This window comes from Salmo salar, chromosome ssa05 (assembly GCF_905237065.1).
Source record: "Salmo salar chromosome ssa05, Ssal_v3.1, whole genome shotgun sequence".
NCBI lineage: Eukaryota > Metazoa > Chordata > Actinopteri > Salmoniformes > Salmonidae > Salmo > Salmo salar.
In genome coordinates this window covers 61,302,884-61,519,901 of record NC_059446.1, presented here as the reverse complement: position 1 = coordinate 61,519,901, position 217,018 = coordinate 61,302,884, and the positions used below count along the sequence as shown (strand labels likewise).

The following is a 217,018-nucleotide window of genomic DNA, read 5'->3' as shown; positions in this document are numbered from 1 at the left end:
GTCTAAGGCACTGCATCGCCGTTCCTGAAGCATCACTACAGACCCGGGTTTGATCCCTGGCTGTGTCGCAACCGGCAGCGAACGGGAGACACATGACGTGGCACACAATTGGCCCAGTGTCGTACGGGTTAGGGGAGGGTTTGGCCGGCCAGGATGTCATTGTCCCATCCAGCTCTAGCGACTCCTTATGGCAGGCCAGGCACATGCACGCTGACTTCGGTCGCCAGTTGTATGGTGTTTCCTCTGACACATTGGTGCGGCTGGCTTCTGGGTTACGCGGGCAGTGTGTCAAGAAGCAGTGCGGCTTGGCAGGGTTGTGTTTCGGAGGACGTACGGCTCTCGACGTTCGCCTCTCCCGATTCCGTACGGGAGTTGCAGCAATGGATATCACTGAAAGGGGGAAAAAAACAAACAAACTAAAAATAAATCATTCAAGGAGTTGGTCTGATGGGAATCCGTGATGTCATTGGCCTCCCACTTGCTTGAGGAACAATAGAGCAGCAGTAAAGAAGAAAAGAGGAAAGGCCCACCCCCCCACTTGTTACCTCGACCAGCTATTGAGATTTGTCTTTTGTTAAATAAATCAGGTGTGAAATGAGGTGAAAATGAGATATATTAAAATATATATGTTTAGCTCACATAATATAATTTGAAATCAAATCAAATTTTATTGGTCACATACACATGGTTAGCAGATGTTATTGCGAGTGTAGCGAAATGCTTGTGCTTCTAGTTCCGACAGTGCTGCAATATCTAACAAGTAATATCTAACAATTCCACAACAAATACCTAATACACAAAAATCTAAGTAAAGGAATGGAATAAGAATATATAAATATATGGATGAGCAATGTCAGAGTGGCATAGGCTAAAATGCAAAAGATAGTACAGAATACAGTATATACATATGAGATGAGTAATGCAAGATATGTGCACGTTATTAAAGTGGCCTTATTAATGCATTAAGGTGTGTGTAATAGAATAAATGAGGCAAAAACGAATGTAGACATTAATAAATGCATTTCCTTAGCTTCCAAAATATTTTTCTCAATGGTGGGGGTCCAAGATGGAGGCATGGGGCTTCAACACAGCGCCCCTATCAGTCATCTGTGATCGTCTGACCAAAAGTCAGAGACACCTCTATGATGACACACCAAATGTGTTTGATAGATCCTTTTGGTCTTCTTCTAATGCCTCTTAATGGTAATCTAAAAGTAACTGAAAGAAGCCTGATCAGATTAAGTTACTGAGTTTGGGTAATCAAAAATGACGTTATTGATTACAATGTTGGACAGGTAACTAGTAACTGTAACGGATTACATTTAGAAAGTTACCTACCCAACCTTGCCTTTAGGGCACTTTTTTTTTACCACATCACACAATAGGCTACAACTCCAGTGTACTGTGCAGTAGGCCTATTTGCAAATTGCACGCAACATATCCAAGAAATTGGATTGTAGTAGACTAATCAGTGGATTGATTCAGGGCCACCACAGGCACCTTTTATAGTCTACAGGAATATTGATGTGGTTTAAACATGTAAAAGTATGCGAGGGCTTTCCATGGTGTACGTCGCGTATCTCTAGCTCCCCTGTAGGCTTGGGCTACCAAAGAGCATTGAAATAAAGGGAGCCGTCGAACTAGTCTGGCTACTACTCTGTCCCCGGCACGGAAACCGGTTGCTGTCAGAATACGGCACAACCTAATTATTTCATTTCAAGGGAGACAAATTTACTTTAAATTCGGGAGTTCGTAAAGCATAGTACACAGGTGAAGAAGTAGAACGTTGTGACACGGCCAACCTCACATCAAAGCGGCGCCCGAGATCATCGTTTATTTATTTGGGTGAGTAGCTTTAACTATAACCACCGCCTACAGACCTTTTTCCTCAAACGAAAGGTGACCCAAAATCCGTTTATTTGAATAGGCCTATTTATGAGGAGCCATTTCCCTCTTGTCTGTCTGTTGATTCCATCTGATGGAGATCAAGCGATGTTGGCCATTGTTTTTGTTATTTAGGGATGTGTAATGTCATACTGTATACAAAACCCATGGACGCAGCTGTTACAATGTCACAAATTACGCATCAACTTTTCCATTGTCACTTGTTGCAGGCTTGAATGGATGATGCCACGTTAGACTCTATCCTTCACACACAAGTGGCCAAAGCATCCCCCTCCCCTTCTTCATGTCAATTCTCACTATTGTTTGATATAAATAACCCACTTATCATTCATGCAGCATCTCTCAATCTCTCTCTCTTTCTTTCTCTCGTTGTTTTGTGGGACATAGATTTGGTGATACCCTATCTGTGTCCTAATCTCTGGGACTATACAGATGCCATATCTTAATTTGATCATCCTGTTGTTGCAGGAATGTTCCTGGACAACAGGAAATGCAAACGTGTAGTGTATTCAATGTTTAGAAAGGCTTCTAAAGTTTGTAATTTCCACTTAAAAATGTCAGACTTGATTTGCCTTAATGAAAAATGTATCAATTGGTTGAACCTTAATTGGGGAGGACGGGCTTGTGGTAATGGCTTGAGCGGAATTAGTGGAATGGTATCAAATAAATCAAACACATGGTTTCCATGTGTTTGATGCCATTCCATTTGCTTTGTTCCAGCCATTATTAGCCATTATTAACTTTAAGGCACACCTGTTAATTGAAATGCATTACGGGTGACTACCTCAAAACTATGAAATAACACATATGGAATCATGTAGTAACCAAAAAAACGAATCAAAATATATTTTACATTTGAAATAATTCAAAATAGCCACCCGTTGCCTTGATGACAGCTTTGCACACTCTAGGCATTCTCTCAACCAGCTTCACTTGGAATGCTTTTCAAACAGTCTTGAAGGAGTTCCCACATATGCTGAGCCCTTGTTGGCTGCTTTTCCTTCACTCTGCGGTCCAACTCATCCCAAACCATCTCAATTGGGTTGAGGTCAGGGGATTGTGGAGGTCATCTGATGCAGCACTCCATCACTCTCCTTGTTCAAATAGCCCGTACACAGCCTGGAGGTGTGTTTTGGGTCATTGTCCTGTTGAAAAATAAATGATAGTCCCACTAAGCGTAAACCAGATGGGATGGCATATCGCTGCAGAATGCTGTGGTAACCATGCTGGTTAAGTGTGCCTTGAATTCTAAATGAATCAGACTGTCACCAGCAAAGCACCCCCACACCAGCACACTTCCTCCTCCATGCTTCACGGTGGGAACCACACATGTGGAGATCATTCGTTCACCTACTCTGTGTCTCGCAAAGACACAGAGGTTGGAACCAGAAATCTCAAATTTGGATTCATCAGACCAAAGGACAGATTTCCACCGGCCTAATGTCCATTGCTCGTGTTTCTTGGTCCAGGAAAGTCTCTTCTTATTATTGGTGTCCTTTAGTAGTGGTTTCTTTGCAGCCAATTCGACAATTAAGGCCTGATTCACACAGTCTCCTCTGAACAGTTGATGTTGAGATGTGTCTGTTACTTGAACTCTGTGAAGCATTTATTTGGGCTGCAATCTGAGGTGCATTTAACTCTAATTAACTTATCCTCTGCAGCAGAGGTAACTCTGGGTCTTCCTTTCCTGTGACAGTCCTCATGAGGGCCAGTTTCATCATAGCACTTGATGGTTATTGCGACTGCACTTGAAGAAACTTTCAAAGTTCTTGAAGTTTTCCCGATTGACTGACCTTCGTGTCTTAAAGTATTGATGGACTGTCGATTCTATTTGCTAATTTGAGCTGTTCTTGCCATAATATGGGACTTGGTCTTTTACCAAATAGGGCTATCTTCCTTATACCATCCCTGCCTTGTCACAACACAACTGATTGTGTCATTAAGAAGGAAATTCTACAAATTAACTTTGAACAAGGCACACCTGTTAATTGAAATGCATTTCAGGTGACTACCTTATGTAGCTGGTTGAGAGAATGCCAAGTGTGTGCAAAGCTGTCATTAACGCAAAGGGTGGCTACTTTGAAGAATCACAAATCTCAAATATATTTTGATTTGTTTAACACACTTTTGGGCTCCCGGGTGCGCAGCCGTCTAAGGCACTGAATCTCAGTGCTTGAGGCGTCACTACAGACACCCTGGTTCGAATCCAGGCTGTATCACAACCGGCCGTGATTGGGAGTGCCATAGGGTGGCGCACAATTGGCCTAGCGTCTCCCGGGTTTGACCGGTGTAGGCCGTCGTTGTAAATAAGAACTTGTTCTGAACTGTCTTGCCTAGTTAAATAAAAAATACAAATAAATTACTACATGATTCCATGTGTTATTTCATAGTTTTGATATATTCACTATTATTCTACAATTGAGAAAATAGTAAAAATAAAGAAAAACCTTTGAATGAGTAGGTGTCTCCAAACCTTTGACAGGTACTGTATACATGTGTAATGAACACGAGGGGAGACAGAGAGCTGGTTTCAAGCGCAGGGCGCAGCAGGTGTTTATTGTAAAGGACCACATGAGGAGTCAGGTAGCTGGGTCCAGGGGCAGGCAGAAGGTCATACACAGGGGGTCCAAAAGGGCAACAGTACAGGCAGGGAAAAGGCTAGTAACGTAGTCCGGGAGATCAGGCAACAGGTAGATAGCCTATCGGATTTCCTGTTAAGGTACAGGCAGGGAATAGGCAAAAGGTGTTGTTTGTGAGGCAGGCAAAAACGATCATACACAGGAGGAGTAAATTACGGGGAAAAACAGAGCTCCGACTAGAAGTGTGTCACAAAACAAACAATACCTTACAGTGATGTGGTGCAAAGAACTGAACTAAATAGTGTGTGATAATGACATACAGGTGTGTGAACAGGTGATCAGAATTAAGGTGATTGGGATCTGGAGAGTGAGCTGTGTTCAGGGGATCTAGGTGTTTGAGAGTGTGAGCTGGAAAGTGGCCTGGAAAGTGAGCTGCGTTCAGGGGATCTAGGTGTTTGAGAGTGTGAGTTGGAAGCAGACGTTACAACATATCACATGTCCTACCATTGTCTTGCAACAAAGACACAAATACCCTGTCATCACAGACTCTTCTCTTTTCAAACTAGCACACATACAGACACGTTGTCATTTCACACATGCATGCACACCACACAGACACACATCCTGTTTTTTTTACCATATTTTTCCCAACTTGCATCAATGCATATTGTCAGACAGACATTCAGACAGACAAACGCACAAGTGCGAGCTCACACACACAACACGCAGATACACACACATAGACAAAAAAGCCCATAGCCGCAGGAAGGTGTTTGGGGGTGCTGAATTACAGGCAATATTCTCACTGGGCTAAAGGCCAGAGTTACCGCTTACAAGGAACGGGACACGGACATCGACATGGACGCATACAAGAAAGGCCGATATGACCTCTGACGAGACATCAAACATGCAAAAGAACAATATAGTAGGAATCCTATTACACTGGCTCCAACTCTCATTTTATGTGGCAGAGCTTGTTGACGATAATGGATTACAACGGGAAATCCAGAAATGAGTTTCCCAGCGATGCAGAACTCACAAACGAGCGAAATGCCTTTTATGTTCGCTTCGAGGGAATATAACATGGTGCCTTGCATGAAAGCCCCTGTTTTTAGGATTACTGTGTGATCTCGCTCTCCATGGCCCATGTGAGCAAAACGTTTACACGGGGTTAACAATCACAAGGCCGCCTGCCAGACATAACAACGGGGCGCGTTCTCCAAGCATGCGCAGACCAGCTGGAAAGCGTCTTCACAGACATTTTCTATATCTCCTTGTCCCAGTTTGTAATCCCAACATGTTTCAAGCTGACCATCATTGCCTAAATGACTGTAATTATGAAGTGCTTTGAAAGGCTGGTTATGACACACATCAACAACATCATCCCAGACTCCCTAGACCCGCTCCAATTCGTATACTGCCCCAACAGATCCACAGAAGACACAATCTCAATTGCACTTCACACTGCCCTCTCCCACCTGGACAAGAGGGGAAATAACTACGTGAGAATGCTGTTCCTAGACAACAGCTCAGAGTTCAACACCATAGTCCCCTCCAAGCTCGTCACCAAGTTAGGGACCCTGGGACTGAACCCGTCCCTGTGCAACTGGATCCTGGACTTCCTGACGGGCCGGCCCCAGGTTGTGAGGGTAGGCAACAACACCTCTGCCACGATGACCCTCAACACAGGGGCCCCCCCAGGGCTGTGTGCTTAGTCCCCTCCTGTACTCCCTGTTCACCCACGACTGCGTGGCCACGCACGACTCAAACACCATCATCAATTTTGCTGACGACATGACGGTGGTAGGCCTGATGACAGACGGCTATGAGTCAGCCTACAAAAAGGAGGTCAGAGACTTACCAGTGTGGTGCCAGGACAACAACCTCTCCCTAAACTTCAGTAAGACCAAGGAGCTGATCATGGACTATAGGAGAAAGAGGGGAGAGCACGCCCCCATCCACATTAATGGGGCTGTTGTGGAGCGGGTCGAGAGCTTCAAGTTCCTCGGCGTCCACATCACTAAGGACTTAACATGGTCCACACCCGCACAGTCATGAAGAGGGCACGGCAGCGCCTCTTCCCCCTTAGGAGGCAGGAAAGATTTGGCATGGGCCCTCGGATCCTCAAAAAGTTCTACAGCTGCACCATCGAGAGCATCTTGACTGGCTGCATCACCGCTTGGTATGGTAAATGTCAGCAAAGCGCTACAGAGAGTGGTGTGAACAGCCCAGTACATCACTGGGGCTGAGCTCCCTGCCATCCAGGACCTTTATATCAGGCGGTGTCAGAGGAAGGCCCGAATTGCCATAGCCTGTTCACTCTGCTACCGTACAGTGATCTGGTACTGGTACTCCCTGTATATAGCTCTACAGTGATCTGGTACTGGTACTCCCTGTATATAGCTCTACAGTGATCTGGTACTGGTACTCCCTGTATATAGCTCCATTCTTGTGTATTTTATTTTCTTCCTCTTGTGTTACTATTTAGTTATTATTTATATCGTTAAACTCTGCATCGTTGGGAGGGGCTCATAAGCAAGTATTTCACGGTAAAGTCTACACCAGTTGTATTCAGCACATGTGACAAATACAATTTGATTTGATATGTGGTGATAGAACTTGCCATGACTGAGTGTGCGGAGTACATTGATTTATTATCCGACTATTGATTGGAACCCGTTATCATGCCATGCATCACTCATACACAGTAGAAACCCCTAGGCCCTGCATACAGGCCACATACTGTACATGCACAGGGCATATGGACACACCTCTGTCTTTCTCTTTTTCACAGAATTATTCTCATCTGTGTTGTGGTTAAGCAGAACACTTTGGCCCCTAGCTAGTTAGTGTGTGTGTGCTGACAGCACATTGGGGCGTTCACTGATAAATGAATGCTATTTCCGGTGACATGTAAATATTTACAGATACAGAGCATGCCTTTGTGCTCCAGCATCAGCAGGGAAGGATGTGTGTTGGTGGTTGGGTGGTTGTGTGTAAAGAATCATTATTTTGTTTTCGTTGCTAAATTAACAAACCATACTGGAACATTTGTTCAGCATTCATTAACGTGACGTAATAACATCTCTATTAACCACTACTATTCATAAACAACTTCCATACCTCATGCAAGGTGATGTCATCACACACACACATATACAGACACACAGCAGAAAATGTCTGTTCTTTATAAAACATCCAGATAAGGGCGCTGTCAGTGGCTGCTTTTGTTCAAGTTATCAGTGTTCGTGCAGGACTAACCATCAAACACACACATGAAATGCAAGGAAGAGGTGTAGTTGTTTATTGACAGTTTTTTTTCAATCGCTTTGGTGCTCTTTTCACAAAGTATAGGGTGAATTTTCTAAACTCTTAGTACAAAACTCCAAACTGGCAAGACTTGTAACACAGCTGATCTTATATTCAAAACGGTTTATTTTGGATTCATTTAGTTTGTAGACTTTCACCACACAACCATTGATCCAAAATATAAGTTTACTGTGAAATACCATGAGAACATTGATTTAATCACCAAAACACATCATGATATCTTCTCAATGTAGTTGTTTTAACTAACAGTTAATCTAATAGAAAGAAATGCAAGATGCAAAATTGTCCTTTGAACGTAATATGCTACAGTACTGTAAATGACAGTATATTACACTGTTTTCACATTAGGCAATACACTGGCACTACCCATAAACATTTACTGAAAATGTCCTTGATTTCTATCCCATGTGCGATCAAATTGCTATAGCGTGATTTAAATTTAAAGGCACTGTTCCCGCGTTCGGGGAGACTGCATTCACGGTAAACGCTGCATATGTCGCCTCAATCAGAAATTACCTATCAATTTCAATCACGCTATAGCGCTGAATTTTCGCAATACAAATTGAATTGGGGCCTAGATTTCAATCGTGCTACAGCGCAAATCTTCAGCACTAAGTATTGAATTGAGTCAATTGAAAAAGTGCTTAGAGTTTTGAAACAACTGCCTTTTTGAGGATCTGTTTTGAGTTTTGTACTAACCGTTGTGACATACTTGTGAAAATCTCATCAAAGTGATTGAAAAAACTGTAATGTGATAGAAATCATGGGGGTTGGCTGTTTTCTTGTGTTCCCCCCCTCCCCCCATGCCAACCCAAAACATCTGCCAGCGACCATGGTTGTGTGGGTTGGTGTGCGTGTGTGTGCCTTTTTCAATTTATGTCCATGTTTGTTTCCATTAGTTTATAGTTTATCTGCTGCTATAGCCTACCCTGTGGCTCAGTTGGTAGAGCATGGTGTGTGCAAAGCCAGGGTTGTGGGTTCGATTCCCACGGGGGACAGTACAAAAAAAAATGCATGAAATGAAATGTATGCATTCATTACTGTAAGTCGCTCTGGATAAGAGCGTCTGCTAAATGACTAAAATGTTCATTAAATAATTCTATTGACACACAGAGTTCTGTTTATTGTCCCGGCATTCTTCCATGGTTCCTGATGCTGTCTGGTGACTTACTTGCTTCTATATTTGAAATACATTTTAGTTTACCTTCCACATCTGTTCTGTCATCCTTCTTTTCTTCCCTCACTTCTACAGAGTACAGTAGCCCTGGAAAACAACCAGAAAAAGAGTGTGAGGAGGGGAAAGAGGGAAAAAGAGCAAGACCATGGCTCAGATTAAGCTGCAGAATGTGGAGGACTACTATGAGATTGGAGAGGTGCTTGGCAGGTGAGTGAGAAGGTTTGGAGTAGAGAATGGAATGGAACAGCGCTAGACATGAATTGATGTTCATTTCAATTGATTTGAATTTAGCTTAATTTACATATAATGCTAGGAATACACTGCTAAGTAAATAGTACTAGAAAGGTGCAATGCCCCTCTCTGTTACTCTCTCTCATCTCACATTCAAACAAGCTTTAGGCCTATTAGCATCACAGGAGTAGTTCAGCGTAATATAGAGCACAATGCAAAAGTTCCCTACGATATCATCCCTCTCTGGCCCCCTCTAGTGGTCACTTTGGGCAAGTGTGTGCGGTGCTGGAGCGGGCGTCCGGGGTCCACTGGGCGGGGAAGTTCCTGAAGCTGCGTCGGAGCGCTAGTAGCCGCCTGGGCCTGGAGAGGAAGAGTGTGGAGAGGGAGGTGGAGATACTGCAGAGCCTGCAGCACGCCAACGTCATGGCCCTCAGGGACGTGTTTGAGAGTCGCGCCGAGGTGGTGCTCATCGTGGAGCTGTGAGTCAAGTGGGGACAGATGGAGGGAGGGGGAGACCTCTGCTGGTCTCTGTCTATCTGTCTGTCTGTCTGTCTCCCCCCTCAGCCCACAGTAGGTGGGATGGAAATAGTTGTGTGGAGCACCACTCTCACTCCCACCCTTTTTATTGGGAACACAATGAGAAGCACTTGGTTCCGTCAGCCCATCTAATCCTGCTGTCATTACTAGCATGAATCTAATAGTCCAGGCCAGACCGACAACTCAAAGCCTATTAATATAACTGAACAATAGCCCCCCCAAATACAGACACACTCACAACTGCAACCAAACTGGTGCTGCGCTCCAGGAAACAAGAGCCCATGAATAAAAGATCTTGAAGCAAACTTTTAGGCTGATTCACTTTCGAGTAACTTTAATAGGAATGAATGAGATGCCATTTTTATAACTTGGTCTAGTTATTATAAGTCGACAGATGTAGGATCTTAATTTGAGCCAGTTTGCTACAGCAGGGAAATAATCCTGCAGCAACAAGAAATTTGAATTTTTATGTGGATTATAATTAATTGACATTTGTGTAGGGGTTGATACATTATTCCTAAGGGAAAATCAAGTCTGAAATTTCAAAGTAGAAGATACAAACTTCAGAAGCCTTTTAAACCTCAAATATATTACAAGTTTTAAATGTCTCCTGCAACAGGGTGATCAAATTAAGATCCTACATCTGTACGTGATGAAGATATTGTCCTGACAAACTTACATCTGCTTAATTCTATCTACTTTTTTTTACCACTTCTTTCTCACTGCCCCCCCCCCACTTGCTCTAGTATCAGTGGTGGGGAGCTGTTTGATTTCATAGCAGAGAAGGAGAGCCTGTCTGAGGAGGAGGCCATAGAGTTCTTGAAGCAGATCCTCATGGGAGTGGGCTTTATGCACACTAAGAACATTGCCCACTTTGACCTCAAGGTGAGACACACAGGAATAGAAATAGAGCTGATAGAAAGCAGTGTTTCCCTGTACCATGAATTAGGTGGGACGGGCCTCCCGTTTCCTGACTCTGTTGCCCCTTGCCTAAACCCATTTGGGCTGTTTTTCATTCCATCAGGATTTGGCATTGTGTGTGTGTAACGCTCTCTGTTTTCCATTTAGCCAGAGAACATCATGCTGGCTGACAAGACGATGCCACACCCTCACATCAAGATCATTGACTTTGGACTGGCCCATCGCCTCAAACAGGGGGAGGAGTACAGGAGCCTATCTGGGACCCCACAGTACATTGGTAAGTGGAACATTCCACATGTTTACTGTCTGTGTTTGTTTGGTGGAAATTGTGTCAGTCAGTATGTGTCATGTTGTGTGAGAATTTTGTTAGTGTGTGATTACGGTGTGTATGTTTGATGTGTGTACAGTGTGTCTTCCTGTCTGTTTTAGTTTTTATTTAGCATGAGCCTCTAGAAAGGTGCTGAGGTTTCCATGGAGACAGTTTCCAAGGGGTAGTGGTGTGGTTGTGGACAGGATGTGACATCAGAGCATGTGGTGGGGCGTTGGGGGTAGTGAGATAGAGACGTGTGAGAAGTTTCAACAGACCTGAAATACATGATGCAACCTGAGTCGCCAACACAAAGAGTGTAACGGAATGATTACTTTAAGAAAGGGCAGAAGGGTTGCATGGGTATTATTGTCAGGCCATGGGTTCTACCATAACCCACTTATTCCCCAACTAGTTGCCCATTTTCATGTGTTTTACTGTAAGATTTTAGGATTAATGTTTATTTTTTATTTATTTAACCTTTATTTAACTAGGCAAGTCAGTTGAGAACAAATTCTTATTTACAATGACGGCCTTAGAGCATTTAACGTCGTTAGAGAATGTCATTATATTGTGCAACAGCAGTGTTAGCATCACCCAGTGTTTCCTAACACAATGACACAGTGACTGTTGTGACAAAAGGAAATTACACTCTCCTCTATTGTATTCTCAGGTCCTTACAAAAGATGTCTCTCTCTTTTACTATCTGTTCTTTTCCTCTCTTACACACACTCTGTGTTTCTGGATAAGGCTGGATTGTGTTATGTGTATCTCATTATCTCTCCCCCTTCTCCCTTTCCGTTTTCTTCCCAGCCCCTGAGGTGATTAACTACGAACCCCTGAGTGAGGCAGCCGACATTTGGTAATCATTACTACAATGTTATTCATTAGAAAAATAAACCAAAATGTCCCAGCTGCCTTGACTGTCAGGGTAAATAGTTTTGTGCACACAAAGTCACTCATATCTCTCATCTCTTTCCTCTCCAGGAGTATTGGTGTGATAACCTACATATTGTGAGTATGCAAAACAAGTGGACAATTTGAAATTTACATAACGTAGCTACCAGTGTAGTGAGGTTGTTGGGAGGAGCTATAGGAGGACCGGCTAATTGTAATGTCTGTAATGAAATAAATGGAACGGTATCAAACATGAAACCACATTAGACTCCCATGCCATTTATTACATTGCAGCCATTACAATGAGCCTGTCCTCATATAGCTCCGCCCACCAGCCTCCTCTGGTAGCTACACATATTCTGGAATATCCCCCTATTCTACAGGTTGAGTGGTTTGTCCCCCTTTCAAGGAGATAATGATGAGGAGACACTAAAGAACATCGTGGGGATGATCTATGAGTTTGAAGAGAACTATTTCAACCAGACCAGCACCATGGCCAAAGACTTTATTGAGAAACTGCTGGTCAAAGACCCAATGTAAACAAACTATCACTCATTCATTTATTAGTTTAATTAATATGGTTATTGTCTATAACCTCTGTATACTATACAACAGTCTATTACTTAATGATGTGTGTCCCTCCTACAGAGAGAGAATGACAGCGGATGAATGTCTATTACACCCTTGGATCAAGGTGAGAGAAGAGAGAATTGTGATTTGATTGGGGTAACTTCAATACATAAACCCAACATAAGCACATTATTGTGCTGAAGGTTTGAGTAGGAAAGCTTAAGTTGTGAGTATGATTCACACTGAAAAGCTGTGAACTGCATGTCACTTTGGATAAAGGCTAAAGCGTCTATTAAAATATCACGTTCATTCTTTGTTTATCAGCCCGTCACGCGCAAACAGGCGGATAACAGAAGTCGATCGTCCATCAACATGAAAAGCTTCAAGAAGTTCAACGCCAAAAGGAAATGGAAGGTGAGGCCCAGTGGTGCATCTCAATACTCCAAAGTAGCTTCCTCTTCTTTTCTCCTACCCTGTATCTGCATTGGTGTGCAGCAGTAGTCCTACAATATTGGTGAGAGGGGGACACCTGCTGGTCCAGACATTGTATTGCATCATATTTGCCTTTTTCTTTCCAAAGTCCTGCTTTCCTATGGAGACCTTCTCTTTTCATATCCTTTTTAAATCCTTCCCCTCTCTCTCTCTGTAGATGTCGTATAACATGGTGTGGGCGTGTAACAGATTGTTTCGCCTGCAGTTGCAGTGTAAAAGCAGGTCCCAGGAGGACCCAGAACTGGTAAGAGAGAGCAGAAAGGACTGGGTCTAGACCAGGGGACATGCTGGTTTCTGCTATTTTCTTAAAGTCTGACTAAGACCTATATAACTAGCTGTGTGTACTGTCTGGGCAATCAATAACACCAATTTTAATCAATCGTAATATACTCAATTATATACCATTATATACCCATATTTCATCATAATATTACAATCCCTTTATTTGAACTGTTATAAATCCCTTTATTATACTCTCAATATCAACATATCGATGAGGCTGTTGATATGCTTATGTCTGAATATCTCTGCAATTGTCCCCTTGTCAGAGGCAGTGTGAGAGCGACCAGGAGGACACGGAGACCAAGCCTGCTTCTCTCATTCGCCGCAGACTCAGCAGCAGTTCCTGAATAAGACTACTGGGGTCACTAACACACCACACAGCCTCAGACCACCTCTATCCATCCAACCATGGGGAAATGGAGAGAAGCCTTTTGTGAGTGAACCAATCAACAATACTCTGAGTTACAGAATGACTGACTATGCCAGTGACAATACGAGTAACTAACCCGTGATGTGCAGGTGCCTGAAGCCTGTGTTAGTCCACAGAGTTGAATTTTAATGTCTCCGACACATTTCCTGATCAAACCAGTGTAGTTTACCAAACTGCTTCTGTTACACTTCACCCCCATTTGACCTAGTATTTGCCTGTGCCTTTTATATATTTGCCTGTGCCTTTCAAGTTTGACCCATTTATTTTCTGAAAATGCCAAAACATTTGTTCAGGTTTGATGGTGCACGGGATAGAATTTGTCACACTTATAGCTAACCTCAATTGCAATTATTATGCCTTACAATATTATGTGGTTATTATTTAGCCTCTGCCACATGTTCTGATATTTTTGACTGCTGTATGCCTATCAAAGGTCAAGACTATTCCAAACTGATTTTATTTGAGTTTCTGAGACATTTGCATTTCATGGAATTAACTAGAAAAAGTACTTGGTAACTCAAATGTTATTTGAGTGTTTTACATGAAAGTAGGGAACTATACAAGGCCTGTTTTTCTAATTCTGCCCTTAAGTGGATACATTATTTGATTGTGTCAGAATTTTGATATCATAAATTTATACAGAGCTACTGTACTATACACAGTTACAGCCATGTTTGATAGTGTTTGACACGGACATGTGTAATGTGGTCTTAGTGTGTAGAGCCCTTAAAAGCCTTATCAAACTTCATCTTAGATATACTTTATTGAACATTTCAACTATCTTTGGCTTATGTCAAAGGTCACATTTATAGTTATGTTTTTTAAATGGAAAGCTATTTTCTAACCTTGTGTAGGCTTGTTTTTATATATATAATAATGAGAGTTTAATACTGACAACAACCATGTTTTGTGAATTGTGTGATGGTGAATAAAAAAATGTTAGTCTACGATGTTAAAGCTATTACAGTGTATATACGTTTGTTACTTTGAAAGCCCACAGTTTTTTAAAGACAGCAGACTACTTGCACTGGGTTGAGTCATTAGTTTCTGTGGCACATGTTACCATATTTGAACCATGAGGTCAAGATAGTCAGTGAACTGCAACCTGTATCTAACTTGACCATAGGGAACCTAGAGTTAACATCATAATCATTGTGAAGGTTCATTGTAACAGACAAATGGACTAGAAGAAGTGAAGCCTACAAACTTCAGTCTTTCAGTTCTTATTCTAAATGTTCTAAATTGGTTCCAGGCTGTCAACCTCATATTCTTATCAAAGGGTGGGGAATTGTTGCCATTTTCCTCTGGGTTTATACAAGGGTATGGAGGTTTTGAAACTGGGGGTTGAATAGTTGGCACTTCCAAGATGAGCAGGATCCAAGGAGTCAGCAGCATTCTTGGAGAGAGGGGGCCAAGGAAATAAAGAGCTTTCACACACTGTAAATTCCTGAATCTGCCCATGCCCTCTCTCCTTCCAATGTGCATCCTACAGAGCACATGCCCGTTGCCATAGAGGACTCACCAACAGACGCACTCGAGCACGCAAGAGAGGTGAGTTTGGAATTAGGCAACCATTAAAATTGAAGTAAAAGTGCATAATATAATAAGTGTTCAAGGTGTTCAGTATATTTGTAATTCGCACGCATTAACACCCACACATACAGTACATACAGGTGAGAGGAGATGCGCAAACAGCCATGTCTAGCGAAACGGAGTAACAGGATACACACTTATGGCTAGCCAAGAATTATCGTGGGAGTGGCGACTCATACACAGAGCGAGACAAACAAAACGTCAAACGGGTTTCCTTCTCGAGATCAAGTGACACATGGCACTTTACCTGTAGACGTTTGAGGAATTCGGATGGTCTGCATTTATTTTTATTCATTGGACAAAGTTAAATGTAAAAAATATATATATATATCAGGACTGTGGTAAAACTATAATTAAAACGTTATTATACTGTAGTTTTTCCGACTAAACCGTGGGAAGACGTGAAAAGCACAGGACAATCATTACATCTGCGCGCTGGTTGGAAAGTTGGCTATCGCAGCAGGTGCAGCCACCAAACCGGTGAGTCATTTGCAAGTAATGTATAAATGTTTTACCTGACCATGAACTAAATGTCTATTAAAAAGTCAATGTATGTATACTGAACATTTTTTTTTATATGTATGTATGTTTGGTTTATTCAAGTTGTGTTAACAACATTGACAGTAACATGACGTGTTTCTCCCCATCCTTCCCAAAGGACTTCATGGCTCATAAACTCATGTCTGGTTGGTCTGTAAGAAGAAGCTAGGTAATGATTTAAAGGTAGACAAACCTTAAAGGTATATCAAGTGTGTTTGCATACTTTCAAGTTAAGTATTAGGTTGGCCACAGGAGCCATAAAAAGTTCCCAGTTGATGGCACTGATGAATGGGATGTTGGGATGATGGGAGCTTTCTTCATGAGCCACAAATGTTTGAAGTTAAAGAAAGGACAGTGAAAGGAGGAACAGGGCCAACAGGAACGCTCAAGATATATATAAAAAGCTTATATGGACATAAGGTCACATAGACTTTTTCAGCATGGTTGTACGTACGTTCCCGATTGGCCGACGCAACCCCAGTTAATAAGCCTAACCTTTAATTAGGCAGATAAGTCATTGACACCATGAATTCAAAGAATGCTGGGTAGTACAACACATTGCCCATGTGAAGCAACTGTGTAGAAACATTGGAGTGCATTAGAGCACCCTGAATGTAAAGCTGGATTAAAGAGAGAAATGTTTGAGGGCTTGAAGAGCGGATGACACATCATTCTTCAGAAAGAAACATGACATGGATGTTGTTTCACCTCCTACTGTTCACATTCCTGGACAGAGTCCTGTCTATGGTTAGAGATGAGGAATGTGAACGATGGTGGAAGGGGAGTAGAGATCTAAGAGGGGGAGGTAAGGAGAGAGATGGTGTATGGAGAGGGGAGAGACAGTAGATGGCAGTCAACCATTCAATTCACCTTAAGTCCTTATGTCTTAAAGCAGATTGTCCACAGACTTCCAGTCATCATGCTAATGCTAGTTAGCATTGTCTCGCAAAACTACCTCTAACTTCTTTAATAATGGACACAGAGACATGAAAATGGTATCCACAAGTTCATCTGACTTTGGGGAAGTAGATCCCAAAGTATCCCTTTTAAGACCTTTTGGTTTGACAAAAGAGAAATAGTTTTCTAACAAATTGTGGAAAAGGTAGACGAATTAAGAGGAATGTGAGAAATGTAAGAGAGCAAAAATATGAATAGGGAGAAGGAGACAAGGCAGCTAGCTAGGCACAGTGACATTGTTACCTACCTTTAGCCCATGCAGAGGCAGACACCTGTCTGTTAATACACTCAATCACTTAATGGCACATGTATATTTAATCACTCTTGTTTTCAGTCTCTCAACTCGGTAACACACACAAGCGTGTGTGCTTGCTCGAGAACACACGAGCAAGCACACACGCACGCAAACACACACACACATCAAATCAAATTTTATTGGTCACATACACATGGTTAGCAGATGTTATTTCGAGTGTAGCGAAATGCTTGTGCTTCTAGTTTCTACAGTGCAGCAATATCTAACATGTAATCTAACAATTCCACAACAACTACCTAATACACACAAATCTAAGTAAAGGAATGGAAAAAGAATATATAGATATAAATATATGGATGACCAATGACAAAGCGGCATAGGCAAGATGCAATAGATGGTATAAAATACAGTGTATATACATATGAGATAAGTAATGCAAGATATGTAAACATTATTAAAGTGACTAGTGATCTATTTATTAAAGTGGCCAATGATTTCAAGTCTGTATGTAGGCAACAGCCTCTCTGGGTTAGTAAAGGCTGTTTAACAGTCTGATGGCCTTGAGATAGAAGCTGTTTTTCAGTCTCTCGGTCCCAGTTTTGATGCACCTGTACTGACCCCGCCTTCTGGATGATAGCGGGGTGAACAGGTAGTGGCTTCGCTGGTTGTTATCCTTGATGATCTTTTTGGCCTTCCTGTGACATCGGATGCTGTAGTTGTCATGGAGGGCAGGTAGTTTGCCTCTGGTGATGCGTTGTGCCGACCGCACCACCCTCTGGAGAGCCCTGTGATTGTGGGCGGTGCAGTTGCCGTACCAGGCGGCGATACAGCCCGACAGGATGCTCTCAATTGTGCAGCTGTAAAAGTTTGTGAGGATTTTAGGTGACAAGCCACATTTCTTCAGCCTCCTGAGGTTGAAGAGGCGCTGTTGCGCCTTCTCCTTCACACAGTCTGTGTGGGTGGACAATTTCAGTTAGTCCGTGATGTGTACGCCGAGGAACTTAAAACTTGCCAACTTCTCCACTGCTGTCCCGTCGGTGTGGATCGGGGGGTGCTCCCTCTGCTTTTTCCTGAAGCCCACGATCATCTCCTTTGCTTTGTTGATGTTGAGTGAGAAGTTGTTTTCCTGACACCACACTCTGAGTGCCCTCACCTCCTCCCTGTAGGCTGTCTCGTTATTGTTGGTAATCAAGCCTACTACTGTTGTGTCGTCTGCTAACTTGGTGATTGAGTTGGAGGATTGCATGGCCACGCAGTCATGGGTGAACAGGGAGTACAGGAGGGGGCTGAGCACGCACCCTTGTGGGGCCCCAGTGTTGAGGATCAGCAAAGTACAGATGTTGTTTCCTACCTTCACCACCTGGGGGCGGCCCATCAAGAAGTCCAGGACCCAATTGCACAGGGCGGGGTTGAGACCAGGGCCTCAAGCTTAATGATGAGCTTGGAGGGTACTATGGTGTTGAATGCTGAGCTATAGTCAATGAACAGCATTCTTACATAGGTATTCCTCTTGTCCAGATGGGATAAGGCAGTGTGCAGTGCAATGGCGATTGCATCGTCTGTGAACTATTGGGGCACTAGGCAAATTTAAGTGGGTCTAGGGTGACAGGTAAGGTGGAGGTGATATGATCCTTGACTGGTCTCTCAAAGCACTTCATGACGACAGAAGTGAGTACTACGGGGCGATAATCATTTAGTTCAGTTACCTTTGCCTTCTTGGGTACAAAAACAATAGTGGCCATCTTAAAGCATGTGGGGACAGCAGACTGGGATAGGGAGAGATTGAATATCTCTGTCAACACACCAGCCAGCTGGTCTGTGCATGCTCTGAGGACGTGGCTAGGGATGCCGTCTTGGCCGGCAGCCTTGCGATGGTTAACACGTTTAAATGTCTTACTCACGTCGGCCACGGAGAAGCAGAGCCCACAGTCCTTGGTAGCGGGCCGTGTCGGTGGTACTGTGTTATCCTCAAAGCGGGTAAAGAAGGTGTTTAGCTTGTCTGGAAGCAAGATGTCAGTGTCCACGACGTGGCTGGTTTTCCCTTTGTAGTCCGTGATTGTCTGTAGACCCTGCTACATACGTCTCGTGTCTGAGCCGTTGAATTGCGACACCACTTTGTCTCTATACTGACATTTCGCTTGTTTGATTGCCTTGCGGAGGGAATAACTACACTGTATGTATTCGGCCATATTCCCAGTCACCTTTCCATGGTTTAGTGTGGTGGTTCGCGCTTTCAGTGTTGCGGCTACCTACATTCTATCAGCATATTGACTGTAGCACTTGCGTTGGAAAAACACGGGGTCACTGCTACTCTAACTTCCACGATGCATACAAGGCCCTCCCCTGCCCTCCTTCAGCAAATCTGACCACAACTCCATTTTGCTCCTCCCTTCCTATAGGCAGAAACTCAAACAGGATGCACCGGTGCTAAGGACTATTCAACACTGGCCTGACCAATCGGAATCCACGCTTCAAGATTGTTTTGATTATGCGGACTGGGACATGTTCCGGGTAGCCTCAGAGAATAGTATTGACATAGTCAGTGAGTGAGTTTATAAGGAAGTGCATATGAGATGTTGTACCCACTGTGACTATTAAAACCTACCGCATCCTGTTTGAGTTTCTGCCTATAGGAAGGGAGGAGCAAAATGGAGTTGTGGTCAGATTTGCTGACCACAACTCGCCATCTATCCATGGTTTCTGGTTAGGGTAGGTTTTAATAGATTTGCTGAAGGAGGGCAGGGGAGGGCCTTGTATGCATCGTGGAAGTTAGAGTAGCAGTGATCCCGTGTTTTTCCAACGCAAGTGCTACAGTCAATATGCTGATAGAATGTAGGTAGCCTTGTTCTTAAATTTGCTTTGTTAAAATCCCCAGCTACAATAAATGCAGCCTCAGGATATATGGTGTACAGTTTGGGGGATATACACGGCTGTGACAATAACCAAGGAGAATTTCCTTGGGAGATAATACGGTCGGCATTTGATTGTGAGGAGTTCTAGGTCAGGTGAACAAAAGGACTTGAGTTCATGTATGTTGTTACAATTACACCATGAGTTGTTAATCATGAAACATACACCTCCGCCCTCACGTGAGTGTGTCAGTGAGGGTTGTCCTTAGTGTGGGGCAGTGGTGAAAAAGTACCCAATTGTCATACTTGACTAAAAGTAAACATACTGTAATAGACAATGGCTCAAGTAAAAGTGAAAGTCACCCAGTAAAATACTACTTGAGTAAAAGTCTAAAAGTATTGGGTTTTAAATATACTTAAGTATCAAAAGTAAATGTAATTGCTAAAATATAGTTAAGTATCAACTGTAAAAGTATAAATAATTTCAAATTCCTTATATTTACCAAACCAGACAGCACAATTTTTTTTTTTTTTTTTTGTATTTAAGGAAAACCAGGGGCACGCTCCAACACTGACAATTTACAAACAAAACATTTGTGTTTAGTGAGTCAGCCAGACTAGGAATGTTCTCTTGATAAGTGTGTGAATTGGACAATTTTCCTGTCCTGCTAAACATTCAAAATGTAACCAGTACTTTTGGGTGACAGGGAAAATGTATGGATTAAAATGTACATTATTTTCTTTAGGAATGTAGTGAAGTAAAAGTACAAGTTGTCAAAAAATATAAATAGTAAAGTACAGGTACCTCAAAAAGTACTTTAAAGTACTTTACACCACTGGTGTCGGGGTGTGGTTCGGTACTGTACCATGCAGGGCTGGAGTCTGAATCAGTGTTATCTAAACCTCATTACATGAAGCATGATACACGACAGATGGTTGAAGGAATTCATTAAATATACAACCTCCCTACTACTCTCTTGTCTCTCGCTCTCAAAGGCATGCAGCACATACACACACACACACACCACTCGGTAAGGATTCAATATTTAAATGTTTCATTTTTCTGTCATCAAAAGGAAGCCTATAGATTGTGATTGCCATGATCTTGACAAGACATCACCTTTAGAGGTTGCTGTGACTACATTATTCAATGGGCTCTGACCACAGTCCTACTCTCATACATATGGTATGGATTCCATTTTGTATTTGTCTATGCTCAGCTAGAATAAAGAAGTAGTTATGATTACATCATAAAACAGACCAGGAAGTAGGCATCAGTTCCAGGCATTTGACACACTGCTATTCATTTGGTTCCCAATGCAGATCATCTTAACGAATCTTTAGGTCTTAATCCTTCTTAATCTCATTCCAGATGTTTAGGACAGTGTTGTCATTGAGAGTGTGGCATCTATGTATCAAACGTTTCACATTGTTCTTGTAAAATACAGAAGGTTGAAACAAGATTTGGCTGCATTTTGTTTCACCTTTTCTCTCAAGTGCGCTAGTTGCAGTATCTTTTTGTTTGGACGTGACCTCATGATGTTTCCATGAAAGCATAACAAGTCCAACATGCAAACCACAGAGTGAGTTAACAATTTAGTAGCAACTTCAGCTTTTGAACGCTTCCTCAAAATCTAATATGTACTAAATTGTAATTATAATCTAATAGTTGATTCTGTAGCTGCCATGAGATGTATTTTGTAAATAATGAATTGCAGTGAAAGAATGAATAAAGGCCTTTACATAACATCTGTCCATTCTCTCGTACCCTTTCTCTCTCTCTCTCTCTCTCTCTCTCTCTCTCTCTCTCTCTCTCACCCTTGCTCTCCCTTCCCCTCTCCGTCAGATGATCACCACTCCTCCTCACTCCCCTCGTCTCCCAGGCTCCCCGTCATATCTGGGAGGCCGCTGCGTCCCATGTCCGGCCCCCCCACCCTCCTCCCCTTGCCCCTCCTCTCCCTCCTCTGGAGGGGTGACACTACGTCGGATCCCCTCCTACTGTCTCACACACAATCTGGACCACCTCCGCAGGCACAGCTGGCAGCCTGGTGCCATGATGTATGGCTGCCCCCCGCAGTACCAGCAACGCAGGTAGGGGGCACACTAACGACCAATACTTACAAGTCCGGTGGTCAACAACCTGCTTTAGGTACAAGACTACAAGTTGCTCGTAGAGACAGATCTAGGATCAGCTTAACTTCCCCAAATCCTAACCTTTATCATTAGGGCGGTGAAACCCAAAACTGACCTCACATCAGTGTCGAGGGTAGAGGCTGATGGTGAAGGGCGACATCTTACGAGTTCCAACCCAACTTTGCTCAATAGTGACTTTTATCGCAAACTTACACACACACACACACACACACACACACACACACACACACACACACACACACACACACACACACACACACTTTTACACACAATTTGCTGCTGCTACTCTCTTTATTTTACTCTTATTATTATTTAACCTGATAACTAGTCACTTTACCCTGCCTTCATGTACATATTTACCTCAGAATAACTCGTACCTTTAAACTGCATTGTTGCTTAAGGGCTCATAAGCAAGCATTTCACAGTAAAGTCTACACCAGTTGTATTCGGCGCATGTGACAAACAAAATTTGATTTAGATTTGAGAGTGAGATAGTGATTTGAGTTAAATTCACACCTTGCAACTCAACCATGTTCCTGGAGGGCTGCGAGAATTTAGGAGTGCTGTGTAGGATTATGCTAGCTATGTTCTAATATTTATTTTAGGGAATGGCTGATCTAAGACCAGTGCTACCAGTATATAACTTACCACACATATAGTCAATGCTGTTGTTATCTCTGGCATTCCTGCTCTAACTGCTGGTGTTCTTATCAGTGCTGTTTTAGCTGGCACTCTCCTACTCTTTCATTTGCTAATCTCTTCTGCTCGTAAATTCACTGGGCATGGCAATGTTCTTTCCCCTCTCTCTGTCTTTGTCTGTCCTTTTCTTTTTCCCACCCATTTATCCAAGATGTTGGCAACAATTTAGAATCCTTTTATTTTTGGAATAATAACAACAACACTTCTACTTCCAGCTTATACTATCAGGAATCAATGTAAGACCCAGATGCAGACACGTCAAATTGACAATGGTTTAATATTCCAACAGGGGCAGCAGGCAGGGGTCAGTAAAGGTGGGGCAATGGTACCAGACGGCAGGCAGGCTCATGGTAGGCAGAGGTCAACAATCCAGAGGTGGTGCAAAGGTACAGATTGGCAGGCAGGCTCAGGGTCAGGGGCTGGTTGACTTGACAAACAAGATGAACTGGCAACGGACAAACAGAGAACACAGGTATAAATACACAGGGGATAATGGGGAAGAGGGGGGCGACACCTGGAGGGGGGTGAAGACAATCACAAGGACAGGTGAAACAGATCAGGGTGTGACAGTACCCCTCCCCTCTAGGGGCGCCACTTGGCGTCCTACCTGGGCGCATACCTGGTTGACCGGGGGTGTCGGCGTTGAAACCCCGCGATGAGGATTGGGTCCAGGATGTCCCTGGCGGGGACCCAGCACCTCTCCTCCGGGCCATAACCCTCCCAGTCAACCAGGTACTGGAACCCCCTGCCCCGAGGTTGAACCTTCAGGAGATGCCTCACCGTGTAAGCCGATTGGCCGCCGATGAGACGGGGAAGAGGGGTGGGCCTGGAAACAGGAGACAAAGGGCTGTGAGACATAGTTTGACTCTGGACACATGAAAGGTGGGATGTATACGAAGGGTACGGGGCAACAGAAGATGAACAGGGGCTAATAATCTTGGAGATGGGCCGATAAACCAGGGGGAGAATTTGCGGGATTCCACCCAGAGGGGCAGATCCCGGGTGGATAGCCATACCTTCTGCTCAAGACACTACCGGCGAACCGCTTGTCGTCGATACCTGTAGGTGGCCTTGAGGAGGGCTGTCTGGGCTCTCCTCCAGGTACGACGACAGCGGCGGACAAACATCTGGAAGAGCGGGGGCTGATACCCCAGGGAACACTCAAACGGAGATAGGCCCGTGGCAGAGCAGGGAAGGGTGTTGCAGGCGTACTCGACCCATACCTGCTGCTGACTCCAGGAGGTGGAGTTGGCGGAGACCAGACAGCGCAGAGTAGTCTCAAGATCCTGGTTGGCTCGCTCCGACTGGCCATTGGACTGGGGGTGGAACCCAGAGGACAGACTGGCCGACGACCACCCAATGAGGGCGCAAAACGCCTTCCAGAACCGGGACGAGAACTGAGGCCCCCGGTCGGAGACCATGTCCACGGGCAGTCCATGGATCCGGAAGACGTGCTGCACCATGAGCTGGGCCGTCTCCTTGGCCGAGGGTAGTTTGGGGAGAGGAATGAAGTGAGCGGCCTTGGAAAACCGGTCGACCACAGTCAGGATGGCAGTGTTGCCCTCAGACGGGGGGAGACCCGTGACGAAGTCCAGAGATATGTGGGACCAGGGATGGTGAGCGACAGGAAGTGGTTGCAGAAGACCAGCCGGAGCTTGCAGAGGAGTCTTATTCTGAGCACAGACCGTGCAGGCGGAGACAAACGCGCCGACATCCAGAACCATCGTAGGCCACCAAAAGCACTGTCGCACGAAGGCCAGGGTCCGATAGGAGCCCGGGTGGCAGGCAAGCCTGGAGGAATGAGCCCACTCCAGGACCGCAGAGCGGACAGCGTCAGGCACAAACATCTGATTATCAGGGCCCGCCCAGGGTTCGGCTGGGACCGCTGCGCCTCCTGGACATGTTTCCCTATACCCCAGCTGAGTGCCGTCAGCTGAGGTATATGGGAAGGATGGTCTCGGGCTCCGGGGTGGTACCCGTGGGGCTATAGTGGCGGGACAGTGCATCCGGCCTGACATTCTTGGATCCTGGCCGGTAAAAGAAGGAGAAGTTGAAACGTGTGAACAGCAGGGCCCATCTGGCTTGCCTGGAATTGAGGTGCTTGGCGGTGTGGAGATACTCCAGGTTCTTGTGGTCGGTCCACATGATGAATGTGTGTTCCGCCCCCTCCAGTCAGTGCCTCCATTCCTCCAACACCATCTTCACTGCGAGAAGCTCACGATTCGCCACATCGTAGTTCTTTTCCGTGGTGTTGAGGCGGTGGGAGAAGAAGGCTCAGGGATGTAGCTTGAGGTCCAGAGCAGAACGCTGGGACAGGACTTCCCCCACTCCGACATCAGAAGCATTGGCCTCCACCACGAACTGACGGGAAGGGTCCGGATGAACCAAGATGAAGCGATGTTTGAGGTCCCAGAACGCCTGGTCAGCAGCTGGAGACCACGCGAACAGAACCTTCTGCGGGGTGAGTTTATTTATTTTATATTTATTTCACCTTTTATTTAACTTCTATGGGCTAGGTGGGACACTAGCCCATATTTCACTGCGGGACACAGCCAGTGAAATATCAGGGCGGCAAATTCAAAAACAACAAAATGTCATAATTCAACTTTCTCAAACTTACAACTATTTTACACCTTTTTAAAGATACACTTCTCCTTGATGTAACCACATTGTCCCATTTCAAAAAGGCTTTACAGCGAAAACAAAACATTAGATTATGTTAGGAGAGTACATAGACAAAAATAATCACACAGCCATTTTCCATGCAAGGACAGTGTCAATAAAACCCAAAACACAGCTAAATGAAGCACTAACCTTTGACAATCTTCATCAGATGACACTCCTAGGACATTATGTTACACAATACATGTATGTTTTGTTCAATAAAGTTCATATTTATATCCAAAAACAGCATTTTACATTGGCGCATGATGTTCAGAAAATGTATTCCCACCAAAACGTCCGTGGAATGTGCACATCAATTTACAAAAACACTCATCATAAACATTGACAAAATATATAACAATTATTTAAAGAATTATTAATAGACTACCCCTGGATGCAACCACTGTGTCAGATTTTAAAATAGCTTTACGGAGAAAGCACATTTTTCAATATTCTGAGTACATAGCTCAGCCATCACGGTGAGCTATTCAGACACCCGCCAAGTTCGGGCAACCGAAACTCAGAATTAGTATTAGAAATATTCTCTTACCTTTGCTGATCTTCGTCAGAATGCACTCCCAGGACTGCTACTTCCACAAGAAATGTTGATTTTGTTCGAAATAATCCATATTTATGAACAAATACCTCAGTTTTGTTCGTGCGTACAGATCACTTATCCAAAGGCATAACGCGCAAGCGCGGAACGAGAGACGAAAAGTCAAAATGTTCCATTACCGTACTTAGAAGCATTTCAAACGCTGTTTAAAATCAATCTTTATGGTATTTTTTATGTAAAATTGCGATAATATTCCAACCGGACAATAGCGTATTCATTCAAGAAGAAAAAGAAGGAACGGCGTGCTCGTGTGACCGCGCCTATCCAATCCCTTTGTTGCCAGGCCGATCACTCAGTAACTGAGCTCCTATACTCTGCCCAGTGACAGGAGAAGGCTCAAACCACTTTCTGAAGGCTTTAGACAGCCAATGGAAGTCTTAGGAAGTGCAACGTCCCCCACAGACACTGTAGCTTCGATAGAGAATCAAAAGAAGAACTTCAATTCTCAGACTTTCCACTTCCTGCTTAGATTTTTCTCAGGTTTTTGCCTGCCATATGAGTTCTGTTATACTCATTGACACCATTCAAACAGTTTTAGAAACTTCAGAGTGTTTTCTATCCAAATCTACTAATAATATGCATATTCTAGTTTCTGGGCCAGAGTTGTAACCTGTTTTAAATTGGGTACGTTTTTCATCCGGCCGTGAAAATACTGCCCCCTAGCCCAGACAGGTTAACCAGCTAGGCCAGTTGCGAACAAGTTCTCATTTACAACTGCAACCTGGCCAAGATAAAGTATAGCAGTGTGACAAGAACTACAACAGAGTTACACATAAACAAATGTACAGTCAATAACACAAAAGAAAAATAGAAAGATCTATGTACAGTGTGTGCAAATCTAGAAGAGTAGGGAGGTAAGCAATAAAAAGGCTATAGAGGGGACTTGAATCTGAGGGGACTTGATGAGCAGGAACTGGATAGCCTCGCTGTGGTTCCCTGACACACGTAGGTTGATGGGAGTGGTGTTGTGGGTGACGCCCGTCCAGCGCTCTAACGTCCATGGGAATGGAGAGGGGCTGAGTGGGGATGTTCAGCTCGGACACCAGGGTTGCGTCCAAAAAGCTCTCGTCAGATCCAGAGTCAATGAGAACCCGGAGAGATTTGGACTGGTCTCCCCACAGCAGAATGGCATGAAAAGGGGTGCGAGCTAGGGAAGCAGGAACGTTCTCCATATGGCCCACCAGAGTACCCGCTCCTACCGGTGAGCCTGTTTTTTTTTAAGGATGAGAAACAGCATCCACACAACACCAACACCACTCATACAGGTGAAAGCAGCTCACAATACGGTAATTACAAAATGTTTCCACTTTCCAAACATACTATCGAACCACCCAGTCAGTGAGGTATCCATCCCAGAGGTCTCTGCTAACTCATGAGCTAATGTGGTTAAACCGGCCAGGGCCTTGGTCACTGATCCGTCTGGAGCTGTGTTATTAGGAATAAATGTACAACAATGAACCCCTATCATTCTACATACCCTGTCCTTTTCTGCCAATACCATATTGAGAGCCAGCCTATTTTGCCAGGTCATGAGGGAGGTGGCGGATAATTGGTCAGAGAACCCCTTTACTGCATCCCCGGTTTCATTCATGAATCTCTGTTGATTATAATAGATGTCATTAATCCAATCCACATTTGTATTTATTGTCAACTACCAAAAGAACGTAGTGGTAAAGTCTTCACCTATTTGATTCATAGCTTTGTATTAATCTGAAACTTCCCTGGGGATGCCAATAGCATCCATCTAGACAAATCTACTCCCATCCTGGTCAAAACTCCTCCTATGCCTACTTTAGCCTCCTATAACTGGCCTCTGATGACTAACTCGAACTGGTTGGACCAATAACAGTGGGGCGCAAGTTCCTAACCACCCTTTGTCTGTCGTATGCGTCCTTTGCTGGTACAAGCCCACCATACATCAGTTATAGGTGCTGTGAGGTTAAGAATTTTGTCCTGTACTTCCAAACCTAAGTCAGTCACATTAACTATTGCATTACAGCCATTAAAATCACCTAAGTTCTCGGTGCCATTCTTGTATCTATAACACTGGTACTCATCAGGAGTTAAAGTGAACCGAGGTGGGTTGGCCGAGTACTTCAATCTGGCCAACCCAATCCCTGTAAAGTTATCTGCTTCCCCAGGAAATTGTTTAATGTTTACCTTAAACCCTACATCTTGACCTTCTTAACCTCTATGGGACCGGCGGGACGAATTCGTCCCACCTACGTAACAGCCACTGCCATCCTGTGGCGCGATTTTCAAAATCTTCAAAATCATATTACTTCAATTTCTCAAACATATGACTATTTTACAGCCATTTAAAGATAAGACTCTCGTTAATCTAACCACACTGTCCGATTTCAAAAAGGCTTTACAACGAAAGCAAAACATTAGATTATGTCAGCAGAGTACCAAGCCAGAAATAATCAGACACCCATTTTTCAAGCCAGCATATAATGTCACCAAAACCCAGAAGACAGCTAAATGCAGCACTCACCTTTGATGATCTTCATCAGATGACAACCCTAGGACATTATGTTATACAATACATGCATGTTTTGTTCAATCAAGTTCATATTTATATCAAAAACCAGCTTTTTACATTAGCATGTGACGTTCAGAACTAGCATACCCCCCGCAAACTTACGGGGAATTCGCTAACATTTTACTAAATTACTCACGATAAACGTTCACAAAAAGCATAACAATTATTTTAAGAATTATAGATACAGACCTCCTCTATGCACTCGATATGTCCGATTTTAAAATAGCTTTTGGTGAAAGCACATTTTGCAATATTCTAAGTACATAGCCCAAGCATCACGGGCTCGCTATTTAGACACCCGGCAAGTTTAGCACTCACCATAATCATATTTACTATTATAAAAATGTCATTACCTTTTGTTGTCTTCGTCAGAATGCACACCCAGGACGTCTACTTCAATAACAAATGTTGGTTTGGTCCAAAATAATCCATCGTTATATCCGAATAGCGGCGTTTTGTTCGAATGCGTTCCAGACACTATCCGAAATAGTAAAGAAGTGTCGCGCGCTTGGCGCAATTCCTGACAATAAAATTCAAAGTATTCCATTGCCGTACGTTGAAGCATGTCAACCGCTGTTTAAAATCAATTTTTACGTCATTTTTCTCGTAGAAAAGCGATAAAATTCCGACAGGGAATCTCCTTTTCGGCAAACAGAGGAAAAAATCCCAAAGGCGGGGGCGGTCGGGGTCACGCGCATAAGCTAGTGTCTCTTGATGGGCCACTTGAGAAAGGCGATAATGTGTTTCAGCCTGGGGCTGGAATGACGACATTCTCTTTTTCCCGGGCTCTGAGAGCCTATGGACGACGTGGGAAGTGTCACGTTAGAGCAGAGATCCTTAGTAAATGATAGAGATGGCAAAGAAGTTCCAGAAATGGTCAGACAGGCCACTTCCTGTAAAGGAATCTCTCAGGTTTTGACCTGCCATTTGAGTTCTGTTATACTCACAGACACCATTCAAACAGTTTTAGAAAATTTAGGGTGTTTTCTATCCATATGTAATAAGTATATGCATATTCTAGTTACTGAGTAGGAGTGGTAACCAGATTAAATCGGGTATGTTTTTTATCCAGCCGTGTCAATGCTGCCCCCTAGCCCTAACAGGTTAAGACTCCTATTCTGTAAGTCACTCATCCTTGATGGTCAGTGTATTATATAGTTTATCTTTTACTTCTTATCAATGACAACAGCGTCGTATAATTAGTACTGGAAGGTGGTGGATCTGAATGTATCAGAAAGATTACCAAGACTATGATGCAGCTCAGAGTCCCTAATATTCCCAAAAACTGCCAACCCTCTCCTGCCCTTAGTCGGTCTGCTAGGTACCACCCCATACTCACACTTCTAGGAGCACACACAGTGATGAACGGTCAGGATAGGGGATCTTCGTTAAGGAGGTAACCCCCGGACCCTGTTTGGTACTCGGTTCTTCTCCTAACTCTGTGTGTGATCAGCAGTGCTTGTATGTGTACATACCTTTTTGCAGTGGGTAACATGGACCCAAGTGACTCTCTCAGCTATTCTAATGGCAAAGGCAGTGGTTTAACAGAACCTGGTATGGGCCTTCCAAACGGGGCTGCTTCCAGTCTTTTCTCCTCGGGGACTGGATCCTCACCCAGTCTCCTGGTTGGATTGAGTGAATCACCTTCTCCTGTTATTCACCTGTTGGACACAAAATCTTGGACATACGGGTTTGGTTAACCTCTATGGGCTAGGTGGGACGCTAGCGTGCCACCCGTGGTGCACTCCATCAACAGCAGGTGCATTTCAAGAGCGGCAAATTTGAATCCAAATAAATGTCAAAATTCAAATTTTTCAAACATACAACTATTTTACACCCTTTGAAAGATAAACATCTCCTTAATCTAACCACGTTTTACGATTTCAAAAAGGTTTTACGGCGAAAGCATAAATTTAGAGTATGTTAGGACAGTACATTTACAAGAGTTGTGTGTAATGTTTTGTCAAGTCAAAGACAGGGTCACCAAAACCATAAAACCAGCTAAAATGATGCACTAACCTTTTACAATCTCCATCAGATGACACTCCTAGGACATTATGTTAGACAATGCATGCATTTTTAGTTCTATCAAGTTCATATTTATATCCAAAAACAGCGTTTTACTATGGCATTGATGTTGAGGAAATCGTTTCCCTCCAATAACCGGCAGTCAAGTCAGCGTCACAAATTAAATAATTAAAATTAGAAAACATTGGTAAAATATTATATTGTCATTTAAAGAATTATAGATTTACATCTCTTGAACGCAATCAACTTGCCAGATTTAAAAATAACCTTACTGGGAAATCACACTTTGCAATAATCTGAGCACTGCGCCCAGAAAAATACGCGTTGCGATACAGACTAGACGTCATGTTGGGGAGATCTAAAATCGAAAATACTATGTAAATAATCCATTACCTTTGATTCTCTTCATCAGATGTCACTTCCAGGTATCACAGGTCCATAACGAATGTAGTTTTGTTCAAAAAAGCTCATCATTTATGTCCAAAAATCTCCGTCTTGTTAGCACATGATCTAAGCCAGCCGGACTTCTCGTCATGAACGAGGGGAAAAAATATATTTACGTTCGTTCAAACATGTCAAACGTTGTATAGCATAAATCATTAGGGCCTTTTTTAACCAGAACATGAATAATATTCAAGGTGGACGAATGCATACTCTTTTATAACGTATTGGAACGAGGGTACCCAACATGAACTCGCGCGCCAGGTGTCTAATGGGACATCATCGTTCCATGGCTCTTGTTCGGTCAGATCTCCCTCCAGAAGACTCAAAACACTTTGTAAAGGCTGGTGACATCTAGTGGAAGCAATAGGAAGTGCCAAAATATTCCTCAGCCCCTGTGTTTTTCAATGGGATAGGTTTAAAGGTAATACAACACATCAGGTTTCCACTTCCTGTCAGAAAATGTCTCAGGGTTTTGCCTGCCAAATGAGTTCTGTTATACTCACAGACACCATTCAAACAGTTTTAGAAACTTTAGAGTGTTTTCTATCCATATATAATAAGTGTATGCATATTCTAGTTACTGGGTAGGATTAGTAACCAGATTAAATCGGGTACATTTTTTTATCCAGACGTGCAAATGCTGCCCCCTAGCCCTAACAGGTTAACAAACAGTCTTCTCATGTGTTCTGCTAGTACATCTTCAACTTCTATGTCTACCTGTTCTGGTCTTCCTAACTCTGGCATTCTATATGGTTTACCTTATTTAAAGAAATAGATCCTAGTAAACCAACTCTAGGGATAATATCTGGACCTAATATTTTAGCTACCATAATCGTGTCCGCCAAGTAAGTTGGGAATGCTTATTATACATTTTTTTTAAGTAGTTCGTTATCCCATAGGCCACAAAGTCTTTCCTAACCTGCAGTGTTTCCTAACCTGCTCTAACACCTGCTCTACCATCCTTCCTTCCTGTTGACACATGGCTCTGCCCATGTGTCAATATTGCCACATATACAAACAGGGACTAAGGTAGGCTGATACTATCTGTTCCTTTATTATGAGCCTCACACTTACAAATAGCTAACTTTTCTGGCAAAAGTACAGCATCTAATAGATTCAAAATCAACTGAGCATGTGTAATATGTATACGTCTAATGCAAGTTTAGATCCTACCCCCAAAATCCATGAATAAAGACTACTGACCTTATTCTTGCAGCTGAGAATTCAATGTAGGTTGGAACGCATCACCGTTTCTGTCACATACCAATACGCCACCGGACTGTAAAGAACCCTCAGTCTGGGGCCAGGTCTTTAATCTACGGATTTCTCATCCGCCCGTGCACGGTTTCGGTGTCTCCATGGAACGACAGAAAAAGATATTGAGGTCCGGCCTCGAAGGACCAAGCTGTCACGAGAATTTTCAATCCCAATGATAATAACTAACAATCAATTAAGCTTTGACCAATCCCTGAGGTTTGTAAGACCCTGGGTTTAATAATAATTAGGCAAAGACTCAGTTTATGCAAAAGGTCCGTACAGTTTATTCAGAGAACGTTCTGAAATAAAAAATGCAAACACAGTCTTTATAACACACACACAAACAAGTTCAAATCTTAAGCTACACCTTGCTCAGACAGTCGGTGTTTTTCCACTATACAGATACATTGTTTCTTTAATCTGCAACATGTTTCATACTCTTCTGCAAGCCTAACAGTTTCTCCACTCCACGGGTGGAGACAGAATGTCCTGTAAGGAACACAGTAGTACAACTTGTCTGTCGATAGCTCCTCTTATCATTTGTTTCACACTTGCACCCTGCTTACATACTAAAAAGGAGCAAAAGGTCCTTGTTCTAATTCTGACTAAAACTAGACACATCATCAGATTATAGTTTTATGATTCAAATACATTTCATACAATTATATGGTTTCAGGGTAGAATTCTATAGTCATTACTTTAAACATATAAATTCCATTATCAGTTAGCTAATCCAAATGTATCATTTTTAAAAGGCTAATTGATCATTAGAAAACCCTTTTGCAATTAGCTGAAAACGGTTGTCCTGATTTAAAGAAGCAATAAAACTGGCCTTCTTTAGACTAGTTGAGTATCTAGAGCATCAGCATTTGTGGGTTCGATTACCAGCTGAAAATGGCCAGAAACAAAGACATTTCTTTTGAAACTCGTCAGTCTATTCTTGTTCTGAGAAGTGAAGGCTGTTCCATGCGAGAAATTGCCAAGAAACTGAAGATCTCGTACAACGCTGTGTACTACTCTCTTCACAGAACAGTGTAAACTGGCTCTAACCAGAATAGAAAGAGGAGTGAGAGGCCCCGGTGCACCACTGAGCAAGAGGACAAGTACAGTTGAAGTCAGAAGTTTACATACACTTAAGGTTGGAGTCATTAAAACCCGTTTTTCAACCACTCCACAAATTTCTTGTTAACAAACTATAGTTTTGGCAAGTCGGTTAGGACATCTAATTTGTGCATGACACAAGTAATTTTTCCAACAATTGTTTACAGACATACTATTTCACTTATCATTCACTGTATCACAATTCCAGTGGGTCAGAAGTTTACATACACTAAGTTGAATGTGCCTTTAAACAGCTTGGAAAATTCCAGAAAATAATGTAATGGCTTTAGAAGCTTCTGATGGGCTAATTGACATCATTTCAGTCAATTGTAGGTGTACCTGTGGATGTATTTCAAGGCCTACCTTCAAACTCAGTGCCTCTTTGCTTGACATCATGGGAAAATCAAATGAAATCAGCCAAGACTTCAGAAAAAAAAATGGTATACCTCCAGAAGTCTGGTTCATCCTTGGGAGCCATTTCCAAACGCCTGAAGGTACCACGTTCATCTGTACAAACAATAGTACGCAAGTATAAACACCATGGGACCACACAGCCGTCATACCGCTCAGGAAGGAGACGCATTCTGTGTCCTAGAGATTAACGCACTTTGGTGCGAAAAGTGCAAATCAATCCCAGAACAACAGCAAAGGACCTTGTGAATATGCTGGAGAAAACAGGTACAAAAGTATCAATATCCACAGTAAAACGAGTCCTATATCGACATAACCTGAATGGCCGCTCAGCAAGGAAGAAGCAACTGCTCCAAAACTGTCATAGAAAAGCCAGACTATGGTTTGCAACTCCACATGGGGACAAATATCGTACTTTTTGGAGAAATGTCCTCTGGTTTGATGAAACAAAAATAGAACTGTTTGGCCATACTGACCATTATGTTTGGAGGAAAAAGGGGGAGGCTTGCAAGCCGAAGAACACCATCCCAACTGTGAAGCACGGGGGTGGCAGCCTCATTTTGTAGGGGTGCTTTGTTGCTGGAGGGACTGGTGCACTTCACAAAATAGATGGCATCATGAGGAAAGACAATTATGTGGATATATTGAAGCAACATCTCAAGACATCAGTCAGGAAGTTGAAGGTTAGTCGTAAATGGGTCTTCCAAATGGACAACAAAGTCAAGGTATTGGAGTGGCCATCACAAAGCCCTGACCCCAATCCCATAGAAAATTTGTCGGCAGAACTGAAATAGCATGTGCGAGCAAAGAGGCCTACAAACCTGACTCAGTTACACCAGCTCAGTCAGGAGGAATGTGCCAAAATTCACCCAACTTATGGTGGGAAGCTTGTGGAAGGCTACCTGAAACGTTTGACCCAAGTTAAACAATTTAAAGGCAATGCTACCAAATACTAATTGAGTGTATGTAAACTTCTGACCCTCTGGGAATGTGATGAAAGAAATAAAAGCTGAAATAAATCACTCTACTATTATTCTGACATTTCACATTCTTAAAATAAAGTGGTGATCCTAACTAACCTAAGAAAGGGGAATTTTTACTAGGATTAAATGTCAGAAATTGTGAAAAACTGAGTTTAAATGTATATGTAAACTACCGACTTCAACTGTACATTAGAGTGTTTAGTTTGAGAAGCAGACGCCTCAAGTCCTCAACTGGCAGCTTCATTAAATAGTACCCGCAAAACACCAGTCTCAACGTCAACAGTGAAGCAGCAACTCTGGGATGCTGGCCTTCTAGGCAGAGTTGCAAAGAAAAAGCCATATCTCAGCCTGGCCAATAAAAATAAATGATTAAGATGGGCAAAAGAACACAGACACTGGGCAGAGGAACTCCCGGAGTCGCCTCTTCACTGTTGACGTTGAGACTGGTGTTTTGCGGGTACTATTTAATGAAGCTGCCAGTTGAGGACTTGTGAGGCATCTGTTTCTCAAACTAGACACTCTAATGTACTTGTCCTCTTGCTCAGTTGAGCACCGGGGCCTGTCGCTCTTCTTTCTATTCTGGTTAGAGCCAGTTTACACTGTTGTGTGAAGGGAGTAGTACACAGCGTTGTACGAGATCTTCAGTTTCGTGGCAATTTCTCGCATGGAATAGCCTTAATATCCAACAGAACAAGAATAGACTGACGAGTTTCAGAAGGTCTTTGAAGACCCAGATGCAGACACGTCAAATTGACAATGGTTTAATATTCCAACAGGGGCAGGCAAAAGACACATCAAGGCAGGCAGGGGTCAGTAAACCAGAGGTGGGGCAACGGTACCGGACGGCAGGCATGCTTAGGGTCAGGGTAGGCAGAGGTCAACAATCCAGAGGTGGGGCAAAGGTACAGGTCGGCAGGCAGGGTCAGGGGCAGGCAGAGTGGTCAGGCAGGCGGGCTCAGAGTCAGGACAGGCAAAGGTCAAAACCAGGAGGGCGCGAACAAGAGAGACTGGGAAAAGCAGGAGCTGAGAACAAAAACGCTGGTTTACTTGACAAATAAGATGAACTGGCAACGGACAAACAGAGACCACAGGTATGAATACACAGGGGATAATGGGGAAGATGGGCGACACCTGGAGGGGGGTGGAGACTATCACAAAGACAGGTGAAATGGATCAGGGTGTGACATATAAATTCAGCAAAAAAAAGAAACGTCCCTTTTTCAGGGCCATGTCTTTCAAAGGTAATTTGTAAAAATCCAAATATCTTCACAGATCTTCATTGTAAATGGTTTAAACACTGTTTCCCATGCTTCAATGAATCATAAAGAATTAATGAACATGCACCTGTGAAACGGTCATTAACCTGTTATGGCTAGGGGGCAGTATTTTCACGGCCGGATAAAAATCGTACCCGATTTAATCTGATTATTACTCCTGCCCAGAAACTAGAATATGCATATAATTATTAGCTTTGGATAGAAAACACTCCAAAGTTTCTAAAACTGTTTGAATGGTGTCTGTGAGTATAACAGAACTCATTTGGCAGGCCAAAACCTGAGAAGATTCCATGCAGGAAGTGCCCTGTCTGACAATTTCTTAGCGCGTTTGGATAGTGGCTGGTCACAGTACTGTGAGACTCAGGCTCGTGCCCGAGTCGACCCCATGCTTTATTTTCTTTCGTCTTTTTACCTAAACGCAGATTCCCGGTCGGAATATTATCGCTTTTTTATGAGAAAAATGGCATAAAAATGGATTTTAAACAGCGGTTGACATGCTTCGAAGTACGGTAATGGAATATTTAGAAATCTTTTGTCACGAAATGCGCCATGCTCGTGACCCTTATTTACACTTCGGATAGTGTCTTGACGCAAGAACAAAACGCCGCTATTTGGATATAACAATGGATTATTTTGAACCAAACCAACATTTGTTATTGAAGTAGCAGTCCTGGGAGTGCATTCTGACGAAGAACACCAAAGGTAATCAAACTTTTCTAATAGTAAATCGGAGTTTGGTCAGGGCTAAACTTGGTGGGTGTCTAAATAGCTAGCCGTGATGGCTGGGCTATCTACTCAGAATATTGCAAAATGTGCTTTCACCGAAAAGCTATTTTAAAATCGGACACCTCGATTGCACAAAGGAGTTCTGTATCTATAATTCTTAAAATAATTGTAATGTTTTTTGTGAACGTTTATCGTGAGTAATTTAGTAAATTCACCGGAGGTTTGCGGGGGGTATGCTAGTTCTGAACGTCACATGCTAATGTAAAAAGCTGGTTTTTGATATAAATATGAACTTGATTGAACAAAACATGCATGTATTGTATAACATAATGTCCTAGGTGTGTCATCTGATGAAGATCATCAAAGGTTAGTGCTGCATTTAGCTGTGGTTTTGTTTTTTGTGACATTATATGCTAGCTTGAAAAATGGGTGTCTGATTATTTCTGGCTGGGTACTCTGCTGACATAATCTAATGTTTTGCTTTCGCTGTAAAGCCTTTTTGAAATCGGACAGTGTGGTTAGATAAAGGAGAGTCTTGTCTTTAAAATGCTGTGAAATAGTCATATGTTTGAAAAATTGAAGTTTTTGTATTTTTGAGGAATTTGTAATTTGCGCCATGCCTATCATTGGATATTGGAGCAGGTGTTCCGCTAGCGGAACGTCTAGATGTAAGAGGACACTAACAGCTTACAGACGGTAGGCAATTAAGGTCACAGCTATGAAAACTTAGGACACTAAAGAAGCCTTTCTACTAACTCTGAAAAACACCAAAAGAAAGATGCCTAGGGTCCCTGCTCATCTGCGTGAATGTGCCTTAGGCATGCTGCAAGGAGGCATGAGGACTGCAGATGTGACCAGGGCAATAAACTGCAATGTCCGTACTGTGAGACGCCTAAGAAAGCTCTACAGGGAGACAGGACGGACAGATGATCGTCCTCGCAGTGGCAGACCACGTGTAACAACACCTGCACAGGATCGGTACATCTGAACATCACACCTGCGGGACATGTACAGGATGGCAACAACAACTGCCCGAGATACACCAATAACGCACAATCCCTCCAGCAGTGCTCAGACTGTCCGCAATAGGCTGAGAGAGTCTGGACTGAGGGCTTGTAGGCCTGTTATAAGGCAGGTCCTCACCAGACATCACCGGCAACAACGTCGCCTGTGGGCACAAACCCACCGTCGCTGGACCAGACAGGACTGGCAAAAAGTGCTCTTCACTGACAAGTTGCGGTTTTGTCTCACCAGGCGTGATGGTCGGATTTGCGTTTGTCGTCGAAGGAATGAGCGTTACACCGAGGCCTATACTCTGGAGTGGGATCAATTTGGAGGTGGAGGGTCCGTCGTGGTCTGGGCGGTGTGTCACAGCATCATTGGACTGAGCTTGTCGTCATTGCAGGCAATCTCAACTCTGTGCCTTGCAGGGAAGACATCTTCCTCCCTCATGTGGTACCCTTCCTGCAAGCTCATCCTGACATGAACCTCCAGCATGACAATGCCACCAGCCATACTGCTCATTCTGTGCGTGATTTCCTGCAAGACAGGAATGTCAGTGTTCTGCAATGGCCAGCGAAGAGCCCGGATCTCAATCCCATTGAGCATGTCTGGGACCTGTTGGATCGGAGGGTGAGGGCTAGGGCCATTCCCCCCCAGAAATGTCCGGGAACTTGCAGGTGCCTTGGTGGAAGAGTTGGGTAACATCTCACAGCAAGAACTGGCAAATCTGGTGCAGTCCATGAGGAGGAGATGCACTGCAGTACTTAATGCAGCTAGTGGCCACACCAGATACTGACTGTTACTTTTGATTGACCCCTCCTTTGTTCAGGGACACATTATTCAATCTCCGTTAATCACGTGAATTATATTTGCCTTTTTTTTGTAACTGTGCTGTTTAACAAAAGTTCTGAACCTATATACATTTTACGGACACAGGCTACAATTTGGGGGAGGGAGAGAGGGGACAGAGACAAAGCAGAAGTTTAAGTGCAGCCGCCAGCGAATAAAGCCGGGTCATCAACACAATGTACTTGTAACGCCCTGGCCATAGAGAGGGGTTTTTTGTTCTTTATTTTGGTTAGGCCAGTGTGTTACATTGGATGGGCGTTCTATGTTCTTTTTCTAGGTTTTTTTGTATTTCTTTGTTTTGGGCCGTGTGTGACTCCCAATCAGGCACAGCTGAAGTTCGTTGTTGTTGATTGGGAGTCACACATAAGGAGCAGGTTTTTCCTTTGGGTTTTGTGGGGGATTGTTTTCTGTTTTGTTCAGTTGGGACCAGACAGGACTGTTTGCTGTCATTGCTATCAAGTGTTTTGTTTGTAGTGGTTCATTTTTATTAAATGTCAAGATGAACACACAACCTCCGCTGCATTTTGGTTTTCTTGCGACGACGTCCGTTACAGTACTCTCAACAACAAGAAGAGGGTCAAATCACTAAGCTACAGCCTCACACTCTCACAAGCAGGATGACTGACTGCTGCTTTCTCCACTACACCTCTACTCCACTCCTCTCCTCTCCTATATACTCAACTACTCTACTGTGACACTACCCTCTCCCCCAGTGTGAGTCTGGAGGGTTTTGACACAGAAGAGATGGAGCGGGTGCTCCTTGGGGCCCTGGAGGGCTTCAGCAGAGGGGGGCGGGACCCTCGCCGAGCCCCCATCACCTCCTATGGCCAGGAGCTGGGCTCTCTGCTGTCACTCACAGAGGAGGAGGCGTGCTGCCAGACCCAGCTCTTCTCCCCATTTGAGGTGAGGCCTAGTCCAGACTGCTAGGATTGAAGCATCAGATGAATTATCCTGTGAATGATGTGTGTGTGTGTGCGCGCACATGTGAGTGTGTGATAAATATAATTTGCTGACATGAATGAGATAAAGTAATCTTATTTAGAACGCAGACAGTAACACACACACACACACAGTCACATGCACACGTCTCGTGCAAGCAGTGGCAGCACGTCTTGGGTTATTTTGTTGCAAATACACACAGCCACTCACTGATGCTCTTGTCTTTGTTTATTATGGAAAGAGCTTTTCATACACTCTCTCTCTCTCTCTCTCTCTTTCTCCCTCCTCTCTCTTGCTCTCTCCCCTTTATCTCTGTCTCTCGCTCGCTCGCTCACTCTTTCGCTCGCTCTTTCGGTCGCTCTCTCCCCTCTATCTCTTTCTCTCTCTATATCTCTCTCTCTCTCTGACACACTGTGGCCCTTGTCTCTTGTCTGTGGTGTGTTTAGGAACAGTTGTCTCAGCTGCAGGGCTTCAGTGCCTCCGCTCCCTCCCTGTGTGCCAGTCCCAGTCTGCGCCAGCTACCCAAAGCCAACCTCCACCCTCCAACCCACGCACACACTCATACACACTCTCAGACACCTCACACACACCCCTACACACACTCACAAAACCACCAGCATCATCATCAACATCAGCCTTGCCATCGCTCCTACTCAAACTCCAATTCCATCTCCCAACGCCACTACCAAGGTAGGACAGTAGGACTCTTCATTTGTGAGTGTGTGTGGGGACTCTCCTGTTTTGAAGGGCAGATATTAGTGTGTGTGTGTGTGTGTGTGTGTGTGTGTGTGTGTGTGTGTGTGTGTGTGTGTGTTCCTAGCTGTGTGCAGCTATGCGGAAGCCTTCTTCCTGTGTTTGTTCTCACTGGGGGCTGCTTCTGCTGTCGTTAGCCACGGAACAGAAAGTGCTGTGTTCTCAGTATCTCCTCTCTCGCTCTCTTCATTCCACCTTTTGCATGTTCACTATTCATCCTTTCATTCCACAGCATCGGCAGAGATCGTTTTAATCACTCCTTGATGGTCTTTAATCAACTGTCTTCTGTTATTTCATCCTTGTCTTTCTTCATGCGTTTGTTAACTCTTGGTCTCAGCCATTGTTTGGATTAGCTGTGTTTGCCAAGAAGCTGCAGAGCAGAGAGAGAGGTTTGTCACTTATCAGGCGATGCACTTCAAACTATCTGGGATCTTAGGTGTATGTATGTATGTATGTATGTATGTATGTATGTATGTATGTATGTATGTATGTATGTATGTATGTATGTATGTATGTATGTATGTATGTCTGTATGGTTTTGAGATAATGGGATGACTAAGTTTGTTTCCTCTGTTTCTGCTTTCTTCCTCTCTGTATCTATCTTTCACTTTCGCTGTCTGTCTGTCTGTCTGTCTGTCTGTCTGTCTGTCTGTCTGTCTGTCTGTCTGTCTGTCTGTCTGTCTGTCTGTCTGTCTGTCTGTCTGTCTGTCTGTCTGTCTGTCTGTCTGTCTCTCTCACAGAGTCATCCCTGGGCTCTGTATTTGGGGGTTCCACACAGAGGTGAGTTGTGTCTCTCTCTCTCTGTTCTTGATGACCGTTGTTCACTCACAACCCTATAGAGCACATGATCTCATCTCATCTGTCACTGACTGCTTTTTGACACACATACCCATAGTAACACACTAAACCTCTAAGCTAGGCTGAACACAAACTCGTCCCATCTTATGGATGGATGTTTCTCTTCAACTCTTTCTCAGTGTGGATGCGGAGCTTGGTGAGCTGTGGGGGCAAGAAGAGAGGCAGCGGCTAGGTGAAGAGAGAGAGAGGCGGAGGGAGGAGAGAAGGACGGAGGGACTGAGGGGTGCTCCCCCCGGGGAGGAGAGGGGGGAGAAGACGGGAAGCCCTCTGGGACGCACCTTCAGCTTCCTGCGCAAGATGGCCGGCCAGCGCAAGGTGAGAGAGTGAGAAAGAGAGAGAGAGGAGAGTGTGGGTGTGTGTTTCAGAGTGTCTGTGTCTTTCTGTGGTTGTGGGTGCATATGGATGTGACCCTGTCACAGCTGTCACTAAGCAGTAGAGTACTTGAGTAGAGCGCAGGACCGTCTCTGAGGACAGAGAGTTGAAGTTTGGTAGTAGGCTAGCTTCCCCTGCAGTGTAGAGTCCCAGCAGTGAACCCCAGAGAGGAAGTGACAGTATCTGCTTTATTTAGATTCAGCTGTGAACCGGTTGTGGTAAAACCGGTATCCGTTTTACCACAACCAAGGCAAGGCCCTCCAATTCAACACATATGCTGTTTGCCAAGACTGTAACACAATGTTACAGCAATGATATATGTACAACAATGTTGTCAAAGCAGTAACCACAACAGTATTATTCATTATGTTGGGCGAGGCTCTCTCTGTTGTGCTGCTTAGATTATTGATGACGATATCTGGCTAGCTGAATTGCAACATGCTCTTGATTTCTGAAAGAACATTTTTAAGTGTTTGTACTAGTGGGTGTGTGTGTGTGTGTGTGTGTGTGTGTGTGTGTGTGTGTGTCTTTGTGGTAATGACGATCTTTAAACAGCAGGGGGAGACTCTGTTTTGTGAGTTGGATATGAGAAGTGATGAGTGAAGAGGAATAAGTAGCACTGTGGCCCTCAGCAGGATGGTGTATGGCCAAGTTGATGATTTAGGCATTCCACACTTGAACTGAACTTGGGTACAGCTGGTGTTCTTGTATGTTTGTTATTTGTGTCCTACTAATCTCTCGTGGACAGACGGACGTATCATAACTAGTATCAAGAATCTGATGCAATTACGCAAGATTTAAATTCTGGGTTTCAGAGATTACTGTCCTAATAATAAGCCCGACCAAAGAGCAATATGCACAGTCACACTTTTTGGCAAATTTATATTTTATTTTGACATGTAACACCCTCATATATGTAAAGTTGATGTATTCTTGTCTGTATATTGTTTAATAATAAAAAATTAAAAAAAAACAAGGGAGACTAAAAGATGCCCTACCAGCCCCTCCAGACTAAGTCCCTGACTTAAGACCCACTGAGTTGCCAGATTCCTCCGAGGTCCTTATCACGGGGGGTTGCCAGATTGTGCCCTCCATCTCAACTGATAAGAAATCCCATTGATATCACAGGGGCGTGGCTGTGATTTTGATGATCAGAAGTTCATTTATGCAATGACATCATTGCCTCAGACGGCCTGTTAGAGACAGGTAGCTGCTGGCCCTGTTTGACGGAGCTATTTCTGGTCTGTGACAACATCCATCCTGTGTGTGTGTGTGTGTGTGTGTGTGTGTGTGTGTGTGTGTGTGTGTGTGTGTGTGTGTGTGTGTGTGTGTGTGTGTGTGTGTGTGTGTGTGTGTGTGTGTGTGTGTGTGTGTGTGTGTGTGTGTGTGTGTGTGTGTGTGTGTGTGTGTGTGTGTGTGTGTGTGTGTGGTGTAACCAGGTATGTGAGGTTTGTCCACACCCTTGGTGCTGTATGTTTAGTGGCTACTGGACACCAGACTATAAGACTGAGATGGACGGACAGACAGAAAAGAGAGAGTGAAAGAGAACAGAAGAGTGAAAGAGAACAGTAGTCAGAAAGAGAGAGACTGAGCTCACTTCTCCAGACCTTTCCTCTCTACAGCAGTTATGAGCTCTCTGTCTCTCTCACTATAACACGTGACGTCTCAAGAAGTCAGCATGTGGAGGAGTCTACTCTGGAATGTGAATCAGTGTGCTTCTGCTGTGTGTCTACAGGACTGTCTGTATTCCTACTGACCTCAGTGTTATATAGAGCTGGCTGATCTGGCTATATATGTTGGACAGAGACATCTGGTGGCTTTAGATTAAGCCCAGTACGCTCATGATGATAATATGTCATGTCTTTCAGACTGGAGGGAGCTGAGAACAGAACACATTACAAGATCACAAGTCTGTTATTCATACACTCTTAGAAAAAAGGGTTATTCGGCTGTCCCCGTAGGAGAACCCTTTTTGGTTCAAGGTTAAACCCTTTTTGGTTCAAGGTTAAACCCTTTTTGGTTCAAGGTTAAACCCTTTTTGGTTCAAGGTTAAACCCTTTTTGGTTCAAGGTTAAACCCTTTTTGGTTCAAGGTTAAACCCTTTTTTGGTTTCAGCTATAACCCTTTTTTGGTTCCAGGTATAACCCTTTTGGGTTCTATGTAGAACCCACTGTGGAAAGGGTTCTACATGTAACCCAAAAGGGTTCTACCTGGAACAGAAAGGGTTTAACCTTAAACCAAAAAGAGTTTAACCTTGAACCAAAAAGGTTCAAGGTTTGTTTCTAAGAGTGTAGCTGTACAAATGTGTCTTATACTACTCTGAACAAAAATATAAATGCAACATGCAACAATTTCAAAGATTTTACTGAGTTACAGTTCATATAAGGAAATTGAAATAAATTAATTAGGCCCTAATCCATGGATTTCACATGACATGGGTGGGCCTGGGAAGGCATAGGCCCCCACAAAAGGGCTTTATTACAGAAATAAATACTCCTCAGTTTCATCAGCTGTCCGGGTGGCTGGTCTGAGACGATCCCACAGGTGAAGAAGCCAAATGTGGAGGTCCTGGGCTGGCGTGGTTACAAGTGGTCTGCGGTTGTGAGGCCGGTTAGATGTACTGCCAAATTGGAGGCGGCTTATGGTAGAGAAATGAACATGAAATTATCTGGCAACCGCTCTGGTGGACATTCCTGCAGTCAGCATGCCAATTGCACACTCCCTCAAAACTTGAGATATCTGTGGCATTGTGTTGTGATAAAAATGCAAATTTTAGAGTGGCCTGTTATTGTCCCCAGTACAAGTTGCACCTGTGTAATGATCATGCTGTTTAATCAGCTACTTGATATGCCACACCTGTCAGGTGGATGGATTATCTTGGCAAAGGAGAAATGCTCACTAACATGGATGTCAACAAATTTGTGCACAGAATTTGAGAGAAATACGCTTTTTGTGCGTATGGAACATTTCTGGGATCTTTTATTTCAGCTCATGAAACATGGGAACAACACTTTACATGTTGAGTTTCTATTTTTGTTCAGTATATGTTGAGTAGGAGGAAGATATGTCTGTAGATAGACACATACCTCACTTAAGAGCAAACACATCTGGACAACATGTGTCTTGGTTTTGTTGGTGTGTGTTCACTGTGTCCCAGAGGAAGTGTGTGTGCTCAGCATCATTTATTGGGGTTGTGTGTGTCTCGCTATGTTTAACAGTAAATGTACTTAACAGTTTTGTGTACATATAAAATATATATGTATTGGTATTTAATAGCTCTTGGCCAAAGTCACCCCTCTATTTTCCCTTCAATCCCTCATTCCTCCGCTCTTTTCCCCGCTCTCTCTCTCCATTAGCTCAATCTCTCTCTCTTTCCCAGCTGGGCAGTTACTGCTTCGGGTGGCAGGATTGCATCAGCAAGCCGGCTTTTCTCCTCCGCTATCCCTCTCTCCCCAGCTCCCCCTCTCTCCCCATCACTCCACCCCCACTCCTCCGTTCATTTGTCTCAATCCCACCCCATTTTCCTCCCTTGCGCTCAATACCTCCCCTTCTCTGCGTATTCTCTCTCTCGCACCCCTTTCTGCTATTCTTCTCTGCCGTCCCTTCTACAGTCCCCTCTCCATCTCTCTCTCTTTGCTTTTCTCTTCACCCTTTCATATATCCCCTTCTTCCTCCATCTTTCCATCATTTTCTATTCTCCCTCTCCCTCCCATCTACAGTGTCTGATAATCTCTCTCCGCTTATTCTCTTCACCTCTTTATCCCACCACATCTATCTCTCTGTTCACCTCTCTTTATCCCACCACATCTACCTCCCTTTTTCCACCTCTCTATCTCTCTGTTCACCTCTCTTTATCCCACCACATCAACCTCCCTTTTTCCACCTCTCTATCTCTCTGTTCACCTCTCTTTATCCCACCACATCAACCTCCCTCTTTCCACCTCTCTATCTCTCTGTTCACCTCTCTTTATCCCACCACATCAACCTCCCTCTTTCCACCTCTCTATCTCTCTGTTCACCTCTCTTTATCCCACCACATCAACCTCCCTCTTTCCACCTCTCTATCTCTCTGTTCACCTCTCTTTATCCCACCACATCAACTTCCCTCTTTCCAGCTCTCTATCTCTCTGTTCACCTCTTTATCCCATGACATCAACCTCCCTCTTTCCACCTCTCTATCTCTCTGTTCACCTCTCTTTATCCCACCACATCAACCTCCCTCTTTCCACCTCTCTATCTCTCTGTTCACCTCTTTATCCCACCACATCAACTTCCCTCTTTCCACCTCTCTATCTCTCTGTTCACCTCTCTTTATCCCACCACATCAACTTCCCTCTTTCCACCTCTCTATCTCTCTGTTCACCTCTTTATCGCACCACATCAACCTCCCTCTTTCCACCTCTCTATCTCTCTGTTCACCTCTCTTTATCCCACCACATCAACTTCCCTCTTTCCACCTCTCTATCTCTCTGTTCACCTCTCTTTATCCCACCACATCAACTTCCCTCTTTCCACCTCTCTATCTCTCTGTTCACCTCTCTTTATCCCACCACATCAACCTCCCTCTTTCCACCTCTCTATCTCTCTGTTCACCTCTTTATCCCACCACATCAACCTCCCTCTTTCCACCTCTCTATCTCTCTGTTCACCTCTTTATCCCATGACATCAACCTCCCTCTTTCCACCTCTCGCTCTCTTTTCCACTTTTATCTGCCCTATTCCAAATGTCCATTCTGAGGTAGTAGGAGTTTAAACAAACTGAGGCAGGCAGAACAGCGGATATGAAACCCATAAAGAATCCTGCGGTGGGCCAGAGAATATTAGCCAAGCAAATATACCCTTCCTGATTAAAGCTGCCCACGTCTCTCACCACGTCCTTTACATATCGTCTAATATCCTATCATACCAACATGATCACTACTAACTGCTCTTAGTCTCTCTCCTCTGTCCATTCCCCATCATCACTCTCTTTATCCCTCGCTCTCTTTGTTTTCCATCACCATATCGGAAACTCTTATGCGAAGGCTGATGTCATGTTATAGATGATTCTAACTGTTTATGAGGACTCTTTCGCTAAATGACGTGCTCCTCTTTTCTGTTTTGAAAGGGAATAATGTTGCCATCTTGTCACGCTGTTACACATTTTCTCATTCTCTAACACACACACACACACTCCGTATTGTGAGGCGTTGTTGTTTCCCTCACAATAACTCTTCAGAGGGTTAGTGTGTGACAGTGTCACTTAGTGACTTGAGTGTGATGTTGGGTGACTATGCTCAATAGAAGTATTGTACTGTATCCAACACCTGTGTGTTATATCATACCACCCAAGTGCCGCCAGGCATCGCACGCACACGCGCACACACACACACACACACACACACACACACACACACACACACGCTCACACACACGCTCACACACACACACACACACACTCTCACACACGCACGCATGTACACACACACGTGTGTGTGTGTGTGTGTGTGTGTGTGTGTGTGTGTGTTTGACCATGTCGGAAGGCAATTGGTATCAGATGAGGACTCATGAAGAGAAGATGAGGACCTGAGAAGACGGAGGAGGAGCTGGAGAGGATCACAGTGGAGGAAGGATGCAGATAGCCCTCAACTGAACCAGGGAGGAAGAAGAAAGAGAGTGATAATGCATAGTGCATGCTCAGAGAGCTGGAGACAGGGAATGTCCAGTAAAGTAGAAATTGTGTTGAAAGCAGAGAGACTGAAAACGAGTGGGAGGATGAAGAGGCAAGGTCACACAGGCACAGTCCTGTTAGAGAGAAGGAATGGTGTGATATTGCAGTTTGGAGGACCGAGTAGGACAGAGGTCCATTGGCTGTGGGTGCATGGTTGGGCGTTTTCCTCTCTCATTGCTCTCTAAATTTAGCCCCGGGCCACTCTTCTTATTTAACCTCCCCTTCTCCCTCTTTTCCTTCTCTCCATTTTAACATGCCCTCTATCCCTTTACTATTCTTCTCTTTTCCTTGTTATATTCCCAAATACATTCACCTTTACTTTTTCCAGTCCACATTTTGCCTTCAAGGCATCACCTCCCAACAGATGGTACCTCTCCCATGCATTGCCCAAATGGGAGGTTTTCATAATTATGTTTTTGCCACGTCAACAGGCAAACTCACATTATGTGGCTCAAGTAGCACAGCTTAATTAATAACTGAGGTTTCAAACAACTATAATCTGAAATGCGCTGTAAATGTACAGTACAACATAGGAGGCAACCATAGACTGACTGTACAGGGGCACAACTCATTTAGCGAAACCCTAAATATGAAGCCTAGGTTTACACTCCCAGCAACCACATCTTCACCTCTAGAGGTGTGGTTAAAAAAAATATAGCCACAATCTGATTATTGGCTTTTGATTACGTCTCTTTACCCAGTGGGCGGGTTAAGTACTCAATACTCATCCTTGGTTGGTGAAAAGGATGAAAGGGGATGTTTTGATCAGAATAGCTCCGCATTCAGAGGCGCGGCTTAAAAATGTTCGCTCCTCCTTCTGAGTGCCGAGTCCGAATTTCCTGCATGAGAAACTGTTCAGTTGTTCGTCGAGGCCCGCACTCAGACATATGGAGAAAAGTTAACGGATTCGCCTTCCATGCGCTATTATCTGACGCCGCCTGTTCCACTGGAAATATTAAACTGGGATTTTATCTTTAAGAAAACATTGTAATAAAGTGAAAGAGAAGGATTGGAGATCACCTTTGATTTAAATTGAGGATCATTCTCTGTTGATCCCGTCCTCGTTATGTCCCGTGTCACTGAACCGCTGCCAAAAACGCGTCAAGAGAGAATGAAAGAAATCAATTTACGGGTGAGTTTGAATAGTCATTTGGGTATATAACTGTTCAATAAAATATTCAATAGCATAGATAATACATTTGCATTTTCAATAACAATTTGTTAAAATTTAGTAGGCCACTAGTAGCCTATATCATTAGTTCTGAAACATGGGTTATTCTAACAATTATAATAGCCTACATTTGTTTATTATATCAATAGATCATGATGGTGTCTTTTATAGTAAAATACAGCAATGACATGGAAATCCCCCATTTACTTATTCCGGGTATACCAAGATGAGTGGGGGAAACAAGGGGGCTCCCTTGGACTGCTGCTTTGTATGGTGGCAACGTAATGAAACAACCTTTTTAATAATGATTTAGACTACTATTAAGGCTAATGATTTTGTCTACTTTGGCAATGTTTGTCCCGCCCGTTGCATATCATAGAAAACCATATCGCTTGGCATAAGGGTGGCATAGTGCGGCGCAGTAGCCAAAGCTTGAGACCCCGAACACGTTGTCCGAGCTAGAGGAAATAGTTTGGGGGAGGGGGGAAAAACCGCAAGTGTGTGTGTGTGTGTGTGTGTGTGTGTGTGTCATTGGTCTAGTCATGGACTATACGGAATATTACGGATCAATAATATGTCGAACAGTAATTGCAAAATGATGCAGTTACGCTATTAGACACATGACACGTATTCAAAAATGAATATTGTGCAACTGTTTTCTGAGAGATACCGTTGCAAATGGGGCGGCAGCGTAGCCTAGTGGTTAGAGCGTTGGACTAGTAACCTAAAGGTTGCAAGTTCGAGTCCCCGAGCGACAAGATACAAATGTCGTTCTGCACCTGAGCAAGGCAGTTAACCCACTGTCATTGAAAATAAGAATTTGTTCTTAACTGACTTGCCTAGTTAAATAAAAAAATGCTCTATAACGGTGCCTATTATTGTATTTGTTATAACGTCTCCTGGGCTCTGTTGTCTGTCTTCATTCATTTGATACATTTCTGTTTCGCAGTAATTGTATCAAGCACTCTGAAAGTGAAAAGGGTGGACTATAGCACAGTTGCAGGACGTGTGTTTGCACATGTGCTGCGGAGTACTACGTCAGACACACATACTGTCATATCCACATTTCCATAATACAAGTATGTTTATTGAATCTGGTTGATATCAAAAAGTAGTTTCTCAAATGCACTCTTAGAAATATTTTTGCTATCTAGAAGGTAAAAGGTTTATTTGGCTGTCTCCTATGGGGACTGTCTCCTATCTCCTATGGGGACAGCCAAATAAACCTTTTACCTTCTAGATAGCAAAAAGATTTCTAAGAGTGTATTTGAGAAACTACTTTTGGTTCCAGGTAGAACTCGTTTGGTTCCAGGTAGTACCCTTTTGAGTTCCATGTAGAACCCTTTTGAAACCCTTTTTTCTAAGAGTGTATGGTATGGCTAAAAGACCAGAAGGTTGAATGTGTTTGTATTAGTTACAAATCACTTCTTGTCTTGTGTATCTGAGTTCTACTAAACAAGTGTGGTCATGTTGTTTACTGTCCCTTCACACCTGTTTAAATCAGAAACATTTCTACAAGTTTAGCATCTGTTTAGTCCATGTTATCTGTACACTTCCCTTACCCCGCCTTCTCTTCTGCACCACTTTGGATCCAGATCTGGTCCAGGTCTTAGCTTTAACAAACTACTCTGAGTATCATTTTAATGCATTAAATATTTTGGCTCTATTTTATAGTCTTAGAACATGGCAGTAGTACATATCCTTCCTCTCTCCTTTAGCCTGTCTAACCCCCCCCCAGCTGAGGTTGTTTGTGTTCCTGGTTTGTGACAGGTTATACAGGTGTAATATGATCCTCTTGCTTTACGCCTATCATTATTGCAGCAGTTTTAATTCATCATCTTACTGCTTCCTGATCAGAAGGGAAAATGTGTGTGTGTGTGTGTGTGTGCACATGTATCTATATATATATATATGTGTCTGTGTGTACAGCAAATGTGTGCTACTATCTCTGTGTGATGTGTACTGTGAGGCTGGTTTGTGTGTATTCTATGATACCTTATCTCACTGCTTTTTGTGTGGTTGAAGTCAGAGCTCAGATGTTTACAGGGAAGTGTACAGTTCCTATGGAAACACAAGTGTCAATGTAGTTCTGTCTTGCGTAGCCTGTTGTTTGGTTATCCTTTAATGGAGAAGGCCACAAGAGAAGGTTTTGTTAGAGCAGGATAGTGGCAAAAGTACAGCTGTTGTGAGCATAGGTTGTAAGACCCAGCCAAGTAGTCAGAAGTCCAAATGTAGAAAAACATATTCAGCAAATGGCAACATTACTAACAAAAATTCCTGTGTGTGTGTGTGTGTGTGTGTCATTGTGTTGAGGGGAAATGTTAGTGGGTGATGCCCACTGAGTCAGAGAGGTTAGAGTGTGGGATTTCTGTGTGTGCATGCGTACATATTTGTTTGAATGTGAACGTGTGTGTGTGTGTGTGTGTGTGTTCTTCGTCTGACTGTGGGATTTCAGCCTTTTGGCCAAAGCTAATTTAGCATCCCAGTGTCGTGACCCCCACCCCCACTAGAACAAGCAGACCCAAACACACATGCTAGCAGATGTGACTGGTGGAAAGGCATGAGGGCTGGCATGCATAGTGACACGGAGCCACATGCCAATACAAACTCCCAGTGCCAGACAATCACATATGAAATACTCCAGGGCTCAATGTCTACACATACACAGACAAATGCGCATGCACACACTTCTGGACTGTGTATATGTGTGAGAGAAATAGATTTGGCATTGGCATACATTCAGATCAGCCAGAAATCCCATGTTTCATGCATTTCACAACCCAACCCTTTCTTTTCTCTTGGGGGTTCCATTGCTGTTCATTGGACCCTATGCACCCCAGCAAAGTTGCACATCATTGGGTAGAATGTGGGGCAGGACAGAGCAGGGATTGTGATATATACAGCCCTGGGGGAAGATGAGAGAAAGAGAGCGGGAGTGAGAGGGGGTTTGAGTGAAATAGATGGAATGAGAGGGAGAATTGGAGAGGTTGGGAAGGGATAGCGGACGTTAGAGAAAGATATTGTGCATGTGTGAGAAAGAGGGAGGAAGCTCTCTTGTCAGTTGTCACAGGGTCTCCATTGTACCAGTTCGGGAATGGCTCTGACTGGTGGACTTTTCCCACATTATCTATCCCTCACTGCTGTGCCAATAACTCACTGCACACCTAAGTTGCTTTAGATATATTCTATATTTTTAGGGCTTTCTTATTGCCGAATCATATATCAGTTTTAAATCTGTCTGGAAGACTAATATTATGAGATGTGTAGTTGACGTAGGCTGAAAGTGTCTGGGTGAATCAGAAAGACAGTAGGTGAGTCAGTCCTTGTCGTATATATCTGTTTGAGACAGGCGAGGAGTGTCTGTGTGATCAGCCTGTTGTATTCTCATTATGTGCTCCAGTGGTCGGTGCCTCCAGGAACAATAGCTAGGAGTCTAAATTGAAGAGCTACACTCTTAGAATTTCATGCACACACTCCAGTTGTCAGACTGACACACTGCGCTCTGTCTTTAAACCCAAGGCCATAAGCTCCGTAATCTTAAAGAAGCCTTTTCCTGATCATGTGACCTCAGAAACCTGCAATCTGACCCCCCCTCTCCACTCCCCCCAGTCTGCCAATATGACTTATGACCTGTAACCAGAGGTGGGACCAAGTCATTGTTTTACAAGTCACAAGTAAGTTTCAAGTCTTAGCACTCAAGTCCCAAGACAGGCAAGTCCGAGTCAAGTCTCAAGTCAAGACCGTCAAGTATCAAGTCAAGTCTCAAGTCCTAAACTTTGAGTTTTGAGTCCTTAACATGTCATAATGTGCTCTTCACCAAATGTAATACCATTTCATATTTTTAACAAGAGTAATAGTTAGTATATTACATTCACGCAAATCATGAATGCTTTAAAAAATATCTATATATTTATTACTTTCCAAATAAACGTTATATTTCCATTGAAATACATGGGTAGCCATGAGAAAGAACCCCCCCCCCCAATAGTGATCGACTATCGAGGATCGCTATGGGGCACAATCGGCGATGTAGGCTTGTACACAATCGCCCAACCACAATCGCCCAACCTTGTTTTAGGAACAGCAGTAACATCAGGCAGGATTTAGGCCACCAACTGCCTAGCCAGTTGTAACTCAATCTTGGGTGCAATGATCACGTTCCTGCACTGACTGACTGTGTGGAGGCTCATTGATTTAACGTTACGCTAGCCTACATGGTACACTAGTAAAGTAATAAAATATATAGCTGTCGGCTATATTAGCCACGACTTACTGTTCTTTGTGCAGTTTCAAATGTCGAACAAATTTGGAAATTGTTGCGCCGCGTCTGTAATTTTCTTCCCGCATTTTTTGCAAGTTGCAATCCGTTTTTTTTTGTTGATACAGCATCGTCTTTATATCTGAAAATAATAATTTTGGGTATCATCTTTCCAAGGGCTCCATCTGAATTCACCCACCGATGTTCCTCTGCACTGCCATGCACAACTTTTTCTCAGCTGGCCCAATTTGATTGACTGCTGTCCGATTCAAACTGTAATCCGTTAAATGAAGAGTTGAGGGGAGGGTATCAAGTCAGGTTGAGTCATAAGGCTCAAGTCCAGCCACGAGTCATTGGTGTTAAAGTCAAAGTCGAGTTGCAAGTCATCGTATTTGTGACTCGAGTCTGACTCGAGTCCACACCTCTGCCTGTAACCATTCCTTCTTCAGATCTGCAGCCCAATGAGGGGAGACAGATGGAGACCATTGAATCACAATGGATATAACTTTTTTTTTTAAGGAGTTGATGATACATTTTTTGTTACAGCAAATCACGTCTGACATTTTAAAGTAGAAAGCACTAACTTTAAAAGCCTTTTTAAACCTCAAATACACTACAAGTTTGCATTTCCTGTTGTGCAGGAAAATTCTCAGCAACAAAGAATGATCAAATTAAGATCCCACATCTGTATGTGACATGCTGAAAGACAACAATACAAGTGGAGAAGCAAGTGAGCGGATGTCATTATGTACCCTTAAAACCCAAAATATATTTCAAATATTATGTTTTACCTAGTCAAAGAGGCATGTAGACTTCCAAATTGTTATACATTAAGGTTAAATGGTGACCTGTTGGTTCCATTCATGGTATTTTATATGGGCCCAGTCCTAGATCAGCTTCTGTTTCAGACAGTGCCATAGAGAGGCCATTCTTCAGTGCAGACTCATAAAGTGGTCATGCATCATATGTCTGCAGGCCCAGGAATAAGGAGTGCCCAGTTAATGTGCCTGAACCGCTCGGTCATGTGACAAAACAGACCATACACTGTACAACATACATGCACGCACACAAACACTACTACACATGAAAAGTTCTTCCCATGAGGCTAAGGCCTGTTTTAACTCTTAAAAGTGTGCCCACACACACACTTTAACACCCAACAGAGACATAATCACACACACATGGACACACCATCTCACCTTCTGTCGACAGATCACACACACACACACACACACACACACACACACACACACACACACACACACACACACACACACACACACTGTCATTGTGGTCACCAGTGTGTGACTGCACCTGTGTAAACAGTGTTGCTTTAGGGGGCTGTTTTCACAGTCAGCCTGGTAACGGACAATAGGTTCACCTCACAGCAGCTGACTAGACTGGTAGGGGAATGGACCAATCACATGGGGAGGGAGGAGAGAAAGTGAGGGAGAGGGAGCAGGAGAGAAGGAGGATTAGAGATTGAGGAAGAGGAGAGCGAAAGGTTTGGCTGGCTACTCAGCCACATAGCTCCAGCCAAACGCCATGCCCCCACTAACGTTTCTTCTCCACGGTCATAGAGCAGTGGAAGACTTCAATTTGAGTTGTCGGGATAGCGAGTGGTTACGAAGGAGGACAAAAGAGAGGGAGGAAAGAAACCATTTAGGAGAAATAAGGATAGGTGGAGGGGTGCTTAGTAGTCTGTAGGTACATGACTTTGTAGAGGGGAGTTGGGTGTTGCAATAGCTAGCATTCTATTACAGGGGTTTTCTTTGGAGTCTTAGCATTGCCTTTGTGAAACCCCCACTAGAGGTGACTGAGTGGGGGTCAGGGGTGGAACCCAAACTAACTAAAGCCAGAGTCACAGGAAGTGAACTCATCATAGAGCTTCTTAAAACAAACAACACCCTGTGTGAACCTGATGACCCAGTCAATAGCCCCAGTTCCCCCCTCACACTCCCCCTGAGTGGCTGCTACTGGGTTGAGTGTGCTACAGTAATTACCCAACAGACTGAAATACTGGAGCTTCATCACATTGTCCTGGCTTTCATAAGCACTGATCTAAATAGAAGGATTATTAGTGAAAACCTATCTAGTCGTACCTATCAGGGGAAAATACACACAAGGAGACTATAAATTAGGTCTGGAGTCAAATATTGATATTATTTTGTCCAAAATGTATATTGCGATATGTAACTACATAGATTTTTTCCCCCCCCGATCACTAATATAAATTAATATTAGCACATAGCCTGTGATGGCTCTCTCTGACCATGCTGAAATGACTGTCTGGGCATAGATAGTTATCACAGCTGGAGCTGAAAGGACCTGGCCTACCATCTGAGCTCGGTCTCCTCTCTCCTCCGTCCTCATCACAGATGGACAAAAAGGCACTCTTCAATCCGGGATCATCATTTTGAATTGAAGAGGTGCACTAAACTGGAATATACTTCAGTGAAAACAGTAGTAACCCTAAATACCCAGATACCTCTGTTTAGTAGGCTAACAAAGCCCAAGAGCATTCCATTTTATGTTTTGTCCTGCGGTCACCGACAACAACGAGACAGCCTATAGGGAGGAGGTCAGAGACCTGGCCGTGTGGTGCCAGGACAACAACCTCTCCCTCAACGTGATCAAGAAAAAGGAGATGATTGTGGACTACAGGAAAAAGAGGACCGAGCACGCCCCCATTCTCATCGACAGTGCTGCAGTGGAGCAGGTTGAGAGCTTCAAGTTCTTTGGTGTCCACATCACCAACAAACTAACATGGTCCAAGCACACCAAGACAGTCGTGAAGAGGGCACGACAAAACCTATTCCCCCTCAGGAGACTGAAAAGATTTGGCATGGGTCCTCAGATCCTCAAAAGGTTCTACAGCTGCACCATCGAGAGCATCCTGACTGATTGCATCACTGCCTGGTATGGCAACTGCTCGGCTTCCGGCCGCAAGGCGCTACAGAGGGTAGTGCGAACGGCCTAGTACATCACTGGGGCCAAGCTTCCTGCCATCCAGGACCTCTATACCAGGCGGTGTCAGAGGAAGGCCCTAAAATTGTCAAAGACTCCAGCCACCCTAGTCATAGATGTCCTCTCTGCTACTGTACGGCAAGCGGTACCAGAGTGCCAAGTCTAGGTCCAAGAGGCTTCTAAACAGCTTCTACCCCCAAGCCATAAGACTCCTGAACATCTAATTAGATGGCTACCCAGACTATTTGCATTGCCCCGATCCCCCTCTTTTACACCGCTGCTACTCTCTGTTGTTATCATCTATGCTTAGTCACTTTAATAACTCTACCTACATGTAGATATTACCTCAACTAACTGGTGCCCCCGCACATTGACTCTGTACCGGTACACCCCCTGTATATAAGCTCAGCAAAAAAATAAACGTCCTTTCACTGTCAACTGCGTTTATTTTCAGCAAATGTAACATAAATATTAAATATTTGTATGAGCATAACAAGATTCAAGAACTGAGACATAAACTGAACAAGTTCCACAGACATGTGACTAACAGAAATGGAATAATGTGTCCCTGAACAAAGGATGGGTCAAAATCAAAGTAACAGTCAGTATCCGGTGTGGCCACCAGCTGCATTAAGTACTGCAGTGCATCTCCTCCTCATGGACTGCACCAGATTTGCCAGTTCTTGCTGTGAGATGTTACCCCACTCTTCCACCAAGGCATGTGCAAGATCCCGGACATTTCTGGGGGGAATAGCCCTAGCCCTCACCCTCCGATCCAACAGGTCCTAGACGTACTCAATGGGATTGAGATCCGGGTTCTTCGCTAGCCATGGCAGAACACTGACATTCCTGTCTTGCAGCAAATCACGCACAGAATGAGCAGTATGGCTGGTGGCATTATCATGCTGGAGGTTCATGTCAGGATGAGCTTGCAGGAAGGGTACCACATGAGGGAGGAGGATGTCTTCCCTGTAACGCACAGCGTTGAGATTGCCTGCAATGACGACAAGCTCAGGCCGATGATGCTGTGACACACCGCCCCAGACCATGACAGACCCTCCACCTCCAAATTGATCCCACTCCAGAATATAGGCCTCAGTGTAACGCTCATTCCTTCGACGATAAATGCGAATCCGACCATCACCCCTGGTGAGCCAAAACCGCAACTTGTCAGTGAAGAGCACTTTTTCCCAGTCCTGTCTGGTCCAGCGATGGTGGATTTGTGCCCATTGGCGACGTTGTTGCCGGTGATGTCTGGTGAGGACCTGCCTTACAACAGGCCTACAAGCCCTCTGTCCAGCCTCTCTCAGCCTATTGCGGACAGTCTGAGCACTGATGGAGGGATTGTGCGTTCCTGGTGTAACTCGGGCAGTTGTTGTTGCCATCCTGTACCTGTCCGCAGGTGTAATGTTCAGATGTACCGATCCTCTGCAGGTGTTGTTACACGTGGTCTGCCCTTGCGAGGACGATCAGCTGTCCGTCCTGTCTCCCTGTAGCGTTGTCTTAGGCGTCTCACAGTACGCACATTGCAATTTATTGCCCTGGCCACATCTGCAGTCCTCATGCCTCCTTGCAGCATGCCTATGGTACATTCACGCAGATTAGCAGGGACCCTGGGCATCTTTCTTTTGGTGTTTTTCAGAGTTAGTAGAAAGGCCTCTTTAGTGTCCTAAGTTTTCATAACTGTGACCTTAATTGCCTACCGTCTGGTAGTTGTTAGTGTCTTAACGACCGTTCCACATGTGCATGTTCATTAATTGTTTATGGTTCATTGAACAGGCATGGGAAACAGTGTTTAAACCCTTTACAATGAAGATCGGTGAAGCTATCTGGATTTTTACTAATTATCTTTGAAAGACATGGTCCTGAAAAAGGGACGTTTCTTTTTTTGCTGAGTTTAGTCTCGCTATTGTTATTTTTCTGCTGCTCTTTAATTACTTGTTACTTTTATTTCTTATTTTTATCCATATTTTTTTTAACTGCATTGTCGGTTAGGGGCTTGTAAGTAAGCATTTCACTTTAAGGTCTACACCGGTTGTATTCGGCGCATGTGACTAATAAAATTTGATTTGATTTAGTTGATAGTTAGCAACAACAAAAAAAGGATTAAATATGTTTATTGATTACGAAAAACAGATTTCCCCTGATGAAGATGTCTCTGTTATTTTATGTTGTAGTGGTGGAAATAGTTGTAACCATAAAACACTGGTATGTGGACTCCTACTGTGCAATAAATCTCTCTCTACTGTTAATGTGTGCCGTACCTTTTGTAAGGAATTGTTCTGTAAGCCAGTTTGTGTGTGTGTATAATATGTGTGTGTACAGATGTAGGATCTTAATTTGAGCCAGTTTGGTACAGCAGGATAATAATCCTTCAACAACAGGAAATGTTAATTATTATGTAGATTATAATGAATGGACATTTTTGTAGGGGTTATGTTTTTCGTAACGGGAAAATCAAGTCTGAAATTACTAAATGGAAATTGCGAACTTCAGAAGCCTTTTAAACCTCAAATACATTTCAAGTTTAAAATGTTGTGCATTGCAGGAAAGTTCTCCTGCAACAGGGTGATCAAATTATGATCCTACATGTGGGTGTGTAGCTGTACTCATTATTAATGAATGTGCCCTTGGGACAGTCAGGCGCTAACTAGGGGGCAGACATTCATTTTCCCACAGAACTGTGTGGGTGTGTGGGCTGCCTAACATCATCAAGGTCATAGTGTACTAAGCCTCATGATGGATGCCATCTGTCTCTGATACAGATGTAGGATCTTTATTTGATCACACTTTTGTTGCTGCGAATTTTACTGCACAGCAGGAAATGCAAACTTGTAGGCTATTCAAGGTTTAAAAAGGCTTGATTTGCCCTAATAACAAATATATCAACACCTGCAAAATATTTCCATTAATTATAATCCACATTACAATTCACATTTCCTATTAATGCAGGGTTATTTTCCTGGTGTAGCAAACTGGCTCAAATTAAGATCCTACATCTATAGTCTCCTCACCCACAGGAACATGCAAAGGATGGACACGTTTACGCTATTATAATGACCACCTTTCCCTGCGACAACACAATAATACTATAGCCATACCTCCCCTTTGCTACCACACAAACGGACACCCATATGCATGCACGTACTGAATGCACACGCACACACTAAGATGAGAACTATGGATCCACACACTCAATGTCTTTTTCCGATACATTTAGTAACCCTTAGGATAGAGTTCTACACACATCCAGTAGTTCTCTTCCCCAGTGTCTCCAGTTTCTCCATCTCTCTTTGTGTTCTTTGTCTGCTCTCTCTTTCTTTGTTCCTCCATCAATACACGCTGAAATCCAGTTACCTGCTAGGCTCTCTCGCTGTGTCAGGTATTCTCTTCTCCTCTTTTGTTTCTTTGCCACATCACGCTCTATCTCTCTACCTCTCTCCGGGGTTCTCTCTCTTCCCCCTGTATCCATTTCTCCATCTGTCTGTCTTTTCTTCCCCCCCCTCCCCCTTCATCCCAGGCCCATTTTATTTCTTGCTTAGGTCTCTCTTTTTCTCCCTCACTCGTTTCAGCCTCCTGCTTTCGTGGGTGTTCCCCCTCAGGCCTCTCCCTCTTTCCTAGGTATCTCGGTTTCATTCTCTCTCTCCCTCTTATTCACTCTCTCTGTTTAGTAATCCTCCATCTCCTCTTAGGACATATATTTGTCTAGACAGTGTATACCTTCATAAGTTCACTCCTTTTTGTTGGGTTTAGGCAGACTCTCCATGCTGCTCCTTGCTACTGATGATCCAGTCAAGCTGCGACACTTCATAGTGTAGCTATTCCATCACTCTTTTTACTGTCACTCATACGTGCTATGGGGATTGGTGACTGCTTGTTCCCAAAGATCGTTCTGAGGATATTTAATGAACCATTAGATATCATGTTTTGTCACTATGCTGCTGATGTCATCTGAAATGAGAGAGACAACAGACAAGCTCATTGTTTATGGCCCATTAACCAGGGCTCTGTCTCTCTCAGCCTCACTCTCTCTGCTACAGGGGACAGTAGCAAGCACACTCTCTCCCATAATAAGACCCCCCCCCCTTTCCTCCTCTTCTAGAGGGACTGACCCTCTTCACGCATGACACAGGGTTAACTTGAAGGAGATCCTGGGCTGCCGCAGACCGATTGTGTAGCAAGCAAAGGCAAAATGGCTTTGTTCTCCCAGTGTATGTCCATGTGCTGACTACCACTAACTCTGTTATGGCAGTCCGCTTTCCTGTGATGTCGCAATACACACAGGACAGCCCTTCCTGCCTGACACACCTTGATTTAGTTGGCTCAACTCGAATAAAGGCAGACTGCACAATGGTTTTTGATTGTTTACATATGTAATTTTAGGAACATAATCTCATTGGGGACCACTGGCATATGTCCCTGTAAATTTCAACCTATATCAATAGCGTCACGTTTACATTTGTTTTTGGATTCAACTTAAGTTTCTGTATGCAGGTCATTCTAGTGTGATATTCTGTGAATCTGCTGTATGTGTTTCTGTTCCTTTGTGCACTAATGACTTTCTATCTTATTAGTTAGTGATGTCATTCTGAGGTTAGTTGACCACTTATTCACCCTCCGATTAGATTGCGCTAATTTCGCTTCAGTGAGCTGACATCACACAGTTTAACGCTTCTCACTTTCAGGTTGTATGCTCTCAATACAGTGTCTTGCAAAAGTATTCATCCCTCTTGGCGTTTTTCCTATTTTGTTGTATTACAAACTGTAATTTAAATTGATTTTTATTTGGATTTCATGTAATGGACATACACAAAATAGTCCAAATTGGTGAAGTGAAATGAAAATTTTCAAAAAATTCTAAAAAATACAAAAACTGAGAAGTAGTGTGTGCATTTGTATTCACCCCTTTGCTATGAAGCCCATAAATAAGATCTGGTGCAACCAATTACCTTCAGAAGTCACACAATTAGTTAGATTGCACACAGGTGGACTTTATTTAAGTGTTACATGATCTGTCACATGATCTCAGTGTATATATACACCTGTTCTGAAAGGTCTAGAGTCTGCAACACCACTAAGCAAGGGGCACCATGAAGACCAGGAGCTCTCCAAACAGGTCAGGGACAAAGTTGAGAAGTACAGATCAGGGTTGGGTTATAAAAAAAATCAGAAACTTTGAACATCCCACAGAGCACCGTTAAATCCATTATTAAAAAATGGAAAGAATATGGCACCAAAACAAACCTGCCAAGAGAGGGCCGCCCACCAAAACTCACAAACCAGGCAAGGAGGGCATTAATCAGAGAGGCAACAAAGAGACCAAAGATAAGGAAGGAACTGCAAAGCTCCACAGCGGAGATTGGAGTATCTGTCCATAGGACCACTTTAAGCCGCACACTCCACAGGGCTTTATGGAAGAGTGGCCAGAAAAACCCATTGCTTAAAGAAAAAAATGAGCAAACACGTTTGGTGTTTGCCAAAAGGCATGTGGGAGACGCCCCAAACATATGGAAGATGGTACTCTGGTCAGATGAGACTAAAATTGAGTTTTTTGGCCATCAGGGAAAATGCTATGTCTGGCACAAACTGAACACCTCTCATCACCCCGAGTACCCCATCCCCACAGTGAAGCATGGTGGTGGCAGAATCATGTTGTGGGGATGTTTTTTGTCGGCAGGGACTGGGAAACTGGTCAGAATTGAAGGAATGATGGATGGTGCTAAATACAGGGAAATTCTTGAGAGAAACCTGTTTCAGTCTTCCTAGAGATTTGAGACTGGGACAGAGGTTCACCTTCCAGCAGGATTATGACCCTAAGCATGTTGCTAAAGCAACACTCGAGTGGTTTATGGGGAAACATTTAAATGTCTTGGAATAGCCTAGTCAAAGCCCAGACCTCAATCCAATTGAGAATCTGTGGTATGACGCAAAGATTGCTGTACACCAGCGGAACCCATCCAACTTGAAGGAGCTGGAGCAGTTTTGCCTTGAAGAATGGGAAGAAATTCCAGTGGCTAGATGTGCCAAGCTTATAGAGACATACCCCAAGAGACTTGCAGCTGTAATTGCTGCAAAAGGTGGCTCTACAAAGTGAATGCACGCTAAAGTTTTCAATTATTTTGTCTTATTTCTTGTTTGTTACACAAGAAAAAATATTTTGCATCTTCAAAGTGGTAGCCATGTTGTGTAAATCAAATGATACAAAATCCATTTTAATTGCAGGTTGTAAGGCAACAAAATAGGAAAAATGCCAAGGGGGGTGAATACTTTCGCAAGCCACTGTATACCCAGGGTTGAAAGTGTGTCGGCAAAAAGAATACATGAAACATAAACAGAGGAGAGGACACACCCAAAGCTATTCAGTCAACCGGAACAAGGATCAGCCAAGCTTGTTAGTGTCTGGCTGTAATAACTTATGACTACACTGTGTGGATAATGAGTTACTTAAGGGAGAGCAATAATGGGCCTTCACATCAAAACAAAGCATTATCATTTATTTCAGCATTGAATCAGTGTTATGAGCTACATTATGTGCAATATGTGATGAATACATTTTTAGTCTTAGTGCATTTATAAAAATTATATTATTGAACACTTATTTGTTATAAGTTAATAAACATTTATGTGTACAGCATCCATGCTATAGTTACCAGTCATATAGTTACTAGAAGGCCTATGGTTCAAATTCCTAGTTGATCAGAACTGGGCACAGACATCATTTCAATGTCTAGTTTTGATTTACATTTTGTTGAGTTGTCAACTAATGCAAATTCAATGTGAAATCAACAAAAAATTTAACCGTGTCATTGGATTTAGATTAAACGTTGGCTGGAAGAAAGACGGAATTCCCTTACGTTGATTACTTTTTGCAAATCCAATCAGTTTTCCACGTTGATTAAACTTCATCACATTGAATTTTAGTGTTAAAATGACGTGGAAACAATGTTGATTCAACAAGTATTTGCCCAGTGGGTTGTCACTGTTCTTTACTTAACCTACATTCACTACATATCCAGCTATATGACAGAAAAAATGCCTAAAATGTCTGCTTTGTCAGTCAGACTGGATAAAATTGTTTGCTACGCAAAGCCACGGTGTTGATCTGAGTCAAAGAAGTCTAAAAGGCCGTCTGAGAACCCTGGAGCTAAGATTATGAACAGCAACTTTGTCCTTCCCCTCCAACTGTAGTATTGCTACGCTCCCAACTCACCAACCTCAGTCTCCATGCTCTCCTCTGGCTCCACTGCCTTATCCATGAAACAGGAAGTCAGTATAAGGAACTTCCGTTGTGTTTTGTCAGCACTCAAGTACCTGCATAGACAATTTGGCAGAAAACAGATTACTGAGAAAAAAACTGCTTTTTACAAAAATGTCTGGACTGTGTATACAAACCCATTTCCAAACTACGTTTTTCGGCACAATGTGAGTTTTTTGTTTCTCCCTTTCCTGTTTAGTTTTGTTGTGTCTGAGTCTCTGAGGCTGTTTGGTTGCAGGAAGGGGAGTGAATGACATGTATTCATAGAAGCCTTTAATAGAGGGACCAAAAATGAGCACATTTTCTATGGCTCAAAGGGAAGAATATATATGGCTCTCTGTCCATCTCACCTGAAACTCCTCTGACCTCATCTGTCATGGCAGCCCAGTAAAGTGAATGCTAGGCTTTGTAGAAGTGTCATGATAAATAGGAAGTGCTATTGTTGCGGCAGGAAAACTGGTTGACGCTTGGAAACTGACTCATCAGAAATGGACGTGTGGCATAAAAACATCTTGACAATTGCTTTAACCTCTCTAGGGAAGGTGGGACGAAATCGTCCCACCTACGTAACAGCCAGTGGAATCCCGTGGCGCGTTATTCAAATACCTTAGAAATGCTATTACTTCAATTTCTCAAACATATGACTATTTTACACCATTTTAAAGACAAGACTCTCGTTAATCTAACCACACTGTCCGATTTCAAAAAGGCTTTACAACGAAAGCAAAACATTAGATTATGTCAGCAGAGTACCCAGCCAGAAATAATCAGACACCCATTTTTCAAGCTAGCATATAATGTCACATAAACCCAAACCACAGCTAAATGCAGCACTAACCTTTGATGATCTTCATCAGATGACAACCCTAGGACATTATGTTATACAATAAATGCATGTTTTGTTCAATCAAGTTCATATTTATATCAAAAAACAGCTTTTTACATTAGCATGTGACGTTCAGAACTAGCATACCCCCCGCAAACTTCCGGTGAATTTACTAAATTACTCACGATAAACGTTCACAAAAAACATAACAATTATTTTAAGAATTATAGATACAGAACTCCTTTATGCACTCGCTATGTCCGATTTTAAAATAGCTTTTCGGTGAAAGCACATTTTGTAATATTCTGAGTCGATAGCCCGGCATCACAGGGCTAGCTATTTAGACACCCACCAGGTTTAGCCCTCACCAAAGTCAGATTTACTATAAGAAAAATGTTATTACCTTTGCTGTTCTTCATCAGAATGCACTCCCAGGACTTCTACTTCAATAACAAATGTTGGTTTGGTTCAAAATAATCCATAGTTATATCCAAATAGCGGCGTTTTGTTCGTGCGTTCAAGACACTATCCGAAAGGGTAAAGAAGGGTGACGCGCCCGACGCGTTTCGTGACAAAAAAATTCTAAATATTCCATTACCGTACTTCGAAGCATGTCAACCGCTGTTTAAAATCAATTTTTATGCCATTTTTCTCGTAAAAAAACGATAATATTCCGACCGGGAAACCATGTTTTAGTACAAAGAGAGAGAAAATAAAAACATGGGGTCGCCTCGTGCACGCGCCTCAGTCTCATTGTCCTCTGATAGACCACTTACCAAAGGCGCTAATCTTTTTCAGCCAGGGGCTGCAAAGACGTCATTCAGCTTTTTCCCGGGTTCTGAGAGCCTATGGGAGCCGTAGGAAGTGTCACGTTACAGCAAAGATCCTAAGTTTTCAATAAAAAGAGTCAAGAAACCCAAGGAATGGTCAGAGAGGGCACTTCCTGTACAGAATCTTCTCAGGTTTTTGCCTGCCATATGAGTTCTGTTATACTCACAGACACCATTCAAACAGTTTTAGAAACTTTAGGGTGTTTTCTATCCAAAGCCAATAATTATCTGCATATTCTAGTTTCTGGGCAGTAGTAATAACCAGATTAAATCGGGTACATTTTTTATCCGGCCGTGCAAATACTGCCCCCTACCCTCAACAGGTTAAATAGTAATGTCCATTCTATTTATTATATACTGAACAAAAATATAAACTTAACATGTAAAGTTTTGGTTCCCATGTTTCATGAGCTGAATTGAAAGATCCCAGAAATATTCCATACGCACAAAAAGCATTTCTGCCTAATAAAGCCCTTTTGTGGGGGAAAACTCATTCTGATTGGCTGGGCCTGGCTCCCCAGCCTATGCCCTCCCAGGCCCACCCATGACTGCACCCCGGCCAGTCATGTGAAATCCATAAATTAGGGCCTAATCAATTATTTCAATTGACCTATTTCCTTCTATGAACTGTAACCCAGTAAAATCTTTGAAATTGTTGCATGTTGCGTTTATATTTTTGCTCAGTATATGTCTTTGCATACATACAGAACTCAATGTTAACTACCTAGCACTGTGTATCTGTATCTATTTGGCTAGATTCTTGGTCATGCCAACCTCTTGGTTAACCATTAGCATCAATAAAGTCAGACCCCAGCAGCATACCCAAGCTTCATTGCTTACAGTAAACCAATTAGGTCACTTCCTTCCATCTAAAAAAAAGTAATACATGCCACCTTATTTAGACACCAGTGCCAGTCTAATAATAATTTACGAAACAAAGGATTAGCCATGCTACACACTGGCTGGCTGAATTTGGCCAAAGGTGCTCTTCAACCACTAAGAGACAAAGGCTACGATTGACTCCCCCATCCAAAATAACAAGGAAACTTGCCCTCATCATCCATTTTTCAGATCACTCCCCTATAGCAGGTTTATTGACCTGCTGGTTGTTTGTGTTGTTCACCACAGCAGCATGTTAACAGCTCTTTAATCTCTGTGTCTTATCTGTCTGGGGTCAGAATTCAGACTGGGATACTGTTATATGGCATAGTGGTGGTTAACATTGAGGCTTGTGACCTGAGGGGATACTGGTTCGTAATCCCCAGGTGAGAATTGAATACTGCTTTTATGGCCTTGTGCAGGAAACTAATTCTCTGTAGACACACATGTCTAAAGTATCTCATTTTAGATTGAAACATGGTTGTAAAAATACAGGTATTGTGATGTAATCTTGGTTCAACATCCTGTTTGGTAACGATATACTTTTTTTCAGTGTACAAAGTTCAAAGTGATATTTCCCCTAGTGTGTTTTTCCGTAATACAATCAAACATTCCGTAGTACATGTTTGATTGAATCCCAAGCCCTTCGTCTGATCATCACTGAGAGGTTGGTCCTATAAAGTTTGTACAGCCAGATAGGGTGTTATCTCAGTGGGTTTGTTGGTCTTGTGGTTGGGGGGGATGACGTCTGATGGTGGGGTCATGGATCCTAGAGGCCTCCTTAGGCTGATTAACTCAACACACTGTGATGTGGTCTCCTCTCAGACTGGCCAGGAGCGCGGGAGAGGCAGTTTAATAAACAAGTCGACTACAGATTTTTAGCGTTAGCTCTCCTCTGGCATCCATATAGTCTGAGGGTCAGCCAAGGACAACTATCTGATACAGGGGAATCCTATGAGAGAGGAGGTGGGGGTAGAGGAGCAGGTGTTCGCTGCTCTGGCACCCCAATGGTGGAACAAGCTCCCTCACGACGCCAGGACAGCGGAGTCAATCACCACCTTCCGGAGACACCTGAAACCCCACTTCTTTAAGGAATACCTGGGATAGGATAAAGTAATCCTTCTAACCCCCCCTTAAAAGATTTAGATGCACTATTGTAAAGTGGTTGTTCCACTGGATATTATAAGGTGAATGCACCAATTTGTAAGTCGCTCTGGATAAGAGCGTCTGCTAAATGACTTAAATGTAAATGTAAATGCAGGGGAGAGGGACGATACATTGAGTGTACAAAACATTACGAACAGCTGCTCTTTCCATGACATAGACTGCCCAGGTGAAAGCTATGATCCATTATTGATGTCAAATCCACTTGAATCCATGTAGATGAAGGGGAGGAGACCGGTTAAAGAAGGATTTTTAAGCCTTGAAACAATTGAGACATGGATTGTGTATGTGTGCCATTCAGAGGGTGAATGAGCGAGACAAAATATTTAAGTGCCTTTTGAACGGGTATGGTAATAGGTGCCAGGTGCACCGCTTTGAGTGTGTCAAGAACTGCAACGCTGCTGGGTTTTTCATGCTTAACATTTTCCCGTGCGTATCAAGAATGGTCCACCACCCAAAGGACATCCAGCCAACTTGACACAAATGTGGGAAGCATTGGAGTCAACATGGGCCAGCATCCCTGTCGAACGCTTTCGACACCTTGAGTTCATGTCCCGACTTGAGGCAGTTGTGAGGGCAAAAGAGGGTTCAACTCAATATTAGGAAGGTGTTCCTAATGTATTGTACACTCAGTGTATATCCATTTTCAGAAATGTTGGTAAATTATCTTTTATTGTTTTAAAGAAATTCTGAAAGAGATTGGAGTGTTTTTTCACTATCTATTCACGGTATGGTGGTGTTCAATGATAGACATGTATTTGAATGCATTTTTTTTCTCAATACAGTTATATGAGATCTGTATGTAAAACATTTACATTTGACATTTTATTCATTTAGCAGGTGCTCTTAAGTGCATTCATTTATATATATGTTTTTAGTTAACCTTTATTTAACTAGGCAAGTTACTTAGCTTGGCACATACCACAGTCAAATATACAAGATATGAACATTCCATTCCAGCTAAACACATTTTCATGCACATCTAAAATCTATGAATAAAAAATCTGAGAACAGTAATATTTTACACACACATGACGGTAGCCAGAAGCAATAATTTCTGATGAAAACATTTGTGGATATAGCGTTTTGGAAATAAACTCTTAATTTCTTCATAGTACATCATTTCCCAGTCTTACTTCCTAGCCTTTTGCTTGGGATATGGCTATTGTCATGCCAATAAAGACATTTGAATTGAGTAGAGGGAGCGAGAGACAAAATAGAGAGAGAGTAAGAAGGCCTTGTCCTCTGCTCATCCACCAAACAGTGTAAATTCCTCAGTGGAGTAACGTTCGATATCTGGAAGGCTTGGGCAGAGGTTAAGTCTGTGGCCGAATCCGCCCCTTAATAGTATCTACTAATCCCTGGTCTATAACAGCAGCTTCTCTCTTCCTCCCCACTGCCCCACCCTCTTTTCATTAAAATGTCATTACACCCATTTGGTAACAATTTACCAGCAGCGCCGCTCTTCATAAACTGCATTGTGGCATTCTTTCCCTCAATTAAATGCTCTTAGCAATCTCACTCACTCTTCTCTCGCTCTCTCTTCCTATCGCTCGCTATCTATCTTTCTCGCCTTTCACACCATCCCCTATCCGCCCTGAGTCCAATGATTCTAATCCAGTCTGTTAATCCACTATAGAGGAGCGTGGTAAGGAGGGTAGGATAGAGAGACAAGAAGAGAGGAATCGAGAGAGAACGAAAGAGGGAGAGGGAGAGGGAGAGAGATGGAGCGAGTGTGTGAGAGCGATGGATAGGGGGAGGGGGAAATTCTGAGAAATTCAGTCCGTGTGCCAGATATCTAGCTTAAGAGTCAGTTCTATAGAAAAAGGTCTTAATAAGGTGGTCTTGACTGATGGAGCTGACTGTGCATTAATAATAGCGAGGGATACAGGTTGGTAACAGTCTATTAACCTAGTGGATTAGACCATGCTGCTGCAGTGCTCATCCTACCGCCGTTAAAGCCAGCCCGCCTCAGACATACTGTACAGTAGGAGTTGCTAGACGATGGACCCTACATGGATGCAGTTAAACTCTATGGATTAATTCTACCGAGAAGCTTAGAAAGATTTACCAAGCATTGGCTTGGTGCCCAGTGCCAAATTGTGCACCTGTTTCCTTCCTCTTCAAAACGGAGTGAATGTAAATGCGGGTTAGTGTGTTTAGACATGAGGGTCTGTAAGTGGACCCAGTGTCCTGGACCTAAGCTGTCTCCCTGCCCATCTCACCTCATTCCACCGTCGTTACAGCGTCACAACTGTAGCTAGTCATCACACCAGCATGTTGCATGTGTCAGTGTGTCCTATATGTCCTTACCCTTGAGTCTCTTTCTGCCATTTTCACCTCAGATCAAAATCTTGGCGGGTCGCCTTTTTAATTAGCTAATGTAAGTGGATGGGTTTGAACTCCCCTCCCTTCTTCTTTCACTCCATCCATCCCTCCATTCCTCTCTGGTTTCTTTCCTTTGAGTGTGTTTTACATACCCCTGAGATGGTGCCATGTCCTGAATGAACTCCTCACAATGGGGGCCCCAGGCCTTTTGTTTAGGTTCTCAAAGGAACCCCTGACAAATCCTTCTTTTAGTTATTTCTCTTCCTCTTTGCGATAACATTATAGTTGTGTGGCACGCTCCGGTGAGGGGGTTAAACCCCTCTGCTGCCCATCATGATAAACCAACGGGACTCGCTTCCCTTATGTGTACGTCAAGGGTCTGAAGTCTACACTCTTAGAGAAAACTGCTTTGTTGATCATGTCCTCTCAATATTTTTGAAAATGGTATCAAAGGGCATCATTTCAGATAATAGACATGTTGTGTATTTGAAAACAGCTTTTGTTCTGTTTGTTTTGGTAGCATTAGCAGTTGTGGTGATGCACAAGGATTATTTGACATGGAATACCTTTTTGAGTAATTTCCAAAAGAAATTTGATGGCAGAGTTATCCTCTTGAACATAAATAATTGCCTAAAGTGCTTACTGAGAACCTACTGGAAGCACCTGTAAGTCATATACTCTCGCTACAGTGGATACACAACCTCATCGTAACACCACGTGTTGTTGAGTTGATAATTAGCTGAGAGCATTTAGGAAAACAGAGAGCGACGAAGCCACTGAAGATCGACTACTACGTCTGTGTTCACAACATCAGGAGATTAGTTTGGTTTTGGTACCTGACCATTCTGCTTACTTAGCAGCACGGCCAGAGTCACAGCCTGCAACATAGACTGGTGCGCTGGTCTGGACACGGACAGACAGGCTGCCATTAAAATGTGTGCTATAATATAAGCCACCATGCTAGGAACAGCTGGATGTTACAGAGGCAAAGTAACACCAGGACATTCACATTTTAGTCACACCTACACAATTGCAAATGCACGCACATGCACCTACACTAATTAGCATAGTGCGCGCACACACACATTCTTAGATGCACAAGGACACATGCACTCGCAATTGCTAACATGCACACGGAATACACTCTCACGCTGAATGCACTTGAGTTATGCTGAGGCAGCATGGAGAGCCCTGTAGTGTAACAATGAGATTAAAGACAGTCCTCAGGCTGTCAGTCTCTCCGAGTGAGAGGGAGCGGGAGACTATTCCTGAAAACACCACATTTACAATTCCTCATGCACCAGCTGTCCTCATCCAGTGAAACGTACTCTATGAAACAAAGTGCATGCTGCATATACAGTATGAGGAGACCTGAGCACCAGACAAGCATCTCACAGCTGTGGAATATCCAGAACGGTTGACAGTGTGAGATGAGCGAGAGTGCCTTTTTTTTTATTTTTTAAACAGTTCTGATTTGTGTCTTTGGTTACAGAACAAAGAGAAGGAGCGGATGAAGGAGAGGGAGAAGGAGGCGCGGGAGCGGGAGGCGCGCTACAGCAACGGCCACCTCTTCACTTCCCTCACCGTGTCTGCCACCACCCTCTGTTCCGCCTGCAACAAGAGCATCACCGCTAAAGAGGCCCTCAGCTGCCCCAGTGAGTACCACACACACACACTATTGTAGGCAGTAAATACACTCACAAGGCCCAGACGAAAGCCTAATGTCATTAGCGACAACATTATCGGGGTATTGGTGTATTGATGCATCACCAGATCAGTGGACCAACAGACATCTTGCCCCAGGGTTGTCATATTGGAGGGAGAGAGAGAGGGGGGGGGGGGGAATTGCTTTGGGAAGAGAAGGGGTGATCAAAAGATCAGCAGGAGAGAGAGATTGGAGCTAGAAAAAGAAGATTCAAACAATAAGGGTAGAGAGAGAGAGAGATGGGGTAGGACGTGTGGGTCAATAAAGGTAGAAGAAACATATGAGCCAAAGAGATGGATCAAAAGAGGGAAGGAAACACACAGAGTGAATAGCAGGGGAGTGAAAAGGAGAGGGGATTCCTCCTGCACCCTCTCAATGTTTTTCTTTGCTCCCTCCCTCCTTCCCTTCTTTCTCTCCTTCCTTCCCTCCTTTTGAGGATCAGTCAGCTGTTGACTTCTAGGAGAACCCTCTCCCTTCTCCTGCCCGGCCCAGACAATAGTGTTAGTGTGTGGGGAGCACAGATCAGATGGCCTGCCCCTCTATCCACTGGCCTGGAGGAACAGCTGGGGGAGAGAGAGAGAGGGAGAGAGAGTGGAGTGGGAGAAGGCAGACTCCAGGGCAAACGGGGGAAACAAATAGAGGAAGATCCAGAGAGAAGGGTAGACAGATAAAGAGAGCAGAAAGAGGGGGAAAGACAGGGGTAGAAGGAAGAGGTGGAGGTGCAGGAGAACATATTGAGTGAAAAGACTCCTCAGGGGCCATCAGTTCTCAGGTCAAGAGAGACAGAGGGGGGGAGGGAGAGATATTAGTTAACAAACAAGTGAGCCAGAAAGACAGAGTAGGAGACGAAGACATATGGATGATGCATGATGACGCTATCAGACAGAGAGGAGTTTGCCTGAGATAGAAAGAGGAAGTCCATACTGAGAATTGTGTTTTGTTTTGCTTACCCCATTTTGAAACGAGCGTTATACCATGCAACACCACTACACTGTCCCCACAGCAACAGCAAAGACAATTCATTTGACTGTCATAGTCGATTGACAATTGTATTTATCATTAAATCAATCCAAATGTACATTCCTAAAGGGAAAGAGGGATGCTTTTTGTCTTATCAAACCCAATTACCTATTTTGATTGAATATTGATGTATGGATGAAGTTTATTGTCCTTCAAGTTGAGGAAATAGCTGCTCCATCTTCGACCTCTTGACCCCTACGGCTATGAAGACGAGGTTCAAAGAGAGAGAGACAGACAGACAGACAGACAGACAGACAGACAGAGAAGGGGAGCACAGAGGGAGGGAGGGGGTACAGAGGGGCATGGGGGTGGGAGAGGGAAGGCTCTTGGCATGGGGTGTGATTACACATGTCTGCTGCCAATGAGGGGTGTGTGTGTGCCCGTGTGTGTGCCCGTGTGTATGCCAGTGTGTATGCCAGTGTGTGTGTGTGTGTTTGTGAGTGTGCGCCTGTATGAGTGAGTGAGTGAGTGAGTGAGTGATTATGAGTATTGTGTGTGTGTGAGAGTTCCGGTACTTGAGAATGAGCAAGACGGTAGGCACAGAGATTGTAGTTGGGGGTAAGAGGTACACCAGCTGTAGTTTAGATAGAAACTGGTCATAGGCTATTGATTTGGGTTGGGGGCATAATTATATTAACAGGGTCAGGTCTGGGTGTGTATCTGTGCGTATTGGGCTGAAGGGGGCATGAATACATTATCATTGTAAACTACACCGGAGGTGAGAGAGGGGGCGTGATACAGATGGAGATGGGGAGAACGGGAAAAGAAAGAGAGTGGATGCCTGCTCTAAGTAGGAGAGAGGACTGAGGTGTGAGCCGGCTGTGAGGCTATTTCAGGTTGGGAATTCCCTTTAGTGTTGGATTCTCTATTCATACATTCAAATTCTGAGCCAGTTAATTAAGATATTTTTAGTCTAGAGTCTACTTGATTTAGATTAGATTTAGATTAGATAAGAATCTAACTTGGTTTAGGCAACATGCCTTGGGTCAGTCATAGTCAGTTTGTCTGAACTCAACTAATATTTTTCACAGTTTTTAACTTTTTATTAATTCCTGTGTTAGCGTGTCACTGTCATCTCAGTTTGCCAATATGTTGTAATCAGATGCAACACAACCGTTCGACTTGGAAGACTCAATATAGAGATGGAGAATGACAAAGTAGCTATAGTGTAACTACAGTACAGAATGCAGGTTTCGGAGCTTATACAGTAGGTCTATGATGAAGCCCACTGTCTGTTGAGAGAGGGGCTTTTCTCTTTGTTTGGTGGATCTGAAACAGCCCCCCTCTCTCCCCCTCTTGCCCCAATACACAGCTGCTACCACCCTCCCCGACTGTAATCTGGAAATAGTGCATCTGGTAGTTGGAGTGTGGGAGATTAACAAGCAATCTGCCACACTGACGTGTGCCCCCACACATACACACACACATGCATGCACACATAAACAAACACAGGTCAGCACGAACGAATGCACACACACAGACACACTCCCAATCCCTCTTCCTCTCTGCGTCCACAGACATCAGTGGTCCCTAACAGTAATGAGTGATGGATGAGCTGAGGGTAACTCCCTCCTGTTTAACACAGTGGTCGGATATGGAGCCATATTGCCTCAGAGACCCAGAGATGTTTGAATACGGGGTCATGACATTGTCCTACATCGGGATTGCTATCTGAGGTCCCCTGTGAATTGGGACAGGGGAGACATATGTTTAGGCTAGGTGCGGGGGAGCGTGTGTGTGTGGAGTAGGTAGCACCGCCTGTTTTGGGAGAGTCCATTGATTTCATGTCTGAGTGGATGATCCCGGTTTGGAGTCACCAGGGAGGATTTCTCGTCAACACTTTTACAATGTTGTCAATGTATTCAATCAATTAAGTACGTGTTCTTGTAGTACATCCATGTTTGGCTTGAATTTGAATGAAGTCCACAGGTATTTTTTATTAATTATTATTTATTTCAAATTCATTTCAGGGATCAGAGAAAGACAATTTGTTTTTGTTTTCATCAACATTTGAACTCGTTTATTTCCTGCTTCACATCTTATTGTTCTCTGCATGAACAGATAACTGACAAATAGGAGCCCTGCTGGGTGTCCAGCAGGGTGTAACTTAATGTGTGTAGCCTCTGCGTAGCGCTGTGTCTGTACGTGTGAGATTACCTCCTCAGACACAGATTAAGACTCAGATTAAGACGACCAGGCCATTGTTGTTTGGCTCATTTTGACGTAATCTAAGGGTCCTAGATTACACTCACACACAGATTACAATTGGGGGGGTATACACTGTGTACAAAACATTAAGAATATTGAATTGTCCTCGCCCTTTTGCCCTCCAGAACAGCCTCAATTCGTCAGGTCGTGGACTCTACAAGGTATCGAAAGCGTTCCACAGGGATGCTGGCCCATGTTGACTACAATGCTCCCCACAGTTGTGTCAAGTTGGCTGGATGTCCTTTGGGTGGTGAACCATTCTTGATACACACAGGAAACTGTTGAGTGTGTAAATCCCAACAGCTTTGCAGTTCTTGACACAAACCGGTGCGATTTAAATCTTTTGTCTTGCCCGTTCACCCTCTGAATGGCACACATACCCAATCTATGTCTCAAGGCTTCAAAATCCTTCTTTAAAATGTCTCCTACCCTTCATCTACACTGATTGAAGTGGATTTAACAAGTGACATCAATAAGGGATCATAGCTTTCACCTGGACTCACTTGGTCAGTCTGTGTCATGGAAAGAGCAGGTGTTCATAATGTTTTGTACCCTCAGTGTACAGTCTTATCATAGAAATAAATATGATAATTAGCTAAAGACAAGTGAGCTGTAAATAATATAGTGTCATATGGAAGGGGGGATTCTAAGCAGTATTTGAAACCCCAAAGCATTTTTAGGTTGTAGATCCACTCTATATGGACACATCTATAATAGTATGCCATGACTCTTGTCGAGTCTCCAGTCTAGTTTCCGAGCATTGCAGCGATGTTGAGCTTTAGGGGAAGGGTCTAACAGTACTTTCCAAATGTCTGTACGAGCCTTGGAGAAGGCAGCCATCGTTTCAGCACCAACAGTGTTGGTCCAACACTGGCATGTTGGTTTAGTGAGCAAGGGGTCTAGTCTGTTTGTTTTAGATTCAGGGACAATATCTACTGGATGTGTTTGTCCTTCTGTAAGGAGTGGTGTGTGAGGGGCTGTGAGTACGTTTAAATCGTTTGTAGCGTGTGTGTGTGTGTGTGTGTGTGTGTGTGTGTGTGTGTGTGTGTGTTGTGAGAGTTTGAGCGATGAATGGGTCACAGTGTGCCTCATTCTGAGGTTTAAGTAGAAAGCGTGTTAGCTGAGTCCATGCTCTGTAAAATGTTGGCTTTTATGGAGAACACACCCTGAAAAGGGTGTATTTTTAGCCCTGTGTTCCCTCTCATGTGTGTGGAAACTATTGGTTGAAAATAGGAACGGCACCAAAGAAATGCAGCCCACCAAAGCAACCATACTTCTGACAAGTGTTTTGGCTGTATTTAGCCTGCTTTGGTAGCAAATGTGGAATCTTGGCGGAGACATTGGAAAGACTACAGTAAAGGACTATGTAGAGTTTTATAAGGGAGATTCTGTGTGTGTGTGTGTGTGTGTGTGTGTGTGTGTGTGTGTGTGTGTGTGTGTGTGTGTGTGTGTGTGTGTGTGTGTGTGTGTGTGTGTGTGTGTGTGTCTAGCCTTGGGCTGCTCTTAGAACAAAGACAACCCTGTGTAGTGGGCAAGAACTCTCATAAACACTTAGGCCGTTTCATATGGACGCAACAACACTCCCAGGACTTAGAACACACACATGCACTTACACACCGATAACCTGCCTCAGACATCCCTTCAACCTCCCACCGCCATTCCAGGAGAACTTCCTGTCAAGAAAACAAGGAAGTGGAGCCCCTCTAACAATGAAGAGTAAGGGAAGCTGAGGGAAGAGAGGAGGGGAGAAGGGGTGTTTTGAAGCATAGGAGAGATTTTAATAACAGTGATAACATTTTCCTTGGTGTCTGAAAGCATAGGTTTCAAGTGTTAATTGTCACATGCACAAGTACAGTGAAATGCTTCACTTGCAAGCCCTACCCAACAATGCAGTATTCAATATCAAAGTAGTTTAATAACTAATACAAAATATATGAGAGAAAAAACGAAGAAATTAGAGTCATTGCCAATATCAAATGTATAATGTGTCATTGATAACCCTATCTGGAACAGGAAGAGATGGCACCTTTCACAACTTCACTTGATAGTGGTATTCACCAGTCACTCTGGAAGCAATGCATCATGACCGTAATGACAAGTGCCTCAAAAATAGTCTCATGATTTCATGAAGTTAGTTGCCGTTCTTATCAACAGTGCAAATGCAGATATTGTGGAGTGTCAGGGAAATTGATCTTTGTGCTTCTGTGTTGCAGCCTGCAACGTCACCATCCACAACCGCTGTCGAGACACACTGGCCAACTGTGCCAAGATGAAACAAAAGGTAAGAGAGGGGAGAGAGTGGAAAGGAAAGGTTTTTTATGTATGAAAAGCAAAAGTTGGGCCTTTATTCTTTGAAAAGTTGACTGTTGGATGAGACATTGGTCTAAACGTGTTTTCTCTGTGTGTTTTGCAGCAACAGAAGCTAGCCCTGGTGAGGAATAGCTCCGCGCTGCCGAACGTAGCTCTGAGGACCAAAAGTTAGTATCTCTTTTCCTCAACAACTTCTATCCTATTTCCTCTCCTTCTTTCGCAATTAATGCCTCCTTTCTGCATGTGAATATAGGGGTGCTGCCACCTGTTGGCTGGTCTCTGCCACTGCAGTATGGATGTAGTACTGACTGCATCATATGGATTTAAATCCTTTTGGACAGGAAAAGTTCAATTGAACCCCTTGTCTCTCTCTCTACCTCCCCCCTCAATCTCTCTGTCTCTCTCTCTCTTTCTCCAGCCCCTATGATGAAGGAGCGGCCCAGCTCAGCCATCTATCCGTCCGACAGTCTCCGTCAGTCCCTGCTGGGCGCCCGCCGTGTCCGCTCTGGCCTCTCCCTCTCCAAGAGTGTCTCCACACAAAACCTCGCAGGGTGAGCAGGCTGCTGCGTGGAGTCATCAGTTGGTTTACCTATGCGAGTAGGGAACTGATATGAAGTTGTTTGAAACGTTGTGTAACTGTTGTGTTCAAAAATGTGTTTCCAGGAATCTGAATGACGACTCACCGTTGGGGCTGCGGAGGATCCTGTCTCAGTCCACAGACTCCCTGAACTTCAGAAACAGGGCCATGTCCATGGAGTCCCTCAACGACGAGGGGGAGGTGTACTATGCTGCCATGTTGGAGGAGCTGGAGAGGGAGGGGAAGGACTTTGAGGCTGACTCATGGAGCCGGGCCGTAGACCCCTCCTACCTGCAGACGCACCGCAAAGACGTCATCAAGAGACAGGACGTCATCTATGGTGAGAACACCTCTCTTCCCCACTCTTTCTCTCTCTCCCTCTCTTCTTCTCTCTCTCTCTCTCTCTCTCTCTCTCTCTCTCTCTCTCGCTATATTCCTTTCTATTCCTATCTCTTTCTTTCTCTCTCTCTATCCCTTTCTTCTCTCTGTGTGTTTGTGTGTTATGTAAAGGTAGTGTATATCCCTAATGCTGTTCGCCCCTCCGTGCCCCTCTCAGAGCTGATCCAGACAGAGTTCCACCACGTGAGGACCCTGCGGATCATGGAGGGGGTGTTCCGGCAGGGCATGCTGGACGAGGTGCTGCTGGAGCCGGGCGTGGCGCACGCCGTCTTCCCCTGTCTGGAGCAGCTGATGGCGCTACACACACGTTTCCTTTCCCAGCTTATGACACGACGCACACACAGCCTGGCCCCCGGAAGCAGTACTAACTTTACTATCAACCAGCTGGGGGATATACTGACTGAACAGGTAGGAAATGCACTGGGCACACACACTCAGACGTTAGGACAAACACCCACACACATCCACAATCACACACACAGAACCCGAGACGCAGGTACCAACTTTGCCGTCCATTAACATTAGAAATTCATTCATACTAAACACCCAATGAACATATGCATAATATAAACATATTGTGCACACACACACTGACTGAGTTGACACATTGTGTGTTTTCAGTTCTCAGGTCAGTGTGCAGATGAGATGAGGAAAGCCTATGCTGAGTTCTGTAGCCGCCACCCCAAAGCTGTGAAACTGTACAAGGAACTGCTGGCCAGAGACAAGAGGTTTCAGCACTTCATACGGGTAAGAGAGAGAGAGAGAGAGAGTGAGCGAGAGAGGTGGATGGAGTGAGGCGGGGGGGGGGGGTCACAGAGAGGGTGAAGGGTTAGAGGTACAGAGACGAGGAGAATGGGAAAGCCTAAGAGCATGATTCAAGTGTGTGTGTGTGTGTGCGTGCACGTGTGAGCTCAGCAGTCCGTGTCAGGAGGTGCCAGCTGAGGGGTGTCTCACATGCCTTAGCTAGGAGGAGTGCTGAACAGATAACACTGAATGGAAGAAACAACTATCACATTGTAGATATTCTATTCAAAAAAGAGTCATAAACAAGTTATTTCTGCATTATTACCTAACTAACACTAGTCACAAGGATGTGTTCTGGCCTCAAAACTTGTCATAAGTGTCCTAGCTTTGTGGTCCAATCACGCTCCTATGAAATGCCCAAAAATTAACATATCTTTACTGCCATCTACTAGTCAAAAGTTTGAACACACCTACTCATTCAAGGGTTTTTCTTTATTTTTACTATTTTCTACATTGTAGAATAATAGTGAAGACATCAGTACTATGAAATAACACATGGAATCATGTAGTAACCAAAAAAGTGTTTGGTTTTATATTTGAGATTCTTTAAAGTAGCCACCCTTTGCCTTGATGACAGCTTTGCACACTCTTGGCATTCTCTCAACCAGCTTCACCTGGAATGCTTTTCCAACAGTTTTGAAGGAGTTCCCACATATGCTGAGCACTTGTTGGTTGCTTTTCCTTCACTCTGCGGTCCAACTCATCACAAACCATCTCAAGTGGGTTGAGTTGTGTGATTGTGGAGGCCAGGTCATCTGATGCAGCACTTCATCACTCTCCTTCTTGGTCAGATAGCCCTTACACAGCCTGGAGGTGTGTTGGGTCATTGTCCTGTTGAAAAACAAATGATAATCCCAGATGGGATGGCATATCGCTGCAGAATGCCGTGGTAGCCATACTGGTTAAGTGTGCCTTGAATTCAGTTTATTATATCAATAAGGCACCTCGGCGGTTTGTGGTATATGGCCATTATATCACGGCTAAGGGCTGTATCCAGGCACTCCGTTTCGTGTTGTGTATAAGAACAGCCCTTAGCCATGGTATATTTAAGAAAAGGGCCTGGGGAAGTGTGGTATATGACCAATATAGCACTGCTAAGGGCTGTTCTTATGCACAACGCAACGCGGAGTGCCTGGACACAGCCCTTAGCAGTGCTATATTGGCCATATATCGCAAACCCCTGAGATGCCTTATTGCTATTATAAACTGTTTACCAACGTAATTAGAGCAGTACAAATACATGCTTTGTCATACCCCTGGTACAGTATACAGTCTGATATACCACGGCTGTCAGCCAATCAGCTTTCAGGGATTGAACCACACAGTTTATAATGGCCAATATACCACATCTCCTCGGGCCTTATTGCTTAAATATATAATAAGTGGTATTAAATCTCATCCATCCCAAAATCAGAGGGTAAGCCGGGGGCCCCTGCTGCGTCGCCATGGCATCCAGGAGTGCATCCTGCTGGTGACTCAACGCATCACCAAATACCCTGTCCTCATCCAGCGCATCCTGGACAACACCAAGGGTAAGACCTGACACCAGAACAGCTATAGCAGCTTAGTAAGTAGACTCACACAGCATAAAAACTGAACACAGAACAGCCACTACAGCTCAGGGAGTTGACAAAAACATATAAGAACTGAATAATCACTACATACACGGCAGTAGAATAACCCCCCCCCCCCAACAGGCAGTGAAGAGGAGGCCCAGTCCTTAGCCCAGTCCCTGTCCCTGATCCGGGACTTGTTGAGCTCTGTGGATCAGCAGGTGGCAGAGCTGGAGCGGACCCAGAGGCTCCAGGAGATCAGGGCCAGATTGGACCCCCGGGCCCAGGCAGAGGTCAGGGGAGGAGGGGTGTTCAGGGGAGGGGAACTGCTCCGCAGGACGCTCCTCCATGAGGGCACGCTGCTGTGGAAGACGCAAGGATCCAGACTCAAAGGTAGGGAGGGAGTGTGTGTGTGTGTATCTGAGAGAGAGAGATAAAGGGGTATGATTGTTTGTGTATCTTTGAGTGTGAGTGTGTAAAACACATTTATTACCAAATAAAAGTGGAGAAACAAGGATGCACACTCTATGTATCTTTAACAATGTTCCACTCTGTGTTTCTATGTAGATGTGCAGGTCCTGCTGATGACAGACATCCTGGTGTTCATGCAGGAGAAGGACCAGAAGTATTTATTCCCCTGCATAGTAAGTCTGCCCCTCCTTTTCACCCATCTGACTCATTCTCCTCTCTACTCATCTCTTCTGCGTTCTGACTTTTGTTCAGCAGGTCCTCCATTGCTTCTGTCTTTGCCTTTCCACACGTCTAACTTTATTTAGTCTAAGCGTTAAATCACAGAGCTAACCCCTCCCCCCTTTCGGTCTCTCTCTCTCTCTCTCTCTCTCTCTCTCTCTCTCTCTCTTAGGACAAGCCTGCAGTGTTGTCTCTGAAGAACCTGATCGTGAGGGACATAGCCAATCAGGAGCGAGGGATGTTCCTGATCAGTGACTCCACCCCCCCAGAGATGTACGAGCTGCACGGCGCCTCACGAGACGACAGGAACAACTGGATGAGACTCATACAGCAGACAGTCAGCAGGTCAGCCACTGTAATACACACAAACACACACCTACTCAACTCATTCAGACCACAGCCGATTTCAATTTAGAGAATTCTCTATTATCCTTATTGGAATCCTAGGGGTCCTTCCTTATGCTCCGGCATTATCCTTATCCCGACTATACCTCACCTTCTCTCTCTCTCTCTCTCTCTCTCTCTCTCTCTCTCTCTCTCCCTCCTTCCAGCTGTCCGTCCAGAGAGGACTTCCCCCTGATAGAGACAGAGGACAAGGCCTTACTGCGGCGACTCAGAGGTACAGCCTCTTCTCCTCTCCTCACCCTTCTCTTTCTATATCATTCCAGTGATACACTTGTCTTTTTATCTTCCCTTAATTGACAACATCTGCATTGTTCTGAATATTCAGTTGTTTTAGACCTGAAGATGCATCTTACTGACTCGAATGTGTTTCTAGCTGACATCCAGCAGAAGGACAGAGAGGTGCTGGAGCTCCTCCAGGAGAGAGTGACTCTGTTCTCTGACCTGGCTGAGGTCACCGGTGGGGGTCAGGAGGTCACGCCCCCCACCAACTCTAGGAATATCTTCCGGGCCGACACCCCCTACGCACCCCAGGCGGAATACCTACTCACCGACGCCATCTCAGAGGGTAAGGGAATGTAGAATTTACCTTCATTCTAATTCCTGATCTATGGTCAGTTTGACTTTTCACCACCTAATAGTGAGGTGAGAGGCTGGTGTAGGTTTGGGTCATCCTAGGTCAGAGCCATAGAGGGTAAGGTGAGGGTTAATGCCGTCTTACAGAGATGCAGGTATTAAATTAGGCCTAACCCAGAGCTTAGCGCTGCAGACAGAGAGGTAGAACTAAATAATGAGCACCCTATAAGAGTATGAGTATCAGCTAGTCAGAACCTCTCAGGAGTCAATCTGAGATCACCAACGAAACCTCTGTTATTAACCCCTGGGTATAGTGTTGTTCAGTGACTAGGACGATGTTACATTGTGTTATTAACGTCACTATGCCTCTTTTTCTTTTAGTTTTTAATTCCCTCTCCTTCCACCCTTTCATCAGTTGACAGGCTGAGTGAGTTGCTGCTGGGCTCCAACATAGAGCTTCCCAAGTCCAACGGTAGCACCAACGGTACCAATGGTGACCAGAACAACAAAGGGGCGCCAGTGAGCAGTGAGTGGTTTCGCCTTGTCATTTACCCCTGGGAGATGGTGGAGGGTGCTCTCTACAGTGTTTCAGCTCTCACTTACCAATCAGCTCACTTTCTCTCTCCTTCTGTCCCACCCATTTACAGATGGAGATTCGATCTCCGTCAACGGAACTCATGAAATCAAAGGAAGTCCAGTGTCCAAGGTGAGAGAGGATGACTGTGCCTTAGGGTTGGATAACATATACATAAGCCACAACTGTGACTGTAATACAAAGTCAGTTTATAATGACTTGTGGGTGTTTTTTATCCTCTCAGGACAGAAATGGTAACCAGCTACAGGACAGACCCCTAAATGAGGAGGTGTGTCAGAGGCTTGTGAACCTCAGTGCTCATCTCCACTCTCTACAGGTGAGGCTGAATAACACACTGGAATCCATTTGAGGCATTTTGTATTGCATAGGTGGTCCTTCCCTATACCCCAGCTCCAACCTAGATTCAAAACTCACTCTCTCTCCTTCCTCTTTCTCCCTCCCTCTCCCAGGCCGCCGTCATTCACCAGGACTCTGTCCTCGAGCTCCGCCTCCATGAGGGCACAGGCCCTGCCTCCTCAGGTTCCCCCACTCCCACCCCCACTCCTCCAAACTCCTTCCCCAGGCTGTGCCGTTCCATGTCACGTGACACAGGTCTGGATGCGGGCACGGTGGCAGCCATGGGGGAGATGGCCAAGCTCCAGAAGCAGCATGATCTGCTGCAGGAGGAGGTGGTGAGGCTGCGCCCTCTGGAGGCCAGGCTGAGGGAGTGCGAGAGGGCCCGGGCTCAGCTGGAGCAGCAGATCAGGGACAATAAAGGCAGGAGGGGCAGGAGGGGCAGGAGGGGAAGCAGAGGCAGCAACGAAGACATTGTGGTGGATGTTACAGCCTTAGAGCAGGTGAGCAAAGTAACATCTGGCAGAGGTGTGTGAATGTCAAGTGTGGGAGTTTGGGGTCAAGTGTGTTTGGGTTTAGGTAGACTTACAGTCCTCACCCCAACTGGCTGAATCACTAAGCCATTCAGGAAGCACTAGTGGTTGATCTGTAGGTGAGCTCAAACAGGATATGATGACTTTTCTCCTTTACTAGGCTCCCGCTAAAAGGAGAGGAAGTGGTGATGGCGAGCCCAGTCCTGTTGCCCCATTGGCCTGTCAGGAACCAGTGGACCAATTGGACGGCGTACAGGAAGGCAGTGAGGAGGAAGAGGAGGAGTCAGAGGAAGAGGCGGATGTAGTGAAGGTTTCACCACGCTCCGACAGTCCAAGAGGTGAGTAATTGGAATATCTAAGGGAAAACAGTAATGCAGGCACTAGGGATGGAGGTGTGAGCATGCGGGTCTGGGCAGATGAGATGTAGTCATTGTTTGTGTGCGTCTGTTTGTGTACGTCTGTAAATTGTTGTTTATATATATACGTTAGTATGTGGAGTAAAAAACAAAAATAGAAGGAATATCTAGGGCCACTAAAGTATTAGTCATTGGTAGGGTGTAATCAGTGAGATAGAGGTTGATGACTCGATAACTTTGGGATTGGCCAAATCAATGGAATCCCCCAAAAATCCCTATGGTGTCCATTTCTGACATTTAACCATATCACACCTAGTTTAATTAGTCACACACACACACACTTTTGATGTTCTGTCAGCCCTGCCATATTTCTCACTCTCTACCTCTGCATGTTGAAGGTGTGTCGCCACGTCATATCTCTATCTATCTGTTTGGCACCGATTTCTCAGCTGTTTCTAGAGTAGACAGAGTTTTGTGCACCATGTCCTGCTCTCCCTCTATCTCTCTGCCCTCTCTTAATGGCTGCTTGTTGATAGTCAATAATAGCGCTCTGTCCTCTCTACTCTTTACTTTTCCACACTTTTCATACATTTTCATTCAACTTTGATCATACGGTAAGTATATGGTAGGTTTAGAGGCGACATTTAGAGTATTGAGAGACAGTCACTGTTTTTTGTGCCCTTCTTACTCAATCAATGCACCTCTCCCCATTCTTTCTTTCTGTATGCTTAAAGGGTGGATACCTCTGACAATATTTAACTCCCTCTGTCCACAGTCCTTATTGTGTCAGTCAATGTCTAGTAACTCAGTCTAGTAAAACAGTACTCCTCCAGTCGCATCTTGATTGGATCCTCTATTTACATTACTGAGCAAGCTAGTCTTGTTTGGATCAACACGTTATTCAAACGTTATTAAACTTATTAATAACATATTTATTCATATGAATAACTTTCAATGACCTCCTCAGATCTCCAGGATATCCCGGAGGAGAGCGAGTGCGGACCGGAAGCGCAGGAATCCAAAGGCTGATTCCCGAGGCTGTTCTGAGTTAACATTGACCTCAAACTGGATACGCAAACCAGAAAACAGGACTTGAGAGCTGGACCAACATATTCTCAACCTCCAACCAACCAGACCTGATAGAACTTATCTTCAGTGATTCCATCTATTCGTCTTTCTTTGGCATAGAAAGCCTACCCAGGAATTGTGTATTGTATCATGGTATATGTTAGTTCGGAGATGTTATATGTTTTTCTAATGTTATGTTAAAAGCTTCATCCTCGGGATTGAATCCCTTTTTCCAATCCCACTCTTCGTTTCTTCTTTCCCTTTTCAAAACAAGGATGACTAATAAGAGAGAGGGATTAGGGGTGAAGAGGAGGAGCCGGTTCGTAACAACAATGGAATTCTAATGGTGGACTGTTGATCTATAGGTGTCTGCTGATACCAGTAGGAACTATTCTGTACTGTAACTGCCTGTCATTGTTGTACATTTAGTGTTACCTCTCTACAGACCTGGTTTGTCTGTAGTGGTGGAGCTGACTGATTGAAACTGAACTTAGACCAGTAAAGGAGGGCGGGACAGGAAAAGGGGAGGACAGGACAGAAAAAAGGAATATATATATATATATATATATATATATATATATATATATATATATATATATATATATATATATACCTGCAAGGATATATATATATTTACTTTATATAATTGTTTTAAAAAAATGTGTGGGTATTAATCAACTCTCACCCCCCACCCCCATTCCTTCTTGAACACAAACACTTGAAAACTATTGTGCTTTTGATAAACCAAATTGTTTCTTTTTTCTAGGAAGACAACAGTAGTGAGCCACCATAAGGGGTTTTATACTGAATATTTTATACAAATGGGGAGGGGGGGTTTGCAATGAACTGTTCTGACTTTTGGAGGATACACACAGAAGGAGCATACTGAACCAAAAAACAACAACATTTATATTTGAATTAGGATAAAGAATTGCATCCTTAGAATAAAGATTGACTAATCTGACTGACTGCACCTGGAATATTTTGACCTCATATCTAATCTACAGTTGTATGTTTCATACATGAACTACTAAAACGTGGTTTACACTGCACTCAATCGTGAGTTCAGATTTGCCGGTGGAATTAACTTTGATCGTCTCTAATGTATTTCACCCTTATAGTTTTTAGGATGATAAACTGTTGCTACCAGCCAACTCCACCAGCAACACTGACACCAACCAAAACCTCCTTTTACAAAAAGTCAACATTTTTCGGACTGTTTTTAAGCTCACCCCTTGACCATGAAGCAACTATTATGTAGGAATGGAAATGATTTGACTGGATTCAAAAGGTGTTTCCTTGATTGAAATACAGTAAAAAAAAAATACATGTTTTTTTCTTTATATGCTACATATATTCTATAGGAAGTATTTGTATAAATATTTGATCTGTTCTGAAAAAAGAAAATGACTTTTAATGTTAATGTTGTAATTTTATTGTCTTTTTATAATTTTTATTTGACTTACAATTATTGTTCATTTTGTGTGCTGTTTATAAATCTTACAGAAATCTAGAGTGTCTTGGAAGTTGTTACTGGCGCGTGTGTGTTGGGAGGGGGTCGTCCTCAGACAGGTGTGCAACATCCTGTGTGTGTGTGTGTGACAGTGTGTCTGATATCCAACTTTCCACATGAAAGTCCTGGATACACAAGTGATTTTATTATAGCTCCATCTATCTTACCATGTATTGGTTTAACTTCAGGTTTTATCCATTTTCTATCAGATTGGTGAACTGAACAAACGGCCAGGTAGGCTTATTGCACTTATGGAAAAAACACAGGAATTTCACATGTGAACACGTGAAGTGTTCCAAAAACACATGCTTTCATGTGATCACATGTGATCTTATGTGAAGTTAATGTGATAACACATGACAACATGTGATAACATGAAACTACACATGTGAAAACGTGATCACATGTGAAGTGTTCCAAAAACACGTTTTGACATTTGAAATGTAATGTGAAATCATGTGGTTTTTCTGTAAGGGAGTCCATAGCCAGGAACTTCTACAGCCAAGATAGCCTACCTGTCAATAGAGACACGCCCATGGTTATAAAATGAATGAGTGAGTGCTTCAAGTCCACCATAGTCACATCCTATCTGTCCCGCTGCAGCCACACCTGGTTGTCTTGGAAATAGACTAAAACATCAAGTCATTTCAGAGACGTCTCCTGTCAAGCGGATACGAAACGGGACTATCAGGTGCGTTTCATTTCATTATGCTGTATAATGACATAAATTGTTGGAGACATATATATTTTTAACAATATATAATCCTTGTTTTATTAAGTTCATAATTGTTTTCTTTTTGTAAACGATATGGTGATAAACCACAGAAAAAACGTTTTGTTTCCCTGCGTTTTTTAAATATGTTTGGTTTCCCTGCGTTTTTTCACATGGAGGAATTTCTAGATTGGTGGGCTAGACAGTTTGTTGTAGGCAACATCACCAGAGACGAGATGAATTTAGAGTCTGTAGAGTCAGGTCGGAGGACTATTTGCTTGCTCTGACCAGATGTTGAGTTTTGTGATATGCAATGCAAGCAGAAATGACACAACGCTGAAGTTTAATTTGTACGGAAGAGTATTAAGGGCCAAGTGAAGAAAAAAAGAGCAAGGGGTGGCGTTACTTAGATTATATATTTTTTGCAAGCTAGTACTTTAAAAACTAGCAAAAATATTTATAGAATAAAATGGCACAATTTCGTGAATAAAGTAGCAATATTTCTAGAATAAAGTGGCAATATTTCGAGAAGTGCGGCGGGTTAAATGCGGCGGGTTGGGTGTGTATGCATGTAGGTGTGTGTGTGTGTGTGTGTGTGTGTGTGTGGGCGGTTAAAAGTAGGAGCAAAACAAACACATGGCCATCAATTTATTGATATAATACACTCGTTCAAACAGGCGCCACTGTGCACTCACGCTTATCAATCTAATTATCTATTATCTCGCACGAACAAGAACTGGGGTCGAGTCCCAGTCTGCCCTCCGAATTCGCTACAACGTTCTGCTGCGTAGCCTAGGGGAACGCCTTGCAAAAATCTGTGCATAATGGAAACTATTAACTACTTTATCCATGATTGTAACGGCCGTTGCAGGGAGTAGACCAAGGCGCAGCGTGGTTAGTGCTCATCATGACATTTATTGAAATGAACACTGAATCAAAAACCAAAGTGCAACAGCTAAACAGTTCTCAGGTAAGAATACTAAACAGAAATAAACCACCCACAAACCCCAAAGGAAAACGGGCTACCTAAGAATGGCTCCCAATCAGCGACAAGGATGTACAGCTGTCCCTGATTGAGAGCCATAACAGGCCAAAACAAAGAAATACAAAACATAGAAAAAAGGACATTGAATGTCCACCCTAGTCACACCCTGGCCTAACCAAAATAGAGAATAAAACCCTCTCTATGGCCAGGGCGTGACAATGCTGCTTTACTATTAGTAGTATTTCCGCCTTATGGCAACTATACTTCTAACGATAGGCTAGTAGGCTAAGACAACACACTCAATAAAACGAATTATCTTGTGATCCTGGGTAATATGCGTGTGTATGTGTCCAATGTCAAACTGCTCTCCAAATTCGCTACAACAACGCTATTCTCAGCACACTATAAACCTATAGCGGTCCATTAGATTGAGTACCTTAACCTGTAGGCTAATCTTACATTACAGTGGGCAAGTGAAAGTAAATGATAGGCCTATCCAACCGCTACGGGAGGAATGAACAACGAAGCGTGGGTTTTACGCAAATATCTGTGGGAGGAGGCAACTCAAGGACATCTCATCTCATCTGAGGCGCTGTTTGAATATATTCATGGTTGATTCACCATTTCTAGAAATAATCATTGGTCTAAATATAGGCCTATTAGATACATTATGATAGGCTATAAAGAAATAATCACTGATCTGACATTACTTGATTGGTAGCCTAGCATAATATCTCCTTTCACTATCCATCTATCGGTGATGTTTTCAAGGATGGGAGGAATGAAGGATGCATATCCCAAAACAGGGACATCTCCGTTATAAACTATTTGTCTCAGCTATACCGGTAATTTAGGCTACCACCTGTTCACATTATAGAGGCTAGAGGCGGGACCTGTTGACTGTTAGATTATAATAATGGAACGTAAAATTACTGTCGCAGACGGCGCTTTACCCAAACCTCTGCCCCGTTGCATAGCAATGCAAGGTCCATGACAGGGGTTTGGCCTACTTATAATAATATGGTTATTATGTGCTAAAAGATAAAGGATTTCCTTGTTACTAACGCCAATTCTAAAGTATAGTTTCACCAGGTCATCTAATTGCAGGCAAATCAATGGTGGCACGCACAGCGTCAGGGAGACATGCAGTTAACCAAATTCCCTACTTTAATCTTGAAATATAACTGCGACCTTATTCTCAAAAAGTTGCCACTTTATTCTCAAAATATTGTCACTTTATTCTCGAAATATTCCCACTTTTAAAAACTACTATAGTAATATATATATATATATATATATATATATATATATATTGTGTGTGTATATATATACAAGTATCACCACTTTCCCTTCACTTACGCCTTATACTCTTCCGTACATTTGCGACACTAGAGGGCAATGAAGTTAAAGTATTTTGGATGGACTTCACCGACCATTGTGGCCCTGTTCAAAAACGTTCTATTTCCTCCCTTCTTTCCTTTGGTAATCACTGATTTGTTTGTGAATTGATACATGAAGACAATGTTTCTATTGCATAAAATATCTAATGTCTAGTTTGTGTACCTGATTTATCAATAGCAAATGTATCAATGCAGAGTTGGACAACTGAACTGCGGGACAGTGGATGCGTATTGATACGTGAATTGGAATTATGGCATCATGGTATTTGGGAATTAATGTATACAAATATTTCAAATATTCAATGCAATATTATATATTATAAAACGGACTGCTTGAATCCTAGATGCTGGTTGGTTGTTGGCAAGGATTTATTCACGATAATAAATAAGTGTGCAAACCAGCTCATCTGAGGCGCTGTTTGAATATATTCATATACATATATGTATATGTATACAAATATTTAAACCCCAACACTAATTATGCCTAATCTCAATCGCAGTTACTCTGTCACTCCCATCATGGAAGCTCTGCAGAAGTCTATGCAAAATACCCCTCCCAAAGCCAGTGTAAGTGAACCTGCATCTCCATAGTCTGAAGAGACTTTCTCCTCATCTCCTCTCCTTCTTCTGGACTAAACTAAAAGGATAGAATGGCTAAACGCAACATGACGGAACCTAGACAGTAAATGTCAGTGATTGAGGTTTACTGTAGCGACTCAGTGACACCACCCCTCTCTCCCCTGTCTTGTCCAGTCTCATGCGATGTGGTGGGGTACACTGGGCACTGTGCGACCCTTCCCCAACTTCAACTCAGAGAAGGACGCCCGCGACATTCAAACTGCCCTGGAGAGCAAAGGTACTATTCAAGGATTTAATGTACACTAATGAAGTAAATCAGTACCATAGCTCATTGAAAACAATTTGTTTTCTGAGAATTTCATCAATCTGATGGTGTGAATGTTTGAAGTAGTTAGTATTATACATTCATATTGGATGAGGTATTCAAAATATGTGTGTGTGTTTGAGTGTATTAGACAGTGACGTGAACACTCTGGTGAGAATCCTGACCAATCGAAACAATGCTCAGAGACAGAGCATCGCAGAGTCCTACCGTAACCTCACACAGAAGGTAACTCTGTGGATCTGTCAGCCTACCTATTGACTACTTTTAGATCTCTAAGGGGACTGTCGGAAGGGATGTGATATATGGCATTGGAACCCAGCCCAACAGTCTCTATCTACCCCTCCTCTGTAGGAGTTATGTCCTGCCCTGAAGAAAGCTGTGTCAGGGGGGCTGGAGCAACTCATGCTGGGGCTGATGATGACCCCCTCTCAGTTTGACGCCCATCGCCTCAGACAGACCATGGAGGTGAGAGCAGATCACCTGTTATTTCAATGATCATTGTAATAAGCATGTAATACATGTTAATTGTATTTTTAGGTGTGTAATTACTGTATGTACTGTAATGTGGTTTGAATGAATGTGTGGGTCTTTGTGTATTGTGTGTGTGTGAATGAATCAGTGTTGTAGTATTCGAGCCCAGGACTCGGACTTGACTCAGACTCAAGTCACGATTTTCATGATTCGCAACTCGACTTGGACTCGACCAGTGGTGACTTTGTTGTCAGAAATGTTTTCTCTTTTCATAATTTAACAACAGCAAACGTATTATCTATTTAGCCTTACAAATGTGCAACACTGTAATGATATTTAACTTCAAAAATGGTTTGACAACTACATTTAGCACACCAAGGGACTCGTGACTCAACTCGTGACTCACGTATAAAGGAATCAGACTTCGACTCGGACTCGAACACCAGGGATTTGGGATTCCACTTGGACTCAACATTTAGTGACTTGGCTACATCACTGGAACAAATCACTTTAAATGTGTAATTGTTTGTTACAGGGTATTGGTACAGATGAAGAGAGTCTATTGGCTGTGTTGTGTACCAAATCACCACAGCAGCTTAAAGATGCCACTATTGCCTACAAACAGGGTGAGAATTACTGTCTGTGGGTAACACACACACACACACACACACACACACACACACACACACACACACACACACATAGTGTGCCCTACCGTAGTCTTATTCTGCTTTGTTTACAGAGTTTGGACGTTACTTGGAGAATGATCTTATCAGTGAGACTAGTAAAGACTTCACTAAGCTGGTACTGGCCATACTCAAGGTACTGCCACTCTTCTTTAGCAGATTCTCGTTCTGGTCTTAGACTTGATGTCTCAATATTGCAATCTACGTAGAGTTCACTAAGAAAAAAAAGGTGCTATCTAGAACCTAAATGGGTCCTTCGGCTGTCCCCATAGGAGAACCGTTTGAAGAACCCTTTTTGGTTCCACGTAGAACACTTTCGGTTCCAGGTAGAACCCTTTCCACAGAGGGTTTTACATGGAACCCAAAAAGGGTTCTCCTTTAGGGACAGCTGAAGAACCCCTTTGGAACCATTTTTTCTAAGAGTGAATGCTATATACGCATAGTAAGTTAGAGTGCCTTGTCAAGTTTTCACCCCCTTGCACAGAGTAAGCTGTATAGATCAGCCAGAGAAAAATAATGTCCTAATTTAAACGAAGTGAAAGGTGCCATTTGTGCTTTAATTCCAACAGAAGGAGGAGCTGAATTCAAAGGAGATGGTTGATTATCAGCTCATTGACCAGGATGTTAAGGTGAGTGTTCTTCCTCAAAGCCCAAAATTACCTCCAGAAAGTTCCTTCAATTAGGCAGTTCTCTTGATATCCTTTGTGTGTGTGTAGGCTCTGAATGATGCTGTGAATGGTAAGAAAAAGGATCCAGCCCCCTGGATTCAGGTGTTAACCATGAGAGACTCAAACCATCTCAACAGAGGTAATAAACAAATGTATCTTTCATCCGTTTGCTGTCTCCTCCTAGCCCTGGTATGGCTGTAGCCTCCATTACCCCCCTTCCCCTCTCTCTTTCCCTCTCTCTATCTCTCAGTGCTATCGAGGTTGGAGGATCTGAGAGGGGAGACTGTGGATAAAACGGTACAGAGTCACTTCTCTGGGGACCTGAGGCTTGGCTTCCGCACTCTGGGTAAGACATAGTCTCGCACAAAGCAATTGAACAAGGCTAACTATCAACTTCTTCAAATGCTCATATGTGTGTGTGTGTGTGTGTTTGTGTGTGACAGTATGTATTGATTCTTTCCATCTGTAGTTGTCTCCATCCCAAGTATTCCTTTGTTCCTGGCCCAGCGTCTCCACAGCAACATTAAGGTGAGTTTCATGTCATATGATGGTCTACTCCACATTCTGTTACAGTGACTCTACTCTAGACTCACACTGGCTACATGACTATTCTTGTTGTGCTGTGAGGTGTAGTCGGCAAGTGTAGTGGGCATTGCGATCTCGAAAGACTATCGATTTCTGTGCCTTTGTGTCAGGTCTTGAGGCAGAGTCTTCATTAAGCCAGGTTCATTCAGATTGTGTATGTTAATTGTGTATGTGTCCTGCAGAAAGGCAGTTTGGTGCAGGGGATTCTTATCAGCCACAGTGAAGAGGACCTCCTCTGTGTGAGAATCGAGTATCGCAGACTGACCAACACTTCACTCTACTCTACATTGCAGGTGAAGACATATGCACGCGCACCAATACATTGAATAGTCATTCTGAAAGGTTTGTTGTTTATAACTCTGTCATAACTACATCCCTCCCTCTCACACCCACAGAAAGAATACAAAGGAGAGATGCAGCAGGCTCTCCTAGCCTTGTGTCGATCTGAAGACCTGTAAAGGAAGAATACCTTTTAACCTACACACAGTACATATTATTTCCGTTGTTGTAACCTAAGAACTGGTATTATGTCACTCCATTAAACAATTTACACGTCTTTGATATTTCAGCACATTTTGCCATAGTTTTACAAAGTCTATATCACCCATAGTGCTAACCATTATGAAGGGGTAATTTGCCTTAGAGTAACCGAATTTCAAACATCTCACACCTTTGTTTCTACTTCTATGAATATCATCCAGTGTGTGTGAGAGTTGGTGGGGAACAGGGCCCAGGCGCTTCCAATTCTAAGTGTCTCTCTCCATCTGTTCGTCCTAATCCCAGGTCAATGTCAGCCAGCAAGTATTAAAATCCCTCAAGCATCTCATAGCTAGCATCTCAGACTCCCCTCATCCCCTCCCCACCATTATCCACCCTCCCACCATGACCAAGGGCTGGCTGGGCCTATGGATTGTCAATCAGTAAAAATAGAAGCACTTTCATCCTATGGCAATGTTTCCCCTACCATTATATAGACAAGGCACCCTGTCCCCAAATTATGTTGTTGCCACTCCGAAGCTCCATAAAAGGTTGCACCTGATTCAATCGGTTTTAATTAAATGTGATGTTGGCAGCCTTGGATGTTTGTATGAGTCGAGACAAAGCGTTTGCATCCTATGATGAGACGCATCAAAAACCACATGTAACTGTTCCTTAATAATGCAACTTTGAACTTGTACAAAGTTGAAAACGATAAATAATAAAAGTTAGTTTTAAACATAAAAGGTTTGACTGCTGACTGGATCATGAAAATAAACACTGGTTTGTTTCACGTGACGGGTCCCAGGCAAATTCCAAAAGCTTAGTTGGGGTCATGTCATTAAAAAGTTGGTGGACCACTGGCTAATTTCTTGTGTATGTGGGCCATGTCCAGCTATTGAAAAGTGACACCCTGATAGTGAATGACTGGCTGTCAGGATAACAGCTTTGTCAACCAACAGTAAATTGTCTCCCTTCTCCACGTTGAATGAGCTCACCTTTGAGACCATGTACATTCTATATCAGGGACTGTTCTTCTACTTCCGCCATTTGATTCTTGTCCATTTTTTGGTCTCACCTTCCTCCACATGTCTTTTATCTCCATTCCTCCGACTGATTTACAACTTACAATGACTGTGGTTTCTAAACTGGGAAACATTTATTAGTAGTAGTTCATATTTGGGGGTGGACTTTAAGAAGGGATGTTTCATGTCCATAGTAGCAATAAGTGTGTGTGTTTGTTTGTGTAAGAGAGATAGTTAGAGTGGGAACACATTGTGCATGTGTGTGTCAGAGAGAAAGTGTGTTTGAGATAGATTTTGACAGACACACGGAGTTGAATAATAGGTTTATAAGGCCTTGGTCAGTGGAGGAGCCTTAAAATAGGTTAGAGGAGCGGCATGGGAGGTGGGAGTCTCCAACCTTTCCACCAAATATAAAACCACCCACCCTATGATAGTCTGAGTTTGGCCTCTCTCTTTTCACCCCTTTCTCTGTCCGTCCATCTCTCTCCCCATCTCCTTCTGGGCTCCAAATCATCCTCCTTGAGCCCTTCTCCAGAAAGACATCCACGTTTATTTATTCGCCTCGTGAGCCTAACCAAACACAGGCAATATGGAGGCCATCAAGAAGAAGATGCTGATGCTGAAGATGGATAAGGAGACAGCTCTGGAAGCGGCTGACCAGTCCGAGATTGACAAAAAGGCAGCTGAGGATAAGAGCAAGCAGGTGGGGACACCTAGCCTAGCTTAGGCTAGTATTCTCAGTATAATTCTAGTTAGTAAGTAATTAGGTGATGCTAACGCATACACAGTTGATTAACTTTGGTAACACAGGTAGGCCAGCAATTGCTAAGATGCTAACCATACCTTGGTTAGGGGAGGTCAACTGAAGGTTAATCGTGAGGCCTTACAATAGAGCTCAAATTCAAAATGAGTCTGTCAACACTGAATGTAATAAGAGTATTTAAAAGCAAATCATTACTTTGAGAAGGCAAGCAACCTGTGCTCACACAAAGTGTTATTAACAATAAATAACACAAATTATAATAATTATTCTTCAAGCTAATATATGTTATGGCATATACCATATTTATTAACTATGTGTATGTTTTTTTTAAACTCAATGATAACAATATTTAGGAAGTTCAAGGTGGAGTTTGAAGAATGCAAACAAATTATCTTGGTATTTCTACCGAAACGTAGAAAAAAATATCCAAATGACAAATCCAAGTTTGACAGCCAGGAGCCTTTATAAAGGCCTAAACTTAATTGACAGATAATCACAGGAAAAGACAAGTGAAGACATTATATCTGGACCCTAAAGTGATTATCGTGTTCCAGAGAGCTCCATAATCTATAATAAGACCGTGCGTGTGGGTATTCTTCTTAACAGTGACAGCTGTCCTCCTGCCCCCAAGTTGGAATCCAACAGTTTGGTTGGGAACAACAACAAGGACAGACAATAGTTTTACACAGCAGTCCAGGGACGAAGGCTGAAAGCCTGGGGATATTAATACCCACAAGGCATTGCGACTGTAACCCCTCAACACATTCATTCGGCTACTCATACTTGTGGATGTTTGGGATCAATTGCTCATCAAAAGCGAACCAATCATTATACATAACATTCCAAAACAGTCTTGTTCACTAAGTAATGAACCAAAGCCCGAAATATGTGCTACCTAACATGATTGTTTTCTCTAATCTCCCAATGACTTGGTTTTGTACTATGGAAATATGTTTTCGGAAACATTGTGATGTTGACCTCTCTTTCTCACATCTTGCAACTTACTGTATGTGTGGTTCTTTCCACTCTATAGCCTGGTCTTCACACATCTTGGCTTGTCTTACTCTGAGTTTCTTCCCTTTAACATCCTCTCATACTGTATCTCTCCCTCGCTCAATTGTCCTCTCCTCACTGTCTCTCCATCTCCTCTCTTTCTGCCTGTTTGTCTCTCTCTTTCCCACTCCTCCCTGTCCGTTGTTCTTTCCCTCCGTCAGAATGACGATGCATTGATCCAGATGCAGAAGAAGCTGAAGGGGACTGAGGATGAGCTGGACAAATATTCTGAGGCCTTGAAGGATGCCCAGGAGAAGCTGGAGGTTGCAGACAAGAAAGCTGCAGATGTAAGTTCCGTTGGCACACCAAACAGCACACCACACAAACGTCCCTCTCACACCCACAGATACAAACAAGGCCTCTCTTCCCATCATATCAGTTTCCACACACACAGGTCAACCCGTCAGGCCCACACCCTTTCTCTACCTTATTTTGATCCCTCTCTTCCTATCTGTCCCATGATAATGATGAAATGGTTTTGTCAGGGAAGCACTCCCCTGATATAGCACATCCACCTGGCACACAAATAATTTGCCTTCTTATGGCAAAGCCCTGAGAAGGCTCTCCCATGCCAAAATACCATGGGGTTTAAAATAGGAGAGGTCAGAATGGTGGGCGCGGAGGAAAGGGGGGGTGGGAGGGGGTGCAAAGGCTATGTCTACACAGACACTGTCATAGGGCGTGTTCGTAAATTCACTCTGGCTATCTACTCCGATTTCAGAGCGCTCTCGTCTGAGTGTGCCAGAGTGCAAAATAACTGATGAATTTACGAACGCTCAACACCCATTGAATATGGTCGGTGTCAGTAAACATCGGCAAAAAAGCTTAATACATTTTTTGCCAGCAGCACAGTTACAGTCACCAACGCTCTGGATAACATGAAAACAGCCAAACCAGCTTTGCTAGGGCAAGTAAAATGGTCAGAGTGAGGTGTTCTCTCATTTATGTCTGGAAGTAGCTAGCAAGCTAGCTAACTTTAGCCAGTTAGCTTGGGTGCTTGAATGCTGTTGTGAGGTCAGAACGCTCAGATCAACCCTATTCTTCGGCCAGAGACACCCTGAGAGCGAAACCCTCTGAATTTACAAACGGACAATCTGACAACGCTCTGAATTTATGAACGCCCAGAGCGCACTCTGAGTGCTCTTTGGCACTCCAGAGTGAATTTACAAATGCACCCATAGAGACAATGCTGTTAAACCCCCCTGCTGGTCCATACCATGTGGTAGATAGGCCCTGAAGAAGAAAAGCAGTAAGAGACCTTGAGAGGAACCAGAATCCTCAGTGAGGATAAAGATAACACAACATCTATGCCCTGGCTCGTGTGGCATCTCAGACAATCTAATGGCATAATGTCATGACTTGTGGTCTTAGTTGCCAGGACAGAATATCCCTTCAGTCTTTAGTTAGTCTCGAGGGACAGAGACACAACAAGACATTAGTGAGGCAGGAGACATCCACAGTCAGGTGGAGAGATCTACATGTACTGCAGGGGCCATTACAAACCCTGGCGTGTGGCGTTCTGTAACCACACAACACAAAGCAAAATGGCCATCCAGGGTCAGCCATAAAATATATACTGCTCCCCCTCCTCCCTACCAACTGGCAAGCACCACCCCCTGCAGTGGCATTTTGGTGCAAAGCCTCTCGGCATCCAAGAGGGGGTAACATTGATTTAGACAGGGTGTCACTCTGCATAGCCAGCTGGCTACAAGCCCCCCCACGCACCCAATGGGGGATTAGTGCTAATAGTGTCGCCATGTCACTGCTGTTATCACTCCTGTCATCATTGTGTTCCCGGTGACTAGGAAGAGTGTAGCGGGGACGATTAATATCGTTACACCTTCAAACTACTCGGGTTCAAATGTCATTGACACTCCCAGACTGGTGTAATCCATTGTGGAGTTACTGAGGATTAGGGACACGTTTCAAACGATTGGCTTGCTCTTTGTTGAGATAATCTTTCCTGGAACATTGTATTGGGAGATGTGTGGGTGGCACACATTACTTTCTCTTCTAATGGAGTTGCTAGCGTTTCCTGACCCTTAATTAAATGTCAAGAGACATAAGAAACAGGCAAGAGATCAACTGCAGTCTTTTTGACATTGCACTGTCAGGTGGTTAGAGTTACAAAGGCAGATCAAAAGAACTCATCCAGTATCCAATTATCATTTGATTATTTAATTGATTTAAATCATAACTTACATTCAAAATAAAATGCAACGCCACTCGTGATTCATATGCCCCCCCCCCCCCGCCCCCCAAAAAACCCTGAACCAGTACCTGAGCTTGATGAGATGATGAATATGACAAGGTCTCCTCTGATGCCTAGGATCCTTCAATTTAAAGTCACATTAACCAGCTCTGAAAACGTTATAATGTCAAAATATGTTCGGTACTCACCAAAATATGACGTTTTGGAGAGCAACTATCGTCATTACTGCCGTTATGCACGGTATGTACTTCCAAAAAAGGTTCAAATAAAAATCAAATAAATGATTTTTTTGGATACAGTAGCGCTGCTGGATCAGCCGACCTGTGCATGGCAGCAATGAGTGATTTTATTGCAGGTGCCGAAGATGGATTTGGCGCATGCGAACTTGGTAAAAAACAATAGATCCTTTTTATTCATTCCTTTTTTGGAAGCACATACTGTGCGTCTCCTCAGCCCAGGTACTGGTTCAGCCAAAGACCGGCTATTATGTGTAACCATGGGGACATCTAGTGGTTAGAAAAGCCATACTCAAGTCCACATACAACTTGACATATGCACTTGTCAATGAACATCACCCATGGACCATGGTGCATATTTCTGGATACATGGGGCGAAAAGAGTAGTAATACGCAATTTAAGCCATCTCACACCTACTGAATACCATGGAATGAATATTTACATACACTAAAACCATCACGTACAACATTTATATCCTGCAAGATGTGTCACTTGAGCATGGGCTAAAAGCAGGGGTCTCAAGCCAACACATTTCACAATTAGCCAGAGCATTACACGGCAGTATACATCTTCTTTATGCTAAGTAAAACCACTCACTGCTCTCCAGTCCAAATAATGGCCTGGCCAGCTGGTATATGCAGCTTGGACAGATGGCCCTGTGAGCTGAGGGCAGCAATCCAAGAGTGCCTAGAAGAGATGGGCCATGACAAACCACTGCAGACAGGACCTAGACCTATAGTGACAAAAGTAATACATGAAAAATAAATATTGCTTCAGATTAACCTTATTGCTACCCACTGGCCACACTGGTTGAATCAACGTTGTTTTCATGTCATTTCAAAGAAATTACGTTCAACCAACGTGGAATAGATAGACTTTAAATTGACGTCTGTGCCCAGTGTGGGGGTTGCAGCCTGGTCTCATAGACTAGACGTAGCATACTAAATGTAAATCCAAGGCACTCAAATTAGTATGATATGTAACCCTACCAAATGTAACATAAGACAGATAGTTGCTTATGGCAAAAACAAAATTATGGTGGTTGCGAGATCAAATCTCATCACAGACAACTTTATAATTTTAGCTAATTAGTAACTTTTCAACTACTTTTGAGCTACTTTGCAACTACTTAGCATGTTAGCTAACTCTTCCCCTAACCTTACACCTTTTAGCTAACCCTTCCCCTAACCCTGTTAGCTAACCCTTCCCCTAACCCTTTTAGCTAATCCTTCCCCTAACCCTTTTAGCTAATCCTTCCCCTAACCTTAACCCTTTTAGCTAATCCTTCCCTTAACCCTTTTAGCTAACCCTTCCCCTAACCCATTTAGCTAACCCTTCCCCTAACCTTAATCCTTTTAGCTAACCCTTCCCCTAACCTTAACCCTTTTAGCTAACCCATTTAGCTAACCCTTCCCCTAACCATTTTAGCTAACCCTTCCCCTTAACCCATTTAGCTAACCCTTCCCCTAACCTTAACCCTTTTAGCTAACCCTTCCCCTAACCCTTTTAGCTAACCCTTCCCCTAACCTTAATCCTTTTAGCTAACCCTTCCCCTAACCTTAACCCTTTTAGCTAACCCTTCCCCTAACCCTTTTAGCTAACCCTTCCCCTAACCTTAACCCTTTTAGCTAACCCTCCCCCTAACCCATTTAGCTAACCCTTCCCCTAACCCTTTTAGCTAACCCTTCCCCTAACCTTAACCCATTTAGCTAACCCTTCCCCTAACCTTAATCCTTTTAGCTAACCCTTCCCCTAACCTTAATCCTTTTAGCTAACCCTTCCCCTAACCTTAACCCTTTTAGCTAACCCTTCCCCTATCCCATTTAGCTAACCCTTCCCCTAACCCTTTTAGCTAACCCTTCCCCTAACCTTAACCATTTTAGCTAACCCTTCCCCTAACCTTAATCCTTTTAGCTAACCCTTCCCCTAACCTTAACCCTTTTAGCTAACCCTTCCCCTAACCCATTTAGCTAACCCTTCCCCTAACCTTAACCCTTTTAGCTAACCCTTCCCCTAACCTTAACCCATTTAGCTAACCCTTCCCTTAACCCTTTTAGCTAACCCTTCCCCTAACCTTAACCCATTTAGCTAACCCTTCCCCTAACCCTTTTAGCTAACCCTTCCCCTAACCTTAACCCTTTTAGCTAACCCTTCCCCTAACCTTAACCCTTTTAGCTAACCCTTCCCCTAACCTTAACCATTTTAGCTAACCCTTCCCCTAACCCATTTAGCTAACCCTTCCCCTAACCCTTTTAGCTAACCCTTCCCCTAACCTTAACCCTTTTAGCTAACCCTTCCCCCAACCTTAATCCTTTTAGCTAACCCTTCCCCTAACCTTAACCCTTTTAGCTAACCCTTCCCCTAACCTTAACCCTTTTAGCTAATCCTTCCCCTAACCTTAACCCTTTTAGCTAATCCTTCCCCTAACCCTAACCTTTACCCTTTAACCTAACTCCTAAACTTATCCATAACCCGTAGCCTAGCTAACGTTAGCCAGCTACCTAACGTTAGCCACCTAGCTAGAATTTGTAACTTAACATACGTTTTGCTAATTCGTAACATATTGTACATTTTGAAAATTCACAACATATTGTATGTTTTGCAAATTCGTAACAATAATACTTTTTTCAAATTCTTAACATATTTTACATTTAGCTAATTCGTAACATGTAATACAAATTGTAATTCGGAACATATCATGCGAAATGGGTGATGGGCATCCATAAATTAATACATACCATACAAAACTTAACATTTCATCCACCCTAGTCATAGACTGTTCTCTCTGATACCGCACGGCAAGCGATACCGGAGCGCCAAGTCTAGGTCCAAGCTACTTCTAAGCAGATTCTATACCCCCAAGCCATAAGACTCCTGAACATCTAATCAAATGGCTACCCAGACTATTTGCATTGCCCCCCTCCCCCTCTTTTACACCGCTGCTACTCTCTGTTGTTTTCATCGATACATCGTCACTTTAATAACTCTACCAACATGTACATATTACCCCAACTAACCGGCTTCTAAACAGCTTCTATACCCCCAAGACATAAGACTCCCCGCACATTGACTCTGTACCATGTACCCCCTGTATATAGTCTCGCTTTTGTTAATTTACTGCTGCTCTTTAATTACTTGTTACTTTTATTTCTTGATCTTATCCATATTTTTTTAAACTGCATTGTTGGTTAGGGGCTCGTAAGTAAGCATTTCACTGTAAGGTCTACACCTGTTGTATTCGGCGCATGTGACTAATAACATTTGATTTTATTTTGATTTGATTTCATACTAAATTGCGTGTCTCGGATTTACGTACATAATAATACGAAATGAGGTTGAGCTACTAGCCAGGTCTAAATATGACAATTTATTGGTTTACTGTTTCATTGTCTTTGCGTTGGAGAACTTTATTGCATTATCATTTGGTTAAAATCAAAACTATCCAGGTGGCGGGAATATATAAGGCGTCAGTTCCCCTTTGACAGGGCGGAGTAGACCGGAAGCGTGCTGTCTGCTGAAATAAGGAAGCGAGCGAGGCAACTGAGCAGTGGAGGGAGAGAGAACCGTCTTTGCACAGCTTTCCTCCAAATTCTTGGCTTATTCATTTTCAATAGACAACTGGAACAACCGTCCATACATTTTGCTTAAAAGGAAAATCCTACTTGTATTCATCTTGTTGGAACTGCCTTTCGAACCTATAATATTTACTTTAGCAGCTAGCTAGCTAGCTAACGACGCTGTCTTTCTATCGACACATCGAGGTGAAAACGGTTTCAGTTTTTAGGCTAGGTTTACAGTTTTTAGGCTAGTCTAATTGATTAATTCGGCATAGTTATCACTCGAACTACTTGGGAGTTAAGTTTTTATGCACATTACATTTGTCTGCCGGTAAGAATTAATTTAGACTATAAACTGACTTCCTACAGTGTTGAGTAACGTTAGATTGAAAGAAACGAAGCTCTGTTCTAATTTCCAGTTTGGACTCGTTGGCGGGGCGTTGGTTTGTCTGTTCGGGAGAACATCGCATCGGAGAACGACGTTTGCCAGCTTGCAACCAATCCAACTGGAACGACTAACGTTAGCATCCTGCATCAGCTAGTTATTAGAAACGCGTTTTCAATCTTTGCAAATTAGCTAGCAAACTAAATCAACGTCAGAAAATGGCCAATAGCATCGACGCAGTGAAGCGAAAAATTAAAGTTTTGCAGCAACAGGCGGATGAAGCCGAGGAAAGAGCTGAGACTTTGCAAAGACAGGTTGAAGAGGAGAAGCGGTCAAGGGAACAGGTAACGTTGAAATAACCTTCCGGCGTCTGCCGACGTTAGGCCTTGAATAATCCAGGTGCTAGGTAGAGGTCTTAGCTAGGTAACTAGATGCATTGATTTGTGATGTTATGTCAACTTTACAGTACCGTTTGAACTGAACCTCCTAGCCAGTTGGCTGGATAGCTACCGTTGGCACCTATTTTTGTCGGGTTTCTTCAGCTGGCTCAGTCCAATAGCCTCATTTGGAGGTGAAAGATGTGACAAATTCCTGCTAAATCAGCTAGTTGGTTTTGGGCGTCCTCATAGAGAGAGAAGACTCATCGTGGATATAACCAGTTTTAGCATGGCCATTGTGTCATTTTTAAAGTAGTCAACTGGGTTGGGAGAAATCAGCTAATGATCAGCGCATTCTATTGAAATTGGGTGCGATGGTTTGTAAATGGATATAAGCTATAACAGCCATCTAGAGGCCACAATAAATGAGACAATATTTGGTTCAGGACTCCAGCACTACAGGTGGCAGTAAACCACCACTATTGGCTTTCCAATTTTTTTTTTAAGACAAGAAGAAAAGTGAATAAAAGTGGATTTGGTTTCAATAGATAAATAAAAAAACGAACTAGGCAAGTTGGTTAATAACAATTTCTTATTTACAATTTTGTTGGTAAGCTAGGGTTGCGACCTTTCTCACTACCAAATAAGGGACAAAAGGTGGCGTGCACGGTGGTGTGAAGTTGTGTGAATGAATATAGTGTATGTTCTTATTCAATTGGAAAGGCAAAAACAAATTATATTCCATTTAGTCTATAGCTTTACTAAAACTATATCATTATGTTAACTTTTGTGACTAAACATCAAAATAAATGATCAATGAAATCACTATTTGGACCTTTACAGCAAGAAATAACATTTCAAATGTGAGAGGGGCATGAGTCACTCACCAAGTCTGCTTTTTCCATGGATATTTTTTGCTGCTCTTGACTGATTAAAGCAGTCCTTCTGTATAGCCAGAGAAGTCCTTACATGACAAGTCAGAGTTCACAGATATTTGAAGTTCATTTTTGATCAGCTCTGTGCTGCATCTGTTTCTTTAGTCTGACCATTTAATGGTCATCAGAGAAAATCCGCTCTACAAAGGCATTTGAGCCTGGCACACTGAGGACAAATGAGACAATCCTGAACATGTTGATTAAGTTGGCTTTCTCTAGGTTTTGGAAAACTGCCACCCACTTCTCACTGGTGGATTTTGTGGTGTCCTGTCTGGTTTTCTGCAGTCTTTTTTGCAGGTTTATCCATATTTCCTTGATATGCCAAACCGACTGAACAACAACAGAAAATACTTTGCAGGATTTGGTGTGTTTACGCTATACTGTGATTGGCTGAATATACGGGACAACGGAGGTCCCGTATGGGACAAAGCAATTTGGCCCAATATTAGGGACATCCCGGCTAATACGGGACAGTTGGCAACCCTATTAAAACAACCAACCCGTCTATGGCGCAGCCCATGCTGTCGCAGATGAAGCATGGCACAGATACAAAGATGGTCCTCGATCCATCTCTATGGGTGTCCTGCGTTTCCCATTATCTTAAGAATAATTCTACCCAAAGATCTTTGATTGGATATGTTTTATTGTGCAATGCTAATTCCAAGATAAATGTTGGTCAAATGCTTTGAATAGTTTGTATTTCAGTTGTCCCTGTATTTCCCCACTCACTGGAATTTCAAACGTTTGCCCCCTAGGCTTGGCCCTCAACAACTTGCCAAATTCCTCCTCTCTAAGCTCACTAGGAGCTAGTGATGTAAGAGCCTGGGTTGCTACACAGTGCAACATGTATTGCGGTTTTATGGCGCACTACTTTGGCCCAGGCTCTTGTAATTCTATGGTTAATTTGGTCACATGCAGATGATACAAGCATGTCTATGTTTCCGTATGGTTTTCTCCTTTCATCCCATGATAAAACTCCTACAAGACATGCATGCTCACTGATATGCGCTCAGCGTCTTTTTCAAGGAGGTACACAAGTGCTACTGTTATTTGGAGCAAAACAAATGCAACACACTAACTGATTGGCTATAAACGGCTATTCCAGAGCAATTGACTGAAAGAAATGGCTTATACAGTGGACAGTCATTTTTAAATGAGGGTCTCTTGGTCAACAGCTATACTCTAGCACAGAGGCCCGCGTTGGAAGCGGGTGAGACAGAGCGTGAGGCTCCTGTGGAGTCATTCTATTATGGTGCACAGGAAGTGTGGTTTTCAACTGATTGTGGTGGGGCTTTTTTTGCCACTGCTGTCAGAGGAAATGACAACTGACGACTAAAAAAAATCTTGGTTATGAGTCGCGTGTGTCTTCCTCTAGGTAAGACACACACGCGACAATGAATGTTTGGCCCTTCTCCCACAGAATAAATCATCAGGCCTAGTCTGGAGGAGTTATGCTGTATCATTCCACCTGTCTGACTCAGCCTTCTGGAAGTCTACAGTGTTCAGAAATGCTACCATTCTTCGACATGAGCTCCTCTGAAGACTCGGATCATGTTGCATCTTGGTCATAAGGTGTACAAACACTAAACTCCACCAAGCTAACTAGACACCTCATTCTCAAGTCTAGAGCTGAAATGTCTCTGCGCTACAGCGTTCTCCGTAGAGGAATTTGAAGATGCATACGCACGCTCCTCACTTCCAATAATCTAGAATAGTATATTAACTCATACATCCACCACCATGGCTGCAAAATACCACCTCCAGAATGTGCTTGGTCAGACCGGAAGAAGCTAACTAACAGCACTCTTGTCTTTGGTGACAGAAAGCTATTTCAAGGGTGTGAGGGGGGTGCCGATTTGCATATCTCTATGGCGCTGGCCTACGTTGGCGAGAGGCACATTTCTCATGAAGGCTGTCAAACACTTGCATACAAGTGCCATGGCAACCGGGTTTGACTGTGCTCCGAAGTCGTTCTTTCATGCAGCCACAGCAGGTTGCCTGTGGTTGTTGTGTGTATGTAGTAGGGGTAGTTAAGGGTTGCCATGTACATCGACATCTGAAAGGTGCTGTGCTTTCATTTCTTTATGCTCCCTTTCTGTTTTCAGTTTGGTGGTCTGTCTCAATATTGCAGTGTTAGCTTTACATGGTTTTCATCTGACAGATGGTCTTACCCAAAGCCATAGAGGAGAGTTTGTGGTTTCAACCTAAATGGTTCTGATACTCTTCGCTGACATGATTCCATGGCTGTCATGCTAGCGTCTCCTGGGCACTATTTGTAAACAGTGGCAGCAGCATCATGGCGCCCAGCTCTATAGTCAGTCAAACGCTTTACCCATTTATGATTTGTCTCATGTACATTTACTAGATGGTACATGCATACAATTTAGCAACGAACATGGAGGTATTACAAGTAACAGACAGTCCTAATCCTCAATGTGCTTCGCAGTATATACTGAGCTGTGTAAGTGTTAGCCTCCTTCTGGTCCATCTTCTGATCTGGCCATCTGGTTGTGGCTATCTAAGGCTTAATAAGCCTCCTATCCTTCTCTCACTGCTCTTTGTCTTCCGCTCGCTCTTTCTGACACCGCATTATTCCTCTGCTCCAAGGCATGGAGAGTGAGAACAGCCAGGTTACTCTCTACAAGGCACTAAAACATTTATTCACTCCAAGTGCTTTAACCTTTCCCTCATCCGTCTCAGTGTGTTTTCTCTCCCTTGTTTTTCCATACCCGACCCACCCAGGGTAGGCAGCACAGTCATCTAGGCTGGCGTGCCCAATTAGTGCCATTCATGGCCATGGAGACCACTGGCATGTCTAACCCATACACCAGCACATCAGTCAGATTCGCTGTGTGCATTTAGTGTATCCAACTCTTATGGTGATCAAATGTGACGGGTTGGTGTCCATTACAAAGACTCTGCGAGCACACACTTTCCCAGCTCTGTTCCAGTTCAGTGGAGAGTGCTGCTTCTTTCTCTCTCTCACCCACACATACAGGCTGAGGGAGAGGTGTATCCTTTAACAGACCTGTGTGTATAACTGCCGGTTATGTCATAGTAACTCTTACACTACCAGTGTGTTATGTGATTGTAGGCTACATCTGTAATCCTTCTCTATATCAAAGGCTGAGGTGGTGTGAAATATGTCCTTATTGAAGGTACCGGTATGTCATGATGTGCTGTCTGTGTTGGAAGAGGTGTCTCAAATGGCTTTTGTGAACTTATGGTGTACAATAATAACCTCTCTGTCCCCATCCAGGCTGAGGCTGAGGTGGCCTCTCTGAACAGGCGTATCCAGCTGGTTGAGGAGGAGTTGGACAGGGCCCAGGAGAGACTGGCCACCGCTCTGCAGAAACTGGAGGAGGCAGAGAAAGCTGCAGATGAGAGCGAGAGGTGTGTGTGTTGAAGGGGTGGAGGTGGGGCGGCGTTCTCAGTCTTCACCGGGTCACGCCACTTCCTGTTGTGGGACAAGGTCATTGGTGGGTGTGAGCTGAAAGTAGCCTATTTGAGGGTGTACCCTGTGGATAATGAACAGGTTTGTCTATATAGGCTAGGACACTATCTCACACACACACACACACCTTTGTATCAGTGCCCCTCCTCCGATCTGGCCTGCATTATAGGGTCCTGACACCACATATCAGCAGAAGAGGAGAGCTGTGGAGGTAGTTCGCCACCAGACTATACAGAGAGATGTGCTCACCTGTTTCTCTCCTACAGTATTTCCTCTGCAGAAAGCTAAGGCCTGCAATACACTGTAATATGGTAACTAAGTCCAAAACACTTTTTTGACACTCATGCCTATCTTTCTCTCTCTACCTCCCTTTCTCTCAGGGGTATGAAGGTGATTGAGAACAGGGCCTCCAAGGATGAGGAGAAGATGGAGATGCAGGAGATCCAGCTGAAGGAGGCCAAGCACATCGCTGAGGAGGCCGACCGCAAGTATGAGGAGGTGAGCTGATCAGGACCCCCCCCCCCCCTCCAACACACGGTCACACCTAGAACAAGGCTCTGTGGCTTCTGAAGAAGTCTTGGACCGTGCATCACCGCTTCTTTCGTTCTCATTCTCTTGCTCTTATCAAATGTTTCACTTCCTTTGCTCTCTGCCTCTCTACCCCTACAGGTGGCTCGTAAGCTGGTGATCATTGAGGGTGATCTGGAGCGTACAGAGGAGAGGGCTGAGCTGGCTGAGGGGTGAGTCGCTTTCTCACATACTTAATCAGTCTCCCTGTACCTCTCCACTACAGTCGTACACTGCATCTGCTTAAGCTTGTAGCAGAACACAAAAACACCCATCGGTTCCCTCACTCTTACACTGCAGAAGTAAGTTTAAAGCCACAATGGGTTTCAGCCACACCTTTTGCATGGCATTACTTAACTGGCGCCAACAATGGCTTTGCCTGACTGCACGACGCGTTCGCTCTCGTCACAGTAGGAACTGCACACCCACTTTTGTCACTTTTTACTTTTACATGTTTTGAGGATTTGTAGTTACACATCCAGTTTACCGTTTATCTGCTGCATTTACTATGCAACAGAACGATACTGTTACTTTGTAATTACCTGTAGTATAGCTGTAATAGGAAATATGTATTCAAATGTCTGCTAGCACTACTCTGGACCAACACGTTATCATTAGTGTAAAAGTGGGAATGCTGTAACAGTACCATCACCATATCCAATCTGTTCTCCCCCTCTCCCCATATGTATGTGCCGGTTTGTGTGTGCATGTGTCCTGGGTTTACCATACCGACATGTCCCTTTGTCGGTTACCATTTTCTCTTTCCCCTCTATCTTGTCCTTCTCTTTTTCTCTCTTTCTGCATGCGCTTCTGTGTCATGTGACCCCCTCCCCTCCCTCCCACTCACTAACAGCAACGCCCGGAGGTTGGAGGAGCAGCTGAGGGGTTTCGACCAGTCACTGAAGAGCCTGCAGGCCTCTGAGGACAAGGTACCACCCCCCCTTTCTCCCTGTTCTTACCAACTACAGGACACAGAATGGTGCCTTATGGTGACCCTCAAAGGGTCTGACTGGGGTCTTCATTACAGACGTCCATAAACACGACCCTCTGAACTTGGTTTGTGAGGACCAGGAATGCACACAGGGATTTGCAGTCCTCCTACCCTCGCTAACATAAATTCCCGCGTTCATCTGGCTGCATGACTGACTGCTGTAATTGTATAGCTGCTGCCTCCGCGATCCTTTCCCCTTCTCATGTGTGCTCCTTTTCACTTCTCTCTCAAACGCTCTGCATACCATCCGCATGAATTTACCCGACCTACAGGCACTCCATATTCCAAGTTTACTAAGAGTATTTGACCACAAACATTTTCCCTTTTTTTTATTTATTTTATTTATTTTTTATCAGGGATTTGTATAAGTCTATGCTTTGTTGAGAGATGATTTAGTTTGTAGCATAATGGCTGTGGTCTGGGTCCCATTCCTCCGAGGTTAAAGTCCATGCCTTTCTCTCCTTGTTTTTCTCTTTGTAAATCTCTCCGTCTGTTTTGTCTCTACCCCCACCCTCTAATTCCCCTGTTCATTGTTACATGTCTTTTCCTTGCCCCTCACCTTATCCGTTGACCTTTGTCCTCATTTCCCTCACCCCCTCTTCCTCATCCCCCTCTTCCCAAACCCTGCCAAAACCCCAAATGAACCGCAAAAAAACCTAAATAATACTGCAGCAAATGCGCCGAGTTGGAGGAGGAGCTGAAAAATGTCAGCAATAACTTAAAGTCCCTGGAAGCCCAAGCTGAGAAGGTAGGAGGGAGGGGAAACCCTGCATGCTTTTTGAACTGAAAGTAACGGCACCCAGGGCCGTCCTAGATACAACTACAGGTCCATTGACCACCTAAAACCCTCCAAAGCCGTATTGAACTGAAATCGGTGTTGCTGGTGAATTTCTTTAACTACAATATGATGACCACAACCCTGGATGTTGTGCATAACCTGAATTTGAAATGTTTGGTTTCCTTTTAAGAAGGGATAAACTTAGTATTCTGTAATGTTTTAATAAGCATGTGTACTGGTATATGCTACTTAATGCTTGACTTTAGTCTATAATGTCATGTGTAATCAACTTAATGAATTTATCAAAGTAGAGGCAGACCTGTTTGCCTTGTAACGGTGTCTGGGTTTGTGTCCCGCCCACAGCCTCAGCAAGTCAGTTGTTTCAGACATCCCCCAGAACTTGGTTTGGTTCCTGCTCATGTAACCACATGCATGTGCAACATAAGCTGATCTCTGTTTGGATGAACCGACCAATCAAACTGCCAGCATCACAAATTCCCAGGCAAAAACGAAGTTAGACATTTTATTGTCTGGAATGTAGAGAGACAAGTCCTCTTAATGGCTCTAGAAGGAAATTCCAGCCCCATGTTCCAGAGACACAGATGTTCTCTCCTGTTGCCATTTAAAAGGTGGAACTAGGAAGTACATACAAGCAGGCATCAAAACCAGCTCACCAGGGACTCTTTCCTCCATCCTGAAAATTCACTCCTCTCATCTGAAGGGGCCCAGGACTGGTTCTAACTAAGGCGTTTTCAGGGCAGGGAGGGAGTCTGCATGGCGGTTGTCTGCTGTGGTGTAATCCTTAAACTCTTCTAGATTTGAGGTCACACCCTGACTTTGCAGCTGTAAGAATGCTCCCCCCCCCAGGGTGATGACACTATACTGCACAACACCAGTGCTCTGATGCTCAGAGAAAGAGGCCTTTTCAGCAAACTCCCATTGCAAACGAGTGTCTGCCAATGATGTCATCCGACGAGAGAAGCCGGTTTTGTTTTCATTCTTCTCCCACCCAAACGCTAGCTACATTGAAGATGCACAGATAGAAAAACGGTCCATCTCAACTCCCCAGGCATGTTGAGGTTGAGTCACACTTGGTCTACACACCTCTCCCTCATTCTCACAAAAGCTTCACAGCTTGATGAGCCCATGCCTTCCCACTGCACTGTTGCAGCTCAGTCCGCACAAAGGTGGTAGCGACGATATTTATAACTAACCCAACATAGTTCATTTGTGTCGTTTACAGTGGGAGCAAATTAAGCATAGTGGGCAGAACAAGCAAGGAGGTAGGCCATGCATGAGCTAGCGAGTTCCTATTGGTGCGTTGACGCATATTTCCATTAGGTAACGCCTCTGCTGAAGTGCGCGTGTGCACAAACTCAATTTGACCTTGCACTCCTAAACAACACCATTTTGGTGGACATTGTAAACGGATAGCCCCGTGACATGTCTGGGTTACCCCTTCTGTCTGTGGTGGAGTTTCGATCACAAACTCAGTACAGCAGCCACATTTAAAAGCTTATGACCAGACTGAGTACTCAAAAGAGATGAGGAATAAGTATCAGTTTCTCCTAATTGTAGGCCAACCCCCTTCCCAGAGGGTTTCTTTGCAGGTCAGTATCTGTTTCTCATTAGTCGCAGATGGCCCCCCCGCCACCCTCTTATTTTTTATATTGTATAGCACACATCTGCTAGAGGCTTCCAAATGGCGCAGTGGTCAAAGGCACTGCATCTCAGTGCTAGAGGCATCACTACAGACCCTGGTTCGATTCCAGGCTGTATCACAAACCATCCGTGATTCGGAGTCCCATAGAGCGGCGCACAATTGGCCCGGCGTCGTCTGGGTTAGGGTTTGGCCGGGGTAGGCCGTCATTGTAAATAAGAATTTGTTCTTAACTGACTTGCCTAGTTAAATAAAGAGGTGGGAAGATGTTGGGGAGAGCCAGTTAAATGGAGTGCTGTTTATAATTCCTAGATAAGCCTGTCAGCTACCTCTGATAGCTAAAAACACATTTGAATTATTGTCTTAAGCTTTGTCATTTTCTTCTTGCTCTGGCTCCACTAATGTGCAGCGTTGATTCGACTCTTTCTACTACATGACACAAGAATCCTGTCTGTTCTATGCGAACGCTCTGATGTTGTACTGTCCTGAATAAGCCTGAGGAATCCCCAGTGTTCCCAAAGTGTGATTCTCTGATTGGCTTTTCTTTCTTCCTCCCCTTTTGTCCCCTACAGTACTCCCAGAAAGAGGACAAGTATGAGGAGGAGATCAAGATCCTGAGCGACAAACTCAAAGAGGTGAGATTCCCCGGAAAAGCTTATCATGAAGCTCTGAATGGATGACGGATGCTGTGACATGTGCCTGTATTGCTGTGGTGGGGGGTTTAATAAGCTTGTGTTACTTTCCCATAGGCTGAAACCCGTGCTGAGTTTGCTGAGAGATCAGTGGCCAAACTGGAAAAGACCATTGATGACCTGGAAGGTAGGACTCTCACTCGCCACATTGTTGCAATACACAGTACTGTTATAAGGTGTTATAAACTGTAATCTCCCGCCTGTGCCCTCTCTGGCTTTGTCTTGCTCTCATCCCCCTTGGCGTACATCTCTCCTCTCCCCTCTGTTCGCCCACAGATGAGCTCTATGCACAGAAATTGAAGTACAAAGCCATTAGTGAGGAGTTGGACCATGACCTCGATGTAAATACTCATTTAGATGCCTGTTGTGATGTGGGTTGGACTGGAATTTGTTAATAACAGTATGATTCAGTATGCAGACTCATAAGAGGATGGAACAAGTTGAGTTGCTAGGGAACTATTGTAGTGGAATGTGCTCTGGTAGCCTTTGGATGTTTGTGCTGGAAAATGTATTGAGGCATAGCCTACCATGTACACACCTCCATGCATCTACACCCATGCACACATTCCATTTTATTCTGACTCTAGGGATAGGCACATTATAGCTAACCGTATGCTTGTATCTACAAGTAAATCTGCAGTGGTAGAAGAACATATCCCGAAACCTTGAGCTTTCCCCTTTTTTCTTCACTCACTTCTGCAATGTAACGGATGTGAGCTGTCACCTCGGCAACAGCACAACACAAGGCACGAACACTGATACTTTATGTAGATATGGCTCGCATGCTGTCACGGGCCTACTTATCCACATGTGAACGTGGACACAAGTTATCTTTTTATGGATCTCAATGCGTTTGACTAGTCTAGCTCAGAGTCCATTTGGAACTATTGAGTTTCAGCTTGTGTGTGTGTGATCTGCTTGGTTAGTTGGCTGATTTCTTTCAGTCTAATTCAATTACAAGTCTGAGTATCAACAGTGTTCTACTGTAATACACTTTAAAGGGCAATTCAACCACTTTTTAACAACTTTCATCTCCAGCACCAAACCGGTGTCTTTGAAAACAGCGTGTTTCTATGATCTGTGGTTTTAAAAAGATCTTTAAAAAAAATTATTCTTCTCATCACAGGTTAGGATTAATAAAAGTAAAAAACACCAGTGAGTTTCTAGCCCAACTGAGGGTATTTGCTTGCGCTCCACGTCACTGTGAATCTCATTGTTTGAAAATCACTTAACTTTAACATTTTGAACAACTTAAATGTGCTGCCTTCACATGTTGACACTGGTATTGTGCTGGAGATGATAAAAACCAGGCTGAAAAATAGTGGAGCTGCCCTTTAACTCCGGTCACGCATGGTGTGTTTTGGATTTGCATGGATTGCAGGTTTTCTGTGAGTTTACACCCCATGACGACAATAACCATGGTGTGTCATTATTTTGAGGTGTTAAATTGCCATTGCTCCGTCTCTGTATTTCAGATAAATTGGACTCGTTAGATTTCTGGAAAACCCAATACTCTGAATTCGGTCTGCCTGAACTGCCACAGCGGTTGCGTGCTCTCTCCCTCTTCTCCCCCCTTTCCTTTCTAGAGAGAAAGAACCATACCCTCCTCCTAGTCACCAGTGCCTGTCTCTCCCTTTGTCATCTCCCTTTGTCATTGGCCCAGTTGCGGCCAGCACGCTGGCTGAGTTTCTGGGTTACTGTCTTTCTTTTTATTGTCCATCTGATCTGTACTACACTGCTCGCTCTAACACATGTTCACACTGTATTTGTGACTGTATCTCTGTACCTAATCAAGAGGGGGGGCAGAGAATGCCATGGCTGTTGTCTCTGTCCACTGCTTTTTGGCTGTCCACACTGTCTGGGTTTCATTGGTTTCACTCCACTATGCTTTTTGGCTGTCCACACTGTCTGGGTTTCATTGGTTTCACTCCACTGCTTTTTGGCATGGTTTTGTATCACCAAAGGTGGGTCAGTATCTGATGCAACCCCCCCCCCCTCCCTGAAAATAAGGGGGTAGGTGGAGGTATTCTAGTCAAGAAAATGTTATCACATGCATTGTGGGCACAGTAAGTACTTGGAATCGTTATGAATGAAAGTTTGGCTAGATTTTGCAGCATTTCTTGAATTTGGACTAAAGGCATAACACCCTCGGACACAAATACATTTTTGAAATATGTCCTGGTGATCACTTAAAGAAGATCCAGTCTTGCAGACCAGGTTTGTGTAATCCTAGATTACAGGTGTGGAACAGATTCTTATCTTTCTCTCACATGTTCACCCTTCTGAGTCACGTCTGCTAAAGTGACCCAAAAGAGGAAAGCTTAGAATGGATTTGCAGGTGAATTATTATTGAAATTGTGCAAATATTGTATTTTTAATGTGACCTGGCGTCAGGAACGTTACTGCACGTTTATTTGTAGATACATTCACTCACTCATCCTTGTTACTGAAACGGAAAAGCCTCTAATAGTGACTAGCTCAGTCAGTGTTGGTATTCAAAACACAGTATCAGTACACAGCGTTGTCATACAGCTAATGCTACAGTAAGTAGTTTGACAAGATGCCTAAAATTGACTATTCAATGATATCATAATGACATGCCTGTGGTGGCACAAAATGAGTCGAATGAGCAGTGAGTTGTCACAATGCAAGATATTAACTTGGTAATTATTGACTTAAGTCTACAGAATTCATTACACACCCATAACGAAATACACAGCCTTTATTACAACCTTATGTTTGCTATCTTGACACCATAGCATAATTATAGCCCAAAAATCACAATTTTCAGTGGTGCCATTTTGTCTAAAGGTACTGGTGAGATTTTTTAAATGAAGACCAATGAATTCATTGTTTTAAAAGTTATTAACATCTGCAGTTTGAACAATTAGTCACCCCGCTACTGTTTTGGTGAAGGGATGAGGCTGGGCCTCCCGAGTGGCGCAGTGGTCTAAGGCACGGCATCGCAGTGCTAGCTGTGCCACTAGAGGTCCTGGTTAGTCTAGACTCGCAGCGACCGGGAGATCCATGGGGTGGCGCACAATTGGCCCAGTGTCCGGGTTAGGGGAGGGTTTGGCCTGCCGGGATGTCCTTGTCCCATCGCGCTCTAGCGGCTCCTGTGGTGGGCTGGGCGTATGCATGCTGACACGGTTGCCAGGTGTACGGTGTTTCCTCCGACACATTGGTGCGGCTGGCTTCCAGGTAAGCGGGCATTGTCAAGAAGCAGTGTGGCTTGGCTGGGTCGTGTTTCAGAGGACGCACGACCTTCGCCTCTCCCGAGTCCCATCACTGCAACTCCTGTACGGAGAAGACTAACTACCAATTTGGATACCATGAAATTGGGGAGAATAATAGGTAATAATAAAATAAAGGGATGAGGCTGGAGAAGTGCAACCACTTTCAAAATCATAATATGGACGTCAGGACTGGCCATCCATATAAAAATCATAGTTTTAACCATGTTTTGAGGCTTTACAGTGGTTATTTACAATTACATTATTTTGGGTTCTGATGAGGTACACCAGCTATACTACGCTCACGAGGCATTCACAAGTTATATTCTTAAAGAATCAATAGTTTTAGCCTATCAATTTTAAGTTAAAAAAAAAAAGTGTGAAATCCCAGATTGACAGTTTAATGCTTATTCTAACATTGTCATAGTCTTGGTATATCAATATCATCCACTCCAACTGTAAAATAAAGTTGGGTATCAAATTTCCCTGAAAATCCAGGTAACCTTAGTGGTGTCTTAATTAAATTCTAAAATGTATGTTAGGCAACTTTTTGACTTTTTTTGTTTTTTTTGTAGACAATGTAAGTAAAGTATTACCAAATGATTTGTTTCCATCCAGGGGAGAAAGACTGACACCCCCACCCCTCTCATTTAAGCAACAGAAGTTAAAGGCTGACAGTGGTACTGCAGGCATTGTTAGCAGAAACAGGATCCCCCCATTTATAGTGAATGGAAAGTCAATCTTTGTGTAAGTAATAAATCATGGTACCAATAATTGCTTCTAATATACCAGATGTCCTTGAACCGTTTTTACAGAAAATATATTTTTATTTAAAAATCTCAGAATAATTTAGTTGCTAATGGCAGCCTGCAGTACCCTGGTCGGCCTTCAACTTGAGATACTCAATGGGGGAGGGGGGGCACTGAGCTAGCCTGCAACGTCTCTTCCTGGACTAGCTCAAACTGCACATGTTGTCTCAATGAGATGCCATCTTAACCGACGTCATTTGACTTCGATGCGCTATTGAGTCTTCACATAGAAATTAATGTCACGTGATTGATAGCTTTGTTTTATTTTATTTAACCAGGTAGGCTAGATGAGAACAAGTTCTCATTTGCGACCTGGCCAAGATGAAGCAAAGCAGTTCGACACACAACAACAGAGTTACACATGGAATAAACAAACATGCTGTATATAGGCTTTTTCTACTGTATGTGCAAATGAGGTAGGGCAATAAATAGGCCATGATGGCAAAGTAATTACAATATAGCAATTAAACACTGGAATGGTCGATGTGCAGAAGATGAATGTGCATGCATATACAGTACCAGTCAAAAGTTTGGGCACCTACTCATTCCAGGGTTTTTCTTTATTTTTCCTATTTTCTACATTGTAGCATAATAGTGAAGACATCAGAACTATGAAATAACACATGGAATCATGTAGTAACCAAAAGCGTTAACCAAATCAAAATGTATTTGAGATTCTTGCCTTGACAGCTTTGCACACTCTTGGCATTCTCTCAACCAGCTTCACTTGGAATGATTTTCCAACAGTCTTGAAGGAGTTCCCACATGCCGAGCACTTGTTGGCTGCTTTTCCTTCACTCTGCGTTCCAACTCATCCCAAACCATCTCAATTGGGTTGAGATTGTGGAGAGCAGGTCATCTGATGCAGCACTCATCACTCTCCTTGGTCAAATAGCCCTTACACAGCCTGGTGGTGTGTTAGGTCATTGTCCTGTTGAAAAACAAATGATAGTCCCACTAAGCGCAAACCAGATGGGATGGCATATCGCTAAACTTTCCCTTTCTGTGGTGGCCCTCATGAGCCAGTTTCATAGGGCTTGATAGTTTTTGCGACTGCACCTGAAGTTCTTGAAATTTTCCGGATTGACTGACCTTGTCTTAAAGTAATGATGGACTGTCATTTCTCTTTGCTTATTTGAGCTGTTCTTGCCATAATATGGACTTGGTCTTTCACAAAATAGGACTGTCTTCTGTATACCACCCCTACCTTGTCACAACACAACTGATTGGCTCAAACTCATTTAGAAGGAAAGAAATTCCACAAATTAACTTTTTAACAAGTTAACAGTTTAATAGAAATGCATTCCAGGTGACTACCTCATGAAGCTGGTTGAGAGAATGCCAGGAGTGTGCAAAGGGTGGCTACTTTGAAGAATCTCAAATTAACATTTTGATTTAACACTTTGGTTACTACATGATTCCATATGTGTTTGTCGTTTTGATGTCTTAACTACTATTGTACAATGTAGAAAAATAAAGAAACCCTTGAATGAGTAGATGTGTCAACTTTTCACTGGTAGTATGTATGTAGTCATTGTTTCCATCTAGTGCACCATGACTGTGCTACTGCTAGTTAAAAATCTAAATAAGTTGGCTGCAGAAGCTGGTTGAGTGAATACTTTGCTGGTATGCTTTTAAAAATATTTCTTGTTCAAGCCAGCTAAGATTTCATGGGTCTCTTTCCAGTTTAATAAACAAAGTTTAGGCAATGTTAGCTAGTAAATTACTGATCTAAAGTTGTGATGAATACCAAATAAAGCTACATGTTGAGAAACCTAGAGATAATAGCCATACCAGCATATCAACCAATATGCTGGTAAGTAGTTGTTTACATACACCTTAGCCAAATACATGTCAACTCAGTTTTTCACAATTCCGGACGTTTAATCCAAGTAAAAATTCCCTGTCTTAGGTCAGTTAGGATCACCACGTTATTTTAAAAATGTGTAATGTCAGAATAATAGTAAAGTGATTTATTTCAGCTTTTATTTATTTTATCACATTCCCAGTGGGTCAGAAATGTACATACTCAATTAGTATTTGGTAGCATTGCCTTTAAATTGTTTAAAAATGTTTCTGATAGCCTTCCACAAGTTTTGGCTGAATTTTGGCCCATTCCTTCTGACAGCTGGTGTAACTGAGTCAGGTTTGTAGGCCTCCTTGCTCGCACATGCTTTTTCAGTTCTGCCCACACATTTTCTATGGGATTGAGGTCAGGGCTTTGTGATGGCCACTCCAATACCTTGACTTTGTTGTCCTTAAGCCATTTTGCCACAACTTTGGAAGTATGCTTGGGGTCATTGTCCATTTGGAAGACCCATTTGTGACCAAGCTTTAACTTCCTGACTGATATCTTGATGTTGCTTTAATATATCCACATAATTTTCTTTCCTCATGATGCCATCTATTTTTTTTTTAAGTGCACCGGTCCCTCCTGCGGCAAAGCACCCCCACAACATGATGCTGCCACCCCGTGCTTCACAGTTGGGATGGTGTTTTTCGGCTTGCAAGCCTCTCCCTTTTTCCTCAACATAACGATGGTCATTATGGCCAAACAGTTCTGTTTTTGTTTCATCAGACCGGACATTTGTCCAAGAAGTATGATCTTCGTCCCCATGTGCAGTTGCAAACTGTAGTGTGGCTTTTTTTATGGTAGTTTTGGAGCAGTGGCTTCTTCCTTGCTGAGCGTCCTTTCAGGTTATGTTGATATAGGACTCGTTGTACTGTGGATATAGATACTTTTGTACCTGTTTCCTCCAGCATCTCCAAGGTCCTTTGCTGCTGTTCTGGGATTGATTTGCACTTCTCACACCAAAGTACGTTCATCTCTAGGAGACAGAACGCGTCTCCTTCCTGAGTGATATGACGGCTGCGTGGTCCCATGGTGTTTATACTTGTGTATTGTTTGTACAGATGAACGTGCTACCTTCAGGCTTTTGGAAATTCATCCCAAGGATGAACCAGACGTGTGGAGGACTCATTATATATATATATATATTTTTTTTAAATTGAGCTCTTGGCTGATTTCATTTGATTTTCCCATGTCAAGCAAAGAGGCACTGAGTTTGAAGGTAGGCCTCGCAATACAGCCACAAGTACACCTCCAATTGACTCAAATTATGTCAATTAGCCTTTCAAAGCTTCTAAAGCCATGACTTCATTTTCTGGAATTTTCCAAGCTGTTTAAAAGCACAGTGAACTTAGTGAATGGTAACTTCTGACCCTGTGAAATAATCTCTGTAAACAATTGTTTGAAAAATTACTTGGGTCATGCACACAGTAATGTCCTAACTGACTTGCCAAATCTGTGTTAACAAGAAACTTGTGGCGTGGTTGAAACACTTAGGTTGGAGTCATTTGCTGTCCCATGCAGGCAGTACAAAATGAAACCTGTTCATAGCGAGCAAAATAAAACCCCAATACTGTTGTACTTTCTTACTCTAGCACTTGGACTTGTTTCCTTACTAGCACTGACTTTGCTGATGGCTGCTTTAAGGAAAGTTTTTACTGACTGACATGTGGTTGTTGTACTTCACTACCTTAAGTTGACAGGCCTGACTACTGTATTGCTTTCCTGTCTGGTCTACCCAAGAAAGCCATTGGTCAACTGCAAAACACAGATTGCTGCAGGACGGGTACTGACCAAGACCAGACAGAGCGCACATTACCCTGGTTTTAAGGCCTTTGCACTGGCTGCCAGTGAGTTTTAGAATACATTTTCAGATTTCTATTGGGTTTGCAAATCAATCTGTGATCGTGCACCCCAATACATGTCAGACGTGCTTTTAAGTAATGTACCCAGTAGGTCCCTCAGGTCCTCTGGCCTTTTAACTATCCCAAAGCCTAGGACCAAGATGCATGGAGAGGCAGCCTTTAGTTATTATGCCCCCAGCCTTTGGAATAGCCTGCCAGAGAACCTGAGGGGTGCTGAAACGTATCTAATATATCTTAACACATTTTTAGCTTAACTTTTCCTTAGGGTGCTTTTTAGTTGTAATTTAAAAAAATTTTTAGCTTATGTTTTCTGTCATAAATATTTCAACTTTTATTATATATTTTATTCTGTAAAGGACATTGCGTTGCATTCCATGTCTGAAATGTGCTGAAGTGTCTCTGGATAAGGGTGTCTGCTAAAGGCTGCTAGGAAAGTGTAGCTGACAAGTCAGACTTGTTTTATTAAATGTTCTGAGTGATCTCGTCATGCTACAAATGTCTGCCACCTTCTCGCTGTCAGAAATCAGGCCATACAGTAGCACGGGCTGTGTTTGTTTCAAGGTGACTTATACTGTAGTTAAATAGGGAATTATCTGGTGATACCAAACCTCCACAATGTATAGTATACAACATGGCTCTCTTTACTCTATGGAGACCTTGTGAATTATGAAGCTATGTCATAGAATTCTAACTTAGTCACCCCGGGTTTTGTTCTACAGATTAAGGCTTACATATTTGTTTCTGTCACTATATAGAGAAGTTGTATTAAAATGTTATGGTTTGGTCTAAGTTCCCCTTTTGAGGTACTGCTAGAATTACCAGGAAGCACTTTCTGATATCTGTTGACCCCTGGTATTAAGGGGGATCTCCAACTTCAATATTTGACCAGGTGCTATACCGTCTTGTGGAGTTGCAGAAATGCATGTCCTACATCTTCAGCTGTAGCTGACACTCATTCCTTGTTTATCCTTGACAGTTTTTATGCATGTGATTTATTGTTTTCAAAGTAGTCATGTACTGATTTGATGCTATCAGGAGGTTTTGTCATGTGGCTTGACATGGTTTAGCCCTTGGCGTTGCTCCACTATAGTATAGTAGACCTCTTACAAAACTCAAACACCACTTTAACATCTCAATGTCTTGCCTCCTACGTCCTCATCTCACCACCAGGAGGATCCTTATCTTACCTTCATTCTTTGTGTGATTTACAGATGCACTAGCCAACGCCAAGGAGGAGAATGTCAACATTCACGCCACCCTGGACAAGACCCTGGAGGACCTTAACAGCTTCTGAGCGGCTACTGGAGCTGAGGCATGGCCCCTCCACCACCACCTCTTACTGCTCCACCCCCTCACCTCTGGCCCTGTTTCTGTCTGTGCTGGCTGACTGTTTAGCAGGGGGTGGGGGGGTTGTTAATTGTTTTTGGTGAAGGTAACACTTTCTTCAGTCCACACCTAGCCAAACGTTTCTCCCCAGTAGACCAAATGGCTGACCGCCTCTCTCACATTCCACCCCAGTATCTGCGGATGCTCTCCTGATGAGCATCCCCTTTTTTTCTCTTTTTTTTTTGTAGCCTCTTCATAGCATTCTTTTTAGTCTTAAAAGGGCAACATTTACTCAAGCACCCACATCTTAAGTGTTTCACAGGTTTCTAATATTCACATTCCAGCTTAGGTGTGTGATTTGTGTTTGAGGCCATTCCTATGATCTTTCTTTGGCTGCTAGCTGTTTAGCCGTAAGCGTTTAAATACAATGAGGCGCTTCTCTCCTGTTCTGATAGCAACCCTTGTTAAGGGGATATTTGGTGTCCACTGGGACACATGAAGGTGGCGAGGGTAATAACTCTTACCTACTTATGTCTCCCTTTTGGAATGGGACCACCATTTGATCATTAACTCTCCCTCTGTTATCCCCATCGGAACCACTTGCCCTACCAACATATCGCCTCAAACTCTTGTCCCCCTCTAACCACTCACCTTCTGCTGGAACATCCTTACACAAGCACTGCTTTTCTACTGTGCCAATGCCCAGAGGGTCCACAACTGCTACCTTTTTGTCAAGGATTTTGTGATAATTTACAATTATGGGCTGGGGGATTGACATGTTTTTCTTATAAGGGAGAAGTGTTTTGTTTAGTTGCATGACATTTGTGTGTTTTTATCTGGAGTCATTTTCCAAAAAGGGCCATTGTTACTGTAAACTGATTTTTTTCTTTTCTTTCCAGTTTACCCCCCCCCAAGATCAGGAAATTGAATTGTGAGTCTTAGGTCATTGAAGGGATATAAATGTCGTATAGCTTCAGACAGAATTGGATGCAGATATTCTAGCCAATTGCAGCCTTAGTCCTCTAAGCTAATTGTTATTTTTTCCAATAAGATGATGTAGGGGAGGGGTGTGATCAGCCAATCACTACGCATTCCACTGCCAAAATGGAAGCATAGGGGCCAATGAATAGGGAGAAGGGACACAAGGGTATTATCTAAACTTCTTATCAGTATAGACTAAACTATTTTTTTCCCCCTGCAAATTAAGTGAACTGCAAACCTTGTAATTAATAAAGAAATAAAAAGTAAAGTATTGCATCAAGTTTAACTGGAACTTTTCACTCGACGCTATGGGTGTAAACATTGTTACCAGTAATGTTTTGATTGTAATAATCATGACACAAAAATGGACACAATTTAAAAAAATAAAGAACCATGATTTGTATTGACATTACAATTTTTATAGTATTTTCTTTCTACCTTCAGTTTGACACCACTCCAATCTAGGTGCTGCTCCCTTCATGTCTACTTTTAAATGTTTTATGAACTAACACTTACCATGCTATTAGAACATTGATCATGTCTGTGTCTAGTACATTTTAATTATGTTGAATGGTTGTGTAATGCAGTATTGTGCTAATTTTACCATGGGTCAGCTTATGTGCACGTTCCAGGTTTCCAGTTAATCATCTAGCTATTTACAACTAAAACTATACTTTAAAGTAGCCTAGTTAACTACTGTACAATCGAAGACTATTAAAAAAAAAAACTAAATGGCACAATTTGACACTTTTACACAAGTACAGATTAAGTCAACATCTGCACATTGGGTCTTGGTGAAATTTGCCTCTGACATCACTAAGTACAGGAAAATGCCAAAATAATAAAGGAAACCCCAAAGTGTCTTAAGGCATTGTGCCACCAGAAAAGCTTCAATGCACCTTGGCATCTATTCAAGTGTCGAACTTTATTGGATGAATGTGACAGTCACATCTCTTCTAGCTATGGTAGCCCAAATAATTTTTATACATCACCCTAAGCATTGTTTTAATTGCTTAATTAACTCACGAACCACACCTGTGTGGAAGCACCAGCTTTCAATATACTTTGTATCCTTCATTTTCCTGCGTGTTTATTTTATTTTGGCAGTTACCTGTGTGATCCATGTAAATTCACATATCGGTCAGTGTTTGATCAGATTTTAGTATTCTTGCCCTGCTACTTAGTTGATAGTACAGAACACTGTAGAGAAATAAATACTACATATTCTCACTTTCTGCTGCTCCTCAGTGTATCAAAGGTGTTTTAGGATTTTCACAGAAAATAGTGTAATGTATACCCAACTACACTTTCCAACAAGAGCTTTCAGCAAGTTCCTACAGCTGTGTAATGTCCCCTCTACGTCAGTCCTCTTTCGGCTTTTCTTTGGCTATTGAGAGCAGCCCAGTAGCAAGCTGCTCCTCCAGTTGTGAGCCATCGCCCTCATTTTTCATTATCCAATCAAAATCCACTCCTTGGTCGAGCCCACATTCAGACTCTGCATCATCTATTCCTGCAGAGAGAGGGTGTGGTGTTGAATTGATTGTCATTGAAGAGGTATTGTATATCTCCAAAAGTGAAGAACATTATTATACCACTAATTATGCTATCAGTGTAGGTATTACACCTGTTGTGAACTCCCAGCCCCTCTCCCTCCGTGTCTCTTCTGAGGCCTCCACCCGAACACGGCGAGACTGACTAGGATACTCCCTCCAGAACCACTGCAGGTCTGACAGATGCCGTGTGTCACTCACAATCTGGGGCACAATAGACATTAGAGAAGGTATAATGGTAGAGGACAATACATGATGCTTCAACTGCTCAACAGGCAGGGCCTGGAAAAGTATTTTGGTCAGGTTCACCAACTCTGAATATGCAGATGGTCAGTTTCTAATAGCAAGTAAGACCTGACTCAAAGACTTGCGCTTGACATGGTGGGACTTGGCTTGTGTTTCTCCCCATAACAGTGGATCAATTGAGAATTTTGTTATCTTACCCAGATGGGCTGCCTTGATGGCCACAAGACAGAAGAACCCTGGGTCCTTCTCCCTCTGCTTCTCACCCCACTGGATCATGTCAGCATGGTACTTCTCCTTGTACTCACCTGCTCCCAAAAGCTCCTCAAAATCCAATCCATGGTCCTGTAGGTGTAACCGATGTGAAATGGCTAGTTAGTTAGCGGTGGTGCGCGCTGATAGCGTTTCAATCGGTGACGTCATTCGCTCTGAGACTTGAAGTAGGGTTGCCCCTTGCGTTACAGGGGCCGCGACTTTTGTGGCGCGATGGGTAACGATGCTTCGTGGGGTGTCAGTTGTTGATGTGTGCAAGGGTCCCTGGTTCGAGCCCGGGTTGGGGCGAAGAGAGGGACGGAACCTACACTGTTACATAGGCATAGTGGGTAATATAAGGAGACAGTAGTAGTGTTCCTCCATTCACTCGTAGTTTGTATTGTAGACCAGCTGGACATGCAGGCTTCTGTTCCTGCCCAGCACTTAATGTCTGATCGATTAACCTCATCAAGGCAAGGTCCTTTATTATCTAAATGAGGTGTTGTATTAGCTGCAACACAAGCCTGCACACCGAGGATCGGCCAGGATGATGTAGCACAACTGTACACAAGTACCAACCTGTGCTTATTGCTGTTTAAGAAGACAAGATACAGCAGACATCTGGACTTAGTCTGATAGAAATTATACACGAACCACATTGTTAAACTAATATAACATTTGATAAGTATTCAATTCAGCGACAATAGTTTTGATAGGTTGGTGTGCCAACAGTCAATAGTACTTTTTGTGAATCAAATCCGTCACGTAATCTTTTCCAGATTTGCGTTTCCCACTAAATAAAAGGATGAGTTTGGGTTCTACTGTCGCCATCGAAATAACGTTGCAGCAACCAATTTATGTATTTTATTTTGATATGGAAGAGCTAGCCTCTTCGTTTACACATTAACCGTACCACATGCATTATGGTTGGTTGAGCTACAGTAATATACACATAACAAGCGCCATTTAATTATAACATTTGCTCATGTGATCGAATTTCTTAGAGAAAAATATATATTTCAATACTTATAATTGTTCAACTTTAAAAAGATAGGTAAACGTTGGTTAAAAAACTGTCATGCAAGGTTTACGGTAACAGAGCCTCATCATGTCATGGACCTTACCATTGACATGCGGAAATAGGGTGATCATATGAAATATGAAATATTTAATGGTTTCTTTAATGACGACAACATCAAATTGAATACGTGAATGCAAAATAAGAGGGATATTGTACTGACCTCGAAAGAAAAAGTGTTAAAAATACGTAAAATGACCCACGACAGTCTGACTAAGATCACGGAACAACCTACTTTATATTCAATAACCCCTCCCCTTCTTTAATTTACGGAAATCAGGGCAAAAGTCAAATCAAATTTTGAAAACATGGCGTCCACTTTACTGTGTCGGGTGTCATCAATATTTAAAACTGATTTAACCTTGCCGTTGAAGAGTCTTGTCTACAGACGGGTAAACATTGCCACCGAAATGAATGCAATAACTACCAAATCTTATTAAAAACTCTTATTTGTTGTGTAAGTTAGCTAGCTAGCTGCTAGTTTAGCAGCAGGTTGTTGTTAGTTGGCTAGCTAGATGTGCTTCTATGGGAAAGCTGTGCAGCAGCTTAAACTTCATTTCCGATGTTGACAGACATGAGTGCATTCTGCAATATTTCTGGCATAGTTAGCTACATTTGTTCCAGTGTTCTGCTACAGATAAATTGCTGAGAAGTGTAGGGACAGTTGACGATATGACCACTTTTGTGATGTACATGCAAAAGCACATACTAAACCTGTGTAGGCAGCTTGCTGTGTGTTCTCACAGCCAGACATGTAAGCATCTCAACCTTTCACCCAGTCCCCTCTCCACTGGGAATGTGAGCACCCACGCTGTTGGAGGAGTAGAGTGCAGTGCATCAGTGGTGTTTATCAATATAAGTAATTGCTCTTACTAATACATTTGTTAGACAGGAAAGACAACTAGTTTTTAATTCAATGGCCTCTATGCTACTTGTAGATGTACAAGTTCAAATATAGCACAAGTTCTTATATAGCGCAGGAGAACAGCAAGCCTGGTTCTAAAACCCCCCAGAAAAAGCAGCACCTCATGGCACAACGCCTCTCCCTGTGTGACCTAACAGTACTTGTGTGTATTTACTGACATGTATGTGTAACTGATAGATGCACACGCACCTGTTAATGTTTTTTTTTTTTTCAAGTCTTTTTTTGTCTGTAATGTCTTTTTCTTTATGTGTCGGGACCTCAGTAAGACTAGCTGTCACCATTGGCGTCGGCTAATGGGGATCCTAATAAATCAAAATCTGTGACTCGCAACATCCTTTTTCAGCTAGTTCATTAATATGAGTTTTTTTTGTGTTATCCCATTTACTCTCCTTAAACAGTTGTTCAGCACTGGGACTAGGGCATTGAGTGAGACTGGACCCCCCCAGGCTAAATTCTTTCCTGCAAATGAGGGATCAATGCTGCTCCCTGGGACTTACAAAGGCAAAGTGGCCTTTATCACAGGAGGAGGAACGGGGTTGGGAAAAGGCATGACCACAACACTGTCAGCACTAGGGGCAGAGTGTGTCATCGCTAGTAGGTGAGTGGAAACTTGGTAGTCAGTCGAGCTATAAATCCCAACACTACTGCTGCTGCCTTGCACTCACAAATTAGGAGGTGACACATTTTTGTTGTAATTTCTAGAAAACTGGACGTTTTGAAAAAGACTGCAGAGGAAATTACAGCTCAGACAGGAAATAAGGTACTACTACTACTGATCAGTTACCCACATTGAAGGCATTCATTATCCAAGACTTCCAGATAAAGATTAATTCGGATGAACTCTGCTTTAAGTTGTGTTTGATACTTCAAGACTCTATCTGCAGGTCCATGCTGTGCAGTGTGATGTTAGAGACCCCAAGTCAATTGAAGCTGCTGTGGACCAACTGGTGGAGGTTGCTGGTCTCCCTGATGTACGTAGGTACAGATCAAGGACGTTTTGTCTGAAAAGTGGTATGCTTCGCTGTTCTAGATGTACTGGCCAATAATACTCCAATTGCTTGGTAAATATCATCCTCCTCTCTCGTTCCTCTAGGTGGTGATCAACAACGCTGCAGGGAACTTCATCTCCCCGTCAGAGAAGCTGTCTGCCAACGCATGGAGGACCATCACAGACATCGTCCTGAACGGCACGGCCTTCGTCACCCTGGAACTGGGCAAGAGGCTGATACTGGCCGAGAAGGGTAAACACCAGAGCTATCTGATGGAGCACAGATCTAGGATCAGCTTTCCCCTTCCCATTTATTTGTGTTGTATTGTATTGTGTAGTGCTGCCACCAGGGGGCAGTAAAGATTCACAATTTGCCTATAACTCCTGGACATTTGATCCTTGGTAGTATAACAAGTGAGGATCAACCCAGAACATTGGTGTGGATGCATGTGTACCATGTATCTCTGTTTTCTATTTAAGTGTGTAATTCTGACAGTGATTGAGCCTCAATATGAAATGCTTGAGCACTTTTCCATTCAGTTGGTCATAGTCCAGCGTCACTCCCCTTGTCCACTGCCCTTTTGCCCTAGGTTCCTCTTGGCTTTGCGTGCATGCACCCTCTCATTCCTTCTCATCCTCTTTTTTTCTCTCCTTTCTCTGCTGTCTCTGGTCAAAGAGGAAATTATATGTAAGGGGAGGATAGGAGAAGCCTCTCATGCGATGTTGTGGCATATTTATAATATGTGTGTGTCTGCGTGCACGTGTGTGCGTGGATAAGCTTTAATATTCATGTGAATATCCCAGCCCTTCTCTGATTACTGTGGATTTTCCATCTGCCCTCAACACTGCAATTAGGCAAATCACAATTAAGCAATTACCTTGAAGTACAAAGACAAAAACATGCCATCACACTAGGGGCACTATTCAATCTGAACTGATGTTTTTCCAAAACAGCTATTCTTCCAACAGTGCAAGAAAGCATATTTGAATTGATACCCAGGTGTCTGTTCTTCTTTCACACTATTAGGATTATTCTATTGCAGCGGTGCGCAATCTTTCTGTCTTGAGTGCCACATTGGGATTTTGAAATTCAACGGAGGGCCTCACATTTTTTTTATTTGATCGATTTGTTCGTCAAAATCAATTTGCGAGCCAAAAATAATAATTTTCCCTTTCCCTGTTCTAGCGGCTACATAAATCTAAATGTGCTTTTATTGCAGTACAAGAATGTTGCTTTGTTTTCTCACCTGGCAGCTTGGCTCCAGGCTTTGATTAAATAGTCTCACAGACAAACGATTTATTCTGCTAGCATCTCCTTCCACTACCCCTCTGATTTCTTGCTGTTCCATGTATGTGTAGTAGCGTCGTTTGTTTTATCAACCTATAAGTAACCCTGACTCGTTAAATCTATTGCAGTGTAATCTGGCCCACAACAGCCACCATGTTTTATGAGCTTTAGTGTGCTGGATATAAAAGCCTATAGAACTGCACAATGACTAACCGCTGCTCTCAGGTCATTGGAGGAACAAGTCAGCCTATGACAGTCTAATGAAGAGATGGATGAATTGGTCTGAACTGGGATCAGTTGTAAATTATAGGGACGTACATGATGACACATATTGCTGGGCATATACTGTACATATATTACAGTTTTTGTTTCTTTGTGGTATTTATGTACATTGTGTTTGTAGGTGCTGCGTTTCTGGCCATCACCACCATCTACGCAGAGACCGGCTCTGGATTTGTGGTTCCCAGCGCGGCTGCCAAGTCAGGAGTGGAAACTCTGTGCACGTAGGTATTTCAAAGGAGGCACTACCATAAAACCTATCAGGACCTGTTTCCCTGTCCTAAACCATCCCTTCACCCCATCACTATTGCACCCACCACACGTAGACATCCACACTGGCCTCATTTGAAAAGATTTGGCTCTCTCACTTATCAAACGCCTTATGAACACTAATACATTTTTAAAGAGAAGCAGTCATTAGCATAACGAAGGTCCAGGAACATTTAATTAACATTAAAGTGTGTCTCCCGATCCCCGTTCAGTTGGATCTAGACAATAATAAAGACGGATGGGTTGTGTGTGTGTGTGTGTGTGTGTGTGTGTGTGTGTGTGTGTGTGTGTGTGTGTGTGTGTGTGTGTGTGTGTGTGTGTGTGTGTGTGTACCTTGATCGTTCACACAAGTGTGAATCCAATAATGTGTGTGAAAACCCAATAAAATCCTGAATGGGACTGACACCTTTCATGTGAAGACAGGGATGCTCTTATCAAATGAAGAATACACCTTCTTGAGGGCTTTTACTGAAAGAAAGATCCCACTCAATGTTATTCCCTGTCAATTCCATTGAAAGAGTTAATGACACTGAAAGGTTTCCCCATAAACCCAGGGGACTGGGAATGATAAATGGGGGAACTATTCGTGTCTCTCACAATCATGTCCGTTTTGTACCTTGATATGTTTTACTTCCTATACAAGTGACCGCAGTGTGTGTGTCTTTGTGTAAAACAGTGTGTGTGCGTTCCAGACTAGCTAGAATGTCATTTAAGGTTACGCTTGAATCCAAAATAAAGGAAACATTTGAGTAAATGAGGGATACAGTCTATTGAAAGCAGGTTGTTCCACCCAGGTGTGGTTCCTGAGTTAATTAAGCAATTAACATCCCATCATGCTTAGGGGTCATACATAAAAATGCCTGGTTGTCCAGTGACGTTGAAAGAGTGGTTTAAAGGGGGTGTGTCAGTCACAGACATGTGTAGTGGCATACGTGGAGAGTTACCTATAGCTGGTCGGCCCATTCATGCAGTCTTTTTTTCTGTGTGAATGAGCACTATTATATGAAATATGATATCGCTCACACCAAAAAAGTGACCCCTCTATTTTGTGAAGGCAGCAGCAGCCAAATTTCATGTTCATTTATTGCGCCAGGCATCTCAGGGGAGAGCTAGCCTATTTTTAGATCCTATTCTTTCATTACAGTTTTTTTGTGCGGAGGGTTTCAAGAAACTAGAGGGAATTAATCAATTCAACAAGCACCACCCTCAGTGCCTCTCGCTATAATGTTCCCAGAATGACATGGAATGACTAAAGCACTCCTGGCATCTACTTTTTGGCGCCCCAGCTTTTTCTGTATGAATAGTTGAGATGTGTTTTGTTTTTAGGTGCAGCTAGTTACCCTTCAATCATATTAGACTGAAGTCCCCATTATGAGTGACTACCTATGAGAATATTTAGGAGGTAGTGCCTCACTCCTAGGCCCAAGTCTAAACGGATTCCTTGAGCCTACACTAGGCCATCTTTATTACTACATGCAGCAGTGGTAGTTCTTTGTATTTTTCTTCCTTTTTTCCTGTGTGTGTATATTGTATGTGCGTATGTAAACAAACTACTGTTTGTTTCTCAGGTCTCTGGCTGCGGAGTGGGGGAGGTATGGCTTGAGGTTTAATGTCATCCAGCCAGGACCAATCAGAACCAAGGTAACCAACACAACTCTGGTGTGAAACTTTACAAATGTACTGTGTTGATATAAAAAAAATAAAGTCTTATCTTTCCCTTTCTGGTCTTATCTTGGCTTGTGAATGTGTAATTAGCTATGTTTTGTGACCTCTTCTCTTTGTGTAGGGGGCCTTCAGTCGTCTCGATCCCACGGGCATGTTTGAGAAGGCCATGATCGGCAGGATACCCGTGGGCAGGCTGGGCACGCCCGGAGAGATTGCCAACCTGGCAGCCTACCTGTGCAGTGACTATGCCAGCTGGGTGTCTGGAGCGGTAAGAGAATGTGTGTCTGTCTTGATAAGCTAAGCAGGCAGTGGAGACCAATCACTATGTTAGCTGAATGCCTACCTTGCAGAATGGGTATCTGGAAATAGCAGATTGCAGTAAGTCCTTCACTGTAAATGACATTCAAAGTGCACTAGGATTAGGCGATGCAGGTATAGGGATGGACTATGGCTAAGGGAAAAATGATGACTCAACATCCACATATACCGTGTTCTTCTCTTTAGTTGTGCCCATTCTCTTCTATTTGCAGATCATTCGAATGGACGGTGGAGAGTATGTCTCCATGGCAGGAGAATTCAATGATCTGAGGAGGGTATGTGCTGGAACTAACTTAGCAAACCCTGTTCCACTGTCAGGACTGGAACTTTAACACTAAAGAATCATATGAACATAGAATGATAATTTGATAGCATTGCTACCTTGTTCATAATCTCTGTTCTGTTATGCGACTAGCTATTGATTCAGTAACAAGATTGGAACTGTTGCTGGTTGCGGAAATCGGCCACATTTTATGAACAGATGTTAGTTTATGGACATGTGGGTCAGGTTGTGCTAGTTTTAACTTTCTGTGTTTTGTGTGTCAGGTCACTAAGGAGCAGTGGGCTATGATGGAGACCATGATCAGGGGCACCAAGGGATCCTAAGAAGTCAAGATGGGAACATGATACTTCCGGGGCAGCAGGTAGCCTAGTGGTTAGAGCGTTGGACTAGTAACTGAAAGGTTGCAAGATTGAATCCCCGAGCTAACATGGTAAAAATCTGTCGTTCTACCCCTGAACAAGGCAGTTAACCCACTGTTCCTAGGCCGTCATTGAAAATAAGCTGACTTGCCTAGTTAAATAAAGGTAAAAAAAAAAAAGATTTACTAACTCTACCACTGTTAATGCTCCAGGGAAACACAGACACACAGATACTGTACACACAGACAATCTTTCCCTCTGTTTCTGACCTAGAACAGAGATTATACCATGTCAGGGAATATGGCTACAGGATCGACACACACACACACAGCCTTCTCTGCAATCACACTCTCACACACTCACTTAACCTCAAGCCTTATGTCTCAATGCCTAACGGACACATCGACAGGATGGGGACAGTAGGGCAGCATTTGAAAAGAAAATGGCTTCATCAGGAGGCCAACTATTTAGAGGAGGTTTGAGAGAGAGAACCTTATAACCTTTTCGTTATCACTCTGAGATTCTACTGGCTACAGCACTTCCTGGATGAAACTGGCTTCTCATTGGTTGAAAAACCTGTCCGTTCCTACGATTGACTTGGTATTTTGCCAGTGGCATTTATCATTTGTTTTTACAATGATGCCTTGAAAAGAATGAATTCTGTTCTTTTTAAAAAACATGTATTCAATGGCCTATCTAAGTTGACCTCCAGTAATGCTATTCATTGCTGTTAAGTGATTGTCTTGTGCTCTGTGTGTACAATACGTGAGGTTTACATGGATTTGTCTGTATGGAGTATGTTGAATAAAAGACAGGAGACATTTTATATCTCTCTGACGCATTCTTTTAAAATTCTCAGCCACCTAATGTGACATAGAGAAGTTAGATGGATTGACACTATTCATTCCCTCCCAAGCTGCTCTATCATTATTTTAGTTACTCTGAAAAATCAATACTCTAAACGCTGACATAATCTTATATGGATCTAATACACTGCTAAGCTGTTATAAATAAATAACATGAATGAGATGTTCTTGGTCAGAAGTGGGATTTGTAGCAAGTTGAAAAGCTTGTCGAATGCTTAATCGTTGATGAACCGTTTCAGTTCTTAGTAAATGGGTTTTAATATTCTTTGAAGTAATCACTGATGTGCCCAGGCTTTATTGGTGAAAGTAAAAAGATGGAAACGTCCTTCATGCATCCGATCACATACCGATTGGTTACTTCAAGGAAGGACGTGATGCATTTTGACAACGTTGGAATTGGGCCTAAGCCTTTTAATGGTGCACCATACGTGACGCTAAATGAAAATGTCACCAAACGTGAAGTAGCCCATGTCTCATTGTTAGGCATAGCAATCTTACTGTGATGTGTAGGCATTGTGCCAGTGAGCTTCTCTGCAGAGGCACAGAGAACCCCACTCCCTCCCATCTCTATTTGTATTGTGCAAGTCACACTACTGTTATCTTGCATACTCTCCATTTCCTCCCTTTTCTACTTCCTCCTTCTTTCTTACCTCACTTTACCTCCTTTAACTCTTTCCCTTTCATTCCTCTTCCCCCTGTTTGTCTGAACCCCCTCCCCCACTCATCCTTACATTTTCTATTTTATTTTCCTCCCTTCCTGTGTTCATTAGAGCAGTGGAGCCACAAAGCCTTCTCTTACAGTTGGAGCGTGGTGGATTGTCGGGTCACATTTTCCCTGTTCCGCCACCAGACCTTGTCCTCCCCCACTGAACAGAGGGTGCTGGACAGTGTCTGATGCCATAGGACAAGCACCAAACAACCACAATGGAGGAAACGTCCTTTCAATCCCACACAAAGCACCAGTTCACTGACCCTTCTGCTAAAGCTGTGTGTATGTGTCTCACAGTGTTGGAGTATATCCAGGTTAAACACTATTACTCTGATTATGGTGTCAGCAACACTTAGCTGAGAAAATGAAATGTGGTGGAGTTTTATTTACCTATCCTATGAGGTTTGTGGAAATGTCCAATTGAAAAAAATGACAATTTCATCTGGTTATTCCTTTGTCATCTTTAATTGTGTTGAGCCAGTGTCCAATTTGTTTGCAGATTCTCCATTGGCCATGCTTTTAAGGTCAGGGGTATGCCTGTTCTGTGTCGAGGGAAACAGGCATCAACGTATAGAATGGAACAGTACCTTGCTTTTATTAATTACAGTTGGCTCTCCCATGATGCAGCCTGTTCCCCTCCTCCTACTTCACACCCCTACCCTTTCGCATCCCAGAGTTCCGTTAGACACATACAGGAACACACATTTCACACCTGCTACATTTAACCTTTATTTAACTAGGCAAGTACATACTGCAGCTAACCTCAGATAAGCCATCGCTATACCTTTACCAACTCGGAGAAAGAGGCCAGCAGCTGCCCAATTAGGAGATAAAATCACCCTGCTCTCTAAACTCTCACTGCATAGTGCATGGAGGACAGAGCACTGAGCAATGCCTCTACACTCAGTGCAGGGATTTATAAGGTTAATGCTTCCCTCTGTCTGTCATAAAGCAGCGTGTAACTTCAAGTGCCCCTATGCCTACAGAAAGCTCCTGGCCTGGGCACCAGACTGTTTCTGCATTCAGCAACGCTGCATTGTTGCAACGACAAGTTGTCCAAAGCAGAAACAGATTGGCACACAGGTTAAGGAAGTTCCATCTGAAGTGTCCTCACCTCCCCCTGTAAGCACATCCCTTCAGTGCTGTTCAACCTCCGCTGGCTCCCCATATGCTTACGCATTGACTTTAAAATCCTGGTTCACACCGACCAAGCTATCCACAACTGTGGAGCCAAGGACCTGTCTGACCTCATTCTACCCTCCTACCCCACACACACCCTTTGAACCTCCAGGTCTGTACTTGTTCAGCAGCCCCACTGCAGACAAACATTTATGGGTGACAGGGTCTTTCAGTTTTGCAGCGCCTCGACTGTGGAACTTCCAGTCAATGTCAGGGCTGTAGTGTCTCTGGCCTCGTTTAAGGCACAGATAACTGTGCTGTTCAGAATAGCTTTCAAATACCTATGTTAATTCTGTTCTCCTGTCCACCAGATCTGACGACACCTCTATATAGCTTATATATATATATATATATATATATATATATATATATATATATACACACACACACACACTGAGTATACCAAACATTAGGAACACCTTCCTAATATTAAGTTGCAACTTGCACCCCCCTCTTTAACCCTCAGAACAGCCTCAATTCGTCAGGGCATGAACTCTACAAGGTATGCTGGCCCATGTTGATTCCAATGCTTCCCACAGTTGTGTCAAGTTGGCTGGATGTCCTTTGGGTGGTGGACCATTCTTAATACACACAGGAAACTGTTGAGTGTGAAAAATCCAGCAGCGTTGCAGTTATTGACACAAATCGGCACGCCTGGCACCTACTAACATACCCTGTTCAAAGACACTTCAATATTTTGTCTTGCCCATTCACCCTCTGAATGGCACACACAATCCATGTCTCGAGGATTAAAAATCCTTCTTTAACTTGTCTCCTCCCCTTCATCTACACTGATTGAAGTGGATTTAACAAGTGACATCAATAAGGGATCATAGCTTTCACCTGAACTCATCTGGTCAATCTATGTCATGGAAAGAGCAGGTGTTCTTAATGTTTTGTACACTCTGTATATATAAACTTTTTTTGTTATTTTCTTCAGAGCCTTCAGTGTTTTTCATATTAAATGAATTATTATTATGTTTCATCCATATCATTCTTGACATTGTCAATTCCACCCTATGTCAGTCAAATAGCAACACAGCGATGCACACAGTTGGGGTGTAAGGTAGTTGTTGAATTTAGTTTTTATTACATCTTACACAGTGTTTCTGGTGCCCAGCATGGTGGGGCATGGCATTGTTTACAGTGCAAAAAAAGGTCCATGTAGCACATCAGAGACTGGCACCATCGTTATACACAGGGCAGGTCAGGGGTCACGGGGGTTAGGCTACACAACTCTGAGATATGTGCTTGTCCATTCAGTAGTACCTCCACACAAGGCTAGCCTTCAACAACTAACATGCACTGCAAAACGATATATAGCTTAAAATGGTCTCACATCACGGAACTGTTCTTCCGCTATTTTCTTTATTTTTCATTTCCATGCACCACATTACAGAAACATTTTAGTAACGTATTGCTTAGGCTACTGGAGGGATATAATTCTAATAGTATAAGTTATTGTTACTAGTAGTTTGACTACTTGGTGTAGAGATATTATTTAACAGTACGGTAAACGTTGTTGTCACTGGTCAGTAGGGGACACACCCTCTCTTTCAGCCAATGAGAGGTTGGAGTATGTAGTATAGAGAAGACAAAGTACAGGGACTTTCAATGGTGGTATCAATCTCATTGTTACAAAAATCTGTACATTTACAAAGAGTATAGAAACAAAAGGTTTGAAAAGTATGTGACACCCTATGTCTCTGATAATGTGTCCTAGCTACGCACACACTGTCACTGGCAAATTGACAGATTTCTTGAAAGAAAAGCAAAAACTGAAACAAAAATACACCCTACATCCTTGGAGTTTCAAGCTACAGTATCTTTAAACACTTCATGAGTGAGGGGAAGGGAGGCGGGTTGGAAGGGGGTGGAGGGGGTGTGGTTTATAAGGGGGCAGGGGCTGAAATGTCCTCAGCACAGAGCACCAGCGCTAGCTCTGTCCTGTACAGCTTGCCCCCGTCTGATAGCGCCATAATGGCGGTCTTATATGTGGGGATTTTGTTGACTTCCAGCACCTGTCGGAGACAAGAAACAGATGCAGACATCCAACTAGTCATTTTCATCCCTTGACTTTTACAGATTTGACATTGACCCTACTTTTTCATTTCAAAATCCCCTGCGGCTATGAGATGGTCGCTGGCCCAAAGCTTAGCTCATAAAGATGACACAAAATATTTGCACAAAAAAAGAGGAGTAGGCTCTACATGCAGGTCACATATGGCTTTGATATATTGACATCCAGAAAACTATTTTTAAAGTCAGCTGTTAGAGTGCGAGAGAGAGAGAGAAAAAGATAGAGAGAGACAGACAGACGGACAGACAGACAGACAGACAGACAGACAGACAGACAGACAGACAGACAGACAGACAGACAGACAGACAGACAGACAGACAGACAGACAGGATATCTGTCCAGTTCCAAACATGCTCTTATGAGTTTGTTTGAAGAGGTACTGTGATTGTTCTCAGGCCAATCATATCACCACAGGCAACAAACAAGGCCCTCTGTGATATTTGAAGTGTCAAGATGAAAAACCAAAAGATTTGTTAGGACTGTTCAGACCTAGGTTCAATCAGATCAAGCATTAACCATTGAAAGCTGACACCCGCATAGCTGGTGTTTTAGCGGTGTGGGTTTATTACTAATTCGACTTGGCGCATCCAATGGCAATGTCCGCGATAAGTATAACGCCGGGAGCCGCTTGCTGATTTGACAGCTCCAACGCAGTTACACCTCAGACATCGCCTAAATAAAAACAATGAGACTGGTATGCAGTTCTTCTTGATTATCGCGGGTTAAGGCGAAACTGATTGAATCTTGCCCTTAGTCTCCATCAATTAAACAGAATGGAAACCCACCTTCTTGTTCTTCTCACACAAATCTTTGAGGAGGGCATCCAGCTCATTCTCATCCATATAGCCATTCTCATCCTGAGAGACAGAGAGAAGGACAGAGAGAGAGACAGAGAGAGAGGGGGAGAAAGACAGAGAGAGACACACAAGAAACACAATGTCACACCATTTAGCCTGCCTGTGGGTTTGGTTTGGTATGTAGTGTCAACATGATACCACGCTACATCTCACAAGCCTGATCTCAGTAAACAAACAAAACAATAGGCCTAATGAACAGATGTGTATATTTGAACAGCTTGTTCATGGGCCCTTCGGATATTTGCTCATATTTTCTATTCATGAATTTGAGCTGTTTGTTTTTGGTCATCTATGTACTGGCTCGTGTGCCTGAAAGCAATATTATAACCACATCACTGATACCTTTACAAGGATATTCCTATCCACTTTAGGGGAGTTCTCTGTGTGTCCAACTCCATTCAGACCAATAGAAATACTATACCATAGAGTCTAGCAATCAATCCTCTGTGTTGGCAACAAGAGCACCATCATCAGGAACCATGTGGGACAGTAGGTGCCAACATGGCACTTCTAACAATCTAAATCTTTAAACCAGGTTCTATGGTCGAAGACTAAAACTAATGGAAAAGCATGAAAAGCCAGCCACTCAGATTAATTGTCCTGTAATGCTCTACAGGCAAACTAAAGAATGTGTTGTCATTTGCTGCCCCAATTACCGGTCTGGATGTCACATATCAGCAAGGCCCAGAACGCCTCCCTGCCTCCTTGTCTGTCTGCCTGTCTGTCTGTCTGCCCGCCTCCCTGTCTGTTTGCCTGTCAGCCTCCATGCCTGCCTGCCTGTCTGCCTACCAGCCTGCCTGCCCGCCTGCGCAACATGAACCTGCCAGTCAATATGGATTACATGCGCTGCCACGGGAGAGAAGGTATGGGCCGACCTGCTGCAGACAGTCATACATTATAGGGGGAGAGAGGGAGAGGAAAGAGATGGAGAGGGTGGGGTAAATGGGGATGGGGGAAGAGCGAGAGCGTGAAAGAGCGAGAGAGAGGAAGAGTGATGGTGGCAGGGGGGGACCATGCACTGTATCCATTGTGCATACAAATAAGGGCAATAGGAAGAGAAATCGGTAGATAGACAGAGAGAGAACAAGAGCAAGAAAGAGAAGGAGAGATAGATAAAGAGGATAAGAGAGAAAGATTGAGGGAGTGCATCCCTGGAGAGCAGCAATTTCCTAGACTAGCACGTTCTGAACCACTTTCTGTCCTTGTTCATACTGTGTCTTGAGATGCATTGAAACATTCAAAAAGCCATAACAGAGAGTGATTCTTATTTTTTTGAGAGGGTGCATAATGACAATGTATTATTGGAATGTACCTGATCGTATAACTCAAAGATCTTGTTGAACTCTCTTCTCACCATCTTCACATTCTGTAACAGAAAGACAGGAGGGAGAGGGGGAGGAAAAGAGGGGGAGAGGAGACAATTGAGTCAAGGTCAATTTGATTTTCCGATTCCATCTCGGATTTACTCTGGGAATAACCACCAACCTGAAACTTGAGTAGAAAGTTCTCCTCGTCCGGTAGCAGCCTGTTGAAAAAAACACACATTGTAAGAATTGTGTTCAGGTCATATACAGCATGATGTGTAGACAGATATATCATTCATATCACACAGGACAAAACTTCATAAGCAGACCTCGCCATTTCTGCCAAACACAACTTCCCATCGTGGTTTGAGTCGAATATTTTGAGCTGGAAGAGAAAAAAAAATAAACAAATTAAAGTTCTACAAAACAGAAAATTAAGGACTATACTGTACGGAGCTATTTGTTGTAGCCATTTAGCTACACTGTTCTCAAAGTTGTTGCTGAGGCTAGCTGCATAAGTATAAACTATATTCTTACTGTGGTATGTGTATACTCATCTAACTTCTTTTCGTCATATGGTTTCTTAGCCTTCTGAAGCAGATCTTTCAAAAAGTTCTGGAAATTAAGCAAAAGCAGAAAGATCAGTTTGACAACAACGCCTGCTGTAGCAGACACATTTTAAATGCAATGCTGTGCGGGAGGTACAGTCAGGTCCAGAAATATTGGCACCCTTGATAAAGATGAGCAAAAAAGACTCTATAAAATAAATAATACAAATACTGAGCTACAGTGTCTTCATAAAGTATTCATACCCCTTGACTTATTCCACATTGTGTTGTGTTATAGCCTGAATTCAAAATGGATTAAATGGAGAAAAATGTTCTCACTCTTCTAAACACAATACCCCATAATGACAAAGTGAAAACATGTTTTTAGAAAGTTTAGCAAATTTATTAAAAATGAAATACACAAATACCTAATTTACATAATTATTCACAACCCTTTTCTATGACACTCTAAACTGAGCTCAGGTGCATCCAATTTCCTTTGATCGTCCTTGAGATGTCGCTACAACTTGATTGGAGTCCACCTGTGACCAATTAAATTGTTTGGACATGATTTAGAAAGAACCACACCTGTCTATATAAGGTCCTACAGTTGACAGTGCATGTCAGAGCAGAAACTATACCATGAAGTCCAAAAAACTGTCTGTAGATCTCTGAGTTCTAATTGTGATGAGGCATATATCTGGGGAAGGGTATAAAACAATTTCTAAAGTGTTCAAAGTTTCCAAGAGCACAGTGGTCTCCATCATTGGGAAATGTAAAAAATATGGACCTACCCAGACTCTGCCTAGAGCCGGCTGTCCAACCAAACTGACCAACCGGGCAAGAAGGACCTTAGTTAGGGAGGTGACCAAGAACCCAATGGCCACTCCGACAGAACTACAGAGTTCTTTGGCTGAGATGGGAGAACCTGCCAGAAGGACAACAGTCTCTACAACATTTCACCAATATGGGCTTCATGGTAGAGTGGCCAGACGGAAACCATTCCTGAGAAAAATACACATGACGTCACACTTGGAGTTTGCCAAAAGCCACATGAAAGACTCTGAGATCATTGAATCCCTTTGAAAATCTGCGGAAAGACTTGAAGATTGCTATTAGCCGTCGCTCCCCATATAACTTAACAGAGCTTGAGAAAATCTGCAAGGAAGAATGGGAAAAAATCCCCTAATCCAGATGTGCAAAGATGATACAGACATACCCAAGACGACTCAAAGCTGTCATCACCGCCAAAGGTGCTTTTACAAAGTATTGACTCAGGGGTGTGAATACATATGTAAATTAGATATTTCTGTATTTCATTTTCAATACATTTGCAAAAATGTCTAAACTTATTATCCCTTTGTCATTATGGGGTGTTGTGTAGATGGGCGAGGGAAAAAAATCTATGTAATCAATTTTGAATTCAGGCTGTAACACAACAACATGTGGAAAAGTCAAGGGGTATGAATACTTTCTGAAGGCACTGTATATTGTATGCTCAACAAAAACTGAAAAATGAAATTATTTTATACTAATACAGTTGCTTTTTTTCCACAAGAAGATAGGGGTCAAAATCATTGGCACCCCTGTTTTCAATACCTTACCTTGCGAGGATAATGGCACTGAGCCTTTTTCAAAAATGTTTTATGGATTGGAGAACACATTGGAAAGCATCTTAGACCCTTTCTTTATACAGATCCATGATATCCTTCATCTGTGCTTATGGACCTCTTCAATTCAAACCACAGGTTTTGAATGTGGTTCAAGTCCGGAGACTGAGATGGCCATTGCAAAATGTAGATTTTTTGTGGTCAACTAACCATTTCTTTGTGGATTTTGATGTGTGCTTGGTGTTATTGTCTTGCTGCAAGATCCACTTGTGGCCAAGTTTCAGCCTCCTGGCAGACACAACCAGGTTTTTGGCTAAAATGTCCTGGTACTGGGTAAAGTTCATGATGACATTGACCTTAACAAGGGCCCCTGGACCAGAGGAAGCAAAATAGCCCCATAACATCAAAGATCCACCTGCATATTTTACAGTAGGTATGGAGGGATTTTTTCTGCATATTCATATTTTTTGCGACGCCAAACCCACCATGACGTGCGTGGCCAAAGAGCTTCATTTTCATGTCATCAAAAAAATGTTAACACCTGGAGTTTGCTAAACTTTTTAGTTCCAGGTAAAACGTTTTTGGGTTCCATATAGAACAAAAGGGTTCTACTTGGAACCAAAAAGGGTTATTCAAAGGGTTATCCTATGGAGAGCCAAATAACCCTTTTAGGTTCTAGATAGAGTGTATAGCTCACTCAGAGTGCACATCAATCCAACTTAATTATTCCACAACTTCCTTGACACTACTCTGGGGAAGGTTATAGCCAACGTATAGTACCAGCAAAAGTTTGGACACACCTACTCATTCAAGGGTTTTTCTTTATTTTTACTATGTTCTATGTTGTAGAATAATAGTGAAGACATCAAAACTATGAAATAACACATATGGAATCATGTAGTAACCAAAAAAGTGTTAAACAAATCAAAATATAGTTTATATTTGAGATTCTTCAAAGTAGCCACCCTTTGTCTTGATGACAGCTTTGCACACTCTTAGCATTCTCTCAACCAGCTTCATGAGGTAGTCACCTGGAATGCATTTCAATTAACAGGTTAGCCTTGTTAAAAGTTAATTTGTGGAATTTCTTTCCTTCTTAATGCGTTTGAGCCAATCAGTTGTGTTGTGACAAGGTATGGGTGGTTTACAGAAGATAACCACATTTGGAAAAAGATCAAGTCGATATTATGGCAAGAACAGCTCAAATAAGCAAAGAGAAATGACAATCCATCATTACTTTAAGACAGGAAGGTCAGTCAATCCGGAAAATTTCAAGAACTTTGAAAGTTTCTTTGAGTACAGTTGCAAAAACCATGAAGCGCTATGATGAAACTGGCTCTCGTGAGGACAACCACAGGAAAGGAAGACCCAGCGTAACCTCTGCTGCAGAGGATTAGTTCATTAGAGTTACCAGCTTTAGAAATGGGCAATTAACTGCACCTCAGATTGCAGCCCAAATAAATGCTTCACAGAGTTCAAGTAACAGACACATCTCAACATCAACTGTTCAGAGGAGACTGCGTGAATCAGGCCTTCATGATTTAATTGCTGCAAAGAAACCACTACTAAAGGACACCAATAAGAAGAAGAGACTTGCTTGGGCCAAGAAACACGAGCAATGAACATTAGACCGGTGGAAATCTGTCCTTTGGTCTGATGAGTCCAAATTTGAGATTTTTGGTTCCAACCGCCATGTCTTTGTGAGACGCGGAGTAGGTGAACCGATGATCTCCGCATGTGTAGTTCCCACCGTGGAGGAGGAGGAGGTGGGTGTGATGGTGTGGGGCTGCTTTGCTGGTGACACGGTCAGTGATTTATTTAGAATTCAAGGCACACTTAACCAGCATGGCTACTACAGCCATCCCATCTGGTTTGATAGTGGGACTATCATTTGTTTTTCAAAAGGACAATGACCCAAAACACACCACCAGGCTGTGTAAGGGCTACTTGACCAAGGAGAGTGATGGAGTGCTGCATCAGATGACCTGGCCTCCACAATCACCTGACCTCAACCCAATTGAGATGGTTTGGGATGAGTTGGACTGCAGAGTGACGGAAAAGCAGCCAACAAGGGCTCAGCATATGTGGGAACTCAAGACTGTTGGAAAAGCATTACCAGGTGACTACCTCATGAAGCTGGTTGAGAGAATGCCAATAGTGTGCAAAGCTGTCATCAAGGCAAAGGGTGGCTACTTTGAAGAATCTCAAATATATTTTGATTTGTTTAACACTTTTTTGGTGACTACATGATTCTGTATGTGTTATTTCATAGTTTTGATGTCTTCACTATTATTGTACAATGTAGAAAATAGTTAAAATAAAGAAAAACCCTTGAATGGATAGGTGTGTCCAAACTTTTGACTGGTACTGTATATGAGTGAAACTTTGGTACTGGGGTTAAGAAAGACAAAACTCCCCCGAGATTCCTACAAAATGCTCAATTACCAAAATGATTTACAATAAAAAAGGGATTTCAAGTTACAGTCCAGATAAGCCTTGACCTCAGAGGCTCCTTGTGAGCCTATATCCCCTTAATGAAATAGAGAGGACAATGAGACAGTTCATCAAGATACAAATTGGGAGGCAAGTTACAGTCCAGCATTGTTCACCTTCAGCTCATCTGCTTCAATGTAGCCACTATGGTCTGCATCATAACATCGCCAAGCCTGGAATGAGACAATGAGTGAAATAGGGGTTTGTATCATCAATGAGGAGAGAATAGTTAAATCAGTAAAAAACTATATTTATGCCATGAGCCACTTGAAAACATTTAAATAGATAATATTGGTTAATAGAAAATTACCTGCATAAATTCCGCACAAGACTTCAACTGTTGCCGGAAAAATAACAAGAAGTTCTCCTCTGTGGGCAATATTTGTACTAGCTATGACACAGAGAAAAGAACAAAAATATATAAGAGATAACACTGTATTGTCCTGAAACATGCTACATTGGTTCAACGTCCCATTTATTTTTAACAGTTGATCAGTGGCAAAGAATGGCACCCTGTGACAGTTTAGCCACCACCCACTGGGCACAGACGTCATTTAAACGTCTGGTTTTGATTTACGTTTGGTTGAGAATTCAACGTGAAATCAACAAAAAATATCACTATGTCATTGGATTTAGGTTAAAGTTGGGTGAAAAAAAGACTAAATTCCCTTATGTTGATTACTTTTTTCAAATCCAATCAGTTTTCCACATTGATTCAATGTCATCATTGTGGCGTACCAGGGGGAGTCTCGTCGAGGCCATGTGACAAACAGAGGGGCTGATTGCTCACCAGCCATACGGGTCCATAAAGCTGCCAGGAGGCCAGCACATGGGAGGGTTGCTACCGGACAGGGCAAGTCTGAGAACGTGGTCAGACCAGGGTTGACGTTTACGCACTATCAGCTTGGCCGAGTTGATAGCTCAGTTTGTTCAGGCACAACAAGCGCAACAGGACATTCAGGAACGAATGCTGGAAGAACAGCGTCTACAGAATGTCCGCTTGCTGGAGGACGTCAGGAAGCTGCGAGGACAAAAGCAGACCGAATCGCATCCCAATCAGTTTTTAATTAAGCTAACAGAGGACGACAACCTACCTCTGCACGTTTGAACGGACAGCACTCCGGAAAGGTTGGCCCAAGGTGAATTTGGCGAGTCTGCTGGCCCCTTTCCTGTCCGGAGATGCCCAAAAGGTGTATTATGAACTCAACACCGAACAGGTGGCTAACTACGACTGTCTCAAGAGGGAGGTTCTCAGCCACTACGGGTACAGCCTGGCCCGTCGGGCCCAACTGGTCCACAACTGGAGGTTTGTGGCCGAAAGCTTCCCCCCAAGCCCAGATGTGCGACCTACTGTGCATCACCAGAGCATGGCTCCTAACCGACATAGCCACCCTCCATGTTATCGACAAAGTGGTCATGGATCGCTTCTTATGGGTGCTACCTCACATGAAGAGGGCGGCAAACCTACGCGCCCAGACCTTGGAGGACCTCTTGTGAGCTGTGGAGACACACCAGAATACAGAGGCCCTGCTGAAAGGGATGCAGGTCAAGTCCGGGAGCTGTCGGAGGGGAAAGAAGGATGACCCCACCACCGTACTCCCCAATCCGACAGTCAGCCGGGCTAAAGGACTGCAGACCCGCGGAGAGACAGCCGGGGGAGAGTTGACCCGCTGCCAACAACCCCAGGAGGATGAAGATCGAAGGAGATGTTTTGAGTGTGGCGCCCGGGAACACCTCGCATGCAATTGCCCTTGTCAAGAGGAGTCGATGCCATCAGCGGGCCCTGGAGATGAGTCGGGCCAAGCAGTAAACTACCTCATCTCATGTTGGGCCCACAGTGAACTACCCATGGTGCCGGTGAAAGTCAATGGTCACGACACACACACTCTGTTGGATTCTGGGAGTGTGGTAACGCTATGTCAGTCTCCTGTGTCCACGGCGACATTCAACCGGGCAGGCAGTATTCGACCAGGCAGGCCACCATCGTGACGCCACAAGGAAGCTGTCAGATGGTGGTGGGTGCTGTACCTGAGTTGTCGGTACCCCTCCTCGTGGGACTAGATTGTTCGCTGTTCTCGGCAATGTGGAGGCACGAGCTGAGAAAAAGCGAATGAGCTGGCAACCGACGAGAGCGGGGACGGACCGTCACCTGCACGGCCCGGAAGAAAGCGGTTGCCAACCCCGTGTCTACGGACCCGGAGTTGGGGCTCGAAGGGGTGAACAACCGGAGGAGGAGCCCATGCTTCCTCTCTTCAATTTCCAGTGGGAGGATCCGAACTTGAAAGCCGCCGCGGCCCAAGTGATAGCGGTGGATGGCCAGCTTGTTGAGTGACTTCCAAATCAAAAATAACCTGTTGTATCAGGTGTCCCACGAACAGGGGGAACTTCGAGAGGTGCTGTTGCTGCCCCGCTGGTATGTCGGAACCGTTCTCCAGCTGGCCCACACCCATTTGTTGGGGGTGCACCTGGGAATGGAGAAGACCAGGAAATGCCTGGTTCCACATGAGGCAGGCCGTGGAAGGCTATTGGGAGTGAGCTGCCCCGAGTGTCAAATCACCGCACCAAAAGCACACTTCCGGAACCTGCTGGTTCCCCTACCGATCATTGGAGTGCCGTTTGAATGCATCGCCATGGATATAGTGGGCCCCCTGGTAAAAATGGCCCGAGGACACCGGTACATCCTGGTAATAGTAGATTATGCCACCCGTTATCCCGAGGCCATTCCCGTACGGGAGGTGTGGGAAGCCTAGCCGACCCCCTTACGCAGCGTGGTGGAACACGTAGAGACGATGAGGGAGCGGATGACAGGCATATGGCCAGTAGTAAGGGAACATATGGTGAAGGCCCAGTGCGCCCAAGCCAAGGTCTACAATCGGGGTACCCAGCCCCGAGAGTTCTATGTGGGTGAGAAGGGGCTAGTTTTAATCCCCACCACAGAAAGTAAGTTCCTGGCAACATGGCACGGTATGAGGTGACAGAGAAGCTGGGACCCGTAAATTACCGCGTACGGCAGCCAGGGAGATGGAAACACGAACAGATTTACCACGTGAACCTATTGAAGAGGTGGCACATGAGGACATCCTTGGCTGTGTTGTGGTCGAAACCCAGGACATCGACGGGACCAGTGGTGGTCTCGAGCAATGAGGACCTCGGACCGGCCCAGAAGCAAGCACTCCGGGAGCTCATCGATCGGAACACGGATGTATTTTCCGAGGGTAGACAAGCTCATCGACAGGTTGGGAAAGGTCCAGTACATCAGCATCCTGGTCCTGACCAAGGGATATTGGCAGGTACCCTTGGCAGCCTCCTCCTGGGAAAATACGGCATTCTCGACTCCGGACAGTTTATACCAATACCGGGTCCTCCTGTTCGGTCTCCATGGAGCCCAGCCCACGTTCCACGGCTGATGGACCGACTCCTCCGACCCCACCAACAGTACGCAGCGGCCTATTTGGATGACATCATCATCCACAGCCAAGGTTGGGAAGAGCACCTGACGCGTCTCCAGGCGGTACTGGATGTGCTCATTCAAGCCGGATTGACAGTGAATCAAAAGAAATGCAAGCTGGCGTTCGATAAGGTTTGAGTACCTGGGGGTATTTGATCGGACATGTGAACGTCAAGCCCCAGGAGACGAAGGTCCAGCCAGTTTGTGACTGGCCCATGCCCCTAGGCACAGGTCTAGTCCTTCCTGGGGCTGGCGGGATACTATAGCTGGTTAATCCCCAACTTTGCGGCTATAGCCCTTACCAATCTGACCAGCGCCCGCCTCCCAAAAACAGTGAAGTGGTCGGATGAGGCCGAAGCGGCATTCAGGTGGCTGAAGGAAGCCCTGTGCTCCCATCCGATTCTCGTGACGCGGGATTTCCAGGTACCGATGCTGGTGCAGACGGATGCCTGCGACACGGGACTAGGGGACATCCTGTCCCAGGTACACAGTGGGGAGGAACACCCCATGTACATAACCCGGAAGTTGATACTCCGAGAAAACAAGTACTTGATTGTCAAGAAAGAGTGTCTAGCGGTGAAGTGGGCGCTAGACACTCTTAAGTATTACCTGTTGGGCACCCACTTCACCCTGATCACGGACCATGATCCCCTGGTCTGGATGGCCAAGGGAAAGGACACAAATGATTGAGTCACCAGTTGATTCTTGTGTGGCGTACTGTAGACAACCCACCAGGCGGCGACTCGTCGAGGCTTGGTGACAGTCGGAGTCTACATCACGCACCGGTGGCTCCCTCTGCTGGACGTGCCAGGTCTCAACGGGTCCTCCGGCCAGGACTAATTTGGGCTGATTGAGGCTGGTGAGCAATCAGCCCCTTATTGGGGCTGGTGAGTAATCAAGGGGCTGATTGCTCACCAGCAGTACGGGGCCCATAAAGCTTCCAGGAGGGTTGGAGGTAGTGAGAGGTCGCTACCGGACAGATGTCCTCACGGTCTGCTAGAACCGAGGGGCTCGGTGGTCTACTCCAGAGGAGACAGCGTTCCCCGGAGCTCAGAAGACGGTAACCTGGAAGAGGTCTCCGGAAGGAGACCGGTTTCTTTACTTTTTCTTTGTTTTAAATAAACACCCTTGAAACTGAGGAATCACACTTGTGTCTGTCTGATCTGTGTAAACGTCTTGATCAAACCCACTGGTCTGACACATCATTTATTTGTATTTTTTTAAATAACGTAAAACAATAGTGATTCTACCAGTTTTTGCCCAGTGAGCAAACCCAGCTGGCTGCTTAGAAGTGCATTGTAAATCCGGTTTGAGACCCGGCCTAAACTTTCAGACTCCTCCCGCTAGACTATCCATCAGACATCTGCAATATAACCATTCCGGTGGCATTGAAACACCCCATGCCAAAAATGTGCTTTCATACAGGACTCCTGTTCTTCCATCACGCTCCTGGAGAATCCAATCTAAACGTAAATCTCGTATTCCAAACACAATAGATGTATTTTCCACTTTCAAATGATGTGTCTTACCTCTATTTTTGTGTAATCACTGTGTGTGTGTTTGCGCGCGTTGGTGTATTTGTGTACAGCTGAATGACCCTATCAGGACCCTGTCTGTCAGCTAAAGCTTCAGAGTATCCATCTATAGCAGAGATATGAATCCCCTTGACCCTGCATGGCTAAAGTGACTGTCTTTTAAAATTATATTTGAACACCTTTCATAGAGGGAGAAGCCCCCTATAAACCTGTCAGTGTTTCAAGATCCGGTGTCCCTGAAAGTCCCAAATTCTAGGTGGGTCTTAACCTACTGTGTGTGTATACTGCATCATGAGTTTATGTAGACTCTCACCTCAACAATTCCAATTTTGGCATCTGTATTTTTCTCATATTCCTGTACAAAAGCCTTCATTTGGTCTGTAAGCTCCTATGAGAGAGTGAAAATTACAGTGTCAATTAATTGCAGTAGCTTTTGCCTTGAAGAATTACACACAAATCAACATATAAACATATTTGTTAACAACGAAAATAAATAGGGATTCACACATCCTTATAACAAGTAATTATGTTTTATGCAGGGAAGCTTTTAGTTGTTTGAAATGCAAGCACTGATAACATGAGACGGCTCAGTAAATCTGCTCAATTATCTGGAAAGGCTATTTAGTAGAAACCTGGTGCCGTGAAAGACCTTGTATACCTTGTGTCCTCACAAACACCATTTAACATGCTAAGCAGATGGCCATGTTATCCAATCTGAATTAGATTAGGAGCGAGTGTTGTAATCTTCACCCATCAGTTTTAGCACAGGTCAGTCCATGTCGCTGCAGACATACAGATGGCCACGCGATGCATTGATTATGCATGTACGGAGGGGCCCAACCAGCTCTCAAAGTCTCAAGGCAGAATTAGACGTTGATCCATGTTTCTCAAATGGCAAATTTTGAAGTTGTTCCAAATGTAAAGTTTCAAAGTGTTTAAGGTTAAGTTTAGGCATTAACTCTGAATGGTTAAGGTTTGGGATATGTTTAAAACCAAATATAAAAAACAACATTCTATCGCTAGATTAGAACTTGCAACCTTTCGAATCAGATGCTTACGCCCACCTGCCATTCCCGTTCACAACGCCCTAGCAAAACCCAAACCTACTTGAAGGTAACAGCTCTCACTGTTGCCCCTAGAGGCTGGTTCCACGTCATCTTCCCACGTCCTCAGACATTGATGGACGTCGAATACTGACTTGTATCACAGTTGACCTGGCTGCACAGCCAGCCAGCTACTGATGTAATGCCTGGTGTGGAGGGATAAAGATCTCCACTGACACGTTCAGTGTAATTGAATCGAGTTGACGAGGCACTGATACTGTCAGGTACTTTCATAGAAGCATACGAAGTGCCACAAGAGAATGCTAAAATAAGTTATAATAGAAGATGCTTAAAGGTCCAATGCAGCCATTTTTATCTCAATATCAAATGATTTATGGATAACAATTAAGTAGCTTACTGTGATTGTTTTCCATTAAAATGGTCAAAAAGAAACAACAGCTTCTTAGCAATTTTCACAGTATTATTCCAACCTCATAGTGTGTAAATATATATAAAACATAGGAAAATCATGTTTGTGACTACACACTGGGCCTTTAAAGGCAGCCATTTGACATTGTCTATGTTGGGACTGGGAAGTGTTACATGTGACAATGTGATACTGTAGATACTGTATGATGTGTAACACTTAAAGGGTAGCACTTATCTGCTACATGGCCTTGCGGTAAGCCTGATGAAGTGGGCTTTATTGCATGCGTAATTAATTGCGTTCTTGTGTTGCAAAGTTGTGTAAGGTATAAATTAGGCTTTATGCTGCAAATTGAGCATTGCTGTAAAAGATGGACATGGCCTTTACTATGATCACTCACTCCCATTGTGTCGATGGTAAAAGTAAATGAGTTGTAAGATAGATGTAAAAAAAATAACTAGATTCAATTTGATATCCAAGGATAAAAGATCAATATTAGTGTATCTTACACCTCGACCACGCCTATACCATCATTGCGCAAAATGGTACGCAGCATCATCTGGATATGTGTTCAACAAAAGTTCAACATTCACCTTCTACTACCATTTCTGTCAAGTCGTCTACGCATACAGTTTGACGCATAAGTTTGATAAATCCAACGTATGCACCACACAGAACGCACCATCCAACGTATGCACCACACAGAACGCAGCATCCAACGTATGCACCACACAGAACGCACCATCCAACGTATGCACCACACAGAACGCACCATCCAACGTATGCACCACACAGAACGCACCATCCAACGTATGCACCACACAGAACGCACTGCAAATGTCTCTGCAACGCAATGCTGCAAGGCAAACTCAGTGTTCCATTGGAAATTAATGTACTTCTGCTGTACCAAAATGCAATGACGCTATCGGTGTGATTGAGGCGTTAGTACTATATGTTTTCATGAGAACATCAGAAGTACCTTAGTACTGACTAATGTCTGTTTTATAGAGCCTTTCTATAATAGGAATATAAACACAGTAGGACTTAGATTTTTACATTTGCATTTAATCTCCAAAACACAATCAATAAAAGCAATGCATTGCTTCAAGAACAATGTGAACCATATGCTGAGATGCTATAAACAAATATCTGTAAATCCCAGTATCACACCAGCGCTGACCAAATATGTTCCAAATATACGACCATTATCATATCATAATTTTCCTTTCAGAGAAACTGGCACAAGAGGTTAACTCTAGAGAAGAAGACCACCTTGCATTCTCACTGGAGAAAAAAGTGTACACGTCGAAAGTAGGCAATACGTAGCAACATGTAGAAAGTAGGCAATATTCTTACATTGGCCTTGTCTTTCGTGGTAAAATGATTATGTTGTATGAAAGGAAGATGTACTACGAGTGAGCTCTTCTTCTAGTCCATGTGTGTGTCCATTGAGATGCATGGCGGCCATCTTTGGAAGCCATCTTTATTGCTGTATGACATAATCAAAATCATGTCCACTATCCAACGTCAAGTGACTCTGCAAATGTTAAAGTGCATGTTTGATTGAATTCCATGGAATTTCAAAGTAAGAGGACCCTGAGCCAATCAACACACTGCATGCGCTATGCAGTCAAAATCTTTGATCTCTGTATTGATCTCTCTGATGATGATGCCCATGCAAAATGTGGAAACCATCTTTGGCATCTCTCTGCATAAGGTGGTGTCAGATATGCTAATAACTCCAATCCTACTTCAAAATGCACTTCAATGATGTTTTCTTACTGGCCATTGATTTGGCAGTTGTAAATGGTCACTTAATTTGATGGTAAATGCTGCGATTTTCCATAATCAACTCCCCAATGTGCTCTCTCCCCATAGAGTAAATCAAAAGGTGTTTTCAGTGTCTGGCAAATGTTGAGCCATTACTCCTGTTTAAAGATCTGGGATTGAGTGCCAAATGGCTTGCTCTATAGAGGCTTGGCTAATTGCTTGTGCACAGAATGGGAAATAAGTGTTTAACCTTTCCCAAATGCAAAGTAGGAAAGTGCACTGCAGTGCTGTTTGTCACTGAGCAATGGGTGACTCAATCCAATTCAGACCCCAAAACGATGAGTTGAGACACAAATAAAAATACCAATGTCAAATAACAAGGTCAGAATGGAAAACAGAATTTTACAAAACTGCTTTTTCCGCATTGGGGCAAGATGGAAATCTGGGAAATACATCCATCAACCCATCAATCTGACGCACCAGGAATATGGGGTTGTTCCATGTCGTTCAGGCATGGAAAGACATGGAATATTGGTAGACCAGACATGTACTTGACACCTCATAACTAGTCATAATGTATTAATCAATGTCAATTGACCCTTCGCTAAGCCCCGCCCCAGAATTCTGGGCAACTAATCGTAGTGCTCCAATGGATAGCAACTGTCTCGAGTACTACACCCCGGAGAAGCTCATGTTTGAAACACATAAAAGCCGGTGAGGGCTGTGAGAGAACCTGAGTTCTTAAAAAAAAAATACATGTTTTAAATGGCTAAACAATGGAATAGTGCACCAGTGGTACTTGTGATTCCAGAGCCTGTTAATGGAGTATTTTTAGAATCCAAAATTATACTTTTGTTACATTGTTTGGTAGTTCATCTGGTTAGCTATTTCTCATGCTAATTGACCACCAAACGTTGCTAATGCTAGCTAGCTTGCCACTAAATATAACTTGTTTTCTATAAATGTATGTTAGCTAGCTAAGTTAGCCATGTTATTAATACAACTCCAATCTGCTGTCGACGTCAGGATACGATTTGAGAGCACTAGTTAGCTCCAAAAGAAGTTAGTACGCTTTGACTGCATGCTGACAGTGATTTCAGAGCCATAGATTCATTGGCTATCACACTACAAACATCATTTTACCAGGTTCCAGTGAATCAATTGTAATGACAATCCACTACAACATACCAGATAATTTCTTGATTAGCAAGGGGTAGTCAGTGTATAATTTCATTGTGTATGAAAAACACCGTTTGAGATCATTGTGAGGGGATTTCGCCAGTGGTTAGAAGGGGGAATTGTGCTTCCAGGAAAAATGTTGTCCGCGGTTGCAACAGTAACCAAGGAGGGTGGGGCTTAGCGAAGGGTCAATGAAGAACAACCAGTTTCACAATATCATGACAGTACTTTAAAATGGAAGCTCAGTGAAGCGTTACATGAAATGCACCATTTCCATCTCTTGAGAAAACCCTGTGATCACTGAACCAACAACAAATCTAAGATATGCATTTAGACTCTTCTGTAAATTAAATGTTCTCAATGACATGCTCTATACTGCCTTTTATAATCCAACCTTTTGATTATTCTAGTAAAAAAACATGAAATATTACAGATTATTATTACACAGCGAATATCACTATTATGAGTGATGAGGATGTTGACAAGACAACATTATGTCACTACTGAAACAGACACAACTGACACAAAACGTGTAAGGTGTGCACATAATACCAGCATCAGGGGTAAAACTGCTTGGTGCCTGTAATGGTGCACTGAGTTTTCTTTCTCCTCACCCCAATCTCTCTCCCTCTCCTTCTCCCTCCAGCGCTCCCTCTCTCTTACACACACACACACACACACACACACACACACACACACACACACACACACACACACACACACACACACACACACACACACACACACACACACACACACACACACACACACACACACACACACACACACACACACACACACACACACACACACACACACACACACACACACACACACAATGTTTTAACTTGAACGCTTTCAACTGTGGCACCACCAGTAGCCTAATCAACCACCCATTGGTTTCGCAATGTCAATATGTCTAGCCTACTGTATGACCTATCTGATGAAGGTAATTGGAATGAGGGTCACACCAAGCGCATTTAAATACTAGATACAGTTCAGCTTGAGAAGACAATTAGTTGTCAGGCCCACTGCCAATACATTCATGTTTTAGAGTTTAAAACATTTAAAATAATTCAGTTTACTTACAAGTCCTGCCTGTTTTCGAGCTTGCTGAAGTTCTTTTATAAAACTCTGCAACTCCTTCCCTTCAATATATCCATTACCTGCAAGAAGTAAGCACCAAATCAATCAAAGACATGCGTAAAGTAGCCTACATTAAGTTTAAGAACATTACGCACAGGATCAAATCCATAATTTGCCGTTTCATGACAGCTGTATGACTGAATCATACTTTGGAAAAATGCACAACTTCCATTTTAGTACCTAAACCTTTCATTTATATTTTTGTAAATATTGAAAATGTCGCTATAAAATATTTGTCAATCTAATTTGTCAATGGATAAAGTTGAGAACAAATATCAGTCTTGACAGCTAAATCGACTTTTTCATTCAATATACTGTAGGCTACTACATATTTTCGAAAACCCGCTAAAAAGCGCAAATGGTCCATGAGGGTCTTTGGCGCAAAACTTCCCAAAAATCGTTTTACTTCAGTGCCATCTCCATGAATAATCCACAATCTTAAAGAATAAGTTACCATCTTTATCATAATGGTGAAAAATATCCAGGAACTGTGATGCAGAGATCTCTACTCCTTGCAGGTAAGCGTTTGCCATGTCGCGGGTTAGGTTTGGGGACGGGAGCGCGTACCAGATAGCTGCACTGGCAGAGGATATGCTATGAATGAGACGCTTTGATCAGTCGGTGCCCGGTATTTAAAGGGAGCACTATCACGCTAATCTTTCACTGTCGCCCCCCCTTCCCCGACGTTGGGAAACTAGCCAAACGCGCAAGTCACCTCCTCTCTTCCCGCCGCAGGAATAGCGCGAGCTCAGCAGCACGTTGACGCGCGCCAGGGGGCACGGGGATGTGAGATCCATTTAAATGAGCACCCGCTTTTCGTGCTTTTCATTTCCCCCTCCAGATATATGCTCTATCCGACAAAAGTGTAGAAGTTGTTCAACCAAAAAATAGCTTAACCCCCCCTTCTTTATTCTGGTATTTAAGGGCCATCCAAGGGCTCTTTATGAAATAAAACCCATACATGGATTATGGAGTAGCAAAAGATTTATGCAAACTTACATAATCTTCAAAAAAGAAAGAAAGGACAGAAAGGATATTTTGAAATGCGAATTGCTGGCTGGACCCTCCATGATAGTTGGGCTGACTCAACTCCTTGTCTAACTATGGAGATTTAGGATTCTGTTTCTTACTCTCACATTTCATTTAGATTTTTCTCTTACACCATTGGCTGTTGTACTGGGTGGTGCCACTCATTAGAGAAGACAGGTGACTGCTGCCTCATAATGTGAGTTTACAGGGAAATGGGACACACATAGTCCACACAATCAATAACAATTCAGTGCACAAGGTGGCTTTGGGAGATGGGGAAATGGAAAAGAATAAAGTGAAGATATTACCTTCAATAACCTTATTGTGAGTGACAAGAGAAAAATTGAACTTCGATATGGATGGCAGTGGTCAATGAATGCTATGGAGAGTCAATGTACCCCTGCATATAAATGCAGCACAGGTCTATGACTTGTATGGCTTCATACAGCATTGTATCACAAAGTTACTTCTATATGAACGTATTATGAAGAGGGTTATGTCTCTTTTTCGGGTTGTTGTACACTATAGTACGGTGCCTTCAGAAAGTATTCATGTTCTTTGACTTATTCCACTTTTTGTTACAGCCTGAATTCAAAATGTATTAAACATTTTTCTCACCCCTCTACACAAAATACCCCATAATGACAAAGTGAAAACATGTTTTTTTTAAATTATTGCACTTATATTGAAAATGAAATACAGAAATATCTCATTTACGTAAGTATTCACATCCCTGAGTCAATACTTTGTAGAAGCGCATTTGGAAGCGATTACAACTGTGAGTCTTTCTGGGCAAGACTCTTAGAACTTTCCACACCTGGACTTTGCCCATTATTCTTTTCAAAATTCTTCAAGCTCTGTCAAATTGGTTGTCGATCATTGCTAGACAACCATTTTCACGTCTTGCCATAGATTTTCAAGTAGATTTAAGTCAAAACTGTAACTCGGCCGCTCAGGAACATTCACTGTCTTTTTGGTAAGCAACTCCCGTGTAGATTTGGCCTTATGTTTTAGGTTATTGTCCTGCTGAAAGGTGAATTCATCTCCCAGTGTCTGGTGGAAAGCAGACTGAACCAGGTTTTCCTCTAGGATTTTGCCTGTGTTTAGATCCATTCGATTCATTTCTTATCCTGAAAACTCACCAGTCGTTAACGATTAAACGCATACCCACAACATGATGCAGCCACCACTATGCTTGAAAATATGGAGAGTGGTACTCAGTAATGAGTTATATTGGATTTGCCCCAAACATAACACTTTGTATTCAAGACAAAAAGTGAATTTCTTTGCCACATTTTCTGCAGTATTACTTTTTTGCGCTTGTTGCAAACATGATGCATGTGTTGGAATATTTGTATTCCTTCTTTCTTCTTTTCCCTCTGACAGTTAGGTTAGTATTGTGGAGTAACTATAGTGTTTTTTTTTTTTTCCATCCTCAGTTTTTTCTTATCACAGCCATTAAACTGTAACTGTTTTAAAGTCACCATTGGCCTCATGGGGAAATCCCTGAGCAGTTTAGTCCTCTCCGGCAACTGAGTTAGGAAGTATGTTTGTAGTGACTGGGTATGTTGATACACCATCTCAAGTCTAAAAAAGAACTGTCTGTTTTTTTTGGAAGTTTTTTTATCAAATCAAAATGTATTGTCACATATACATTTTTAGCAGATGTTATTGCGGGTGGAGCAAAATGCTAGTATTCCATTAATAGGTGTTCGTCTTTGCGAGGCATTGGAAAACCTCACAGGTCTTTGTGGTTGAATCTGTGTTTGATATTCACTGCTTGACTGAGGAACCTTACAGATAATTATATGTGTGGGGTACAGAGATGAGGTAGTCATTCAGAAATCATGTTAAACACTATTATTGCACACACAGTGAGTCCATGCAACTTATTATGTGACTTGTTAAGCACATTTTTACTCCTGAACTGATTTAGGCTTGCCATAACAAAAGGGTTGAATACTTATTGACTCAACAAATTTCAGCTTTTCAATTTTTATTAATTTGTAAAAATGTTTAAAAAAACTAATTCCACTTTGACATTATGGGGTATTGTGTTTAGGTCAGTAACAAAAAAAACTAAATTCAATATATTTTTAATTCAGGTTGTAACAGAACTAAATGTGGAAGAAGTCAAGGGGTACCGTATGAATACTTTATACCAGTTGCTTCAAAGTCCTTTCTGTAAATGAGAAAAACAAATTAAAGGTGTTACGATGATGATGATGACGATGATGATGATGATGCTTATCATCATTGACATGATTCAGCTTGTTCCTGTTCCCGGGGCCTCCTTTCATCCACTCTCATCACACTGTCTCTTCCCTTTCCCATCAGTCACTGAGACAGGATATGACATTGTCATTCATCATTATAAACTGGGTGGTTCGAGCCCTGAATGCTGATTGGCTGAAAGCCGTGGTATATCAGACCGTATATCGTGGGTATGACAAAACATTTATTTTTACTGCTCTAATTACATTGGTAACCAGTTTATAATAGCAATATGGCACCTCGGGGGTTTGTGATATATGGCCGCGATGCGTCGTGCCTAAGAACAGCCCTTAGCCGTGGTATATTGGCCATATACCACACCTCCTTGGGCCTTATTGCTTAATTATAACTCCTCTTGTCCATGTGCCTTAACACAGCCTTATGACAGGGTCACACTTTTGGGTAGAAAGATTGTAGATACTGTAGTTAGTTCGAACATACAGGCATGCGCACACCACACACACACACACACACACACACACACACACACACACACACACACACACACACACACACACACACACACACACACACACACACACACACAAAATGTGCTTCTCCGTTCCCTTGACAAATTAATGCTTAGCTCTGTCTGCGGTCAGTCTCCAGAGATGTGGTCCAGTCTAATCACCCTGTGCTGTGGGTTCCCAGGGTGGGGTCGAGAATCCGCAGGCAGCCAAGGTCGGCGTGTAATAGCACTGCATGGGAACTGGCATAGCTTTTTAAGCCCACCACCACCTATCATAAATGGACCTTATAACGGCACCATGCAGAGTTCCCATTCTGAGGCATCATGAGTGGAGTAATGGGAAACAGCTCTCCCCTTGGTTTATGGAACAGACAGCACAGACATGAAGGATGAGGGGGGAGTTCATGTATCATTTAGGTTTTGTCCCCTCCCCTCCCATACCCCACCATGGTACTGAAAGTAAATGTATTTCTAACATTTAAGCAGGAGAAGGAAGTTTTATGAATATGAACATTTCAGCCGATTTCATATTGTTTTTAAATGATAAGAATGGATTACATTTTCTTGTAATCTAAATTCCTTTACTCCACAAGAGTGTGGAAATTTTCATTTCAGCATGTCATTTTGCTGTGAAGTTTAGAGCTTGCCTAGGACAACCCATATTTTCTTTGAGCTGTAGTGTACAATCATTTAGAAATATTATAAATTGCTTATACTGTATGTCAATTGTATTGCTTTGATTTGTTGGCATTTTCCCCACATTTACTAATTTGTGGAAACAAAGCAATAACAACATTTCCTTTCTCCTTATTGGTTGAGGGCCAGAGCTTCCATCTGGTCTGCTCATGGTTCTCACACTGTATTTGTTTTGTGTTGATATTCGCTCCTAGCTCCTATCTTGTTATTACAACACATCCAAGCTATTTACTGCCATTTAGTGTAGCCACATGCACTCTGTCACCCGAGGGTGTAATTGTGCTCCATCTGTTTCTGATGACACCTTGTCCCAGACAAACAGGGGACCTGGCTTCACCCCTACCGCGACCTCTCACCCCTACGGCTCTTCCTCGGATGGTCAACCAATGGGTGACTAACTATTCTGCCTGACAGCCATGATGTCATAGGCGTCACCTGTCTGTGCTTTGATGTGATTGGAGGGTTTAGATTCGCTTTCCATTTGTAATGAAAGTTACTATCTCTCTCTCCTGTAATATTCCTAAACTGTTACCTTCAATATATTACAACATGGAACTGTTGTTTATGAGACATGGCTCTAATGGAACATCTACTGTTTTTTATACTCTGAGTTTTAGAGGAATGATGTGTTCATTCTGCCTAAGATTCTAATTGAACACATGCAATAAAGTATAGCCTTTCTCAGAGAAGGGAGCGAATAGACTTCAATTCCCATCATACCACAATGAAAAAAACTCTTTAACATAGGCCTACTAAAGCTACCAGTTACTGGTGTTGACCCCATACATTTTCAATGGTCCTACACACTACGTAAAACCTACCACCCATTTTCAAAACATTTCACAGTTCAGAGCAGTTTGTCACGGGAAATGATTACACGAATGACTCATTTGTCAAAAATAATGCTATAAAAATATAATATATCTGCATTGTAACGCAGTTGACATTTAAAGGTAATTTCAGTTTCAGCCGACATATGCTGCGTTTACAATGAATGCTGTCTCCGCGAGAAGGGGGTTGTTGCATCCCAACATGACGACTGGAGTATGGGAGTGTGAAAAAGAGTGGGTGTGTTGAAAGGGTGGTGCATTGTGTGTTTTGAAAGTCAAAAAAAGTGTTAACAAATTGTTAATAACAGGAAAATGTTATAACATGTTGAGGAGGAGAGGATGGGGGGGTTACTGGTGGGTGCGCTGGCTGTATGTGTGTGTTGTTGGTGTATATGTGTGCGACTGCAGAACATTGGCAATATGGAACACACCCATGGCAGTCTGTCTTGAGCGTCGCCACATTTCACACAGGGTCATCTGTGAGACGACATGTAGCTAGGGCTAATTATGAAGAATGAATAGCCAGTGAAATGTCATATGTAAACAAACGATCTACATTAAAGAAGCCCCATGTAGCAAGAACATTAGCCTAGTGATTTATCATTATAAAATGGGGATTTAATGCAAGAATACCAAGAATAATAGCATGCTATCCAATGTTTAAATGTTACCCATTACACTCAAATAATATAGTGAAATTACTTTGTATGTCAGAGTGGCGATGACGAGTCAATGCTTTCATAAGGTTGTCGCACATTATGCTGCATGGATTTACATGGATAATAAATGGAAAATGGTCTGATTTACCTAAAGTGTGGGCTCTACATAAGCTTGTATATTGTCAGAGACCTCATAGATTCTGTGGAGAGTGTCATCTGATGTTCTGTGCTGTTTGTGCTGATGTGATGCTGTATTCTACAGACCCGCAGTGACACGCCATTACCTCCTCACCCTCACCACAACGTGTTCTGCATTCTAAACAAGCATTTTGCTACACCCGCAATAACATCTGCTAAACACGTGTTTGAGACCAATACAGTTGGATTTGATTTGAATACATCCCTCTGTATAATAACAAATACATCATTCTGTATCAATGTACGCATTTGTAGAGGGAAGCTTTACTTGTAATTACTCTGAATAAGTTACCTCACTTGAAATATGCGCTTGTTAACGAATACTTCCTTGACTTGATTGGGATGTGAAATAGGGCTGTTTGACAAAAACTATAACTGTCTTTTTTTTGCTGAGCTCAGAGAACTTTACACAATCTTGAGGCTCATTCATAGACAGCTTCTTTACATCCCGGTACATATCCCAGTCCGCAGTTTATGCAGACAATAAAACACCTGTACTTGTGCCTGCCAACACATTTTGCAGTAGCTGGGGAGTTTGCCAGACTAATCTGTAATTCAACAGTTTTCTAGTTATTATTCCACTCAGAGAGAGACCTAATCTAATGTCTGGATGGAGTGGAGTGCACTGGCTGCCCAGAAATTGTGACTAACTGTCCACATTGAGAATGTTATTTTCTTTTACGCACGGTATAAATCCTCAAGATGCAAAACGGCGAGACTGCGCCGTAAAGTTGGGGCCACCGAACGGCAGTCAGGGCTGCCTGTGACATTTAGTTCCTGTTGGCTCCTCCAGACAATTTGGCACAGACTCCAACCAGAGTAACCAATCTCTCTAGGGGTAATGAAGAAGTGTTGGCAACAGCACATTAGAGTCTTAGGGTTCGATTTAATCCGTATCGCGGAAGATCTGCATTGTAAAGTGGTTGACATCTAAAGGTAATTTCCGTTTCAGCCGACATATGCTGCATTTACCATAAATGCTGTTTCCGCAAAAACTCAATAACATTCACGGGGGGCGGGGGCGTGCTAATGATATTTTGTTTGGGAGTACTCTGCTCCACTCAGCTGAGGAGTTCTTTTCTCATACAGGAGGAATAAAGTCCTAGTTCACACATTTTGTTAAAAAATAAACATAAACTTGAAATTAAAATAGAGATTTTTCAGCACTCCTAGTTCCCACGGCTATGGTAACATTGCCTTTAAATGTCAATCGAGTTACAAGGCAGATCTTCCACGCTACGGATTGAACCAAGCCCTTATTCTTCCCTCCATTCACCATCGAGCGTTTTTCTTTCTCTTAGAGTAAGAGAGGCTTTTTGCTTGACTAAGATTGACTAGCGTCAGGATACCCTTAGCCTTGGGGGTTAAAGGTCATTCAATGGAGGGTTTAACCTCGGTCCATAGATTGGGTCATCTGACAGCTCAGAGGAGGTGCGAGAGCCCCAGGGAGCTTTGACAAAGTGACAGTATTTTCCTGCGGAGTCGCACTGGTGAGATGCATTTTGTCTTTTTGCATAAATCTGCATAAACCATGCTATGGTTTCACTTGCAGTATGACACTCAGGGGAAACTGTGGAGGTTACAGCATCTGACACACATATGGTAGACCTGTTAATATGGCATCCTCATGTAGGTGTTACTCAAGGGAGGGCGCAAACTTCTATTGACAAGATAGGTGACTGGCCATACCTGCAATGGAAATCATTGTCAGCCCTATTGCTTTCCATTTAATGAATCATGACTTTTGCATAATCTTTATAGACCATTATAATATATACAGTATAGACATGCAATTTAGCAGATGCTTTCACCCAAAGCAACTTATTCATGCATGCATACATTTTACATGTGGGTGAGCCTGGGAATCGAACTCACTACCCTGGTGTTCCAAGAGCCCTGCTCTACTAACTGAGCTACAAAGGACCATTGAAAGTGGGTTATAGGCATTGTGGCTTTTAAAAACAATTTTCCCGCGTTCACAGGGAACCCATTCACGGTAACACTGCATATGTCGGCTCAATCGGAAATTGCCTTCTATAACCCCCAATTGGATTGAATCCCTGCCTAAATGGGTTGGCTATAGCCACCTACTAACAGACAGACTTTTGGTTTAAGTTGGCTTTTTAGGATCTGCTTTCTCTGGAACAAATTAAGAAGAGACTATTTGATTACTTTTATTGATCTGAATGTATTTTGTTGACGTCTGAAAACAGAAAGCCCCCATTGTGTATTTTATTATTTAACTAGGCAAGTCAGTTAAGAAGACATTCTTCTTTACAATGACGGCCAACCCCGGCCAAACCCTAACGACGCTGGGCCAATTGTGTGGCGCCTTATGGGACTCCCAATCACAGCCGTTGTGATACAGCCTGGAATCTAACCAGGGTCACTCGGTAGCCCCTGTATGATGATGCCTCCTTGTGGAGTCTCCTTTTAACGTTGTACTGGATCATTTCACAACCAATTTGAAATGAGGTTGAACCGAGTGCATAACAAAATAATAACAAGCTTGTGAATAGTCATCAGACAAATGGGAATTGAATTCGAACATAAACATCCAATGGGTTCCTTCGATAAGTCAATATTATTATGACAGTCATTAACTGGTTTTGCCCCTGGCTGTCAAACATTTACTTGTATATTATTAACCTATATAATTAAGAGGAAAAATAAATGTTTAAATAGGTCACATGTACGGTTTGAGAAATGTAAAGATTTGTAGATGTAAGATGCTATAATTTGGAGCATCAGACAGAGGTTACAGTATGTTTGTTTAGCGTCGTGCCATGTAATTTCAGCAAGCCATGACACCCACTATCTCAGATTGTTCTGAAATCATTTCTGTAATTAGAAACAGATCAGATTAGTGTTTCTGCAATTATTTTGTTGAAATATAATTTGATCTCTGAGAAATTAAGTTAATTGAGTGCATCCAAATTGGCCATTTTAATTAATAGGATTCATAATATTCAATAAATATTAGAACTAACAGTACCTAACTTTTTTTAAACAATGAGTTCTACATGAGGAATCCAAATAAATGGTCAAAAGCCATCCACGGACCCCCCACAAACCATGGACCCCCCCACAAACCACGCCAATCCCACCATAACAACGACTGTACAGTGTCAGTTCTCTATGTTTGACAAGTAGTATTGTTTCTTCATCCTATGTAATGTATTCTCAGTGAATTGTTCTCAGTAATGTATTCTCAATGCATGTCAATGCTACCTATATTAAAATGGTTGCACTTCATATCCAAATCATCAATAAGTAACATCAGTGAGTTACACAATACGTTTTAAGATACCTTGTCCATAGACTGCTTACAGGTTAAGGAAACCAATGTCATTTTGTAATTTGGGTGAACTATTCCTTTAACATTAAATGGGGGAGGGGGGGGAGGTTCTTAAAAAGAAAATCACCTGGAACAGCACCAGGTCAGAACCGGGTAACATCTGAATGTAGTATGGGATAAACCTAACAACTCCTATGGATCATTTCTCTGAACAGGGGGAGAAAAACATCATCAAATTCACTGAGAATACATTACCAAGGTAGAACAAACAATACTCTGAGCTTCAGCTCCCTACTAGTTGTCAGATATAGAGAACTGATACAATATACTTGTTTTGGGGGTGGGATTGGTGTGGGGGGAGGTCCGTGGGTGGCTTTTGAACATTTATTTGGATTCCACGTCGAGCTCATTGTAAGAAAAAGTTTGGTCAAAATTGGATGAATGGATTAATATAATATTCAATAGAGGAGGGTTGTCCTTGTCCCATGGCACTTTAGCGACTCCTGTGGTGGGCCGGGCGCAATGCACTCTGACACAGTCGCCAGGTGTAAGGTGTTTCCTCCGACACGTTGGTGCGGTTGGCTTCTGAGTTAAGCGAGCGTTGTGTCAAGTGTGGGGTTGTGTTTCGGAGGATGCACGGCTCTCTGCCGTCGCCTCTCCCGAGTCCGTACGGGAGTTGCAGCGATGGGACAAGACTGTAACTACCAATTGGGAAGGAAATGGCTAAATAAAATGTACATTGAAGGCACAAGCATAACCGGGACATTATCCTCCAAATTGAAGTTTGAGCAGACATCAAAATATGTACTAACTGACTTGGCTAATGAGCTAATTGATAAGAAAACAAACAAATGTCCCATTAACCCAAGTCTGAGAATAATTTATAAGATTTGACTGTAATTAGTGTTAATGGTAATTACTCTGTTGTTGATGCACTGTAGAACAAACATTGCCTGTCGGCCTTGAAAGGATTATGATTAATTGGGAACAATGTACATTTCATTACAATATTACTACTGATAAAAGGTAATTGGCTTCCATAATGATTTTCAATATGATCTGAATACCAATGTTAATATTAGACATTTATTTATTTATCAAGAGGAAAGTGTTCTTCTCATTTGTGGCGTGACCTTATCATAATAAAACAAAACATTCCTTACAGCCAGAAGAGGATGGGCCTTCCCTCTGAGCCTGGTTCATACCTAGGTTGCTTCATTCTATAGAGTTTTTTCTAAACAATGTGCTACTGCTTTTCTAGGCCATTAATGATTTACAAAATAGATTTGATTGATTGACATTCTAAAGGACAGCACGCGGCAGCATGTCCTGTTGAATATTTTGAAGAGATACTGCTTACATTTTTGTACATTACCAAACTCAATAAGCATCAATACAAGTTATCAAGGCAGGGCAATCAACACAGAGAAAGGAGAAAAACACTCAAACATCGCCTCTCTCTGTGATAAACTGCCACATTAGCCTGTTAATAAATTCACTTCCCCTTGGATTTTAAGGTAATAGTTCTGGTGTAATTACAATAATTAGCTAATTATTAATGTTGGCGATTTTAATAATACTAGAGAACATTTGTATTCCTTGGTAATGACTAGAAGGCAAGGAGGAACGTGACACTATTTATTCTCATGAGAGGATGAAAATCGAAATGGAAGATTTAGATTGAAAGCCTTCTACCCCCAGCCTTGTTTCGGCCTGCCAGGTTAGCATGAATGATTTCTGTAGGGAGTTTATAACAGAGTCTAAATGAACAGGGTGTGAAAAGTTACTGATCTATCTTAATGATATCTTAATGTCTTAAGGATGACAGGAGATTCATATTATGATTAGTTTACTAATAGTGTATTAGCTACTTTATAATACACTCAGCGAAACAGGTCCCAGGACTAAACAAAGATAGGCAACCATACTGTTCCAATATTGTACAGTATTGCTCTGCATACAACTTGAAATACTCAGAAATAAGGTGGCGATATGTATTTTAGTTTCCTCTCACAACAATGATTAGATCAATCAGATGTGTTAGTTCAGCCGTATTGTTCAGGCTCCGTGTACACAAGGCCATGTAATCTTATTTATTGTGATCAAAAAGGCTAAACTGATCCTAGATCACAATCCTACTCTGAGACTTTGTGGATACGGGCCCTGGACTGACTGTAACAACAGAGGCCCTCCACGACCAGAATCAGCCACCCTGGTCTTGTCTATTGTATACCACGAGAGATGATTGTCTCTTCAAGCTGAACATTGTCTCAGGGGAGGGCTACTTTTCTTCTACTGTCTCCTTTACCACTAACCAATGCACAAGGTCAGAATTCCTGAATATCCATCCAATGTGGTTATATTCACATGTTTACTTTGAGTCTGACCCTGAGTAGATTGGTTTAACCTTGGTTTACCCCATTTTTACACACATGTGCACTGCCTTTTAGTTATTTAGCAGACGCTCTAATTCAGAACAATTTATAGGAGCAATTAGGATTAATTGCCTTGCTCAAGGGCACGACAAAAGATTTTTCACCTTGTCAGCTCGGGTATTCAAACCAGAGGCCTTTCAGTTACTGGCCCAACACTCTTAACCCCTAGTCTACCTGCCGCCACAATATTCACACACATGCATGCACTGACGAACACACACAGACACAAATAAACACACTTAAAGTCTGTCTATGATCTATATCTACTGTATGTTTATTTATATATGTATCTAAATATTTACAATGGGAAAACCTTGTTATGAACACATCAGTGTTCTCCAAGCTTATCGCTACAGTGGAGAAGGTACCACTGCACCATATTGGCTGAGGAGCCCTGTGAAAGATGGCAGTGTTTTCTTTATAGATGAATGCACTTCGATTTACTGTAAGGCAAGGCAGTGAACAGAGTATTTGCTTTGGCAAGATACCACGTTTTTCTATAAATTGTTTCTGTTGCTGTGTAAATTCTTACAAGAAACATATTATTTCTACATGAGCTCTCATTGTTATTACAGTCAAACTAATTCGTAACACTGTAATTGTTTAGCATGGAAATAGTTTTTTCATCAACTCTATGAAACAGACTCGTGTTGTGTGGTAAAAACAATGAAGCACAGAAATAATAGTTTGATTCTCGTTCTAAACAGTGAGGGGATAACAAAAAAGAACACTGTATAATTATATTAATACAGGACATGTTTTTTCTGTCACTAGCTCTGAATAGCAAGAGGAATTTGAAGAGAAAAGCACCATCATCTGTACATTAGTTCAGTTGCATATTTTTTTCCCCACTATTTGTTATTAAATGCTATTTTCTGGTTGGAGGTTTTTCACATTTATTTTTGGGAGAAAAACATTTTGTGGAATGAATGTATAATCTCTCTCTCTCTGAATTTCCTCAGGTAAGGGGGATACCTAGGTTGGGTTAAATGCAGAAGACACATTTCAGTTGAAGGTGTTCAGTTGTACAACTGGTAGTGGCAGCCCTTCAGCTGATGTTAAATAGGATCATTACATATTCTCATATCAGTGCTCTATCATCAAATAATTACATATTCATTACATTTCATATCATTACATATTCTCATATCAGTGCTCTATCATCAAATAAGCATTTACATTTTTTAACAGACTGGTTCTTGTGTAAAAAAACAACAACTTTAGAACATTTTATTAAACTAGAAAATGTACTAAATTCTTTCATCATGGATGGTTGATTATTGTAAAGATTCACAGTGAATGATATGCAAGTGTGCACATGTGTGTGTACATGTCTGTGTTTCTGTGTGTGTCTGGTGAGAGAGAGAGTGTGCTTCAACATTAGAGTATGTCTCTCTGTCTCTTTCTCCATCCCCCTTTCTCCTTCAGTTGACATTGATGCCCTCGTCCAGCTGGTGGGAGCGGGCGATAAGTGTGTTGAGCATCATCTGCAGATGCTCCGCCCTCATCTTGCTGATCTCCAGGACCTCCTCATGGTTCACCTTCTCCTCGCGGCTGTAGTCCAGGGAGACCTTCACAATGATAATAAGAATACATTAAGATGCTCCGGTACCTATACTCAATAACTACTCAACAGATGATAGAATAGACAATGCTGAGCTTTTCACAGTGTGTGCAGATAAGGTACATCAAATGATATACAGCAATAAGAGAAGTCAATCAATACCTTGTTTGTGATGAGTGAGAGACCAAAGACCCTCAGGCCACAGTGTTTGGCCACTGTTACCTCTGGGACCGTACTCATGCCTATGGGGAAGAGGAAAGGGGGTGGGGAGTGCAGATGGGGACAGGAGCGGAGGTTGACAGGTTCATGGGGATGGAGAGCGAGAGAGGGGTGGGAGGGGAGGGGCAGAGAGAAAATGGCAAAATATCCAACAGGGGTTGTGGGTGGCACTGGGTCATGGTTGTGTGTTTGTGTGTGTAGAGAGGTGGTTATACTATTCAGCATCATTAATAACCCCCTCCGTGTACTGCCCCCTGAGCTTTGGTCTCATTCCGTGAGCTTTGGTCTCGTTCCCTGAGCTTTGGTCCCGTTCCCTGAGCTTTGGTCCCGTTCCCTGAGCTTTGGTCCCGTTCCCTGAGCTTTGGTCTCGTTCCCTGAGCTTTGGTCCCGTTCCCTGAGCTTTGGTCCCGTTCCCTGAGCTTTGGTCCCGTTCCCTGAGCTTTGGTCCCGTTCCCTGAGCTTTGGTCCCGTTCCCTGAGCTTTGGTCCCGTTCCCTGAGCTTTGGTCCCGTTCCCTGAGCTTTGGTCCCATTCCCTGAGATTTGGCCCCATTCCCTGAGATTTGGTCCCATTCCCATGTTAGTATTTAATGGGAACACAGGCCAGATCTCACATATCATTAAAACCATGCTATAAACATGGATACAACTTACACAGGCACATACTGTACGAATGCAACGACAAAACATGTTTTACAGGCATAACCAAAAAGCATATGAATTAAAAACACTTATTAAGCCAAAGGTCTCACTCACTCAAACACAGCCTCCACTAAGCTGAAACTCAAGCATGGTAAAGAAAAAACACCACATAAAAAATGATGGATTGGCAGACCTGAATTGGACTCTCACATTAAAGAATACTACACTCACAGGAGTAATAACTCAATAGGTCACCAAAACAAGGAACCAAAATGGCTTTGCTTTGTCATCGCTTGGCAACAACAACAACAAGCTCTTAAGGTAACAAGTCGGCAAAATACATGTTCTTAGGGGGAGTGGATAATGAAAGATGTCATTCGTTTGTTCTGCCCACTGTACATTGTTACAGATATTTGTTTGTGTTGTATTTTGATCCTGGATCAAATCATCAGACCAATTAGCGCCACAGCATGTAGCAGCCTGTTGGTCTATCTGTTGACCTAATCGCTAAGCTAATTAGCATGAGTCGGCTCTGTTAGCAGAGCTAGCACCATCATTTATTAACGAGCCCAGCGTGGGTGTTTTTACGAGGGAAGTCCAATTAGAGCAGTGTTAATGAACTAAAAAGGGGAAAAGGAGAGTGAGCAAGCCTCGTCTGTGTTTATATCGTTGTTAAACCATGTTGTGGCTGGTGGTCACTTGTCTCTCTGACAAAACATCCCCTTCCTGAGTAGATGCTTGATCTTGATACAGCATTTTGAAACACAAGTTGTATTAAATATCTAGCTATTGCTCCTTTAAACTTAAATTGAACCATTTCCTAACATTAACTGTAATTTGTTGCTCAAGTCATAGCCAGTTCTGGTGATGAAAACCCGTTCGTGGTTGTAGCCGGTAGGCCTGTGTTGTCTCCACTCACCCACAGAGTCGCACCCCAAGACCTGCAACATGCGTGCTTCAGCGATGGTCTCGAAGTTGGGCCCGCTCACCATGCAGTACACCCCTTCCCGCACAAAGTTGGTATAGTCCAGCTCATGACTGATATCCAGAGCTAGCTTCCTCAGGTCCTTACTGTAGGCATCTGACATGCAGGGGAACCGGATCCCAAACCTGGAGCAGAGCACAGTCAATCAATACTGCCTTATCGATGGGACATATGGAGCAAATACTATTGCAATGCATCTCTCCTAATCTACCAAGAATCTGCTACTATTAATAATATGAATAATACTGTAATATAATACAGTATAATGATAGTATACAGAGAATACAGGCAACTGCCAACAAAGGCAACACCAACATAAAGTGTCTTAATAGGGCATTGGGCCACCACGAGCCAGAACAGCTTCAAGGCACCTTGAAATAGATTTTACAAATGTCTGGAACTCTATTGGAGGGTTGCGACACCATTCTTCCACGAGAAATTCCATCATTTGGTGTTTTGTTGATGGTGGTGGAAAACACTGTCTCGTTGAGATCTGGTGACTGAGACCGCCATTACATCGCTTTCATGATCATCAAACCATTCAGTGACCGACCAATCGTGCCCGGCGGATGGGGGCATTGTCATCCTGTTGGAACAGAGCCAAGGTAGCCAAAATAATAGCCTTCCCAGCATTTTTATACATGACCCTAAGCATGATGGGATGTTAATTGCTTAATTAACTCAGGAACCACACCTGGGTGGAAGCACCTGCTTTCAATATACTTTGTATTCCTCATTTACTCAAGTGTTTCCATTATTTTGGTAGTTACCTGTAGCTCTCTGAGCACAATGCTTGGAAATCCCTTTACTAGTCAACATACAGTATATTTGTCATTAATCTACAACCTCCTAGCTGTAAAGGGAAAATATGTATTACAGGTTCCATGTAACCTAGTGAGCTAGATAGATTACTTGAAGAGTATGTATTTCTTCCCCTCTCCCTCGCCGTGTTTCCTCTCTCTGGGATTATTTCAGTTCTCTCACTGACTGCAACTCTCTCTCTTTCCATCTCTCCTCCCACCTTTGTGCTTCAGACTATACTACATTTTTCACTCTCTCTCCTTGACTCTCCCTCCATCACTTCCACTCTCCTCCGCCCATTCCCCCCACCCCTCTCCCTGTCCCTCTTCCCTGCCTCTCTCCATCTCTCTGCCTGTATCGTTCATCATTGTAGCTGCACAGTGGGTGATGTGCCTTCCCACACCCCTCTCCCTCTCTCCCTACCTCCCCTCGCTACCCCTGTCTCCCCTTTCTTCCCTCAATCTTTCTGTCTCCCTGTCTCTGGTTGTACCGTTCGTCATTGGGGCCGCACAGAGGGTGCTGGCCGGCGAAGCCTGGCAGGTTAATGTGGTCCTTAATGAGCATGATGTCGCCCACTTTGAAGTCCGGACACAGGCCCCCTGAGGCGTTAGTCACAATGAGGGTCTCCACGCCCAACAGCTTGAAGATCCGCACCGGGAATGTGACCTGGGGGAGAAGAGGGGGGGATGGAGAGGGAGAGGAGAGAAATATAGGTGGGGAGAGAGTCAGAGAGAGAGAACAAGAGAATTATAGTATAGAGGAGGGGAGGAGAAAGGAGTGGACGAGTGAACAGGAAAAGGGAGTTAGAGAAAGGGAGGGAGTGATAAATATAGAAGAGAGGAAAGGACGAGAGAGGTGAAGAGAATGCTACCAACACTTTACTGTACCATTAAGGGGAAGAGGAGAAATGAGACATAAAATGTTTGTATTATTCTCTGACAACTCTTGGACCATCCTTGGTCATCTCCAGCACCAGTAATACACAAGATGTGCATACAATCTGCCAGAAGCATGCAGCCATGACTTGTAACTCTGTCACACACACACTTCTCTTGATATAGAAATGCCCAATAGGGTCAGATGTAGGATCTTGTTGCAAGAGAACTTTCCTGAAATGCAAGAAATGGTAAACTTGTAGTGTATTTGAGTGCGGCAATAAACATATGTTCATTTAAGTTTATTCACCAGAGTGCTGTCCAATTTTTGCTCTTTGCATGAATTATAATCCACATATGAATTCACATTTCCTGTTGCTGCAGCATTATTTTCCTGCTGTAGAAAACTGGCTCAAATTAAGATCCTACATTTGTAAGTCAGACCACTGACAGACACAGACACATACACACGGCACCACTAGTGCAACATCCATAAACATGGTTTGCGTGTGCATGTGTGTGCGTGTGTGTGGAGTGTACAGTGACTCATGAAAATGCACATTTCTGTCAGTTTGCAAGCTAGGAGTGGCAATTGGTGAATATACACTGCTCAAAAAAATAAAGGGAACACTTAAACAACACAATGTAACTCCAAGTCAATCACACTTCTATGAAATCAAACTGTCCACTTAGGAAGCAACACTGATTGACAATACATTTCACATGCTGTTGTGCAAATGGAATAGACAACAGGTGGAAATTATAGGCAATTAGCAAGACACCCCCAATAAAGGAGTGGTTCGGCAGGTGGTGACCACAGACCACTTCTCAGTTCTTATGCTTCCTGGCTGATGTTTTGGTCACTTTTGAATGCTGGCGGTGCTTTCACTCTAGTGGTAGCATGAGACGGAGTCTACAACCCACACAAGTGGCTCAGGTAGTGCAGCTCATCCAGGATGGCACATCAATGCGAGCTGTGGCAAGAAGGTTTGCTGTGTCTGTCAGCGTAGTGTCCAGAGCATGGAGGCGCTACCAGGAGACAGGCCAGTACATCAGGAGACGTGGAGGAGGCCGTAGGAGGGCAACAACCCAGCAGCAGGACCGCTACCTCCGCCTTTGTGCAAGAAGGAGCAGGAGTAGCACTGCCAGAGCCCTGCAAACTGACCTCCAGCAGGCCACAAATGTGCATGTGTCTGCTCAAACAGTCAGAAACAGACTCCATGAGGGTTGTATGAGGGCCCGACGTCCACAGGTGGGGGTTGTGCTTACAGCCCAACACCGTGCAGGACGTTTGGCATTTGCCAGAGAACACCAAGATTGGCAAATTCGCCACTGGCGCCCTGTGCTCTTCACAGATGAAAGCAGGTTCACACTGAGCACATGTGACAGACGTGACAGAGTCTGGAGACGCCGTGGAGAACGTTCTGCTGCCGGCAACATCCTCCAGCATGACCGGTTTTGCGGTGGGTCAGTCATGGTGTGGGGTGGCATTTCTTTGCGGGGCCGCACAGCCCTCCATGTGCTCGCCAGAGGTAGCCTGACTGCCATTAGGTACCGAGATGAGATCCTCAGACCCCTTGTGAGACCATATGCTGGTGCGGTTGGCCCTGGGTTCCTCCTAATGCAAGACAATGCTAGACCTCATGTGGCTGGAGTGTGTCAGCAGTTCCTGCAAGAGAAAGGCATTGATGCTATGGACTGGCCCGCCCATTCCCCAGACCTGAATCCAATTGAGCACATTTGGGACATCATGTCTTGCTCCATCCACCAACGCCACGTTGCACCACAGACTGTCCAGGAGTTGGCGGATGCTTTAGTCCAGGTCTGGGAGGAGATCCCTCAGGAGACCATCCGCCACCTCATCAGGAGCATGCCCAGGCGTTGTAGGGAGGTCATACAGGCACGTGGAGGCCACATACACTACTGAGCCTCATTTTGACTTGTTTTAAGGACATTACATCAAAGTTGGATCAGCCTGTAGTGTGGTTTTCCACTTTAATTTTGAGTGTGACTCCAAATCCAGACCTCCATGGGTTGATAAATTGGATTTCCATTGATTATTTTTGTGTGATTTTGTTGTCAGCACATTCAACTATGTAAAGAAAAAAGTATTTAATAAGATTATTTCATTCATTCAGATCTAGGATGTGTTATTTTAGTGTTCCCTTTATTTTTTGGAGCAGTATATTTCAATGCCAGATCACCTTTCAAGCCTCCCTCCCTCCCTTCCTCCATGTCTTTCCTTACCTCACCTGCATGTATATTTGTGTGTGGCATAGGATATGTGATTTTTTTGATGTGTATACATGTTTATCTTAATTAAACATGCATGCCAATAACACTCATCATGCTCCAATAACAGCCACTATACAATACAGAACTAGCGCCAAGGCTAACTCCAGCTGCATGCTAGCAGTTTGTATTAAAGGCACCACTCACAGAGGGAGAGGAGATCAGGGAGGGCTAACGAAGCAAGCCAGCTAATTAACCTTGCCATGCATCTCCTACCGACACACTGAGATGAGAGAGATAACAGCTCACACCCTGATTGCAAATCAGGGGGGAGGGAGGGAGAGAGCACTTGTGTGAGTGTCATTCAACAAAGCAAAACCATATTCCTTTTCTGCTATGTACCAAGCACTTGATGTCAAAACCCATGGAACAAAGTGTATCATAAAATAAAGTGTATGGAAATTAGTAACAAACTAGTAGCATCACCATGCCTTCTAGATATTGACTGAGTGCTAGCTTCAACTTCTCTGTATTTCTTTTGTCTTTACATAACTCTTGTGAGAGTGGTGCGATGTTGGTGTCGGAAGTGTCAGATACAATGACTCATGGATGTGTCCCTGGGCTGATGGAGTGTATGGACACCCTGGTGTCCCTGTCACACATACTGGACTGCTGTCCGATAATGTTGGGAAAGAAAGTGAGCAGAACAGGGAAGACATGGAGAGGTGTGTGGAGACGAGAGTAGAGAGTGTGAGATTGTGTGGTGGTGGTGGTGGGGGAAACAGAAATTAAGAAAGAGAGAGAGAAAAGAAGGGAGAGAATGAGAGAAAGAGACAGGGAGAAAGACGGACAGTGGGCAGATGGCAGGCTGAAACCACAGCTGTATCGGTTGCATGTGCTGGGGTAAATTTAGCAGAAATCGATTTGTCGCTTTGTCTGGTGTACTGAGCCATAGGAAAGCGATCCAACATCCACTGTAATCACACCTGTTCTTCTCTAACACCTTACACGTTTTGCTGCATGTTCAGTCAGCCCTCAAGATAGGTTTCCTATCTATCATGAGTAGGGTTGCAAAGATACCGGTAATTTACTGAAATGTTCTGTAATTTGTTAATTAACAGAAAATCTATGGCAATCTACTGGAACTTTGGTAATTTATATTTGAATAACAAAACAAATTCATATAAATTATTAATTTATTATATCTGTGTCCATATTGTCCATGAGTTTCTAGTAGATAGACCATTTGGTTCAAGAGAAAATAGCTGATTGAGTGAAAAAAGCATCTAATCAACAATGGTATTATTTTCAATTAACTCTGCAACTATTTACTTTTTTCACAACTGCAACCAGCTTGACGGCAAAACATTGACAACAAATACATATTGACATAATAAAATAAATAAAAGTTTGTAAAAACATTTTTTAATTATATTTCATGCTAAAACCCTCTTATAGCAACTTACAGTAATACATTTTCATAATGGTCCCCCATGGGAATCGAACCCACAACCCATGCTTTACCAACTGAGCCACACGGGACACTAAGTTCATGGTTTATATATAGGATAATGTTTTACAGATTTGTCATTCAATTGTTTTTAAATTGTAAAACCATATTATGTGACAAGGCCAAACAGAGGGCCAGAGTTTGTTACAGACACCTGTGATAATCTGAAGTACCCAAACGTGCCACTAGATGTCTTGTGACAGATTACATAAAATCCTTAAAAGAGACTAAAATTATGATAGTTTAATGGTAAACTTCTAAAGTTTCCAGTAATATACCGTCCCTTTGCAACCCTAACTGTGACAGTGCTCACCTATGGGCTGCATCTCAGCAGTGTAAAGTTACTTCCTCTCCTTTGGGTCCTATCCTACATCTACTCTGATCTGAAGAGAATTGACAAGTGAAAACAATATTGTGGAGGTCAGAATTGAGAAACAGCCCATAGGTGATAAGACATTGATCTAGAGGGCATCATTTAGTCTGTTGTTCTCTCTGTCTCCCTATAAACTGTCACCAAAGCCTCTTGCGGTGTAAGATACTTCTGTCCAATGGCGAGGCTGCAACCTAAGCCCTCCTCTGTGGTCACAGTCAATGAGAACATGATGACATGTCTACTGTCTAGCACCTGGGAGGTAGAAATGGCGCTTCAATATCTCATCATAATTACACATCTTTAGACTGTCTCCGGCTGTTCTCATAGACTGTTATACAATATGTCTATACTTTCGCCGTTCAATGCAATCTAGGTCAATAGGAACAAATTATTGTCTCGACTCGTCAGAATCAAAGGATGAGAATGAGTAATGTGCTATTTACTAGTGCTATTGATTGACAGGTACAATGTGGTGACCCTAAGTGAAAGCCAAAAAGCCTGTGCTTCACTTATGTGCCGGTGTCCGGCAGCCATGATGGTTGACTCATGTTATGTTGTCAACGTCGTAATTGCTCTGAGAATTTCCCTCGCCACTCCGGACAACAGAAGATTCCTTAGCCATTTACCAAGGGTCTAGGGGGTATAGAGTGTCTTGGAGGTCTAGAGGGTCTAGAGAGGGTTGCATTTATGCTGTCTTAACCAGTGTGTGTTTAACCAGCTTAGTGGAAGGAAAGGACTCATTTAACTCTGGAGTGACATCATAAATATGCAGTGCTACAGCTGATTGACTGGTTGATTGGGGCTGTAAATCGCGACCAAGCAAAAACCTACATATAGAAAGTTGCTGCTTTGAAATACTTTTATATACAAATAAGACAAGCGTCACAACACGTACATACCTCTCATCCACTCAACATTTGGCCCAACAACCTTACAAGCTGTTTGAGAAAATGGCTTCATTCTTAAATGACACTTCTTTGTACTAGTTTCTGAAAAATACTACACTTCATTGACATTTTGTTCAATTCACACCGAATGACCCAACAATGACCTCATTACTGCCAGGGATATTTTTAAGAAACAGGGCCCAGATCAGTGGCGACCCTGTCCTAAACTTTGTTTGTTAAAATATACAGCCTTGTGCAGAGTCAGCAGTTCCCAGGCTGGTTTCAGCAATCGTCTTCCTGCCTCCCACTTTCCTGATTGTGACAGATAAAGTTAATGGGCCAAGGCCAGAGATGCCAGCCCCTCTCTGTTATACAAATAGGAGGAGTTTTCCTTCAGTTAACATGACCTTGTTGAGCCACAGTGGAGAGTTTTTAGCATAGCGTTCCAAAGGAAAGGACCCATTTTGTTTCACTCTTTTCCTTCTTTATGATGGCTAATATAAGCAAAGCGCACACACTGGTGATGAATATTTCAAAACATCCGGTGTCGCCGTAGCGGGAATGTGTAAGGGTTATAGATGAGCAGGGACTGGGTTGAATCCATGGAGGCTAGGGATATTGATGGTTAAAATAATCTGATGTTATGTTTCCCTGATCTCAAAGGAAAGGGTGGAGCAGCAAGGTAAAAGAGTAGAAAGACTAGTAGTGTAAAGCAAATGTCTTAATGTTGGATGTTTAAATATGGCCTATACCAAAATAATATAGATATAGTCTTCGTCATGGTACTGGGAGTCTCTAAATGTATGGGGTCCTTCGTAGCTCAGTTTGAAGCTCAGTTGGAAGAGCATGAATATTGTAATGTCAGGGTAGTGGGTTTGATTCCTGGGACCACCCATATATGTAAAATGTATGCCCGCATGACTGTAAGTCACTTTGAATCAAAGCATCTACTAAATGGCATATATTATTACCTGTTCATCGGTCAGAATCTGTATTTGGTCTTACCTTACAGAGTGAATAGCCCTCGTACAGATGGAATCTGCCTTGCATGAAGACGCAGGATTTGCCTTTTAGAATACCAAACACCAGACACCCCTCATGACCCGGGACTGCGAAGGACACAGAACACAAGAATATTCTGTCATGGGAGGTTAGTGATACAGCATGTTTCAAGTAGGGTTAGAAAATAAAAACGGTGAATTTATGTTTCATTCATGTTTAATTTCACAGAAGATGTCCGATTTGTGTTGTTCATACTCCAAGCATGAGAGAGTCCAATAGAAGTCAAATACTACTGCTGTATTGAAATACTCTCTGCATGTACATACAGTTGAAGTCGGACGTTTACATACACCTTAGCCAAATACATTTAAACTCAGTTTTTCACAATTCCTGACATTTAATCTTAGTAAAAATTCCCTTGTCTTAGGTCAGTTAGGATCACCACTTTATTTTAAGAATGTGAAATGTCAGAATAATAGTAAAGAGAATGATTTATTTCAGCTTTTATTCTTTCATCACATTCCCAGTGAGTCAGAAGTTTACATACACTCAATTAGTATTTGGTAGCATTGCCTTTAAATTGGGTCAAAATTTTTGGGTAGCCTTCCACAAGCTTCCCACAATAAGTTGGGTGAATTCTGGCCCATTCCTCCTGACAGAGCTGGTGTAACTGAGTCAGGTTTGTAGTCCTCCTTGCTCGAAGATACACTTTTTCAGTTCTGCCCACAAATGTTCTATAGGATTGAGGTCAGGGCTTTGTGATGGCCACTCCAATACCTTGACTTTGTTGTCCTTAAGCCATTTTGCCACAACTTTGGAAGTATGCTTGTGGTCATTGTCCATTTGGAAGACCCATTTGTGACCAAGCTTTAACTTTCTGACTGATGTCTTGAGATGTTGCTTAAATATATCCACATAATTGTCTTTCCTCATGATGGCATCTATTTTGTGAAGTTCACCAGTCCCTCCTACAGCAAAGCACCCCCTCAACATGATGCTGCCACCCCCATGCTTCACGGTTGGGATGGTGTTCTTCAGCTTGCAAGCCTCCCCCTTTTTCCTCCAAACATAACGATGGTCATTATGGCCAAACAGTTCTATTTTTGTTTCATCAGACCAGAGGACATTTCTCCAAAAAGTACGATCTTTGTCCCCATGTGCAGTTGCAAACCGTAATCTGTCTTTTTTATGGCGGTTTTGGAGCAGCGACTTCTTCCTTGCTGAGCGGCCTTTCAGGTTATGTTGATATAGGACTCGTTTTACTGTGGATATAGATACTTTTGTACCCGTTTCCTCCAGCAACTTCACAAGGTCCTTTGCTGTTGTTCTGGGATTGATTTGCACTTTTCGCACCAAAGTATGTTCATCTCTAGGAGACAGAACGCGTCTCCTTCCTGAGCGGTATGACGGCAGCAAGGTCCCATGGTGTTTATACTTGCGTACTATTGTTTGTACAGATGAACGTGGTACCTTCAGGCGTTTGGAAATTGCTCCCAAGGATGAACCAGACTTGTGGAGGTCTACAAATGTTTTTCTGAGGTCTTGGCTGATTTCTTTTGATTTTCCCATGATGTCAAGCAAAGAGGCACTGAGTTTGAAGGTAGGCCTTGAAATACATCCACAGGTACACCTCCAATTGACTGAAATGATGTCAATTAGCCTATCAGAAGCTTCTAAAGCCATGACATCATTTTATTGAATTCACCAAGCTGTTTAAAGGCACAGTCAACTTAATGTTCTGACCTACTGGAATTGTGATACAGTGAATTATAAGTGAAATAACCTGTCTGTAAACAATTGCTGGAAAACTTACTTGTGTCATGCACAAAGTAGATGTCCTAACCGACTTGCCAAAACTATAATTTGTTAACAAGAAATTTATGGAGTGGTTGAAAAATGAGTTTTAATGACTCCAACCTAAGTGTATGTAAACTTCCGACTTCAACTGTACATACAATGGGACCTACAGTTGAAGTCGGACGTTTACATACACTTTGGTTGTAGTCATTAAAACTCGTTTTTCAACCACGCCACAAATTTCTTGTTAACAAATTATAGTTTTGGCAAGTCCACATAATTCACCCAATTTATTGTGGAAAGCTTGTTGAAGGCTACCCGAAACGTTTGACCCAAGTTAAAAAATTTAAAGGCAATGCTACCAAATACTAATTGAGTGTATGTAATCTTCTGCTCTAATTACGTTGGTAATCAGTTTATAAAAGAAATATGGCACCTCGGGGGTTTGTGATATATGGCCAATATACCACGGCTAAGGACTGTCTCCAGGCACTCCGCGATGCGTCGTGCGTAAGAAGAGCCCTTAGCTGTGGTATGTTGGCCATATACCACACTCCCCCATGCCTTATTGCTTAAAAATACCACAGCTTTCAGACAATCAGCATCCATGGCTCAAACCACCCGGTTTATAATCTGACGTAGACTATATAAAGTGCATTCGGAAAGAATTCAGACCCCTTGATGTTACAGCCTTATTCTAAAATTGATTCAATTGTTTTCCCCCCCTAATCACTCAACACACAATACCCCATAATAACAAATCAAAAACATATTTTGACATTTTTGCAAATTTATTACAAATATAACTTAAATATCACATAAGTAGTCAGACCCTTCACTCAGTACTTTGTTGAAGCACCCTTGGCAGCGATTACAGCCTCAAGTCTTCTTGGGTATGACGCTACAAGCTTGGCACATCTATATTTGGGGAGTTTCTCCCATTGTTCTCTGCAGATCCTGTCAAGATTGGATGGGGAGCGTCGCTCCACAGCTATTTTCAGGTCTCGCCAGAGATGTTCTATCGGGTTCAAGTCTGGGCTCTGGCTGGGCCACTCAAGGACATTCAGAGACTTGTCCTGAAGCCACTCCTGCATTGTCTTGGCTGTGTGCTTAGGGTCATTGTTCTGTTGTAAGGTGAACTTTCACCCCAGTCTGAGGTCCTGAGCGCTCTGGTGCAGGATCTCTCTGTACTTTGCACCGTTCATCTTTCCCTCGATCCTGACTAGTCTCCCAGTCCCTGCCGCTGAAAAACATCCCTGCAGCATGATGCTGCCACCACTGTGCTTCACCGTAGGGATGGTGCCAGGTTTCCTCCAGACATGATACTTGGCATTCAGGCCAAAGAGTTCAATCTTGGTTTCATCAGACCAGAGAATCTTGTTCCTCATGGTCTGAGAGTCCTTTAGGTGCCTTTTGGCAAACTCCAAGTGGGCTGTCATGTGCCTTTTAGTGAGGAGTGGCTTCCGTCTGGCCACTCTACCATAAAGGCCTGATTGGTGGAGTGCTGCAGAGATGGTTGTCCTTCTGGAATGTTGTCCCATTTCCACGGAGGAACTCTGGAGCTCTGTCAGAGTGACCATCGGGTTCTTGGTCACCTCCCTGACCAAGGCCCTTCTCCCCCGATTGCTCAGTTTGGCTAGGCAGCCAGCTCTAGGAAGAGTCTTGATGAAGGCCACTGTGTTCTTGGGGACCTTCAATGCTGCAGACATTTTTTGGTACCCTTCCCCAGATCTGTGCCTCGACACAATCCTGCCTCTGAGCTCTACGGGCAATTCCTTCAACCTCATGGCTTGGTTTTTGCTCTGACATGCACTGTCAACTGTGGGACCTTTCCAAATCATGTCCAATCAATTGAATTTACCACAGGTGGACTCCAATCAAGTTGTAGAAACATCTCAAGGATGATCAATGGAAACAGGATGCACCGGAGCTCAATTTTGAATCTCATAGCAATAGGTCTGAGTACTTATGTAAATAAGGTATCTGTTGTTTTATTTTGAATACATTTGCAAAAATGTCTAAAAACCAGTTTTCGCTTTGTCGTTATGGGATATTGTGTGTAGATTGATGAGGAAAACATTTTATTTAATTAATTTTAGAATAAGGCCTTAACGTAACAAAATGTGGAAAAAGTCAAGGGTTCTTAATACTTTCTGAATGCACTGTAGTACTCAGGAGAGCATGCAGTGTTGGAACAGTATCAGTGCTATTGAAATAAAAGTGTAAGTCATCCGCTGTCAAATGTCAACTGTAGTGGTCTGTTTAGTACCCTTCTGAGACTACAGCAGAGTTGTAGTCATCCGCTGTCAAATGTCAACTGTAGTGGTCTGTTTAGTACCCTTCTGAGACTACAGCAGAGTTGTAGTCATCCACTGTCAAATGTCAACTGTAGTGGTCTGTTTAGTACCCTTCTGAGACTACAGCAAAGTTGTAGTCATCCACTGTCAAATGTCAACTGTAGTGGTCTGTTTAGTACCCTTCTCAGACTACAGCAGAGTTGTGTTCGGTGGTGTGGAGATTATGTTAATTTCACCCTGAGTTTTGTCAGAGGCGATTTGTTGAAAAGTGCTGCATCGTGAGATAGGACCTGAATGATTACAACACTGTTTAGAGAAGTGACTTTCTTCTCCTCCGTCAGAGGTTGATGGATGGCAGAGGGAAGTTTAGGGGGAGGATGGTGTCAGTTATTACTCTGTCCATTGAAGTTACTTCAGAATCCATTCCTTTGCTGCATTAACTTGTTTTAATGAGGGTAACTGGATGTAATTTTATAAAGATTTGGTGTGAGTGACCAAGCAAATAATGTATTTCTAAGGATTCACTATCGTACTGGTTATCTAAGCCTTTATTTGGATACTGCTATGTGTTATGTTGTGTGGATTTGATTAAATCTGGCCCTTTTGTTTTTACAGGTTATTGGATTGGCCAATTTTTTTTGTTTTTGTTTGCTGTTACAGGTTCACACAGCATAGCACCTGTTCACAGGCAAACACCAATATTAGTATTGTCTGAAATCACACTCATTTAGAATGTTTGCCAATCATTATGCTCTCCATTTAATTTACCAAAAAATGAGAAGTCTAGTGCTGCACTGAACATCGATTAGTGTTTTCAATGGGCTCCTCTCTGACAAGCTTAAATTAACTAGAATTTAATTGGAAAGACTGCAACACAAAACAAACCTGAATTGAAGATAATTAAAAAAAAATGTCAGCTCTGTCTAATGAAGGCAACATTATCAAATAATGTTATTTCTAGGCTTCTCATTTGTTTATTTATGATGCTATTGTTGTCCAAAGACACAACAAAAGATGGTTACGAGACAGGAGGCTATGGCTTTTCTGCAAAGACCCACCTTACTCTAATAATAATAGGAAAGTGAACATTTGAGCGCTTATGCAGACATTTTATATTCACCTCCACATGATGAATATTTAAATATGTCCATGAGATCATAATAAGAATTCCATGTGGCAGATATTAGGGCCTATTTTTACTCTAGTTATAATATTTTATTCATGGGGCGTAGTTATTCATTCTTGGTTCATTTTCCCGCCAGCTGGTTATGATTTGTTTTTCCATGTGACATTTTGACAAAGACACACAGAAATCCCAAATGCATTTCAGCAAGTAAATAATAAACTACTTAGCTGCAATGGTGTGTCAATGGAATCATTGAGGGAAAATGTAAATTCCTCTGCTGTGCAGGCATAATTAAGAGCACTACACAGGTTCACCTGATGTTTGGGAGAATCAGTGAACAAGCTAATTGGGATGAGGTGATGTTTACAGAGAGGCGTTGCCTGTTATATTTGTCAAAGTGTGTGTGTGTGTGGGGGGGGGGGGTAGTATAGATTGACAGTTTATACCTAGCAAACAATTTCTGGTTACTTCTGAATTCCCAGAATGTTAGTAGGTTTTGCCAGGACATTTTAAAAACAGTCATAGGAAGTTTTCATGCTAACATTGGATGTAAACCAAATTAAGACTCCATTGGAACTTCATCTTAACATTGTAGGAACGTTCACTGTTTGCTGGGTAGAGACCACATTATACTGTCATTAGTCTCATATCAATATTATCATGACACATTATACGTTTGTGACAGCAACTTCATCTCACCTGTGCTGACGGGGAAGTTGGGGATATCTGCGTAAGGGAAGATCTCTTTGTTGGTAACACCATCGGCGAGCAGGCCCAGGCCGGAGCCACACACCACTGCGATCTTAGGCCTATGTCTCGTCCGGCTCAGAAGCCATTCTGTCGTCTGATTGTAGTCTTCAAAAGAGCAACAGCTAGGAGAGATGACACTTAGGTAATTATTTTTAAATATACTGCCTGACTACACACCATGTAGAGCAGGGATCGACAACAGATGGCCCACGGGCCAAAACCGGCCCGCAAATGTGATTTGTGGGGGGATTTAACTTTTTGGTAAAAAAAGAATGTAAAATCACCAGGAATTTAGCTAAAAAAGTGTTTAATTTTGGAAATCTGTTCCCAACCATTCCCACAAATAAAAAAAGAGACGTGATCGTGTCTCCATGGTTGCCTACCCCTGATGTAGAGACACATGCTTAATTCCAAATTAACCCCTTGTCCCTACCACTCAACATTTAATATGGATATGAAAGGATTTGGTATGAACAATATGGTAACAGTTCCACCATACCTTCTGATAGGCTATGTTCTTTTTTTGCCATATTGTCTAACACCTTCTATATCCCTTTTAGAACAAGTCCCTAGGTGGTAGTGGCAAGCTGTCAATTTTGAATTGTGCAGTTAACTGAATTAGGCAATGGAGTTAGGTATAGCTCAACTTTATAATTGGTTAGATAGAAATAAAACACACTTGCAATAGATAAAGAATATACTGACTGTATCCTTCCAGGAACAATATTGTTTATCATTAAAAATGTTGCAAGAAAGATGAGATAACATATCTACTTAGATCTTTGTTTACAGTGCTTTCAGAAAATATTCCACATTTTCTTGTGTTACAGCCTGAATTCAAAATGTACTCAATATATTTCTCACCCATCTGGACACAATACCCCATATTGTCACGTTGGTATAAAGGGATCGGGAGACAGGCGCAGGAATGCGTAATAGGGGTTTTTAATTCCCAAATTATAGCGTGCCGTGTAAAGGCACTGTCATGATCATTGTAAGAACATTCAGACCAAAGCGCAGCGTGAAATCGGTTCGACATTTTATTTGAAGTGAACCGCACAACAACAAAACACAATAAAGAACAAATGAAACGTGACGTTCTGGAGTGCTCACAGGCAACTACACAAAAACAAAACAAGATCCCACAAAACACAGTGGGGAAATGGCTGCCTAAATATGATCCCCAATCAGAGACAACGATAAACGGCTGCCTCTGATTGGGAACCATACACAGGCCAACATAGAAATAAAACAACCTAGATTACCCACCCTAGTCACACCCCGACCTAACCAACATAGAGAATAAAAGGCTCTCTATGGTCAGGGCGTGACAGGCAAGGGGACAAAGACCAAACAAACACGTATACAAACACAGGGTAGAAACCCAAACAAAAGAGCGACGAGTACCTCGAATAAATACACAATCGCATAATGATTATCACACGGGACGAGACCCGTAATCATCTGCACAATATACGTGGCACTAAAGCTAAAACAACATAGCACAGGAACCAATGGACATTGGAACAATAATTGACAGGACAATGGTGAACAAAGGACACACTTGCACAATTACTAATCAAATGGGAATAGGGACCAGGTGTGCATAATGACAGTTCCGGGGGGATCCGTGACACATAATGACATAGTGAAAACATGTTTTAAGAAATGTTTGCACATTTATTGAAAATTACAAACAGAAGTATCTAATTTACATAAGTAAATACTTTATAGAAGCACATTTGGCAACAATTACAGCTGTGAGTCTTTCTGGGTAAGTCTCTAAGAGCTTTGAACACCTGGATTGTGCAAGATTATTCTTTTCAAAATTAAAATTGGTTGTTGATCATTGCTAGACAACCATTTTCAGGTCTTCCCATAGATTTTTAAGTAGATTTAAGTCAAATCTGTAACTCGGCCACTCAGGAACATTCACTGTCTTCTTGGTAAGCAACTCCAATGTAGATTTGGCCTTATGTTTTAGGTTATCGTCCTGCTGAAAGGTGAATTCATCTCCCAGTGTCTGGTGGAAAGCAAACTGAACCAGGTTTCCCCTCTAGGATTTTGCCTGTGCTTAGCTCCATTCCGTTTCTTTTTTTATCTTGAAAAACTCCCAGTCGTTAACGATTAAACGCATACCCACAACATGATGCAGCCACCACTATGCTTGAAAATATGGAGAATCGTACTCAGTAATGTGTTGTATTGGATTTGCCTCAAACATAACACTTTGTATTCAGGACAAAAGTTAATTGCTTTGCAATATTTTTTTAAGTATCACTTTAGTGCCTTGTTGCAGACAGGATGCATGTTTTGGAATATTCTTATTATGTACAGGCATCCTTCTTTTCCCTCTGTAAGTTAGGTTAGTATTGTGGAGTAACTACAAGGTTGTTGATCCATCCTCAGCTTTCTCCTATCACAGCCATTAAACTCTGGAACTGTTTTAAAGTCACCATTGGCCTCATGGAGAAATCCCTGAGCGGTTTCCTTCCTCTACAGAAGTATGCTTGTATCTTTGTAGTGACTGGGTGTATTGATACACCATCCAAAGTGTAATTAATAACTTCACCATGCTCAAAGGGATTTTCAATGTCTGCTTTTTTTAGACAAATCTACCAATAGGTGCCCTTCTTTGCGAGGCATTGAAAAACCTTCCTGGTCTTTGTGCTTGAATCTGTGTTTGAAGTTCACTGCTCGACTGAGGGACCTTATAGATATGTAATTGTATGTGTGGAGTACAGAGATGAGGTAGTCATTCAAAAATCTTAAACACTATTATTGCACACACAGTGAGTCCATGCAACTTATTATGTTACTTGTTAAGCAAATGTTTACTCCTAAACTTATTTAGGCTTGCCACAACAAAGGGGTTGAATACTTATTGGCTCAAGACATTTCAGCTTTTCGTTTTTAATGAATTTGTAAAACTGTCTAAAAACACTTTTCCACTTTGACATTATGGAGTATTGTGTGTAGATCAGTGACACAAACTCTCAATATATAAATATAAAATTAGAAGCGCACACCTTATTACAACGCAACGAATCCATATAGTGAACAGTTTCATTTTCCTTCATTATGATCAAACAGGAATGATTCCAACTAATAAATCCGTCGAGGCACAGAAGGAATAACTGAAATAAGTGAGGAGATCTCACTGCTCTTTTGACATGGGGCTCCTGACCTGAGGAAACATATTCAAAGCAATTGTTCCACAGATTGTCAACCCCTGAGTGGTATTTTAACATTACAATTCAAATCTAATTTAGCCTCTTGTATTCACTGAGTGCGCAGCATGTGACCTGACTTGTAAGTTGTTCTGATATCGGCCCCCTCTGAACGTATGAACAAAACAGTGTATTTATTGAAAAGCAAGAATGAATACTATAATACCCTGCTATCCTGCAGTCTATGACTGTCTGTGTCTGTTTATTCCTCTCAGATTCACATTTTGAAATGTTCCTTAGTAAGTCCCTCTAAAAGCCTGTATAACTGCTAGTATGTTTGTTTTAAACAAACATATTAAATGTATGTAACAATTCCATTTTTGTTTCATAATTTATGGGAAACAAATTGAAATGTGTGTATTCACTGTCATCCCTCGATCAGAGTTGTGCTTATGCTAAACCAATCCATTTAACCGGAAATATTGTCTGATGTGTGAAATATAATGAAGAAAATAACATTTACCATTCTGTACTTCCTTTGGTATGCATGATCCACAAACAGGTCTGGCAGGTGCAGTCTGGTGGGGAGTTTAGAGTTAATCAAAGCTGGCGACGATAGATAGAGTTAAGAGATAGCATGAGGGACTGAAATAGTGCCACGCAACCTAGTGTGTGGAACCTTTTCATTGGTTGATTTTGAGGTGGGCGATAGTGTGGGGTATATTCTTTGGGATTCCTGGAGATAACAAACGTACCGAGTCACATGGAGATGTCTCCCACATCCTCGTGGGATGCAAAGGTCCGATGTGACAAGGGTACATGCAAATAATTACAGGGTTTCCCAATGTTCTTTTACCTATTTGAAGTCACGTTCATAGTGAAAGTCAATTTGTTTAACAAATCGGAAATTACCTTACTACAATATTCACTAACAAATATGAAGTAAATATGTCTAACTTATTTTATATCAGTTTAAGCAATATGACTAATGGGTTGTTTATTAGAGCATAAGTTTATTAATTGTTGTTATTTGTGAAATGGGGCAAAACCATATTCATTCAGGTGGCCAAAGGTGAGTTGGTGGGGGCATCTCTGGTTAAATGTCTAGTGTCCGTCAGCATATGCCACTATCATCTTAGTCAGCTGTTGTCTGTGACCCTTGACCTTTCATTCTGCTAACACCTCCATGTCTTCAGACACATCCGGCTCCCATCCGCACATAGCATGGACTTTGAGTGAGAGGGAGAGAAGTGTGCACTTAGCACACAACCATTTTTTGACTAGATAGTGTTGATGCCCTGAGTTCAAGGTAAAACCAGTCAATGAGTAACATTGGCTTACATAACATTATTTGACGCACTCTTATATGAGGGATACTAAGGAAGTGTACAAATCTACAGCATTCCAAGGTGCAGACACATTTTCAAAACGTTAAGATGTTTGATTATTGAGTAGAAAGGTATGGGTTCAGCAAAAACTTGTGTATAGTATTTAGTAAATCATTAGTTATAAAGAATGCTAAACAGCTAGTGGCAGGAGTAGGTATTGCAGGGGATTTATATCGATCAGGACGTATCATCTAGAGCCATAGAATTAGACAGTTTGCCTTGCTGGGATATGAAAGGAGTACACTGATATGGTTATTACTGTCATTAACATACCTATAATTATTGATCCCTGTAGGTTGAGGTCGACTTTAGTACTGTGCCAGATGTGGTCTATGGAGGAAAATCCAGACAGCTGATTATCCTGATGAAAACCCAACAGATGCTGTGTGTGTGTGTGTGTGTGTGTGTGTGTGTGTGTGTGTGTGTGTGTGTGTGTGTGTGTGTGTGTGTGTGTGTGTGTGTGTGTGTGTGTACTGGTGTGTGTGTGTGATGTGTGTGTGTGTGTGTGTTTGTGTGTGCGAATTTGCGTACGTGTGTGTGTGTGTGTGTGTGTGGGTGTGTGTGTGTGTGTTTGTGTGTGCGAATTTGCGTGCGTGTGTGTGTGTGTGTGTGTGTGTGTGTGTGTGTGTGTGTGTGTGTGTGTGTGTGTGTGTGCATGCCGTGTTCGTTGTGCGTTGTGTATGATTTTGGATGAGCCGTGGGATAACCTAACTACTCTCAAGGACGATTGCGTTGTCACAATGTGTTCTCTACCCAGCTCACTCTCTCTAAGCTTCTCTCTAAGCTCTCTCAAAAAGTTTTTTGGCGAGGACATTTGTTTCATCTTCACGGAATTTCATACTATGCTTTATTTTGAACTAATGTTAGATGTGCAGAAATATGACTAAATAATTTTTCTTCATCCCTAATCTCAGAAACGCAGAACAAAATCTTGTGTAATTGTGTCAGATGCCCCTTTCATTTCTTGAAATCCCCACCCGCAAATTAAGCACCACCCAAACCTGATTGGTCCAAATAACTAGTGACGCAAAACCAAAGCACCGGACCTACTGTTGCTTATCCCATCCTTCCTTTTGACAAATGTTAAGATATTTGATTTGTATTTTACCTTTATTTAACTAGGCAAGTCAGTTAAGAATATATTCTTATTTTCAATGACGGCCTAGGAACAGTGGGTTAACTGCCTTGTTCAGGGGCAGAACGACAGATTTTTACCTTGTCAGCTCAGGGATTTGATCATCAAATATTTAGTGCTCCTAATGATGATCAACCCAAGTTCTCAATTGAAGACTTTAGCCTGCATTTACACATGCAGACCAATTCTGATCTTTTGCCCAATTATGGGCAAAATATCTGATCTAATTGGTCAAAATACCAATTTGTGCAAAAAGATAAATTGGTCTGCCTGAGTAAGGCTGCATTTACACAGGCAGCTCAATTCTGATCTTTTTATCACCAATTGGTCTTTTGACCTATCAGATCAGCTCTGAAAAATATCTGATGTGAAAAGATCTAATGTGACTGGTCAAAAGACCAAATAGTGGAAAAAAAGATCAGAATTGGGCTGCCTGTGTAAACACAGCTCTAGATGAAAGAGTATATCATGACAAGCAAAAACAAGAGGACGACATGATGGACGACCACAGATTCACGTCTTAGGCCATTGTGGATCGATGGGCTACATTTCTCATTCAATTTGTATTATAACCTATTTGCCACTACTGGTCAACTCAATTGTGATGATTGCAGATTAATTGATTAGATACAAGTAGTATCCTCTTAATGGGCTATGATGACACAAGTTGGTACTGGTTACTGTGGTGGTAATACAGGTACATAATGTGTCATAAGCTCAGTCAGACTGGCAATGGGCTTAAACTAAAGCCTATGAAACATCACATTGCACTTGGCAGGACAATGTCCAATCCTGGAGTCACCTTGACCATAATGAATCTCTTTGTCTAGACAGGGTCATCCAACGGTATGTATATGTGCACACAAACACACACACACACACACACACATAAGCAAGCACGCATACACACACAGACACACGCACAAACATGCGCCCTAAGCAAATAGTTCTGCAGACTGATTCACTGAACCTGTCGGAGTTCAGAAAACATATTATTATGTAAGAGTATTTTTGCGCTCCTAAACACAAATAAATATCAAATGCTTATGTACTGCTTATAAATGCTGTATCTATGGGTTATGAATGTGTTATGAAGTTGCTGACCCCTGCTCGGAAGGATAACTGTTTCATATCCATTTGCTTTCGGGCATGGTTGTGTGCAGACAATGGGACCAGAGAGAGTATCTTATTCTGTCTCCAGGCCTTGGCAGCTCATTTGCATCCGCATATATTTGTCCTCTCCTATGGGGAGAATCAGTGTGAGACAGGAGACCTTACGTAAGCAGCGGACAGACAAAAAATAGCTGTCCTAATCCTAGAGACACCTCCAAGGCTGGGTGGTTGGGGAGAGGTAGGGGGGTCTCAGGGAACTCCCCCTTAACGGGCGTCATTTTACCAAAACACACATGGCATGCTTGGGGACGAGATGGTGTCATGAATTTAAATTGTTCCGCCTCACCTCTTTGGGTGACTGTCTTCGGTTAGAGCCAGAGGTCCCACTCCTGCCACCCACCGAGGAAGGATGCAGAGGGAAATAGCTCTATTTTATACATCAATGATGTCGCTCTTGCTGCTGGTGATTCTCCGATCCACCTCTACGCAGATGACACCATTCTGTATACTTCTGGCCCTTCTTTGGACACTGTGTTAACTAAACTCCAGACGAGCTTCAATGCCATACAACTCTCCTTCCATGGCTTCCAACTGCTCTTAAATGCAAGTAAAACTAAATGCATGCTCTTCAATCAATCACTGCCCGCACCTGCCCGCCTGTTCAGCATCACTACTTTGGACGGTTCTGACTTAGAATATGTGGACAACTACAAATACCTAGGTGTCTGGCTAGACTGTAAACTCTCCTTCCAGACTCACATTAAGCATCTCCAATCCAAAATTAAATCGAGAATCGGCGTCCTATTTCGCAACAAAGCATCGTTCACTCATGCTGCAAAACATACCCTCGTAAAACTGACCATCCTACCGATCCTCGACTTCGGCGATGTCGTTTACAAAATAGCCTCCAACACTCTACTCAACAAATTGGATGCAGTCTATCACAGTGCCATCCATTTTGTCACCAAAGCCCCATATACTACCCACCACTGCGACTTGTATGCTCTCATTGGCTGGCCCTCGCTTCATACTTGTCGCCAAACCCATTGGCTCCAAGTCATCTACAAATCTCTGCTAGGTAAAGCCCTGCCTTAGCTCACTGGTCACCATAGCAGCACCCACCCACAGCACACGCTCCAGCAGGTATATTGCACTGGTCACCCCCAAAGCCAACATTTCCTTTGGCCGCCTTTCCTTCCAGTTCTCTGCTGCCAATGACTGGAACGAACTGCAAAAATCACTGAAGCTGGAGACTCATATCTCCCTCACTAGCTTTAAGCAGGAGCTGTCAGAGCAGCTCACAGATCACTGTACCTGTACGTAGCCCATCTGTAAACAGCCCATCCAACTACATCATCCCCATACTGTATTTATTTATTTGCACCCCAGTATCTCTACTTGCACATTCGTTTTCTGCACATCTACCATTCCAGTGTTTAATTGCTATATTGTAAATACTTCGCCACCATGGCTTATTTATTGCCTTACCTCCCTTATCTCATTTGCACTCACTGTATATTATTTTTTCTATTGTATTATTGACTGTATGTTTGTTTATTCCATGAGTAACTCTGTGTTGTTGTTGTATGTGTCGAACTGCTGTGCTTTATCTTGGCCATGTCGCGGTTGTAAATGAGAACTTGTTCTCAACTAGCCTACCTGGTTAAATAAAGGTGAAATAAAAAATACATTTAAAAAAGGGCAACTCAACACCTTTCTCTGATAGAAAGCCTCCATCCCTGACCCTCCCTACCCTCATTGAAAAGGGCCTCCTCAGTCGAATCTTGCCTGACGACTCAAACTGAATTCTTCCATTGCTCTATGTTGGTTACATACTTTAAGTCGTTTGTGGTAATGGCAAAATGAGGGGTGTTGTACAAAACAAAGTCATCAGCGATGGGATCATAACCAATCAGAGTATCAAACCCAATGACATATTTTTGAAATGCTGCTTTACCCACGTGAGTTCTGGCTCTGGCCCACCTCATCGGTTTCTGGAACCAATCGGAACGGTTAGAATGTACTTGCATTCTAGAAATCACCTGGGAGGTACTCAGATCCGGCCTCATTGTGGGGGGCTTGGTGTAGCGTTTAGCCGGAACAAGGAGTATGGGTAGCCAGGCAAAGTCCAACCTGGATCTTCAATCAGACAATATTCTTGGCAAAGCCAATGAACACAATGGTGTTGCGTAATACCACCAATGTTCGTAACGTTATACAAACCATAGCTACATAGCAATAATATTATTCCAAAATAACTTTGGAAAAACGTCCAAATATTGCCAGTGCTATGGTTTAAACAGGGTAAATGGAATTCCTTGGTTATTGTGGTTTTGGTAGGGCAGGTAGCCTAGCGGTTAGAGCGTTAGGCCAGTAACCGAAAGGTCAGTAGTTTGCATCCCCGAGCCGACAAGGTGAAAAATCTGTCGATGTGCCCTTGAGTAAGGCACTTAACCCTAATTGCTTCAGAGTTGCTGTTGATAATGGCTCACCCTGGCCTTGACCCTACTCTCAGGGGGAGTTGGGATACGCAAAAAACTCATTTCCAATACACAATTGTACATCTGTGAAATGGGACAAGTATAAGCACCCACCAAATTATTATTCTTAGTTAGTCTTTCCCATTCCCACCATCACACAGATCAAATCTAACCTTGCTACTGCCAACAACCCCTCAGTCTTGGACCTTATCTTATCTTTGTATCAGCTTTACTGCCCCCGAGAAGGACATGGACATCCTTATGTCTACAGAACAAAATTAACTCCTGCCAACTTTTATATTGCCGCCGTTTACAATAGGACTGAAAGTAATTGTCCAGTGAAAATCTCACTTTTAAAAGCTCATAATCTGTTAACTCATACCCAAATAATGTTATTGACTTGTCAACAACTGGCCAAAAGCAAAATCAGAGAAAAAACACTTTAAAAACCCTTTCTCAAACTTGTATCTCAAACAGACCGTTTAAAAAATGCTTGCCATTTCCTCATAGTGGATGATATCATGTTTTTGGCCAAGCCACTCATTGGCTCATTAGCTGAGCTGGCCAATCATCTGTTTACTTGTCATGAATATTTTTATTGACCGGTATATGGTCACACAATTCTGTTGTTGGGGTATGCCCACACCAGACACTGAAAAGCTGCTTCTTAATTAGATTTTTAGTTAAAGATCATATTTCATCGAGATCTGGAAACACTGGACAGCTACTTGAAGAGACAGTTTTATGGCACCAATATCTCTTCTATTTGTTTCTTTAGCCCTCTCCACTCTACAGTAACACCAGTCAGTAGTGACTGAGTGGCCAGTTAAAGCTAATTAGACAAGGCAGATTGATCCTCGCCAGCATGGTGAAACTCCTCTCAACCCATAATTAGTGACTTGACCTATGCCATTACGCAGAGGGCAAAGGTTAACGATGCGTTCAAAAGTGGGCGACTCGATGAGGAATCCATACTCTAAGTAAAAGGCCATACCTGTCGCCATGAGGGTGGCTCGATAGAGATGCAGGCGTGCAAAATGCCACTGACGGAGTACTTTTCTGCACTAATGACAAAAGTAAACACTGCCAATTTGGTCACAGGTAATGAAATCAATATGTAATCATGGTTGTGAGGTAGGGGGTTTCACAGTAATTGTCACGTCCTGACCATAGTAAACTGTTATTTTCTATAGTAAAGTAGGTCAGGGCGTGACAGGGTTTTTTTCTAGCTTAGTTTTTCTATGTTGTAATGTTCTAGTTTTGTATTTCTATGTTGGGTTGTTCTAGTTTTGTATTTCTATGTTGGGCTTTGTTTGAGATGATCTCCAATTAGAGGCAGCTGGTCATCGTTGTCTCTAATTGGAGGTCATATTTAAGTTGGTGTTTGTCCCACCTGGGTTTGTGGGAGATTATCTTTGAGTCAGTGTATGTTTCACCTTTGCGTCACGGTTTGTTGTTTTTGTCATTCAGTTTATTTATGTATTGCATAGTTTCACAGTGTAAATAAAATGTGGAATGACACACACGCTGCACTTTGGTCCGCTCCTCCTTACAACAACCGTGACAGTAATACATACAGTAAACTGGTGAGGCAACTGCCTTATAATTTGGACAAAAGCTTCTGCAGAAAGAAGCAGAACACCTGAAATGGAGAGAGTTAGCCGCTTTCTTCGGTTGCTTCTTCTCAATGTCTATGCATTATATACTGAGCAAAAAAATAAACATGCAACAATTTCAACGATTTTACTGAGTTCATATAAGGAAATCAGCCAATTGAAAAAAATTAATTAGGCCCTAATCTATGGATTTCACATGACTGGGCAGGGGCAGAGGCATGGGTAGACCTGGGAGGGCATATGCCCACCCACTGGGGAGCCAGGCGCAGCCAATCAGAATTCGTTTTTTCCCCACAAAAGGGCTTTATTGGAGGTAAATTCTCTTAAACGACGATGGAGGTGGCTTAAGCTAGAGATATGTTTTGAGGGAGCGTGCAATTGGCATTGCTGACTGCAGGAATGACCCCCAGAGCTGTAGCCAGATAATTTAATGTTAATTTCTCTATGAAATGGCATGTTATGTATTGTTGCATTCATTAGAACTATTTGTTGGTGAAGTTGCAAAAATGATTTATTACTTGTTCAAAACAAATACATTTATAACACCGGTGAAGAAGTATGAACTCAAGCAGTCCAAAGTGATTCCCAGCAGATCCATCTGGACTATGATATAATCCCATCTTGAGTTAGAGAGTCTCTCATTTCAAGACCTTCAACGTCTTTTTACAGAATTTGGCAGTACGTCCAACCGGCCTCACAACCGCAGACCACGTGTAACCATGCCAGCCTAGGCCATTTACATCTGGCTTTTTCACCTGCGGGAATGTCTGAGACCAGCCACACAGACATCTGATCTGATTTCTCCATTTTGTGTAGAAAAACTCATTTTGATTGGCTGGTCCTGGCTCCCCAGTGGGTGGGCCTATGCCTCCCCAGGCCCACCCATGCCTGCGCCCCTGCCCAGTTATGTGAAATTCATAGATTAGGGCCTAATTAATCGATTGCCTTGCTGAGGGAGATAGATTGGAAACCCAGATACTAGACCCTGAAGTGATATCGTAATAAAAAGCTATTTACAAGAAGAGAGATTTAGCTGGATATGATGGCCGAGTTTTTCTCTCTTCAAGTTGTATGCTGTGACAAATGTGCTTGAATGTGTTTGTCACAGCGACTTCACTCTTTAATCAGTAATGCAAGAGTGAAAATAGGATTCATTTCAGTCCAGTGTTCTACAGACAAAAAACAATCAGATACGGAATATCTTGTTTATTGTCGTAGAACGAGAATTGTGAGTGTCTAGGTTTGTGTGTGTGTGTGTGTGTGTGTGTGTGTGTGTGCGCGCGTGCGTGCGTGCTCGCTCGCACAGGGAAATACATTTTTCTCGGAAGTTGTTTAATGTCATAGAATGAGAATTTCCTCCGAAACTGCTTAATGATCCTTGAATGGAATTTTCTGCTGGTATGTCCTTTTACTTTTTGTCTCAACGAAATGTCTATGTCTCAGGGGAAATTGCCTCCTTATAAAAGGAATGCCTGAAATGAGAGACACTCTAACTCAAGATGGGATTATATCATAGTCCAGATGGATCTGCTGGGAATCACTTTGGACTGCTTGAGTTCATACTTCTTCACCGGTGTTATAAATGTATTTGTTTTGAACAAGTAATAAATCATTTTTGCAACTTCACCAACAAATAGTTCTAATGAATGCAACAATACATAACATGCCAAGTTAGACTAAACAAGGAAAGCTGAACCTCAAGGAAGTGTGTTGATTTAGCTGATAATGACATTGTGACGGTCTGTAGTATTCAAGTCTACAATGTCCCTTCAAACATAACACCATCCAATCAACAGGAGCTGATTGGGCAGCAGAAGGCAATTCATCTAGACCACATTCTCACGTGAGAGACGTGTTCTGATGTCACTGATGAGGGTGGTGACACACTGACAAGGGCTCCAAGGGCTCCACTTGAAGAGCTAAATACACAAAGAGGGAGCTTGAAAGAGCCATAAAAGAGACAACAATGTGTGGAATTGAAATGGTTAAATAATGGATTACACACTTCCGTAATTGTATCCATAAAGCAAGGGCAATTTTTGTAATCAATCACTTTTTTCGCAACTTTGGTAACCACGTGTCCATTTTGGTAATTTATCCATCTTGATTTCTGGGCATGGAAGGATAGATAGATTCAGGGCATAATGTACAGACAGGGGTATGGTAGGGTGCGGGTACAGTGGAGGTAAACCTAGGCATTGATTGGCGGTAAGAGAGGTTGCATCTCTGGACGCACTAGTTATGCTGGGTGAGGTCACCGAATGTGTGGGAGGTGGGACAAAAGAGGTATCTGAGGCAACATTTGTTGTTGAAGTAGAAGTCCTGGGAGTGCATTCTGACGAAGAACAGCAAAGGTAATCACATTTTTCTTATAGTAAATCTGAGTTTGGTGAGTGCCAAATTTGGTGGGTGTCAAATTAGCTAGCCGTGATGGCCGGGCTATCTACTCAGAATATTGCAAAATGTGCTTTCACCGAAAAGCTATTTTAAAATCTGACACAGCGATTGCATAAAGGAGTTCTGTATCTATAATTCTTTAAATAATTGTTATGTTTTTTGTGAACGTTTATCGTGAGTAATTTAGTAAATTCACCGGAAGTTTGCGGTGGGTATGCTAGTTCTGAACAACACATGCTAATGTAAAAAGCTGTTTTTTGATATAAATATGAACTTGATTGAACAAAACATGCATGTATTGTATAACATAATGTCCTAGGAGTGTCATCTGATGAAGATCATCAAAGGTTAGTGCTGCATTTAGCTGTGGTTTTGGTTTTTGTGACATATATGCTTGCTTTGAAAATGGCTGTGTGATTATTTTTGGGAGGGTACTCTCCTGACATAATCTAATGTTTTGCTTTCGTTGTAAAGCCTTTTTGAAATCGGACAATGTGGTTAGATAAAGGAGAGTCTTGTCTTTAAAATGGTGTAAAATAGTCATATGTTTAGGAAATTGAAGTTTTTGCATTTTTGAGGTATTTGTAAATCGTGCCACTCTATACCATTGGATATTGGTGAGGCGTTCCGCTAGCGGAACGTCTGTCCCTAACAGGTTTTAAGGCTAATCTGAAGATGGTGCTGGCTAAAGCTAAAACTAGCGAGTGTAGAGAGTATAGGGATATTGTTATCCACGTCGGTACCAACGATGTTAGGATGAAACAGTCAGAGGTCACCAAGGGCAACATAGCTTCAGCGTGTAAATCAGCTAGAAAGATGTGTCGGCATCGAGTAATTGTCTCTGGCCCCCTCCCAGGTGGGGGGAGAGATGAGCTCTACAGCTGAGTCTCACAACTCAATCGCTGGTTGAAAACTGTTTTCTGCCCTCCCAAAAGATAGAATTTGTAGATAATTATCCCTCTTTCTAGGACTCACCCACAAACAGGACCAAGCCTTGCCTGTTGAGAAGTGACGGACTCCATCCTAGCTGGAGGGGTGCTCTCATCTTATCTACGAACATAGACAGGACTCTAACTCCCCTAGCTCCACAATGAGATAGGGTGCAGGCCAGGCTGTTAGCCAGCTTAGTGGAGTCTGCCACTAGCACAGTCAGTGTAGTCAGCTCAGCTATCCCCATTGAGACCGTGTCTGTGCCTCGACCTAGGTTGGGCAAAACTAAACATGGCGGTGTTCACCTTAGCAATCTCACTGGAATAAAGACCTCCTCCATTCCTGCCATTATTGAAAGAGATTGTGATACCTCACATCTCAAAATAGGGCTACTTAATGTTAGATCCCTCACTTCCAAGGCAGTTATAGTCAATAAACGAATCACTGATTATAATCTTGATGTGATTGGCCTGACTGAAACATGGCTTAAGCCTGATGAATTTACTGTGTTAAATGAGGCCTCACCTCCTGGTTACACTAGTGACCATATCCCCCGCGCATCCCGCAAAGGTGGAGGTGTTGCTAACATTTATGATAGCAAATTTCAATTTACAAAAAAAAAAAAACGTTTTCGTCTTTTGAGCTTCTAGTCATGAAATCTATGCAGCCTACTCAATCACCTTTTTATAGCTACTGTTTACAGGTCTCCTGGACCATATACAGCATTCCTCACTGAGTTCCCTGAATTCCTATCGGATCTTGTAGTCATGGCAGATAATATTCTAATTGTTGGTGACTTTAATATTCACATGGAAAAGTCCACAGACCCACTCCAAAAGGCTTTCGGAGCCATCATCGACTCAGTGGGTTTTGTCCAACATGTCTCCGGACCTACTCACTGCCACAGTCATACTCTGGACCTAGTTTTGTCCCGTGGAGTAAATGTTGTGGTTCTTAATGTTTTTCCTCATAATCCTGGACTATCGGACCACCATTTTATTATGTTTGCAATCGCAACAAATAATCTGCTCAGACCCCAACCAAGGATCATCAAAAGTTGTGTTATAAATTCTCGGACAACCCAAAGATTCCTTGATGCCCTTCCAGACTCCCTCCGCCTACCCAAGGACGTCAGAGTACAAAAATGTGTTAACCACCTAACTGAGGAACTCAATTTAACCTTGCGCAATACCCTAAATGCAGTCGCACCCCTAAAAACAAAAAACATTTGTCATAAGAAACTAGCTCCCTGGTATACAGAAAATACCCGAGCTCTGAAGCAAGCTTCCAGAAAATTGGAACGGAAATGGCGCCACACCAAACTGGAAGTCTTCCGACTAGCTTGGAAAGACAGTACCCTACAGTATCGAAGAGCCCTCACTGCTGCTCTATCATCCTATTTTTCCAACTTAATTGAGGAAAATAAGAACAATCCAAAATGTATTTTTGATACTGTCGCTAAGCTAACTAAAAAGCAGCATTCCCCAAGAGAGGATGGCTTTCACTTCAGCAGTAATAAATTCATGAACTTCTTTGAGGAAAAGATCATGATCATTAGAAAGCAAATTACGGACTCCTCTTTAAATCTGCGTATTCCTCCAAAGCTCAGTTGTCCTGAGTCTGCACAACTCTGCCAGGAACTAGGATCAAGGGAGACACTCAAGTTTTTTAGTACTATATCTCTTGACACCTTGATGAAAATAATCATGGCCTCTAAACCTTAAAGCTGCATACTGGACCCTATTCCAACTAAACTACTGAAAGAGCTGCTTCCTGTGCTTGGCCCTCCTATGTTGAACATAAGAAACAGCTCTCTATCCACCGGATGTGTACCAAACTCACTAAAAGTGCCAGTAATAAAGCCTCCCTTGAAAAAGCCAACCTTGACCTAGAAAATATAAAAAATGATCGGCCTATATCGAATCTCCCATTCCTCTCAAAACAAAAAAGCTGTTGCACAGCAACTCACTGCCTTCCTGAAGACAAACAAGTACACGAAACGCTTCAGTCTGGTTTTAGACCCCATCATAGCACTGAGACTGCACTTGTGAAGGTGGTAAATTACCTTTTAATGGCATCAGACCGAGGCTCTGCATCTGTTCTCGTGCTCCTAGACCTTAGTGCTGCTTTTGATACCATCGATCACCACATTCTTTTGGAGAGATTGGAAACCCAAATTGGTCTACAGATATCAGTTTGTCTCTGTGGATGGTTTGTCTTCTGACAAATCAACTGTAAATTTCGGTGTTCCTCAAAGTTCCGTTTTAGGACCACTATTGTTTTCACTATATATTTTACCTCTTGGTGATGTCATTTGGAGACATAATGTTAACCTTCACTGCTATGCGGATGACACACAGCTGTACATTTCAATGAAACATGGTGAAGCCCCAAAATTGCCTTCCCTGGAAGCCTATGTTTCAGACATAAGGAAGTGGGTGGCTGCAAATGTTCTACTTTTAAACTCGGACAAGACAGAGATGCTTGTTCTAGGTCCCAAGAAACAAAGAGATCTTCTTGATGGTTGTACAGTCGTCTCAAATAAAACTGTGAAGGACGTCAGCGTTACTCTGGACACTGATCTCTCTTTTGACGAACATATCAAGACTGTTTCAAGGACAGCTTTTTTCCATCTACGTAACATTGCAAAATTCAGAAACTTTCTGTCCAAAAATAATGCTGAAAAATTAATCCATGCTTTTGTCACTTCTAGGTTAGACTACTGCAATGCTCTACTTTCCGACTACCCGGATAAAGCACTAAATATACTTCAGTTAGTGCTAAACAGGGCTGCTAGAATCTTGACTAGAACCAAAACATTTGATCATATTGCTAGCCTCTCTACACTGGCTTCCTGTTAAGGTTTTCAAGATTTTACTGCTAACCTACAAAGCATTACATGGGCTTGCTCCTACCTATCTTTCCGATTCGGTCCTGCCGTACATACCTACACATACGCTACGGTCACAAGACGCAGGCCTCCTTACTGTCCCTAGAATTTCTAAGCAAACAGCTGGAGGCAGGGCTTTCTCCTATAGAGCTCCATTTTTATGGAATGGTCTGCCTACCCATGTGAGAGATGCAGACATGGCCTCAACTTTTAAGTCTTTATTGAAGACTCATCTCTTCGGTAGGTACTATGATTGAGTGTAGTCTGGCCCAGGAGTGTGAAGGTGAACGGAAAGGCACTGGAGCAACGAACTGCCCTTGCTGTCTCTGCCTGGCCGGTTCCCCTCTCTACACTGGGATTCTCTGCCTCTAACCCTATTACAGGGGCTGAGTCACTGGCTTACTGGTGCTCTTCCATGCTGTCCCTAGGAGGGTTGCGTCACTTGAGTGGGTTGAGTCACTGACGTGATCTTCCTGTCCGGGTTGGCGCCCCCCCTTGGGTTGTGTCGTGGCGGAGATCTTAGGCTACACTCGGCCTTGTCTCAGGATGGTAAGTTGGTGGTTGAAGATATCCCTCTAGTGGTGTGGGGGCTGTGCTTTGGCAAAGTGGGTAGGGTTATATCCTGCCTGTTTGGCCCTGTCCGGGGATATCGTCGGATGGAGCCACAGTGTCTCCCGATCCCTCCTGTCTCAGCCTCCAGTATTTAGGCTGAAGTAGTTTATGTGTCGGGGGGCTAGGGTCAGTCTGTTATATTTGGAGTATTTCTCCTGTCTTATCCGGTGTCCTGTGTGAATTTAAGTATGCTCTCTCTAATTCTATCTCTTTCTCTCTTTCTCTCTTTCTCTCTTTCTTTTTTCTCTCTCTCTCTCTCTCTCTCTCTCTCTCTCTCGGAGGACCTGAGTCTTAGGACCATGCCTCAGGACTACCTTACCTGTTGACTCCTTGCTATCCCCAGTTCACCTGGCCGTGGGGCTGCTCCAGTTGCAACTGTTCTGCCTGTGGCTATGGAACCCTGACCTGTTCACCGGACGTGCTACCTGTCCCAGACCTGCTGTTTTCAACTCTCTAGAGACAGCAGGAGCGGTAGAGATACTCTGAATGATTGGCTATGAAAAGCCAAATGACATTTACTCCTGAGGTGTTGACCTGTTGCACCCTCAACAACCGCTGTGATTATTATTATTTGACCCTGCTGGTCATCTATGAACATTTGAACATCTTGGCCATGTTCTGTTATAATCTCCACCCGGCACAGCCAGAAGAGGACTGGCCACCCCTCATAGCCTGGTTCCTCTCTAGGTTTCTTCCTAGGTTCTGGCCTTTCTAGGGAGTTTTTCCTAGCCACCGTGCTTCTATACCTGCATTGTTTGCTGTTTGGGGTTTTAGGCTGGGTTTCTGTACAGCACTTTGTGACATTAGCTGATGTAAGAAGGGCTTTATGAATAAATTTGATAGCCCAAGCTATATTTCTTTCCTGTAATTTCTCAGACAATTAATGAGTGAACCAAGAATTATATCTGTTTTATACCCTTAGCCTTTTGTACGGTGCACGTTTATCAGGAGTTAAACAGGAAAATAAAACAATGAAGGGCCTGATCCGAGTCAGTGATAGTTGACACAACCCACCAGTCACTCAACTCCAGCTCAGACCAAAAACTTTTTGGTGATTCAAATTTAAAAAATGTATCTTTGTAATAATGCGTAAGCGAGATTTAGGTAGCTTAACGTCTCTTATGCAGGCAACGGGACAATGGTCACTGAACTCATGAGCAAATGTCCTATTATTTTTTCACATTAAAAGAAGAGCTTATTAATAAATATCCTCTGTAGTGGACATCAGGATGAGCTAACTATGTTTTTTTACTGTAATGTTAAATTGAGCATATTTACTATCAACCGAGTCCTAATGACCACAGGTGTACAGATTTTTTGTTTAAAAAAAAAATCGCCCCAAACACTTGTGATATTTCAATTGATTTTTTATTATTATTATTATTTTTAAATGTTTTAAATTTAACTTTTATTTAAGTTTTAATATAATATATATACTGCTCAAAAAAATATAGGGAACACTTAAACAACACATCCTAGATCTGAATGAAATAAATAATCTTATTAAATACTTTTTTCTTTACATAGTTGAATGTGCTGACAACAAAATCACACAAAAATAATCAATAGAAATCCAATTTATCAACCCATGGAGGTCTGGATTTGGAGTCACACTCAAAATTAAAGTGGAAAACCACACTACAGGCTGATCCAACTTTGATGTAATGTCCTTAAAACAAGTCAAAATGAGGCTCAGTAGTGTGTGTGGCCTCCACGTGCCTGTATGACCTCCCTACAACGCCTGGGCATGCTCCTGATGAGGTGGCAGATGGTCTCCTGAGGGATCTCCTCCCAGACCTGGACTAAAGCATCCGCCAACTCCTGGACAGTCTGTGGTGCAACGTGGCGTTGGTGGATGGAGCGAGACATGATGTCCCAGATGTGCTCAATTGGATTCAGGTCTGGGGAACGGGCGGGCCAGTCCATAGCATCAATGCCTTCCTCTTGCAGGAACTGCTGACACACTCCAGCCACATGAGGTCTAGCATTGTCTTGCATTAGAAGGAACCCAGGGCCAACCGCACCAGCATATGGTCTCACAAGGGGTCTGAGGATCTCATCTCGGTACCTAATGGCAGTCAGGCTACCTCTGGTGAGCACATGGAGGGCTGTGCGGCCCACCAAAGAAATGCCACCCCACACCATGACTGACCCACCGCCAAACCGGTCATGCTGGAGGATGTTGCAGGCAGCAGACCATTCTCCACGGCGTCTCCAGACTCTGTCACGTCTGTCACGTGCTCAGTGTGAACCTGCTTTCATCTGTGAAGAGCACAGGGCGCCAGTGGCGAATTTGCCAATCTTGGTGTTCTCTGGCAAATGCCAAACGTCCTGCATGGTGTTGGGCTGTAAGCACAACCCCCACCCTCATACCACCCTCATGGAGTCTGTTTCTGACCGTTTGAGGAGACACATGCACGTGTGGCCTGCTGGAGGTCATTATGCAGGGCTCTGGCAGTGCTCCTTCTGCTCCTCCTTGCACAAAGGCGGAGGTAGCAGTCCTGCCGCTGGGTTGTTGCCCTCCTACTGCCTCCTCCATGTCTCCTGATGTACTGGCCTGTCTCCTGGTAGCGCCTCCATGCTCTGGACACTACGCTGACAGACACAGCAAACCTTCTTGCCACAGCTCGCATTGATGTGCCATCCTGGATGAGCTGCACTACCTGAGCCACTTGTGTGGGTTGTAGACTCCGTCTCATGCTACCACTAGAGTGAAAGCACCGCCAGCATTCAAAAGTGACCAAAACATCAGCCAGAAAGCATAGGAACTGAGAAGTGGTCTGTGGTCCCCACCTGCAGAACCACTCCTTTATTGGGGGTGTCTTGCTAATTGCCTATAATTTCCACCTGTTGTCTATTCCATTTGCACAACAGCATGTGAAATGTATTGTCAATCAGTGTTGCTTCCTAAGTGGACAGTTTGATTTCACAGAAGTGTGATTGATTTGGAGTTACATTGTGTTGTTTAAGTGTTCCCTTTATTTTTTTGAGCAGTGTATAAAAACATATAAAAATTGCTGGGTCTCAGGAGGATATTTCCCCCTTTCTGTGAGCAGTAATCTCGATAGCTTGCATACAGTGGGATGAGTATTTTCGCAGAAAAGAAAGGCCTATTCTAAAATAAGATAATGTTACATATAAAATGTTGACAAAGATCTGTGCACAAACAAACTACATGGTTCAATCAAACTGTTCTCAAGAAAATTCTTAGAATTGATTCATCATCTTAAGAATCATATTCATTGTCTATACAGATGTCTGTCTCTACCTACAACATGAATGCATTGTGGCTGGCAGGATGTACAAGGAATTTGAATTCATTTGAATGTGTGCAATATCAATGAATATGAACTGCACTTGAGCAGACTTCATGAAGCACATTCTCTGACCATTGACATAATATACTGTAAATTACATCCTATATAGACAAACAAAATACTATAGAATATCCATATTGTTTTTTAAGCTGTAGTAGGCTACTAAATGTGAATGAATAGAGAGGGGTTAGTTTGACAATACAGTAGATGCTCTTAGGTCTCATGTTCTACTCCATGTAAACCCACTACATCATTTCATCGGAACTTGAAGAAAACTAAATTAAACTAAATGTAATATGAATACATGGCTCTTATTAAAAGGTTTTGCGTACATTTTTTTTTTTAAATTCTGACTTAATGGACGACTAAGTTCGAAGACACAAACATCAACTGTGAGTTGATAAATGCTTTGGTAGCTTGCTTACAGTAGGATGAGTTTTTTTTCTCAGAAAAGTAATAAAATAATATAATGTTAAATATAAAATGTGGACAAAGGTCTGTGCACGGACATAGTTCAAACAAACCACATGGTTCAATCAAACTGTTCTCAAGAAAATATTATTTCTAATTTCTGCACTTTCATCGAATTGTTTCATCGTCTCAAGAATCATATTCATTGTCCCTACAGATGTCTGTCTCTACCTACAACATGAATGTTGTTAAAATGGCCAGCTTCAGTCAGTTGATTCTAGCCATCCTTCATGATTAGCTCTAGCCTTCCCTATGGCTCAATTGGTAGAGCATGGTGTGTGCAACACCAGGGTTGTGGGTTCAATTCCCATGGGGGGCCAGTACAAAAAAATGTATGAAATAAAATGTATCTGTTCATTACTATAAGTTGCTCTAGATAAGAGCGTATGCTAAAATGTAATGTAGTTGGGCAGCTTACTCTCATATTTAGAGGTCCCCCACTTTTATTTTTGTCTGATGTTTAATTGTGCATCCATCTAAACAAACACATAGTCAATGTTCGTTCTCACTGGACAGGATTCTCAGTTATCTGAACCATGAGTGGTCAGATGTGTGTGTGTGTGTGTGAATGTGGACATCTTCTTCTGTTAAACTCCCCTTAACTTGGACATCCACCTCATCCTTGTTCTGACCGGACATTCTGTAGTGGTTGCTACCGGCCTTAAGCCAGCACCTAAGATTTCTTATTATATTCATGGTCTTTCAATTCTCTAAAACCCTACCCCGAATTTTCAAATACATTGTAGCTGGCAGAATGTACTAGGAGTTTTAATTAATTTGAATGTGTGCAATACCAGTGAATATGAACTGCACTTGAGCAAACTTCATGAAGCAAATTTACATAATATACTGTAAATGACATCCTATATAGACAAATAAAATACTATACTATTTGCACATTGTATTTTAAGCTGTAGTAGGCTACTAAATGTGAGTGATCTGGCTGAAATAAAATATCAGATAACGATGTTGGGCGCAACAGGTGACAAACTGATTGAATGTCTGCAACAGACTGAACACTGTAAATCATGAATGAATTAGAATGAAGAATCTACTTCGTATGAGTTACACTGTGGTTACTGTGTAGAAATGCCTACACTGTGTAGATACACTGTGTAGATACATGGTATCTGTGCAACTTAATGTAAAGTGTCATTAAATGCCCTCTGGCTTGAATATCTTTTACTTTTGCTGGGCACTATTTCTCAAGCACACCTTGCCATCACTGTCACATTAAAAGGGAGGATTATTGTTCTAGGTGAGTGTGGCACAGGAGAGATCTCCAGCTCAAGGATAAAAACACATCTTGATACTGTTGAGACCAAAGGAGCCAGATTACCTGTGACAGCCCCATTGTTGGCCTCTATCTGGGAGACAGCTCTGGATGTCTATGGGGTGACTGACTACTCAATGATGGGACCAGTAGATTAAACTCCGTCACCCACGCTATCAGGGCCTACACCCGCTAATACGATGGATCAGACAGGACTGGGGTGCAGGGGGAAGGGGTGAGGGCGAGGTGACAGAGGACCCTCGGGGTGTGCTCTGTAGTCTCCCATCAGAGATTAACAAATCCTCCGCCCTCTGACACAAATTACAGCCTTAATATTTACATTTCTTCTCACTTCGGACTCAAAGGATAAGGTCCCCCTACAGTCAGATATGGAGGGGAACAGAGAGATGGGTTGAGCTTGATATGACATATATTTATTTGTAATAGCAGCAATCATCCTTAAGAGTCTATTGATGCACCCGTGTGTCAATCTAAGTAACATAATAAAAAAAGACCTAAAATCCGTCAGTTTAAGCTAGATATATCAGATAGCATTGGCTGCATCTCAATCCACCGCATCGGCCTACGAAGCCCTTCCCCATCTGCGGTGGAAGGTGACCGAGCTACACCGGTGTTAGTCAGACCATGAGACATCCCGTAAATCGGTCTTCTCACGGAAACGTCTGTAGCGTCCGTTTTGCTCTACGACCCCCGTAAGTGTCACGGGACTTGTCTGAAGGTAATCCATACAAGCGAATGGAAGTATGGAGGTAGTTGTGTGCAAACAAAAATAAGGGGTTAAATGTGCCCCCCCCCCCTCCAAAAAAAAATCCCTGAGCTTTCTTATATCTCCTAGATATAGGACAGACACTTCAAAACCTTATTCCTTATTATACATTTTTTGCCTGCCTTTTTTGCAATTCATGAATGTGTTATTCAATGCGTTTCTATAGTCTATAGTAGAAAAGGCCAAATTGTATATATGTTTTTATACCTAAAGGGGTCCTAAAAATCTAAATCCAATAGCTAAATGATCCACGGTATCACTATCTTAAAGCAAGTCCATAATATGAATTGTTTTAAGATGGTCATAAATAACACTTTCCCATTGTTCCTCAACTGCAGTGTATGACATACTATTTTTTTTTTTAGCTCTGAGTCTCTACTTTTATCCAATGTAAAAAAATACAATTTAAAATGTTGCTACATAAGACTGAATCGAGGCGGTTGGTCACATATTTGGTTATTTTATAAGGATCCCCATTAGCTGTTGCAAAAGCAGCAGCTACTCTTCCTGGGGTCCACACAGAACATGAAACAACATAATACAGAACATTAATAGACAAGAACAGCTCAAGGACAGAACTACATATATATTTTTAAAGGCACACGTAGCCTACATATCAATACATGCACACAAACTATCCAGGTCAGGGGTTCTTAAACTTTTTCAGCATGGGACCCAAATGAGAAATTCTGTGTTTTCCTGGGACCCAAGCTTAGGAAAATATGCAACTATACGTAAATATCGGTACATTTCATTGCCCTTATGCCTAAAAAATGCAATATAGACAAAAACAAATAACAATGAAATACCCATAAATATCTTTTCATGTTTATTTTTCCCCATTTCAAAATACTCTTACATACCTGTTTAGGTTGGAACTGTTGCTGTTAAAATACATTAAATAATTTCAATCTGAACTGGAATAAACAGATTGATCACATCACACAGATGTATAACAGAACACACACACACACACACACAGGCTTTTTGATCGTGCAACCCTAAGTAACAGTACAGATGAAAAATTATCTGGCCTACTGTACATCTTACTGTATAAATTGTTGTTGATAGAAAGTCTAGGTTGGAACTGTTGCTGTTAAAATACATATTTTATATTCTGAACTGGAATAAACTCATTGATCACATCACACTGATGTAGACCAGAAAACACACACAGTCCTAATGAGAGGTGTGTGGCTGGTTAAAGTTTTCAACAAGCATGTCTATTCTGGGCTCAGTTTTAGACAGTGCAACACTGAGGTCATGCTCAGCATTGACACTGTTTCTGTACTTGAGAACCCTGACCTGCATAGGTATGTGGTGCCAAACTGGATCAGAACATCTACTGCCTTCTCAGTCAGGCAGGAGACCGCTTCCTGCTGCAGCTGAATAACCCAGAACTGTGCGAGTGTTTGCCTCAAAAAGCATCTCGCTTCAATCAGTTTATTCCAGTTCAGAATAAAAAGTATTACTTGTAACTGCAACAGTTCCAACCTAGACTTGTTTTCAACAATCATTTCTACAGTAAAATGTACAGTAGGCTTGATCATTTTTCATCTTCATCTGTACTGTTTCTTAGGGTTGCACTATCAGTAGCTAGTTAACTTGCTTGGGCTAACGTTAGCTATTAGCTGTGTTACTTTACAAGGCCAGGGGATTGTTTGAAAGAGAAACTCACATCTACTACTATGAGAGATAGTACTCGCTTATTCTGCTTATGATCACCTGTTATAAAATGTCAACAATGTCTTGCTAGTTGACTTACATTTCCACTTTCGAAGCACTGTTTCCTGAAGCATTCTGCCCTGTTCTGAAAGAACTCCCTTGGTTTACCGTAATGTTGTGCCTGGATGTTTTGTCAGGACTTGTCGTTTTATTAATTTGTTCGTTTTGAGAAACTCATTACTAAGCACTTCCCCACACAAAATACATTGTGGGCGCTCCTCGTTATTTCTCAAAGTTTGTATGAAAGAGACAAAAAGTCATCACTGTATTTGTGTTTCATGACGATTGAGCTCAGGCAGAACTTGTGGCTAGCATGAGTCCATTTCATGGTAGCGGTGAGTGATGGCGAATGGGAATAACAAGCCAGTGGCTTGAACGACAGCAATGCAACGTGTGGGTCGTGGAGTGATCTTCAAGAAAACTGCACAAAAAAGATCCGGTAAACCGCGAAGCACACTGGCATCTCCCTCTACCTCACCCACTCGCGTAGCTGCCAAACTGAGCAGAGACCGCTGATTAACAGAGATCGCACTGAACCGAGAGCGCAGTTGCACTTGGACAAATCAATTCCAGTAATTAATGAAATAATTATACATTTACGTCGCGCCCCACCATTAACAGGTCCGACCCATACTTTAAGAAACGCTGATCTAAGTCAAGTAGGGGAGAGGCGTTGTGCCGTGAGGTGTTGCTTTATCTGTTTTTTTAAACCAGGTTTGCTGTTAATTTGAGCAATATGAGATGGAACGAAGTTCCATGCAATAATGGCTCTATATAATACTGTACACTTTCTTGAATTTGTTCTGGATTTGGGGACTGTGAAAAGGCCCCTGGGGGCATGTCTGGTGGGGTAAGTGTGTGTGTCAGAGCTGTGTGTATGTTGACTATGCAAACAATTTGGGATTTTCAACACATTAATGTTTCTTATAAAAAGAAGAAGTGATGCAACTCTTAGCCAAGAGAGCCTGGCATGCATAGTATTTATATCAGCCCTCTGATTACAATGAAGAGCAAGACATTCTGCTCTGTTCTGGGCCAGCTGCTGTTTAACTAGGTCTTTCCTTGCACCACTGGACCACACGACTGAATAATAATCAAGATTAGACAAAACTAGAGCCTGCAGAACTTGCTTTTTGGAGTGTGGTGCTAAAAAAGCAGAGCATCTCTTTATTACGGACAGACCTCTCCCCATCTTTACAACCACTGAATCTATATGTTTCGACCATGACAGTTTACAATCTAAGGTAATGCCAAGTAAATTAATCTCCTCAACTTGTTCAACAGCCACACCATTCATTACCAGATTCAGCTGAGGTCTAGAATTTAGGGAATGATTTGTACGAAATACAATGCTCTTAGTTTTAGAGATGTTCAGGACCAGTTTATTACTGGCCACCCATTCCAAAACAGACTGCAACACTTTGTTAAGGGTTTCAGTGACTTCCTTAGCTGTGGTTGCTGATGTGTATATGGTTTAATCATCAACATACATGGACACACATGCTTTATTTAATGCCAGTGGCAGGTCATTGATAAAAATAGAAAAGGGTATAGGGCCTAGAGAACTGCCCTGCAGTACACCACACTTTACATGTTTGACATTAAAGAAGCATCCATTAAAGAAAATCCTTTGAGTTCTATTAGATAGGTTACCATATCGTGGATTAAGAGCTGAGATTGAAAAGCCATAACATAAGTTCTCAACAACAGGTTATGGTCAATAATATCAAAGGCTGCACTGAAATCTACCAGTACAGCTCCCACAATCTTATTATTAATTTCTTTCAACCAATCATCAGTAATATGTGTCTGTGCAGTACATGTTGAGCGCCCTTCTCTATAAGCATGCTAATTTGTTTACAGAGAAATAGCATTGTATTTGGTCAAACACCATTTTTCCAACAGTTTACTAAGAGCTGGTAGCAAACATATAGGTCTGCTGTTAGAACCATTAAAGAGCGCCTTACCACTCTTGGGTAGCGGAATTACTTTGGCCTCCATCCAGGCCTGAGGACAAAGACTTTCCTCTAGGCTCAGATTAAAGATTTGACAGATAGGGGTGGCTATAGAGTCAGCTACCATCCTCAGTAGCTTTCCATCTAAATTGTCTATGCAGGAGGTTTGTCATTATTGATCGATAACAATTTTTCCACCTCTCCCACACTAACATTACAAAATTCCAACTTGCAATGCTTTTCTTTCATTTTTTTTTTTTTATACATGAATATGATGGCTCACTGTTCGCTGTTGGCATTTTCTGCCTAAGTCTGCCCACTTTGCCAATTAAGTAATCATTACAATAACTGGAAACATCAAATGGTTTTGTGATGAATAAGCCATCTGATTTGATGAAAGATGGAGTTGAATTTGTATTTCTGCCCATAATTTCATTTAAAGTACATTTAAAGTAGTTTTTTCCGTCGTTATTTATATCATTGATCTTGGCTTCATAATACAGTTTCTTCTTCTTTTTTGTTGGGTTTAGTCACATAATTTCTCAATTTGTAGTAAGTCAGCCAGTCAGATGTGCAGCCAGACTTATTAGCCACTCCTTTTGCCCCATCTCTTTCAACCATACAGTTTTTCAATTCCTCACCAATCCATGGAGCCTTAACAGTTCTAACAGCCAGTTTCTTAACAGGTGCATGTTTATCAATACTTGGAAGAAGCCATTTCCTAAATTCATCAAGTACAGCGTCTGGATGCTCCCTATTAATCACATCAGACCAACAAACACCATCCACATAAAAGTCACAGCAAAACATTTTGTATGATCTCTTATACACTATTTTAGGCCCAGCTGTTAGAACTTTGGCTTACCTGGATATAGCCTCTATATTGTGACCACTGCATCCAATGGGTACGGATACAGCTTTAGAACAAAGTTCTACAGTATTAGTAAAAATGTGATCGATACATGTGGATGATCTTGTTCCTGTAGTGTTTGTAAACACCCTGGTAGGTTGATTAATAACCTGAACCAGATTACAGGCACTGGTTACGGTAAGAATCTTCCTCTTGAGCGGACAACTTGATTAAAACTAGTCAATATTCAGGTCCCCAAGACAGTAGACCTCTGTGTTTACATCACATACATTATCAATCATGTCACACATATTATTTAGATGCTGACTGTTCATACTTGGTGGCCTATAACAACACCCCAAAAAAAAGGCTTTAGATGTGCCAAGTTTACCTGCAACCACAGCACTTCAATAACACTTGACAGAAGATCTTCTGTAAGCATTACAGGGATATAGCTGTGAATATATACAGCAACACCTCCCCCATAAGCATTTCTGTCTCTTCTATAGATGTTCTATCCTTGCATTGCTACTGCTGTATTATCAAATGAATTATCTAAGTGAGTCTCAGAAATGGCTAACATATAAATGCTATCTGATGTTAGCAAGTTATTGATTTCATGAACCATATTTCTAAGGCTACATATATTAATGTGGGTTATTTTCAGCCCTTTCCTGGGTAGCTTATCAGAGATATACATAATACTGAAAGGAGCAAACAAAGCAAGATAAAAAAAAATATATACATTCAGCAGTTCATTAATCAATTGGTGTGTGTGTGCACTGCGGGGTTGAAGCTACGAACCCATAGGCTTGGCTCTCTCATCCCTTCCAGGCTTCTGGGAGGGAGGGTGGACAATGAGTCTGTCATAGCGAATGTAAGCAATGTCCCCATGCGCTCTGGCAGCTTTCATGGCTGGGATAAGTTATTTTCTCTTCTAGTACCCTCCCCCCCAACAGCTTAGACTTTTAGAGGTTTTGAACACATATGTTTCATATCCGATTGGGGTATGTCCATTTATAATTGACTGATGGGCAGGATTAATTAATTAAATTCATGAATAAAGGGTTTTGGTCAGCCTAATAGGTAATTCATATGGTTAATCAATCAGTCAAGTCTAATGAGTTTTTATATAGTATAAGATGTCAGATTCCAGTTAATGTTTTATGTTCACACCATACTACAATATAATCTGATGTCACCTGCTATACACAGATCACATAAATGTGCATATAGCGGAACATGCATTTCAGTGTGTCATTCTCAAAACCTCCAGTACCATAACCTCTGGAAGCATGATCAATGCCTCATGTAGTAACCCATCCATTGTAGGATTACATGATACAGAATACAGTATTCTTGAAATATTTCCCTGTCTTGTCATAAACTGCATAACTTGGTGCATATACAGTACAATTGAGTCAAGGCCAGGAGTCAGGTTCCCCAAAAGCATTAACTCTTTTCAATTTAAATTCCACAGTAAAAAGTACCTTACTGTAGAAATTACAGTATTTAATTTGTGTTCTTTAGAAGTCATACGATGGCACTTCCCATTCACTCTTTATATTGTTGTAAATATACCCGAGGCTCATCACTGAGGTAAATCTACCCTGGATTTAAATTAATTCTCCCACCACAGAAGCCCCTTAAGGCATTTTGTGACTACGTAGCTGTCATTGATGAACTCCCAAAGTTCCAGAGGCAGGTTTTCAGCTCAAGTCAACAAAATTGTGTGTGACAAACTCCTGTAAGCAACTTCTGAAAAAATAAACCAACCAACAGATAAACAGATTAAGGGCATGTCTACGTCTGACAAGCAGTCAAAGGTTAATAATGGTGGTGTATATATGGCAACAATTGTAGCCTTGCGTAATTCATGCAGGCTTTATTTTACCTTATCTGGATAGGAGCTTTGCATGCCCTTCCATATTTTTTGAATTCATTACAGGCCCATTAGTGGGCATACCCATCGGGAGGAGCGACATCAGGACCCATTCAGTGTGGGTGCCTTTTGTTCCTCCAAATGCTAAGCGCTTAAACCAGCAAGCTGTCACCACTGTGGACCCTTTCCATGGGGGGATAGGAGGAGGTCAGACAATGAATTAAAAGCAAGGGAGACAGGAGCCAGACAAGATCACATAGGAGGTGAAGACACTCAGGAGGTCTCGGGCAATCTTTCTTAACGTGACGAGGAAATTGGCAACAATAAAATTGGCAACGGTAAAATTCTCTGTCCTCGGCGCATGGAAGAGGCTGCTGGGATTTTTTAAATAATGAACAACAGGAAAGTCCAGTAGACCTACTTTGTCATACAAACTAGAGTTAAAGGTAGACTCGGCTAAATGACGTTGCCACGAGCTGCACCACAGATACTGAGATGCAAGACTTCGCTCTCACACAGTCATTCAAAAATAAATGGCTTGCAGGTGTTGGGTCACTTAGTTATATAGCCCGTGTACTGTATTGTACAAGTTATCGTTACTCATTGTGTATTTATTCCTTGCATTATTATTTTTCTGTTGATCTTTTTTTAAATCTCTGCGTTGTTGGGAAGGGCCTATAAGTAAGCATTTCACTGTTAGTTTACACCTGTTGTTAACAAAGAATGTGACAAATAACATTTGATTGATTTAGTTGGGTTGTTTTCTTTAAAAACTGCTGGGTTATTGATGTTGGGTCAGCCACTCAATAGGAGCTTCGTCTTTGTTTCTGCCAGCATGTATTTGGAAGGACAACATGTACAGCATTTCAGCAGAAGCAAAGCCACTGACCTTCATCCCCCCTGTCCAACTGCCTGGTCATAGCCTCCCATCCAGTGATTTGTCAGTCACTTTGGTCTAACACACAGAAACAACACAATATGCAGTATGTTTAAGTCACAATCCAGAAAAGCCCTGACACATTACAAACACCATGCCTAACAAATTGATTAAACTGTTATTTTCAATGAACAAATCTTTTGTTTTTGAAGGCGTAGAGAAAAGCTATATCAAAATGATTTCCATATGTTTATTAATGCCTGGAGTGCAGATGTGCAGGAAGCGATGGTGTTGTTTTATCTGCTACTGGCATGGCTTCTGTTTTATTGCCCTGGAGCGCTTATTTAAATGAGGCCTCTGTAGTATCATTAAAGTTGTGTGTGTATTTCTCTCTCTGTGTGTGTGTGTGTGTGTGTGTGTGTGTGTGTGTTAGAGTAATGTGTGTGTGTGTGTGACAGAGAGGGAGAGAGAAAGAGCGAGAGCCTCTAATGTCATCACATTATTGCCTTCTGAACATAAAACCTTTCACTGAGAGCCTCCAGCTGTAAAATTATTCATTTGTTTCATCTGCTGAGGGGGAGCTTGACAGGCCGACAGGACATAGTAGGAGACCTGTGATTTACTATCAGAATGGAAACATGCCACGAACATATTAGGTCACACAACGGAACTTAAAAATATAGAATTTCATATCAGGAGAATTGTATTAAAAAACTAGTAGGCTGGCCCTGAGAACATAAATGTATCTGCTGGAATTAATTTCTATCATTTGTGGTGTGGTTTAGTTAAATACTGAAAAAGCATACAATGAAATCCATTATTATAAAAATTGGCATTATCCAACTCAATTCTACAAACCATTAACGTCATGTCCAATATCAAACCCTCACACTTACCCCAAAAAACAAGGTTGGATCTGAGAACATTATGATAGCAGGATGTTGTAAGGGTAGCGAAGTGTCCTTGGACCACAAATGTAATCTTGTAGTTCCTGTGGCACAGAAGCATTTATAGATAGTATGTAGTAATAGCCTGCACTTGCATGACACACAGCTAGTCTGATGCCTACATATGATGACTGTAATGCATCACATCACAGACCATGCCTATGAAACCACCCACTGTGAGACAGTTGACCCTTTCCTGTCCTCTCCCTGTACCGCACTAAAGTATACGACATCCTGTCATTGACATGGCTGTATTTCATCACATATACCACATATCCCATATTTGTGTGAATCACATTCCATTTAACAGGCTTGAGCATCTATAGAATGGTCCATTCAGGAGGCAGGAATATGGGCAGAAGTTAGGTTAGGTTTTGCTAGTTCTATTTCCTCAGCTTTCTTTCGTTTTAAAGGGTGGTTGCATGAATTTATGTTATAAATCTTGTAAGATTGTAAAAGCTGACAATCACTCACTGCCTGCCTGCCTGCCTCTCTCTCTCTCTCTCTTTCTCTCTCTCCCTCTGTAGTTTGGAATGTGCTGGCATTGAGGAGTAAATTAAAACAGCAAACACAATGGGAGTAACGTCATCGTGTAAAACGAGTCGGTAATTACCTTCTCTGTTCACCAGCGGGAAGCCGTTTTGAGGGACATAAATTATTCCAACTCTGCTTCAGCTTTCATTTACCACTCATTGTTAAAGGAAGAGAATGGTTGACTATAGAGTTAAGTGCATTCTGCTGATTTCCAATGTAAAACTCAGTAGAGAGTGAATTAAAGAGTAATCTATGATGGTGATGATAATGCTTTACTTGGCAGGGTAGTAGTATTGCCTACTTATGGCTATGAACAAAACAATACATCCTTAGACTTACTTTAAATTTCTCTCAATAAGATTAAATTAGACATTGACAAATAATAGTACAATTATTTTAATACAAATTAGATGTTCAACGCCATTGGACTTTATTTTAATTAAACAAACATCCAGTTGAAAAGCATGGTGCATAGTTATTCCCCCTGCTTGAATAATACTTACATCTCCAATTGGTATTCTCATCCTTCCCTCACTTCAACAGAATCGGATTAAAAACTTTAAAAAACGAATGGAATTCTAAAGTATTTCAATTAAAAGTTCGACAAAATGCCATGTATTTAAGTATTTGTTGTTGTAGTGGGGACAGTAACACTAGAACTTTCATAAACATTATTCTTTAAGGAATTTTAATATATTCTTTCATTTTTGTATTTAGCTCACATAACATAATTCATACATTATGGTGTCTAATAGAATAAACGTGGCAAAAACAAATGTGTGTCGATTAAAAGAGCTGGACATAATGACATCACATACACACAAGAGGTTGATGTGTTTCCAATACTCTTTTAGGCAAATTCCACATTAAAGTTTCACAATTACTTTGGCCAATTGTTTTAAACAGTCTTAACATTCTCTAAACTGTAAATGCAATTCTCACATCTGTTTTATAGGACATCACAACTCTATTGCATGTATGCAAAATGTAGTAACTCACCCAAAACATTTCATTCATGCTTCAAAACCTAGTTATTGTGTCAGTAAATTGGCCAATGTCACAACAATGAAATGTTTTTTTTGTCATCTGGTCAAAATGTTTAGATGTTTTTTCACCATGGCAGTCAACCCTGGAAATGTGTGTTATATACAAATGTCAGTTTTGTTCTACTTTTTGTTGACACTGACTGCTTACTGTACTATACCAGAAGGCCAGCTTACTGTACAAGAAGGCCAGCTTACTGTACTATACAAGAAGGCCAGCTTGCTGTACTATACAAGAAGGCCAGCTTACTGTACTATACCAGAAGGACTGCTTACTGTACTATACCAGAAGGCCAGCTTACTGTACTATACAAGAAGGCCAGCTTACTGTACTATACAAGAAGGCCAGCTTACTGTACTATACAAGAAGGCCAGCTTACTGTACTATACCAGAAGGACTGCTTACTGTACTATACAAGAAGGCCAGCTTACTGTACTATACAAGAAGGCCAGCTTACTGTACTATACAAGAAGGCCAGCTTACTGTACTATACCAGAAGGACAGCTTACTGTACTATACCAGAAGGACAGCTTACTGTACTATACAAGAATGCCAGTTTTGTCTAGCTGAATGCTATTGTGTATCATACTGAGTTTTGATATACCGATTTGAACAGTAGGTAAAAGTTTACTGGGAAAAGTCAATACTGTACAACACAGAAAAAGGATATGCACATTTGTATGTATACAGTACATGCATTTTTATAGCAATGTGTTACATGAACACAGAAAATTCACATTTGCATGTTCATTTTTACACATTTCTTACGTGTAAAGTCATATATAGTGAACAGAAAATTTGGCACAAAATGACATCCATGCAACAACAACAAAAAATTCAATCCGCAACGTAGAAAAAAAATCAGTGGTAGTTCTGTAAAAAACAATAAATTGTACCTCCTCACAGTACGTAACACTACACATTCCCATCTTCTTGGTGGACATCCTGTCGCTCTTGTTGGTCTGGCCAGAGATTTTTGTCAACGCCACATCTGATTTTTCCCTTGCGATGCACTGGGGGAAAATCTCCTTGCGTGGCGCAACCATCCCCTGCAATGATCGCTTGTGATGTCCTCACAAGCAGCATTCATGGCATCTAACAGAGACATCTGATCTTGTGCCCGATAGTCATACTTTCCACCTCCATGCTGAACAAAAACTCTATCGGATTTAGGAATGGGGAGGATGGTGGAAGGAACTCCATTGTTATCCTTTCATGCACAGCAAACCATTCCCTAACAATGTTGGTTCGGTGGAAGCTGACATTATCCCACTCAATTAAATCATTTGGCAAATCTGGTCTAACTAAACCTCTTTCGTGTTCTGGTATTAGGTCTCCGTAAAGTGTATTTAGCAAGGCCAGGAGAAGTTGGGTGTTATAGGGCCCAATGGGTGGAATGTGTGTGCTCACACCATTCTCAGAAATGGCAGCACACATTGTAATTATGCCCCCACGTTGCCCTGGTGTGCCAATTGTGGCTCGGTGTCCAATGAGATTGCGGCCACGTCTCCTGCCTTTGGCCAGGCTGAACCCAGCCTCGTCCACAAAAACAAGGATGTGGGTCATTTCATGTCCTTCCAGCTCCATTATTCTCTACATAGTAACACAGAAACAAAATATAAAAGTTAGTTTTACATAGCCTATTCTAGAATCAGACACTTTAGTAAAGTAGAAATGTTTTCTGTTCTTATGGGTATCTACTGGTACCGCAGCTCCTACCTGGACATACTGGTACCGCAGCTCCTACCTGGACGTACTGGTACCGCAGCTCCTACCTGGACATACTGGT

General features: G+C 42.7%; 7 protein-coding genes and 1 pseudogene across 26 annotated transcripts; 5 read left to right on the top strand and 3 right to left on the bottom strand.

The window, feature by feature from the left end:
• Positions 1–1,383: 1,383 nt before the first annotated feature.
• LOC106605463 (death-associated protein kinase 2) lies at positions 1,384–14,619 on the top strand. Its single transcript, XM_014201153.2, has 12 exons — positions 1,384–1,845; positions 9,067–9,198; positions 9,480–9,701; positions 10,506–10,644; positions 10,828–10,957; positions 11,801–11,849; positions 11,975–12,001; positions 12,268–12,420; positions 12,533–12,578; positions 12,779–12,868; positions 13,104–13,190; positions 13,495–14,619. Exons 2-12 carry the CDS (start codon positions 9,137–9,139, stop codon positions 13,573–13,575), a joined length of 1,086 nt encoding a protein of 361 aa, XP_014056628.1. The 5' UTR covers positions 1,384–1,845; positions 9,067–9,136; the 3' UTR covers positions 13,576–14,619.
• Positions 14,620–20,668: 6,049 nt separating this feature from the next.
• LOC106605464 (rho guanine nucleotide exchange factor 2) lies at positions 20,669–85,561 on the top strand. Of its 5 annotated transcripts, XM_045718484.1 has the most exons (25): positions 20,669–21,436; positions 21,700–21,944; positions 39,323–39,512; positions 39,995–40,238; positions 41,042–41,081; positions 41,279–41,474; positions 70,412–70,574; positions 76,066–76,133; positions 76,266–76,329; positions 76,581–76,713; positions 76,826–77,079; positions 77,296–77,546; positions 77,760–77,885; positions 79,357–79,474; positions 79,640–79,888; positions 80,063–80,139; positions 80,358–80,530; positions 80,737–80,804; positions 80,964–81,155; positions 81,579–81,689; positions 81,811–81,869; positions 81,982–82,074; positions 82,208–82,594; positions 82,785–82,962; positions 83,948–85,561. In XM_045718484.1, the coding sequence occupies exons 2-25, from the start codon at positions 21,700–21,702 to the stop codon at positions 84,007–84,009; spliced, it is 3,741 nt and encodes a 1,246-aa protein (XP_045574440.1). In that variant the 5' UTR covers positions 20,669–21,436; the 3' UTR covers positions 84,010–85,561. The 5 variants fall into 5 exon arrangements, with proteins under 5 accessions (XP_045574440.1, XP_014056629.1, XP_045574442.1 ...); XM_014201154.2 differs by lacking the exon at positions 20,669–21,436 and having other exon boundaries at positions 21,685–21,944; XM_014201157.2 differs by lacking the exons at positions 20,669–21,436; positions 21,700–21,944; positions 39,323–39,512; positions 39,995–40,238 and adding an exon at positions 40,422–40,690.
• A 557-nt stretch (positions 85,562–86,118) lies between these two features.
• Positions 86,119–92,528, top strand: LOC106605466 (annexin A2). Of its 6 annotated transcripts, XM_014201158.2 has the most exons (14): positions 86,126–86,252; positions 88,837–88,920; positions 89,159–89,225; positions 89,412–89,514; positions 89,693–89,787; positions 89,914–90,027; positions 90,569–90,659; positions 90,776–90,855; positions 91,289–91,348; positions 91,436–91,526; positions 91,638–91,733; positions 91,857–91,915; positions 92,155–92,265; positions 92,368–92,528. In XM_014201158.2, the coding sequence occupies exons 2-14, from the start codon at positions 88,910–88,912 to the stop codon at positions 92,428–92,430; spliced, it is 1,041 nt and encodes a 346-aa protein (XP_014056633.1). In that variant the 5' UTR covers positions 86,126–86,252; positions 88,837–88,909; the 3' UTR covers positions 92,431–92,528. The 6 variants fall into 6 exon arrangements, with proteins under 6 accessions (XP_014056636.1, XP_014056634.1, XP_014056633.1 ...); XM_014201159.2 differs by lacking the exon at positions 88,837–88,920 and having other exon boundaries at positions 86,120–86,252; XM_045718487.1 differs by lacking the exon at positions 89,693–89,787.
• A 1,520-nt stretch (positions 92,529–94,048) lies between these two features.
• Positions 94,049–121,607, top strand: LOC106605468 (tropomyosin alpha-3 chain). Of its 9 annotated transcripts, none has more exons than XM_014201166.2 (9): positions 94,049–94,177; positions 95,452–95,577; positions 106,253–106,386; positions 106,828–106,945; positions 107,117–107,187; positions 108,678–108,753; positions 111,016–111,078; positions 111,193–111,262; positions 120,103–121,607. In XM_014201166.2, the coding sequence occupies exons 1-9, from the start codon at positions 94,064–94,066 to the stop codon at positions 120,183–120,185; spliced, it is 855 nt and encodes a 284-aa protein (XP_014056641.1). In that variant the 5' UTR covers positions 94,049–94,063; the 3' UTR covers positions 120,186–121,607. The 9 variants fall into 9 exon arrangements, with proteins under 9 accessions (XP_014056641.1, XP_014056642.1, XP_014056639.1 ...); XM_014201167.2 differs by lacking the exon at positions 108,678–108,753 and adding an exon at positions 107,868–107,943; XM_014201164.1 differs by lacking the exon at positions 120,103–121,607 and adding an exon at positions 111,412–111,545.
• On the bottom strand, positions 121,089–124,502 carry LOC106605469 (phosphomevalonate kinase-like; annotated as a pseudogene). Its single transcript, XR_006769926.1, has 4 exons — positions 124,485–124,502; positions 123,192–123,336; positions 122,823–122,952; positions 121,089–122,708 (listed from the first exon to the last, which is right to left on the bottom strand). The product of XR_006769926.1 is annotated as a phosphomevalonate kinase-like (transcript).
• Positions 124,503–124,560: 58 nt separating this feature from the next.
• Positions 124,561–131,522, top strand: decr1 (2,4-dienoyl CoA reductase 1, mitochondrial). The gene is made up of 10 exons (XM_014201163.2): positions 124,561–124,713; positions 125,645–125,844; positions 125,949–126,006; positions 126,131–126,217; positions 126,340–126,487; positions 127,926–128,025; positions 129,640–129,712; positions 129,858–130,004; positions 130,267–130,329; positions 130,601–131,522. The coding sequence occupies exons 1-10, from the start codon at positions 124,630–124,632 to the stop codon at positions 130,658–130,660; spliced, it is 1,020 nt and encodes a 339-aa protein (XP_014056638.1). The 5' UTR covers positions 124,561–124,629; the 3' UTR covers positions 130,661–131,522.
• Positions 131,523–134,517: 2,995 nt separating this feature from the next.
• Positions 134,518–153,608, bottom strand: calb1 (calbindin 1). The gene is made up of 11 exons (XM_014201175.2): positions 153,345–153,608; positions 152,834–152,910; positions 147,639–147,713; positions 142,653–142,733; positions 142,459–142,515; positions 138,229–138,306; positions 138,021–138,076; positions 137,873–137,912; positions 137,700–137,753; positions 136,316–136,387; positions 134,518–135,471 (listed from the first exon to the last, which is right to left on the bottom strand). The coding sequence occupies exons 1-11, from the start codon at positions 153,421–153,423 to the stop codon at positions 135,340–135,342; spliced, it is 801 nt and encodes a 266-aa protein (XP_014056650.1). The 5' UTR covers positions 153,424–153,608; the 3' UTR covers positions 134,518–135,339.
• An 11,421-nt stretch (positions 153,609–165,029) lies between these two features.
• pnp4b (purine nucleoside phosphorylase 4b) lies at positions 165,030–185,793 on the bottom strand. 2 transcript variants are annotated; one of them, XM_014201177.2, is made up of 7 exons: positions 185,530–185,793; positions 181,786–181,958; positions 175,870–175,973; positions 169,478–169,653; positions 168,121–168,311; positions 166,505–166,584; positions 165,030–166,349 (listed from the first exon to the last, which is right to left on the bottom strand). In XM_014201177.2, exons 1-7 carry the CDS (start codon positions 185,553–185,555, stop codon positions 166,203–166,205), a joined length of 897 nt encoding a protein of 298 aa, XP_014056652.1. In that variant the 5' UTR covers positions 185,556–185,793; the 3' UTR covers positions 165,030–166,202. The 2 variants fall into 2 exon arrangements, with proteins under 2 accessions (XP_014056652.1, XP_045574439.1); XM_045718483.1 differs by having other exon boundaries at positions 181,786–181,973; positions 185,530–185,679.
• Between the last annotated feature and the right edge of the window lie 31,225 nt (positions 185,794–217,018).

Excerpts from the sequence above, each read along its gene's own strand:
- pnp4b (XM_045718483.1), bottom strand. The coding sequence starts at position 185,555 with ATGCATACCAAAGGAAGTACAGAATG. Across the intron at positions 181,974-185,529 it reads ACCAAAGGAAGTACAGAATG|TGTCATCTCTCCTAGCTGTT; the intron begins GTAAATGTTATT and ends TAATTACCTAAG. Across the intron at positions 166,585-168,120 it reads CTTGGGGTGCGACTCTGTGG|GCATGAGTACGGTCCCAGAG; the intron begins GTGAGTGGAGAC and ends TCTTCCCCATAG.
- decr1 (XM_014201163.2), top strand. The coding sequence starts at position 124,630 with ATGGCGTCCACTTTACTGTGTCGGGTGTCATCAATATTTAAAACTGAT. Across the intron at positions 125,845-125,948 it reads GAGTGTGTCATCGCTAGTAG|AAAACTGGACGTTTTGAAAA; the intron begins GTGAGTGGAAAC and ends TGTAATTTCTAG. Across the intron at positions 126,488-127,925 it reads GCTGATACTGGCCGAGAAGG|GTGCTGCGTTTCTGGCCATC; the intron begins GTAAACACCAGA and ends TTGTGTTTGTAG.
- LOC106605468 (XM_014201164.1), top strand. The coding sequence starts at position 94,064 with ATGGAGGCCATCAAGAAGAAGATGCTGATGCTGAAGATGGATAAGGAG. Across the intron at positions 106,387-106,827 it reads GCTGCAGATGAGAGCGAGAG|GGGTATGAAGGTGATTGAGA; the intron begins GTGTGTGTGTTG and ends CCTTTCTCTCAG. Across the intron at positions 106,946-107,116 it reads CCGACCGCAAGTATGAGGAG|GTGGCTCGTAAGCTGGTGAT; the intron begins GTGAGCTGATCA and ends CTACCCCTACAG.
- LOC106605463 (XM_014201153.2), top strand. The coding sequence starts at position 9,137 with ATGGCTCAGATTAAGCTGCAGAATGTGGAGGACTACTATGAGATTGGA. Across the intron at positions 11,850-11,974 it reads AGTGAGGCAGCCGACATTTG|GAGTATTGGTGTGATAACCT; the intron begins GTAATCATTACT and ends TTTCCTCTCCAG. Across the intron at positions 13,191-13,494 it reads CCCAGGAGGACCCAGAACTG|AGGCAGTGTGAGAGCGACCA; the intron begins GTAAGAGAGAGC and ends TCCCCTTGTCAG.
- LOC106605466 (XM_014201158.2), top strand. Across the intron at positions 89,788-89,913 it reads ACCGTAACCTCACACAGAAG|GAGTTATGTCCTGCCCTGAA; the intron begins GTAACTCTGTGG and ends CCTCCTCTGTAG. Across the intron at positions 92,266-92,367 it reads CACTCTACTCTACATTGCAG|AAAGAATACAAAGGAGAGAT; the intron begins GTGAAGACATAT and ends TCACACCCACAG.
- calb1 (XM_014201175.2), bottom strand. The coding sequence starts at position 153,423 with ATGGCAAACGCTTACCTGCAAGGAGTAGAGATCTCTGCATCACAGTTC. Across the intron at positions 142,516-142,652 it reads CTTGTGCGGAATTTATGCAG|GCTTGGCGATGTTATGATGC; the intron begins GTAATTTTCTAT and ends GTCTCATTCCAG. Across the intron at positions 137,913-138,020 it reads TGTTTGGCAGAAATGGCGAG|GCTGCTACCGGACGAGGAGA; the intron begins GTCTGCTTATGA and ends TTTTTTCAACAG.
- LOC106605464 (XM_045718484.1), top strand. The coding sequence starts at position 21,700 with ATGATCACCACTCCTCCTCACTCCCCTCGTCTCCCAGGCTCCCCGTCA. Across the intron at positions 39,513-39,994 it reads AGCTCTTCTCCCCATTTGAG|GAACAGTTGTCTCAGCTGCA; the intron begins GTGAGGCCTAGT and ends TGGTGTGTTTAG. Across the intron at positions 76,714-76,825 it reads TCCACACAAAACCTCGCAGG|GAATCTGAATGACGACTCAC; the intron begins GTGAGCAGGCTG and ends ATGTGTTTCCAG.